This window comes from Syngnathus typhle, linkage group LG1, assembly GCF_033458585.1.
Source record: "Syngnathus typhle isolate RoL2023-S1 ecotype Sweden linkage group LG1, RoL_Styp_1.0, whole genome shotgun sequence".
Classification (NCBI taxonomy): domain Eukaryota; kingdom Metazoa; phylum Chordata; class Actinopteri; order Syngnathiformes; family Syngnathidae; genus Syngnathus; species Syngnathus typhle.
In genome coordinates this window covers 17,904,138-18,108,464 of record NC_083738.1, presented here as the reverse complement: position 1 = coordinate 18,108,464, position 204,327 = coordinate 17,904,138, and the positions used below count along the sequence as shown (strand labels likewise).

At 40.5% G+C, this 204,327-nt stretch overlaps 2 protein-coding genes and 1 long non-coding RNA gene across 4 annotated transcripts; 1 reads left to right on the top strand and 2 right to left on the bottom strand.

Annotated features, from left to right (window-relative positions):
* Positions 1-2,939: 2,939 nt before the first annotated feature.
* si:dkey-27i16.2 (regulator of cell cycle RGCC-like) lies at positions 2,940-6,651 on the top strand. Of its 2 annotated transcripts, XM_061286701.1 has the most exons (5): positions 2,940-3,073; positions 3,795-3,959; positions 4,963-5,043; positions 5,569-5,631; positions 6,045-6,651. In XM_061286701.1, the coding sequence occupies exons 1-5, from the start codon at positions 3,052-3,054 to the stop codon at positions 6,050-6,052; spliced, it is 339 nt and encodes a 112-aa protein (XP_061142685.1). In that variant the 5' UTR covers positions 2,940-3,051; the 3' UTR covers positions 6,053-6,651. The 2 variants fall into 2 exon arrangements, with proteins under 2 accessions (XP_061142685.1, XP_061142692.1); XM_061286708.1 differs by lacking the exon at positions 6,045-6,651 and having other exon boundaries at positions 5,569-5,639.
* LOC133159592 (uncharacterized) lies at positions 6,474-10,507 on the bottom strand. The gene is made up of 2 exons (XR_009715715.1): positions 10,320-10,507; positions 6,474-10,173 (listed from the first exon to the last, which is right to left on the bottom strand). It is a non-coding gene; the product is annotated as an uncharacterized LOC133159592 (long non-coding RNA).
* Positions 10,508-14,940: 4,433 nt separating this feature from the next.
* On the bottom strand, positions 14,941-144,974 carry nlgn3a (neuroligin 3a). The gene is made up of 6 exons (XM_061290504.1): positions 144,719-144,974; positions 116,381-117,049; positions 98,060-98,209; positions 58,817-59,002; positions 28,460-29,249; positions 14,941-17,039 (listed from the first exon to the last, which is right to left on the bottom strand). Exons 2-6 carry the CDS (start codon positions 116,850-116,852, stop codon positions 16,181-16,183), a joined length of 2,457 nt encoding a protein of 818 aa, XP_061146488.1. The 5' UTR covers positions 116,853-117,049; positions 144,719-144,974; the 3' UTR covers positions 14,941-16,180.
* Between the last annotated feature and the right edge of the window lie 59,353 nt (positions 144,975-204,327).

Here is a 204,327-nt window from a genome sequence, read left to right as displayed (position 1 = left end):
TAACGTATCCCGCATGACTTTGGGCTTTTTTTGTGTGGTTCCCACTTATCAAATCCTGGCTGTCCACAGCAATTCAAACGGGAATCTAGCTGGGCTCAGTAGACCTGTAGCGTGGCCAAATACGAGCGGTGTGTTTGTTGAGCTTGTACACGCTGCTTGCATCTTAAGCAGTTGTTGTTTTTCTCCGACTGTTTACGTGTTCCCTGTGACATTTTTAACACCCGCATGACATGTTTGGATGTAGATGATGTCAAATACTTCAGATAATCATCGCTGCACTACCAGGTAAAATAAGACGTTCACCCTCCATCACGTCTTTGAGGTGGAAAGCAGATATTTATCATTCTCGCAGCACAGACTTGAAACGCAAAACATTCAAAGTGAGGCATCTTGAAAGCTGCTGTCAATCAAGTTCTAAAACACTAGACAGCACGGTGGGGGCCGGTTCTCTGATCCGCACTCATCTGATTTTGATGCACTGCTATGGTCGTAATAATTATCACCGGTGCCTGGTTTGTATTTGGGAGAATGCATGTAATGACACCCCAGTGTTTGGTGGGAAGCACTGATGGCTGCTAGCTAACCATTATAACAACAATAGCCGCATCAGCGTTGCCATTGTGGATGTTGTGTAGTGGTCGATAGTCTCTAGTGAGACCATTGAGGCTAAAGAGCTTCTCGGCTCACGCACAGACTTTGAGACTCGGGGTAGTATGTGTGGATTTGAAGCGCTGATCTGAGAGGAGATGGGTCGAAGACAAGATCTCATCATTAACTTCCTTCACTGTGACTATTATACTTGCGGAACTAGATTTACGTTGCTGACTCTCTACGGTTCAGCCTGGAGCAGGTTTATTATAGTTTTCGAAATAGCTAAACTTTTTAATTTAAAAAAAAAAAAAATCGATTTCTTTGATGAGATAAAATCAAAACAAGTGCTTTTAAAAACTACAACTGAAATTTTCAAATGTATCCAACTATTAATAATTATAGCAAAAAAGGTCATACATTATCAGCTTTGTCAATTCATTCCAGAAATGAGCATTAAAATTTATTTTCAACGTATTTATTTTGGTACGTATTACTGTACGGAATTGCAGATTTACTAGACTACTATACTATATTTCATTTAAAAAATAAATGTCAACATGAAATACCTTCCTATAGTGAAAAATCCCAAGATAGTATAACCCTAATCTGAATGCACTTTGTAGGGCTTCCATTGACATTGGTACCATTGGTACCATTTTTGGCTCACTACCAACACAGAAGGGCAGAGGAAAACACTGCAGTCAAATCATCTGTTGACAAACAACGGGATTAGGAAGGACACATGCCAAGGAGAGCAAGAAAACATGTAAAACGTCCACGATTGCTGTCTTTGGTTTACCATATCACATTCCTCTTCTCTGCTACATTGTTATCATGGTATGATGTCACCGTATTTACAAGGATGACTAAAATATCTCCATCCCACTTACACTCCATGATAAAAACACCCAGATTAGTAATGCTACAACCCACAGTGGCTCGCTGAATGTTGCTGTACGGTACAGTAGGCCGATTTATAGTTGGAAACATGGCTATTGATTTTTCTGTGATAACAGAAAACCGCAAGGTCCTTTGTGGGTCACGTGACGTGTTGAAGAATGCATTTATTCTCTTTGCTCTCCTGGAGGAAAACCGCTTCTCGATCCATCTGCTGCTCAATGGTGTTGAAATCCCCGGTGTTGTCTCCATCCGCAAATATTCCTGAGTCATAAACTGGTTCGGATCTGGAAAGTATTAGTGAGCCAGCCAGAATCGCTCACTCCTTTTCTTCCACGTGCACTGTCTGGAAGGCCCGCAAGCAGAAAGTTCAGCTGTGAGAAGTATGTGCAACCCCGCCAAAAGGAAAGCCTGTGCATTTCACTTTTCTCAACTTTGAGTCATGCAATTACTGCGAGCAAACTCCTCTTCGACGGCTGCATCACATCTTAAATATATTTCTATTTTGTGTAAGGTTCACATGAGGTGATTACCAATGCACGGGGATTCTCTACCACACAGTAATGAGACGCCACAAGAAGTTGATATTCGTGGCATTTCTTTTGATTTGACTCTTGACTGACCTGCTGTATTTCAGAGATTCACAATTGCCATGACCTCACGCGCTAGCCTTGTTCCCTAGCAGCAAGAGGAGTGTAAGCGTGGAGGCGGCAAAACATACCTGCGCGGCTCACAATGTCATTTATTACCAGTAATGATCTCAACACAGTCATTGCCCAAGAAGAACCTTTTTTCATGATTATATTTTCCCTCTCTGGATAGCACATTTGATAGGATTAATGTGTCAAATTCAGCAGCGCTCACATGCATTCAGCATTCATCTCATTCGTTATGTTGACACCCTTTGACGGGAGGGCTGGAGTCCATTTCCACTGAGATTGGAATAAGACAAATGAAGTCATTATTAACTGATGCATATAGCGATGTAGAGCAGCAGCAGTAGCAGAAATGCTCAAACAGGAAGTGGTACCTTTTACTGCCAACTAGGGTAAGAATAGTTTCAGATTTTTTTCTACTCAGTTTTATTTCGGCATTTTAAATTTCTCAAAGTATACGGCTGCAATGTCGAGAATATAAGGGACCTAATGATTATAATTTCAGTTTTTAATCCATTGCTATAAATGCTGTAGCCTGAAGCGCTTTGTTACGGCTACAGCTGTTGTGTAAGCACGATATAAAGAACAATATATTGTATTGTAATAAGCACTATAAGTGAAGGGAGGAAATCCTCTGCAAGTATTTCAAAGGAAAAAATATTGAAACCTGAACCAAAGTTGCGTAATAGCCCCTTTCCTGTATGCCTGATTATGTTTGCTTTTCCTACGAGCCTTTCCTGTCATTACTTTCCATATACAGTAGAAGTCAAGATTTCCTCCTCCATGTGTCTGGCTCCTCCTCCCCTTTTCTCAGCTGTATAAGAGAACTACAGTCAGCTCCAGTCAGCCTAGAAACGCCTTGATCCCAGCAGTCTGCTCTTTATTTCGTCCCTAAATTGGCACCACTATGTCCTCAGGAGTGACTTCAGGTGAGTCCAGCGTCTATATGAGCCATTAGTTTTCAAGTGGTGCACTGATGGGGATCAGATAGCCATTTAAGAAGTTTTCAGAGAAGCTATATTTGATGTTTTTAAAACCTATTTCTTGCCCAGTCATATCATATTTGAACTGTTCTACACTTTGACATTTTGCCTAACTCGCGATTGGTTTGATCACGGCTGTAATGTTTCATATTTTCAGATTTTCCACTTTCACTTTTATGTGTGCACCACAGTCACGTGTCATTTTTTTTCTCCCAAAATTAAGCACATATATTTAGATTCTAAATGAATTTGTCAATGTTTTACCATCCTGTTTTCTCCTTTTAAAGTAAATAAGAACTGTGTTTATCCTGCAATTGCACAAAATAACATCTTTTACCACAGCCCACGGCTCACATTCTAACTTTGTTTCACATTTTATTATCAATATCACAATGTTAACAGTTTGGGTGTTTTAACACCACTGAGATGTTTTTCATGCCTTAAAAGCTGTTTATTTGCCCACCTCCACTCCATCCTAACGACATGTATGGGCTCAAGCGGTTATTTCATTCAAATCTCATGAAATTCTCAAGAAATCCTTCTATACGACCCCCAAAACACTATAGGCAATCTTTTCGAAACAACCCTGCTTGCTAATGCTTATAAAAAATATAAAAATAGTTGCAATGAAGTGACTTCATAAAGTGGTGTCATATTTTCCACGCAGACTTTGAGCTGGACCTGCAAGATCTGCTGCAAGAGTTCCAAGATGTGGTGAAAGAGCTGCAGGCCCCCCCTCAAAGTAGCCTACATGCATACCAGCACATGTTGACGGAGGCCAAGAGCCGCACGGCACCAGGGGACGACAGCGGGGTCGAAGACTCTGATTACAGTAAGAAAAATGAGCAACCTCCAAAACCCAATATTAATAAACGTGGGACAAATAATCCTCCACGCTTTTAATTTGCATTGAATGAATGGTACCAAAGGACAACATCCATATACCCCTTGAATATTAATGCCTTTCTGCAGGCATAATAGTCTTTGTGATTCTTTTCTTGCGGTTATGCAAAAACAGACGGTTATAGGACAAAAGAAACAATCGTGCTTTTGCTCCCCTGTGTGATGCATCATTGAATGTGTTTCGACCGCTAGTGTTTAAAAAGAGAGGCCTGTGACAATAAAAATGAAACCTTCACAGTCATTGGATGAACAAGCATTCATTTTGCAGCTTGCAGCATTTCCCGACCGAAAAAAAATGTAAGTTTTAGAAAACAATAGCGTTTGCGGGACCAATGTGATCTCTGTGTGTTTAATTAACGGCGTAATGTTGGCATAAAATAATCAACAATGACTGCGATGCATTTGTGTAGTGAAGTGGGAACCCCCAGGGGGAGTACTAAATGTTCCCTCTTTGTAAATATTGACATATTGAAGGAATGTAGTGGATTATGTAAATGATCACAAGGTTGAATGAACTCAATATTTTGGTATAACAAAATGCAATCACGTGTCATTTGTATTTTAAGACTAAACTAAATGTAATTGTAAATACATAAAAAAACTTTGTAGTCTGCATGTGCCAGGGGTGTGACCATTCCATTTGGTGGAGGCTCCAGATAAAGGTGCCAACGCATGAAATTATTTGTTCCTTTTCAGCCAGTAGCCATTGAGAGGACCTAAAAATATTTTCATTTAGCTTTGGCGTAAATTCTGCACTTTACAGTATATGGTCAATTTATAAATGTGATTAAGACAGGTATTAAAATGACGACTGTATTGAACATTTATTCAATGTCATATTATGAAAAACAGATACAATGACAAACTATTGTATGTTTGTCCCTAATGTTGTGGCCAATGAGTGCGTGATCCTAAAATTGTGTCTCCTGCAGGCAGTGAAACATCTTTGGGCAACAGTTTGAACACCAGCGAGGAGGAGCTGCACACAGCAGGCTTAACACTGCTACAGAAAGGTACTGAAGGTGTCCTTCAGCGTATGCATATCACCATTCCGATCACAGTTGTTCTTGCTGTTTTTTTTTTTTTTTTTTTTTACACAACAGCTTCCGTCTGTGGTTGCCGTGTCTCCTGCAGGGCTTTTTGTGTCATGTCACAGCGCTTCATCTTGTATCGGTGCAAATGCAGTTGTATTGGGTCGCATACGCAGCGAGGACAGTTACATATCAATGGGAATAAACAAGGGTGACCCGCAGGGACCGCTTACTCTATTCCACGTCAGAAAGTTATGCGGAGAGATCCCTGTGGGAGGTTGCGAGCTGTCAAGTTTTTGGGCCCAACTTTAACTCTGTTTGTAGACAAAAACTGGAATATTTTCCTTGTCTAAAAGCAGTTCATCAGATATTCTCTTACTTCACAGCAGTTGTTCCAATGGAAATACCAAAGAAATGAGCCGTGCTTCAAAATCTTTCCATTGCTCTTTGTTTTTTTTTGTTTTTTTCTTCTTTCTAATTCCTTTTCTCGCTGTCCTCTTTTTGCAGCCAAGCTGGGAGACACAAGGGAGCTGGAGAGCTTCATTGATGTGTTGGACCGGGAACTTGCTGGTGTGTAGTTAAGGAAATTAGAGCTTCTATCACTCAATCTTTTCTTTTCTTATTTTTCACTGACACACTTACACACTACACACCACAGTAGTAGTGTACATATCACATACATAGTGTCCCATCCTCCGTCTTGGCATCACCGAGCACCTCTTATAGGTCTGATTTGCTAACATACGTGTAACAGCCAGTAAATTGTGTGTTCAAGGTGTAAAAGTGGTGTGGACAGAGGACATTTCATAAATATGCTTTGAATCATATCAATCAATAATGATGACACTATCATCATACAATAATTCACATTACAAATAAATCATTACACACTTTGAACTTCAAAAGACTGGTTTTAGTTTCTGTGAGATGCCCCTCTCCTCATCTGCCCCCTGAGCATCATTCTCATCTCTTTTCTATCACAGAGATGTGAAAATGCCCGTCGAGGGGCAGAGAAAACAGGCTGCAGGGAGGCAACACGGCCGACTGCCGCCGAGCAGACGGACGGACGGATATACAGCAAAGCTCATCGGAGGGAGCCAGCCCTGCCCTCGCTGCTTTAGGGGAAAAGGTTAAGATTGGAATTAAAAGGGCGTTTCATCGTTAAAAAGAAAAAGCACAAGACCCCCTGACGATGCTGCGTCCTTGTCCAGAAGACGACGAGCCTGCAGTGTCATCTCCAAGATGTGTGACATATTCCCAAATCTCGATAAAACCTCCATCTGTCCGATTTAAGAAGCCTGCCTCCAGTCCTCTGAATATGTTGATGCCTCATTTGAAATTCCCAACTGTACTAAACCAGGAATTCGCTTCGATTCCTTTGGCATCCTTTGTTGTTGTTTTTTGGAAGGAGGCTTTGTGTAGCAAAACTATGCAGCACTTTAGTTTAACTTTAAGTCTCTGCTGTGTAATATCAAAATGTCATTTATATTCTGTTGTTTCACTGTACAGTTCTTGTTATTGCTTTGTTTTGTATCAAATGTCATGAAGTTGAGTGCATGCAGTGGATACATAAAAGACCATTTGCTTGCAGTCTTTGCCTTTTTATGCCCTTTATGTTGATGGAAACCAAATCCAAAGTAGGTTTATAAGAGACAGGGTGACATTTGCTGGCCATATTTGACTTTCAACACAAACATTTCAAACGTATACTTGACAAGAAACAATGTGGCTTCACCTTTGGTGCCGTGTGACTTTTGCCGCCGTGTATTATAACAGAGCCGATGTCTGATGTCTGCTCAAGCATTCTTCATTGTGTACACTGTAACTTTGCTTCCTGTATGCGTGCTCTGATCGTGCTTTGAGTTTCACTTCTGCCAACACATGAGGAAAGACACAAATTTAGCTCAGACACGCAGCCAAGACAGCTTGAAAGGGAAGTGCGTCAAAGGCACCGCAGAACAACAATGCATGTTTTAACTTTGTTCCAAAACTGATGTAGGTTGCGACCGCCTCTCCAACTCTGGAGACAGAATATTCTTATGACATTGTAAGGTTTGTTTAGAAAAGAAAAAAATCTGTAATGAAAGGTTTGTAGTTGAAACTCCTTTTTTTAATAGTCAAATTTTCACCATCATAAAATTTTATCAAATGTACGAGCAATGTTTCAAATAAAATATTAAGTGTAGAAGAAGCATACTACTTTGAACATCCGTTAAACCAGGGGGGTCACCAAGTCCGGTCTTCCAGGGCACCTATCCACCGTGTTTTTGACGTGTCCCTCGTTCTGAATTAACTCAAATGGATTACTAATTGTACTTTAGCCAAAATTATATTAAAGTCCAAAAAATCTTGATCACCATTGCATGTATGTAGCGCATTAACTACACCATACTGTCAAGCCTGGAAGACATGGTGACGTGGACATCAATGAATTAACTTAGGTAAAGGTTTTCCATTTTAGCTTCAAATAACTTTCCTAAACCCTCACGATCCCTCGCCGTACTCTGGCCAACGGCAAAACCCATGGTGTTCTTTTGGACCAATTTTAAATCCATCTGCTTGCGTTGTGCCAGCTGCTAGCTAGCCCTAAGCCCTAGTCTGTTTGTTTTCATCTCCTGCCATTGAAGTTTGTGTTTTGGCCTGACCTGTTCTGACTTGAATGCAAAAAGTGAGATTCGGTGTTTCCCTCACCACCGATTGGTGCACAGCCCTAATATTCATAAAATGTAACTAGATGAAACAACACCAATCTTTTTAAAAAAAATAAGAGATGAAACAATGGAAAATCCTCTGACTAAGGATCCTTCACTTAGTCACAGTGACAGATTTTTTATTATTTTTTTGCTTCTCAATGTTCAAACGAGAGCTGTCTGCTGAAAGCCGTCACACACGCCATGAGCTGACTGACAGATTTGCTTGTGCGGAACTACTTGTTGAAATGGCGCCAGTGGCCAGTGGAAGGAGGGCTGCTTATTTAAGATACTCTCCCTCACTGTTTGTCTTATTAACAGCCATTCGCTTCACAGACTTTGCCTCCTCTCTGAACTCTGTCTCAATATTTTACCGACACTGAATGAGACAGAAGCCAGAGCTGATTGGTGAAAGGGATGAAGAAAATGTAGTCATGGAGAAAAACAATTATATATTTGTCATGATAATGTCTTTCTTCCTGTTCTTCTTAAATAGCACTAATGTAGCTAAACGGTCACACTTCTTTAAGCAGTGTTTCTGTGCTTAGTTGGAATTTATTTTTTAACAGACCATTTAGCATGGCGAGGATTCTGCCTGGATGTTACCTCACCAACAAATGTAACATGGTCTCTTAGAGGGTTGACACTGCCCAGCAATTCAATGCGATTAAAAAATAAAACCTCTTCCAAATGCTTCAAAAGTCAATTGCTTAGAAAGAACACCATCAAGGGACCTGTTACAGTCTAAATGTACGACATATGTAATAAAGTTTCATTCATTCATTAGGCCCAAAATGACACATGATAGTGGAACTTAATGAAAGTGGTGGACTTAGTAATCCTATGATAACTACAAGCCATTCACATGGTGGTAACTACAATTCCATGCATTAAATAAATAAATAACCTAAAATATGATAAACCTATAAACAATAATAGGACCAGTAATATAAATGCAGATCATACAATAAAGCATATCCAGCTACATAAAAGTCTTGAGTGTTCCTAATGACATGTCCAGTGAATCTAGTCAATTCCCAGCTGTTAACTATGCAGCATGAGCCTTTACTCTTGAGTCTTGACTCTGAGTCTGATGTAACATCTCATCTTGCGGAATGGCAACACTGATTGTTTATCTGCTGATTATAATGTGTCTAGAATTTGATTGGCAGACCCTGACTAGAAGAGGTCACCACGTCAGCCACTCATCTTGTTTAGAGACCGCCTCGAGTAAATGATGAAGGAACTGAGTTCATCAGTGGATAAATGAAAATGAATTGATGCTATGATGAGACCGGAGACTACGGCTCCAGACGCTGAATGGTCCTGAGAGATGAAGGTATAATTCTTGTATCACGCTTTAGCCCTCGCTCCTTTCACCTGTGGACTCAGCCATCTTGGTAAATAATGTCACACGGACTTAAAATCTGCACGTACGTTGATGGTTAGTTGGGAGCAAGTTAGCAACCTAATGAAGATGTAATTGAGTACAGCAGAGAGGAGACACTTATTATCAGACGAGGAGTAAATGAAGTCCAGATACGGCCTGCGCTGTGGGCCTATTGTGTCCGCACAGCACACACACAAGTACACACACATTGATTTTCACTGGTGCCTGAGAGGACTTACACACCCAAAATAGCAAGAGGGAGTTAAAACACTAAAATGTGCATAATTTACCATGGCAGCAAAATGTTCTCAATGAGCTTTTTATAGACTATTGTGACACAGCAGCAAACACGATGCTCTGACCCACAGCAGAACAAATGGCTGATCCAAGTTGCAAATTGTCTGACTGTCGCCTCAGCATCCACCACAAATAACACTGGTGGTTGGAAGACTTGTTATGAAATCAAGAGACACATAACCACGATGTTCCCGTCTAATGAATGCTCTTCCTTTGTGACCGCATGATCTTTCTTCTCTGGATGTTGCTAAAGCCATCAGTTAGGGCATAGAGTATCTCATCTTTCATGGATGACATAACATTTCAACATGGGGAAATGGAATCGATTGTTCCATCTGCTCCTTTGTCAAACTCAAATGACAAAACACATGGTGGTAATTGGTGCTGCAAAATAACAGGAATTTTCCTCAATTGGAAACTCCCCATGGGAAAATAAGGTAGGATCATTCATTTCAGGTTAGTCCAAAACTTAAATGCCATGCATCATTAACGTGTAACCTCCTGTTCAGGGTCGTGGGTTTATGGACTAGTTCTGGCTCGAAGGTGAGTGGGGGCAACTCCGATCCTTGAGGGGAACATTCCTGATCATTTGAATCGGGTGTGGGGGAGGCAGGTGATTTGGAAGAGGGAGAAATCCAAAATCCCGATCCTCCACGACCACAGTTGATCATCCCTGGTCTAAAGGATCATTTCACCATCGGTGAGTGGGAACTGAACATCTGACTATTGTCCTACCTGCACAAAAGTCAGATGAGTGAAACACAACAAATAAACCAATATTCAAAGACAGACATCTTTTATTAAAATTATATAATATTTAGGATCTAATGGTCGAATGATTGGTCAGCTGCTATGGTGGTGGGATAGAAACTTTCACCTACTTCAGATGTTTGTAGCCGCTCTCACATTCATAAATGCAAATTCCACCGATGACCCGGCGTTTCCTGTTTTGCTCTCACACTGTCCAGACTTCATTGTATGCAACAGGAAAGCAGCGTACTCCTTGAAAAATGTGAGTCACGCAGCTTTCCGTGCACTCCGACTGTGCCGTTACGTCACTGCTAAGTGTGCGGGGATTTCACTCCACTCTTCCTTTTTTCGACCAAACCGACCATTTACTTGAAATGGTCTACTTGCCATGAAAAACGTTTTTGTGTAAATAATCCTCATTTATTTTATTTTATTTTAAGCTGTTTGTAGCATACAAACATTTCACAGTCAGAACATGATTTAATTTCAGTGGAATGTCTTGAATGTCTGAGGTCTAAGTTCTTTACTGTAAACCTTTATCATTAAGATAATATCACTATCATCATTGTTTTTGGATCTAGTCTGTGATGTGAAAAACTGTCAACTGAATAATAATGAGGATAACGGAAGACACATCGAAATTGTGTGTTGCCGTGTCCAATGAGCAAACTACCTGCCATCTAAAATGGGAAGGAGGCATTAGTGGGCTGCCATCTGATGGTGAACTCCAGCTGATGCAGATGGAAAGAAAAGAGACGGGCCTCGGAAGGCCATGAACGACCAGCCACGAAGCAACTAGATCATGTTTTGAAATACGAACGCTGTTAGAGACAACAATAAATAACCACAAGTCTGTAAAGCTTGCTGTGAAACTCCTCATCAGAGCAGAAACAAGCGCCAGGAGGAACGAGGTGTCACACGCTGTAGAGGTTTTACGGTACACCGTACAGGACAGATAAGAGTGCAGGGGGATCAAACGCACTTGTTTCCTACTTTGTTATTTGCCTCTTGCACACCCTGGGAGCATACAGTCTTAGCAGCCTCCACTATCTCCAGACCATACATCTGAAAGATCATTATGTAGGCGGCAGGCAGTTTTAAGACAAGGGCTGGTGGGCCCGTTTAAATAGATGTTCTTTAGCTCTTCCATATATAAAGCAACCATATCGTTGGCGCTTTTAATGACCAGGACTTGATTTAAAATGTACACCTGCGGGTCAGAAGAAAAAGCCCAAGTTAAAATATAAACCAAGATGCTTTTTCCAATTTAGTTTAAGAGTGCATGGGATTAGGCCTTTTCCTCTGTATTACACAAAGCAACAATCATTAAAAAAAAAAAAAAAGACAACGTAAAACACCACCGGGTGTTATATTGTATACATTCATAATGATTACAGTGCAGTTTTGTTCCTGTCATGCCTTGCTGTTCTTGTTTAACTTTGTGGTACAGTGTCTGAGTCTCCAAGAAAATAGTACAGTGATGACAGTATTCCACATCTTATTGTTAATTAGTGTATGAATGCATAAGCTCATTAAATTCTGCTAGACAGGTGACCTTGCAACATGTGATGTGACCAGAAAAGAAGCTGAGCATGCTGCCACTTTTGTTTGTTGTGAAAATGCAACCTTAAACCTTGTTAGACTTGCTAATTAGGTGATAATGTTTTACTTGGTATGTTCATTATAATGAAACCTGGAATTAACTAACAGTATTTCAATTCAGTTCTCGTTTCAGTTTTCCGTTTCTAGTATGTGTTCATACAACTTTTTTTTTTTTTTTATTAGTATGAAAGCCTGTGCTACTCTTTGCCTGTGCCGAAGCAAATCTAGCACCATGAATTATTTGTGTGTGTTTGTGTGTGTGAATGCAAGATTTGTTGATAATGAAAACAAGATCAAACTTGCGAGGTTCAAAAAAAGGAGGACTTTTTTTTTTAGAAGAATTGATCATCGCAGAGGTGGTTCTTTTTGAAAAGATGAAAATATACAACAATCAGCTTTGAAAATAGAAGACGTATTCATTAAATCCACGGAAAATTTATAAGCATGTTTCTGCAGTGTGTATCATTCTTGCAGATTTTTATATCAATTAATAAAAGAAATACAGGAAGTCCTTAATGACAATGCTCATTACAACACTGTAAAAGCAACATGAATCACATTGGAAAAAGGAAGCAGCAAAACAGAACATTTGAATCATTGCCAACACCCTTGGCCATAACTGTATTTCTCTGTAACTCCCTTATATAGGAAAAACTGATCTTGAAACAGAGAGGGAAAGAGCCTACGCACGCACGCACACACACACACACGCACACACACACACTTGACTATCCCAACGGGAAGCATGCTGTAATTTGGCACATTTATTGACCATTTCCAAGACTGACTTTGTCTTCGGCAGCATGAAAGCCCACCAGGGTCTTTTTTCAACTGAGCCTTGACTGATGTCCCACTCAGTCAAGTGCAAAGAAATCTCCACTGTGGAAGTGGCTTATTTTTCTGACTACAGTGGTTCTAGTCATAGCAAGTTTGGGATAATTTCACCGGGCTTTCTGATGACCCGATTCTCCTCTTGTTGCAGTTCATCTTCATTGGTCCAACAGATATAATGATAAGTAGCCTTTTAACAAGCACACACATCCTCCTAAAAAGTGTCCACAGAGTCCGGGTCCGTCGAGCCAATCGTCTGTGACATCTGCTCTGCTGCTGCAGCATATGGGAGAAGTAATGGCAAAAACATGTTGCCCTCCCATGACATTTGCTTCCCTTTGATAGTTCACTTGAAGCTTCACCACTCAATTTTAGCCCAGTGCCCGTGTGAGTGTGCGTGCGTGCGTGTGTGTGTGTGACCTCCGTTATGCAGACAGATCAGAAGTGGGGCGGCATAATTTAAAAAAATAACTCAGATGGGTGTAGCCATCTACCGTAAGATCCATGTATTTGTACATTACAATTCCAATGATTTAGTCTTTATAATACACTGAGAATACTATTTTTAGATATACTAACTGAAGTATATTTTTTAATTCTTAAGAGATTTCACAAAAATATCAGTCATAGGGTTGCAGTATGGCTCTTCAGCATGTGCGAAGCTAAAGCATTTGCAAGCGTGCTAACTCAAGTTTCTTTATAAACTAGAATCAATTTTCTCAAGGTAATATAAACATCTGGTGATGTTACTTTGCCCAAATACTTGACAGGCCCTTGAAGGAGGGTATTCTCGGTAAAATAATGTAATTCCTAAAAAATAATATAATATATTGATTTGAACTATAATAATTTTAAATATATAAATAAACTTGCCCAAATACTTTGGAACCTACTGGTAAATTTTGTCACTCCGCAAAATGAAAGAAAAACAGGTCTGTAATGATCTACCTAATTCATTCAATTTTAAATACAGATTTAATTTGGCCTGCCACACTCCCAGTGGCTGCCAGCAGTAAATGCACCCTTGGTACTATGCCCATTGACTTGAATGGGGGGGGTTTGCCTGCAGCTGGTAGCATGGCCATTGACTTGTGTATTTTTTGCAAGACAAAGTAACTTAAATTTATACCATGTGCAATCTGTATTGGAGTTGAGATGCAGGTGGCAAACTGCTACATCATTAAAGCATTACTCTTAATAATGTTTCAGCAGGTAGACTCCATCTGTGTATTTTTCCCTCTTTGCTTATTGAAGGAGGTGTGACCCATATAAGGCAGGATAAGAATACACAAGATGACTCATAGAGATCAACCCATAAGCATCTCCCCTCACATAACCCTTCTGTCTTTCTGCACCGAGCAGGATTTGTGATGATCTGACCAGATTGGGATTTTCGCTCCGCTGCCCTCCAATTGCAAAGTCAAGGTTTTAATAGAATAATGTTGAAGTACCAAAAAAACTGAACTTTCAAGCGGTCAGATTGTGTTCTTGCTCTTTTTAGACATTTAATTTGCGCTTTGCCATGACGCTTAATGAAAATTGGCGGTTTAAATGTCAGAGTCAATAGGTTTTCTTGCTGAATAATGACAAATTAAAAGATGCAATGTGAGGACGCGCATCAATCGCCTAATCGCTGTAGCACTACTTTGCATGAATTACAGTAAAATGTAGTTATGCACACAGGCCTCAAGCCGTTAGCCCGTTTCTCAAAGGTTTCAGCAGAGAGAGGGACGAGGGCGGGGGGGGGGGGGGGGGGGGCGAGAGAGCAGCGAGGCAGGGAGAAAGAGATGGGAAGAGAGGAAGAGAGGATGAGGGAGGTACAGCGAGAATGTCCCGAGGCTGAGCCTTGCTCTTGCTGTGAGAATATTTCTCCTTATACTCATTCAAGTGGAAATTATAGCAAGTCCTAAAAAAGAGACAATCCAAATGACAAAAGTGTGAAACTTTCTATTCCTTTTTTTTTTACTGTTTTAATTTGGTACATGGCACAATCAGCATGTATGCATCTGGTATACATAAATAAATATTAAATATTTCATACATAAATATACATATAGAGCTCTTACAAAGACACCTTGAACTGTTGTTGGCGAGGGATGTTCATCCTGGAATTATTTGTGTTGGTGCTTTTATGTTTCTCTTTGCAAGTGGGAATGATATCTTCATCGAAGCCCTATACATATATGTATGTATGCCCATATTTATATATATATATATATTGAAAGAAATACAAGTGTGCACTGATGAAGGTTCTCTCAGTGCAAACAGGCCACTGTCTGCTGTTGTTGAAGAGGAAGTCTTACAAAGTCCACACGCCAGTTAGTTCAGTTGTTTCTTTAAGCTATCTTTTTTTCTCTTACATGTAAAATAATAGATTCATTTTATCATCTTTAAGCAAAATTAGACATATAGAACTTTAAAAAATGAAAGAAAACAAAAAACAAAGTGCTATTTCGCGTAGACGGACACCAAGAGACGCAGCAGAAACATTACTGGTGGTCAACGCAAATCAACATGGAAAAAGTGTTCCGCCTTGACCCCCTTCCCCACCTCCCCCTGACAAAAAGCACACTGTACAACCTACTCAAAATAATAATAATTCAAAAAAATAGTGGACACTCACGTGATCACTCACCTTACATGTTCCTAGCAGAACACTCTTAGTACACTGCACACGAGCAGCATGTGTAGATGCACACTTGGTTGAGATCAGATCAGATCAGATAGCTTAACGGGTCCATTGGCTGAAAAAGATGCACTTTCTTAACAAAAACAATCACAGTAACAAAGCATTTGTCTCCCAGCCAGAGCTGTCCTTGGCAAACCCTTTGACGCAAACTAATTTAAAAAAGATGAAACCATTCATGTTGTGCTGCAAACAGGAGCAAAAACCAACAACAACAAAAAAGATGCCCGAATTGGGATTTAAAATCTCTACATCTGCAAATTCACTAATTTCCCATCCCGGTGTCAGTCTTTCTGCCGTACTCCTCTTGTTATAGTCTCTTGGAACAGAAATTGCGACAAAAAACAAACAAAGAACAAGCTTTGTAAGGCATTGAAATCAAAAGAAAGATGCAATTAAAAGCATGATGCGAATGTCGACATAGAGGCCATTGTTCTTCATGTGTCTACCCCAGGAGGAAGGAGGACCGGGAAATTAAAAAGCACTTTTGTTTGTTTTTGTTATGAATTCAAGAAAAAAAAAAACATCAGTGGCTATTTTCTTAGTCCGCTTAAAAGGCTTTTGAAATGATGATTTTTTTTTTTCTTTTAGAAAAAAAAGGACACAACACAAAAAAGAGCCCCTCCCCTGATGAAGAGGAGGGAAGCAGTTTGATTTTGGCAGCACTGCACAACTTGACATCCATAGAGAGCTCCGAAGCAATTCTGCTCGTAGTAAAAGTCTCGTTAAATCTCTTCACGTTTTAATCTGCCCTACCCCCACTATCGCTGCGGTATTTATAAAACACAATCCTCCTCTCCGTTTTGTTGAATCCTTTGCACCTCCTCCATCAGCACTGCCGCCCGTCGCCACCCTCGTCCGGCCTCCTTAAAGCTATACGCGCGTGGTGGAGTGGGAATGCGGCAGCCCGGTGGAGTTGAATCCCGTCGTGAAGGTGTTGTAAGGGTGCAGGTTGGGCATGCCCACCAGGGAGTTGGGGATCATGGTAATGGTGTTGGGCGTCATGAGGGGAATGTCGTCGGGAGAGCGCCGCAGGGTGAGCGTGTAGTCGGGCAGCGAGGCCAAGCGCAGCGCCCCCTCATTGCTGTTGCCTGCCTCGCACTCGTGGTGCGTCTGGTTCATCTGCAGCGACATGATCTCCTCTTCGGGTGCGTGGTGGCCGATGTCGTTGGAGGTGGTCTGGCGCTGTGGGCTGGGCTGGCCGTGGCCAGACTCCTGCCGCCGCTTGTCCTTGCGATAGTAGAGGGCGGCGAAGGCCAGGACGTTGAGGAAGAGCAGCGAGGCCCCCACCGCGATGGTGACGCTGAGCTCCGTGGAGTAATCCCGAGGGTTCTCCACCACTAGAGGCCCGGACTCCTTGTCGTTGCTCCAGGAGTCTTTGTCTTCGCTGTTGTAGGCCGGCGACATGGGGGGCCGCTTGGTGTTGAAAGGCCAGGTGGTCTTCCCGTTGGGCCGCTTGGTGGAGAGGGTGTTCTGCGTGGTGTCCGGCGCGGGCACTTTGGTGGTGGTGGAGGTGTAGTGGAACATGTCGTGGAGATTGTACAGATGGGGCACCAGGTGCTTCCAGAAGGCCACTTTAGTGGCTCGGTAGTGGTCGCGCACCCGAGGCTTGAGGCCGATGTGAAGGTACAACTGGTCCTGGGGGTTGTACTTGGACCAAGCCACTTCCTCGAAACGGTTGGCCTTTGTATGGATAAACTTTGTGTCCTGGGGAACCGGTTTGTTGGGATCTCTGCGGAGAAGACATGCAAAAGAATGTGTTGAGTGTTTAGACATCAGTTCATTGACCTTTGTTGCACCTCTTTCAGTACCGATCACAGCAGAAAAGGGAAGGAATCTTTCTCCTTTTTGGGAACAATTCTGCTTTCTATATGATCATTTGACATTCATGGCCTAGAACTGTAATTTAGAAAAATATTGAGACATTACTTTTGTGGTAACGTACTACACAATGATAGACACTGCATGTGTTTCACCAAACGAACAGTGTTGCACAAATGAAAGTCAGTCATCTATCCCTGTACGGCCATATAGCCATGGAGAAAGAATAAGAGACTGACATGCTTTTCTTCAATTTCTGTTTCATTTTAACGTCTGGTGCCACTAAAAGTGTAGCAAGTGACGAAGTGGCACGAAGGAGAACATGAAATGCCTAAAATCACCATTTTGGGCAGTCCAATGCTGTTGTTATCAATGTAAGAACCCCTGTAAAGTGCTTTTGATTATTACCTAGAAAATCTTTGGAAAATGTCTCGACCAACGTTTGAATTCAACTCTTATGAGCCGTTTTGGTTGTCATTGATAGATTGTACCTTTAGTTGGACTCAGCATTCAAAAGGAACCAGAAACCGTGTTCACTTCCTGACTTGAATGTGCATAAATTCAGTTGAAAATCCTCATTCCCATTTAAAGAGTAAAATGGAAAGAGTCAGGATTAAAGCAATTTATGATGCTGGATGGTCTCTGAGACAAGCAGGTGGTGGTCAAGTCAAGTCCAATATATTTATGTCCCCCTTAATTACAATTACTTAATTAAGAGTCCCGAAGGGCATCACACGCCCACGGTTACTAAAGATTAACTGGTCGAATGCAGCAAATTATTTTTGTGATCTATTTATGGTTGAGTCTAATTATCTTATTGAGTTAATTATTTCCTAAACTTCTGTTTTGATTTCTACGATGCCGAATAATGCGGTCTGGAAGAGATTACCATGCACAAACTTGACACAATGAACTGACCATCAGTTCCACAATTTGCTGACTTATAAATGATGTCCACCCCTAGTTTAAAAAAATTCATAATTAATTTAAATAGTGAGAAGAGGCATATACAAACACTTCCCAAAAAGCACATTGGCTTGATTTGTGGACTTGAAAGAGATTCAGTTCATCGATCCGCTAACAGCAGAGCAGACTGCAGTTTTTAATTGGACTTTCCTGGAAAGGATGCTGTCCAAGCTCAACTTGTTCCACTGAACCACCTTCCCGCAGTCCAATCCTCAAAACCACACACAGGCCTTTTTGCCCAAGCACAAGATCTCAATGTCTCTCGGCAGACTGCGCCTCGGTCAGTTTGTCCCTAAACCCTCGCTCCACCCGCCTCCTCGTCTCCCTCCCCAGATGTTGCTCTTAATTCGGTTCGGATGCAGTCTTGCCACAAAAACCAGGGCAGGAGCTTTTTAAGTAAACACAAATGAATAAGTCAGCAGGCTTTAGGGCGCACGTCAGGAGGCATCTTGTTGTTGATAATCCGACACTGGTGGAGCCCTTCTGCTAATTGCTCAGGGAAGCCAGCGCAGTGTGCATTGGCATCTAGTGAACCGATGTAAAGTGGACCATATTAATCAAGACACTGAGCGGGAACTGGTCAACCCCCTGTGTGTGTGTGTGAGTGTGTGTAAAGATCAAAAGACGGTAAGCTGTCTTTTTTGATGCAGTACTATGTTTGCGCCAAAGAGTTCACTGTTCCCCTTTTTGACATTTCCTATATTTTTTTGTGAAACGACTGAACCAATGATCATATAGCAATCTCCCACAATAAAACCCAATCTTTATTCCTGGAAAGTTTCACGAATAGAAGTTTCACAGAAACCATTGTAGCCTCTGCAAACAGAATAGAGCTGAAAAAGAATGCAGCAGCCTTGAAAACACAACAATGGCTGGAGTCCCAGAGGTTGAAAGGAAGCAAGAAGTCGTGTGACATTTCTTCAAATGTCATGAAATATTCCTTTGCGGATTTGATTGCCGTGTCAGCGGCACGCCAAGTTCAAATTTATTCTGGGATTGAGGGATGCGCTGGTCACAGTGTATTTTTGTGTTTTGGAAATGTTCAAACAAGAGAATTAAAAACCTCGCCAGAAGAATCCAACCCTTGGTTGGTTTTTTTTTCTGTAAATTTTTCTTTTTCAGGTCAGTACTTCTGGGAGAGGTGAATAGGAGAGCAAGAGCGAGAGAGAGAAAGAGCGAGAGCGTGCGAGAGAGAGAGAGAGAGAGAGAGAGAGAGAGAGAGAGAGAGAGAGAGAGAGAGAGAGAGAGAGAGAGAGAGAGAGAGAGAGAGAGAGAGAATGAGTGGTAAAACAAATTGAAATGGCTAAAGCTGAATCCCTGGACCTGGGCCCGTGTCGGCAGAGCAGCCTGTAAATAACCACTTTTATTAGGCCCGTAATGATCCCCAATGAATATTGACAGGCAGACTATGATGACTTTGTAGCTGAATATCAGTAATTAAGTTTCAAAGGAGCGGCTGGTGGAGGTAAGGTCATATTGATCTCCCAGTGCACAACATGCCAGAGAACAGGACGTCAATGGAGACGTGTTCATTTGCAGCTTGCCAACCTCACGCACGCACACACATGCAAATCATGTTCCACACACGCGCATGACAACAATGACGGAGGGGGTCAGAGCAATCTGAGTTAATGGGTATTCCGGCCACTTCCATATACGCTACGAAAGCTCTCATCTTGGCTGGGTCAATTTGGTGAATTGTGATAACAAAAAGATCTAAAAGGTACTCGGCTAAATCTCACAAAGCAATCTGTGCGCGCAGGGAGCGGGTTTCGATAGAGTGCTCGATGTCGTGTCAAAATAGCTGCTCCGGCTGAAAAGGAATGGAATGAAAAGGAAACACAAAGAAATCGATTTGGAGTATATGGAGAAATTGACTTGCAAGAACAACTCGTTGACTGATCAAACCTACAGAACGTTCGGGTAATTCCTACCATTGCAAATTTCGGCAATTTGAACACTGATGAACAACTTGCTGACTATGTGGACAAGGAACCTGCAGAAGTCAGAAAGAATGACTGTGAACCTGTGACCTTAACACTTGACCTTGATTTTGACCAGACCTTTTGTAAGTAGTATTATCTTCTTACACACACACACCCACCCCCCACACACGCACACACACACACGCACGCACGCACACTCACACACATATACACACGTACACACACAAACACGGGTTAAAAACATGCTGGACTATTTTCCTAACACACACACAGCGATAGCTTTTGAGCCGGTTGGGGTCATTAGTTTGATCAAATAAATTGGGTTGAAGATTGGATTTGGATGGGATGGCTGAGCTGAAGGTGGTTGCTATTTGTGTAGGGAAGTTGAAGTAGATTTGATGTAACATTCTTTGCAATTGTTATTGGCAGTAATACTGCTTATTTTCAACACTAGGTTTAAAAACACGATCAGGACACCACACTTGCCCACTCTTGGAAAATGGCTGGGTTGCACGTGGGTGTGGGGGCATCTGGTGTAAAATTGGCAACATTGCAATATTTTTAACCAGAGCTATAGATAACCTGGTACTCCTTTTGGTAGTATTAGTATGGGTAGTCTTTTTGCCTTGTTGGATCAAAATGTTGACCCGATGATTCTCAACCCAATGTTCAGGGTTTGAAAGAGCATTGGCTTCCTCCGTTTTGGACTGTGTTAGCTAGGTCACCCAATTTGGGTTACTCTGACCTAGAAGTTTTAAGAGTGTATCATGTATGGCATCATTAACAACTTTACCATTAGAGACTTATGCATTGACGAATGGATGGATCAATAGATGGACTGACTCACTATAGGAATGTTTTTGAGCTTTATTTCACTTCATGATGCCAATAGTTTTCTTTTGTTGTCTGATTATCTTCTAATCAAACAAGTTACTCATGATTTTGCACAATATTGTGTAACGCTGTTGAAAACCCAGCGGCTGCCAAGCTTTTTTTGGATTCATTAGAAGGAACAACACTGAGCTCACTGCATGAGTTGGGTTCGACAGCAGACGGCTCATTGTGAGGCATATTTACAATTAAACGATTAATCAAGTATATTTATCGACATTGGCCTAATTTGACGTTTATGGTTTTGTTAAGCCCTAAGGAGCACCTCACCCTTCCACATGAGCGTACGACATGCGTGCTGTCAAACCTCCCCCTTAATCTAGATGGACGTTGGAGCAGTGGAGAGACTCCAGGCTCTGGAGAAAGATTATTACACCCATAAAAAAAAGTGTTTTAATGGCCTTTCACATCCCTTGCGATGTGTTCATATGCTTGTGGTACCATAAAGCACCTCCTGGTTCTCTCCATGACCTGCTGACCCACAATGACCTCGGCCAGTCATGCGTGTTAAAGCGTTCTCATGTGTTAATATTCATGATTGACTGGGAGTTTGTGTATGTTTGTTTCCATCTCTTGTGGCTTGTGCACCTGTCTGTCTCTGTGAGCGTGCCTTTGGATTAGAAACGCAATCCAGGTGTAATGACTTGACCCCGGAGGCCGCACGACTGCTCAACACAAATCATGCAGCAGTTGCACGCGCACTGTAGTGGAGAAAGTGATCCACTCCAGTCTGATATGACAAGTTCTAAAGCTTCTCCGTGAGTGGATGTGCCACGTGGATGACAAAGTCAACCATACCATTGCTTTATGTCAGTTCAAATCATTCTAGGCTCATTATCCATTCCAAACCATGTCTGGAAGCTCTGATGTAAAAGGTAGATAAGAGGATAGAATGAATATCATTTTCCCTTATTTTTCCCCATTTCCCATGTTCCTCCTTCCCCTTTTCATCCTGATGTAATTTGAAGCGCTTGAATGATCATAGACCTAGCCATCGCCAAATCTGAAAAGACACGTTTAGTCGCCCCAAGGCAGAAGACAAAAATCTACTTTCACTGCACTCAACAGCCCAGAATTCCTGAGCTGAGTTATAGCCTCAGTATATAACATAAATGGGAGGGGGGGTGCATTAAATCTTAGGCACTGATGCTCACTTTGCTAAGCTCCTAAAATATGCAAAGTTAAAGCCTTTTGAAGGTTGAGGTTATTGTTGTTAGCGTTGTGTAACAAATGCATCCCCTGCAGCTGTTTATCTACTTACCAGGTAACACAAAGTAAGCATTTCATTTTAATTTTCACTCTAAACACCTGACCCTGTATTCTGAGTTGATTTTTCTTAAACGCATTTTATCCAGCGCTTTTCGCCAGCCTCGTAGGACAGCGTGCCAATGATCACGCTGTGCTCTTTTGCCCTTGGTGTGGTTGCATGTTGGAGCGGAGGGCTGAGTGACGCATGGTTTATATTTAATGGCAGCCTTCAGTTCCACAGGGTAAGTGATGAGAGGCCAATCGCTGCAACTTCGAAGTTTGCTAAGGTGTTGGAGGACACAGCTCTTGGACTATTCTCTATCGCTTCTTATTTTATTAGATGAGTGGCAAAAACAAAACTCCTTCGATGCGTTCTGTGTATTCCTTTTTTTGTATTGAAACTGCCCCATCAGTAGGCTGCTTCACACTGTTAAATCTGGCATTTATCGCCTGCATCAATCTAACAGCCACTTACTTATAGACGTCAGTGTGCAGATTTACACCCTCCCTCATTACATTCATTCAATGGCATGGACAGCGATCAATTGTATCCACACTCCTTAACAAGCTACACAGCTTTCTACCTTCCCGGATGCAAATCCAAATATTGGCTACGATATCTCCAATCAAGTGAAGTGAGCTGTTTGCTGTTGCAATTGTTGCGCATTGCATCCAGGATAGGGATGAGTTTAGTGACCAATTACTAGTTACTATCTCAATTATTGTTTAAAAGAAAAATGGTTGTCTCTATGTTTTAATAACGTGCTCAGGTTTCTCAATGATTATTAGGAATCTGTGGGTTTTGACTGTAATGACTACTTAAACACAAATCCCTGGCCCATTCCCAGATAGAAAAAGGGGATGATTCAGGGAAAGAGAAGCGCGTATGTTTGCCAAGTACTCTTTGGTTAAAGAGGACAGGCAGGGTGAGAAACGATGGCCACATATGTGTCACTATCCTTCCAGAGGTCTTTGAATTAAACCGTTGGGTGCAAAAGTGCACCATAGACATCTTACAGTTGAGTCGGCAGACAGTATTGCTGAAGACAAAGCAATCAATGCTATATATTTTAGCTCCCGCAAGTAGGCTATTCTTTTTTGGTCAAGAATAATGAGAGGTTGAGACAGAAGAGTTGGGACAGAGAATAAGCAAAATAATAAATGAAGAATCAACACGACAGCGGAATACTCTTTAACGATACCTAGCAAGACCTTGCACAGCATGTGGCAGGAGTGTGTAGCAGTAAAAAACTCACACAAAGTTGGACTGACATATTTATAGCGCTAATGATATGTAGTGACTGATCTTTGCTGCCTTTTCATCCTTCTGTCTTTTTCTGAAGTGCTCCACCAGCGCTTTTGGATGTTGATGCACATGCTGTGCTTTTTATTTGTTTGAAATACATAGTGTGAAAGTTGCAGCGTGTGGACACAAGACAAAAGTTTTGGAAGTGTGCTTTAAATAATGCAGTAGAAGACAATTCATGTGATATAATGGGTGTTTTATCTATGATTACTTCTGTCTATGCATCTTATTGTTTACTCATCATCATTCTTTGATCAGACGTGGCTAGACCAACTTCTCTCTGTTCATTACTCCTTCTGTCCATCAGAGCATCAGCCTTTGTATTTATGCAATTTACAGAGCTTCCCCCCCCCCAATCTGTCATTTATCAGGTCATCTATTCGTCCATCCTGATTGCTCTTCCATCCATCTATCTACCCATATGTCCGGTCAACCTTCCAACTACCACATCTCTCTTTACCTGTGCACTTTTCATTGTCTGCCTCAGTTTATTTGTCCATCTTACGTTTCAATTGTTTCCACCTGTCAGTCCATGTATTCTTGTACGCATGTATCCAATTTTTTTATCTGCTCAATTCTTCCACCGTCCCGCTGTCTATACTTCCTTCTGTCTTCATTCATCTATTCATATCTGTTGTCTATACACCCTAATTCTGCTGATTCATCTGTTTCACTTTCCCTTTCCTGCACATCCGTCCTTCGGTGTGCCCACCTACCTTCATTCATTCGTATCCACAATCCATTTGTCCATCTTTCTTTCTGCCCTCGTAATCATCATCAATCTCCTGATTCATGTGTCGTTCCATCTCTATTCTCAATCCATCTATCCATATATTCTTCCCCCTGTGCATCTTCCATACATTGTTCCAACCTGTTTGTTACTGTAGCCATTTGTCTATCAGTTTGATCAGCCTTCTGTCAGTTTTGCTCGTCGAGTGGTCTGTCCACTTGACCACCCACCAATTGGCCAACCGAGCTATCTTTCTGTCCAACCATGAAAATATCTATCTAATTGTCCAACTACCCGTCCGTTAAGTGATCATTTGTACTCTCCATTGGTCGTTATGTCTGTTTATATCTGTTTGTCCATCAACACATACTATCCGCCCTATTTTCATGCCTCGTGGAAGTTCAACTCGCTGGAGTCCATGCAGGCGATGGGCATGTACAAAGCATGTTTTTGGAACTGAATGTTCCTGCAGAGTCTCTACTTGTGGATGAGTTGGCCTCTGCCAAAGAGGCACTTTGAGACCACCTTCAACATCCGACTGTGCTTCTACACATACCCCAGTCGTGCTACAATACAGAGGTGTTTCTAAAAATAAATTTGAAAATAATGATGTTGCATTAAATGAATTGATATCTCCAATGATTCAGGTGGATTGATACACGCTCATGTCACTTTGAATAAAATATGACGACATCCATCACACAGACTGCAGAATCTGTCTGCCTGTGCCTGGATCAAATCCACCAAAATCACAACAAAACCTGTGCCACAACTTAGCTGTAGTTTCACCTAGTCTAAAGTCTAGTCTACTTTCTCTCAGCAAATTGCAAGTTGTGGTGGGCCATGTAGACAATGCCCTTGATCTGCCATAACACCTAGCAAGATGTAGCAGGGTCTTCCAAATTCCGAAACACCGCAAACTAGATGTAAAGATTCAGCCATTTTTACACTGAGTGCACGTGCACCTGTCTGTGAAAATAGGCCACCAAGACAAAGACACTTCCACCCAGGCATCATTCATCGATCCATCTATTTGGAAATCACAAGGCAAGAATCAACATTGCCACCCCTAAAAAGAGCAAACGGACACACTGCACAAACACTGAGGATATTTGACAGTGAGTACTCTCTGTAAGCTTTTACGTTCTTAGTTACTACGATGGAGGACAAAAATGTGCAAGGGATATAGTTGGCTCTGTAAAGATGACAGATGACAACCGGGGACAGGAAGGGCTTTTCGTGGGAACGCCGGTGTCATACACATGGGTGACGTGCAGCACAAGCGTCTCAACATGGTGCCACACATGTTTTGACAGGCGATTTAAAGTCAAGGAGAGGAAGTGCAATCTGGGTTAGCTCATCCTGAGTATTGGTGTTGCGAGCCGAGAAGTCAAAGAGAATTCAACCGGGTCCTAATTAAAGACGTCTTCCAGAGCCAGACTGGCTTTGGGTGCTGCTGGGCTGAGTTACTTATCCCCCGGTGTAGTCTAAATGAGGAGAATGAACTTTTGGAAAAACCTTAAGTCCGCTTAAGCTTGCAAAGAGCACTCACCAAGAACTGACGGTACAGTCCTTTACTCGGAATCAAATGACCTCGTGACAGAGTAGTTGTGTGGTATCAACCTCTACATTTGTCAGTTTAGCCTTGGAGGCAGTTGATATAAGTTTATAGTTTAACGTGCTCATTATAGCGTCGCTAAAACATACTGTAAATTATGATTGGTAGGCAGTGACCTAGAAGTTCTCCATACAGCAGTCAATGTTCAAAGTGTTTATAAGATGTAAAGTAAAATAATTATGTTTCTTTAACATTTTTTTTCATCTAGAATCAATTCACTCTCAAAGTGTTTTGATATAGTTCTTAGTTGGAGTTCTTTGTGAAATCCATAGAAGGGAAGTGGTGCAGACAATAACACAGAAAACCTACTACATCTAAGTCAAGAGTTAAGTGTTGACAGCTAATCGTGGAGGCTGGCGTATGGCTTTCCAATGCACTACAAATCAGCCTGAATGATTACCACTAGGGTTGAATCATTTCACTCAACAACTGACACACACACACGTACACACACACACGCACACACACACACACACACACACACACACACACACTTGGACTATCCCAGCGGGGAGTGTGCTGTAATTTACACACAGGTTTGTACGTAGCTTTTTTTTTAGCCACTCCGATTGAAGATCTCTGGTAACCTCTTTGCATGTGAAAGTCACAGCAAAAGGAATATACTCCTCCTGCTAATCCAAATGGAATTCAATTCAGATTCAACTTTTAATTCCGATGAACGTTTTTATATGGAGCATCATTCTGAATATTCAGATAAAGCTCCTGCTCTTCTCTTTCTTTTCTTTACTTACATTTAAAAAGCACAAATGTGCAAATGGGGACTGAGTTTACGTCCCAGGTGATTTTTATCGATTGCAAAAAGTGACCAAAATAATCACAGACTTATTGGAGTGGCTTATATTATGGAACATAAAATGCATTATCCTTGTGCATATGAGATGTACAAATGTGCAAAATTCTCAAAAAAGGGATATTCTGAATTTGGCAAGACAAGATGGCTGCCAGGCAGAGGAGACAGATGTGCAGTCTGACCTCAGTGGTTTGACCGAGGAGCCAAACAGCTGACATCAGTCCATCTGCACTTGTCTATCATTAGCAACTCATGCATCGACTTGGGCTGGTGGCCACTGTGGACTATAAGCCAGACGTTTAGATGTCAAAGTCAACCTGATTGAGTAGGAGATGATGTAGAGTAGACACTTTTGTTTTTATCCCACAGTGCATCCCCCTCAAGATAAGATCAATAGCTCTCTGGAAGACGTGGATTGTCAAATTAAATTCCAGTTGTTTGAAATCATGACTAGTTGTGCAAAATTGACCTTGTATGTTTTGTGTGTTGTGGGCAGAGGTGAAATTGAGTGTGGAGGGGTGTGTGGGGGATAATCACCCTGGGCATGAGTGATCGTCTGGGTACAAGCTGAAGAAATCAATACGGACGAGGGCAACAGTTGCCTTTCTGATAAGTCACGGTGTCTTTTGGGGCCCGACTACAATGGCGCAGCAATTGCATTTTCAGTTCCCTCGCCCAAAATAAAAAAACCAAAGGTGCAGACAAAGCCGCATATACATAAAGACAGGCCTTGTACTCAATTCAGAAAGTCAGCTGTGTACAAATTGCTTTGCACCCACTGGAGGTACTACATTTAATCATCCTCACATTTAATGTCTCATTTTTTTCAAAAACACCTCTGAAAAATATGTTAAAAAGTGTTTTTTCCTCTTTCCAGTCCCACACTCATCTTTTGTGGCAATTCCTTCTTCCTACATCCTAGTATTTTATGGGGCACACAGGTCCTTTTAATAGGACTGATTTCCTCTGCTACTTTCCACTGGTGAATGTGTGTGTATGTGTGTACGCATGTATGTGTGTGTATGTATGTACGCATGTATGTATGTATGTATGTATGTATGTATGTATGTATGTATGTATGTATGTATGTATGTATGTATGTATGTATGTATGTATGTATGTATGTATGTATGTATGTATGTATGTATGTATGTATGTATGTATGTATGTATGTATGTATGTATGTATGTATGTACGTGTGTGTGTGTGATAAAAGAAGAGTCTCATCTTTCATTTTGGTAGTTTTCGTGTTTACGTACGAAACACACCAAAGAGCAAATCTATGAGCCTTGAAAGATCTGTCAGACTGCTTTAAATTGGCCAGCAATCAAGAGTTTCTCATTTTTAAAAAAATATCATATCACTGATATCAATGGTTCTTAACCCGGGTTCGATCAAACCATCGGGGTTCGATGAGTTTCTCTCAGGGGTGCGACAGAGCCTCCACTGAGGAGGTCCGAACAAACCTGATTTATTGTGTAAATTCTGATTTACCGGTATGTAATTTGTTGTGAGTTCATGCATTGTGTTGGTTTTGTTCTTTGAACAAGGTGATGTTCATGCATGGCTAATTTTGTGCACTAGTAAAAAACATCTATGGCTTGAATTAAAAAAAAAATTCACTAATGAGAAGTTCGGTGAATGCGCATATGAAACTGGTGAGGTTCGGTACCTCCAACAAGGTTAAGAACCTCTGGCTTATATCATTTATTCCCTATATCTTATTGCTGTAGAAAGTTTTCTTTTATAAAGTCCTTACAACATCCTAAAAATAGTCACCTTTAATAGAAGCCTGAAAGTTACGCAATAACTCACCCAGTCTTGGCAAAGTTGGTCCAGTAGGTCATTACCACAGCACTGAGCATCACATCGTTCTTTGAGAAGTTGCAGGGGAACAAGTCAGTTGGACCGATCATTGGAATTCCAAAAACATAGGGGACCTCGTCCCCGTGCGCGGCATCTGACCAGGCGGGCTTCATGAGACTCTGGCAGTGATGGTAGAAGGCATAAAAGTAGGTGGGTGAGCCATAGCGAGCGTGGAGGTCTGCCGTTACCACAGAGGGCTCCACCCATTGGTGGTCGGTGAAGAGAGCCACCAGCGTTTTGCGCCTGGTTTCTGGATTTTCCTTGTCGGCCCAGTCCGTGTACATGAACTTAATGGTTTCCCTCAGAGTGTCTTTGCCCTCCGGGTATCCGTAAAGACTGTCCACAAAGTCTGACACAGAGAAGTCAAAGTCGTTTCCAGAGACGCCGTCTTCTGAGTCCACTACATTCTCCACAAAGCGCAGCCCCTCACCTTGGTTGACACCCAGCATTATATCGTAGTTGAGGAACTCGCCCTGTTCCATAAGGATCTCGGGGTCGTCTGGAATGACATCGCCATCAATGACAGGTCCAAAAGCCACATGGTATCTTGCGGGTTGTATGTCTTGCTCCACAAGCTCCCTGGAGCTCTTCTTCCTCAGACAGTCAACCATGTCTAACGTGTCCAGGACGTTACAGCCAACCTTCTCAGCCAGGAGGCGTGTATATTTGACGGGCTGGTAATTCACCGCCCAACTGGACAGCGCCGAGCCGCTCTGAATGATGGCTCGATGGAAAAGACCTGCACAAGAACACAGGGGAACAGATCATACTTGGTGCGTCTCATGGATAATTCAGTACAAAACACAATGGCGGTTCATTTGGCTACCGTCATGTTCGATACCTGACTGTCAGCTGTGCAGCTGATAAGAACAACAAAGCCCAGACTGACAACAAGTTCTTGCTCCCACAATAATAGATGCCAACAATAATAGAATCGTGTCTGTGATGATCAACGTGCAGATGGCCTGGTCTTACTGCTCGGAGACAGACAAGAGCACCAGCACTGTGTCATTTCACTTCCCGTCCCTGCAACTGCCACTATAATAATCTGTATTCTTGTCAGAGACGGATGCTAAGAATATGGTGCTTCGGGTTTTTGTTACAATGAGAGAAGTCGAAGGAGCGATGCAGTAAAATGGAATGAACATTGAAACGCATATTCATGGTTTCAACGGAGACTATGCAGACATTTGAAATGATTTTCTACTGTTGATCTTGTTCAGGGTTGCAGCGAAGTCAACCACTGGTGATGGGGAACAACCTGGACTGGTAGTAACAGAGGATCACTGGGTGACTAATAAAGGAGGTACATGGGAAATGGTGTTGATATTTGTTGTTTGTACATTTGACAAAAGTGAAATCAAAGGTGACTGGATTTCTTTCCGACGTTCAAGCTTGGACTAAAGGTGAAACACCTCCAAATTTTGCTGTTTATTGACCAAATATTGTTGTTTGTTTGGTTTCGTTTAGTAATTAAAAACATCTAAACAACATTTAAACGGATTCAGTTATTGGTTCAGTCATTGTTCTTCAAAGTAAAAGCACCCGTTTGCAAATGTCTTATTTGAGTTAAATACAAGAAATAAAAGATGCTTTCATGAATTTGCTGATTGATTACTTGTCAATAAATGTTGACGCCTCTACTCCTCATTTATCTGTTTGTTTTCCTTTGCTACAACATGATTCTACAAGTCACAGGCTTCGAATGACATTTCAACCACTTATTCAGTCTCTTTATAGCCCCGACTGACATTTACCTTTTATAGATACAACTACTTATGCATCTGTTTTTGTAACCCCCCATTGAAAATGTGCTTCCGCATTTAATCACTGGCTTCTACATGAGATTGTGGGTGAATTGCTATAAATAAAAGTAAACTCCTACTCCTTATTGAGGGAATGAAGCGGTGCACATTTACTTGCCAAGAAAATACGACCCGGTGGCATACACTGAAAGAAAGTGCCTGCCATGTGTGGCAATAAACACATTATGATACAGACCTCCAATGATGTTAGGAGATATTCTGTAGGAGCTTAGTGTTGTGTGTGTCGAGTGGAAACCAATGCAAACAAATCTACAGTCTCGCGGGTTCTGCCCCAAATCAAATTACCATTTAGTTGCAGTGAAGAATGAAGCAAATCCGAGACGACTTTCCACCACGAGGCACACATCCCAAATAGGAAACATAATTTCCTCAGAAATGATTGAATTGCATCCCTTCGAAAAATGTTCCTATTACATCGAGCAGATTAAAGGTGACATCCCCTCTGTTTGCGGTATGCTTTCCTCGCGTCATCATCGTGTCTCAGCATTACAGCACCAATCTCGCTTTACCCAATGCGGGAGTCAGAGGCCAAGCACCAACTGCTCGACCACGCTGCTATATTGTTCACTGCTTTGTTACGGTCAACAGTGATTGAATTCCTCTGACGTTGTGACTGTGGCAGGCACAATAGACGATGAGTAAATACGAGTGGTAACAAAACGTCACAAGGTGCTCCCAAAACATCATGCTGGCTTGTAGAGTTTGAGAGTAATATTTCAGTATCAGTGTGGGTGGCTGCTCGAAGTCTCTGTGTTTATGAGGTAAACACAAGACTTAAGTGCCAGATATATCACTTTGGTAGCCTTAATCAGTGGCGACGGGGGGCTTATTCCTTTTTGGCAAAGATTAAGTGTTTCTTTACACTCCTATTTACATTTGTTCGCAAGTCGTAAGTAGAATTAATTTGCACGCATGGGTGAACTCTTAAATGTTTTTCAAAGTTACACTACAAGGTGCACTCACTCTGCTGTGGGATCCCATTGCGATAACTTCAGTGTGGATGTTGAGTTAACGCTGAGACAGGCAATAACAAAGATGTTAAAAATATTCATATTTTAAAATCACGCTTGACAGCAGCGTCATCCCTCAATAGAGTTTCAAGAAGAAAATGCGTACGATGTTCCAGATGGATTTCCCATTATGCTGTAACGCCCAAATGCAAATTGGTTGCCAAATGTGGACTTTTTGTTTTGCATGAATACAGTTTGTGAAGGACGCATTGAATGAAAATGACTCCCCTGCCATCTGCACCTAAGTCAGCTATGTGAAGCACCACTCTCATAAGATGAACTCTGTGTTATAGTTCTAAAGTCCTATACAGTAATTCCTTTTGAATTTTATCTCCACAGTCCATGGACCAAAACCTCGACTGCAGCAAAGGAGCTCAGCAGCAAATTTGTCACGGCTCATTGATCATCCAATCATTCTAAAACTTTCAAGATACATTGAAAACACATCTTGGTTTGTACTTCAAAGAATTTTGAGCCCAAATCAAAAGGAGCACAAATACTTTCAAAACATAGTTTGATAGTGAGCTGTTTGAAAGTGATTGCACAAGACCAGCTCATTTGGCTTTACAAAACAGCCTCTGCATCACGGATGCCAGAAATGCTACAGGGAAGCTTTGCGGCAAACACAAAACATTTCACCGTGAATCTGAAGTTTTTGTTTGTTGTTTCCATTTTGACAAAACAAATCACATTGGATGTGAAAGCCACCGTGAGCACCGCTGCCCTTCAAGCTGTCCCATCAGCTGTGTGTCTCTGCAGGGTGGTGGCCTGCGCTGCGTCTCAGCGAGCGGGAGCAGATGTCGAGGATTTCACCCACTTGAAAGCATTAGAGTGACAGCTATAAGATGCAATTTGCTGGTGTGGGAATGGGGGTGTATGGCAGCTGCTCAGGCTCATCTGACCATCTTTGTCACTATCCCGCTTTGCCCTTATTTCCTCTCTCCTCGCATATTCTTGGTGTTGCCTCTCAACTCAACTTAAGACAAAGCGAGCAGAGGCTGTGGTGGTGCTGGGAGTTTGTCCTTCCATGCAGTTCCCACTTGCTCTAAATGTTTTATGTTTGTAAAGGAGAGCATATTTGCCTGCAGGGAAGTCCCGTGATCAACGAGGAATGCTTGAATAAATAATGATACACAGCTCTTCATTTGTTAATAAGAAATCATAGTTGAGTGAGAAAACTTAGTTCCCCTTGATACTTAAAATACGACCATGAGTATCGTAACCACAATATACAGTGGTACCCTGACTTATTAGGACCCCGCTTTACAAATTTTCAAGTTTACAAATATTAGCAACCTTAAGTTGATCTCTTTTATTGTATGGAGACTTTACAGGTGGTCAGAGACTACTTCTGTCCTTTTTGAGTTGCTATGAAAGAAGCACGGTTTTGGCACAGCCCAAGTGCATGTATGAGTATAGTAGAGAAGTATTTTCTTTAATAAAAATCTGCTACTAAAAACATATTTAGAAAGATGTAATAATGTCGTGCCGTCCTCTGAATGATCCATACAGTGCACATTTTATCGAGTATATTTACCTTAATTTACGGGTGCGCTATGAATGCAACAGGGTCTGCACGGTCGTGCATCAAAATCCGCAGATGGCTGAGTGCTGAGCAGGACTGAACCGACCTGACACCATGAGATTTATCTTTCGCTTTGTTTGATGAAAGGGAGCAAGAGTGAGTTGGGCTTCACTATTGTTTGCTGAGAATCATATAAATCCAGTGCGCAGGAGCTGTCACCGGGGCAATAAATATGTATAAGAGCTGTGTGTGATGAGCCCCACTGTGGTAGGAAGCTCAGTGGGGAAGGTCAAAGAGAAATAGAAGTAGAGAGGGAGGGTGGGGGGAGCAGTAGCGTCGATCACCCACTGCGAGAATCCACTAATTATTCACAGCGGGATGTACAGTACGTGTGTGTGCGTCTGCATGTGTGTCAGTGCTGATTTTGATAAGACATAAAGATGATGAATTAACACACATGCATCATCGTGACAGGGTTAATGTTTGTCACACTGTAGTTCAGAAATACTTTGGAGAAGAAACAGTGTCATTATTGGTTCGTATCAAAAACGTTCTCCTTTGTAGAAACAACAGATCGGCGTATCGTTATCAGCCTGCTTGACATGCTAGAACCCAACACCTAAACCATGAGCTGATCCATCAAAGCACAGCAATGCTGGCAGATTGAGGTCACACTGAATTATGACTGGAGCTGCGAGGTAATCACTCATTGGGTCGCGGCTAAAATGCTGTCGCGTAGCACCGCTGCCGTCTCAACACTGCGGTGAGCTGACCTTGAACCGCGCTGCCCCTTCGCTCGACACCCGTTAAATGGGCATGTGGTCGGGCCCTGAATTGGTGATGTGGCTTTTGGGGATAAATTATGTTCGATATGGAGAGGGGAAAAAAAGTTGATGACTCCTGCATAGGTTAAGTGCCGCGATTGACAACGACAGGCTCACGCCATCTTTGGACCAGTGTCATTTGATTTGAACAAGCCAATGGGACATCCGTGAAGAGAGTAACATGACACAGCCGTGCTTTGGATCACTGCTGCTGATGTAGTTTCTGGCATGTATGCATGTTAATGGCCAAGGATGTTGTATTGACGATGGAGCCAGAAAGCACTGTAAATGAGTGTACTTTGTAATCTGGACCAGCTGGCAAATGTAACTGAAGCATCTGTAATGGATTTGATCAAATTGGACCTGGGATAGAATAGCGTAAGGACTATTAAAAACATTGCAGTATTAAGCCCTTTTCACACTGCACTTGTTTTTTGTGGTGTGGTAAAAGTGGGGCGCAGGATGGTGCCCTGAATAATGAGAGCCCGGCAGGCGTGTACATAGTTGGGACTGGTTGCTAAGATACCAAACAGGGTAACGTAAGGTAAACCCAAGCGCTGCCTTTGCCCATAATAACGAGGAGGCATCTGTGGTTATGATATATCTGATTTTAAGCCTATAGTATCTCTATTGCTAAAAATGCTCGTCAACCACTTTCAACCGAGCAGCTACGGTCCACATCGTGGAGATCTGGCTGCACCTGTCTTCCATTTTGTTAAAGTCCTTTGCTGTACAGCCCTGTCAAAATCTCTTTCTGTTGTCACTCTCGAATCACTTTGCCACCACGTCTCAAATGGGATGTGCTGTCTGTCATCACACTTCCCCTTCAAACCAAAAATCTTTCAATTGGGGCGTTGACACCACACTGCTCTGCTAAGTGTAGTGTAAAAGGGCCTTTATAATGGCATGAAGAAAGCACGGAAAAATCTCCCAGTGTTATGGCACTCTCCCACTGCACAGCTAGCCCATCTCTCTTTGGGGGTAGTCAGTTTTCAACTACAAAACGCAGAAGGCCTTTGGTTTACTGCAAAATTGTGTTCCGACAGTGGTGACGTAACTCTGATTTGTATGCTTTTCAGAGCCCACCGGAATCTATCATAGCTAGAGTTTTGGATTTTTCACTTTTGTATTTCAGAGTCTTTTTATTTTGTCAAAATTGCTTTGTTGTTTGAGTGTTTTTCAATATCAGTTTTGGCATTAGGAAAGTTTTGTATGGGCCTACACTAGCATTGAAGTTAAATCACAATAAACTAGGTCATGAAATTGAAACAATCATATTAAATGTAGTCAGCGTGGCAGTAACCAATCTTTTTTATGATCTTTCATTTCAAAACGTTACAATGACAGGTCAATGGTGAATCTGCTCAACCAATAAATGACAAGCGGGTGTTGCATTTCCTATTTGCCACTGGCTCAACGTGTTGGAATCCCAGAGGAACATAGTGAGCTGAGTAGTTACTAAAAAGCGAAAGGGAAAATATCTTAGCTATTACACGACCATGAATGTTTCATTTGTCAAATTCCACCAAGGCTATAAATACACAAGAAAACATAACATTTTCACAGAGTTAATGCTGTAAAAATCTTATTAAATTTCTTTACAAGCAGTATCACGACAGACTAACACAGAAATGTTCTATATCACGCTGCTCTCTCCCCCACAGCTCCTGCTAGATCTCTTACTTGCCTCTGCCTCATCTTTAATCTTTCCCTTGCTCTGTTTTGCGCCGCTCTCGATCGAGCTCTCGCTGTCTCTGTTCCGAGGGCCCGTGCTGAGTCCCTCCTTGCTAATTATTAGGCATAAGCCTGCGCTCAATGAAGCTTGAATCCTCTGAGCCATCTTACCTCCACCATCTTCTCACTGTAAGCAAATCTCCACAGACCAGTGCACTATACGGCGCACCCTTTGTTGTAGGGGAAAAAAAACTAAACTAAAATAAAACACGTCTAGTGAAAATCTTGCTAAGTTTCACTTTTCCCCCTCTGCCGTTTTTTCTATTATTCATTCTAAGCCTCATCTCCTACAAGGAATCATTATTTCACACCAAACCATAAAGCTATATGGAGTGGTTTATTTCACCTCAGGAGATAAAATTAGTGCCATTTTATATCCTTGGTCACTTGCAGTCATAAGGTTAAAGCTGCCGTCACCATGGCTACAGCTACTTAAACACTTGGGTCTGCGGTCGAATCAGGAATTAGCCCAGAGATAATTTCACATTTGGTCCCAAAGCCTTGAAACTCCATCTACATTGTGCTTCTATTCCAATTCGTCTGTCCATCATCAAACTCTTCAACTTCAAAGTGCATCTGATGGAATCATAAGAAGATGGGAAGTTGGATGGTGCAATTCCTCCATGCATGCTACAAAGTGCATAATTTGAGTGCATGGGCAGTAAGGCTGTTACGTTGTGTTACTGTTTGCATGGTTTGCATATTATACACCAAGCATGCGTCTGTTAGTTCCGTAGGTTTGTCTCTCCAAGGAATACATTGGTAAAATGACACAATAACTAAATAATAATAATAATATCTTTTACTTATAAGGCCCCTTTCAAGGCACTCAAGGTCGCCGTACAGACATAAAAGAACATAAGAAATGACCGGAGACACACTACTGACACACAAACGGAACTGGAGCCAGGGGAAGGTAAATTGAAAAGATATACTATAGAAAATAATAGAAAAACAATCCTTGCCGACTGGACCTAAAATGGCTTCCGAACGCAAAACGTGCTTAACAAGGAATCAAAATATGAAACCAAATGTCCCTTTTAATGGGAAACTCAATTATTGTTCATCTCTCCATCTACCAAGTGAGGGAGAATGCATAATACATGTCCAGTCTGTGTCTGGGTTCACCCAAAAAAGTCCTGGCCTACAGTATATAAAAATAAGGTTTTAAATAATTTCTTATATGTTAAGAGGCTGATTATGGAAATGATTTCTCACAATGTGCTGTCGACTGCAACTCTCGACATGTTGGCTGGAGGAAGGGGGGTGGGCCTAAGCACAAATGAAGATTTCAACCTGTCACAAGGCTGCATTACCGGTGACAGTCTCAATCCCGAGCCAAGTGAAATGGCTTTACATGTCTGCGCATATCAAGTAAACAATCACAAATAAATAAATCAATACAATGACATTGTTCACTACATAATTAAACTACAATATCATGAACCAAATTAACTCCTGGGTTACACTTATGCACTCGAGTATAGTTTGGAGGAAGCCTTCACATATTGAGAGTTCCTCTATTTTAGAGCACAAAAAAAGACTACTACTATTAAACATAAATTAAATTCACTTTCCTGGAGTTGCCATAGCAATATGTTAGTTAAGAGCAGCAGAGTTCAAAACAGAAGGCTTGACCTTCTTGTCCTCCATAAAAGAGGCTGTGTTTGAGGTGCCGGTGATTTCATCTATCAGCGTGAGACATGCTTCATGCTAACCTTATATAACGTTGTTTGGTCTTCGGCTCGAGCCTCTGAAGAGCTCGGCTGCTTGCCTGCAGGCAGCGGCTTTGGCCAGATAAAGAGTTTGATCCATAAGTGTGGATGGAGGGGAAAAAAGGGGGAGGGAATAGAAAAATAGAGCAAAGAAGATATGAAGGATGACGGAGAAAAAGGAAGTTAGTGAGAAATGAGAGAGGATGTGGCAAAAAGCCAGGAAGGGGAAGAATGGCATGAATAAAAATGGCCTAATTGGCAGGCTGTACATTAGATCGATAGACATCTGAGCACGGTGTGTGGTATCTCTACAAATTATAACAAGACATTTAACATTCAGCCGTCAATACAACACACAGAGGCTGGCATCCCTCCGTTTGTATGCACAGCACAGCGGGGTTCCGTCTCCTACTTGAACTCATCAATCTAGCTGCTAATCAGCAGGCGGGCAGACAAGGCATAACCTGAGTGGAAAATAATTAGCACTTTAATTTGCCAAATTTATTTAGGCCTGCAGGTGAGGCTTTCTACTTTGGGATGTTACCATTTTGTTTGGAGAATGTCAGAACTAAAACAGAATTCCACTGTGTGATTGGTGTAACAATGTGGTGCATTTAAGATGTATTCTTTGGGATTATAAAATTGAATGTGGCAGTCCAGAAAGGATGATGCTTTTATTTATTTAAAAATGCTATTTAATCCAGTTGTGGAGGAAATGTCATTATAATTGCACCCGCTTAAACTATCTCACAGCACTAAAAGGTTATGGCAGCTTTTTGTAAGTACAGAGGAACCTTAAAGGCCAATCAAGATGTTAAGGGACATTTGTCAATTTGTTCTGATTTAAAAATATTTTTACACTGGAAGTGAATAAAAAAATGACCTGGTGCTTAGCACATGCTACTTGGGTTAATTGATTGATCTGAACAACTGTCTGTCTGTCTGTCTGTCTGTCTGTCTGTCTGTCTGTCTGTCTGTCTGTCTGTCTGTCTGTCTGTCTGTCTGCCTGCGTGCCTGTCCGTCTGTCTCTCTGTTTGTCTCTCTGTCTGTCCGTCCGCCCGTCCGTCCATCCATCCTTCAGTCTGTCCATCTGTCCGTCCTTCCGTCTGTCCGTCCTTCCGTCCGTCCGCCCGCCCGTCCCCCCCCCTCTCTCGCTCTCTCTCTGCGGCCCGTTAATGTCATTGCGCTAAATGGTAGACCAGAAGTGCCGTGAATAGGTTTCAAATAGTAAGTCTAGGGATATGTTCACTGCCTTAAAGTTGCAGACTCAACAGCATTGGATAAATTAAAATAAAAGTGTAAAATGTTTTATCCCATTTTATTTATACTTGCCAAATGATCCTTTTATAAAATCAATTTCAACATTTTATGATACCATACATGTGCAAAGAAGCACTGATTGTTAGCACATTCATTTACAAAATTTATTTTTCCTCAAATCATTGGAGGGAATCTAGAATAGCCTACTATTTTAGATTTTTCAAAAATTAGAAAGATTTTTTTTTTTTAATTATTATTTTCATTGAAACACTGGAAACTAAAGTGGTACAGTGCTGAGCCATGAGACGCCCGGACACCATGTATGAACATTGAGCCGATATTACCGACTAAAAATAAGCAGTTTAGCATGAAGTTTAAAGGTTTCCAAATTTTGAGTTGTTCAAAATTGACAGTATCAGTCGAGCATTGATGTATGAACCCTATGAACTATCCGACTGAAAGCGAGTGCATTTTTATTCAGTCCATAAAGAACTACAGTGATCACACAACTCTTTTCCATACTCATTCAGCTGCATCTACATAGTCATAACTTACTCGCACAACCAACGCGCAAAGACAAGGAGGCTGCACACTGAATTTTGTTTCCAATTGGGCTCACGCAAGTGTCACTAATGCTGCAGCCTGTGAGAGGCAAAGGCTGTTATCTTCATGTCCTTCATTGTTTTCTGGCATTCGAGGCCGCATTCACCACGCTCGCTCTATGCCGGGTTTGTGTTTAGATGCGGGACTGATACGGGGCACAACAACATCCAAGCCGCCTCAAATAGGCGCCCATGCGGAAATGGGAAGAATAATGAGTCACTACAGGGTTATCCATGTGTATCTCCATGTCATGACTGCGTAAGCGGCTCTGCTAATCTCATTAGATGAGACAAGTTGTTAAAGATGCTTTCTGATTTCTCCTTCTGCCCCTGCTGTGTCCACAAATAGATTCCAGATCAGGGAGCGGACAGGAAACGATTAGAGCCTATAGTTCCCACAGACACTGCGATTAATTGGATGAATGTCCACGTGATAGCTGGGCAGCAGGAGTAAAAGTCATGACCCCTGCTGTCTCTAAATATACTGTACGTTTAACTGTGCAGCGCTCATGAGAAACAACAAACCAGAGACAACGTATACCCTGAAACACTCCTTAAGTACAAATCAGAAGTACTATGTCGTGGGAGGGTCAAACTTATGAGTGGCACGTGACTTTGTCTGCTCAGCCGTGAAATGTGGAAGGATGGCAAGCTTCTATTCTTGGCGACATTTTGCCTGTGACAGCCAGATGGGATGGATGTAGTAACTCATTTTTGGGGCCAAGGAAAGCCACTGAGAGGGCACAGTTGCATTTGTGACTGACAAATCATCTCAAGGGGTTTACGTCCCCTTAAGGGGATCCACGGGGGTTTAGCACAACCAGGGCAAGAAAGAATGACAGGCAAAAAGAAAAAAAGCTAAGGGACTAAGTGCCTGCAAAAACAAATTAGCTGTGGGGGTATTGAAGGTAGTGAGCTGGATACCAATGTGGAAGGAGACAGTGGGTGGATCGTATTGCTTACGATGGCCCTTTTCCTTCAATACATTGGATCTGTCTTAAGAGCCTTTAAGAGTCTGTGTCTGATCCCATCTGACTAAAGCATCTATTCAAAGGCTAAACCATTTGCATGTATACAAAGAGCACAAATACGTTACACACGTGCGGCCCACTGAAAATGGATTGTTTCTCAAGGGATACCCAATCTCCAAACAAACAACAAATATCTTCAGGCTAAATGTCATATATACAATATAGTGCACCCACAAGACCGACCCTGGTGTGCGCCCTCAAGTTGTATCATTCAGCAAGCTAATTAGGTACCACATACAGTGCAACCTTTGTTTTCCTGACCAAGAAGATCAAATATTATTTTTATGTAAAACACTGTTAATGAACGGCAACCAGATGGCATGTGGAAGAAGAAAGTCCCTCCCCTGATGTGCTGCAATGCCTGCTCTTCTCGCAAAATGATAAAGCTATTCCTATTAGACCAGCTCCACCTATTACAACCGCTTTAAGGGTCAGTGGTCACGCCAGCAGCTGCATCCAAGCTGATTAACTCTAGTAGCAGACTTAAACGCGCAAGACCGGGCTCAGGTTCCAGCAGCGTAAACATATTCTTCATGTTCTTCTAGCTGTGTGTGAATGTGTGTGTGTTGCTCCTCACCCAGCGTCTGCCAACACTGGCCTGTGCTCTGCCCATTGTGCCACCAGCCCTGCGGCCAGATGCCACGCAGGCTCGGCCTAATTTGAGGTGGCATCCCATGTAAACAGAAAATGGAAATAGGATGGAGATGCAAGGGGCTCGCCTCGTTCCCACACACTGTGAACGTGAACAGGACTCGGGAAAAAAAAATGTCCGTTCGTTAGCACGATTAGGCAAAAACCACACAGCCAATTTTGACAAGACCCTGAAACGGAAGACTAAAGTGAAACAAGAAGAAGCCATAAAATGGTGCAAAAAAGTGATAGTGAGCTGCATGCTTATGACGACGCTAAGCTAATGTCCAGAACAAACTAAAATGTCGTTACAATGCTTCATTAACTACCCCCCACACCCACAATATCCAAAATACTGCTCTCTTTTTAGTGGCAATCTAGTGTATGTATGCATAGAGTGAGACATTGTGTTTGTGTGTCTTATCTGTGTTGAATTGCAGCAGTTTTGCAGCAGCCCATCCCTGGAGAGCACTATGTCTGCATTCACAGCCTCATGCTTCATACAGTAAACTCCCATCGAGTCAATTACGATGGCAGAGTCTTTAGCCACCATAGCCACTTACTATAAGTGCACATTGAAACAACAGGTTTATGACATATGCTGCCATAAAATTACCTTGGAAAGGTTTTACTCGCTGCCCCTGAAAACAGACTCAAACAATTCAAATTGAATCAACTGCAAATTCAGACATTTCAGAGTGCCTAGGGCGGAAGACCGTGAGTTGTGATTGGGTACAATGCTAAAGGAAATCAATCAATTTAAATTGCTTTATTTTGATCTAGAGGCACACAGTGCGCTGATACTGAATTAGTAATTGAGATTAAAATGCGCCGACCAACCATTCGTCAATCTGAATTCCCATCATTTTAGTCTACTCCAAGGCAAAAGTAGAAAATACATCTTTGACAGACATGGATAAACGGGTTTGAGGGCATCCATTTTTCAGAGTGGTGGTATATGTATGTGTGTGTGTGCGTGTGTGTGTGTGTGTGGGGTCATAGGAGGATAAGAGAGGATTAAGGGCAGTAAAAGTTCTCCACGTGGAAAAATAGCACTAAGCCTTCACTCATTACAGTGACGACACAGGTATGTTGCCTTTTCTATGAAATTCTATGCAGTAGTGGTCTGGAAGAACATAACCTGACCTGCAATTATGAAACGATGTTCTGACCTGCTATAAGTGAAGGGTTACATACATATGCTCAACTGAGGTTGACATAGAACCAGCCATTGAGATGTTTCCCATCACTCTATTTTTCCTCCTGTGACATTCAATATGATACATTAGTGTCCTAAATGGAGGCGGTGTGATAGATATTAATTACTTGTCCAATTCAGTTTGTGACATCAATCTGTTATCAGCTGGCACACACCTCTGACTGAAATTAACTGTCACTACTCAATATCCGCTGAGTCATCTCGCTGCTTTATTGCCTTCATTACAATATCAACCCCCTAAAATGCATTTCCGTGTAGTCGGACAAGAACTGCAACAACCGATGTGAACTACGGATGCCGTAACATGTTTATCTATACAAAATAAATATTGTCAAGCAAACACTGATATGGAGTTGTTTCAGGGAAATAATAGGTTCATGGATACCATGGATTTTGGTGTATTTCATAGCTATGCTAGCCGGAGCTGCCAGCTGTGGCCTTGCATCTGTGGATGTGAAACAACAAGCTATTGCTCCTGCTGAGTTCACAGAAATCCGATTTCATCTCGGGGCCACCGAATCTAATACACACCGTCATATTTACTCACAGTTGCAACACATAGGAAACCAATATGACCCTATAGACAGGCGGCGGAGCAGCACAAAATAGAGTTAAATTAAAATGCTTTGAGCAGACTTCCGAAAGCCATCGCAGCTGCTTGGGCTCTGGACCAGATAAGTGAGAATTGTGTGATTTCTACCCTTGAGGGGTTTAATCTGCTTCAATATACAGTACATGGACAAACCCACAGGGATATGTGGTCATTACGCCTTTAGCAAGCAAAAATGGATAAAATAACACTCCCCCTCATACACACTTCTGGGAAGTCATTCTACATGATTTTGGACTGAGTCCATAGGAATTTCTGTCCCGTCAATCTCTGTTTGAGTCCATCCCAAAGGTGTTTGATGGGGCTCTGTCAGAGTTCTTCAACAGTAAATTCATCCAGTCATGCCTTAAGGGATGTTGCCTTGAGCGCTTGGACACAGTGCAAAAAACAGACATTTTGGAGAGAATCAAATTTTTACCCAGCCCATGGGAGCAAATGGGAACGAATGTGAATGAATAGAAATAAAACTGAAATTACTGGAATGAGGCCTCGGCCACATCGGCTAAACTTTATATCACAGTATAAAATGAATCCCTTGACCTTATCGGCTCCTCTTCCTGGCGGTTGTATGAATGGATGGATCTGCAATTTCTATTTAAGTCCAATTAATAAATGTAAATATTCTAACTTTGAAAAATGAAGAATTACAATCAGTCCAAAAATGAAGGAATTAAGAAGCAAATCTTGCTAAATTTGTTTATAGAGTGCCTACTGATGACACTCTTAGCAGTCTTAGCAGTCTTACATTTCATCACATAGTATGTGCGATGTTGCTTTGCTCCCTTGTGCCACTGTTTACTTAGCTTGTGTGAGTCCTTGTATATACACATGCGTTGGCATTCAAGTTAACTCTCTGTATTAAGTTGCCTTTCTGCATCAGCAAACACACCTCCGAATATCAGTCTTATACATTCAAACCAGGCTGCAGGCAGCAGAACAAAAAGAAAATATAGTTGTGTGAGAGAGTGTATAGTTTCCTTTCTTTTGTTTGTTACTTTCTTAGTAAAATGTCATTCGCAGCAGGCAGCAGAATAATAAGAAAATATAGTTGTGTGAGAGAGTCTATAGTTTCCTTTATTTTGTTTGTTACTTCCTTAGTAAAATGTCATTCACAGCAATCTGTCTAGTTCTTCTAAAATATTCTCTCTCTCTCTTGTGTTTTCTTGCCTCTTGTTGCCATGAGAGCAGCTGTAGCCACATGAAATCCCCCGAAGTGGGACGATATGTGGACTTACATGTTGACATGCAATCTGCATGTGGACGTGTGTATTTGTTTGTCTGTGCACAAGTCGGGGTGAGGTGAATTGAGCAGGGGGGAAGGGAGTTGTATTTCCACAGGCCAACCTTTAACTGCAGATAATCCCATAGGAGCTGGACATGCGGGGCCAGAGCTGTATCGTATCCTCGTCTCTGGGTTTGTGTGTCTTATGTGCGTGGTTGCTCCATTTTCTGAATGTTCAAGCTATCAACTGGACAAACAATAAAGCAGTGAAACTCAACCTGCAGCATGGACTGGTCTTAAGCAAACCGGGTTGTGTTTTATTGCTACCATTATTTATTAACTAAGTAATGGTGGAAAATATAAGACTAACATTTTCAAGTGTTGGGTCTAGAATGAAACAAATCTTTCCACAATTACATTAAATTCTGTAAAACAATCAAATGAAAAATAGCTTTCATGCACAAACGTTGCCATAAAGGAACCCAAAAGTCAAATAAAATGCAAACGCACATCTTATCTATCTACACCGGTTGAGCTGGTTGTAAATGGAAAAATCAAACAAGGGAAGTTGAAATACATTTGTATCTATTTCAAGATTAGGAAATCAAGGTGAACACAACTAGTCAATATAGAGCACAGTGCGTTTTAATATGGTGATGCGCTTGCAATAGAAACAGTGGTCTGTATAAGGCACTACAGTTTTATACCACCATAAACGACAACAATAACAGTCACATTGTTAAAATGAATACATCTTGGACAATGTCAGTCAAAACTGAGCATTGTTAGCTTTGGGAAGGCAGAATTTATTATGGCAATCTTATTGGACCTCATTAAATTGTGCAGGTGTAGTCAGTGTTGTAACCCCGATATGGTCATGAGGGGATCCAACTAATATCGATGTTTACATAATAGTGATATCATTAGATTCTAATGATTAGAAGAAAGTTTCTTCCTTGCAGCTTTGGAAAAATGTGCATCAAGGAAGACCATTATAATAATTGCGTAGATAAGCTTCTCCTGGTCTGATTGGAGCATGCAACCCTTTACTCAGTATGTTTTCCAGCAGATAAAATGCTGCTTTAGTGATTGATTTGATAAGACTGATACCAAGGCCTAGGAAAGGACATACATTTTTTCATTTACGAGGGAAAATAAGGCTTAATTGTCATTGGGTTTCTCTAGTGGTCTGTCCTTTATTCATCACTTATTACCATGATTCTATGCATGTCTTGGTTTATTTTTCAGTGTCGATATTGAACAGTAACATGAGTCAAACAAAGGAAATTTTAGGTGACAAGTGAGCTTGAACATGGAGGTGTTGATTGCAGCGTGACTGTACCTTGACTTTATATTTATATCCAACGGCTGTTCAGTAAAGGCAATTAAACTCCATGCTGTGTGTTCTCAAATTATGATTACCTCCTTAAACGAAAGCTACGTTTCAGCCTCTGTGGTGTTTCTCCACTGGATAGCATTCTACTTGATTACACATACATATCTACTTTGCACTCGTACCCATTTTTAAAGTAGTTATTTTTCAGGGACTAAAAACATTTTTTTCTAGAAAAGACAGTACAGGTACGTTATGATGGTGAAAGGACAAATTCAGGCTCTTCGTGTAATTGATGCACATTAAATTATCATTCATTGATCTGAAGCCAGGCTCTCAATCCACACTCAAGATCTTTGAGAGCGTCATTATGGTGGTACATATAAAGAGTGGCTTTCTTTCGAATTTGTTTAACAATATGTTACCATGGCAGAGCTTGCGAGGAAATTTCCCATCGCTGCGTTGTTTCTCAAAAACCAAGAGACAATGCATTTCAGCCTCACACTGATGAGCTAGCTGTGTCTCCCTTGTATTTAGTATGTACCTGCACTTTGCATTCTGGCAAATCTCTACTCGCAGTCAATGTCGGTGAAATCAAGCCCGGGGTGTGTTTCTGCTGTGACAGAAAGCCTATTTTTGGCTCTGATATGTCTCTGTTCCCATGAGCACAATTTAAATATTCACAGTGGCATCTCGCGGTGTCACAGCTTTCCATCGTCCTTACCATCTTCATGAGTTGTGACACGGGGAAACACACTTGTGCTTTTGGCTTCCTGACAAATTAATGCAGCACCGTCTACAGTGTTTGGAGACTTTAACGCCGCAGCGCTGGAGGGACATTGTCTGAACACACACACACGCAAGCGCACACAGATCGTGTCTCGAGGACCCTGAAAGTATCGCCTGTCTGTCTTCTAGGGGTTCAGTTTGTTTTAAATCTTGCATCCTTCTGTACCTGCAAGTGTGTGAAGCATGTTTTTGGTATCACACTCGCCGTCTCCAAGGAGAACTCGGCTCACCGCGCAGCCGCTGTTCGTCGCGGGGTGCCTTGGTCAGGGTTCAAAACATGCTAGTACATGCGGCGGAGCCACTGAGGGATGGTTTGCTCCATGCAGCTGTTTCATAAAGACCGGAGGGAGACGACAAATGGCCGAGGCTGCACAGCAGCGCTGTTTCCCATCGACTCGCCCTCCTCTTTCCTAATGAGCATTCTATTAGAAGGTAGGGGACTGAACTCGGCAGTTAGCCATACGGAGGAGGCTGGCTAACAATGCACGCGCTTAGCTAAACATCTGTTCTCTCTCTCTCTGATACCACCTCCCATTCCTGCTTAATGAAGCCTTCACTGAGAGAGACGGAGTCCCGGGACATGGCGGAGAGCAGCCGCAGACACCCAGGACGGGAACGGCAGTTACTCACAGGCCTCGCGAAAGGTCCGTGTGGAGGAAAGCGTCCCCAATACGACCACAAAGACACCAATTAGATAGTTGCTCTGAGGGGAGCTGTAAGAATAGCATAAAGGGCGAGAGAAGACATTTTTACGAGTTCTGCGCTCAGAAAGTAAACATTCGATGACAGTAGAATGCACAATGCCCTTCTGAAAGTACAATCATCATCATTTCGATGATAGCTTGCAGTTTTCATTGTAGTCATATTCAAATCGTAAAAAAGAGCTGATGATTTATGCGCAGTCTGCATGTTTGCATATTGTTTCATGAAAATTTCATTATTGTTGCACGTAATATGACTTGTGGCTCACTGATTTATGTTTATGCCACTGCAGAGAACAATTAAATGACTCCACGTCAACGCGTGGAGTATGTTAACAACTTTAATTGAAGTTAATAAACTGGGTTTTAAATTAATTCATGGATCATTAATAATAATCATGAATAAATCATCTAGCATAATAAATCTGATATTGTTGATCAGATTAGTTTATTGTTTGTCTTTCTTTAAAAACACATGGGAAAAAGATCTTGAAAAAAATAATCGCATGTTAAATAGCAATCTCAAAATTGAGGAGAAAAAACATCTCAGTCTTTATGCTCCAACATGTTTTACAAGAGGAGTGTTCATTGATCAAGATTAATGGCATAATCAAGATTAATGGCACGCCGCATCGGTTGGTTCACATGTGAGCAATACTGCAGAGGAGGCAGGTTCTCCAGACATCCTTCACTTAAGCACGCAGGAAGATTTTAAGAGCGATGCCTACTCATAGAAACATGATGCGGCTTTATCTTGAGCCCGTTAAAAGCATTATTTGTTTGAGTAAAACGATGAGTCTGCCAAAGGCCTTGACGTGGGTCACCTTGGAGTAAGACTAACTTTTTTCAACAGTCACTTTTGCGGCAAGGACTGGAGAACGCTCTACATGAAGGATGCTTTACAAGAGGGGTAGCGAGAGATTCTGGGAGCTTCCACTTATTCACTTTGAGCAATTAGACGGATGCGCTTAGGTGTGAAAGTAGTTTGGAATACTCGGCAAATTCTTCACAAGGCTACTTACGAGTGCTTCAGTAGAGAATACCAAACAGCTCCTTATGAACAACTTTAAGAAAACACTTTCTTGTGTTTGTCTTTAATTTGCTCATAGATGGAACTTGGTTTTTAGCCTTTCATTCGCTCTCCTTGTCATCGAACAGACGGGAACAAAATCCGTTTGTGATTCACTTCATCGCTCTGCTGTGTCAGCAAAGCTTCTCTCAGCATTTCCTCATGCACATTCGCAAAGACCTCGAGCTAATTGGCTGTGCTCTTGTTGGTTTTCAAGGTTTAAATCAGTGGTTGTGTTTATTTGTGAAAGCCACTGAAAAGTTGGGCAGGCGTTAAATGGCAGCAAGAGCAATTCAAGTTGTTTGCTGTCAGAATGCGACGAGATGCAGTCGCTATTTAAGAAATAAATTAAGGACGACGACTTGTTAATATGTCACAGGATATCAAAGCCATCCCCTGATAACATGTCAAAGAAGCCTTGGCACCCGTGAGCAGAATAAGGAATGACATTAGAACAATCTACTTATATAGTTTTCTCTGAAAAAATATGATTGAAGTCACATTTCTTTTCATGATTTTACCTTTTATCTTTTTGGAATAAAAAAAAAAGTCCGATAATGTTACCTTGGAAGAGGCTGAGAAATGGCAACACATCTACATGCAAATTTATATGGATACTTATGAATTTACACATTATATAATTGAATATTGATTTTTTTTGTGAACACACGTAATGGGAATTTATTTAAAGCACGGAATGTTAAAGTGGCAAGACTATTTTTCAAAAGTGGCGCAGGGCCTGGACATGGACAGTGGGTGCCGTTGAGCCCTGAGCAGGATTAATGGCCTCTATTGCCTCTCTAAGTTTAAACCCTTTTACAGCCGCGCATGCTTTGGATGCTCTTGTTCTGTCAGGTTGTACTGTGTTGGCTCTTTATAGTGGAGCTTCCTGCTTGTCAGCACGTTTGCCTAAGTTTCTCTCATTTGGGAATTCTTTGTGCTCCGACTATGCAAATTTCCCATGGAAGGCTAATGCATTTGCACTGCACAGGGATCATAACAGCAGACAAGCTACTGATGTGAGGGCATGATCACACACTAGCACACAATCAGATGGTCTATGCGGATTGCATTCTTTCAATCACACGGAGAAACACGCCGCAATATACCTACAGCATAATAGGTTATGCAGTTTATACTGTAAATAATAGGCTTTTTATCACGCCGTGATGAAAAGACCATCCAAGGAGAAGTAAATGTATTCCTCCATGCTAATAATCTTTTATAAAGCACCAAATAACTTTGTCCTGTAACACCCGCTATGTATTTCAAAATTAGCCAACACAGTAAGAAAAAACAGTTTGAGGTCATTTTCCCTTCCCGCTGAAGAACCTGTTTATAAATCACATATCCTTTCAAACCTGTGAAATTGATAATGAGAAAAGCGACCACTCTCAGGCGTAGCCGCGGTATCCATTTGTATTCAAAGGCACCGAATGCTTTCATCTGAGAGAAACAGATGCACAGACGCTGAAGAGGTGACCTGGCTCGCCGCAGAGGTGAGCTGCCAGCAACAACAAGCAAACAAGGCTCGTGGTCATCACGAACGGGCAAAGGTCGGCTAATTACGCCATGCTTGTTCATCTGGTGGACAATCACGGAACCGGCTTAACAACACGGACTCCTGCAGCTTGCATGCTAAGAGATGGCAGACGGGTTGCGCGACTATGGACAAGAATAAAAGTGTCTGCCAAGGGAAAAAAAATGGTGATAGGAGGAAGTGGTGAAAAATTTGTGCGCAACAAAGCGAGGGTGAGACGGAAAGCAAGGGAAGGTGTGAGAAGAGGAGGAGGAGGAGGAGGAGGAGGGGTGGGGGAGGTCAGTGGAGACACCGAGATGGGCGGAGGAAGAGGGAATCGAGGGGGGAGGTGGGCTGAACCGGGCCCCCGGTGCTCAGCTGTCGGTGCTTCCTCTGCAGGTGGGAACCGAGCAGTGCCAAGTCGCTCTCTCCCACTCACTCACACAGACACCCATGCATGGCTCAATAATGGATGCTTTACACCGGTGCCAGAGAGAGAGTGAGAGAAAACCGCAAAAGGAGGGCAAGATGCTGTGACGAGAACGAAAATGCTTTCGGAAGCGGCCAGAGAAGGTAAAGAAAATGCCTTTGAGATTAGGGGAAATTGTTAGACGGAAAGACAGCCAGACATCTCCGTCAAGACATTAGAGCGGGCAAGACAGGAAACAGACGTGACCCTGTGCTCTGTAATATGATGATGCTATTGCTTTAATTGATCAGAATCCTAACAGGATCAAAGTATGCTGGGGCACAGCCTGGAGCCTCAGCCACCTTCTCCACGACTGTCACTGTCCATTAGGATGTGCACGAATACGCTCTTGACAATAATTCATCAAAGAGGATTCGTGGATAGCATCCACCTGAGCTGATGACTTAGCCAAAGCCTTTGCTGGGGAACTGCGACTCATCAAGAAACGACATTGTCTGTCGTCCCCTCGTTCATCAGGCGCGATTAAAATTCCAAAAGCAATCTCAGTTCTACATCACCAGATGGCTCTTCTCGTATTGTCTTGGAGAATATTGCTGAGGCAGCCTGTGTGGGCCACATGTTGCGCGAGCTGCCAAAGCCCGTTGCTAGCGGTACGGTGCCACTTCAAAAGACTAACCTCCCAAAGGTTCTATCATTCAGAATTTGACATGGAAATCAAACTTGGGAAAATGTGTCTCGAAGATGCACACTACCAAGTATAGTGTAAAATGTACCTGATGCACTTGAAAGAATCAAGGGTGAAAGTATCCTTCACAGTGAGTTAGGACGTTAATCAACCCATTAGCAAACAGCTATTGTTAATAAATATTATTGAGTTTATAAATGAGTTTCAGTCTGTTGTGCATCGTGAATAAAATGTATGTTTGGGCATACAGATGGTCTGAGGAGGTTCCAAATTTTTTTCACAAAATCGTATAAATCCCATTCTGAACATACGTATTGATGAATCACAGATTTGTGGTTTGGTTTAAAAAGGTCTAATAAGTGTACGATTAATATTGGTTCTGTTTGTGAAGGTCCAATAACTACAATTAAAGGTTTTGTAATAGCAGCACTTTGAAACACTCACCATTCATTTTACTGAATCGAATTATGACCATTTGACTGTAATGTCATATTTAGAATCAATTAATAGCAATTAGAATTTTTAGAAGTATATGTAACGATCTTTGATTAGATTCAAATTTGTTTCACACAAACTCGCATCTTTGACAGTTCCACTGGATATACATTGCCCTGAGCTATCCGTTTGAAAGCAAGGATTTACTAAAGCACTCAATTACCCCCCCGCTACTTTCTCTGAGTTAGTTTTTGACTCTTTAGCACCTATAACTCCATGTTTTATAGGTTCAAGCACCTGCGGCAAGTGGAGACAGACTGATGGCTGGACCAGCAGAATAAACTGCTCACACTGTTTTTGGGCACTTTGTCAGTTTTTCATTCCTCCGCTGGCTGGCGTTCGCTAAAGCTGCCTCCCTCTGATGGACAGCCAAAGCGGAGCCATTTTGTTACTACATATCATTAATTCTGCAGGTCCACATTGTTATGTATGTGGTTGTCAATTGGTAAGGGTTACATGGGAAAAAGAGTACAGGACTAATTTGTATGAAACTATGGACCAAGAAAGAATGTGTGACATTTTCATGCCGATTAAGATGAACGTGGGGTTCCATTCATATTTCTCACTTTTGTTAACCTTGCGATATTTTTCCGACATTTTTGCCAATTTCTCATTGAATAATGCATGACTCTTAATGAGTCTCCTCTGGTCTTTCTGGGTTACGCTTGCATGTTATCTATGTGTGGACTCCCTCCGGGTAATCCTGCTTCATGCCGCTGTCTAAAAACATGCATGTTAAGATAATTAAACACTCGGAAATATTCGTAGGGGAGAATATGTTTGTGTGAAATTAGTAGACTGCATCTCCATAGTGAAGAATATCTTTTTAGGCAGACAACAATGCTTCTCCTGAAAGAGAAGTCATTTTCATTGCAAATTTGACCATAAATGCAGCAAGGCTAACTCATGATGCGGTCAGCTTCTTTACAAAATGGCGGCCACGGTATTGGCACACTTCAAGCAGACGTAGTCAACACAAATAAACACAATAATACCTGCTACATGAGATGGCCCCCCTCCGTTTAATTATCACACTTGTCAATTCAAGTAGAATGATAGCGCACATGACAAGGCAAGCCCCCGTTCTCTCATCTTCCATACCTGTTTTTCACACCCTGATACGCAGACACCCTTTCAGCAAACAAGCATATCAAAAAGCACCAAACACTCAGATAACTTTACACTTTCGAGGTGCTGAGCCCTTTTGACAGCTCAGAAATGGTTTCTATTCATTTTTTGACAATTGTTCAGTTTTCTCTCCACCCCATTGAATTTGCACAACAATAGCTGCCACAGGCACGTGTCTGTATGCGCTGGCTATCTTTCCCCTTCCAAGCTGGAGCAAAGCTGCCCTTATTTGCTCTTAAATGTCTGCCGTCAATGTCTGGCTGCTCCAAGAATGTTACCTGCAATATATGCAGCCAGCTCCACATGTGGATGGATGACTACCTTGAGATATGAGCGGTGAGTCAGGACATTATGGAGGTGTTCAGTCCACAAGGGAAAGTTCCTAGGGGTTCTCACTTCAAAGAGCAAATTCACTCGTGCAATTTTCAAAGGTCATGGGGAGCTGTGATAGTAAAGTTAAGGCAGAGCTATAGCACAACATTTCCACATCCCTCATCAATATATCTTACTGGCCTCTTTCGCCACTTGGGTAATTTGGGGCAGCGTTCATATTGACCTTAGATTGGTATTTCGTGATACAGCCGTGAATAAAGGCACAATTTTTTTCAATACCTTCACGGCAATTTATTTTGACAATCCAGGTCCTTAATAATGTTAAAATGCTGCCTAAAATCTGTACTCTCAATAAAGTTTCGATTATGAATTTGACCATGACACTGATTAAATCAACCATTTTCTAATGACTTCCAACCTGAGCTTGACAGGCATCACGGATTGCGTACATACGTGCGTACATCGAACAGCGACTGGGTGTTCATGGCAATGAATGCGGACTTTAAATCCAGCTAAGGTATCAGCGTGATTTACAGACAAAGATTGATTTGAGGTGCAATAACATTGTTGTGGGTCTTATTCCTGCCATGTACATGTCTGTGATTTAAATACATGCCATGAAGAATGCAGTAGTCTCCGACACGGATGTGTGCCGTTAAATCACACGTAAAGCCTGAAAGGGACGTCTCTTCATGCTCTCAGTGAACTCATGCCGCTAGTATTCATTACAATTCTATTACACCTTGAAGTATTGTCCTCTCAGAGTAGAATTTCAAGCATTGTAAGCAGAGACATTAGTAGTAACTAGGGTAATAAATAGCAACATAATACTGGGAAGCCCATGCTGCGGATGCAAAGCAGTAGAAGAAACTTACACGGTGGTTGCATTGTTACATTAGTAAAGAAGTAACAATTAGCCACGATGTAAAAAAAAAAACCCTTCTACAGTGATTAAATTACTAAAGGCTGTCAGCTTGACAGTTTTTGGCAGCGATAACACGTTTGGATTAATAAAACAACTGTTCTGATTAAGATGGGAGGAAATGCTTGTATTTGGATTACTAGGCCACAGGACTTGTTCTAGAATTGAGTAAAATATGTTTTCAGACCAAGACCAGATAATACAAGTTAATAAAGGTTGGACTGGAGCAAGAGTAATGTCAATAAAATAAGATTTAGAATATAGTTATTGAAAATGTGTCAATTTTATCCCATGAAGAGCAGCCATCGCTCGGTAAACGGTTCCAAAGGTGACTTCATTTGACAAAACCACATTACCGGTGTACCAGTAATGATTGCAGTGTAAATTATGCATTCTTAGCACAAGAGGCATGAACGTGTGTCAGTCATTTCATCACACTTAAGTCACCCTTTCGGAAGCCTGCATGTTTCCAAGCTAATCAGTGCAGCCAAACTATATAGTCATACATCGCTTGCATATTAAGTCACGTCATTTGCAATGTGCATTAGTCAGACGGACTCTAGATACTATAAAGAAGCCATTAAAGTAATAGCAGCTCATGTTTTATAAATTTCAGTGTGTCTCATCCTGTTTTTAAAAAATAAAAAAAATAAAAGCATCTACGCTATTGTTCCCACACATTAGAAATAAATTCACACTTTCCTGACAACAAAGCTTTTTCATCTCTTAGCTTGGTTCAAGGGATTCTTATAGTTTGCTAAGTGCTGTCTTGCATTTCAAAAGCCACAGCCCGTGTTGCACGAGTGTAATAAAGCCGGAGCATTTATGGCGCCCAATAACCCAGAAGTCTTAATAAAAATGAAAGCTGACATTGGCATGAAGGATCCTCCACACTAGCTGTCTTTAATTTCCAAGATGTTCCATTAAAACTGGAGCACTTTCTCACAAGCAGAGCTTTTATCCTGATTGCTTACAGGAAGAGAGAGGGGGGCAAACAACGACCTTCAGCGCTTCTGCAACCCGGTCCCTCCAGCCTGTGTGGACACGTGCGGAGTATCAATACAGTATCAATCAAAGAGTTATCTAGCCTTTCTATGATGGATAGAGCTTGATGTCTCTCAGCAAACATCATCATTGTGTGAATGCGAGGGAGAAGCTCCCTTGTGAAGAAACCGAGGCTAGGTCTACATGTGCACAGATCTTAACCTTTGTTATTATAACCCCAAATTGTTAAAAATCCAATCAGGGTCGCTTTAATATGTGGTTCTAGATCGGATGCATATCGATTTTTTTTGCAATGCGACTGCAGTCTGAATGGCCAGACCTAGAAGTAATCATGGCGAGGAGACAAATTAAGCTCGGGAAGCCAATTGACTGTTTAATTTTCCATGGATCTACAAAGTTTTTATTGGTAACAGTTTTGACCTTGTTTCACTTTAACCTAACCCCACTTGCAACATCAAGCATACAGTGGACATTTGTGGTGACAGCTACGTAGGTACAATTATTACACAAGGCAATGATTTTTTTCCCCTTCTTTTTAATTTCTTTTTATTTTGTTCTGAATGTTTATCTGTATTTTTGTTTTAGGATTTTTGATATTTATTATAATTTTTTTAAATTAATCAAAAGGTTACACATACCGCTCGGTGGCGCACAGGGTAGCACATCCGCCTCACAGTTAGGAGGATGCGGGATCAATTCTACCTCCGGCCCTCCCTGTGTGGAGTTTGCATGTTCTCCCCGGGCCCGCGTGGGTTTTCTCCGGGCACTCCGGTATTCTCCCACATCCCAAAAACATGCTTGGTAGGCCGATTGAAGACTCCAAATTGTCCCGAGGTGTGAGTGTGAGTGCAAATGGTTGTTTGTCTCTGTGTGCCCTGCGATTGGCTGGCAACCGGTTCAGGGTGTCCCCCGCCTACTGCCCGATGACGGCTGGGATAGGCTCCAGCACGCCCGCGACCCCCGTGGGTACTAAGCGGTTCAGAAAATGGATGGATGGGTTACACATACCTCTATTTCACAGGAATCTGATATATTTTAAATCTATTCTCCTCATAACTAAAGTAAAACGTAAAAAGTAAAATGTCTCATGCTTTTGGTGATCTGCTCATTAGCAGAAAAAAAACATGCAAAACATCCCAATTATAATTAGGAGCTGGAGGAAAAAGGCACATTTGCATGTTCAATTAGTCCCAGTGCGATGCCAGATAGATAATCCTCAAGACTGGCTAACGTCCTTGCATCTGAACTTCTTCAGCTGCCATTTTGTTTTGAAGCTGAAGAAAAATAAAGGGACGTCACGTAGACCCCCTCTGCGGGAACACAACTGTTGATCTACATTTAATAAGCTGGTCAAAACCGTTCTCCTGGCAAAGGAGGTTGAGCTTTTAATGACCATTTCTGCTTTCTGAATCTCAGACTTAAAGCTTGATTGTTTGGCGCACAATTAACAGGTAGGCTATCTTATTATTGGCGAAACACTCTACATCCCGCCGACTATTGTGGGAATAGAAGGCGCTAGAGACACATAGCGAGAAAGCGTGTGTCCCCAGCATGCTTTTACTGGCTGTGAAGGCAGGGAGACAGATGGGTGCAGTGAAGAGGGGATTAGATGGGAGCGGCAGGGCAGGAACCCGGGTGTAAAAAAAAAAAAAAATGCAGCCCTCACGAGAGGATGACCAGGCCAGCCTTCACGCTGGCCAAAAGGGGAGGTGGGGGAGGCTTGTGATGGATGTACCCTCTGACTGGAGCCATTGGCACACCCACATGGAGACGCCACCAAGGCCAGGCCAGAGGAGCAGGCAATCAAAGAGAGGCCGGAGGGCTAGGATGATATAAGAGGATCCAGCTTATTAAATAGGCTTCAGGAGGTGCATGGAGCATCTCAACTAAGTTGTCATACTGGCACCAAAAGACTTTGTGTTACATAGAAAGCACAATCTGCACGCAGCCATGACAGGCCGCGTACAGTGCCAGTGGGATTACTGTCATTAGAAGCATGCAAACAGACACACAACACACTCACGCACATGCGCACACACTAGGGAGATTCAACACAATGTGTCAACCCTGATTTACCTCTTCTACCTAACCTGGGCCTCATTATCCTGCATCTGAGCCACACAGGGAAGAAAGAGAAGGTGTATGAGTGCATACTGGCTATGAAGGAGTATCCCATGCTGTCAGATTGGATCATATTCTATTAGAGCCCACTTCACTTTGGCAAAACTGCTTCCACAGTGGCACCTATACCTCGAGTCGATGACAATTTGGAAATGGGTGAATATTTTAGGGAAAAATACGCCTCCAAAGTGAGATTACCCGAGGCCTCAGAAAAATCTCATCATATTTCAGATCAGTGAGATTCTGAATTAATCACTTCACAAGCGTGTTTGATTTTCAGTCTGTTTTTGTGATGTCACCAAAGAACTGTGTCAGGATGACAAAGACGAAAAAATAAAAAACGTGACAACGGTAAAAATGGCCTAATAGCATCGTACATTTTACGCAGTGTTTTTTGGAGGAGGTAAAACTTTTGATAGCTTAGTACTAGCCTCGAACCATCAAACATAGCTAATTACGTTCCTGGTGATGAAACTTGACAACAGTTTCAATTTCAGTTAAATAGCCTCCGATTAGCTTGTAACTGTTTGACAGCGGAAACTTTTATGCCATATAACATTGCACCAGAAACGCTAACCGTTCAGAAGATCCATTAATCAGTCAATCGATTCTTGATATAACATTATAAGAGATCTCACCCACCCTACCAGACTCCACACAGGGAGGGCCAGAGGTGGAATCGAACCCACACCCTCCTAGCTGTGAGGCGGACGTGCTACCCAGTGCCCCACCGAGCCGCCCTGCTAATAAATCACTAACCTGAAAACCAATTCAATGACGTTCGCAAATGCTAATATTGCAACTTGTTACGGAGGCAGAGCAACTATGTTAAGGTTCCGGAAGTGACGTCAGAATGTCCTGCTGTTCAAATCGGAGGACAGAAAGACAACTTTTCATGCAGTGCAGAGTTTAACAGAAAGATGGCATCACACAGACGACTTTTGCCACGACTTCAAGTTCCAACAAACATACACTATTAAGTTAAAATAATGACCAAGACATTAAGACAGCATTACTAGATACCCGTTTCTAAAGTTTATTATTTTTATTAACATCCTGTCAATTACGGCTACAGCAAGACAATACGATGGGATTAAAAATATGACTAAAACTTGGAGGAAACACAGGTTTTATTTTAATTAATCCACAAATAAATTTGGTGCAATTACAGGGATCAATGCTGTGTTCAAACTGACTTCCACTCGATAAATTGCAGCAAGTCCCGGCTTTCTATTTTTAACTACCAGGTATCTTTTGAGTTTTTGCTGGCGCTTTTTTCCCATCAGTGGCATGCTTACTGCAAGTACAGCACCATTCAGGGTGGAAAACAAACTCGGTAATATCCCATTTACTGGGAGGCAGGAGATGGTTTCACTGGCAGTATAATAACAGGCTACATGAAGCGTAGCATTATAGAGTGGGAATAAAAGCAGCTTGATTGGTAAAAATTTAATTCAAAAGCAGACCTCGCCCATCTCATAAAATTGAAGCAATTAATAATATTTTAATGCAAATTGGAGTGTAGCAAACACATGACCATTTCTTAGCATTTTGGGGGAAATTAAAGGACAGTTTTTACACGCATTTAAAAAACTAAAAAAAAAAAAGATTCAACCCAAGCAAAATGAAAAAAATAATTTAATGCAATCTACTATCTGCCACGTACAGTTTAAGCATCTTATTCTGCCAACCATGCGTGTCCAAAGTACCTTGTTAGTGGCTGCTTTACAAGCGGAGTAAATGTGTGTATGGATGTAAAATGTGAAGATTTCTCATTTAGAATATTAACCAGCAAATAAACATCGCTTTACAACAGAATGGATGCAATACAACTGCGTCAACAGGATGAGTAAATATGTGAGTGAAGGTAATAATTCAAGGTTAAGAATGATGCAGTTACTGCATCGCTCTGCAGGGTGTAGCAGGAATTTGACATTCACGGATGGATCCCACAGCGGTGGCTCGTTAAAGTAAGTCCGAGCCACAATTTACTTCTTAATTCAATGATGCATCAGGGAAGTATGTCTATGAGGCATTCTTACTGCAAGCACAGGTTAAGCACACATGCTGCACTTACTATAAAAGACATAGCCAACGAGAGTAGTATATTATTATGAGACAGCATTAAGGAAGCCTGAGGAGAACATTCCCTACAAAGAGAAGAGTGGTGCGCGTGTGTGTCTGTACATATGTGTTAGTCATTTAGAAGGACTGAATGGCTCTTCCAAAGTGCATCATGTTGTTAATCTTGTTCACATACAAAAAAAATTATACCCGCAGGTACATTTCTGACATCTAAAATGAGGCGGGGAAGGGGGGGGGGGTTACAAGCAAAAGCAGCAAAGCATCACAGGACCCACATGTGGAATTTCCCCGTGGTATTGAACAACAGAATAATTGAAATGCAAACACCTGCTCCAGACGGCATTTGTCATGCTGTAATTTCCATTACTCAATGACTGCCACTCTGGCTTTGCCAGATTCTAATACCAAACAGCCCACCAGCAGGTAACAGCTGCACCCCCCTACCCACTATCACCAGCCCAATTTTGACAGCACCATATGTACCTTCAGAGTGGTGGGAAAGGGTTAACAGGCTGACGCAGGAAGCTCCAATGCCAGAACCAAACACGGTGATGCGGTTGGAGTCCCCTCCAAAGAAGCCGATGTTCTCACTGATCCACCTTAAAGCTTGGATCTGATCCAGCAGTCCGTAGTTCCCTTTAGCAGCCTGGTCCCCGGTACTGAGGAAGCCTGAAACACATTCAGATAAGGAGATTTGAAACGCATACACTGGAGAGACAATGTTAAACTTTTATACTGAGTGCTCAAATAGGCTTTTGAATAAAGTAGGATGTTTGTGACTTGCAAAAAATATGATCTGAGGACCAACATTGGACCAACATTAGGTACAATGTGGAGTCACTCCTCCTACTTTGACTTTAACCTCCACCATTGCTAAATTTCAGCAACTCCGTCAACTACACATGCTAATATTAGCATACCTTAGTTCTCATTTGTGTAGTATTGTATTCAAAGTCTCACATCTCATCTCATTTCAAATTAAAGTACAGAGGTGACTTAAAAATTGTAAATCCTCTTTACCCATTGAAATAAATAGAAATGCCATTTAACTAAGCTCTGATTTTAAAACTAGCTGGCCTATTCATCACTTTATAGGATAAGCGGTTCAGAGAATGGATGGCTGGATGCGATGGATTTAGCATGAGGCGATCAGACATTTTATTGGGGTTCTCCATCATAATGGCCCTCCAAAGGAGACTATCATTGCAATGTGGCCCGCGACAAAAAATAGACACCCCTGTGTCGTTATACTCTCGTAGGTCTTGTGTATTGTGTTTAAAAATGTATCATCAACGTGAAAGGTTACATATCTGCTAACCGTCACGCCAGTTGACAGCTACGATGAAATCATGACTTATTCGATGACAAGGTTGTTGGTAAAATAGGAATGTGTGAGGACCCCATGCCATTTAGCATCTTATGGGAAATAAATGTCATGTCACCCTGGGTGAACACCCATCATCTGATGTATTGATCAGTCCAGATGATAACCTTATGGATCACTGGGAAAAAAGGGAGCAATGGTCATATGTTCAAGCCATAACAAGGGCATCCTTTATCTTCATTTTCAGTTCATTTCGTAAATCCCTCACTCGATAACATTCCCAGCAGGTTCTATCCACGGACATTCCCAGAGCGTCACATGCTCAACAATGTTTGATTTGGATAGTGACTCTCTCTTGGGCCCATCAGACCTCATACGGAATTATTTCACCACCCTGTCTCAGCGGCTCTCACGGGCCCAAGCCCTGCTGAATGATGGATAATCGAGAGCTAAGGGAGAAGTTCAAAGGCAGGCACGCCCCAAAGTCCCGACGGTGGTCTCAATGTCCATCAAGCCAGAGAACATGCATGCGAGGGGACAACTATGAGATGTGTGGACACAAAGAAGCAGCCCTCCCTCCAAGGACTGCTAAACACATCATAGGCAGTGAATGTGGTGGTGGGTTGCATACCCTTCAGCGTTTCTCAGCTTTGTTTCTATTTCATGGTCAATGCCTCTATGTAATGACGACTGTTTTTAAGCCCTGTGGGATAAAAGAAAAGTGCTTTGAAGGCATCGCTTGCTCAGAAGAAAAAATACAAATCTGTGTTCGTGACCCAGGTCAGACAGAGCCATGATCACGCTGGATAAACACAGATTAGAAAGCATCTGCTCTGCACTCATTAGCTGTTTACGCTTTGGTCTGAGTGTTTGTCCTAATGACTTTCTACCTTTCCTCCACCATGATAGACAGCCTGCCCTGCCTTCAGAATCGCACCTGCCATGCCCTCGCACGCCTGACGGCTGCGACTGAGTGGCATCGGAAATGACGAGCCTCATCATGGATACGGTGAGGAGGAAGTGGTGCGGGCAGCAACGCAGGAGACAAATGGATCAACAGATGGTCTCCTGCAGACGCATCCCTGAGGATGACAGAGCAGCGTGGCACATGCAGAGAAAGGGAGGGTGCGCCAAGGAGACCGGCAGAGGAATAGAAAAAGACAGGAGGAAGAAGGGGAGGACTCCATCTGAAGAGCTTTTCATTCACCTCTCACTGTCCTCTTTTCATGCCGTCAGCACGAAAGGGCAACAGACTTGTACTACCTTCTCTTGGGTGAGACTATATTTTGCTGATAATTCAACTTATTTAGGTTACCATGTGTCCGTCATCTTAGGCCCTAAGCCTTAGGGAATACCCCAGATGGACTTTTGCATTGAGACATACTCTCCATGATATATGTATATTAATCAATAGGTGGTGTGGACGGAAATTTTAGGGAGCGCTCACACTAGGGCACTTTGATCATATTGTCCGTTGGTGCGATTACCCCTCCTACTGTTGCTCACTGATCCACACGCACACTGCCTGCTGAACTCATTCATGCTTCAGTGTGCTTATGTATCATCACTACTTGATAAATCATTGGATCTTTCTCGGCTTAACTCAAGTTGTTCTGTCTCCATAGTGGCGGCTCTTACAAACTCTCAGGAGTAGCAGTCACATCACTTACAGTATAGAAGGCTCTAGGGTGCAACCAATTTGGTCACACGTGCGCCATGATTTCTCACTGGTGGGACTAAAAAACAATAAGAGGTTGCAGCGGTAGGACCAGGGCGAGGGATTGTTACTTAATCATTCACCAGTCAATATTGCTTAAAACGATAGGAAGCTATTTTTTAAACACTGACACTTTGATGTTCAGAATCATCTGCTGCGGTCTTCTGGCAAAAGGTAGACTCAACACTCGACTGGTTTCCAGTTAATATAAGACTAGGACACATACTAGTGACACATACCATACAACCGTTTTATGCTCAGATTCACACTGTCAATGAGCAGAGACTCAACCGGTAAGAGAAACAATCCCGTTATATGACATAAACAGGTTGGCCACCCGTGCATGTGACACCTGTCACACAAATTCCTCATTGCTAGTCTTAGCAGGCCCCATTGCATTCAAATTTGTGCAAACAATTAACAGAGTGTAACTTTCTATTTTGTAGTGAACTAACCAAGGTTAAAAATAGCATCTATTTGATGAACCTGTTGTGAAGGAACTGGAGCATCCTGACTGAAACTCCATCAAACACTTCTGGGATGAACTACTATAGAATATGTTCCAGGCCCTTCTATGCAAATGACCTCACAGCTGTGCCTCAATGCTCCAAAACCTTGTATAATCTACCCAGAATCTGTTAAAGGTGCAAAAGTGGAAGTCAACACCATACTTGCACTGTCAAACTTCTAAGTGTAGAACCCATGTACTCCAAGAATTTCAAGCAAATACATTCTCGGGAATGATGTTCCAAAATGAAAATAATTAGCTAATATAATCCCGCTGTAACTTCAAAACAAAAGGGCATTAGAGGATGACAAAATATGATCAATTAGAAATGTATATCCATCTGGCAGGATAAGCTCTGTCCAACGGTCTATTGAGTGGGGACTCTTTGTTTCACCAGGCTGATGCTACTGCATTTATAAATATTTATAAATACATGCGGCCACTAATGTAGAGAGGTGGAAATCCATTATCTGACACAACAGGACAAGCTGCAGGCACTATTGTAAAAATAATTATTGTTTAACTTCTGGCGATGCTTTAATTGGAAAAGTGACAGTGAATATTCCTTCTAGAAAGCAATTAAGATAGCAGGACAGTTGTTTTGATTCTTGGCTAGAGTGTACACCCTTAAAAATTATGGGTGGGTTGAAAACAAACCAATTTGGGTTAAAAATTGGACCGACCAAGGAGGTTGGGTCACTTTGACCTGATTTACTGGATTGTTTTGGGAAAAACAACCCAAATAAGAAGTTGGGACAAATTGTCATTCTTTAACTATATTGTAAAGGTCTATAAACATCTTCTGAAGCTCTCAAGAGAAAGCGTGGTTTACCTCTTCATTACCAGTTTGGGTGATATCACCACATAAAGGTACCAGTGATGCCAAAGAGGATGATAACCATAGGACCACAAAAAGTATGTGCTACAAGTGTCTATCCAGGATGCTGTGGAGAAAACTGAGGAAGACGGCACTGTGATGCACTGGTGAGTGTGTGGAGTTTGTATGTTCTCCCCGTGCCTGCGTGGGATTTGTCCAGGTACTTCCGTTTCCTCCCACATCCCAAAAAAAATTGAGCTCTCCACATTGCTCGTAGATGTGAGTGCGAGTGCGGATGGTTGTTCGTCTCTGTGTGCCCTAGGATTGCCTGGCAACCAATTCACGGTTCCTCGCCTGCTGCCCCATGACTGCTGGGATAGGCTCCAGCACACCCGCGACTCCCATGGGGACAAGCGGTATGGATAATGGGTGGATGGATGAATAACTGTGGTGGACGTTTTCTCTCTTTATATAAGTAATAGCTTACAAGTTAGTCTCGGCAAAATCTGAAAAACCATGACTAAGCAACTGTGCCAATGATTCTTGTTAATCAACAAAACCAAACTTAGTCCTGCAATTTCAGCTCAAACTGTTTTGTAAAAAACACTTTTGTTTTGACATGAGAAAGGCACATGCCCTGAAGTTGAACTGCACTAGAAAGATGGATTCATACAAAAAAACTTCATTTATGGCAGGCCTTGTTAATAATTAATGCTTAAGTCCAAAATGTATGTACACTACATAACAGAAACTCTTCTGTGGGCTTATTTTAGATGCATCCTTACGGCCATGCTCGTGAATCACTTGAAATATCCTTATAATAACAAAACAAAGACGGCAAATTATGGAGTCCAACCTCTGTCAGATGGATCAGAGATTAGATTAGAGTTTTCTTATTTACTGAAAACAAACATCACGGATCAACAAGAGTCTCTGCTTTCAGTCTCTGCATGTCGGAGCATGTCTGAACTGATAACAAGGTGATCTTGTGACGGGAGCTGCTCCATGGTATCTTCTTGCGGTGTCACAGTCACGGATTGAGCCTTGATCTCAGCCTGAGAAGCAGAGCTGAGCTTCGACCAGGTCTCCCCACACACCTGTCACGTTGCATCGTGCTTGTCGGGGAACAACCGTGTATACAGTCTCACATGCACGGTGAGGGTCGATCGAGGTAGGGAGTGTGGACAAGCTCAAGCATCAGCGTGGAGCAATGGAGCTGATGCCACTGGCGTATCAAATGTAGCAGCTTTCCGTTTGATTTCATCACAGAGAAATGTTTATTTTTCTAAGCGTGCTGCCACATAATGCATTTTGTCCTGTGATCTTTTATCAATAACCCGGCGCCACTATCTCAATATAAACACGATGTGTCTTTCTTCCTCCTGGGCTGTGGCAGTGATTTCCTTTACTCTTTCCTCACCGCATACATATTGCTCTATTGATTATGATTTAAAAGTCTGTTTCCATATGGCGGGCTATAACTCACCCCAGAGCGGAAAGAGGTGACGATAATGATCGCCCCGACCCCGGACATCTCTCTAAGCTCGATCTCCCGGATAATGGAATGTGTGTGAAGTAATGGCGGAGGGTGAGGAGGGGGCAAAGAAGGGTGAGGAGGAGGGCAAAACTATGCTATTGAGCTGTAGAGCGAGCTTACACGAGGACAGATGGAGGGAAGTGATAGGGAGGAGGAGAGTGAAAGGGAGAAGAGGTTGGGGGAAGACAGTGATGATGTAAAGGAAGGCAAGTTTTGAAGCTTTTAGTGTGATTCATTCCATTTTCTTTTGCCTTTCTGCTTCCCATCCTCCATCTCTTTGGGGGTGCTGGTTAACAAGGCGGTCTGTGTCCCAACTCTTCCTCGGTACTTCCCCTCCCCGTCTCCCTTTTGCACTTTCCCTCTATCTGTTCCCCCTTCTCCTCTCTGAGGAAATAAAGGCCCACACAGTCGCAGCCTTGACAGCCTCCCTTAAGAATCCTGCACTACAAAAGAGTCCCAACTTCCCCCCCAGCCAGGCCCGAGCTGAATGGGAGCCTCTGGGGTGTGGATGGGAAGCAGATGAGGGAAGAGGCCACATAAAGGCTCTGTGTGTCAAGCTCACGACAAGCAAAATAAGAAATCCAGTGGCACATCATTCGCATAGAGAGTCATCCTTTAGGAACTCCCATCTTTTCATTTTAGGGGCGGTGAAGGTTAAGGAATTCTGAAAATACTGTGAGGGAGGGGCCTGAATGAAGGTGACTGCTACTCGGATCAGTTCCTGTTTACAGCTCCATGCCCAACGGCACGGCTAGAGTCAGATCGTAGTGATCAGAGAGCAAAGGAAGGAGAGAGAAGGGCATGCAAGCACAAGGAAGCCTCTTTATGGCTTTCTGAATACTGACGGCCATTTACATAACATCACAGTCTTTTTTTCTGGTCGAAGAGAAAGTCGTTGGAAAGGGCAGCCGCATGATCTTATTACCACAGAAAAATATTATAATTACATATTAGACTTAGACTTAGACTTAGACAGACTTTATTGTCATTTTGTAAACACTCGGTGCACACAAAACGAAATTTCGTTGCTTACGGCTCTCAACAAAGGAATGATATTTCGACTGGACAAAAAGTGACATTTCTATATAAATATGAAATAAGATAAGATAAATAAGATAAATATAAAGTGCAGCCGTGAAGGAAACAAAAACAGTATTTACAAAGTGCGCAGAGGAATGCTAAGTTGACTGTTCAACAGTTTGACGACAGTAGGGAAAAAACTATTGCAGAACCTGGCGGACCTGCAGCGGAAGCTGCGAAACCTCTTCCCAGAGGGTAGCAGGGAGAACAGTCCGTGGTGGGGGTGTGATGGGTCACTAATGAATGACTAATAGAATAGAATTTCTTAAAACTATATTTTATATTCTCGGAATGTTTCATCAAATTAAAGTGTCTGTCTTTACCGATACAATAATGCTCAGTTTTGATTGACACAGCCGTTATACGGCACTGTATACTAAACTCGGCTCAACTATATTTGTAGTGAACTTTAAAACAACCACGGCTACATAAACCTTGTATGACTTCTTTTAGCTCCATTATGTTCATGGAGCTAAAAGAAGTCATACAACAACAAACACAATGAAAACAATAAGTTGATGACCGAAACAAAAAGTCTCATGATGGGTCAAAATCCATAGAATAAAAATGTTTTAAAGATGGGTAACGAGCGGGCTTGCCTAATGTTAGGCAAAGAGTTGGACAAGCAACGAAAAAGGCCTAAATGATCCTAAGATTCACTGATATGTTCTTGCCCTTAAAACGGAAACCCTTTGGTTTCTAAATGATCCATTTTGACTTTAGTGGCGCTTGTCTCCCTCAATGGCTAAAAATCCTCTTAAAAGCCTCATGCTTTCTACACATCAATGCTTTGAGCACAGACAGTCAGTTGTCAAAGACAGTCAAATGCTTTTATATTGAGGACGACGAGGCATCTCACAGCTGGTGCGGAGGCGGGCCTGCACACTCCCGTCAAGGCAGAGAAAAAGACTGGTGGTGAAGAGCCACAACTGTGAGGTTAAGCAGCTCTTTGGTTCCACTTGGAAGAAAACAGCTCATAGGGAGACAATCTGCAATTTGCCCACTCCTTTTTGAAAGAGTTCTTATATTCCAGATCTTTTTTCTTCTTCTTCTCACTGTAACAGAGCAACGCTGCCTGTCTGTGTGTTTGCATGTGTTTAAGTTCAAAAGCCAGGCATGAAAAATGTGCAAATCTGACCGATGAGTTTGTGTGGCGAGGTTTAACACCATCGTGCACTCAGTGAGCACTAATTCACTGTGCTACTGCAGGGCAGATCAGAGCAAGGCTTATCAGAGCAAGTCAGAGAAGCAGCAATGGAGAGAAAAGTCATCATTTAGAAGATCTTCAAAGCCCAGCTTCTCCTCCCAACAGGTTGCTGCACTTCCTTTTCCCACAAAGCACAATAAGCTCAGTATTGTGTGATTCTTATCGGAATTTAGTAAGTCAACTATACTACAGTTGAACTTTTGATGTCAAAAAAATAATCCCACATTTCTCCTTTGTAGTGCTCAATTGAAAAGAAAAAGAAACCTTCCAATGTAGATCAATTGTAGAGAAACATCTCTTTATGTGAACAATGTTTCCTCGCCATTCAGCATGCCACTTTGGAATTAGTCTTGTTGTTTGTCTTCTGATTGCTAGTTCAAGAAAAAAAGCTTGGCTACAGAAATGGGCACGGTGTGCTGGTTTTGATTTGTTCCCAAATTAGTTGCAGAGAATTTGCCTATTTATTTTGCACTTTGTTTAAAGACACCAACAATGCTGATCTCAATGTAGCAGCACAAGGAAGAGAAAAATGCCTTTAAAAAATCCAGCAGAACCTTCCAACAGGTAAATGCAAGTCATACAATTCAAATGAAATTCAACTGTTAGGTTTCAAATTGTCACAGGAGCCTTTTATGAAATGTGATTTCGTCTTAAATATGCGGTACAGTTATTATAAAGGTATTCTAAAGACCCATCCATCCAATCCATTTTCTCTCTCGCTCAAGGTAAGTTGGAATAGCTAGCCAATTGTCGGGCACATAGCCACATATAGTACACTATATATAAACAAACATTTATACCTATGGACAGTTGTGAGTCTTCATTTTTGGGCAGAAACCTACGCAGACATGGTGAAAGCCTGCACAAGAGATTCCGGTATAACACTCTTGAGTTTTGATTGACACGATTACAGTGGTATAAACTTTACTACATGTTGATTATTGAGGTGTCGCCTCATATATCGGTTATATCTGAGAAGAGACGCATAAGCCATTGCCTTTCATACCCATCGGACACCATGACCTCAATAATAAAGTACTAAAGAAGAATTACAACCTCTCTGACGGTGTCAACTAAAACTGTAAATTCGCAAGCTCCGTAAAGATAGAATTAATGGCGCCTCTTCTGTGTTGGATTGATTACATCGTGTAGGTACATTTAATGAAAGGGTAAGCAAGTGTATAAAATCTGAAAAGGCCCAACAAAGAGCAAGGACTCTGTGTTTGTGTGTGAGATACTTTTTGGCCACTAAACTGCAGCCATCTGTGTATGCTGGTAAATGGGGTTGCCATCGTATAAGCGACCAGGATGGCATCCAACAATGTTTGTTTGCATTGGTGCATGTGTGTCACTATGGCAGGGAAAGGGGATGAGGGTGTGTATTCAAGGCAGCAAAGGAGGCATAGATATTAATCACGTGGATGAGCGTGGCTGTGTGTTGCTGGGTGTAGATGGATGGGGTGTGAGTACAGTGATGTCATCCTGACAAATGGATCGGCCATGTTGGCTGAGACGCGAACATCGTCTCTCATTTCAATTAGTTCAAGACACGGCAACACACCGAGCACACAATGCACAGGTTACACGTGTGGAGAATATGTAGCCATAAAGCAGGGTTGTGAATGTTTGGGAGATTGCTTTGTATTATTTTCACTTTTTTTAGGGTTAGTTGTTAGTTTTAATTAGTTTTTGGCGCAGGTTTGTTGGTTTTTATTAGTGGTACTTTATTTTTGAAAATGCTTCCTCTTAGTTTAGTTTTAGTAATTGGTTTTAGTTTTATTAATGTATTTGTCAAGTGAAAAATAATAAAAAAGGGTAACTCAGTATTGTTTAAAATGAAAATGGTCACAAAGTGTGTAATTTAAAGTAAGTCTGTTTGACCTTTCTTCTATTTAGATATACATCAGTACATCAATACTGAATTAAATATATCTAAAACGAACGCTGAAAACTCATGTATTGGCAAAGACGAAAACAGCTAGTTTTGCTATAATGTAGTTTCAGTTACTTTTTTTTAAAGCATTTTTATTTTATTTATTCTCATCATTATTTATTTTATGTCATGAACAAAATGTTATTTGTTTTCAATTTTATTAATTCATTAGTTTTCGTTAACTATACTAACCTTACCATTAACTCCCACCTCAACCCTCCAACTCTGGCACCAGAGCGCACTGCACAGCAAAACCAGGAGGAAGCTCTCAGTGTGTTTACAAACTAACAAGTGACCAATGGCTGTGTCTTGCCACAATATCAATTTGATGAAGTACTGGAATGATGGCACAGAGAGTCGACATTTGAGCCGGTGGTAATAGCACGTATTTACTGTGAAATACACTTCAAGATCTGTAGCCGCTATCACATTGAGTGCACACAAACCTGAGATTTAAAAAGGTCTGACCTCCTCGCTGGCTAGTTCCACAAAGCATGACACCATCAAATAACAGAGTTGCAGCGTCACCTACAAAAGATGCTTATACTCTCTTCCCAAAGGTCTGCAGCAAATAAGCAGAGGTGCTAAACCTCATTTCAAACCCTTGACTCTATCTTCTGAGCTTTAACATCAGCCATTTTAAAACCACATTGGACTTTCCTTCTCAGTGTCAATGTTAAAGTACCTCTCAATCAAAATCTGAACTTTCTAGAGTTCTACTTCCCTGTTCATTCCTCTCCAAATGACTGATATGACCCTCTTCCTCTTTACTGTACAAGAGGATCAATTTAGGAGATGGCAGCACAGGCCGGGCAATTTGCGGCTGAACTTTGCTACGTCAGGGAAGACTAGAGCTTTCCTCCAGAGATTTGCTCAGGGTCTCTTGGGGCCTCAGCTCCACTTCCAATTGACCGGTAATGGTGGCTATCTCCTCATCTTCCCGTAAAGCCATCAGGAGATTAATACCAAGTCCGTAGGCTTGAGTATGTGGGGGCAGAAGCGTTTCATCCAACCGCATCTTTAGTAATTAGGCTGCTTCACATCTGCATTTAGCACATTAAAATAGAAAGGAATACATAAGTAGTAATGCAACCATTATAAATCAGAGTTACACAAAACAGTTAAGGAGTGGTGAAAGGAAATAGGATGAATATATAAAAGGAGGATGTACAGGAATTAATAAACGTCAATTTGTTATTGTTCCTGTGCTTTGGTTCTACTCCTTTTTTTGCTTACAATTTAGCAGTTATTCTCAATAAACAGCGTGATAAAACGCTAACGCAAATGACTTCAGCCATCTGATATGACTGCGCCGTCGTTCTAGATTATTTTTGTTTCATTTTTTTTTTTTTTAAATCCATTGAAAATCCAAGACTGTAGTGCGCTTTGGTTTACATTATATAACAGAAGAGAAATAGTCTTCTGTCAATCTTGATGAAAATACTTTTAGAATTGCCTGACATACTATGTCAGTATCTAGCGTGATGCCACCACCTACCGACATCAAGCCCGATTGTATCACCGGGCGATAGAGCATGTCTCCCTATTCAACGTTGGTACATTGAATATGAGGTATGTGGCTTGCTGAAAATACTTAACGACGGAAAACTGTGATATGGCAATTAGATCAGATGGATGTAAAAACTCTGTTGTGCGAACGAAAACCTCAAGTTGGGATCGCACGTAGAACGGATTTATTTGAACGGTGCGGTTGTGCTTGGCTGGCTTGGTCTTACATATTCCTTTGTTGTTGAAACTGTGCTGTTCCCGCACCCTGAGAACAGGCAAGGCATGAAAAATGAATGAAAGGCCTTTGAAATGGTGTGAACAATTACCATAACACTTTTACAGCAGAGGTAGCTCGACTGTTTCGTGTTGGTACCTGCAACACGATCCGCACGCACCGTTGTACCCCTGTGTCACGAAAGATGTCTTTTTTTCTATTTTTTTTGCCCTCCCTCACCCGATTGATACTGAAATCCTGTTTCCAGCAGAGGTCTCAACTTTCAAACAGCTTTTTCATTTCACGGCGTCACTCTGCCTTTTAATCTAGCCACATAAAAAAAAAAAAAAAACTTGGTTCCAACAACAACAACAACAATAAAAAGGTTAGATCTTGCTTTCTGTTTCATCTCAGCTTTCCCGCAGTCCCCCGAGATGTCGGTTGCCTGTGTGCGTGCGTCCTCGGGGCTTGGCGATGGGAGATTGTGGCAGCCTTGTTTGCTTGTCTTTATTCCATCTCCTCACTGCCCTGAAATCTGCCCAACACCTCAGCAGCATTGCTCCAGCCCCACAATTAAATAAACCGTTAGATAAAATGTCACCGTTGTTTTGTGCCCTGCACCGTATCGGTTGGTTAGACCCACTCCAAAGACTGCGGAGAACCAATTCCGAACAATTTTAAGTGATGGAAAACAGTCCTCGAAAGTCCAAAAGTTGGGTTTGTGCAGCAGGTAAACTTTTGCACTTGTTCACTTTTTCTAGAAAAAAAAAAAGGGATTTAAAGTAAATCGACTGTACTGTATCTAAATTTAAGATAGCTACTAATGTGCAACACATTTATATTGTAAGCAATGTAATTTGAGCCTGTTTATTACTCAAAACTGAGAAAAACAATGGGACACTTGTTTACAAAAATGCCTTTTTGGAGAGCAAATATGAATTCGTCAAGCCAATTTATGTGTATAAATACTATTTGCTGCAACCAATTTGTGTTTTTGTTATGGCAACGTGAAACATACAAATCTTGATGATAACCTGATAAATTGCTTACATCTAAATCAGGTATTGCTTTTGGGCCGATACCAGCCTTATGTTCAAGTACTTTGTATTCCCGATGGCAGCTGACACCGTTGAGGCTGACACAAATCAAACATTATGCTAAGTGAACCGTATCCACTCATATGCCTATTTAGATGCAATTTCTCTAAGTATATGTTTATATTCATGCTTAGAGTTTTTGGTTTCTACCCAAATGCACTATGTTTATTTGTTAATTAAATTTCCACTTGGCTGAGAGTGCTCGTCTTATCTGAATTTCACCCACGTCCACCTTGTCATATTCCAAAAAAGATACACTTTCAATATGCTTATCGAGTTTATACTAATGCATTGAGTGCATTATTAATGTGTTGCTACCAAAATGCATATGTTTATTTGTTTACTCAATTTCTGCATGGTCGACAGAATATTTTTATTTTTTAAATGTATCCATGTCCATCCTCTCATGTGTCCATTAAGATCTCATTTCTATTACCTTTCGAATTTTTATAGGTTTTATATCAATGCTTTGAGTGCATTATTAGTGTCACCTTACCAACTGTTTACATTTGATTGCTAACTCACTTAAGCGGTATGATGACTTTCTCCATTATGGTATTTGATATTATATACGTACTTCACACATTTACTTATTTGGCTGAGAAAAATAACACAATAATTTCAGAGTAAGTTATTTGCGTTTTATATTGTCCTTAACTTCCGAATGCTGATTGATTCTTCTGAACTTTTATAAACCAAATGTATTTAATTAAAATAATTTCTTATTGGTGTAATTGAAATATCTGAAAAAGTATTAGTGGTATTAGTTACTTGGTATCATGTCGGAGAGTACTCAAGAGATGAGTATTCAAACTGGCATCAGCAGTAGTGTATACAATTTAGGACATCGTCAGGTGTCAGATGGAGATGAAAAAGCAATGGCTGTCAGGCATCATCTTAAAATTCATCAGGTGCGAGTAAAACGTTTATGGATCTGACTTTTGGCAAAACAGCTTCAGGTATTCCTGTTGAGTCTCAGGAATGATACCATCGTCCATCAGACAGCAGGGCTCCAGACAAAATGGTGAGAGGAAAAAACGTTCTTAGACAAAATGATGTCCGTAAAAAACGTCTTAAAAAAAAATCAAATCACATGATCAGAACTTTACTCAACAATGCTGCCACTCTTTAGTGGACACTGTGTTGTGTCTACTTGCTATTATTTTATTTATTTTAGTTTGTTCCCATCTGGTTAATATTGCGTGTGACCTAGCCAGCTCCGGTACCTCAGACTTAGAAGGTTATTCTCTCAGCTTCCCTAACGAGACTCAAGTGGAAAAGTCGACTTGTCCTCTCTCAGCCGAGCATGAGTGTGTTTGCCGCTGTCAGGTCCTGTTATGTCAGCCCTCTGCGGTTCACATTTCAGAAAGCACAAACACAATGATCTCAGAGGAGCTCATCCATGCCCCTTTACCCCCTCCCCTTTCCCTAATAAATTCATAAAAGAAGGAGCAGCCCTTGTGGGTAAGTTGATTAACTAAGACATCCCCCGCTTTAGAGCACCTGCTGACGAAGCAGAATACAAACGGGACATTGTTGGAAGAAATTGTCGCCGCGCTCAAAACATGACCCCCAGTCCCGCTACTTTCACCTTTCCCTACTGCTACTCAATCCATTTTCCAAGGAGGCCTTACGGGATGAGAAAATATTACTGAACAGCACAGTGTACGCTCCTGACTGTAGGCTTGTCAGTCACCTAATTCGATACACTAATACGCCAGATGCATCTTCCCTAAATTGAGTATTGTTTGCTTTATTTGATAGCAGATGTTAATGTATGGCGTATAAGCCTAAGGGCTTATGTGGGGCGTATACTGCTACTTTCCGACAGGCACTGTGCAAACAGCAACATGAGCGCAGGCATCTGTTATACACTGAGGATGAAAATGAGTGTAACAAATTTCTGCCAAATATGCTGTGGGAATTGAATTAGCATTTTAGGGAAAAAAACATGTGATTACAAGGACACAAACACTGAATCCACACTGTTTGACTATTGGTATTCAGTCATGACTAAAGTTAATTTTAGGTCCAACAATTTATATAAAATGTAAATTTCGCACTGTATCGTGTGGTTTGCAGGTCTCATTCCAAAAACCATGAACAATTAATCATCTAAAGGTGTGAATGCAAATGGTAATGCATATTATTCACACAATGTGAGTTTTTATTTTTTTAATGTGCTTAGCTGATAAAAATGGATTACGTCATGATGTCAAGCCTCCGCTTCAACTCAACTCCTCTTGGCAGCATTAATCTGCTCAATGCAACAACAGCATGGAAAAAGAAGCTCAGCGCTTTTAACAAGCAATTCTTGCACCTCTCCACTACAAGCCTACACACCGTTAAAAGTGAAGAGAGTGACTGGATACTGGCAAGTGAAGTTAAGACATGGGCGAGCAAAGTTAGCATGTCCAGCATGCTAGTACATTTGTCGGACGAACACAGCGCTCACTAGGCTGTGATTACATCGAGGAGCCTTCAGAAATGAAAATCATATTTGAGGGGCCCTTATGTGCCTAAACAGAGTACCGTATTTTCCGGACTATAAGGCGCACCTAAAAACCTAACATTTTCTCAAAAGCCTTTATAGTCCGGTGCAGCTTATATATGGACCAAATTCATAAATTTAAACTGGCCCGAAGCATTGCATCATGAAATCAATCATAAGTGGCCCGCTCAAGACTATGAATCATACATTTAAAAGACTATGGATCATTATTTTGCGATTATAAAGTAATTTGTTGCGTCTGAAGTTGAAATAAAAAAGCTAAAATGGAGAAGGATTTGAATTAAAAATCTGACATGATGCATTAAAGGTGCGCCTTATAGTCCGGTGCCCCCTATATAAGGACAATGTTTTAAAATGGGCCATTCATTGAAGGTGTGCCTTATAGTCCGGCGCGTCTTATACTCCGGAAAATACGGTAATCATTGATAGAATCATCATTAATTTTTCCCCCTGAGTAATGTTTTTCTGGCTCTGGCGAGCAGTTCACATGTGTTTGGGTGGATGAAAGTAACTAGTACGTACACTGTATAAATGTAACGACTGGGAAAATACTCATTACAAATGCCCTTTTCTGTTGGTTCAGCGTAGTCAAGGCGGATCTGGGATTCCTCTGTCTGGCCCCATGTGGCACTGCTCACCACCGCCAAGGTGACATGCTTTCTTGTTAGCTCTTTGGCCCTGGGAGGCAGTTTGCCTTGAGCCTACAGAGGCGGATTACTGACCCAACCACATTGCCAATAAAGAGAAGAGAACAGACACGTTCTAATGGAGGGAAGGATTCACAATCTTATTAGGTGGACATCTTGTTTTCAGTCACTAGGCCCTCTGGCGCTGTGATAGCATCAGCCAGCCAACAGCTAGCAGGTGTAGAACACAGCAGAAAAAAAGGCAATTCAGTCGATCGAGTCATTACGTGTTCCTGCGTATACACATCTATTCTTCTACTTCAGTGTTCCCCGACAGCTCGTGCCACAGATAATGCACTCTAATGTCTAACAGGGCTCCAAATTATCGCTCCAAGACTGGCAGACATATGTTAGTGACAATGCCACTTTATCTGACAATTGTAACCCGCTTTCCAATTGCTTCCATATTGAAAAACTGCTAATTTGCTGCTATCCCAGGCTCCGGATCTGAATAACTAATTTCGGCATTGTGGTTGGTTCTGCTCACTGAAAACAAACAAAAAACAACATCCCATCTTTTACCTTTGCGAAGGTGTAAGATTGATACCATATTGAGCTCCTGAGTGGAGCCTCTTCTACAATTCTGTCCTTTAGACTGGCACAAGGAGTAACTCTGAGTGGCAGCTCCCTGCTCTAATTATATGAGTGGTAGCATTAGTCCCGCTTGTGAGCAGTTTTCATAATTACTTGGGCAATTTATTCATTATTTCCCTTAACAAGGTTGCTCAGTGGCCAAACATTGGAGGTCCAATTTGAAAGCATGCCAAGAAGATATCGGATGTAACAGACATTTTTGCACTAACCATTTAGAAAGCTTATGGATGATGATATTCAGTTTAAGATGATTATAGTTGACTATGGATGAGTATATACTGTCTTACTGTGTTTTATATGTTGCGTAGTTTGGGCAAACATGACACTACCCTCGCAATGCATCATTTAACGGGTTCAAATTAAATCAATATTATGACCTTCCTAAAATACACAATTTAGCCAATTGGCTCCAAAATAAGCTAGTTTAGCTTTTACAATTTGGGAGTAAATGGGCATTAGCGGTGGTGGTGCCAACAGCAACTGGCACAGGACACTGATTTGTTTGCACCTTTATGACAGCGAATAATTAATTTCATCGTTTTCTACTCTCATCCAATGACTGGCATTACCATATTATAGTGTCCATGATTACCTTGTGAATTTAAATACAGCTTACATTTAAATGCAAAAACTTGTCAGCAAGCTTTAATCCAACATTCAATTAATGCCACAGAGGGAACGTGCATGTGTTTATATTTACATTTATGATTGTATGGTTTGGCTTAAGAGGTAATTAATGGAGTGATGTAATTAGTATTTGTTTGAAATAAATGGAAATCCCATCAATCCGTTTCAACCTCCTTGCATTCAAAATATAGTATATATTTTCTTAAATAAGTTGTTTTAATGGACACTAGGTCATTTTTAATGTTTGGTTTGACACTAGAATTGATCACTACCTGCCAAACGGCCACTGGTTGACAAGAGTTCACTGCGACCATGCAGTGCTAATATCGCCAATTTTTTCTTGCAATGTGGGTCACTCTTATCTCAAAGCACCACTGTACAGTTTATGTCTACACTGATAGGCTGGACTATCACAGTTGCATTCAATTCCTCAAAACGATATTGTTTCAATGCAACCTTTACACCACTTACAGGACTTCACATTATCCACACACATTATCAGGCGAGATCCACTACAACACAGGCAGAGTTTGAGTCATCCTGCTTTTGCCCTTTCAGTCCTTATCACACGAAAAAAAAAAAAAAAAAAAAAAAAAAAAAAAAAGAGCTGAAGGATTCATCCTTCTCATGAATACACTTCTTTTCAAATTAATTCTATACATGTTCTGCTGGGAAAATGAAGAAAAATAATGATACGAAACTGAAATCATCAATCTGGAATCTAGACGCATAAATCCATGTCCTTTTTAATCCCTGTCAAGCATTGTTATAGCATCTATGCCGCTGTAGAAGGAATCAGTTACACAGCTGCAAAAATACAGAAGCGGAAATATAGCAACAATGAAGTACTTATGGGCTTAAATAAACATTTGGCAACCTTTAGTCAAAGTAAATAAATACTATAAACATTATTGCATTGGCCATTGGTTCTTAACACCTGTATTATTTTTTTTGAATAGAAACCAGATATTACGAAACCCAATGTTTACAAAAAAAAATATCATGTATAGGACAGACCATGCGGTATCGTTAATATGGATTCAGATGAGCAGTTGCATTTTGGTCATAGCAATTTGGTATAATGTGTAGACACACTCGATTAACCACTATCCATAGCGGTCAAAGAAGCTGTACCACATGGCTCTGGACTTGGCCCGCTTCTATTTCCACTTTGCATGCTCCATCTTGGCCAGTTTATCCAAAAAACAGGACTCAGATTTCATTCCATTGCTGACAACTACTCAGCTCTACATCAAAACACAGTCAACAATTTAGCTTTCTACTTCTTAGTCTGAAGCTGCTTAACATTAGGGCATTAACACTCTTCCTCCCATTCTCGTAGCGCATCCAATACAACCACGAGTCCATCGTCTTCCACTGCAAATATATATTTTTAGACTCTGGCTATCACTCACTGCCTTAATACTGTCTGGCTCTTCCATTTGCACTACTGCAATGAAGTTCTGTCCGAAGTTCCCAGCAAAGCCTTGGACAAGCTCCAGTATTGTAGACTACAACCCTGCCAGGGCTCTCATTAACTCAAAACCATGGCAGCTCCCCAACCCTACACTCATGCACCTTTTCTGGCTTCCAGTCAAGTTCTGCATAATTTATACACTTGTCCTATTTAACCACAAATCACTCCATGATTTGGACCCACCCTATGCAATTGACCTACACTATCCCAGCGGCCCTTCTGGGATGCGACCGTCTTCTGACTCTTGCCTGCTTCACTAATGTTTCTTTCAGCAATGTCATACAGGTACTGATCTAGAGGATATTATAAGAATCTATTGATGCATGAGGGAAATAAGTGGTATGCAGCATACCTGTTATTTCCCACATCCCTTATAAACTGCATCAAACCAGTAGCTTATCCTTTCCCGGAAAAGGCAGTTCCATAGGAAAAGAAATAAAACAGACTTGTAAAGGGGCCTGTAATGAAGAAAGACTTCTTTCTAATTGTAGCCGGCCTTGTGGGGTGTCCTCAACAAACAAATTGAATCTTTTCTTTCAAACCCCATCACAAGAGCACATTCAGGATCCAAAGGACACCATGGTATGATACCTGAATGTGCGAGAACCATCCCCTGGGCAGACTACTCCAAATGTCACTGCCATGTTTTATGTGGCTGAACAGACAGAAGCACAGCCAGCATGCGAATACACACACACAAACACCCTCAGACTATTTGTTCTCCCACTCTCTTGAACGCTTTCTCCTCGCTTCACAGGCCAAATCCAGGGCGAGATGGACTGTTTACGCTTGTTCAACCTTTCTCCTTCCTGGACAATCTAATAACATCACGCTGCCGTGATGCAGTGAGGTCGCCACTGGTCCAAGGTCACTGCCTCCTGGATTCAAAGTTAAGGAGGTGTGAGAGTAGGGCGAGCAGTAATCACATGAAATGAGATCCGATCAAAGGTGCAAAAGCATCGCTTGACGCAGTTGTAATTGAAAATGACAAGGTCTGTGCCTTTTCTTTTAAATGCTGTAAATACACTGCTAATTATTAGCTACTGGGGAAAAGTTTTGCTTTTTCATGGAGTGCCTGGGGCTCATGATGAGCTCTGTGCTGACAGGGACAAAAAAAGTGGAGGAAAAGCCACCTAAACAGTTTGGAGATGATGAATTTAATGCTTATCAAGTCCGATGTTATCGGCGGGCAAGAGTGATTTGAAAAGAGTGTTCTTCGAGGATACAGTGTGAGCCTTTGAAGCGATCATCTCAGTCATTTCTGCAGGACAAGTCATGGGCTAATTGTTAAGAATTGAGTTATTGAGCTCTTTGCCCTTCCTCAGCTCCTGAAGGACTAGCCAGCAGCACAAATGAGTTGCAAACATCATTTGAATTCCACGGGAGTGTTCCCCGTCTTACGCCAGCCATAATATTGTTCTAATAATTACAGCTCACAGGCCATCAAATATCATGCCGGTCTGTTTAATTGATTCAGACAGGGCAAAAAGGATGAAAAAACGCCAATCTGCAATGTTGCCATTTACAATCAGCATAGCTCAGCTTTGCATCATTTTAATGATGGGAAATTGTTCAAGGCCAAAGTGTTTTGCAGTGATATTGCAGGATGCATTATTGGACTTCTCAAGTTTATATACTAACCACTGGCACTTGCTGTTGATTAAATAAACAAATAAACAAACAAACAAACAACCAAATAAACAAATAAATAAATAAATAAATAAATAAATAAATAAATAAATAAATAAATAAATAAATAAATAAATAAATAAATAAATAAATAAATAAATAAATAAATAAATAAATAAATAAATAAATAAATAAATAAATAAATAAATAAATGTTCACCCATCTACAACAATTGTGTGACGAAAACATAGCAATTTAGACCACAATTGGTCGGGTAATTGTTTTTAGCAGAACTGGAAAGGCAAAAAATAACTACAATCTGGAAAGTGTCAAGAGAAATCCATCAAGGTAATTCTTTTTTTCAAAAAATGAATAGTTGTGGAGTATTTATCTAACCATCTGTTTGTTAGCAGGCAACTTCCTTGTTAATGTAGGATGACGAATAGGCGGATGGTGTCCTCATGATTCTGGGGGTGGATGCTAGAATGACTCAAAGGGTGAAAATATATTCATTTATTATCTAGATTTCACCAGATTTGTATGAATTCTTCCTTGGACCGTGTAAGACCGTCCTACAGTTTTGGGTGTAATGATTTAAATGTTGCTCAGATAGGTCAGTAATGAATGGAGGTCATAAAAGTGTCACCAGCATGCTGTTTTTGGATGCTGGTTGATTTTCCTTATTTGGAACTGGGGCTTTAATCATGGTGCGGCACTTAAAAACAGTTCCGAATACCAGTCAATGTTGGTGTTAACTCCCCCTTTCGGGATGCTCAAACATCCATCCAAAAGTACAGCTTTAACGGAAGACAATTACCTTTGTGAATTACCCAGCCATATTCCTAATTCCATGACTTCATCCGATGTTGTTCTGCTCTGAATGGGGCTGTGTTCAAGAGGTGTGGTGTAACACGTAAAGAGGTATTCAATCAACAAATTGTACTTTAGATGTCAGATTTTGAAATGTGTTAGAAGAGCTTTGCACTGAGTTGTGTTTTTTTGTGTGTAATGCAGAAAGCTAGGGTATAAAACTGTGCTGAAAGTCATATTGTACGGCCAGTAGAAGTAACTGCCGGGGTGATGCATTGGCTGCATAATACAATCAGACAATTTGCTCGGAATCATTTTGACATTGTGTTTCAAATGGAGTGGTTGACAGAGGAGAAGTAGGGTGTCAACTGCCTGTTTCCCTTTTGCTGCAGCGCCGAACCAATCACAGCCCATCAAGAGAGACACACAGGATTACTTTTTGACAGAGACTGCTGACTGGGCACACAACAGCATGGGGTTGAGCAAAGGCAAGCAGCAGAGGCGGATGATAATGAATATAGTTGCGATAAAGACGTAATTGATTTGGGATAAAATGAAAACACATCAGTATTGTAATCATATGGAAGGTATGAGCAATGCGGATTGACTGACTCTAAAAAAAAGAGAAGAGCCGTAATTGCGTTGAACTTTACCAAATTGCCTTAACCCAAAGTGCATTACCAATGAATTTCACATAGCTGTTAGTCTTTTCATTCTGCATCTTTTTGCACTCTGAGCACAATAGAGTACTTACAAAAAGGATCCTACTATCTTGTTCTTTAATATTTGTGTTTTTACTATAGTCACTGTATCTGTGATGTTACAAGAGAAGTGCCATTTTTTAAACTTGACTTTTTTGAGATGCCATGGCTTCGTATCATCATTACTGGATTTCATGCTTGCTTCTGATGTTGCGGCAGCTAAAGTGCTTTAATTGCTGAGTGCAAATGTGCTAACTCTCCCTGCATCCCTCCTTGATGTTCCTCATCCTCTGTATACAATATACCCAGAAGACAGCATGAATAATAAAGACTTCAAATGACAAGCACGCAGCAGGGTTAATGATAAAGGTCAACTTGCCAGCATGCAGCCACTGAGTGTAAAGGACAAGTGGCATGGGGTCACAACTCACATGGGCACTTGGCCAATATATGAGCCAGATGCGAGTTGTTGTTTTGCAACGACTGTTCCAAAACCAAGAGTGTCACTGCTCTTAACAGATGACAGCTTTGACTTAGCACTAACAGCATTTAATACATTTAGATGTGGTGAAATAAAGTGCGGGTAGGTAAAAATGAAAACCAAAAATGTGTGAAGTCTTGCAGCTATACGCTTGCATGCACACAATGCGGGAGAGAAACAAGTACTATTGGAAAGAAATCAGCAAGAGAGACAGACAGCACTCCAGAGGCCCAGCATCACTTTGACAGGCAGTTCCTCTGAGAGAATGTCAGGCAGCACCTGAAGCCACGTAGCTCCAACAAGACATTCAAGATTTATCAACACATTTCACCACTATTTTTCAAGAGAAACCGCCGCTCAGCTGCACCTGACGCCCCCATAATATGTACAAGAATCCCTTCAATTATTTTTTTTGCTATTGGAACATTGCATTTTTCTTCTTCAATAAAGTAATCTCAATTAAGACAGACTGCTGATTAAGTCTCTTCTTTCCACTTAAAAAAATTCTGAACAGAATGGGCACTAAAAAAAAAATATATATATATATATATATATATATATATATATATATATATATATATATATATATATATAATGAGCTCTGAATTATTCTTCATTCCTATCTTTCTTTTTTACCGTTCAATTAAATCCAAAGACTCACCATTATAACGTGTGCATTTTATGTCCTTTCTTCTTCTAATACAAATTCATTCCATCAAGTGTATAGACACAGCAGCCACAAATTAAGCACAACCGGCACTCTATTGAGATCAAAACAAAAGCTGTTTTTAAGAGACTGTTATCATTCACAGCATATTTTGGTCACCGCTCGTTGTTCACAAATAACTGCAACAACAAAAACAATTAACCAATAATGGAGCCCAGCATGATATTTGGGGGTTATTTTAAATGTATTTCTTTTGGTATTGCTGTATAAGCGTTGCTACAGAACAAGGATGGTCAGTTGTTTGATAATTGTTGCCTCTTTTACTTTATTACGCATTATTTGGTGACCCTTTTCCATGATGTACTCAGAAATACTCTGAATTAATAAAACGTAAAACTAATACTAAAACTAAAAAAATACTCAACTATAAAATTTTTGGAAAACCCCCCAAAGAAAACTAAAAAAAAAACAACAACTTGCATTAAAAATTAACTTAAAGTAACTGACAAAGGAGAATACAGATACAATGTCTCACGTTTTCCAACCAGAACCAAAAGGTAACCTTACATCGAACAGTCCACAAATGTTAGCACGTTGTTTTCAATTTGAATTGAAGGACACCATTTCCTCCTTATGCTGTTTGAAAATGATGGAAACCTCCCCCCCCAAAAATATGGTTTGAGTGAAAAGTTCAATCTTGGAGAAACTCTGCACTCTGTACAGATGCTATTTCTGCAATTGTTGATTTGTAAAATGCTGCTGCTATAACTTTTTAGGAACGAACCAAAGCCATTAAAAAAGATATTTAATCCTCTGTTGAACGACATAAATGAAATTACTGATATTTGCTAAAAAACTGCGGCAGCATGAGAGCAAAACCAAAATGTCATTTCTGGGCAATTAGGGGGATTATTCATTTGACTAAAGGTGTTGCCCTTCATGCACTTGCAACACACACACACACGCGCACACAAAAACACACATGCACACACACACATGCGCACACACATGCAATAACAAAGCTTGAGTTGACTCTGACTCTCAATGCATGAGATGATGGCATTTTAATTTGTTTTCAGGTTATTTGCAGGCAAAACCATGACGTTCTCCCTAAATATGTAATTTTCAAATGAATTGTTAGATATCAACAATCTGCACGACTTCCTTTCTCTAAGATGCTTTGTCCTACTGTAATCTCATTTCCTTTATTTGCTCCTGATGCAAAACTTTATTCTGTTGTTGTCCTATACACGAAATCAAAACAAACAATACAGAGGAAGAGCGAAATGGAGAAATATTCATTTTAAACATGTTCTTGCATCATGTGGAAGCAAAGAGTTTTAGTCTTGCTGTCCTCCTTTGTCTAGAACACTAACGGAATATCTTTGACCTCTTTAACTATTACTTTCATGGTAGCTGTACCTGTACAGCCCAGTCATGCTAATCAGATATCCAATTTAGAAGCATAGGAAACTGCATCAGGTATATGCAGAATTCAAAACACGGTAACAAACAACAATAAAGGAGAATGTGTGTTGTGAATTTGTTGATCTATGTGTTATGAGCACTACAAACTACAAAAAAATCCAGGTCCAGTAAAACAAAAAAAACAATTTGGCTTTAGAAGCACTTGTGGCTAAAGCCAAACTGTGGCAGGATTTCTAATCTCTGGACTTGGATTTCACATTTCTGTCAGTGGAGTACTGTAGGTACCATAAAGGGGAAAATACATATTGTGATTTGCTTCCAGCACAACATATCTGTAATTAAGGCTTTTACTCATCACCAACTCCAAGTGACACTGTCCTGCATTGTGCTGGATATTTAACTTCTGTGGGCTTGTTATAAAGGTGATTTGCATCACTGGCTTCGATGGTGTGCCTGCCGCTTATCTGAGGTTAAATGTCAACGGCACTCGTTGGACTATTTGGAGTCCTGCAGGGCCAAACAATTGGTTGTTACATCTCCTGGGGGGAGGAAGAAAGGACATCTTTGTCGATAAGTTGTGTCATAGACCTCCTCTGCTGAGAGAGGTTCTGTATTTTGATAGCCTCCTTTATTCCACCTTCAAGCCATTTAGATTTCTAGTCCACACTGTTTATTCCGCTGTCTTCTTAAGACGTAGTCTCCTTCGACTTTTCGGTAAGTATAAAGTCTGAAGTGTTGCTGCCTTTCCTGCGATATACTAGCATGTATTTATTTCTTTTCAGTAGCTACCTATCATTGTTGACCATAATACCCTAGAGCTAAACACAATATGCCTCCGTTCTCTTTTACATAAGGTACTTTTCTTTGTATGTGGCACAGACAAAAATCCGGAAACTGACAGCAAGAATTCGCCAAGATGCAAACAAATTAATCAGTGCAGGGTAAAATGAATTTGCAAGAATATCAAGTAGTTCTCAAGTGAGACGTGAAGGCCAGCGAAAGAAAGCTTGATATCACCCGCAGGTCATGGGTCCACTAAAACTCAAAACACACAGCGGAAAACATCCCAGAAGGTTTCAGGGTGAGTTCATGAGTAGTTTTCAATGAGGTCTGATCTAAGGCAACTTTTAAATGCGGAAAATGTGAAGAGAATCACAATTTCCATTTCTTTTTCAATCTGGATTCAGAAAGTCAAGAGCAATCTTGGAGTTAAATGAGCTCAAGAATCTTCAGTAGAAGTACCTGCTATTAACAGCAAGAGACAGAACTTGATTCCCCATGGGTAAAATGAGCCCAAAACAACAGCTCTTCCATGTACACTTGCCGGCTTCATATATGGTAAATATACTGACTTGAAAGGCAGATTTCTCACCTCCTGCCAATTTGAATAAAACCTCACTCCCACTCAAGAGGTGTGATTAAAAGCATTGTGCCCAGACATTCACACATTTTTCTCAGAACCTTTCTCCCTCCGACTGGTACAGCTGCACCCACTATAACAGCATGCCACACACTGTTATTTGCCCTACTCGGCTGCGCTGCCCACTACAATCCATTATCCCAAAATGTCCACCTACGTTTGCAGAGCAATCTCCTTCACTGCCACCTCAAGTGCCACTCTTTGCCAACCACGCCTCCGGGGTCATTTCGGATCCAACCTACTTTTCTTCCTCCTCTGTCCACTTTCACTGCAGCAATTCAACATCTTGTTCGTCATCGCTTTTATTCCCGTCCCCCACCTGCCTATCTGCAACATTGCTTAGCGTTAAGGAGTGCTTCCCGCACACGAAGACGGCTAACCTTGATGGTCAGCTTTGGCAGCTGATGATTAATGCCCGATAACACAAGACACAAGTGCATCTAGACGTGATATACTCCATGATAGACACATCCCAAAAGCTGTACAAACTCTTCCAGACTTTCAATTCTTCAACTCTACCGAGTCTCAAAAGCATCAAGAGCTGTTTCCTCTGAAAATGTTTTGCAATTATTCAGGGCTCAGACGAATTATTGATATTGTCTTCATAACGCTACTAGTCAATGTTTTGAAGTCCACCTACACATTGTTTTGTTTTTATTATTTTTTGTTGTCTTTAGCCTGTCTGTACTGTTTGTGATTTTAAAAACAGCAAGGTTGTAAAGTTTAAAAAAATCCAGCAACATGCACTGATGACCGTTGTTTTCTTCACGTACACGTAATCTGACGTAGCGAAAATTGATGGATGCATTTACCTATTAGCTATTGTTGGCAAAAAAAAAAATGCTTCTAACTTCCCCAGTGATTCCCTTCATGGACTCACTTGACAACTGCGGTGAAGATAAAATCCTCATCGACAGAAACCTCAAGAAGCCTCAGTGTAGCCATCTGCCAATACCAATAACATGCTGACACTACTTCTAGTCTTAATAATAATAATAATCATTGTCATAGTGTTTTGCAAACGCCCCTCCACAGAGATGATGCAAAAGATGTTAGAGACACTTACTAACAGGATATGAAGGTGAACAGATGGAGAGGAGGAGCAATATTCTGCATCACGGGAAATCCGCCAGAAGTCTAAGCCTATACCAGCATAATTAAGGGCTAATTCAGAACAAACCAAAGTCAACCCTGGCTAAGAGCTTTATTAAAATGTAACTAACCAATTATTTTCATTAGGCTTCATATATAGATATACTTTGGTATCTTCTATAACAAGTGGAGTTTTAGTATATACTGTTTTATAATGGGCTTTATTTTGTCATCCTGGTAATAACCATTGATAAGCCAAAATGCGAACTGTGTACTGTTCACACACAAGCGATTGTAATTTTTAAACATTAAATGCGCAATATTTCCTATACAGCAATGACTGCAAAGTTTTTATTCTTGTAATGCAATAAAATCTACATTATTTAGTCCATTAAGTGTAATTAACTAATTAATTCATGATGACACTATGTTGACGTGAAAAGCAGCACTGTGATGTTATAAGACTGCCTGTATGCAGTGACAAAGTGACAATAGAATCTTGGTGCTTTTGACCCTTGAAATAGCTTGTGTTCAAACTCATATTATTGTCTGATAACTGCTAGACAACGCAGACACAATCATTGGGTCACACAGGCATTGCACAGGAAGCAAAAATTACTCAGTCTCTCTGGTAGACTGACAACAACAAAAATGTTAAAGGGTTTGAGGTCAGTGTTTCTTTTAAGGTTCTTTATCAACAAAGTCATCCAAACATGTCTTTATTGCTATGTGTACTGGGGCACTGGGGCATTTTCAAAAAGAAGAAAATATTTTTCCATACTGTTCCAGCAAAGTTGGAAGCATACAATTGTTTGCAAATGTCTAAGATGAGTAATTAAGATAGGAGGAACGAAAGGGTCTACTGCAACTTCTGATCAAGAAATTAATTGATTCAGATATGCGTCTCGATACTTTGAAATGTGGAGTGTATCTTAAGGAGACATTGTATGTAAGATTTTGATCTGTAGTTGAATCTAGAGTGAGAGGGGTCTAATTAAAGGTACTTTGCAGGATTGCACTTTTCAGCTTGACAGTACGGATATATTGATCATGTCCGCTAAATAAGTGCTTACCGCAGTTTGCCTTCTAACACATTAACAGCGCCCTCGACAAAGCACCTCCAGATGATCAATAATGTCAATCACGGCTGATTTGAAAGGTGTAAGTGTTGGCGTCTGTTGGGTACAACTGTTACTTGTACATGTTTTGCCTTGAGGAAGAAAAAGAAGCAGCAGCGACTTTGTATTTTTTGTCAAGTAACAGGGTCCTTAAGGACAAATGCAGTCAGAAAATAAATGTTCTGCCATTAGGAAGCCCACACTCCCCACCAGAACAAGTACAAAGGGAAACAAAGCATTCAGGCAAAGAATGACCACAAAGAGATCTTTCAGGCGCCACAAAGAAGATGCTCCAGCATAGACTTGTCTTACAGAAAGTCTTGGGGGAAAATTGGAAAAAATCTTACAGATGGCATCGCTCACTAGTGACACACCATACAATATTTTAAAAGCTGTCTTAGAAAATAAATTGATGGTTTAAAAAAAGGAAAATGTTGGGGGTAAATTCCCTGTTTATGTACTTTATACTACATTAGCTCATTGCCAGTGACAAAGTCTTGTCAATTTTACTTTTCAAGTGTTAAGAAGCACCCTAAGTCAGCCACCTTTCACCAGTATGCAGCAGTTACCACTGCAAAACGTCTTGCAATCATTATGTCGTATGGGGACGTGGGAAGCAATAACACATTAAAGGTTGAGGGAACACTCATTTAATGCCTTGCAACAAAAGGTCATTTCACAATAGTACAATAAAATCTGTCACAAAGTGCAAAATGTGGCTGGTGATGCAAAAGACTCTGCTGGTAAAAAAACAGTTTTGAAATTGAATGTCAGAAGTGCAGAAATAAAAGATAGGAAAAAAACCCAAAGCCGATTGATGCTAATGTGTACAGTATGACTTGCCTATTGTGTCTGATGTTCAAACACAATTAAGGACAACTTTGAGAATGACGAATAATTAGCGATGACTCCGTGATTAGTATCACGTCAGAATGGGAGAGAGTGAGAATGAAATGCTCATTCGCATAATGAAAGTTTTGTCTATGGCGTACATTTGAAACAACTGCAAAAATGTAAATAATTAAACAATTCAAAAAGATTCAGAGCTGTTATTATTCCCCTGAAAGTAAATTGCTGTTCCATCTGTGTATTTTATATTATCAAACAGCATCTCCGGTTTCCCCCAAAAATCTAACGGACAAACTGATCAGAGGAAAGCATTTGTTGGGCTTTCCTTTCGATGGGTTTTTGAGATGCAAAGCATTTCAGCAAAGGTACGGCAATAGCTTGTTAGTGGGAAAAAAACAATTGTGTATTGATTTCTGTATGTTCCACTACTCTAAAATGTCAAGCTCTAAAAAAACAATGTCCTCTGTGCCTCGTTTGCTTTATAATGAGGAAAGTGTGTGCAGTTTCATTAACAAGCCATCTGGGTTAAAATTTAAGAATTACGCGTTATTGGATGTTGGATTTTTGTCAAACAAAAAATCTTACAACACTCAATCAACAGCAGGTTGTCACAAAGAGGAAAACAATAGCTGAAGAATAACAAAAAACAAAACAAAACAAACAGTGCCGCCTTTCCACTGCATGATATCTATTTGGTCTACGTATTTGCAATCAACATGAAACCACTGCTGTTCACCCATTATTGAAGTGACACAGAAACAAACAACAATAACAAGGGAAGATTAGGGGCTCATCTACTTCCTGACGGGTGGCTGTTGGCTATGTTAAGAACGGTAATTTTAATCGATAGTAGACCGAGCGCAGTAAGAAAGGGCGCTAAACCAAAGTGGAGACTGTGTGGTAGTAAACTGCAGTGTTCAGAGCTACAATTTAGTGGTGGTATCATATCTGCAGTTTACTACAATATTATAGTGCTATAGTACATGCTTCGGGAGAAATGAAAAGAACAGTATGTTATTAGGATACAAGTAACTATAACTAGTTACAAAAGACGATAATGTAATCATGCTATTGGTACATTGAGTAAATATAGGGAATATTCAACAGGATTACATTTTGAATGTAGAGCGGTGGTCAATCAAAACAGGACAGATTTGCATTTCATCCCAAGCGTCTCCTTTCATCTCCATACATCGCTCTCCTGCTTCTGAGGCACTTTCTGAGGTGGCCTCCAACTGGTCATGACTCAACCAGCAATCAGGCTGTTAAGGCGCCGGCCCTCCTGCTCCACCCACATAACCAGACTCGACCCAACCAGCAGGCGGTGGGAAGCCCCCATGGTGGCGCCAGCGGGGATCGGCTGCCTCGGAACGTGAACGTAGGACCCCAGGTAACTCTCCTCCCGCCGCCAACATTGTTAGATGTGCACAAGTGAATGTCAGCGCACACATCTTTGAACATCTAACAAGTTTAGAACATCTATAACTGCTGATATCAACTGGGAATTGTTTTACAGTGTGAACAGTAGGCGAAAAATAGCTGCAGAGCGCTGCTGGGCCACAATTTAGTCTGAAAGGTATTGTCATGGGATATATAAGGTACTATATATCATCCCACGATTATTGTCAAGCGCAGGACTAAAATATACTAACGGATGCTCGAGACCACAGTCCACCAAATTTCCTGAAGCTTTCTCTTGGTCAGACAGATTCATGTCAATATGAAGTAACTATCATGAGACACACTAGGTTTTTCAGAATTAAGAATAACAAATAAAGGAAACCATGACATACTGTTTAAGTCAGCTCCATGCAATTCTTTGTGCTGCTTAATGCCAATTGTAGTTTTGAAGTTTTTGCCTTCCAGTATCAACCAATGCTTTTCAGTGATACAGAAACATATTCACTGTGGATGGTGAGCGGCTGAACGCCGGTGGACAAAAAAGCCCCTACCACCACTGTTTTCTGGAGGACAGACCTTTATTGCAGCCTGTCTACCAAGAGAAGTTTTGGAGTTAATTTCCTGGCAGACATTCAAAACAGAGCGTCTCAAAAAGCTGCAAGAGAGAGGGGCATGTAAACCATTACTTCACTGCCTTACTCTGCCACATTAATAGGATGAATATGTTTTTGTTCTCTTGCTTCATTTGGAGGACTTTGTCCAAATGGCCATGAAAACAAGTAAATACTATTACCAGTCTCAGAAGCACTGCCAGAAGACAAAAAGCCATTGTTCTGCTTTTCTTCCAACTATAGCGAGAACTGTTTGCTGACCAGAATACCTCTAAGATTCATTCGAGATATTTTATTATTATTTTGTAAGTGACTCTAATCTCTAACATCAAACAAAGAAATTTATTAGGGTGCAAAGAAGGTATAAAAACATGCGGAAATGAGGGAGTATCCTGGTTTTCTTGTTCCTTGCTGCCATCGTTTGCCAATTTGGTGCACCACTCTGCACCATGCTCGGCTTTACGACATAGTGGAATGGCAAATTGCTGACAGAGAGACCCTCTGAAGTTAATCCTGCTCGGACCACGTCTATATAGTGACATAGCTGGTCTAATCAGATTTTGGTCAAGTTGATCGGGGCACGGGCAGACAGATTCTGAGAGAAATAAGCATGATAGCTCATGAGAAACTCAGCAGCACTCGAATTTAAAGCAGAAAAAAATGGCAAAAGTCCCATGCCGTTTTGGGCTTTCAAGACAGCTAAAAACATAGTGTACAGTAAAAGAAGCCTTGCTTTTTGTCATCAAAATGTAAGATCCCCTTGGTGTTTCAAGATTGAATATTCAGTGCGAACATTGTTTTGTATTAGCAGGGGACCATTGTCATTTCCTCTAGCTATATTTGTCTTCATGCCTGTCATTTTGATGTCAATTGCTGTTGTTTTCACCATTGTGACAGCTAATGAGAAAACGATGAGATTTTATCCCTTGTGTTTTGGTAGTAATCAATCAGCTTCAGATATATCGCTATAAGTCCGCGGGCTGCGTCTGGCCTCAGGAAAGAAATGTGTCACTTCAAATGGGTTTAGGCTCAAACTGAATTGCTTTGTCCTGCCAATGAACTGACAATTCGTAGTCGTTTTATCTACCTGCCATGTATCAATTGACACTATTGGAATGTGTGCAGAGCGGCTCGGTGGAGCACTGGGTAGCACGTCCGCCTCACAGTTAGGAGGGTGCGGGTTTGATTCCACCTCCGGCCCTCCCTGTGTGGAGTTTGCACGTTCTCCCCGGGCCCGCGTGGGTTTTCTCCGGGCACTCCGGTTTCCTCCCACGTCCCAAAAACATGCTTGGTAGCCGATTGAAGACTCCAAATTGTCCCTAGGTGTGAGTGCGAGTGCAAATGGTTGTCTGTCTCTGTGTGCCCTGCGATTGGCTGGCAACCGGTTCAGGGTGTCCCCCGCCTACTCCCCGATGACGGCTGGGATAGGCTCCATCACTCCCGCGAACCCCGTGGGGACTAAGCGGTTCAGAAAATGGATGGATGGATGGAATGTGTGCAGATCAGGCTGCACACTTGATCTGTGAAACCTATGAATGAGTAAGCTGACAATACCAGAATTTGGGAAAAAGCCAAACTGTGTGCCAAAGAGCTGGCAAATCAGTCACATATGTATAGTCCCGTGTATAGGTAGACAGTCTCAAAATGGAAATCAGGCCAATGTACCACTACACCTCCACTGAGTTAGCAATATTAACATTAACTGTACACTTTAAATGTTTTTATTTTGGGACAGTGCAAACCTAGAAAAACAAATTTTCAAATTATTTCCTCGAGGAAAAAATTGTCACTACATAAACTGGATTTCAACTAGTCTCACTGAACAGATTGTTGAACCTCAGTTGTTCCAATAAACTAAAAGACTGTGACGCCGGGCTCACAATGACTGCTGTCGTTTAATCCGAAGGTGTATAGTGCGGTTGAGGTCAAGCCTCGCACATCAAAACTCATCGAACCATGCCACTATGTTATCACCTTTGTGCTCTGGAGCAGTTATGCTGGAACAGAAAAAAAAGCTTTCCCTGGAACTGTTTCAACAAAGTTGTAAGCATAGCATTGCTGTATTAAGATTGAAAGAAAACAAAATTGACCAGCACCTGATTGATTACAAAATGTATTAAAGGTGTATCTCATATTGTTTACCCATATGTTTACCACATATTAAACTGAGATTCCTGAGTTCATTATTGCTCAAACCTAACTAATTAGCTTCTCCCAGAATCTGTGATTGAATTCGCACAAGTTACTTTCTTAAGCACCAGGGAAGGACAAATGGGACAAAGTTACAATCATACACAACTAAACATTTAAGGCACCATCACAAGTTTGAAGCTTTAACCTGTGAGATATAGTATATACTCTCTGGTGCAGTTTGAGCTTATTTTGATTGGAAATGGCTGGTTTTTAAGGCCCGAATGACTTAAATGTGAAATGACAGATTTCAGCGACAAAAAAACAAGGCTGTAATCAGAGCGATCTAGAAATCAGTCATCAAAGGTCACAGACCTTTACAGACGCTCTCTTTACAAAAAGGGCTGAGAGGGAGCGTCTCACCTTGAGTTTAGGCAAGACTTTCGTCATTTTTGATGTATCTTGAAGTGGTTTATAAGTCACCACAAGTATAAAGCTCTCAGAAACCAAGCTTATGTCATTATTGAGACAACTTCCACTGCCCGAGGATGAGTTTTTTCACAAATTAAAGAAAAAAAAAGAAAAAAAAAATGCTGGTTTATTGGGGGCCTGCAACGGAATAATGGCTTTTAAATTCATTTAAATGGAGAAAATGGATTTGCTATACAAGTAAATCAAGTTATGAGCTCTTTACCACTGTAGAAAAAATGCAGTCTATACACACAAACACACATCTAAAACTAAGCGTAGACATTCAGAGCTATTTATTTTTTGACTAAGCAAAGTCTTGAGATATACCTGGGACACAAAACACTCCTGTCAGTGACATGTCCACACCTGGACAAATGTAAAAATAGCCAGGACATGTACATTTATTCTCTCGTATTTATCTGTTGATGTCATCTCCAAATGTTTTAAGGAAAAACAAATGTGTTCTCTCTCTCTTCGTTCCAGCGTTTTTTAAACGGAATAATGTGGCGAGAGCAGTTCCAAGCTACGTCTTTCACACACATGCAGCTCAAAGAGCAGAGCTCCAAACAGTGTTACTCTAACACACAAGCTCTCCTCTCCAATTCCCGACCTGAAGTGACTGACCCGACTCAAAGCTCGCTGGATGATAATCATCCCGCGGTGGATCAACAAGTGATCAACGATTAACTCTAAAAAGTTCAATCGTCTACACCCTGAGGTGTAAAAGTTTCTAAATGGGGACTCGGGAGAATTGCGGTATACTCTTTAAAGCAATAATTACCGTTTCAGTAGCAAAGAGCTTCAAGCTGCAGGAGAACCATAGTAACTTTACAGACTTATCTTTAATTGGAACACGAGTGACGGTGTTTTAAAAACATCACAGTTAGAACAGAATGTAAACAAGTCAACGCAGTTTGTCTATTCACTGCAGAGTACGTTCAAAAACCGTGCTGGATAATAGATTCAATCTTCTGTAGCTTATCTTTCGGAAACAACACAAACGCACCATTTATATTTCATAATACACAGAGCAGCATCTCTCAATAATTTTGATCCATTAGGAGTAACATCGAAAAGCTGGAGGAGACGATAACTGCAGAAATGCTGTGACTCAAACAAAAGAAATGAAACATGAATAAAACATTAATCACTGACATTTAGAAAGGTTTTGGAGTCAATTTATTGCAATAAACTGGTGAAAACGTTTTTTTTTTCTTCATTCGCACATTAAAATAACTTTCAGTAAGGATTTGTTAGTGAGTCGTTTGTTTCTGAAGACTGTGTTAAATATTCTGAATGTTGTCTGTTTCAAAGATGTCTACTGCAATATTAATGCCACATTCTGACTGTCCATGAACTGATATTAGTGTCCAAAAAAGATGGTTTGACTTGCCTCGTCTGCTTTTACGCTAAACTCATTATCTTGTCTAATTCTCTCTGCCTCCACTATTCCCACATCCCTTTAAGCGGCTTAATTAAAACAGCTTTTCAGAATCTTTATTTATTTATCTATTTACATTGAAGTGCTTACTCTTATTCAGTGAATAAATTACTACTTTTATTTATGATATAAATAAGTGAATTAGCCTTGGAGCATCTGAAGAGGTGGCATTTCTTTCTCTTTGCAGTGACATGACCCCAGCCTCTCGTATCTATCTTTTAATGACAATCCAATTAGACAATGTATTATGTATTTCCTGTAGCCTACTTATTAGTTTTTGTTCCTGAGTTTTACTCAATGTGTCAATGCATGCAGCGTCCAATGTCAAACACGGTGGATTTGTGATTTTGCTTGGCATCTAATTAATTGTCATTTAAAAACGATAAGAATGAAACGGAAAAATGTGACCTTATGAAACAATATGATGAATGAATAAAGGAAGGGCTCATGGAAATTGATAGAGAAGAATTGAATTGAGATGGCTTTACAGGCCCTGACCATATGCCACCGGTGCTTTTACTTGAGTAGAGTACTTTGACCACCCATGTCTCCAGAAAAACTAGCTAAAAAGAAACTGCCACATGTCCTTTTGGGCAAATGGTAGGTCAACACTTTTTTGGAGTGCTGACGCTTCAGACAGCTTAGCGCAAATTTGCATATCGTGCTCCGATTTCTCCCTGGCTTTGGTTTTATTTGCGCTGTATGAGTGTGTCTGTAATAACAGTTAAAGGCGCACCATGGGGAGATTATCGGACCACGCTACATTATCACTCAAGCACATGCATCGCTTCTCAGAAGGATCTCACCAAGCGAACAACTTTGTGTGTTTGCGCATGCGAGCCAAGCACATCTGTGCATGTGCATATATATATTTTTTTTCATGATGCGCGAACCGTGTGTATGCACGTGCATGAGTATGTGCATGCTTAGAGCACTGACATGCCCTGTTTGCAGGGTGTGTGTGCATGCATGTAGAATGACATTTAGCGAAATGCGGTGGTGAGAGTAGAAACATCTGACTCATAATTGAAGTGTCATGAAGGAAATATGAGCATGAACACGCCTATAACGCATTTTAGCCTTGCATGTTGAGCCTTACATTCGTGGTTGGACGGCAGATGTTAAACCAGGACAACACCCTTCCAAGGTTGATTGCCAGAGGGGAGCAGTCTTATACTTCTTAATTTTTGTAATGTTTATTTTTGGGGATTTCTTTTCTTCATTCTTATTGCACTGGAAAGGGAGAAGCTCTCCAATTTCATAGTACAATTAAGTTGTAAAATGACAATAAAGGGCATTCTATTCTATTCTATTCTATTCTATTCTATTCTATTCTATTCTATTCTATTCTATTCTATTCTATTCTATTCTATTCTATTCTATATTCCTTCAGTTAAACTTCACTTTAAAAGAGGAAAAGGTACTTTATCAGTCTGTTACACTGAGCCATATTCCATTTACTACTTATAATTTTGGTGACAGGTAGTTATTTGGTGATATATTTTGGTTTGTCAGTGAGTCTTAGTTAGATCACCTGACTCTGTTTCACATGTTTGACGTAATGACTAGTCAATTTTACGATTCAAATGGAGCCAAGTAGAAAGATATATTTATCTTGCACATAGTTCTCATCTCACTCTGAACCCGAGTGAGGATAAGCAGTATAGAAAACAGATTGAACCACTACTACTAGAACATTTGGATCTGATGAAAATATCTACATTAATTTCAATTGTGAAATATACACATGGTTGTCTGGGTCTACGTTTGCAAAATGTAATGCTACGTGGAGTAAAAGTAACCCAGATCATCTCAATGCCGGTTGCACTTCCTCTGACCGAATTAGAGCTGGTAATGTTCCTCTCTACAGAAAGGCTTGTGCGCACTCAGATAAATCAGGGAGTATGTATGCAGTGGACTGAAGGTAAAGTTGCAAGGTGGCAGAACTCATATTGTTTTCAAATTGTGAAGCAGATGTCAGCATACCTGATAAATGTGGTTTAAGGTTCATCCATCCATCCATCCATCCATCCATCCATCCATCCATCCATCCATCCATCCATCCATCCATCCATCCATCCATCCATCCATCCATCCATCCATCCATCCATCCATCCATCCATCCATTTTCTGCACCGCTTAGTCCCCACGGGGGTCGCGGGCGTGCTGGAGCCTATCCCAGCCGTCATGGCGCAGTAGGCGGGGGACACCCTGAACCGGTTGCCAGCCAATCGCAGGGCACACAGAGACAAACAACCATTTGCACTCGCACTCACACCTAGGGACAATTTGGAGTCTTCAATTGGCCTACCAAGCATGTTTTGGGGATGTGGGAGGAAGCCAGAGTGCTCTGGGGAGAACATGCAAACTCCACACAGGGAGGGCCGCAGGTGGAATCAAACCCGCACCCTCCTAACTGTGAGGCGGACGTGCTACCCAGTGCCCCACCGAGCCGCCGGTTTAAGATTCAATATAATCAAATTTCTGCCCAGAGGTTAAATGCAAATGTTACTTGCCAGCTACTCTGTATTTGAGTAGCTTTCCATCAAATATTTGCTCAAATTGTTATTTGGAGAACTACTTTTTATCTTTACTCCAGTCATGCTATTCTAAAGTAATTAGACTCTTACACTAGGTGCACTTTAGCCAGATCAGCATTGCATACGAATAAAAATAACAAAACGTTATTTTGCATGTGAATTGAGAAAAGGACGTCAGGGTAGCTTATGACAGCTAATGGGGATGCAAAATAATAAACAAACAAACAAACATATATATATATATATATATATATATATATATATATATATATATTTTATTTTTTAATTACTTGACTAGAAATTTTGGCTCTACTCTATCACCTTTGCTGAAAGATCATAAGATATCAGAGAAGCAGTCTGATGACTGGATGCCAAATCGATAGAATGCGGTAGAAACAAAACATCATGCATGTGAGATGCAACTCATTGTCCTTTATGTTAAAGCAACACTTAGTCAACAACCTCCTCTTTCATGTAACACTTTATAGCTGCGCCCATTCCACATGCCAACCATTTCATTTTCACAATAAACAAGGTCAGCAGGACAAAAGACTTTGCAAGCAATCTTTCTGCTATTATTACTATTATTGCATACTGTATAGATCTCACCTGCATTCTTTTACCATTCCATTACACTCACTGGTCACTTGATTAGGTACACTTGCAGTTTGAGGCTCTGCCAAACCCCTGAGACCGATTCACCGAACCCCTACGGTTCAATCGAACCCAGGTTCAGAACCACTGGTCTATAATGATAATGATACTAATTATGTGCTGCAAATGCTACTAATTGGAGTTGAGTTGTTGTCATAATTTGCAGTATTAATTTGCTCCACATCATGCTGAGATATCTTTCAATTATTCTGTTTGAAAATGCCTCCCACTGAAAACTAAAATCACAATAAATATTGTTAAATTAATACTGCTCTCAGAGTGGTGCTCAAATCTAAGAATTCATCTAGGCTAATCTAGTCCAGTTTAATTCATTAATTATACTGGATACTTTCATCTGTGTTGTATCCCAAATGACAAAAATGTCTCCAGTACCATTGCTAAAACGCTGCCGCACATTCTGGTAAATATCACAGGGTAAATAACATGGAACATGCAGTACATGGACTCTGCGATTTATTGATGTAACAATTGAGCCTCTTGTGCAAATTCTACAGTGGTTTGCTTTAATTTGACGGGATGAACTTTGTCAAGAAATGGCTGCAATTTGCTCTGATTCGTTGCCATAAAATTTACAGAGGACAACAATCCTACTTTGTTTCAAGTTAATGGTGTCAATTATTTGTCTCAGTGTAAAAAATATTCAGGAAATGATCTTCATGCTGATTGGTGGAGGAAAAAGCTAAGTGTGCTAACAAACTCCATTTTGTGTTGCAAGCAGCTGTTACCATGGAGCTGACTTCTTTCCTTTAACTCCCCCTCTTTCTCTGGCTCTCTCCACTTCCACCCCCACAACACACACGCACACATGCATGCATGCGCGCACACAAATACGTGCAGGTACAAAAGCATTTCTGAAAGAGGATTTATCAGTGAGTCAATCTGAACCATCAACAACAAGGACACAATTTCATGATGATTTTCTTGATGTCATACTTACTGGCATTGAAAATGTATTTTATCGCATCACTTTATCGCATCACAGGACATATCAAGTGCATTACTTAATTGTCACTTATTATTATTTTTATTTAATGATTTTGGTTGATTTAATTTGTTTTTATTAGTTTGTGTTACTGTTTTTTTCACCCAAAATGCCTCATTTCATTTTAGTCTTCATTACGCTATTGTATTACTTTTTTTTTTTTTTTTTTTAAATATATGGAGTATTTGTCTAGTGCAAGATAACATTCTAGATGTCATAATTGTCCAACAAAGATGGTTCTAATTCTGGTATAATAAAATGAAGTTTCAGCCCTGGCCACTGTGTGAGGAAATAGGGTCATTGCTCTCTGACCATCATACCGACACAATCATCATCCAATTTTCCTCAAAAGCAACCCATGCATCATCGTCCCTTTGCTTTACAGGCATCCCAGCAACTCCATAAATGTGAACAATGTGGCTAAAAACAAACAAAACTTACCAAGAACTCCAACGCGGTAGTTGAGGGTGATGACGATGACATTGCCGTAGCTCGCCAGGACGCTGCCATCAATCATATTGCCTGTCCCTTCCATGTAGGATCCCCCGTGGATGTAGACCATCACAGGCTTGGCCCCGGTGTCTCGTATGTCTGCAAAAGCGGCCATTGTTACCACATTCACATTGGATGCTCGCCCACTGACGCTCACGGTGACTCGGTTCACATTCACGTAGGTCAACAAATAAACTGACTTTCACCTCCCAGATACCGGCGCTGACTGGCACGGATGCATCATGCGATTGCATCTCTTCCATGCAAATGTCAGCTCATTAAACCGATTTCGATTCTATTAAAGTAATTGGCCATCCCGGCTGCAAACGACATTTAATTTACCTCTACAAACTATTAAGCTCGTGTTTGGCTTTCCAGGAAGCTCACAGACTCCCCAAACATGGGCAAGTGAGAAGCTATTAAGAGAGAGGACAAGCAGAGGAAGCTCAGTTTTCTCTCGCGAAGGCGAGATGGCTTAAGGCGGCGTCGACAGCGTCGCCACTCGTCGACCATCTTAGAACAGAGGACTGCTCTGTTGCGTTGTGCTGTTGTCAGCGGTAAATTGGATGATTTACTCAATTAAATTCTTGTAATTCTTGATGGATTTACAAGCAGATTGGTTTATTACAAACTTTAGTGAGGTGGCTGTGATTCAGACTGACATTTTTTGGGGGAGGAAAACTGGGGCATAATTCTTTGTGCCAATAATCTCTGACGTTCACTCAACAATACAAGTTGATTGAAAATAGATTGTGTTGAGCAACGTAGTATTATTTTGAAGGCCGCACTCCATCGACTGTAATGTTAGCAGTGATCGACCATTGTCTAAAAATGGACGTCCTGTGGTGACGCCATTTCAGATTGGCTCACGGCTCGCTTCTAGTCTTCATATCTATGAGGAAGCTACCCTGACATTTCCGAACCGAGAAGGGCTGATTTGGCTTGACGGTGAAAAACATTAATTACACAACATCCTTTCTTTCTTTTTTTAGGCATGGGCCTGTGTGCACTCACTAACTTGTTTGCACAGAGGTGCAGGACATTGAAGGCTATTTATTTTATTCCCAGACCAGAAATGGATGTCCAGCTGGAATGACAGCTAAGCCAGATAAAACACATTCACTGGCAGAATGGGAAAGGAGGGGCTCTGTCTGAAGCAGTCTTCTAAATTAGTGAGAGGCTAGCAACAGCTCAAGAAACTCTCATTTTCACTCCTTCAGGCCCCCTCCCTCACTTTGTATCACTTTCAATCACAAGTTCAACCCTATCTCCCTCTTGAATTCCTCCCATCTCTTTCCAGCTCCCTCATTTCCCCCTACAGTCTGAGAGTGGTGCGAATGAGAAGAGGCGCAAAGGGCAAAAAGTGACGAAGAACGTGAGAGACCGACTAAAAAAAAGGATACAGTTACAAAAAAGAAATCAAAATTGAGAAGCAAAGAACAAACAAGACAAAACAAGAGGTTGAAATTGAATTTGACTTTTTCAAAACGGTATCCTGGACGACCCTATCTACATCTGCAAACGCTGCTCGTCAATATGCACACAAGATGCATTTTCTACGCCAGCCTTAACATAATCTCAATCGCATTGTCCCTTTGTTTATTCGCATTTAACCGCATGTGCAGCACTAGCTTTGACTTTTCTTTATTGGTCTGGTATCTGGGAGGGCGACAGTGAAATGTGATTTACAACTGACAACTCTCCGTGCACATGTGTGCTGAACAATAATAGGAGAGGATGTGTGAAGTGAGAAAACATGGGAAGTAGAGTCAAAGGGAAATGGGAAGGAAAAACAACCAAACAAATGTACCACAGATACATAGGGGATGAGGCAGGAGCAAGGGGCATAAAATAAATCAAATAAAAACACAACAGAAATTAGTCACGTCAATGTCATCGGTCACATCTTTTGTTGAGTCTCATCATGTCGCCGTGACAACAGTTCAATCTGTTTCAGGAGTGTGACATAAGATGCTTCAGCTCAATTTGTTCAGTACTGTTTACTGATCTAATGTGGGCGGAGTCACACTGATGTATAAACACCTCGATGCTTACCCAATTGTGTCAACTACTGTCATGGAGTGTTTAAAACATTATTTCGATGTAAGGGAATATTATTAAACAATGAGATGGAGTTTGATGATTGAGAGCAGGAGTTAACGTCAGAAAACTGCTCCTCCTGCCTCTTTCATCTGTGTCAAGGCAAACAAATCAACATGTAATCGACCATTCCTTAATAAAACTCGTGACAACATAATATATAACATCAAACATTAGCAAGTGTGCTCGGTGCTAGAAAAGAAAAAGAGAGTTCATTAATGCACATATCAGAACTGTGAGAATACAACGCCATGCATAATTATTAAAAAACAAAAAACATGAAAAAATAAACAGAAGGAAAGAAAATGAATTATTGTGCAAAACATGCTGGTCTGCAGTAAATGAGGAGACAAATAAAAACCCATTGCAATGACACTCCCTCTCACATACAAAACATTTTCACACTCTCGGGCCGCTTATTTCAGATAGTAGTTAATATCAACATCAACTATAACCAGCATTCGTAACTAGTCCTCTGTGCACTGAGATGTAATGAGAATTGTAAGTGAAATGTTATATTATATCCACACTGAAGCCACTTCTAATGTGAAGTTCACAAATATTTTTTCCCTTTACTCCCCAACATGGGGGAATGCCCCGACATATACAAGATGTCCATCCATCTGTCCATCATCCAAACCGCTTAACCCCACGAGGGCAAGTCTTCTGAAATTACACCTCCGCCCTCAAACCCCCGTCGACCTAATAATTTAATACCTGCTCGACCAGGGCCAGTCAGATAAAAGTCCTGTTTGCACCTCCTCGATTAGGACCCCAAGCTCACACTGTGATATCTTGAACTCTGTGGGCATGTTTGCACTGGTATGTTATGAGCGCAACCTTAACCCTTGATCCAGCGGATTGGCACAGAACAGAGGCGAGCGTGTGGCTGGCATTCAGCACTTTGTGAAACACGACGGCTGTCAGTGGCCAGCAACTGTGGTGGCGTGGCTGCCGAGTGGGGGCGACGGTGAGGGGAGCCATTGGGTGACAGTGTCCTGATGTGGCGCGACATGACACGTATCCTACTATAATGTTCTTGTCAGGACAAGGTTCACACTTCAGTCATGACAAGTCCATTACAGACTGTTTTCACATTTAAATATGGCAGCATGTTTTTTTGTCTCTTCTCCGTGATGCTGCTTGCAAAACATTTTGTGTCATTACACCAAATTATACAGCTTCTACAAGTCACTGACAATATTTGGAATGTCACAGAATATCTGCTTCCATTCCCTTTCATCCACATCAAATGAGTTACTCTGCGTCTGTGTGAGTGTGTGTGCGTGTGTGTTTGCGTGAGACTCGCCCTTAGAGGGAAAAGCGCTAAAGTGAAGGAACACGCTGTAACAAATTTTCTTCTTTTCTCACACAAACAAGTGCAAGCATGAGCGTGAAAAAAACAATTTTGTCACGAGTCAGTTGACTTCGAGAGGATGGCATCCATCATTACCTTCCACTTTCATTTTGGTACAATCACTGCGTTCTTTTGACATTTCCTTGATTAACTCAGGTGTGTCCTATAGATTATATAAAAAATAAAAATCATGGCAGGGATGCTCACACATGAAAGACGTGTGAAAGTGAATGCCTCCTCTATGAATCTTTGCATCCCTACTGCGCCAGTAATGGCAGCAATGACCTTTGGGTGAAGGTGACTTCCTGCTTGGCTGGTGGCTTGTGGTCAAAATGTGAGCTTGGTGTGATGTGTTGCATAGAAAAGAGAGTCGAGCCAAGGAGAGATGACGGCTGAGAAAAATAATGTGAGGGGACCCAAAGTTCCCCGTAGCTATTTCTCTAATCCCTAACACACACAGACAGATGTTCGCCACCAGAATCAAATGAGAATGGGTTTCTGTCACCAAAGCAAACCTGAAAGGTGTCATCTTAGAAAAACTGATTAAATCAAAAGCAACAAGCAGGTAGGATGTTGGAATTGCTGATAAAAGCACTTCTTTTTTCAAAAGGGTTTCCGGGGGCTATTAGGTGACAAATTTGAAAAAGGTTACAAACTAAACAGATTTCTTGTAAAGAAAAAACTGTTAAAGTTGTTTTAACGGTGGACCTGCGGGCTAAAAAGAACAAAACATTCTGATGTACATTATGCTTACTAGTTTCGAACAACTTTGACAAAAATGCAGATGAAATGAATGTGATGTGTAGGATGGATCGGTCTTGCAGGTTTTAGATTTTATGTCCACGTGCTTTTTTTCCACCAATTATTTCTTGACACTTGTGGGAAAAGGGCAAGAGGGAAAAAAAAATAAGTGTGGGCTGCTAGAGCCTGAGGTGAGTCAATTCGTCAAATCTACCAGTATATTATTGGACTTGTTTTAGTCCTTGAGCCATTCTACAAAAAAAAGTAAAAAATTGTATGTAACGTAGACTGACTACAGCACTAATAAACAACAAATGAATTATCGAAGTAGTGGTGAAGACAAACAGTTTCTGGTATGTGCAATATGTGCGGCTGCAAAGGAAGTCATTTCTGGGCCTTGAAAAATAAAATGCAACATGAAACATGCTTGGTCTCTATTCTTTCTTTGTCATTCTGAAAAGGAAAAAAAAATACAGTGACTACGAGACAGTTTGAGGAGGGGCAGCAAGGCCAGCTATGTTGTCAAAGCACCTGTTACAATATATTTTTTAAATTATAACTACTGTTGTTAAAACTAGTACTACGCGACATCAACGATGACTACATAATTCTACTGACCTGGTTTGTCTGGCATTAACAAAACCGTACAATACAAGTTGTAGTAGTGAAATAAAACTATCTTCATGTAAACACGTCTGGACCTGGGATAGGAGCCTTCGTTCTAGTCACATCAGAAAGAAAGGGATGGCGGGAATGGTGGACAATAACTCCCCAATTCGGTTCAGCATTCTTCATCCAGGCAGCCGGAGAAAAGTCGGGGAAGGGTGGGGGCGCTATATGGGCATCCAGTTATCCTTGTGCAATGGAATTAATTATAATACCCGGGCAGGTGGAGCTCGGCTCTGCTCCCCAGTACTGTAACCACAGGGAGCCTCTGTGTTTGTGTGCCTATCCTCATCAGTGCTTGCAAGCGAGTATTGTTTATCCCTTCTAGTGCGTGCATGCTTTACTTATTTGATGGTTTGAGACGCAGACTCTCGGTGGCGGACTCCCTCCTGACTGGAGCTGCAGCCAAACAGCAGGCAGACGGACTCACAGACACATTTACTTTTCATTAGCGGGAGCAACGTTGTACACAGAAGCCGTGTTTAACCTTGCTTCCTTTAGTTCCATGGCCACTTTTATCTTACAATAGCAGCTAGGTGACTGGAAACTTGCATTTTCCTATTTGCAGTGTAATAACGGCCTCTGGAAAATTGGATCTATTGTGGGACAGCGTAGATCACGACGACTTGGCCTACACACTCATGTTGCCGCAGGGAGTCCTAGGAGGAATTTGAATAGACTGTGGCAGTGCCACTGGGTTGACTGTCACCCCGAAAGACATGAAGAAGAAAAACAGACAGGGATGCTCAGAGGGGGAAGCCTCAGGGACTGACAGACAGACAGAAAGATGTGCGGTATCTAAACAGGTGATTTTGCTGTTTACCTTCCTCTACATTTACTTCTGTCAAAAAGGCTATATGCTTTTGGCCTTTTCCATGTGTGAAACCTGATGTGCTTCTTCTGGCATTTAGTGGCGGTTGACAATTTACAACTTCGGCAACTCAAAACTGAACCGAATCAGTAAAAGGTCGTCTCTGATTGGCTGTTGTCAGGCATGTGACCATGTTCTTCTTCTTTATCAAGTGCAATGGTGGTTTGCATTCAGCGCCATTTACTGTATTATATGTATGTGTATTGCAACCTGGCACATGCTTGATCAAATCAAACTGAAATTTATCGCCATCAGTAATCACAATCACACAATCGCACAGGGCTGTATATAAATATGTAATTTAAGCAAGTGTTTTAGTTTTTTCAGATGTGTTTAATGAAACTGGTAGCCCTTTGCATTAATCAGTGCTTGCTTTCAAAAAGGAATGTACATATATTATGAATGTGTATTTATTATTATCACATACAGTTAAATCTTCTAATTATAACTGCCTAAAACACAGTTGGATAAACATTTGGAGAAAATACAAGGTTGTTGGATGAGACAGCTTTTAGGTGTGGTTTAGTTTTTTGTGATGCGACACAAGCAATATATAATAAATATATAGAAAGGTAGCAGTAGCAACAATAGTGGAACATGCATTTCTGTACAGGCTGGTCAGTACAATACGACAACACCTCCAATAACAAAAGTATGCCTCTCTGGTATGTGACGCAACAATTATGGCTTGCTAATGTAAATTAGCCAGGCTGCTTACACTGATAAGGGAAGAAGCCAACACTTTTTGGTTTGAATCCGGATAACAGATAAGAAAATATTTATTTATTTATTTATTTATTTATTTATTTATTTATTTATTTATTTATTTATTTATTTATTTATTTATTTATTTATTTATTTATTTATTTATTTATTTATTTATTTATTTATTTATTTATTTATTTATTTATTTATTTATTTATTTATTTATTTATTACCACAAAGCTAGGGGGAGTGAGGGAATTATCCCCACATAGGCAGACAGCCAACTAAGGTGGCATAGAAATGCACGGGCTGAGCGATGGAAGTGCTGAGCAGCCAGACAAGACAGCAGCTCTGCACAATGAATGAGAATGTGGATGAGAGGTGAATCAGCAAGGAGTGACCGCGTGGGAGTTCTCTGTGCGTTCCTATTCTACCTGCCCTTTAACATAAACAAAAAAATCATTCCGTTTTCTTCAGTGACATACGCAATGTGTTCACCAGAAGGCTATCGCTATTACCCGCAGTAATAGCATGCTTGAGTAAAAGACAAGGAAGCGTGTGAGGAATTTTTGGATTGTGCCGTGGCGTGTCCATCCGTCAGTGGTGCTTGTTTTCAAGAGGGGGCGAATAACAGAGAAACAAGGGACTCCCTGAACATTTCTTCTTTCCGTCTTCCTGTCTCAGGCTGACACTGCAAAAAGACATGTTTACCAGAACAAAGAAAATCTTCTCGATCATGTTAAGGGATTGATGGCCGTAACAGGCATTAGCTAAAGCGCTACCGAAGAGATTCCCCTGGTCTGGTATTGTGTGTTGTACGGTCCTGTTCTGTAAATAGCATTAGTCGCGCTCGGTAAAGAATAGACATGTCACACTTTCATTCTGGGTAGTCTTGCATGGCTTAGAGACCAAGTCGATGCAAACACGAGCGTTGAGACGTGCCAGAGAAACGGATCGACGCTCGTCAGCATTTTCCACGGGACTCCGGGCTAGCATTTGCACACGCTTGTGGCTATACCTTGAAGTGACACAACACTGCAGGCTTGAAGAACCTTGCTGTCAGGATGAGAAAACCTATTGATTGACATCTGGAAGCATTGTTGTCTCTTTTCAGATTCAACCAGTGGCGTCAAGAGATGTCAAATCACAAACTGAGGTGTCTTCCGCTTTCATGAGGTCACTTCTTACTAGCCTCTTCTTCGCCAAATGCGCCAACACACTGAATAAAAATCCAATTTCTGACAGCACTTTATCTCGATACTCAACACCAGGCTTGCTTCAAATGCCCTGGAATGGCTCACCATGGCAAAAGCCGGATGATATCAAGGGTTTGGTTCACATTCCAGGATTTAAGACATTTCTGTTGCAGCACAAGAATCATCTCTCATTCTAATCTCACCAAGAGATCCAGCCTGAGCCTGGAATATCACAAGATAAATATGGAAAGTGAACAATGCGATTGCTGAGCAGTAACATTCCATTTTTAACACCACTCGCCTCTAATCCTCTCCAGCGGTCCTCGTGAACCGCCTCTCCTCATCTAAATCTGCCGGAAGACCTGCTGAATAGGCTGATATGACACCGCCGCCTCGCTTCCTCTTGGCAATTTTCGTCGTCACAAACACGGTGGCTGACCACACCTCCACAGGGGTCACTTACCGGCACCTGTAGCCTTGTAACAACACCTTGTCAACATGAGACATTCATATGAGTTAAGTGCGATCATCTAGGTTGCCACCTGATCTTGTTCGACTTTGGCGTGATAACGGTGGCTGAATTCAAATGCCGATCACATTCATTCACTTGGAAATGAAAATAAATGAATAAATAACTTAACATTGTAACGTGACACTGGTTCATTATGAGAAAAAGAAAACACTAAATGAAGACAAAGAAATAAATTTGAATAACCATGCATTTTCTTGGTTCACCACGAAAATACCTTCATCTTCATCACCGTCGTTGTCTGATAAATCCTCACTCTGTTTTTTTGCATGGGCACCTGTTTGGCGAAGGAGGAAGAGACATAGAGAGGAACAGGTATGTTTCAAAGCAAGCAACAATGCTAAGGACATTGTGCTAGATTTCATTGAAGTTTCTACAGCAGCAGTTGAGATCACAAGAAACAAACTGAAGTATTTGTTCTCATTAACATCGGGTACAAAGGACTTTTAGTGCCATACAAAAAAGAACAATATGAGAATGATGTCAAAAGTACAAGAAAACATTTGTAAAATGAGAAAAAAATTGAAGAAATTGCAATATTACCTAATAGAACATAATTCTATGTATCTGTCTGAAAAACAAAAAAAGGACTGAAGTAGCAATATTATCAGCTTAAATCTATGTGTTATGACGTCATTCAGAATTGTGGCACATCAGACCCCCTAAATAAACCATTCTGTCACATAAGAAGCATGTGATGAAAATTACAAATTGTAACACATTAGCCATTTTCTTTTCAGTGGTACTGTTACTCCTTCTTAACATGGTGTTTTTTGACACTATTACAAAATTCACAAAATCAATTCAGCCAATACATAATACAAGAAAGAAAGTACCTTTTGTAACAAATGGAGAACAATCAACATTTTTATACATTTTCAGCAATATAAGGAATGACGTTTAAAAGCACCAATAAGCTCCACAATTTGGAGAAATTGTAAAAATAACATTGCATTGAATTATAAGTGAGCTCTTATTCAAATTCATGTTCTCCTATTTAGACTTAAAATTCAGTTTTATTTTAATATTGAGTGCCATTAAATGATACTTTGGAGAATTCGTGTTCTCTCCAGAAACGAACCTCATAACTATTCTTAACTCAGCATATGATGTTAACGAGATTGTCGGGAGGCTGAAAAAACAAAGGTGGCAGACAACAGGCTAACTGTCTAACGACATGTTAATTGACATGAACATGCTCAAGAGATCAGGCTTTAAACTACAAGGCCTAAGCAAGAGCAAGGCTTTCCGCTTCCCAAGAGGTGGCCACATTTGAATAAAACAAGAGATTGTGGGTATCACGCATACGTGCTAATGTGAGCAAGTTGTCTCTGCGCCCCACACGGTAAGTAATGTGATGTTGTCCTTGTGCGGCATGCAAGTGCAAGCCCTCCAGGGCACCTGAACACCATATAAACTTGCAGTGCTCAGGTCTATTTTTTTTTTTGCTTTCCTGCACAGAAAGTTTCTTGGTGTACACTTATTTTGGTATGCATATCCTTTTGTTTGCAAACAGAGTGGCCTTCAGTGAGTCAACCAATGAAGCCAACGCATATGATTCGCTGTTTTATGGTGTACCATAAAAATGTTTACACACTTTAGAGTTTATAACTCAACTGTGTGTTTTTTGTTTGCAGATTAAAGCTAATATATAAATAAATCATTTTCTGTGGTTCTTTAGATAATGACCACACTCACTTATGCTCTGACGCTTTTGAGCATTCCATGTTTTCTATGTTCTGCCCATTACATATTCTACATACATACATAATGTATTTCGTTAACTAACTGATTAACAATGTAAATTAAAGACAATCCTCATTGGTAACAAACAGCATTTAAACAACCAACATTTTCTACCTATGTGACCATAGTTAGTTATTTCATAATGTAAATTGCAGAGTCATGAATATTTCAGTAAGTGCAAAGTGGAGGGACCTTTGTATTGCTCCATGTGCCAACTTGTGTATCTCGGTGAACTGGACATGCTGCATGACTTTGTATATGAGATTGAAAATGAAATGCCGGACAGGTTGTGTGCGAGTTTTCAGGTAAATGTGAATACTCTTAGGCTCTTGTAAATTGTAAAAATGCCAATATGGTCGTAAGTAAGGGGCCATGGACTGTTGGTTGTACATTGAGATGTTTTAAAGCACTCAAGAGTCTGTGTGGATGTGCAAAAGTTGGAGATGAAAACAACAAAGAGCACTTCATAAAAATAAAAACAAAAGTAAAATAAAAACAAAATCCACATATCTAAATTTCCAGCTCCAAAAACTATACTAGCAATTTTAACACTACTTTTCGAGACAATAAAGCTTTTGTGTTTGACAAGTGCTACACTGTAACTGTCTGTCTCATTTTCAATCGTCATTTTTTTAATTTGTTAGATGGGTAAATGTTTTAGAAAAATAACAACTAACATTTGAAAAAAAATATTTCAGTCTTTTTGATGGCCTATTGCCTGTTATTTTAGCTTCCTCTGGTGTTGATGATAGGAGGGTGAATAACAGCAAGCTTATTGAGTATTAGTGTTCCAGACAGGCATGGATTGGATGGCAGGTGTCGACAGGGTAGCCTCTGTCACAATAAATCATGGTGTGGGTGAGCCTGTATGTGTCAAACGTGGGCCTTCAGTTTAACATGATGCCCAAATAAGGAGCGACTTGGGTGACAAGACTATATTTGAGCTTCTAGGTTGAAACCCACAGGAGGTGAGATCGTTTGTGATACTCCAAAAATGAATGAAGGATTTTGTTCGCATGGGCGATCTCTAAGGCTCCATGGGTAATGATAGCTAGTATCATTAATGCTCATTGACAGGGAAAATGGAATCCTGTCACAATCATCTGATCACGATTCAAATAAGCAAAACCTGACTTGTTGGTTACATCAAGTGTGGCAAAATGCTACATTTTAGCAGGGTGCAACCACAGACAAAATGTGAGTTTGCCTTGGAGGTGCTCATGAAGAAACCAGAGCATGCACTAATTTACTCATACGGGAAGACTCATGAGATTTATTAAATGAATCAACCATTCCCTCAATACATAGAAGGGCTGAATGTTAACTGCCATGCCTTTGCAAAGGAAAAAGGTTCCGTGACAGCAGATGAGCCTCGGAGTTAAATATCAGAAAGGTTAGAATGTGGAATGGGATTTTGTGAAAATGTGAAATGTTGCAGGCTTGACAATTTGAAGGAGTTATAGTCAGTCTCTAATCCTCAGGTAGCCATTTTCCTCTTTTAGAGAGGCCGGATCTGTATCTCCTTCTGTCTGTGATCTCACGCTATCTCCCTTGTCTACGTCCGCCTCAATCTGGCTCTCGGAGGAGAGGTTAAGGAACAGCTTGGTAGGGACACGTAAGAGCGAATGATGGAGAACGCAGCTGAAAGGTTAAGGAGGCTGTAATCCTGCCGTAAAGGACAGCCAAAAATTCACACTGTGCTTCAGCTGCTCTCAAAAGAATGAAGTAAAAACCAATAAAAATCGGGTTAAAAAATCTTGCTGCCTGTCTAATGTGGAAGAAGGCACGTTTGTATCTTTAGTAGATTCTAAATATAAAATGAGGTAAAGGTATATAATCATTACTTCTCTGGTTCTTCTATATCATATATATAATCATGTAAACATCAGTATTATCAATCAAATCTTACAAGACTTACATCAATCATCGTTGATAACTGACAGCAAAAGGAGTGCTGTGATGTATGTGTGTATATATATATATATATATATATATATATATATATATATATATATATATATATATATATATATATATATATATATATATACATATACATATACACACACATACACGGATATATACATAGACATAGTACATACATATCCACACCACACAATAGGACTCCTTTTGATATCAGTTACCAGCAATGATCAATGTTTTTGTCCGTGTACAGATAACTAATACTCACAAATTGGGGAATTAATGAAAAAAAAAGAGAATTGAAAAAATAAAGACAAATTTTCCGCAGGCTGCTTGACTAAGCTAATAGACATACCAGAGGCAACTGATTGTGTTTGTGTGTGTGTGTGTGTGTGTGTATACGTGTTCTCTATTCACTTCAATTGGTCTAAACTCAAAGAATAGCAATTAATGTGAAAAGCGAACAGTAAAACGGCGGTGGGGCTCGAAGTGTGAACTTCCTGCTTTGGTCAAGTCTTGCATCACAAATCAGCGTGACTGGACTAACTTGGGTCAGTGAGTGTCCCGGCTCAATAATAGTGCTCGTTGCTGTCGTATTCAAAGGGAGGCATTGACTGTTGTCAAAGCACAAAGGCCAATGTTTACTGTCATGTTGGGAAATGTTCACCCATTCTTCTTGCTGCACAGACTTCCTCGGCCTTTCCCTCTTTTTCTTTGGCATGTTGAAGTGGGCCAACCGGCAGATTATTGTGTACTGAGCATTACTGGCTGTGATGAGAAGACATACTGTGGTCTAAGCAGAATTGGATGAATATCACAGCATTCATACTCTGCATCCCAACACCAAGCATAACTGAAAAGTGTCCAAAGTTTCGAGTTAATTGGCTGATTTGCAAATCTTTGGATGGAATCGTTCAGCCCTGCCACCAGTATTAGTTGCAGTAGTCCACAGCCTTTATAGAAAAGATACTTGGAGGAGCCAAAATAGAAGCAAATGTAGCATTGATATGGCTGCACTTTTCTCAAAGACTCATAGTGAGTGCTTAATTTCGGGAAGGATGAGTGTCTCTTAAAAGCTGTTGAGAAGAACACTAAGAACAGTTTCTACACTCGCAGTGAGAGAGACCTGAGGTCAAAATATATTTTACAAAGAGAACAAATGACAAAAAGTACTGTATACAAAATTTAGCAGTGCAGCTCTGCCTCAAGAGAAGCAGATCAATAGGGTGATACTTTTGATAATGTTTATTCTTTTAAAGGTATAACCTGCTCTCAAAAACTGCAGCAGAACAACTTACACTGTAAAACTGCATTCACTTAAAGCGAAAAGCAATTTAAATTTTGTTGTCTCAAGACGGCAAGATCCCAATTTTAATCGACTATTTTAATTTTGAGAAAACCAGTGACCGGATTTCTATATGCTTCAACTCACCAGCAATATGTGAATAATTGAAGTTGGGTGGAAGAGATAAGCTCCGAGTTTAGTGTCTCTCCTTCCCCTTACACAGCGTGACACACTGTTCTTTAATTTCCTCATCATTCAGTCTGCATTAGTGTTTGGATCAGTGCATTAATGAATTCATCAAGAAAGGTTTTAAGTGTCAGAACCAAAAATCCCAACTGGCCTTAGTTTGCTAATCAATGACTCATATGCTCATCCTTTGTTTTTGCCTTCATGTTTTATGAATACTGAGTGATAGTCTTCTTCAAAAGCTCTTCTGCGTTAAATCCTTTCCTTTATTCCTATTACCATGCACGTTTTTATTACACATAATTGAAGCTTCATGTCTCCAAACACTCTAACTCAATGAAAATAAAAGATGTGCCGCTGGGTCATGGCAAGGTGACCTATTTTTTTAATATTATATAGAATGTAGATAATGTATAGTTTTATATTTCTTTTTCTGCTAGAAGAAGTGTTGAGACTATATATATATATATATATAGAGAGAGAGAGAGCTTCATTAAAATCCAATTATAATTTGCAGGCTCGGATCAGATGATGCGAACCTTCGCTCTGTTTACAAGTTATCTTATCCTTGACATGTACTATGTAAGTTATAGCCGTGTTGATTTTACTGCATTTTCTTAATGTTAGTTAGTAATGCCGGAACGTAAATGCTGCCTGGCTTTCAACGTATTCCAATATTTCTTTGTCTATTAATGATTTTTACTGTAATTTCAAAATGTGCGTTGAAGTACACTACTGGAAACATGACCACCATCTCTGGTGCCCTGTGTAATAATTATCAGCGAGAGGGGGGGGGGGGGGTGGTACCGTGCTGCGCTTGCAATTTTGAGCACCTCCACATAACCTCGGTGGCAACCTGCTCAGCATGCAACGGGCTATTAAAGCAAACGACAAAGACTCTTGTTTCTGTCGTAAATGATATCTGAGTCATCGCTTAGCTGTACTAAACATCAAAGATTTAGTTCTAGCAACTTTGCCAAACAGCGTCGATGTCTGATTTACAAGCAACACTAAATAATGTATAATATGAGAAGGCATATATTATTTTGTTTTTTTAAAAGTCTTCGAATAAATCAGAAAAATGTGGAACAACCTGTACGGGACCACAAAGAAGAAGAATTCAAGAAGTCTTATTGGAAGCCCATATTCCTGAGCAAGTATCCTAAAGCAGCACCTCTACCAAACGTGAAGCTCATTTGTTGTGTTATCTGTTTATTTATTATTTATTATTACTCTTATTATTTATTGTTTGTGCCTTCTTGTTTTTTATATTGCGTCGTTTACTTGTATGTCTATCGTGTAATATGTCTTGTCACCGTGGGAACGTAATTTCGATCTCTTTGTGTGTCTCGGCATGTGAAGACGTTGACAATAAAGCAGACTTTGACTTTGACGAAGCTATTTCGTCGTCATTTGATGAGCATCACTATGCAAGAAATGTGTTTCATGCTGGGTAAGAGGGCCGATGCTGGGAAAAACAAGCATATTATCGTATTTCTGAGGATTAATCATGATTTCCTCCGGGGGAACCGTATTTATAGATTTCTCAAATTTGGGAATTAAAATGTTATTAGCACCCCGTACGACTACTACACTTCATTTGCTTTGCAACCATCGAAACAGAATTCCCCCATTAGTAATAATTTAGTGTTTGCTTTAAATGTCATCATTATAAAATCAAAGTTGCATTTTCAATGCAGTGTATTCATCGTAAATACTTCAGACAACTATTCATTTTGTAATTCCCCTTTTGGAAGCACGTAGGCTTTATAGGTCAATTCCTGCATTACCTATGATAGTAAATTCTGCTTTATTAGCACCGCTAATTCTACATAAGAGAAGATTAGACGATTAGATTAGACTCTTTTTTAAAGTGTCATTAAAATGAAGCGAGAGTTTGAGAGTAAATGATGCCCTGAATGTTTATGGCAACAGGGGGCCAATGTTACAACCGGCTTTTCTCATAATATTGTGTCACAGAACTAATATATGAAACTTATAATAAAACCATTTCCCCTTTACTGAACCTAAGGGAGATAATTGAAGAAAAAAATCAAGAGGTATGGTAATATTAAAGAGATATTTCTGTGTGTATTTCACATCTGGGACTAATTCTGAAACAGAAGTGCCTAGAGGGCCTGTCTCAAATAAAATTGGTTTGCCAAAGTAGAATGTATGGGTGCACAGAGTGAGGCCACACGCTGTCAATTGCTTCTATGGAAATTGGGAGCCAACTCATTCATGTGGAGCAAGATATGCTTTGTTTCAGTCTAAAGGCTAATTGTTAAGTCCTTTAGGGCACACTCTGTGAATTAGCCGTGTGTTTTTACAAAACACTGTGATTTTTAACAAGCGTATAAAGTGAAATTGCAGTTTCCACGTGTCATTGTTTTTGTATCTCTGGCTACAGTGAAGCTTTATTGCCAGTAAAATATCATGACCCAATTCAAATAGTAAATATGTCCAATCAATTAAAAGTAACATGATCTCGTGAGCATTCAGGGTGAAATGTATGGATATTTAAACTTTCTGTTATATTACTATGAACTGGACATCTTTGCAAAAACATGACCTTGACAAATGTTTCTTGAGTATCCTCTTAGAAATACTGCCTCTGGATATGCAGTGCCTTTTAGTCTTCAGCAGAATGGTAAAGCCCCTTTTCCACTTAGGGGCGAACATTGTGAGTGTTTTCGAAGGCAACCAATGTTGGTTTCTCTCCAGGGATAATTCAAGGTCGCTAATGTAGGCCAAACAGTCACCAGATGTTTGCTTCGATTTATCTTGTCACAACGGACCTTTGAACATGTTTAAAATTTTTTGGGACAAGGAAAATCACTAAATCTGTTAACGTACATCTGGCGAACGTTTTGAAAACATTTACGACCTCGAACGAACCCTGTCAAACACAACGTGAACGCACATTTAGCTACATTTGCCAACAGTTGAAAATATTCAGCCCTCAGTAGGATATAGGCTTTTTCCTGACATTACCAAATTTGCAATTTATTAGTCTAGCATGACAATGTTCGCCAATGGAAACTATCAATATTTTGTCACAAAGGGTTTTCTTCAAGACACTGTCATTATTTGTTTCTGAATACATTAAACATGTTTGATGACTAGTACTAAAAGCATGACAACAATTTAGTAAGGTACTGAATTGCTGCGATATAACGCAAAGTATTTTTCACCTTTCCCAGTTGACTGAATTTGTTGTGCAGGACAAAATGAGACCTAATGACGCAAACACGGCAATGGTATGAGTTGGCTCTCCCTCACTCTATAAGAACTGTACACCCTCATTTAATAATTGCAAGTTACATAGTCAAAAAACCTAAACCCATTTCAACCATCAATCTGCATGAATGTATCTCAACTTTTCAGTGTTCTCTTCAAGCCTAGTAATTGAAATTAGATAAATCAACTGCTCTATTGCTATTAGCAAGTAGTGCACTTTTGGACTTGCGATATATTCTTTCAGAAGACCTATAGCAATTTTATAACAGTTAAGACTTGGAGTAGATCAATCTTCCTCACATAGCATTCTATTTGAAGAAATAGGATTGCATCCAAAGTGCTGTCAGAATTTGTACTTTAAGATAAACTCGAAGCATTACTTTGCATACAAAGTTAAAATTTGACAGTCTAATTTCACGAAAACAAACTTTTGCTGATTTTATCAAAATAAATAAGATAAAAATCATCCAAATACAGTTCTATCAAGAATAAGATGCAAGTAATTCTTAGACATGCTCGACAAAGCTTCAACATTTGTTTTATTAACTGTTCTTTTTTTTAAATTTATTTTTTGGTACACTAGTGCATGCACAGCCTCATGGAAGGCAGCACAATCGCTGTCAAGGAAGATCTAGTTCCTGCGTTCATCAGCATTAGAACATTGCCGGGAGTCTTGGTTGACGCTGATAATGGCAACTTGGGAAGGATGCTCCGCCCTCCTCTTTTCTTTTCTTTTCTTTCATTTCATTTCATTACATGTGGGATTGTTTACCTACCTCCTTTTCTACACATTTTCTTGTTGGGTTTCCGGGCACATTCCTTGGATATTCTTTTGACTGTAAAATGAATGGGAAAAAAACTACAAAATAACAGGTGGCTCTGGAAAATATTGCAAGTAACATGCAACAAATCTGTCAAACCCCAAATCACCCACCCCCCACCCCGTCACTCGAGCCATCAACAAGAACCACAGAGGACCTGTTGAAAAAGTAAGTAGGTGTTCCTGCAGAAATATTCCAAAGTGGTGGAATGAATTTGCTGCATCCTGGGACACAGGAAGCCCATATTCACATGCGCTTCTATTTAAGACCCATTATAGGCCACACAATTTCTGGTCAGATTTCGCCATTCTGCGGCATCAAAAATTGAAGTCATGTCAGTTTGAATCATTTGAATCAGTGGTGAGCGCTTTATAGGTTAAACCCATTTTCCTGGGCAGTTTTCTATTGGTGCCATAATAGCGGCCATTCAGAACAGCCAAATTTAAATGTGTGGTTCCCATAATCTTTTTTAGATGAGCTCTCCATGTGAAAAGGAAAATTCAGGGTCTTACATAGGTTCGGCTGACGCCACAGGCCTCTCGTGTACCAGACACAGCATTTCACCAACCTTCAAGATCATTCACTTATGAGGCAAGCTACTTAGCACTAATATCCCCGACACAGTCAAGACAGTGAGGGTAGGAAAGTGCACAACCAATGTCTCCCTTCTTTGAATATAATTTTGTCATTGTAAGTCGTTTAGTCATCAAAAGAGGATCATTTAAGAGTGACATGGAAGGGGAGAGTTGATGAAAAGACTAAAGATGATAGGTTGAGATGACTGACACAGACACAGCATGCGCCAGACGACAGGTCATGCTCATACGCAAAAAAAAAAAAAGGTTAAGAAGTGACAGAGAGGGCGGAGAGAACTGCTTTCATCCTGACTGCGAGACACACTCACCATCCTCTGTCGGAACATAGATGTTAAGATAAAGACAATCCTCATGTTGGTCTTGTATGTAAGTGGTAACTATATCCAGGTTGTAGGTGAACCATATGGGCATCATGATCTCTGGAACGGCGTTGTGAATATTTTGGGGGCACACCGGAGCAAAGTGGGTGGCATTCTTGATCCCTGACCAGGAGGAAGGAGGCTCAGGGGGTGTGAAGCGTTTTTCCCCAACTGGTGAGGCAGCGTAAGGGACCCCAAGATATTGGTCCACCGGGCCAAGTATCTCACTGGGCAGGGGTACCCTCACCCCTCGGAGTTTGCCATACTGCGTGTTGACGGTGGGATGGTAGCTCTGACCCCTCACTGTCGCAAAGCACCAGCAAAAGGTTAATAGCCACAAGGACAAGGCGATCCTGGGGCAACTGTGGGATTTTTTACAGTTCTGCAAAGGGGTACAACTTCTCCTCGGTGAAAACCACATGGTCCTTGAGAGCGAGTGCAAGCGTCGAACATACAATGTTCCTGCGCCGGAGCTTAGATGTGCATTCCAGCCACGAGAAGGCCAATCATGGGCTGATATACTGGACCCTGGCAGCTTGTAGAGGATGAGAAAGTTTTTCAGCTCCTCTCCTTAGAGAGAAGTCCTCTCTCCTCACTTGTCAGATCTTCTATCCCGTGCTGCAAAAGAAGAAGACAGGAGAATTAATGACAGTTTCCTGACAGCTCACCGGTGTGCTTCCTTCTTCTTTAAGGCCCTCATATTTATTGACTGCTAGGCTGCTTTCGTGTGCTGACATAAAACTGCTCACAAAAACGTGAAAGGAGTTCTTGCAAGTACCATTGGACCAAATGATCAAGTGACTTAGATGTTGTAATTAACTTCATGACGTTGTGTCATGAGGTATTTGATAATGGTAATGACATTTTGTGGCAGCCACCAACTGTCATTTTCCCACCTAGTCCCACTCCCAATACTAACACAAAAAGACAAATCTGCATACACAGTCACATGGTAAAAAAAATCATGTTGTGCTTATTGCAATGCAGCATTTTCCCCTTCTCCCTTTGGTCCAGATATGAACAATTTAGATTCAAACTCCCTCCTGCTCCAAACGATAGGGGCAGAGGAGGATGTAGCTATAGGTAGTGATGCTTCCTCTCATGACATTGCTGTAAATGCCAACTAAAAGTCTCAGGGTAAATTTGTAGTGCCTGAGATATCACCCTCCCACACACTGCCTGATCAATTTTCAATTTCTGCAGCTTAGCCCTCCCACGCCCCCACCACCTCTATCATCCTACAACATTTGCTCTACAAAGAAAAGTCAACATTTAGGAGAGGATATTGCTTTCAAAAAGATGGCTTGAATGATTTATAATGCATCAGCAACATGGATGTTCCCAGGGGTGCTCTTACCGCTGGGTTAGTATTCCCATCTGCAGGAACTGTGGCTCAAGCTTATATCCATACGTACTGACGATGCTCCAGATGAGCCCATCGTCATCAACTCTTACATAGACGTGCACATGATGGACAATTACGATTTGCAATTCATGCACACAGAGCACCTGCTGACTGAAAATACATGAAAAGTCCCCTCTCACATTCGATCTGTGGATTAAGAGGCATCCATTGCTCGGGGCTAAGTGTTGGGAAAGGATTATTTGCCAGAAAAGTGACACTGTCGATCGACTCAATATGGTGGGAAGGCAAAAATCCTGGAAGACATATTTTGTTGAGATTATTGAATCAACGAGCGCATCCACCAACACTTGATACTTAGGATTTAGCAAGTGGTAACCTAGTTTTCCCACCTACTCTACTGCTGTCCCCACTTACCGGGTTAGGTGTCTGAATCATCTTTATTTTTCCTTATTTTCCCTTAAGATAAATCAAGGTTGCAGCAGGACCACAAAGATGACAAGGCACACAATAACAATATGGCAATACTAGCCTTAAGAGGATGAAACCAGATAAATGTCTAATTGTGTCATTGTTTTCTTCATACTGTAAACACAACAAAATGTTGTATGACTACTTTTGAAATCAGAAGTTGAGGACAGGTTTGTTCAATTATTGTTCAAGTTACTTTAAAAAAACAAACAGTTTAACACCTGTGTCTTACATGGTTTGAAATTCTACATTGAAGTCTCTCTGAAAGTTTTTATTATTGATCTATAAGCACATATACAAAGTATTTTTTATTTCCTTTACATCATGACACAATCCTGATAATGGGTGGAATCTATAGCAATGTACTGTGAATTTAGCTGTATCCTAATTTACCACAGTTATTACCAATAATAATAATAATAATAATAGTAACAATAATAATAATGGTGCGCTTTACGGTAAGCTTCATGGGATAAGTTTCATTATATATTATGGGGAATTCAGAGCCAGAATCATAAGAATCATAAGACTGTTTTGGGGCGCTCCATGCACTTTGCTCACTGCAGAAGGATAGTTTGCTTTTCCAGAAGCTGTGCTTGTTCAGGCGTCAAAGTTGCTATCTCTCACAGAGATTATATGATTATTTCCACCAAAGTGTGACCTAGCGGGGGAGGGGTGAAGTAGCTATAGCCACTTGATATACTCATGAGCATCAAGGCATGGCAGCAGTGTTTGTTGACTGTTTTCAGCGGCTCGGGGAGTCAACTGCAGTCCATGGAAACATCATTAGGAAAAGTCTGTGCCAGATGTGTCATCAGATGAGCATGATGTCATCAGCAAAAGTGAAGATGTATTGGAAGTGTGAGCGAGTGACCAGCTGCACCTGCTCCGCTGTCTGCGTGGAAGCAGCTGCAACACCCACAGTGGAGGCACAAGCAGCCTGACTGAAGATAGAAGGCTTCTTGGGGGCGCTGTGTTTTTTTTTTTTTTTTTTTTTGCTCAGCTGGGATGAGGGATCAGCACCACTGATGGTGGTGTCTGTGATGCAATTCTGTGGCTTGGTCGGGTCAACATGATTGAAGTGGTTTTGCTAGTAAGGCTTCGGTCAGGGAAGGAGGATCCCGGAGGAGGGGTTTAATGGTTGAAGTGAAGGAAAATGGATGCTAGAGCTTCCCCGATGTCTGTGGCTAACTATGGCAGCTCAAGGCCATACCAGGGAAAGCAGAGGAGAGCAGTGCAATTCCGTTTTGTGGTGCAGAAACACGAGCGACACACTGATCAGAGGCAAGTGTGCTGCTGCTGCTTCATAGGATATACGTACATGCAGATGTCAGGCTACAACTCTATACTATGAGTCTTATATTCATGTCTATATAGTTAGGAAACATACCAATGTGCATGTGGCTATATTGATTTATTCATGTGGTGTTGTGATTAAAAAAATCTGAATACGATACTATTACTGCATGAAGTTCCTTGATACAGCTACTGTAACAATATAGCAGCAAAAACCTGAAACAGCAGTAAAAATTTGTTTGGGTTTCAAGCTCTATACGGTACACCTTCCAAAAACATTTCGGGTGTATTCCATTTTGTTGTCTAAGCGACTGCGACTACTCAAAATGTAAGATTGTGGGAGGAAAAAAACAAAACTACTTTTTAACTTGTATGATAAATGAATTCCCTTTAGGTTTAGAACTCCCTTCTCACTGAGTTATAACAGTGCAGCCCAAATAATATTTCACATTTACACAATCACTAAAAAAATGTTTGGCATGGAGGCCACTGTTAAAAGAGAACAGAGCAGAAAAAGTAAGAGCTGTAAAATGCTTGTATTTCAATAGTTTCTACTTTGGGTGGTGCATTTTGAGAAAGAAAAAAAGAAAAAAATCCTGAATCCACCTGCACAGCCATCTTGGGACACCTCAAAGACTATGAAGAAAATATTTTCTACGCTGATATGTCAAATGTTTTTTTTTTGCAATTCTTCAGTTACAGTAGCAAAGCGTAGCTGATACTTTGCATTATGGAGCCTCGCTGTGTCTCACCGTGTCGGAAAACCTGATTTTCAGTTTCAATTTCAACTGCAACAGGATAGATAAAAAGCATCGGGTCAAACTTTTTAATCAGGACATAGCAAGGACATAGTCAAAAGTCAAAGTCAAAGTCTGCTTTCTTGTCAACGTCTTCACATGCCGAGACACACAAAGAGATCGAAATTACGTTTTCTCTATCCCACGGTGACAAGACATATTACACGATAGACATACAAGTAAACGACGCAATATAAAAAACAAGAAGGCACAAACAATAAATAATAAGAGTAATAATATATAATAAATAAACAGATAACACAACAAATAAGAGCCAGTGTGCATACAGAGAGTAAAAGTACAGGACGCTACGCAGTCTGATTGAGTGTGTGTGTGTTTAGAGGACACACAGTAGCACGGACTTCATCAGTCTCGCCCGTCGCCTCCCATCCCAACACCATCTCAGAAGTCCTCTGTGCTTTGATCTCTACCTGCTGAAGCAGTGCCACGGGAGAGACGGCAAAGACCGCACAGGTTCTCCCTCATCATCCCAGAAATATTGATCGTCTCATCACCATGGCCTTGCCGACCGTAATAAATACGAGTAGGGCGGTTGATGCGGGCTGGGAAGGGAGGCGGGGTGTTGTGCTGAATCTAAGGGAGGTTATTAGCCTCTAATGCAACACGACACTCAAGCGAGTACACCCCATTAAGCATCCCTCTCCCAAATTCTCCACTCCGCATTCTGCCGGTCCAATTCCTGTTTATACAGAAGATCTTTCTGGTCGCAATTTGGCACATTAGAAGAGACATTGGACTGGTGACATGGGAGTAATTGGAGGAGTTATCGGCTGTGGTCAAGGGCACCTCAGCTGTGAATTGGGTCATGAACTCTTATACCAATGTCAGCCAAGGCAACTGAACCTATGGCCTTTCAGTCAAGGGCCAAATTCATGATGAAAGAATGTAAAGGGGGAAAAGTAAGATGTTATAAAATAAATTTGACAGTAAAGCTTTACTGCTGATTTACAGTGCAGCTGGAAGTGCCCAGTTCAGATATAGCACCTATATCTGATAATCTGCTTGATTACCAAGTGAATTATATTCAAGGTCATTGTTTCCACATTTACTGAACTTCTGAGACAACCCACATGTGCATGCAGCCAAAACGCAAAAAAATCAACTGAATAAACAACATTTCTTTTTTTAATTTGAATTGCCTTTCAAGATGACATGTCTGTTCTTGTTGTTGCATTTTATCAAATAAATTTCCCCCAAAAATGCAATTTATACTCCAGTGCGACTTATATATGTATTTTTCTTCTTTATTATACATTTTATGGCTGGTGCGACTTGTACTCCGGAGCGACTTGTAGACCGGAAAATACGGTATTTACCTTTCTTTGGACTGTTCAGCGACACAAGGGCGGTCAGAGAATGGCAATATAAGAACGACAGAAAGGTGTACTGGAGGTTGCATGAAGTGTACTCTAATTAAAATAATAATTCATCCATTTTCCACTCATAAAAGAATGTTTTCCAAGTAATGACATCATAGAACAAATGTTAGAACCTCAGCGGTTCCACAGAGCAGTCAAACCACCTCCACACAGGAAATGTCAACTTTTAATACCTGTATAAATCCCCACAAATACAATGTTTTTTCTAAAATTGAGGTTCAACATAGACTTCTGTAAATTGCAGCAAAGTGAAAGTACACCTACGCCCCCACAACCCTTGGAGCAAAGCTATAATAGACACAGGACAAAAGGAGTTGTAGGTGAATACAGTTTGAAAGTCTCCCAACTCTGTTGTTATAAAAGCTAGTCTCAAATAAAGACCTCCACATTAGTCCTGGGGAACATCTAACTTGAAATGAAGTGAACCAATGTGACCTGAGAGTGTGTAATCACTGATTACAAACGCTTCTAGTAAGAACCGAGGCTGGATGTGCCATTACACAAATGACAAGAGACAGAAGGACAGGAACCAGAGGAATCAGAATGCTACCTCTGTTGAACTCATTAAAATGTGAGAGGCAACAGCAAAAACTCAATTTAGCATCTCGCCTTGCAATGTGCGCCACTGAGAGAAAGCCTGAGAGCCGGGGCACCGCTTTGAGAGCTGCTTCAATCATGAAGGGATTGCTCTCTGGCCTCCCTGTGTCGATATTAAAGAGAATACATATCTATAAATTATTTGCTAACACGTGTTTCATTCAAATAAGCCGACAGGGATGTTAAAACAGCTAAATCAATAATGTTAGTACGCATGCACTGATGCATTCTTCTTACTGGCCCACTGGACTGATTAACAACAACACACCGTTTCAAATCAAGGACACAGACCGGCATGTAGCGGAATAACATCAGACATCAGAGTGTCAAAACCAAACCGCGGCTTCAGTGAGCTCCCGCTGGGCAGCAGGGACGCTACACCAGCAGGGGTGGGGGCACACAAATCCTCGCCTTCACTATTTTTCTTCTCGAGTCATGGAAACTCGGCAGTCATTATATCTAAAAAAGATTTGGCACAAAATCAAGGACGGAGATGCGGCACATTCTGACTGCTAATCATCACAGTGAAACTGGCTTGGTCGTGAAGAAGAACTATAAAGGACGTGATCAGGTTGTGGCAGCCAAGGTTGAGCTGTCCAGAGTGCCCTAAATGTACGAGAGCCAAACCCTGATCAGGTTGAGGTGTATTGGAAGTGGACAGTTGGTTGGATGGATGAACAGAGACACGGATGGATTTTACTGATCCTAGTGGGACAAATAAAGACAGATACGAGGCACTGAGATGAACACCATGGCTGCTCAGCGAATAAATAATGGCCATACTGCTAGGTGCTGACGGTGCTTGAAACAACTGTTAGCTCCCCTGGACTCAATGATTTGGACAGATGTGATCAAGAAATTTCAAGGAGACTCTAGGCTGTATAACATCTATATTTCTCTTCAGTGACCGTCTCCAGCTCTGTGTGTGTGTGTGTGTGTGTGTGTGTGTGCCAGACACAATTTATGAAGTATTATGCTATAAGGAATACTGAGAGAGAATGAGTATTTACCAAAGCTACAAGACTCAATTAGAAGGAAAACAACCGGGGTGTTTAAAAAAAGACAAATACATTTCCAACAGTTCATCATTGCAACTCCTATTGATCCATTGCAGAGTAGAACATTGATGGGGGAAAAAAACTGAAAGTAGATTATCGTTCAAGCAGCCCACAGGGATTCTTAGAGGAACCACAGGATTAAGTATTAGGTGCGTCTATAATCAAGCCCTATGTAAACACATTAAAGCTTAACACGTTGCATAGTCATTATCGAAGCTCCCACAGATGCCATTTGCAGGATGGGATCCATTCTCCTGATGAATTGTTTACAGTGCTATTTCTAGCCTGCTGCTAACACAGCTGCAGTTAAAGAATGACCATGTGATGAGTAGTTGAGTCAAAAATGACCCAGTCAATGACAATAACAAATACACAGCTAGAGTACTAACACTATGGTGGCTGCACAGATGTGGTAGTCGGCATGAAGGTGTAAAGGTCACATTGTGGCGGTGGGGTGTCATGTGACACCCAAAGGCCATTTGGCTAAATATTGTACAATTGAAATACTCAAAACACAAGTTGATAAATGTCAATAAAAAAATCAGTGAGGCCCAAAATTTAGACAGAATACTGTTTCAGCATTGGTTCAGAATGGATGTGCATGTACAAGAGTTGTGGTGAGTGCACAACCTAATAACTTTTGAAAAAATGTTGTCATTCCAACATTTTGATTCAGTGTAATATCTGCACAAGATAAATTGCTACAGTGCAATTATGCCTTGGTCTCCAGAGCATTAGTCCTAATGACTTAAGGGATCTCCTGTCTATTTAATCCAGAACCATCATGAGGTCAAACTTTTAATTTCCCTAATAATTTGCTTTATGACTGGTAGATGCAAAACAAATAGTTTTTCCATCAGCCTGCACGAGTGCTAATTCACTAATTTGTTGTGCAGGCTGAATATTATATCTACTAAAAACAAATACAGAAAGCAAATTTTAGATGAATAGGCTGCACGGAAATTTTGTAGTACAGTATAATATTGTGGTAATGTGTTTGTACTGAAGCAAATCGTGACATTCCAAGGCTCAGCGATTCTTACAATCAGTCACAAATTGTTTGCCGTGGCAACTCGAGAAATGGACACTTTCTGGCCACCAGTTTAACCTCAAGCCAAATAGTCTTTGTTTTTTAACCATAGTGGTTTTTATGCCTTTGTCAGAGTGCATGAGCACTTCTTACGGAACTCATAGGCTGCCGAAGTGTCTGGGCCAGCTCCAAGTTGATCATTTGACCTCAATTCGGTTCTACTATGTAATGGGGCTGGGACTTAGGTTCATATCTCTGTTTGGTGGTCACAGTTTTCTGTTCAGTAGACTGTTATGGAAATCAATTATGTCTTGTATATTGAGGTTGAAAGTGAAAGACTGAGGCAGGCTGACATTTGGCACACCAGTGTAGCAGTCTGAGGTAGAAAGTAGGTTGCAAGTGAGGAGACATTATTAGTTCCATCATGCGTTTCATTTGACAAAGAAAGTTATCCTTAACAAATGCTCAAAACAAATAGCTATTCAATGTCACTAAATGCAGTGAAATTGTTCATAAAAGGCACCCAAAATGTAAAAAAAAAAAAAAACTCTTAAAGATCCAACCATTTAATTGGGGCATAAAAAATATATTTTTACAACCACATTTTATGTCAACATATGGTGATGTATTAACATGAAACTACGCAAAATACATTGACACAATATTTTCCCGTTTTATTCTTTGAAGGCGAGTCATGATTCTGTTTTTATCCCAAGTGCTAAACTTAAAAAACACAGTGCATAGCGGCATAACGTACTGTACAGAGCATACAAAAAAAACAAGTCCTGTTCCAGGCCTACAGTGTATAAAATATGCACTTAATAGCGGAAAGCGGTTTGAAATTGAGTGTGTTTATTTATTGTGTTTTCAAATGAGCTACATCTCCAATGCTTTTATAATCACGCAAGTGTTGGCTAATTCAAATTGTCAATAAATGCTGTGCCAACTTTCCGCTTTTTACAGTCATTCATCCAATCATCCTATATTATGAAAAGGGGTCATAGCAGTCATGGGGCGAGATTAAATAAAGCAAAAGAGAATTGTGTAGATAGGTCACGCTGCTCTTCATTGCTGTGAGGACAGTAACATGGAAGCCTGACATCAATCTCTTGCAGAAAGAGCATGGATTTTTATTTTTTCTTCTGGGATTCATAGTGAATAAAAAATCCTGCAAGTGTATGGAGTAGTAACGGCACATCTCTACACATGAAGAGCAAATCAATGTTTATGACAGCCACTTGCTGTGTATTACCTATGCTGCACTCTTTGCTCGCAAACACATTTGTCCCGATAGTTGCTGCCTGCAAAAGAGACCTCACTTAAAATCACATTGATCGATTATCGAGCAAGATTAATGAGGTTATCATCTGGTTTAAAGTTGAAACCTTTCACTCTAAGTAATCCTTAGCACTATGTGGAGCACAGAGCATTGATTGGATATCGCCGTGCATCGACTGTGTTATAGGTGGGATGTCATTTTTCTTGAAGCGGCTTCTGTAGTAACACTTCACAAACACACGGAGCTGCACTGGGAGGTTTGCTGCAAGTTAATTGAGGTCAGAAGTTGATCACGCCCAATGACACTCTCACGTTCATTGGCAATGCATTATATGACATCAGCCCAAGCGTGGCCTCTATTGAAGTATGTGTTAAAGACTGCTCAGTTGTCCTTCTCCTTAATGAACATCTACAGAGTTAATATCATTCGTCAGTGATGGTTATTTAATGTGAAATAGAAAAAAATAGCAGAGAGTAAATATAAATAGAAATCATATGAATCATGTTCTCTGCAGTAATGTCGATAAATAAGGGCAGGTTCCCTACAAGGAAGAGCGTATATTATACATAGTACAATGCCCTCACATACAAAAACATTATTTTCAGAGCTCAGAATACAAACACATTATGGTAATAAACCATAGAAACCTTTGAAAAGCTGATCATCCTGAACACTTACTGTACGTCATTTCAAAAATCCACTGAAGCTCCACACTGAGTGCGTGCAAGTCACTGCTTTTTCCCAATGCATTTTGAATCATGTTTTCTTTTTTTTATGTTGGGGTTAAAATTGAGATGAGTTTTCCACCAGAATGTGAAAGAAAATCTGTCGGGCTATGCTATGAGATGTAATACCCTCCTAAATGACTCTGAAGCGAGGTAACGTATGGTGGCAAAATAAGCCAAGTACTGTAGTTTGTTCTAGGTCAGAAGCCTGTGGTTCTTGAACACCCTGCTAAATGAATTCAGAGATCTGTTTGTAAATTGTCATACATAATAGATAGTTGCATAAAAGATAATTGCAGAAAACGTGCGGAGACTTACAACGATGTACTACTCACTTTTGGAGGGATGAACTGTACTGTTTGCCAGTTTTCCAGACTTTTCTTGACTTAAAGTCCTTGAATGACTCAGCCGTAAAACCAACTCAGTGACTCATGACATCCCCAACTATACAATAACCTGAGCACCTTCATCCACATCAGCGGTCATCCGGCACGATTGCGACATGCGTGTAGATAGCTAGGAATAAATCTCCCTTTTGGACAGTCTGCGGGCTGTCTGAGTGCAGATACGTCAAGCAGGGAAAGGCAAAATAATGAAGAAGGGGGAATGTTTTACAGAAGTCAGCCTTGACAGCCAGTGTGCAAACAGTGGCAAACTATGGCTACTTTAGAACGCCTCGTTGTCTCGGCCTGGAAAAACCCTGCAGCAACCCGGTGGTATGTAGTCCAACCATCAGACGTTGGAAATGTAATTGTAAGAAAAATTAAAGCTGATGTAGCATCCATTTTTTCCAGGTCATACTACTGTCATTTGATTGAAAGCTAGAGACTATTGTTGATTTGCGATTTGATTTTGTACTTAAAAAATGTGTACAGTAAATATTAATTGTTAGATGTCAAATTTCAAAACCGGTTTTCATAGGTTAGTTAACTATGAGTAATACAAAGTGGGTCAGAAAAGTTCCAGGACTAGTTTTACAAAATACTAAACTCACCATCATGCACCTGTTTTTCACACACAGTATATTTGGAGATAAGGATTTCCTCAGTTTTCAAAATAAGTTTCTAAAACATTTGTCTTGACTTCCAGCGAAGGAATTAATTACAATAATTAATCGGATGGATTCTGTACATTTTTGCCTTTCTTCTCAATGCACTCGGCTCCGTTTCAGCCGTCATAATTAACCCATGCAGAGTAACAGTTCACATGTTAAGTGATGGGTCGATGAAAACATTAAAGCACAAGAGATTTTCATGTTTCCTTTCAAATACCACAACCAATTGGCTTCCAAGCGAAGCAGCCACAGATGCCAAACAGCACAGGAACAGGAAAGCGCTTTTGTCATGCAAAAGAGTTGCTAGTCGCACAGAAGTGAGGGCTGCCAAAGTGTATTGTTGTGTGACAAGCTGGATTTCTTAATTCGTGGCTTCAAAGACACACATGAGTGCAATTCAGGCAGGAAAACAAACCTGCAGCAACCATATTTCTGTTACCACAGTGCAGCAGGCCTATTTACACAGGAAGGTTGATGTGGCCTAATGACAACAGATTAAATGAGGTCTGCCCACTGCACATGATGTCTGGACTTTATGGGAGCGTAATTAAGTTCTGAACCAACAATGATGTGCTTTTAACTAAAGGTCAGCAGCAATTCAAGCTACACTTGATGACTACGTGGACCGCGACACAAAAACAGAGCCTGTCGCTCTGTGAAGGGGACCGTCAACACTGGCGAGAAACAATGGCCACACAAACACTTGCTGGACCGTATGACCTCTATCAGCCATTGAAGAGGTACTTAGGAGCTGAATAGAAGAAAATATATGCCATACACTGTTTCCCTTAACGCCGGCAGCTGTGTCTGAGATTTGATTTGTGATTTGAATCTCAACACCCCCTCTTAGGAGCAAACTCAAAGCCGCATCCAGGTGGCTTTGGATGAGACGCAGAGGGATTAGTGAGGGGATATCAGTCACCATAGTTGACTCGCCTCTCTTACCCAGCACAATCACAGTACTTCTCTGTGTTCCATTCATTAAACCGCGCTGAATCTGAAGCCAGGTGATGGGGAAGCTTATGAAAGCATGCTCCTGTAATTTTTCATACATATGATTTTGAACACTTTTGTCCATTTTAACGTTTCAAACACTATGTTCATGAGCAACAGAGCAGAGCTTGTGAAAACGTACATCTGTGTCTCATGTTAATCTACTGTTTACAGTTTGTGTTTCGAGGAAATGTTACTGGAAAAATAGTGATGTGAAATTTACCAGCAAGTAATGATATACCATATGCTATATTCTAAGTTATTTAGGAATAACTACCTCACTGCTTCCCACCAAAGTGCTATCGTTTTCCACAAATAGGCTTTTGATTGGTTGAAAAGATGTCCACTCTATGGCTTTTTGTGCCTGTTGCCCGAAATCTTTACTTTCATCCGGTGCTATTGTTCAGATCAGTTCAAACATTTCCGTTGTGACGGTTCCCAAAATGGCCACCCTGAATTGTTACACTTTCTAGTACACATGCAAAAGCATGCTTTCCTGTTTCCAGAAAGTGTCAGAAGATGATACATTTCATTGCGTCATATTTATTTACGTTGTTCAATTCATTGGAGACTTTTTTTCCATATTTTTCTTTTTATATTGTATTCTATTTTTTATGCCCGAGGACTACGGTCCAGAAGTCTCTTTTTGCACCTTTGTCCCCCTACTTGTACCTTCCTGTAAATCGAGCTGTTGTTACATGCAGTTTCTCACACGTGAGATTAATAAAGTTCCCCTTATCTTATCTTATCTTAAAGGCTGTCTCACATTTTTCATCCCAGATGCAGTGATTGTGGAAAGCTTGATCAAATCAGATTTGATTTGAGCTCCAACCTGAACTTTGCCACTTGGTGGTAAAGTGTCTAACTTCAGATGGGATAGGCTGAGGTAAACCCAAACAGGATAAACTGCGTAGAAAATTAATGAATAGGTAATTTTCTCTCTATATATATGCCACCTGTTGTTTCGACCTATACTAGCATGCGAATCCATTTTGTTTGTGTATGGAGGGGGGAAGGGGGGTGGGTTCATTTTCAAAAGCAGCCATATACAAAAGGCTGTAGCTTTATACCGCTTCACAATCAGATTGTGGATATTATTATTAGTCATGCCAGAGAATCCAGATGAGCTCTTGTGGATATCTTAAATGGCACTGCCCTTTTGCAGAAGGCAGGGAGCAAACAGACGCCACCAGAGCTTTCCTGCTAATATATAAAATAAACTAGGGTAGTCACAGACATAATATCCCCTATGGAGGACGGACCACTGTCACATCACAACAGTCCTTCCGGATTTCATTGCCAAATATGTCTACTCTCAATTTACTATTTCTAATCCTATCTGAAAGCCTATCTTGAATGTCAGGCTTCTTCCTAAATTGGCTTGTGTTCTTTGTGATTGATTAAAGTACTATAACCTAGCTTTATCAGAGCGCCCTGAACTCTGTCTTGTTGCCAAATCTATTAGGTAATGCATCCTTTGTTACCGTGCAGCTTGGTGTTTTCTCTCCTTCGATTTGACGAAACACTCTCGTTCGTTGACAACAGCAACCGTACCTACCTTCATCCCAAAAAGTGGTACGGGCTTCAGCTCAGAACAGTATGTGATAAATGTGGGATCCTAAATCAATAGAGCGTTATTCAATTGAATTGGCTTAAACGTATCACCAGTCCAGCTGTGGAGAAAGATGCTTAAACCAAATTTCACATTGCCTATTCCTCTTGTTTTATTCTCTTGACTGACAGCATTCACACACAGGGGTACTAAATACTTCCATGTTCCCTGACAATGGCATCGCAATTCATCTGTTATCAGGCCGTAATATTCCCTATGCCATTGCACAAAGAGGCGAGGTAGCCCTAACATTACTGCTGACGCCAGAGTCCTAGACGCTGCACTTAGAGTGTCTCCGGCAGAACATTATTCAAGCGCACCCTCGACAAAATCCATGAGACAAGAGTAGGCCACTGTGCGAGTAAGCACGCATCCTTTTACTGGCCTGAGAGATCTCAAGGTCATATGGTCATTCGTACCAACACTCACCGCTTTCTAAAATCCATGAGCTCTTGCCGTCTAACGTAAAGAGGCAATTTTCATCGGCAGCTCTGAATGGTGGCTGACCTCCTTTCACTGAGGAATTGAATGCAGCACAAACATCCTGCATACGGAGCTTTAAGGATGAATTAAAATCCCATCTCTCTACTTTAAAGCCAGTATAAGACAACGCTAATGACTGAATGCTGAGAAGTAGGCCATCCCCAAAACACTCCAGGCAAATCTAGCCTCAGGTTGTGTGCACTTCCTCAAAAACTGCACACGCAGATCTAGGATTGTATTCCTCCCCCTAATCTTCAACCCAGAACATACTGTACCATATACAGGGCAATATGTTCTGTTGGTGCACAGATGCTTTAACCGTGTGCGTGTTTTTTGGACATAGGCCACCCTGAAAAAAGGGGAATGAAGTACAATACTTTTATAACCACTTAATTCTGTATTTTTTTTATTTTTAAAGACAACTAATTCTGTGTTTAAATGAAAATTATTAACTGACATTTACCGTAATAACAAGACTGAGAACCAGATTAAAGCTACCGAACCCTCACATCTACAACTTTCAAATATTAGAAATTAAATGAATCAAGGCGGAAAATGTGTGTTGAGGAAAATCAAATGACTCGGTCGTTTGGAGGACTGCCGGGTATGTTTTAGGTAGAGCGTTTTTCATAAAAAAATGAAGGAAAAATAATGTTTTCCTCCAACATCTGTGAGTTAACCAGCTTGAACGAAAAGTCACATCGGATCACATCCAGTTTCAACATTCCAACTCAAGGGCATATTATTTATTCATTCATATGTTGACATCCAAACTGTGCCCTAAATGCCGGCACTTTGAACACTATGTTTCGGAACCCAAGCTGTGCATATTCAGATACAACAGCGAGTTTGGCGCTTGCAGAGGAAAGAGGGGGCTTTTTACCAGGCATGAATGCAGAAGAGATGAAACAACGAGGCCATTGTCGTTTTGTTACTGAAGAGCCCCAGAGCTTGTGCAAAGCAGCAACCACAACAATAAAAGTGCCTACATGTTGGCTGTAAAATATAATGTGGCTACAAGGCTTCCCCTTAATTTTCATTGACACTAAACACAAAGCCCTTAGAGCCAGAATCATGTTCCTTATTATAAATACTTATTTCTGAGGTAAACAGAGAGACAGGCTGTTTAAAACCAAATCGTGGCGTGTGCAAGACTATTAAGAGGTTGCCTCATGAACATGTTCTTGCTTCATCAGTTGACGTCGGTGAGCACGTACTAAAAGAATATGATCCCTCCACAGGTATAAGATTATTTTATTCAGAGTCGTTTCATAATGTTATCGATTGTCACTTGAAGGAGAAGAAACATTTTTACAATTATAGTCAATGCTCTTTTATTAAAGTAATTGTCATGGCTGTAATCACCATACTTCAGAGTGCGGCTGTGACAGCAAATTACAATGTCTGGCCCTTAGTATGCAAACAAAAGAACCAGATGCAAATATTCTCAAGATTTCTAGTAGAGCAGAGCTACCCCCTCTGTGCTGGATTAAGTTCTTCAGGTCTAATGATTAAGCGGGGGCCTGTTTTTATTTGTTTTCCAAAAGGCATTTTGCTCTTGATAGAATAACGAATGGCTTGCGTCTCCGGAGGCACCGCATGCTCATCAAGAGACCGGGGCTTTGTCCACCAATCTATAAACCAGTACCGCCACTTACCATGAAATACATGCTGGATTACTTCAGAGATAGAGCAAAATCAATGAGGAACAATGTCTCCCAATTTAAAGTGTGATCATGGTGCATTATGTTATACATCATAAGCCTGTGGTGGACAAGTATGAGCTATTGCAGGGCTGCTCATGTTTTAGGATGAGCTTGGAATTCCTTGGTGGGATTCTTGCTTTTCTTATCAATAACTCTGTCAGAGGCTGCCAGAAGATTTGGTAGCTGTGGATGCGCACAGCTATAAATCTGGGCCAAGGGTTGTGTGGGATGCTCAGATAAATGGGTTGGCCGTTGTTTCATTGCAACACTGTTTGTCTTTACTTTTCTCTTCTACTAGGGATTTAGAACACTACTGTCCTTGGTCGTCTCTCTGCAACAGCGGCTCTGAATTGGGTTGGAGTCAGCCCTGTCGCCCCAAGATTACACGAATATCCTCCATTCAGACATTCACCACTGTGCATGCTCTACTCTTTTGTTTGCTTTTTATCTCTAGCGGGATTTAGTTCGGCGTGGGTATGGGTGTGTGTCTTGGATTAAAAGGGAAACTGAGGATCCAGAATCAACCCCATTTGACGAGTTCACACGGTGCACAACATTGAGTTGAAGTTCTCTGTTCAGGATGTTTCAATTTGACTAGAGACTTTTAAATATGATGCAGCTTTTTATCATGGGTGTGCAGCAAAGCATCAATGTGAAGGAAGAGTGGGCCTCAGAGGCACAAAACACAATTATCCCTGTGGAAATATGTCACATTTCCAGCGCCTTTTGTGATAAGGTTCCCTTAGACGAGTCTCCGAGCAGCGCCTTTCTTTCAAAACATACTGTGGAACAAAGACGACGATACGCCTTATTAGGTCACTTCTGGATTGCTTTTACACACTGATCAGGGATCTGCCTGGTAAATCACATGGGTATCATTAGAATCAACCCGGAGGTGAATGAAGAGTGTGAATGCAATTTAATGTTAATGACTTGGCTTCCGGTGTTTCTAAGAAAGTAGTTGTGTTCGGTAGTCGTGTTGCTTTGGTCTCAAAGAAGAATAAAGTGTCTCAAAGTGTCTGAGATAGTCATATTAAGCATGCAAGCTTAATGTCATCTTAATAAACATCCCATTAGTTTACGTATTGCTGGGCGCCAGGCAACCGAGATGCTCCAACAGTAATTGTCACTGTTTGCTTTAGAGTTGAGAGTTGGACAGAGTTTGAAATGTGTGCGTGGCAGGTTTAGACTGGAGTGATTAAAGAGAATAAAACATTAGAATGCCTGCAAATTCAGGACTGTCAGAAATCGTTGAATCATTTAGTGTGTTCCAATATGGCGACGAGATCGGGCTCAATCAAAATCCCCACAAGTAGAAAACTCGGGCATAGTGTTCCTGATGTATCTGCTGCTTGCTCGTTGTACTCACTATGCAGCAAAGCTAAAGCTGTCCTTAGAATGAATAAAACAAACTGGCAATATTTTGTTTGGTTTGTCTTTTTCCCCCAGTGAAGAGCTGACTTGTCAGGAAGGCAAAGCTTTTTCCAACATAATCACTTTCCTCTTGTTTTGTTTCAAACTGATCTCTTTTTGTACCCACTCTCGATCCTCTCTGATCCGCTCTCCATTCCTGCCACTCTCGCATTTCTATCCCAACCGTATCATTTTGCTCTTCAGGTTCAGGACTGAGCTGTCTACCACCATTATGTCATTCGACACCTGTACTTATGGGAGCAGCTCAAACTCATAGAGGGCCCAAAAGCCCCTGAAAGAGCTAAACTCCTCGAGTTGATCTTGCCAAATTCACCTTCAGGTTGTAATCCCTCAAGAGACACAACAGGTTTGACAAGGCTCAAGGTGAGTAAATGTCACATGTTTTAGACTACGCTCGTACACACTGATGGCCTTCTGCATATACGATACGATTACAGATTTTGTAGCACATCTTGTGGCCAGTGTTTGCAAAACCACTTAAATCTGGCCAGAGGATCAGTTAACTGCTTCGATGATCCCTTCAGTCTTACAAGTTCGCCCACCCTGCCCAAACTCTTCAAAAAGTGAACTTTTCCAAGCCGCCAACTGCCAGGCTGTACTTTTACTCAAACCATTGTCATCGTGACCTACAGCCACCAATTCATCAGAGCTGCCATCTAGGGGGACTAAGCCACCAGGCTATTTCTGTAATGACCCAGATTTCCAGGTGAATTGGGATCTGTATCAATGTAATGAGCCGCAGCCAAGAGAACATATTAGGTCAAATAAACTCTATTCCGTGAGGATTTTTGCACTTAATTTGCTCTGTGGCAGAGTAGTTAAAACCACAAGCCAAAGAAAATGCAATTGAGAATCGATGTTTTAGTAATCCATTGAGGATGTAACTCTTTTGTAATTCTAAGAATAAGTAATTTATATGTAATAACCCGTATTACATGGCGTGTAGCAGAGTTGTCTTCCGGGTTAGAGCACGCTGGCGTCAGATTTGTTGACTGCCGCTTCTGTCCCGGACCGTGTACGTTACTTGTTTTTCGTTTTCCCGTTTTCAGTCCACCCGTCTCTTCTTTTATTTTTCTCGTGTTGTCTTCCGTCCACCTCGCTTCCCCGCAGCGCCGCTCTCACCTATCTGTCTCCTCTACCAACTACGTTAGCCAGCTAGCCAACAGCCAACTGGACAAAACCACCACCGGACCCACCTGCCTCCCGACTCGGAGCCTGTGGCCGCCTGCTGCGGACTCTACGGCAGCTCTGGCCCGGCTCTCTGGCCTTCCGTCCGGCGTCCGCGGGGGACGGGCTCCACTCCCTGCGGGCTCGCCAACCGTGGCTCTGCTGTGTGCCGCCGTGGTGCGTTGGGGCCTGCCGTTCGAGCGGGTGCAGTCGAGGTCGACTGGCATCACCACCTGGTCCACTGCTCCTTCCACACGAGGCTGGGATCCTTCGCCGTCGCCGCTACATCTGTCCGGCATTTCCCCGATGGCTCACCCATCTCCTATTTTTGGACTACCAACCCCCCGTCACCCCCACCTCCCGTACTGGCAACCTCAACAACCTCCGCTCCCGCCCCTCCAGCTCCTCCATCCATCCCCTTTGCACTGCTGACCGATGTCCTGTTAACTATAACCTACAGGCTCCCCCCCCCCCCCCCCCTCCACTCTTTTTTTTTTTATTCTATGTACAGGGTCTTTGGGTTATTGAAAAGCGCTATATAAATTGAATGTATTATTATTATTATTATTATTATTATTATTAGTATAGTACATTTATAATTGTGAAGCAGGAGGTGGAAGTAGACAGATTGGCTCTAGGCTTGATAGAGGAATGTAACGATTCTCAGAAGCTATCAGAAACCTATCATCAAGACTGCAGGGATATAAATAGAATGCTGTGAGGAGGAGGAGGTCTACATTGTAAGCACTGGAATGAACCGATCCCAAAGAAGGTATACTGTTAAGGTTCAGAGTTTACAACATGGGTGTCACACTCAATTTTATCATGGGCCACTTTGTAGTAACAGTTTAAGTGATGACAACCAATTCATGTTTAAAGTTCAAACTTTAACCCAAACCCAATACGTGTTCAAACTCAATATTATCATGGGCCACTTTGTAGTTAAATTAGTAGAAATGGTTAACAGCTTAAATGGTGACACCCAATACATGTTTAAATGTCTTATTACCAAGGGAATATGGATTGCTAATCAGACATAATAATTTGTAGTATTGCTGTATGGATTGCTAATCAGACAAAATAATTTGTAGTATTGCTCAAGTAATTGAAAGACATCTCAACGTTATTTGTTATACGGGCAAATCTTAAAATTTGGTACAGATTTTAGCAAGGATCATGAATGTTGATATCTGCTTTTGCGTGCCACAGAAAATGACGTGGTGGGCCGGATCCGGCCTCTGGCCTTATGTTTGACATCTGTCGTTAACAGTGTCATTGGAGGACATTTATGAAGCCTCCACATTGGAAATCATGGTGCCATTAGTGACTGCTTTCACGAGTGTTGCTCTTTGGGTTCCCTTGACCAAAAAATAACAACAGCAATCTAGATCTCACAAATACAATCACAAAAATCTAAATTGAGATGTTTTTTTCATGTGAAAATGGTTCCAGTATATGTTGCAAGGGAGAGCAAATGTGAGAAATAGAGAAGATATGTCAAACCCATTGTATGGGTTCTCGGTATTACGTGAGTGAATATGGCCTGTAAAATTTATACATGGTTCTACGCTGACATTCCACTTCATTGAGATCAGTCTGCCAGAAAGCAGTGAACATTTAAGGTTAAACAAACCTGTGAATGACTTTGTGCTGTGTAAACTGCAGGTCCGTTTATGTGAGGCAACAATGATTGAGCTTTCACACTTGCGTGCTTTTATAGCACACATATATTTTTATTTGTTCAGCAGGTTCCCCCAGTGGCCAAAGAACAACCAAGAACAACAACCAGAACATTAATATTTGTCAACTGTGGGCATGTGAAGCCATTTGATTGGTTTCTCTGATTAAGTGCTGTAGTATAGATAAATTCTACTTGACTTCACAAAAAAAGTCCTAAAGTGTAGCACATCTGTTAAGTGCTACTTACAAGTTCATATTTTTGCCAAGACGTATTTATATTATCAAGTGTAAATACTGATAAGGAAGGTACAGAGGGCAAACTTTAACTAATAATGTATATTGACGGACGGTACAGGCTGCTGTCTGATGAAACACACACCTCGAAAAACAACTAAAGGAATAGATTTTTGTCTTGAATGCATGTTATTGGACCACATTGCTATTTTTTTGTATGATTTCATACAAAAAGTAAGATTGGTGCTTGAATCTTTCAGAGTAACCTGCAAAGCATTTTTTCTCACACACTATTGAATTTTGATATGCTGTCCAATTTTAGTAAAGTAAAGCAAAACATAGCATTTACATGCTAAAATGATGTTGAGTGGCAGTGGACACAAATGTCCAGTGAGCCCAACTAAACACAATTCACAGCTAAATGTTCTTATGTAGAATAACCATTTTGCTAACACTGCACTAGGTTTAAGTATTGATGTAAGAATTACTGTAAGAATGGAATTTTCAACTTTTATGTTTTTCTTGCACAAATGAAAGAAAAAGAAATGACTTGCAAGGAAAAAAAATGTTGACCAAACTACATAAAAGTCACAACTGCAGAGGAAACCCGGCAGTAAAAATACGTATTTACAAGAAGGGACTACACTATGTGCATGTCATTCAATGCAAGATTGTATAACATTCTTTTTTTTTATGCTGGTCCACCAATGGTGATGAAGAGGGAGTGTGGGAGTGTGGAAAGATCTCTATTAATCTCTGGCATTACTGTAGTCATTTCCCCACTCCTCATCACCAGCACCATGTGCTCTATGAGGTTTAAAATATTTAAATCTGTAATCTGTCAGCATTATGAGGTTAACACACACCCGCAAGACTGGTGTCCTATCTGTCGCCACGCTTCACACATACATCACCGGAACTTGACGTCGCCTTTTGTAGCTCTGGCTGGATATGCCACTCCTGCTTGTTTCTGTAATTTCTCAACAGTGGAGCCGACACGCTGCTGGACCCCAGAGAAAAATTAAGGGGGAAAGCGTGCAACTGGAAAGCAAAAGGAAGCAAAGAAGTGCAGCAAGGCGGCCAGAGAGGAAGCTGCTAATTGTTTCCCAAGTGTGGGTGACCCAGTGACTCAAGGGGAACTCTTCCTCGTTCACTTAAATCGAGTAAACCGGCATTCATTATTGATGGGGTAGCACAGACTCATGGTCTTCCACAGCATGCTCTTATGAGCGGGTTGTTTTGTCAGCTGATGCTGTATTAAAGCCTCACTCATATACCCTCCATCCTTTGTACATGTCCAAGAGTTCCTCAAACTCTGAAATCATGGCAAAGAATAGGACAGGACAACAGTCAGCAAGGTTGACCCATATATGAATAATATTAGGTTGATGGAAGACACTCCAACATGGTCCATTTAGCCAGCTCCATGTCATGTCTTCATAGGACGGGCTTTTACTAAGCTTCTTAAGAGCCAGCCCCAGGGGATCTATGGAAGGATAGAGGTACTGACTCAGGCCTTATCTCAACCAATTTATCCCATGAATTAGACGGGCTCCGGCCTCTGTGTCCTGCCAGATCCACACAATACTTACTCCGTGTTAAGTAAATGAATGAGATAGAAAGGAGGCTTAACGATTGCTTGGTAGGATAAGACGTTGGTGAATTGACAGAGGAAAGGAACGCGTTCATGTGCATCTTTTTAATAATGGATTTACTGTCACTTGTTGGCATTTTCAGACTGGATTTAGAGGAACAAATCAGAACCAAAATAACAAGGATTATAAAGAGATCCTTAAAAGCAAACGGTCAGGATGTCACTTTTGCCTGAGACACAAGGTCCTAATTTCATAGAAGGGTGCATGCGCACTCGTCAGAAAATCCGGCTCATCTATATATCTTTTTTTGTTTCCGGGGCAAGTCGAGTTTAGCGTGTTTGTGAGATTGGTAGACAGTGCTAGGCCTCAATAGCACTACTATTGCACGCCTCTGACGTACTTGGCAATTTGGTGACCAAAAGTAGCCTCGATTTTAGACCAGCTAAACGTAGGTTTAAGTTGGTTAATCGCGATTTCCGTGGATTTGATCAAGGCTCAGGTAGACCAATTCTGAGCTGCGCGGACATACATTATGTGGTGCATGTCATCAAATTCACAAATTCCTAAGGCTTTTTCCAATGTCCATCATGTTTTGGTATGGTATTTGGTTTGGTTTTGGTGTCTAACTAAGTGACTGATTGGTTGATTACCGTATTTTACGGACTATAAATCGCTCTGGAGTATAAGTCGCACCAGCCATAAAATGCATAATAAAGAAAAAAAAGACATATGTAAGTCGCACCGGAGTATAAATCGCATTTTGGGGGGAAATTTACTTGACAAAACCCAACACCAAGAACAGACATGAATAGGCAACAACAGGCTCAACGGTACAATATACTAACATTCCTTAAACACAAATGGGGAACTGAGAACTTACCTGTTGTTACATCTTAAGAGTTCTTCAAATAACTACAGCATGGATAACATGCCAATAAGTTTAGCGAACCATCTGGGTCACTACACATCATTAAATCCAATGAAATCTTCATCCTCTGTGTCACTTATAAACAACTCTGCTAACCCCGGATGTCGACGACGCAGCGCTTCCTCTTCTACTTGTCTTACGTCAGACTCATCGTCAGTTGCAGTTCCAATTATTCCACAGGCCTAGAGCAGCCTCTTGCGGTTTAGTATGAAAATAACACGTGAAACTATATAATGTGTTAATAATTTCACACATAAGTCGCTCCTGAGTATAAGTCGCACACCCGGCCAAACTATGAAAAAAACCGCACCTTATAGTCCAGAAAATACGGTAATTAGTCAAGAGGTACGTCACGGGATTTTTTTTTTTTAGAAGTGAACATCAAATTTATCAATGTATACAATTTCATATCTTGTGGAAAGGAAAACTGCAGCAATTCAGTTTAGGATCGTGTAAAGGCTTTCCTTCTGTTGCTGTCATGTTTGTCTTGCAGCACCACATCTCGCTGCATCACAGAAAGAGTATGTGATGCATTTTTTAAAACTTGAAACTGAAAAACAATCAAAAATAGCTCCTCAGTGCCAGTGCATATCTTATTACACTCCTGATTTTAACTGAGCAGGACATACCAGTCACACTTTTGTTGTTGTTGTCACGTGTAAAATGGCTAATTTTACTAATAAATATATGATCAATTTTGGCCAGCAGCAAATGCCGACATACTGCCTGACATCTGCTTTGTAGTTAGATGTAGAGCAGGCGATGTCCAAAAGAAGTTTTGCTAAGCAGACACTGGTCGTTGGCAGGCGAAACCTGTTAGTCAAGGGAAATGCTTTTGGGCCATGAACAATGTCAAATCTGTGTTAAATGTGTTATTTGGAGCTAATTTGAGGCCTTTTTTTCTTCCAGAACCATTTTGCTAGTACAACATAGTGTCTTCTACTGCTTCCCATCTTATTAAGAGATGACACACTACGTTTTAGTACACCAGTAAAATCTATTTGGGGAGGAAGAAATAATAGATTTAGAAGTATCACAATGCAAACTATTTCAAATTCATTCATATATTTCAACAATCAATTATTAACCAATCAAATACAAAACCCAAAGCAGCTAAACCACAAATTACAATGACAGTTACTATCTTTAGTTGTCTGTGCCAGTGGCTCGAAGGTACGCGGCTGCTTCATACATCAGTGATGTCAAATTAGGCTGAGTGTCTCTGCTGAGTTACAGATTTAGATTTAGGTTTTGCATTTACTTTTATGCTAAATACCGACAAGAAACCACAAAGCTATGCATAATGGCGAAACAAGTAAATGTGAAGCTGAGAGAGGGAAACTCAAACATAGCCATTGTCCAAACATTGATCGGAGCCAATATAATCATTTGAAATTCACTCAAGAAGAAAGAAGCTTCTTGTAGGAAAAGATGTTGCAAGGGTAGGTAACGGAAAAAACAGCACTTGATTAGGGGAACATTGAGCGAGCTGTAAAGAAAAGTTAAGTTAAAGTCCCAATGATCGTCACACACACATCTGGGTGTGGTGAAATTTGTCCTCTGCATTTAAGAGTTTTTTTTTTTTTTTTTTTTTATTCGCCATGTTTGAGCGTGCCAAACAAGGAATTTGACTTCGGTAGAAACACACCCTCTGTTCAACATTTAGGTGACTAACAACATTCAGGACATGTGAATAATGCAAAAACAGTGTAGACAAATTCAAGAAGGTGTGAGGAGCAGGATGTTATTGCACAGTAATGTCTCTGAGACTCTATGAGTGGTGTGAGTTCATCAGAGCAACAGCCTGGGGGAAGAAGCTGTCTCTGTGTCTGCTGGTTTTGGCGTACCGAGCTCTATAACGCCGTCCGGCCAGTGCTTCTCAATTATTTTCTGTTACGCCCCCCCCCTAGCAAGAAGAAAACTTTTCGCGCCCCCCCCTCCCCACGGTGACTATCCTAACTTGTCTTGTAAATCGTAAAATGTTGCACTGTCGCAAACGTCACAGAAGTAACAATGAGAGCGCTACTGCCCCCTGCTGGGAAGATACGCAATTACACTTTATTCTAGTACTGCAAAACAAAAAGCCTGTTCCCCAGGGTCACACGCGCCCCCCCCAGGTATAGCACGGCGCCCCCCAAGGGGGGCGCGCCCCACTATTTGGGAAGCACTGATTTAACCCATCCCCATGTGATTTTAATCCATCCCCTGGGGGAGAGGGGAGCAGTGAGCAGCAGCGATGCCGCGCTTGGGAATCAGTTGGTGATCTAACCCCCCAATTCCAACCCTTAATGCTGAGTGCCAAGCAGGGAGGCAATGGGTCCCATTTTTATAGTCTTTGGTATGACCAGGCCGTGGTTTGAACCCACAACCTTCCAGTCTCAGGGCGGACACTCTACCACTAGGCCAATTGTCAGTGACATCAGTAAAAACCTTCAAAGGGCAGGAATGAAGCTGTTACAATCAACCATCTGCAGAAGACTTTATGAGCAAACATGCAAAAATGACATCAGGAGTCAAACCCAAAGATTTTTAGTCTAAAGCAAAATAAAAAAAATATGCCTTTCTTTTTCATTAGTTTTGCAAGGTAGTGGCAGTTACCTACATTGCACTGCGTTACACTTGATGTAAGTAGGGGAAAGCCGTGCCAAAAGAATGACTTCTGCATAGGTATAGGGCAAACATGACTCGGACATATTTCTGGTCAGTCGTATACAATTGGGAAATTATTCATTTCCTCCTCTGCATCTTCAAGACAACATGTAATAACCTTACCCCCCCCTCCCGCTGTCTCACTTTCAGATCTGCACTCGAGCAAATACACAACGTGCCCACAATCATCCTTTCCAGACAAGTGGATTGGGGAGCAATAATACGTTGAAACGGAAACACAAGTGCACAAAGCCAGAGACCAATCGTGGCTCCGCTATGTCACATCAGGCCGATACAAACTGCTCAGCTAAGAATGAGGTCCTGCTGACCTTTGTAGCACACTGAGGCTCATTAGGTTTTTCCTTGTGGGGACTCATGTAAACAAGTATAATTGTCAACTGTGGCCATGTGAAGAAGCCCTCTGAGACGTTTTTGTGATTAAAGGCTATATAAATAAGTTTGACTTGACTTGACAAGTGCACACTTTGAACTGCACTATTAAACGTATCAGCGTGTTCAGGAGTACGCTAGCCTGTGTGCCTGTCAGGGATCACACATTGACTGCTTCTTGATGGCCCGGCCCTTCCAGTCCACCGAAGGACAATCTGTCTGGAAAATGAACACAATCGGCGGACTCTGTTCCTGGCATTTATTCGACGACAGCTTCAACAGAGATTGCCTTGTCTGCAGTAAATGAAGCTTATGTGATTTTTGACAATGCATGAGTCAAAGTCAAAGAATGTAAAAACGAGGTGCCAAGTGGGGACTGTTAAAAAAAAAAAAAGCTCTATTTCAGACTGCCACTGAGACTAAATGACCAGGGGGGAATTGGAAGGATCTGAATAATCCTTATATTAAAATATGCAAACAATATTAACAGGAGTATTCGCTCTGATCACTCAATACAGAGTACTTATACCTCTATCTGGTATTTCTGCTATCTAAAATTGGATTTGACTCAATGACAAAATATGGTGAACAAAGACCTCTTTCTGATGGAGATGATCAATAATTCGGTGATGCGTCATACTGTCACAGTATGAAGTGGGTGTGAAGCAAATTATATTCTACCTTTCCTGAGCTTCCTTTAAACTTTTTCATGACACCCAAATTGGAGTTTACTATTAAACTAAACACAACAACAAAAATTACACGTTGTGTAAATAGAGCATGCCACCACACTGCCCCTAAGAGGCCAAAACGCTCAGAAAGAGGTGGTTTTTTTTTCCAGTATATTATTTTGGTATGTTTTAATTTTACATTCTTACTCATTTACTTCATTTATTGTTATCATATTATAGTCATTTAGATTTATAGTTATATTTAAAGGTGTTTTACCCAAGATTCAAGGAATTTCGTTTCCTCAAAATTGAACAATACAATCATTAAATGACTATATTTTGTCATACCAAAATAAATAGATTTCCACATGATGTCACATGAAATTAAGTCATCGACATCCTTGGTTAGTCCAATAAGTCCGAGCACTTGTGAAAATAACACAAGATAAAATAAACGTGATAAAGAGATAATACTTCAATGTGTGCAAAGATGCAAGGCATCTAAAGTGAGGTTGTTGAAGAATGAAAATGCAAGAAGTTTGAGTTTAACATTTTTACAAGGTCATTTTATACTACTCCATAATAACCACCGACTACTTGAAAGTTAATAGCTGACCAAGGATAATGGTGAAATGTCAATCCATAATCATGGTCTAATAGGATAGGCTGGATCACTTGCTCATATTTGGCTCATTCACCTAAATCACAATGACAAAGAGCATTTGACATTTTCACTCGCTCGTTTCCAGTTTGGAACCCATTACTCTCAGCTACATTATTTGAGTGTGTGCCATGGCTTCTGCATACTGAGCTTGTTGTGCCCAGGCTTCTCCAGGAGTAAGAAAATAGACACACATGCAGCCTGCAGCATCGCACTGCCTTTAAACTTGCATCAGCTTCTTCTTCTTCTAGTCTATTCTCAGCAACATGCACCTGTCTTTTGTTAACTTAAGAATTGCAAAAAGTGAATTATTCTCTGGATCCTTGGATCAGAGGGTTCAAATGATGAGGATGGAAATAACACATTGATTCTCCCAAATTGATAAAAATATACTAATCCCAGCTCATAGAGGCAGATTATCTCTAAATAATCATATCCCACATGCCTGTAAATAGGCATTTGAATTAAGCAGGCTATTTATCTAACAACAAACTAACAGGAAACCTCAATATGGAGATAAAAATGTTCAATAAACAAAATAAATGCTTTATGGAAATTACCCTAAATATAGTGATGCGCTACCACTGCATATTTGAACTTATGTGCTTTTTTTCATGTGGCTGCAGTCATTTTTTTTTTTTTTTTAGTGCGGGAGCTCGTGCGTCACTCCTCCATCACGCACACGCATTGTCTTTTTGAAAGTAACAAGTGTTCGCAATGGGAACAATTAGCACAAAGCATGCATACATCCCGACACGCAGCGTTATTTGGCGGGTGCTGAAACACGTCGCATGTGTGTCGGTGTTTTTTTGGGGGTAAAAAAAAATAAAAACGGAGTCGAAGTGAATGCATCTCTTATGTTGGGGCAGCGCGTTCAAACCCAGGGATGGGTTGGAGAAGTAGAATGCAATGAGCGTTGCAAAAACATGACTTCGGCTCTTAGTTTACTCCCACAAATAATACAGACACACAGTCCACAAGGTTCCCATTAATGAGTGTCAGGAAATATCTCACCTGCACAATCCAGATGTAAATCCCCCCATAACCGCGCGTCTGCCTTTACAGTAAAGAAATGGAAAATAATTACGTGGGTATACTCCACATCCCACAAATGGCTTTTTTCAAAAATTTATTTCTTTGAGAAATAAGCCTCCAGTGCAGCAAGTCTCATTCCGTCCCCCCCGCCGTCATTTCCAAAAAGGTGGCTCCAGAGCGTGAGTTGTTTCCGGCGAGAAAGCTCTCCCTTCACAGTTCGCCTGCCTCTGGAGAGGATGCTCTTTCGCCTCAACTCGAGGCTCAAAGCCAGCCTGGCGAGAACGCGCAGCGCGACCCCGCTGCCTTCTCCCGAGCGCCAATTGGAGCCGGAGAGGAGAGTTACTAGGTAACCAAGGGCACACGCATCATACGTGAGGAAAATAAGTACAGCAGATCGATGCTGTCCAACTATGTGCGCGGATCTTCTGATTTCAATTATTGATTATCGTGTGAATTCATTCACACATATGAATTATTATTATTATTATTATTATTATTATTATCCATCCATTTTCTGTACCGCTTGTCCCCTCGTGGGTCGCGGGCGGGCTGGAGGTTATCCCAGCAGTCATCGGGAAGTAGGCGGGGGACACCTTGAACCGGTTGACAGCCAATCGCAGGGCACACAGAGACGAACAACCATCCGCACTTGCACTCACATCTATGGGCATATTGGATTGCTCAATCAGCCTACCATACATGTTTTTGGGATGCGAGAGGAAACCGGAGTGCCCGGAGAAATCCCACGCAGGCAAGGGGAGAACATGCAAACTCCACACAGGGTGGGCCAGCGGTTGCTAACCAGTGCCCCACCGAGCCGCCCTATTATATTATTATTATTGTTATTATTATTATTAATTTATTTTCTAATATTATTATTATCATTCAGCCCACTTTTTTACGTGTATCGCCGTCCACAAAATGTATCCCGTTTACATTGTTCAAGTTCAACATATTCAAAAAATGAGCACCATAAAGGTATTATTTTTCTTATTTCGAAAATTGGGTTTACCCACAAATCCACATTTAGACCCAAAGAGTCCCCATTAATTATCAATGGCACATTCAGACTCTCATCAACATTCTAAATGTTAAGCTCATTCAATTCACATCTATTTCAACATTGCAGGAATTCCCACATGCCAAAATGTCCAATACATTTTTCAGCAATATATTTCCACATCATTCTGTCATTCAAAATCAGACCATATCTTTTGATATTATTCCACATCATTCCATATCTTTCACCTTAGTGAACATTTTCTATACCAATATCATTCCACATCCATCTATATTCTTCAGTAGCATTCCACACCATTTCACATCTATCAATATCATTCCCCACTTTTCACCAACAGATATATTACACATTTTGACCAATATCATTCCATATTATTCAAAATCATTCACGTTTCTAACTTTGTTTTGCTACACTTTTCCTCAATCAAATGTTCCCTAGCACAGTATGGATTAGTCCATTGCATGAGATGGGATGGGGTTGCACTTGCAACAGTCATGACAGATTGTTTTCATGTGCTTCTAAGTGGCTGAATTCCGCAGAATTTTTATAGTCCACGATAAGGTAATGATAGTTGAGTCAACATGAAACTAATTGATGAGGTCATTTGCTTTTTTGTAAACTTGCTACCCACACCACTGCCCTCAGCTTTTAAATACATTTTCAAAAACTGCAAACCCACTCTAACTCGTTAAGACCTTGCGATATGTTCTGAGAGAAACCCCTCAGAAGACAAATTATGTATTCCAGAGCAAATGAAGAATTGGTCCAATGTACCAAATTTCATTATATTTAGTATCACTTGTGCTTTTGGTCTTCATGTAATATTTTAAAATTGACTTGAACCGGCCCTTCATAAACAATACGTAGATGATAACATAGTTGACTTGATGGTGCAGATGATTGTTTTTTGCCTTAAGACATTAACATGTTGTGTATTTATTTATTTAGTCATTCATTCATTTGCTTATTTGCTTGTTTATTTGCTTATTTAGTTAGTAAGTTATTCATTTAAAACTTTACAGCGCAAATGCATAAATAACGACACTGCTTATTCATTTATAAAGCTACTGCAAATTGGGAGATGCTAAAACAGTCTAAAGTTTTTAAAAAAGATAATATTGTTTTCAACAGTGAAAATGCTCTATGTGCATTACATGTGCGAATAGGTTATATTCTTAACACCAATATGGGAACACAGGGCCGTTGTTGTGTGTCTGCCACTTTAGATAAGGACTTGATAACATTTTGCCAGCAATGTATAGATTAACTGTGACAGTAACTCAAATTAATCTATATTACAAAGTGAGGGAAAAACACTATTTGCTGTAGCTACCCTAACGCAGAATGGAAAGCAATATAAAATGGCACTTAAGGGAAATCACTACATTTCCGTTAGGAAACAATAGTTACATTTAAATTCGCAAAGCATATTGACAATTCCATGCAGATGTTCAAAATGGATAACTAACGCAGTCCATCTGTTTTCAAATTGTGGAAAACTGAAAAATTATAATGATTTACAATTATACAAATATTTCAAAGCCTGAGGGCGAAAAAATATTTTTATGTATTCTATAGTTGTCCATTGTATATCTCCACGTATTTCGATTAGTGTTCTAAAGTCTGATAAACAGGATGCTATCAGTCACACAATATAAGTACTTTGATAGAAAAGTGAACACAAAGGGATTAGCAAATTGCAAATTAAACAGAGGGCTAACAGCAGAACGGTGATTGTTCCCCAGGTATTAAAAAAATGAAGGGCATGAAAACCAGCTGGAGAGCCTTCATTTGATTCGACCAGTGACAGTATGTGAAAATATAAACCTTGTGTCTTGCAACTGGGTCAACAACACCTTCTCAATCAAGTCCTTGACTTTGCTTCGGAGGCCTTTGTAATCAGTACAAGAGCCAGCATGCTCAGTCCCAAGGCACTCATTAAAAACTGACGGGAATCCTTTGCCAGAATGGACAGACATGCAATAAACACTAAGGAACTTTTTTTCCCCCCTCAATGAGGGTTTGTGTAAGAAAAAAAAATGGCACATTTGCATGTTGAGAAGGTGGGGTGATGTAAGAGCTTTCCAATGTTTTTTTATTCCTGTTATGACTAATGAAATGCTCATTGTTTTACTGTCCAAAGGGGCATTGCTGAACTAGTTCCCGTTCTATGTGCAACGATTCCCCATAGGTTGGAAAAATCAGATAAGAGAATTATTATCATGTTATTTATTAATGCGGCCCACTTTTAAAAAGTGATTTTTTGCACTGATTATCACAGTTTAGATTTTCGTTTCATGTTTGCAATTGTTGAATTATTCTCTTCTGGTATAGCTAATGAAACAACAAGCACAATAATAAACATACTGACAAAACTCCTCAGTTAATGTTAAGTACAAACATGCATCAGTATTTACGTTACTGAAAGAATGTAAAGTTGAACAATGAAAAAGGTGAGAATGTACACATTTCAAGTTACATTGTGTCACGGTGAGGCAGTGATGGGGCAGGTAAGCACAGGCAAGTCCCAATTTTGTACTCAAGGTGAGTGTCAGCTTTGAGGCAAGTAGATGAATGTGGGGCTTGTGGAGATTTGATGATTACTGGAGAGTAACATCGATGCCTCAGGATGAACAGCACAATGTCAAAACACATTTTCGTGTGCCATGATAACATTTGCTGTTATCGTTACACTGCATTTTGGGTAAAATGCTTTTCCTATCAGTAATTGGTTGGATTTCCTGGTTTCTGACAATTCAAATTAGAGGCTGACTTTTTTTCCCCACAGTTCATACTACTCACCTACCACTGTCAGGTGGTACTGACGCTTTTAAAAAATTTGGCAAAATGTGAGTCTGGGAGAATTCCGTTAACTTTCATAATATCTGATGAAGGAAAGTAACTAGTAGGCTTGTAGCTTGTGCACACACGCAAAACTCACGATGACATTTTATTATTTATTTGCTGGTTATTTCCTTTCTTTTAACTGATAATCAGTGACAGGCTCAAGCGTATTCACTATAAAAGTGCAGTATATTCATAAAGCTGTCAGATTCTCACTTAGTACAAATACCGTTCCAACAATATGCTGTTCACAATCTATTGAGCAAACAAATTCTCCATTCCTTTGATTTGTTATATAACATTGAATATAAATATAATAGGTATCTCCAAAGTCTTGCATCTAGCTTTACTGACGCACTTTATGCACAGTTGTTTACGTACAAACTCACATCCCAGACATGCGGTTACGCAACAAGCAGTTCTGCTTGATGACAGTAATGTTCATTGGCTATCGACACGTGCTCACACACATGTTCATTCAATATCTTTAAGACAAGCTGGTGGGTGTTGGGGTGGAGGTGGGTGGGGGCAATATCGTACACAGGTCAATCACCAGGCTGAGCGTTAAAGACGGCAAGATTTTACACCATCAGCATATTTACCGCTGCATCCTCACTCGTTATAGAAAAATACATTAAAAGTATTCTGTTTCAGAATCAAGCTTCTCATTCTCCATTTAAATATATTGTACATTAAAAATCAGTTAACCGTGTTAAGTATTTAGAATTCCTTTTCTGTTGCTTAATCAACTATAATGAAGTGTTTCTGCCATGTCATTAAGAGTTCTTTGCAGAGCACTTCACGTAACCAATGGAGACACATTACGAGGTTGCCTTGTTTTATTTTGCTTGATCTGTTTATTTCTTTTATGGTATTTTACGCAGACTGCTGTAAAAATAATCTCAGCCAGGCAGTATTCCTCATGCTCAGCACTTTTCCCACCCTTCAACCTTTAGATTGCAAATCCGAGTTTAAGCGCAGAGAAACGGGCACTGTCTGCAGAATTATTTGGAGATATTTCACATTTTTCTGCAGGACTGTCAAGACACACCTATTTAATTACAGATAAATGAATGAAGGAAAAAAGACCTGTTACATTGGGTGTCTGGACATTTGCTGAAACTATAGCGGAATATTCATCTCCTGAAAACACTCATCCCTCATTTGCAAACAACTGGACAATAGACTAGCAAAAAGAAGCAAAGTATAGGGAAACTTGTGCAGAATTAGCAACATTTTGGCTCCACAGTAAAATGTATCGCCTCTTTTTAATTGATTCTATAATCCCCTAAAGTAAATTGCCAAAGCGATACGATTTTGTCTTATGGTAGCACTCCATTACAAATAAGTTATGCTACTAACATCGCAGTCGCGGCTAATGTTGGCGTTACTGTGCTAATGCTAGCACTTGAGACTCAAGAGGGGAGACTACATTCAATTCATACAAGCTGTTTTTAAAATTCCAATTTTCACGTCCATGTGTACTTTCAGAATTTCATCTTTGTTTTTCACTACAATTCATGTTATGCTATGCATTAGAATTAAATCATACGTCCTCCTTTTTAATGCTTCCTTATTATAAGCATCTATCTTTATCTGGGTTGGCTCTCAGGATGTGGTTGATTGGTGTGTTTGGCATCAGGCTCATTTTCAGGTACACACTAAATTGAGGCTATTAACAACAAGGTGGTTTCAAGCTGTTGATGCCTACTCATAAATGTAATAATGAATGTTTCGCACCACACTGAGCATATTTAGACATGCTTTTCTGTACAATAATCTGAACGTCATAATCGTGAAACAGGGTTAGTCACAGCACGTGTCACTGCCCAGGGTGGGAGTGGGGATTTAGGGATATTTTTGTGCCAAGTGCCGAGGGCTGGGCTGGTCTTTCCCTAACACAAGCATTTTAAAAATGCTAAATCTAACATGCAAAAATCCAATGTGCCCACATGATTCACTCTCGCCTCTACCCATTATCAAGTCAGCTTATGCTTGAGTATTATTGCTTTCATTGAAGAGCTAGGTAGGATACCACAGATCAGAAATTTAAATTTGAGGTGTAAAAGTCTTAAGTAAAGAGTCACCGGTTGAGGAAGCGCTAATGTTATACAGCTTGCTGTCTGTTTATGTGTAAGTGGCTCTCATGCTCAGATTTACATATTTATTGCTTGAAATCCTTATGGGAGTTCAACTGAATGCCAATTGTGAAGCTGACTCACTAAGACACATATACGTGTGCGGCGCTCTTGCATCAAAGAGGCTGGCATTTCCACCTCTTGATTGATTTCATCCCGCCTTTTCATGTAACACAACCGGTGTTTGTGGTCAAGATAAAGACCCAGCTGACAGGCTGTGAAGACTCAAGATACCCCCTGGAGTCATTGTCTCTTTTAGGAGAAATTAATATTAAAAAAAAAATCAGTCATGTTTAATATCTCGTCTTTGTAGTGTAATAATTTGAATAAAGCTTGAAGAGGATTTGCAAAATCATTGTATTTAAGTATATTTAAGACTTAATAGAAAACACTCACTCCTGAGCAAGACGATTAGGGTAGAACTGACCAATTAAAAAGAAGAGCATCAAAATATTCTGTGAGAATGTTTTATGGACCGAAGAGACAAAAGACAGAGACCTGTACCAAATTGATGGAAATGCTAAAGCGTTGAGAAAGAAAAAAATATGATAATGATGCTAAACACAAGCTCCTCTGTGAAATTCAGAAAAGGTAATGTCATGGCTCGGTCTTGCATGGCTTCTTCTGGGCCGATCTCATTACTCTTCATTGATGTGATGCCAACAGATCAGTGCAGCAGTAAAATGAACTTAGATGTCAACTGAAACATTTTGTCCGCTAATTAAGAGAAATATGAATCCAAATGGACTGCGAAAACCGTCATCACGCAGAAAGGTAATGACCCAAAACACACCACCAAAATGATAAAGCAGTTCATCAGGGGTGAGAAGTGAAAGGTTTTTGACTGGCCAAATCAATCTCCATACTTAAACCCTATCGAGCATGTATTTTACTGTACAAACGAGAAGGGTGGGTTGAGTAGTCCACATGCTCCACCTCAAGACAAACAATTAAAAGATGTTTTGTTTAAAATGAGGAAAACCATCACAAGAGAATGTAAAGGTTTGATTATAGCAACTCAGAACAAATGTGTTATTTCAAGCAACAGATTCACAACAGTCTCAGCTGGTGCAGTGTATTCAAATTTGTTCCAATGATTTTACGCTCCTAAAAATGTGGTGTTTTGCTACGGATAATGTTATCTTAAAATTCATGGGGCTGACTGGATTGTTAAGAGGTTGTCTCTTTCATCTTTTTGCGTCAAACACTAGTGGTTTTGAAAAACAGACTTTGGCCTCACTCTTTCAATACGTTTGGAGGAAAAATATATTTTCCAAGTTTTGCACTCCATTATAATATATTAAAATACAAGTGTATTCTCTATTTTATTTAAAATTCTCCCTTATTGCACTTTGAATGCATTTAAAATGGTAATTCAGGATTATTTCAAATAATAACAGATTGGTTTCCATTTTATAGTGTAGCTTTCATTCTTACTCCCCCAGTTCGAGCTCTCATCCACTCTTTGTAGCTTTTGATCTCATGCAATACACTGTTTACAGGGTAGAAGAAAAATAGCTGCAGGACAAAGCAACCTAACCAATTTGCTGAACCTTGTCAAGGTTAGCAGCACCTCATCCTCAAAACAAATTCATTTCACTACTCAACTCTGCATTAGCAATGCGACAAATCTCTTTTGTCTTTACACCTGCAGCCAATGCGTACATGCATACACGCACATGCGCACACACACACACGCCCCCCCCCCACACACACACATTGCAACTCAACTAGTTGTCGCTGAAATTCTGAATTAGATTTGATGCAAATGTATGCGTTACCATTGTGAACTACGAGTCAATTATAAAGCTGTGGTTATTCCGGAGCGAGCAGAAGGTGGACATTAGTATGCCAATGTGTTTAAAGGCCAATTTCACCCTGCATGCCTCTGGAACAAAACCGCCCAAATAATTAGCATTTCAACAGAATATCACTTTTTTTACTGCTAGTTTTGGCCTATGTGTCCTGCCGCTGCTTCTACTTCACATTTTCTTGCCTGGATGCAAATAGTGTCAAATTGTCTTCAATGAGTTGGAATGAGCAGAACAATGCCCGTGGAGAACTTTTGGTGAGTCTGTTTTTTCAGTTTTGTTCACATATTGTACCTTCCAAAATTTTCTTCATATCTTAATGGATGTCTGGCCCACACGGCGCACGAGAAATGAACAGAAGGTCATAGCTCTTCAATCCAGCTCTCACAGCATGGTACAAGGTATTAAGGTTTAATCGAACGTTTTAGAGAGATTAAATGTATTCACAGCCTTCTTCACATGTACAGTATATACATTGCACCCCTTTGGCAGTCTCCTGGGCTAACCGTTTTTATCACTGATTTGAGAGCAATGCAGATTTCCTATTGTTCTCATTGCTATCAGATGATAAGATTGCTTTGTACAATCATCTTTTTTATTGGTCTGTAACACGCCAAGAACCTTTGGTGGTGTTAGTCTGCTTTCAGCTTGATGTGTGTGGGTGTTGTCATGCAAAATGTGGTCTTGGAATGTCCTTTGGCAGTCCGCCCTCCTGAAAATGTGTGTATATCGTGTTTTAATGAAGTTACGAGGCGGTGGAACAGAATTTTCAGGCAACAGTGATGATAGACTAGATTATTTTTGATGGTGCTAAATCCATCAAATTACCAGTTCTTGGTGTGAAGAGATGGGAAGTTGTCTCTTTTTTTTAACCATTAAACATTCAAGTTATTGATAAAGGAATTTATCAGACTTGTAAATGAAAAATAATTACAGAGTACGTTATTAAGCTGAAATAATTTTGTACGCTTAACAGGCAAGATGCTTTCAATGTGTTTTTTTCCCTGTACATATGATATTGGGATGTTTGGCAGGTGTTTTTCTTTTTCTTGAATTTTGACCCTTCTCTCAATTTCCAAATTTGCTGGTTTCACAGTCTGACTCTTAAGGATAGGAACAGCCTCAACTGTATGCAAACTAACTAACTAACTAACTAACTAACTAACTAACTAACTAACTAACTAACTAACTAACTAACTAACTAACTAACTAACTAACTAAATAAATAAATAAATCCATCCATCCATCTTCTTCCGCTTATCCGGGGTCGGGTCGCGGGGGCAGCAGCTTCAGGAGGGACTCCCAGACTTCCCTCTCCCCAGCCACTTCATCTAGCTCATCCCGGGGGATCCCAAGGCGTTCCCAGGCCAGCTGAGAGACATAGTCTCTCCAGCGCGTCCTGGGTCGTCCCCGGGGTCTCCTACCGGTGGGACATGCCCGGAACACCTCCCCAGGGAGGCGTCCAGGAGGCATCCTGATGATATGCCCGAGCCACCTCATCTGGCTCCTCTCTACGTGGAGGAGCAGCGGCTCTACTCCGAGTCTCTCCCGGATGACCGAACTTCTCACCCTTGTGTGTTCCTTCACTATGTTTCTTGAGGTGGTCCGTCATAAATAAATAAATAAATAAGCAAAATCCACCCAAAGTCTAATGAAAAGTAATACATTTTGTGTGTTGCTATTTTATTGCTTTAACAATATACAGGGCATCACTTTTTTCACACTTCAATATACAACACAGTATAGTAGAATAGATATTTACCTCCTGCATTCAATATTGAAACATGTAATAAAAATATAATTTAAATGAATTGTGTAGAGAGGCGGCTCGGTGGCGCACTGGCTAGCACGTCCGCGCACTGGCTAGCATGTCCGCCTCACAGTAAGGAGGGTGCGGGTTCGATTCCGCCTCCGGCCCTCCCTGTGCGGAGTTTGCATGTTCTCCCCGTGTCCGCGTGGGTTTTCTCCCGGCACTCCGGTTTCCTCCCACATCCCCAAAAACATGCTTGGTAGGCCGATTGAGTGCTCCAAAATTGCCCTTAGGTGTGAGTGCGTGTGCGGATGGTTGTTCGTCTCTGTGTGCCCTGCGATTCGCTGGCAACTGGTTCAGGGTGTCCCCCGCCTACTGCCCGATTACAGCTGGGATAGGCTCCAGCAAGCCCGCGACCCCCGTGGGGATACAGCGGTACAGAAAATGGATGGATGGATGGATGGATGGATGGATGGATGGATGGATGGATGGATGGATGGATGGATGGATGGATGGATGGATGGATGGATGGATGGATGGATGGATGGATGGATGGATGGATGGATGGATGGATGGATGGATGGATGGATGGATGGATGGATGAATTGTGTAGAGTGAATTTCTGGACACGTTGTATAATTAATTACCGATTATTCAAATGCTAACATTATATGCCCTCTTAAATTAATATTTTAAATGACGGCATTTGCAGACCAGCTAGAGAACAAGGGGAGTGGGAAAGTGGAAGTTGCAAAGCCAAGGTTGAAAATTGTTTCAGACAGCAAGACTGTAAACAATCCAGCCAAGTCATACACTGGGAAGTTCAACACCCCTTTGTCGTCCAGATAGAAAAAGCAGCCTCGTATCCAGGACCCAATGATATCACATGCAGGCAATGCAAGACCTTTCCAGGGACCAAGGTAATCCTGCAGACCATCTCTTGAGCAAAAACATTATGTTGGTAAAGAGCTGTCACAGACCTCATTCAAAAACAGCAGAATTCTAGAACGATCAGTAATTTCAGAAGCATTGTGGGACTGGCTGTCAATGGATAAAAACATCTCCATCATGACCAAGAGGATGACCAATGACCCTATAAGCAATGGCTTCATGCATACCAACTGCCATAGGGCGTACCAGGCTTTCTTGGGCTTGTGAAGTACTCGCCCATACTACGGGAAACCATATAGAAGACAAAGCAAGAGCGTGACCTTGTTTGACTGGACCTTGCCAATGAATATGGATCACTCTCACCAGCTCATTAACTTTGCCTGGGAGGTCTTCTACATCCCAGACATCAAAGACCTTAGCTAAGTACTTTGCAGACCATCAGGAATTTACAACATGCTGGCATCAACTCGAGGTAGGTATTGCCATGGGAGTCTCCATCTTTCCCATTCTGTTCATAACAGCCTTTGAGAATATTCTCATTGAGGCACGAAAGGAGTGGAACAGTCATCAGAGCAAAGGCTTCCAGCGGTCAGAGGCCATAGGGATGACATCACCACATCCTTCAGAGAGCAGCATTAACAACAAGACTGTTGTATACGTATGTACGATGAGCATGCGGGTTGGGCAAGGAAGATTAAGCCAAAGTCACAGAACCGTCTCTCAGAAAGGGAGTCTGAAGTAGCCACTCAATGTAGATTGCAAGAGAAGAGATACCGTTGCTTTTGACAAAACCTGCCCATAACCTGAGTCAAACTTAATCAGCAAAGCTCTACAATAAGCAGGTGGAAGAGACTGTAGGAATCAGTTCTCAGGTGGCCTGGCAAGGATCAGAGCCAGCCTGCAGGCAAGAACAGTTTGCATTACTATCAGCACGTATCAATTGGTAATGTGTCTGAACAAGTCATGTGAAGCTTCACAAGGTCCACTCGTGAGAGCAAGCAAGCAAGGAAGGCCAAATAAACATGGCGGAGGACAATAGCGAAAGAGCTCCAGAAGCACCATCAGAGCTGGTGGACCATAGTAACGATCGCCAAGTACAGATGCAAGTGGACAACCTTTATTGCTGCTCTATGCACCAGCCGGTGTAATAGAGATAAATAAATAAGTAAGGGCAGCGGGCTCCTGCATTCTGACAGGAAGAAGATGGTAAACCCAATAAGTCGTCCACTTGCCAATCAGTAGCTTGACACATTGAGAGGAAGCTGGCAATGTTTAAGAGGACCGAGCAGTTCTTATTCTGTGTGGGCAATTTTTTTCTGTTCAAAGACAGACTGAAATTCCTGCTATCACCTTGTCACTAGGAGATTAAGTCCAGTTGATGACCCCTTAGGGACCTCTGAGGTGGTTAGGTAGGTCCTGCTTTGTATAGGTGGGCTGGGAAAACTTCCTGGCAGTAAGACTATATTTAGCCTGTGTTTCAACTAGGAGTTGGTTTGATTAATAAAATGCTCTGACTCAGAACTATAGCCAACTAAATGACATAATCGACTGCAAATCGTGAACTGTTTACTTTGGCAGCCAGACTCTGCATTTTTTAATGTTAACTGAGTCATGAGATCATTGTCAATGATTATGCTGTCTTCCATGGAATTGGATCTTTCCTTTTTGAACACTCATATACGAGAAGTCTCACACTCTGCCATTACTGTTCAGCCCATCTTTGAAAATGAAATTAATCAACCAAAACCCCCATTTAATCAGAAAAAAGAATCATTGAGACAAGTATCTTCTTTTCAAACGTAATGTGGCCAAGTAAACGGTAAGGCTTTTATAATATTGAACTTTTGGGTCGACTCTGCATTGAACTATGTATACAGCCAACGTACTGCGGGATTTCAGTACATTTCCACAGATCCATTTCGAGTCCATCGTGTATGTGCCTGTGCAAGCTGGTAAAAATCCCTCCGTCCATGAGGTCATGTCCAATTGCTGTTGTGCTTGGGCCGCTCATGCTCTTGCATTGCCTGTTGTAACTGTAGGGACGGGTCGGTGCATAGTTACCAGGTCCGCGTGTCATCGGTCACGTTGGGGGTGGTAAATTAAGGTTTTCATTTGCTTGTTGCAAAAATGCAGCCGCTATTTTGGACAATTTCTGCTCCAAAACCCAAGAGAGATCAGTATCTTGCTTGTTTTTTTGTCTCCGATATATTTAACTGTACACAGCTGGTTTTGAGTTTCATAGTAAGGTTTAAAACTGGGGTTGAGGTTTAAAACTGGGGTTGAGGTTTAAAACTGGGGTTGAGGTTTCAAACTACGGTTAGGCTTTCAAAGTAGGATGTCAAATTAAAGTTAGGGTTTCACACTAGGGTTAGGTTTTGGGGCTAACGATTGGGGTAAGGGGTGAGGGTTAGGGGTTAAAGTAACGGGTGAGGGGTTAAGGTTAAAGTTGGGTTAGGGATTAGGTTTGCGTTAGGGTATTAGTTTAATTGTAGGGTTTCAAACTGAAGACAGCATTTCGAACTCGGGTTGGGGTTTCACAGAAGGGCTTAAAACTAGTGTTAAGGTTTCAAACTAGGGTAAAGGTTAGGGACTAGCGGTTAGGAGTTAGGGTTAGAAAGAGTTGAGGTTAGGCTTAAATCACTTAATTGATTAATTAATTAAATTAATTCCAACTTTAAAAAAATGCTGCTGAAAAACAAACTAAAGCAATATTTAGACAGAAAAAAAGTGTTAAAAACGAACAAATACCAACAAAGGTGTACTGAAGCGATACCAAAAATTGTGGCGCAAAAACAGAGGTACGGACTGTACTGTAGGTTGTCTGTATCGTTGCAACCCGAGTAAGCAGAGAATATTCAAGCACTTTTGAACGCTGATAATGAAAGGATCGCAATGATATAAACAAAATGTGGCCATCAAGTTAAAGACGATTGTTGCCATCTCTGTTTTGTGGGGCTCATCTAGTATCTGAAGTCTATAGATTGACATCATGACTGGTTTTCATGACCAAAAATTTAATGATAACTGCGGTGAATAACTACACAATAAACAGTTTTTATTATTTTGGGTAGGGAAAGAAAACTTTATCTCACCTAATCTGAAAAAGGTCACAATAATACGAGTGTCTGATCTGTAATGGTGCACTCTAAACTTTCTAAATCCAGCAGGGGAATAGCACTTATGGAAGCAGCCTTCCAAGGTTTGAGGAAAAAGCATTAAAGTCCATATCAAAGGAGAAGTGCATTTCAATTATTTATCAAGTGAGGAAAAAGGTAAGGGTCAGCTTGATGCTGTTGCAAAGAGCGACAGGAAGGGAGACACAAGTAAAATTAAAAAAATATACGATTAAAACAAAATCAAATGGCGTTGTTGATGTTTTACTTTTGTTTGTTTAACAACACAGTCCTTCCAAAAGCATTAGTGTGTCCGCTTATGTATCCAGATTTAAGTCAGATTACTCCCCCTGACCTGTAAAAGCTGTGGCCTGCAAAGAACCAGCAGCATTGGTGCAATTGTTTATTTGTGGTGAAAGGTCAGCTGCTGCAATGTCTACGGGATTTTACTCAATTTTCAAACAAGAAAGCATCCGGGCAATTGTTGTCAAATGTGATTGCACCCGCCTTCATGTATTATAATTTACCATGCTTTCTTTTTTTGTAGAGTACAACGTCCAAAGTTGAATTTTTTTTTCTATGAAATTGGTTGGTGAAGCATTCACAAATACGTACATTGTTCTCCAAGATTTCACATAATTAGTTATTATCATCCCTTTTTTGTCAGGCTTGTTGTTCCACATTTGTTATCCGATTCTCACCATTCAACATATAACAAGAATTCACAGCATCACAACAATCACAGCTCTCCCAAAATATTCCTTATTCATTCTCAATAAAAGATTCACATCTTTCCTCGTCAAAATTCAACATTTTCAGCTCACATTCAGGATACCATTTTCAACAGTCTCACAAATCCCAGGTAGCAAAGAAAAATCTACATTTTCCCCAAGTATATTGCATGTTTGTAACCAATATCCAGCGCTTCAAATCTGTTCAACAAAATTCCACAATATTCCATATTTTTTCATTCAGCATTCACACACAATTACTCCAGAAACGTCATTTTCCTTCGTTCTAAAATGATAAATACATTTCCCGACAGGAAATACTCTACGATGAATGAATCACATTTAAACTCAAATAATTGCCAAAAACTCCAAATGTTGTAGATAATCTTTTCTTTTCATTCAGACAGATGTGAGGCCATCAGCATTTGACAGCTTCGGCTTTGCGGTTTTTGTAAGCACATCATTCCAACGTCCAAGTTATTCATGACAAGTTTCTCAAAGCAGGTTCTGTTTTGGACAAACACCAAAGCTTGATTCAGCGGATGCCTCAGAGAGTGATTGACACAATTGCACTTTTAACGCTTTCCTGAAAAATGCATAACAAAGAGGGGAAGTGTTTGCGAAACAATATTGTCAACAAGTGGCATTACTAATTATTAAAGTGTTTTATTTATTTACATTTATTTTTGTTATTGCTGCGCTGACTTTAAAAGGCAGTGCTCTTTATTCAATGCTCGCTTTGTCGGTTCTATGTTTATCTTCCTTCATTTCCTTTTTCTGTGTTAGGAATAGCATCACATAAAAAATCCCTCTCAACATTTTGGACCACCTTTGGAGCATTCATCTTTGGATTTTCCATTGTCCTGGGTAGGCTGCCATGGTTTCCTTCACTGCACGTTCATATGATCCAACTGAGCGTTCATCTGTTGCATGGATGTGGGAAAATGAGTGACCGACTCACTGAACCATGAACATGTCTAGTGTTGTCTGTGCAGGTGTGTTTCAGAACCCCAATACGTTTCTATGCGAAACCCTGCGGAGGATTGCATCCAAGCAAGCTGACATACAACTCCTCCTCTCCCTGCTTGTGCCGGCAACACATTCTCCCACCTGCAAAGTCTCCATCTGCTCACGCCACCCAGCAGAGCTCCACAGCCAAACACGCTCACTACTAAAGCCTTTCACTTGGCTGAAACTGTCCTCTAAACACAGGATTATTCTTTCCAAATTACACCCTGACTCTGTTTGGCTTTGTTTCACAACCTTTCAAGGTGGTGGTTTGTGATGCATTCAGGTGGTGCGACATTGCAAAGGAGGACGAGCGAAAGCTTCCGTACACTTTGGCGTTATTTACGTGTGCGTGTGTGTGTGTGTGTGTGCCCTCCAGACCAAAACACCTTGCTGACAATCCCACAATAAAGAAAATGTGTAGTAAAAAGCAAAGGCTGGACCCCAACAACCTCTAGAAGGAAGATATATGGGACCTCCAGGAAGTGAATCGTGCAGAGGTGATGGAGGGATGAGGGCACTTTAAATCCCATTACTACGTGATCAAAAGTCATTCCTCTTTCCACATTATGCAGTGAGGCTAGAGTTGTCGCTTATGAAGGGGGAACTTGAACTCCTGAGAGGTTCAGTATTGGCAGGTAACAATGCAGATACAGAGAGGTGCGCATATTTCTCTTCATTAATAGATCAATAATGCAAGGGAATCATATGAATAATTTTCTCCCTAATGGATATTGCATGCTGAGAAAGGATTCCCAGTTCCACTTTTTAAAAATTTAGCGTGTGAAATGGTGCATCCCTATGTGACAAAGTGATTTTTTTCGGGGCTAGAGGAGAGTTGCGCAAATGCATCAGAAAGCGTCGAGAAAAGGGAATGAGAGTGGAAAAGGAGAGAAAAGAGACCAAGGCCAAGACATTAACCACTGAGCTGGAAAGGATTGGAAGAGAAACTACTCTGTCAGTCCTCGACTCAGCTTGTAACCACAATATATTTTGCATTGAATGATGAGATTATTGCCAGTCAGATAGATTGGTGGTGGGAGTCAGATGCTGTCGACGTATTTTGACTGATAAACGAAAAAAAAAGTGATCATCAATATATTGAGTAACATTGCGCAGATTCTATTATCAATTGCGTGCTTTAGAGAAAAACATACATTGAATTAAAAAAAAAAAATCAATTAGATCACCATAATAGCATACTTTTACAGTCTAATACCATTTAAAAACCACAAGACGTGTGTTTTTGCTGTGAAGACTAACTTTCATTGTTATTCAAAATCCGGGATACATTTTTTGAAGTGTGTATGAATGGTGAATAATGCATGACTCCAAATATCGAGTACATTCACCATTTTAGGTTTGTTTGAGTGGTGGCAGTCACTGATGGTGTTTACCAGCTCGACTTCCAGGCACGGTAGCATGGGATGATGTTTCTACTCATGTGGTTGTTTTTCCCCCCCCCCAAAACCTACACTGTGCCCCTCCCCATACTTTATGTTTTCTTTTTCCTTCTTTGTTTTTCAGAAAATCAGGACACAGTGTGATAACTTTATTTTTGTCTTCCTCTGTTGGTCATTGTTTTTTATGTCTCTTGGACATGTAACTGTGAAGTGAGTTTTGTTTCTCTGTTCTCCTGAATGATCAATACATTTGATTTCATTCCATGAGTTCCCACTCAGTGATGGTGTGGGTTTGAGTGTGAATGTTTGTCTATCTCGATATGTGTTTTGTGATTGGCTTGCGATCAGATTAGGGTGTACTCCGCCTCTTAGTCAATTGAGCTAAGCTTTGGCTCATCCATGACACTAATGAGGATAAGCAGAATCGAATATGGATGGGTATATGTTAAATAGATGAAAATGTGATTAAAATCAATGAACATATAGTGTCAGAGTCTAAATTGGTTTTCCAATCTGTCTGTGTACACAATATTTCATTCTTCATTCTGTTTGTTATCAAATGTGGCATACCATAGATTGCACAGATAACCTGTCATTGTCAGTGGGGGCGGGAAAGTGTGTGACAAGCTATTGAAATTTAAACCAGCATAGTAGCACACCTAATAATATATCTGTCACAGTGGTGTGGTTGAAAAAGTTCAAAAATCACAATAAATTGTGTCAAGGCATTTCATAACCTTCAGCGATACATCTGCGAAGATCTGAGAGGCGAACCTACACTTGCACATGACAGTTTATAGTTACAAAGACGTGGTGGAAAATACATTTGACTGCCTTTAGATGTTCTCCTGCCTCTGTGACGCTACCTGCATCTCCGAGCATGACATGCAATATGCATATGTTATCAAAGTAAAAAAAAAAAAAACAGCCATGAAACTTTAATGACGAGTAGAAGAAAAGACGAGAAGCTGATCTGCTGGCGGCGATGTGGAATTGTTTTAGTGAGGCGTGACGGACAAGAATCAAGAAACCTGGGAAAGGAATAACAATCGCTACAGGCATTTGCATTTCACATGCGTGAGGAGCAACCAGCGCAATTATACATAGCAGACACGGCCGCTATCAACAAAGCGCATTTTCATACTTTAAAAAGAGCAGCCTGGCCCGGGGACACGGCAGCTCAGGTGGCAAGCAGAGTTAATTTCACCATTTGGGAGAGGTTGTAAGCCTTCCATGGTCAGCAGCTAAATGTTACTTTCCCATCACTGCTCACACTGACATGTTGTCCTTGGACTATATCGCCTTATCTTATTTCAAATGCGGCACTCACCTCCTAGGGAGCTCCCGCTTAAACAACACAGTGCAACAACAATCAGGAAAACAAGTGCTGTCGGCTGGCCAAGTTTGACCCTGCCCACCTTTATGCGACCAATTGAGAAGGGAGATTTGCCCCCTGAGTTACCTCCACACACAGCCGGCATTAGCCGGCACCAGTGCTAGAGTTGCTAGGCAACAGAAGACACTTGCTGCTGCAGACTGTAATGATTCTTTGATTCCAGGAAAGCGCTTATAATACCTTACAGCGGGTGTTTTCTCTACAACTGCCTCCAAATGGTCATAGTAATTACAGCTAATGTAATATTGTAAGACGGCAATCATTCGACTCCACATTAAACAAGTCTTAAGTTTAGTGTTAATGCACAGTTATAATTGGAGTTAATTTAGTCAATGAGAAAAGAGATGAAAACAAGCAAACAACCGGGCAGAGGGGAATTCATCTTAAAGAAGACAGTCAACTTATTTGGCATTAAACCTTCTCGGTTGTCTGCTGCTGTCAGGTCCACCCTGCAATTTCTGCAAATGAGAATTTGTCCTCAGTTCCCTCACCTGGATGAATAAAGCTCAAATAAATAATCCAAAACAACTTTTTAGCATATTCATTTGCACATCTCTATTTATGGTTACTATGACTGATTTATACAATAATGCATTTTGACCATTCTTGGAAACGGGCTAAATGTGTGTAGAATTTAGATCTATCTGCAGTGTTTTTCTGAGTATACTGTTGTGACACCAACCAGTGAGCCCAACTTCAGGCAACAAAAGTTGATTCTCATTCTGATGAATGTTTATCTAGTTATTAATACAAGATCATATGGATAGCCAGAGAGACCACTGATTATTATTTTGCTATTAACGCTCACAGGAAATTAAAGGAGTCAGAGGTCATGCAGCGGGTGACCCAAAGATGCTTTGAGGTAATGAAGACAAACCAACTGTAAGTGGAGGGGTGTGTGTGTGTGCGTGAGTGTGTGTGTGTGTGCGTGCCTGTGTGTGTGTATGATGTGATGAGCTTGGATTATCAAATTCATGACTGAGGAAACTCATAAATATGCATTGTCATTATCTCGTGGTGCATCCCACTCACTGAATCTATCATGAAGATTAATGAGTCTTATTTGCTCAGTCATTCATGATTTGCGGAACTGGGCCATTTCAAACGTGAGCAGACATTGCCACCTTCTGACCATCAGCTGTATGCTGAAAATGGTAACCGTTTTGACAGATGTTTGGCGTCTACTGTACAAGATGCAGTCCCATTTATTTTACATTCAACTAATCAAAAAAAAAATCACAGTCTACATGTATAGATCAACATATTCTTAGTGAATTAAAATGTTTTTTTTTTGGAGGGGGCGTCACTGAATTTGTTTTTTTCTGAAACACTTTACCCACCAGGTGTCAGTACATGACCGTATGGTTTATGCTTCAGATTACCTGTACTGGACCGCGCTTCAAAACTATGATTCATGATTATCATCATTATTATTATTTAACCATAATTTAACAAAGAGGTATTTTACTTTCTATAGAATATGACACAGGTGTCAATCTCAAGGCCCAGGGGCCAGATACGGCCCGCCACATCATTTTATGTGGCCCGCGAAAACAAATTGTGCATCAAATTTGTGCGTCATTACTAGAATTGCAGATTGTCTTCACTTTTAATAATATATATATTTTTTTTAATATTTGACCAGTATTTACTCGTCTAATTTGAAAACAAGTTATTTGTCAGTTTGTTTTGTAGCTTTTACTGTACATAATATGAGGTGCTCATACATTTATTTGGGTTGAGAGTCATAATGGCCCCCCGAAAAAAGCTATGACTACAATGCGGCCAGCGAATAAAGTTTGACACCCCTGGTATATGACATTCAAATTGGTTAAACTGATACGTCTTCATTGACCTAGTGGCACAAAAAAGATGCATTGGCTCCACCTGAGTGAGACATGAGCAGGTCATATGATATTCATCAAATATTAGGCTTAATTAATTCTGGGTTAAATCCAATCAATTACTTTGGGATATACACACCATTACACAACTGTGTCTCATGCTACAAGGGTGGAAATAGTCTTAATGAGAATGGAAAACATATTTGTTTGCTTGATTAAGCGCTCGAATAGTCTGATATTACCTTTAATTAATGATGACACTGGCCTTGCTCAAAACCAAATCATCAATACAGTTTCAATGATGAGGATCTGTTGCTACTGTTTTGCACAAAGTGCATCTCATCTGCGAATAAATGAGTGGACAGGCTCTCTGCATACGAAGTCTATTAAGAAAAGCTTTTTATTTGTCTGTCTTCATTTGGCTTCTTTCACAGTTCATTTATTTGTTTGTTTCAGAGAGTTCTCGAGCCGGTCTGAGCACTCTCCCACTGTAATTACTCTGACCGGGCTTATCTAATGCATCAGGGGCCACGGTGTTCGCCACATTTCTTATAATTCAGTCTATTTTGTGTGAGTTTTATTGACACAAAAAGCATTTTCCAAAATCATACAATGCCACTTTTGTATGCATTGTTTGAATTTGTTATCTTGGGAGGACCACGTGCCTTTTCTAAAAATCTTATGCTAATGCTCCATATACTGTGTAAACAAATTAAACTAACACTAAAACAGAACCAAACTAAAATGATGTATTTTCCCCAAAAGTAAAACCAAAAGAAGCTGCTCTTCCCACAAATTAAAAGTCATTGAATCTGAAAAACAAAATGAAGTAACTCAAAGGATATATGAAATATTACACCCCTGGAATCGTAAAGGAAGGAGATAAATATTGAACTTTAAGCCACGTTGATTTACTTGCTCTGTACTGGACCTTGTACTTGAACACAACCAGCACCCAATCAGTCTGAAAGGACCCTCGCCGAATTCATTCAGAAAAGGTTATGAGAAGCGTGCGTACGAGTCCAGATCTATCACCATCGGTGTGGAAGAACAATCATTGCCTTCACTTTCTTTTGCTCGCTCCTATAATGCGAGGGACAGGCAGATGGTGATGGCTTCTGTAACTGAAGCGTGTTGAGAATCAGAGGTGCTTAACGGAGCAGTTTAATGTGAACAGACTGTAGGGACAGGGGAAGAAGGAGATGGAGACAGGCAGTGAGGACTGGAGGCGAGGCAGACAATACAGCGGGAAGGCTGTCAGTCAGTCAGTCGTGAGAAGAGATCGGCCCCAAGGTGACAACTTCTTCCGTGAGATGGTTTTCCATTGAGGATAATGCTGCTTGGCTAGTTTCACTCCAAGCAATTTATAGCAGCGATACACAACCTTGCAAAATGTCCAATTATTTTCAGCGGCAAATGTTACAGTGCCAAGGTTTTAAATTGACACTTAATGTTGTTCTCTACTTCCTACAGAAAACGTGCAACAATGGTAAAAAGCAGCAACGAGACATTCAAAACATACACGTGTATACAATCACACTTGTCTAATAATAATAATAATAATATATTTAGTATCTAATATCTGTAGTCATATTTATGAATTAATGGTTAGGTTTAGCAAAACCTGGACAACCTGGCTGCGGAACAGCGGACAAACTCTACATGCTTGCCAGAGTTCTCGACGTAGCAAGAGAGTTTCTTTGCACTCTTAGTAGCACACTCGGTCCGGTTAAGACAAATGATGGTAGCATATTGACATTCGCCTGCGATTGGCTAGCACCCGGTTCAGGGTGTCCCCTGCCTACTGCCCGATGACGGCTGGGATAGGCTCCAGCACGCCCGCGACCCCCATAGGGACTAGGCAGTTCAGACAATGGATCGATGGATATCGACATTCGATAGGCAACGGCACTCCCCTATTGTGGGTGTGGCTAAGGAAATGTGGACACATTAACCTGCTTCCGAATCTGTATGTAGCTGACGAGGATCCACATCCTTCATTAACCCCCCCCCCCCGAAAACCCAAAGAAATAATCAGCCCTTCAATGCTTTGTTAACTGAGATCTTAGAAGGTACACTAACTCCATTTAAGTATCTTTTCCTTAAATCCAAATTGTGAGATCACGAGGGAGAGGCTGGGGGTAACTTTAGAAGATCCACTGTAGTTTTTGGATCAGAATTAAAATCAATTGATGTGTCTTTTGTGCAATTTGTTCCAGTAAAGCTTTCCCTCCACATGCATTGTGATCATGTGTTTCTATCTTCTGTCCCACTCTGAGTGCAATTGCCACAATGACTCAGTATGTCATTGGTTTTGTTGCTGTTGATTTCACTCTTGGCTGAAATGTTTAGAGCTCTCTGGAAACTGTGCACTTAAGGCAGAGTCACTGCCGCCCATTTCTCATTCGACCTTCAGTCTCTTTTCATCATCGTCTCTCCAGCCAGCCAGGCTTATAGGCCTGCCATGCAAATTTGTATGGATTCGGGCCCTAGAGTGCTTGCGTGCGTGGGCTGGCTGTGGAAAAAGCCAAGGACAAATGCAGGTATACAAAACCTCATTTTAAGAATCATCTCCCTGGGCAAGTGTGGGCTGGGATTTCATGTCATGAAGACTGGCTCAAAGATAACTGAGAGCAGAGAGAAATCTGATGATCAAACCATGATCTACGTGTTGAGATGTTGACATGAACCCTACAAATTTCTGGAATGCAATGCAGCTGTTATGGGAAAACACATCACATGGGCTTGTCACATCGGTGGAGAAACCGGTTAAAGTTTGTCTTTCAACTCTACGGCTCACTTCGGACAACTGATCAACAATCGGATGTCAAACGCTGCGTGTTCGCCTTTCTTCCGGGGGGGTGTTAATGGGACGTCAAACGCTTTGTGTGGCGGGCTCCATCTAGTGTGGAAACTGAGAAGCTGAGCTCAAGCTTCTTGTGCGGGCCATATTCAATTATGTTTTCAGAATTTGCTGCGGGCCAATAAAAACTGGACCGTTAGTTTGGACACCCCTAATTTAGAGCAAAGAACTGTGTAGTCTGCCTGATGCCATTGCCTTTGGTCTTTTCTGTTCCACATGTAGAGTTATGTAGCTTGTTAAGTCAACCATAATATCGGATCGGTATCGGGTATCGACCGATACGCAAAGCCACGGCATCGGTATCGAAACTGAAAAAGTCGGATCGGTGCATCTCTAGTCAGAAGATATCATTTGTTCTATGTATGAGATTACGTACGGCCCATTTTGAATTTTCAAGGCTGCCCTACAGTTAAGAAGTGTAAACCTCTTGGGTCGTGTAATTCAATTCAATCGGCCAGCCAAATTTTTGGGAAGGAATATGCAGTCGGATTGAGAGGATATATTCTAAACCTTGGTAATTTATAACAGCAGGTCAAACTTAAAGGCTCACTGATATTATATTACATTTACTCTACCAGAGTTTCTAAAATTGCTCCTTGTGATCTATTTCTATCAGCTGGTTATACATCTCCATAGAAATGAACATTGACATCTTTGATCTATCCGGACAAATTTCCTTTTCAATATATTTGTTATTATCACGTTTGTGATCAATTGTGACAATAACAAGTTCAGTTTCCAAGTGATGTATCGGAAGGGATTTGTGTCTCGTGTAAACAGTTTTGATAAATGCTTGGCTCTTAGTTTTTCATTCTTTCGTTCAATCACTTTCATGCTTAAATGAACCAGTTTGTTTCCCCACTATGCTCCGTGGAGTTGATTTTCCAACACGTCCATCTTTAAGCTCCCCGCCCACCAGGAGAACTAAACAGCAGGGTTAGCCCTGCTATTGAAGGCCCGGAATGACTGCAATAGGGGGACTTCAAGCGGCTGGACACCAGCGAAAACAGGACTTTAATTAATGTAATGAATCTTTCTGGAGAGGTGTTGAAAGGCCGCCGTCGGTGTGGTCTCAGCGAGAGCTCATTCCGGCTCTCGCCGCAGTGGTCGTTCATCATCCATTCAACAATACAGTGCACAGTGGAGCGTACGATAAGAAACATAGGAAGAGCGCGAGTCTGAGAGTGTATTCATTCTAAATTTGGGAACCACAGAATCAATGTCTCCTCACTTAAATATGGGATTGTCTTCTTGTCGTGCACCCTTAAAAATGATGGGTTAAAAATTGGACTGACTCAGGAACTTGGGTCAATTTTAACCTAACTTTGGTTGCAAAAAAACATCTCAATGTGATGCGTTGTTTTGCACAAAACAACCCAAAAAGTTGAGTCCAAATTTGGTTGTTTTTAATGCATTTTTAAGGGTGTGATTGCTAATACTTGATAAGTACTACACATAATATACATTTACATGACGGGAGCGTACTGGTTAGCACGTCTGCCTCACACTTAGCAGGGTGTGGGTTCGATTCCACCTCTGGCGCTCCCTGTGTGGAGTTTGCATGTTGTCCGTGTGCCCACGTCCCAAAAACATGCTTGGTAGGCCAATTGAGCCGTCCAAATTGCCCCTAGGTCTGAGTGTGAATAGTTGTTCGCCTCTGTGTGCCCTGCAATTGGCTGGCAGGGTGTCACCCGCCTACTGCTCGATGACTGCTGGGATAGGCTCCAGCATGCCAGCGACCACCGTGGAGACAAGCGGTATATATACGTATGACTTATCAACAACAACATTCTCCGTAATGTGCGCCTGTGTACCAAACATGAAAGAAATGTGTTCTTTGTGGAACACTTACCCATGTTAATCCATGATGAAGGCTGCCATGTTAGATCATAGAGTATTTTGCATCGGTGTTTTACACCACTGAACCCTTAAAACTTCATGTGTACCTATAAAAAATTCAAGACTTCATTGAGAAACCATATGAGAAAGGTATAACAAACCGGTTTCGGATGCCTTAAAATGCCCATCAACTACAAAAGTCTTGCTTAATTGTGGTTGTACTATATCTTGGAGTGAACTTTGGACAAATAATTAAAATGATGGTACATTGACTTCTATAGTGTGTTAATGATGTACCAACTGACTTGTAAATTAATTGCACCACTTAGTGAAGAATTCATGTTGGGTCTGTGGGCTGAATTGGACCACTGGGGGGCACTGTTCTTTCAACCTTGGACTGGCACAGCCTTGAAAAGGGACGGAAAAGCACAGCCACCCACTTATAATTTACTTTTAGAGCCATGTCTTCTCTCCCAGGGAAAGTGGAAAACATTTTGCCACCCACTGAGTTGCGCAGCAAGGTGCCCACTGCTCATTTGAGCTAGGAGATGTGATAAAAACTCACATGCGACGTAGATTTATAAGGTGCACCTTGATAACTGCAGTATCACTGAAATAAATCCTCCCGTTGTGAGGATTATAATGAGTCATTTTGATAGAATCTGTCCCGGGAGATGGTCATGTATTCTTACAGTCGTTTTAGAGTCTTGTAACGGGCCTGAGAGATGTTCCTATTATTTTGCACAGTTTCAAACAGACCCATGTCTAAAATGACAATGTCGCTAGCAAAATATTTCAGAAAAGATGAGTTACCGTACTCCTGTGGTGTTTGTTGTAATTTAGTCATCTGTGAGATCTCAGTGTGCCTTTTGCAGTACGTTAGAATGCGTGTTTGCTAGCCATGACAACACTGGATAAATAAGCAAATAAAAAACATTGGGTGGGGGTCATGAGAAATTCCTTTGAATCTTTGGTGACAACCAGCAATTCATTTTCCTGATAATACGCAAGTCCTTGATTCAGACAGCCGCCCTACTTGAATAATAATGCGCTGATGGGTTTAGGCCTCAATCTGCCATGAAGCAAGCGTGACGGGGTAAGAATGGAAATGTATATGGAGTCACCCCTTCGTGCTGTCCTACTCCACACCCACCAAACAGGCCTCTTTAGAAAATTAATGAAAATAACGTCCTCTGGCTTAAATGCCGCCATTGTCTGCCCTTTTATTAATGTAACATTTTCTATGATTTTCACAGTTTTCACTGATACCCGTCTTCCATTTTGTCCTTGAACGAGTGCTTACTTTACTATATTGGATTAAGCCGAGAAGTCGCAGTGATTGTCACAGCTCGCCATTTATGGTTGGTGCTGACTCCTTGTGATTGTTCGTATAGCCGTCACAGTCAAGAACAAAGCTATGCAGTAAAAGCTATCAATAGTGTCTAAATGTTCATCATAGCAAAAATATTGTGGAATATATGAAAGGAAAGCCCCTGAGGATGTACAATTCGGGGTGGGGTGCCTTCAAAGTGGCAATTTAAATAAAGCATGAGAAAAGCTCACCAGCTACAGAAAGATTTTCAAAAGCGTGCATATTCAATTGTGGCGCTGCCAATGCGAGGTAAGAATATTTTGACTGGCAAATAGTACGTGCGGAACATACCAGCCGATGCACTGGCGTTTAGAACGTTTATTTGCAAGTGTGTTTGAACTTATTGGCGAGTACATTTCAACATCCCCATCTAGCCATTTTCAGGGTTGTGGGGGATGCTGGAGTCTATCCCAGCTGGTAACGGGCAAAATGCAGACTATACCCCAAACTGGTTGCCAGCCAGTCACAGGGCACATATAGAGACAAACAACCAGCCACATTCACATGCACACCGCCACTGAGCGAGAATCAATCCCATGCTGCCCGCACACAAGTCAGAGGTACATGTTCACCATTAGTGTTGAATATACTTAAATTCATTCAAACCTACACGCATATACATTTGAATGCACTTGTAAGCTAAATGCAACAAACCGTATTTTATGCATAATGCCACAAGGTGCCACAAGGTGCCACAGGGCACGATTAAATTTATATTTTTACAGTTGGCATACATTATACCAATACATTTGAAAATGAACAGGTGAACAATTAATAAAAATGAAAAACTGAGTAATTCAAGCACATTCTGATGTGATCCTGGCCTCTTATGTTCACAGCCTGTGAGCTGTGGGACCTCTATGTATTGTTATTCTTAATAAATAGCATCTAAAGCTTCCCCATATTGTGGAGATTACTGCAGAGACATCACACTGTATGTGATTTTGCAATTAAGGCCAGTTTGGATTCCCTGGCATGTTTGTATTGTTCACAGGTTGCACCTGCATACAAGCTTGAGTATCTATTATAAACAAAAGAGCTCGGGGAGTAAAACCTCTACCTTCCACAGTGTTATTTACATTTACATTCAAAAATTGGTGGAGCTATTTCTTGGCTTCCACTGAGATAAGGATTCAACCACCAAACCTATTCGAATAATGCCAACATATGTACCTGTCAGAGAGCATAAAAATGATTCACCCTAGTTGAGACAATCTTACGTCGTGCAGTGCACGCCATGTTTCTTTTATCTGTTTCTTTATGTTATTATTTCATCATTATTTCACATTAATGCATTTCAGGGAAGTGGTCATTAAAGACCAATAAGAAACAACATGGCGCTAGTAGCGGGCATCAGGGTAGCCTCCAAGGATCACATGAGTTGCCTGTCTCATCAGTTATGGGACATTTGGAAATGTAAAAAAAAAATGCTGAGATTCATGGAAATAAAGTGTTGCTTATGCTACATTTATGCTTCTTAGCTTTTAGAATACTAGCTGGTGGGCCTCCTCAGAAAAACACTGAGTTGTTGAAGTAGTTAAACTTTTCATTGCTGCAGTTCATGTTATTGAGATTGAAAACGAGTTGCTTCTGAATTGCTCTTCCCAGCATGTTGCTATTCTGGATTGCTGTTTTTGTATAATGCTCTGCCGTTGTTTTTTTAAATGAAGCCGTTCCCGACTCCAACCCTCTTCCATTTATTTTCATTTCCCATTTTTTTTAAATCAAAAAATGGTTTCCAAACCATCAATAGAATTCTTAATCAAAGATTAGGATTCACCGTCTTAACTTGACTTTAACCCAAATGTGCCACTTGGGTCATTCAGTATGTTTCCATGATACCAGAGAAATTTAAACGATTGCATTTTAAGTATAACGGGCATACGATGCATGTAAAAACTGCGGTCTTATTTTGTAAAAAATAAATTATGAAAAAAAAATCAGACAACAGCTTCAGTAAATTCACTGAATACAATAGACGACAATGGTAACATCTTATAACTGTCAGAACATTTTGTCAAATTGCTTTTCCGAGCTCTTGTATGGCTAAAAATTCAAAGACTCTGCATGAAAAACAGGACAAGATAAGTTCTGATCAAAGGAGTCAGTGAACTATGGTGGTATTTTAACAATGGTAATGCTAAACGCCTCAACATTTTCATAGCATTTAGGTAACATGATAACAATTTTTCCACTGCTCTGGTTTGACTTGTTTGAACAATGAAGAGTGGAAAATGAAAGAATAAAGAGTGCAGACTCATTTACATGCAGTAACAATATGAGCAATCATGCAGACTTAATTGAAGCTCCACAAGAGCACACGAAGGTTAACATTGTCATTACTGGCATATTACCGACAAACACAGCAAAGTTCCACCGATGCCATGATCAGCTGGTGTATCAATTCTAATAGACTGTTGATTGTAAGATTTATTGGGTTAATGATAAACTTAATTATCGAGTCACCGGATTCAATCATGGTGTTGACCGAACTCGACAAGGAGACATTATCCTTTGTGCTCTCTGCATCGTGCTATAATTTATTAGCTGTGCGAGTACTATATCTAGTAGACGTGTTTGTGTGAGTGTCAAAATTTCACAGATCATCTTTGCGTTCCTATCAGGAAGCCAAAAGAAGACCAATACTGTGGTTTATATTATTTTCATTCTTTCAAATCCATTAACAAACCATAAATAACAAAGAATATTCCCGTCTTGCTGCTTCAGAATCTCATGTTATGATCCTCCTGTGATGAAATTGTTTGGCCTGAAAATCCTTTGGCATCCACAAAACCAACGTGTGCACCATGTTGGAGCACATACAGTGCATCGGTGTGAATCCCGGCCAAAATTTGGTCAATTAAAATCAAGGATTCAGGCAAAGGTACTAGTTCAAGGACTTGGGTTGGCACAGATTTACCTAGACCCCAAGGGAAAAAACTGAATCCTGCATGTTTATGAATGAAAAAAGTCGAGACGAGACATTGACTAAAACTGTTTGGAATGACTGTGTTCATCTAAACACGTAATTACAGTAGTATTGTCAACTTTGGGCAACGTGCAGAAATGCACAGCTTGAAAAATCAATTAAATTTAAACTGGTAGACGATGAATAATTATTGTGCAGACATTAGAGCCGTACTTCGGTAGAATGTTGGGAAACTGTACCTCCGAATGACATCAATGAGTTTTTAGCAGACAGATACAAAAAACTGTGACAAAGTTCCTGAGTCTTCACACGGATACTTTTCACCGCCATGGCAGAATTTTATATTTGCTGAAATTTGTGAGATTTATGTAAATGCCAAACATACGACGGGTCAGCTGGCAGACGAATACAACTCTATCCATTAGCAAGCCGAGACTGAAAGGCCAGGTGATGTCCAATAAATTATCGTTTAATGAAGGAATTTACTCACAAAGCACAAAAGACGTTTGGAGAGAAGACGTGAGCAGAAGACACCGGGTGACATTAACTGTGAGGGAGCATCCAGCTGGGGACAATTACAATGATATAGCTCTTGTTATTTATTGTTATTATTCATTCCAACCAAAGGTCATTTTAAAACATATAAGCGATGCTAAAGCCTTTTCACAAAGCGATCTCAAAGTACTTCAGGATGACGTTGGTCATGTTGCGTGGGCTACGGAAGGTGAAATGCAAAAAGAGTGCCGTGATCTTGGCTTGACTCCAAGAGGGCAGAGGCGGCAGAGTTAGTCTGTGGAGAAAAAAGCTGCGGGGTAGCAGTGATTAATCCTTCCTTCCGTTCTGTCGCTCCGTGTTTGCAGTTATCTCCTTTGTGCTCATATTCTTTCACAAGCATTTGGGATCATGTCTGCCACCACTGACGATCTTTCAGGAGGCTTTCTAGTTTTTTTTTTGTTATTATTTTAATATTCTTATGCAGCGTGCTAAGCAAATAAAAAACCCGCTCGCCATATTAACTTTTATAATAAATAACATTGAAAAACATGGTACAATTAAGTCAGAAAAAGTGTTTGTTTTTTTAAGATGAATCAATAAATATTTTATAGCTCAAATTTCAGCAACCAATTGGACACAAAATAGAACTTGACACACAGGTTTGCTGCATAAACAGGCTGCCTTGATTGTTTTGACTAAGTTAGTCCAAAAATATCAGACCTGAACCATCCCACTTTTCAGTACTCATTTATTATGGCACAGATTGCAAGACTGTCGTACGATTAGATCTGTTGATAGGGGGTGGACTTCCACCAATCGAGCGCTATTCAAATGATAGTGTAGAAGGACTCAAAGCCAAGCTTATTGTTTACAGAGACCCGGAGCAACACATTACTAGGTATATTTATTTTCTTACAAATTACCCTCTATCTTGCGGGAATGGTAGACTGTCACAAAATAACCGCTTAAGTGGCAAGAAATGACAACAACAAAAGACAGCATTTTAAGGTCACAAATAATAAGCAGAAAAATAGTTTGGGTGTTTGCGGTGTCATCACGTGGCATAAAAAGGAGCCGTTACAGTCGTACTTATTGCAATTCGGTTTTGGCGAAGAAACAAAAACCTGTCATGAACCGCAGACTCGCTGTGCTGTACCCTCCTCCGCATGGCATTGGTCCTCTTATTTATTATGTTATTTGTTTATTTATTGATCACTCTTATTTATTCATTGTTTGTGCCTTCTTGTTTTTATTTTTTATGTTGTTTACTTGTATGTATATTGTGTACTATGTCTTGTCACCGTGGGATAGTGGGAACGTAATTTCGATTTCTTTGTGTGTCTCGGCATGTGAAGAAATTGACAATAAAGCAGACTTTGACTTTGACTACGTGGTGGTTGTGATAGTTTGGCAGAAGTGACGAAACTGTGATATTATTTTCAGTCTACAGCAAGTGGTCAGTGAGATACCCTTGACACCCCACTAATAAATATCCAGCATTGTTCCTGATGGTTAGCACGCCTGTAACCTTTAGATGAACAGCATGGTAACCAAAAGAAAACAAATCATTACTCTCAGAGAACCTTTTTGGTGATACACCTTTTCACCGATTGAACATAGAATGGATGTTTGTGATTGGGGTGTAGGTTGGTAGATGTTGAGGGATGGCGGATGTACCTTCAACCTATTAATAGCTATCTGTAAAAGCACCCATGGGAAATATCACATGCTCTGCTGGCCTTCTACACAATGAATCCTCTGAGTGGCCCTCAAGAGATGGGCATCCCTTGTGGACACTCGGGAAACAACCCATATGATGAACATCATCACATGGTTAGTGTTGGGGGGCGGTGGGGGGGGCTAAGCAACATACAAAATGGCAAGGGAATAAAATAGGATTTTGGTCGATTATGTGGAATTTATTTTTGATTTAACCGTATGGCATGCTGACAAACAGTGATTCAATTTCACTTAAAAAATATGAACTCTTGGGGTGGACTAGCACGTTAGTGGTGTGATGGTAGTACCTGGATCATTTTTTTCTACAAATAGATCTTTGTGTATCTATCTAGCTACAAGGTAGAAGAATAAAATGTCGTACCACTTGGAAGCAAAAGATAGAACCTGTGCATTCACAATCTGACATTCATTTTCAGGTATCATTATTCTGCTTAATTACAGACACAGCAGTTACAACAAGTATTAGAAAAATAACTACTAAAAAGTTTCCCCATAATACAATCAAAGACATTAAGTTCATTCCCCGTTCCTCCACTCCTGTTCAACATATCATTCACAAATTGAAAGGACAATTCGAGGAAGATTCAGCACAAATCAAAACCGAGGACAAAAATACTGTGAACTGTAAGCTGCTCTCAAATGATCCTCAGGACAGATAACCTAACTGGGTGGTTGCAAGTCAAGGACACCTTCATTAGCAGTCCGATCTCTCTTCATCAATGTTAGACGTGTTGATGAGTTTGACCTAGGGCTGTGTTTATGCCAATGATTTCCTTCATTTCTCAAGGAAGGCACCACCTCATCTCAGGAGTCCAGATAGAGCGTCGCTTGATGCTTCTTCTATTATTAATACATCTAAAAGGAAAACTCTGTTTTTAGGCTTATATAGGAAGGTGAATACCCACTTGAGGTTCATTGAATAAGTAATGGCCCTCAATATCTTCACCTTGTATTTTTTGAGGGAATAAGACATTCATTCAAGTTAATAATGTAGTCATTGACTTGTGAAGCATATTTTTAAGGGGAATTTTGAAGGTAATTAATTCAAGTACATGAAATGGAATTTTTGCTCTATTGGAGGATCAAGGCTGACAAAAGAAAAACACAAACAATGATATGCCTTGCTGTGCATCTGCGCAATTGCTAAAGCATCTACGACACTCTGTTTCTTAAATTCTTTAAATATCTTCAGACAAACACATTTCAACACTATTGAGATATATAAACCATCTCAATCAAATAAATAAGTTTGCCATTATCTTGTGGTTGAAAGTGGAATTACGCCAATGTTTTTTTTTAAGTACAAAAAAAAGAAATAAACCTGGTACCCGCAATAGAGGGGGAATTACTGTACTTGGGTTATGTTCCATTACATAGTATAAAGGCAGCTTAGTGGCTACTCTATGAAACCTACATATTGAAAAGACACCTCAGTATAGCAGCACTAATTCCTACCTTTTATTTACATAATATTCTCTCTGAATCTTACCTGTAAATGTAAAGCTATAAGAATGAAACACCTTAGTTGTGAGGGTGCAAATTAATAACGCTTTGGGCATTTTGAGAAGAGCCCATTTTGCAGTCTTGCTCAAGTATTCAGCGCTGACTCACAATAAATCATACATGTTATCACCATTGTATGGCAGCAGTCAAAGTGGCCCTGTAAAAGCTAAGTCCTGACCATCTGGCTTGTGTGTCCTACCTGTCAGCTCAGCAGAAACCTGGGGATAACAAGGAGCAACCAGAGGGCATTGAGCCATGGACTGCCACTGTGGCTTACACCTCGCCTGTGACTTTAACCAGGCAGGTGTACAGGTGCAGCTGCTATGTCTTGGAATCTTTCAATATTGCATGCTAATTGGCTATATTTCTCTCGTGGTCCCAGCATTAACTATGATAGCCAGCATAATATGCAGCCTTTGGGCTTTTCTTATCACTGTTGAGAATTATCTGGAACACATTGTACATGATTATATCAACATGCTTCACTAAGGCTAGATATACACCACAAGTCCAAGTGCCAAAAAAGAGTTGCTTGTTGACTCCTGTTACTTATATACAATGTTTAATTTGTTTATTTAGGCATACTTTTTAAATGACACCCAACATGACTGTTTACATTTACAAATATAACTCCACATGCACAAATGCCAAAAGTTTTAAAAGCATCCAGCAGCGACATTGAAGTACAGAGATATGAATTAATATCACAAATATCAAACATTGCATGGTTTCATTGGCCTTTGCTGACTCTCACCCCATTGATTTAAATTTGGGTAACCGCCACATTATTCCACTGCCTGCTGAGACGCATCTGGGGTACTGTATCTAGACCGTTTTTACTGGTTTACGCTTTTGCTGTCATTTAGATTTACAGGTGAACGTCTTTCTTTGTGTTGTTTGGGCACACGTGTGTATGAATATCAAACGATTTATAATGCAATTTTATTATCAGTCCATGTCTTCTTCCCACAGCGTCATTCTGAGCTAAAGTGAACCGAAGTGGAACGGCAACCAGAGGTTATATTGGAAAGCAAAGGCAATTTTTTTGTTTTGTTTTGATTTTCACTGGGCTTACAACAGCATTACAGTGTGCACTGGAATGTTATTTAAAGAGCAGTGCAAGTTTTCAAAACTAATCTTGCATACACATAACTATTGCTCTTGTGAGTAATGCGAAACCAGGATTCTTTTCTTATTTACTAATACCAATTTTAGTCTGACATGATACTCTGTAAGTGCTTGGAGAGAAATATTTCATTCTGGACATTCTTTATAGCGTCATATTGAGTATTGCATAACATCTTTCATTAATTTGGAAAGGACATATGCTAATTGTAACAGCCTTTTTTATGATAACCTGAAAGTCACCAAATGTTCACTTTGGCCTTCAAAATAGGACATTGGAGTTCATTCTAATGAAAACAGAAAAATGTTAACACAGCACATATCTAATCACCTTCCCGCCTTTGCGTGAAAAGTCAAGTTGAGTTGCATGCCATCAGTGTCATCACTGTGTGATATGTTTTTTAAACGTCACTACACTGAATAACAGGTCATAATGCCTTAACTTCTTTCTATTGTGGTCCAATACATTTTTGCTACATTCTGAATTATCATGGTAAAAAAGTGATTAAAATGCAAAATAGTGAAAATCTAATCATGGACGTGTGAGGAATGTAAACGTGTCAGGAGTATTATATCCACATTAAGTAGGTGACAGTCCACGGGTCGCAAGTCAAAATCTCATTGATTCAGACCACTATCACTATCTTTCCCTTCTCTCATTCATTCTCTATTTTCAGAAATATGTTGAAACAATAAATGGATGAAGAGCTCCATCCCTAAAAGGCTGCAGTTGTGCACACAGACAATGTTTTCTTACTTCTGGTCAATATATACTTAATATAGCATGAAATTATAGTTCATTCAAGATGACAAGAAAGTGCTTGTCATCATTTTTGAACACCATTAAAACACTTGGCTGTGTTTGTTTGAGCTGTCACAAGTCATTAGGCTCTCTATAACCACTTGACCGTACACACTAAAGGAAATGTATTAACACACAACAAAAAGTTGCACTCGTATCATTTAGTAAAATGGCTATATTTAGACTAGATCTTCTCAGTTGTACTATGCTTGGTCAAATTGGTATTAGGCTGTATTCACGCTTCTGGCCTACTCGCCTAATTCCAGTTGACATCCTTTATTTAATATAGATGCGTGCTGAAGTAACGAACAATGACACAATGTAAGATCAACAATACGCATATTAAATGTTACAGACCATTTAGCTGACTCCCAAATCATGGATTTAAATGCATGTACCGTATTTTCCGGACTATAAGTTGCTTTTTTTTTCATAGTTTGGCTGGGTGTGCGACTTATACTCAAGAGCAACTTGTTTGTGAAATTATCAACACATTATTATATCATTTCAAGTGTTATTTTCACACTAAACTGCATGAGGGCACTCTAGACCTGTGGAATAATTGGAACTGCAACTGACGATGAGTCTGGTGTAAGCTACGTAGAAGAGGAAGGCTGCATTTTCTATCTCCGGAGATAGCGGAGTTGTTTAAAAGTGACACCGATGATGAAGATTTCATTGGATTTAGTGATTTAGAGTGACAGGGATGGTTTGGTAAACTTGCTAGCATGTTATTTATCCTATAGTTATCTGAATAACTCTCTTAATATGTTACGTCAGGCACGTTCTCTTTTTGTTGTTTGTCATGTAACGTTAGCATACCGTACAATCATTCAGCCTGTTCTTGCCTCTATTCTATTTTTATTTTAAATTGCCTTTTAAGATGACATGTCTGTTCTATGTGTTGGATTTTATCAAATAAATTTCCCTAAAAAATATCACTCTTCCTCCAATGTGACTTATATATGTCTTTTCCTTGTTAATTATGCATTTTATGGCTGGTGCGACTTGTGCTTCAGAGCGACTTATAGTCCGGAAAATACGGTAAACTTGGCATTATTTTTCAAATCGTTTCTCCCGATGCAGACTCTTCATTGGTCTCCTGTGGTGAAGAAGGTGCTAAGATGAAACTCAACCTATGGCTCCCTGGCGTGGTGTTACGGGCACGTCGCACCGGGAGCGAGAGCTGGGGAGAGCCCCACCCCTGGAAGAGCTGCTCAAAGTGTTTGGGGAGAGCCAACTCTAGTCTTTTGTCCCTGTGACCTATCCCCAGGTACTTGGAAGAAAAAGAGTTGGATAGATGGATAGATGGACAGACGGACGGACAGACGAACGGATAGAGCAATTTAAGCCGTCACTGTTATCTATTGTTCAACATGTTTAATATTTCAATATAAGCTTTCTGAAAAATGACTCAGAACGAAAGACAATATTACATGAAGTCTTGATTTTTATCATGATTGAGTGAGCAGAAATAATTGTAGCGTAGGTTGTTTGTACTTTATGTAAGTGATCTAGCTGTATTCAATTAAACTTACAAACCAAAGTAAAAACAAATGTAACCACATTAATAAGTAATTGCAGTGTTTCATTGCCTGCTGCTCACTACCCTGAGTGTTATTCTCTAAAGAACAATACAGATGGAGAAACGTTTTTCTCAATGGCTACGGGTTAGAAGTACAACAAAATTATAAGACTACCCACTGCGTCAAGTGGATTAAAAAGCCTCGAAGAAGAAGCCTGGAAGAAATAAAAGCAACGGCATCATACACCGCCATTGACGCAATGTCAGACTCACCTCCAAACAGCCAATAAAACCTTTAGCTGATCCTTCTGCTTTTTAACATTTCGTTGAGAAACCCTATTGTTCTCTGCCAGCAGTTACAGTTTAATGGATCAGACAGGTCGTCTTGGCCCCAGCTCAAAACTTTGGAAATATTATTTTATTGTCAATCACGCATTAATGGAACAGATGGCTCGTTCTGACATCAAACTGCCATACGGTTCAAAAAGAGCGTTAACTGAAATGAGGGCGCATTGGGAATGAAGTGACCTGCTCCGGCATATACGTAAGCGTCATTTAAAACTAGTATGCTGTTTTATTCCATTTAATCTGTTTGAAGCATATTTTGGCAGGCTGATCAATGTCCTCACACGGAAATAGCAACAACCTATTTGGCAGTTTTCCCTTATGGCCGTTATAAGTCTACTATTTTGTATCTCTTTATGAAAAATGTCAGAGCACCCCGCAAATGTTCCAGGTAGTTTCCATTTGTGGTAACCTATTTGGGTTGCTTTGTGGTTTCTAATTTCATAGGCTCCATTTATTTATAACAAGCACATATTCACCTTTAAAACTGAGCCGACCGTCTTTGTCAACAAAGAAAAGAGGGTTGCTGCTCATTTGTTTTCTGAGTTGGGTCATGTGATATTCGCAAGCTACCCTGCCATTGGTCGTTATTTGAGGCCAAATGCAATACTAAGCAGAATGTCATGTTTGGACTAGTGGTGCTGCATACAAAATATTATTGGAATGAAAAATGTTGACTTCCCTTTAAACTCCTGTTGGTCAGAATCATTTGTGTTTGTGATATGCTGACCACAATTGCTCAACTTTGATGCCTTTTGACTCCCGGACCTTTGTTTTGGGGATGTTTTACACTAGCTAGCTCATGCCAAGACCTTCCCGACCTGTATACAATAAATCGCCCGATGCTGGTAAAAATGTAACTGTTAAAGTTTATTTCATAATAGGATGAGAACATGTGTATCATAGGGCATTTTGCAGAATTGACACGCAGAAAGGTTTTTGTGCTGCTGCTCAAATCAGTAAATCAAATCGCAATAGCTGATTACTCGTGAATTTGACTTAGAATTAGAAAATATTTGGTAAGCACATACCGATGCGCATGACATAATTTATTAACCACACTTTCTGTCAACGCGGATTAGTTCAACCCACGTCAAACCCTATCGGGAGGCACCATCTTTCTCTGTCTTTGATTTGTTAATCTGAATTCTGAAGATAAACATCGGCCTTTGACTAAACAGCGGGAATTTGAGATCACGCTCTTGAACTCTTATCAGAGAAAAAAAAAAAGTCATCATCGATCAGACATTAATTTGAAAAACTTCACATCCCTTGCTATTACCAACAAGCATGTCCAGCATTCACTTTGCTTGAAATGCTCTTAGATACAATGACACATTTTTGTGCTCAGAGATTGCTGGGCTGCATCCAAGTTTACTTTACACAAATGCAAGATCAATGTAAAAAGAAATAAAAACTGTCTAAGTTGAAGAGTTTACTAAAATAAAGATGCCAAAGCAATGAATTTGCTTCCATATGAGATAAGATGCTATACTTCCATATATTGTATGTAAACATGTAGCATAATACAAAATTGCTGTTTTCAAGACAGTGACCTTTACCAAATATTAGCCTATTAGACTCCAGAGTGGCATCCTTATTTCTACGTGAACACAATGTAAAAATAAGATATCCTACAAATATGTAAATTGACAACTTTTCACTTAATTTCATTCTTCTTAAAATAGTCTAAGACCAGTGGGCAACACACAATGGATTTCAGCCAAACGCTTTACCCAGCTGTGAGTTAAGAGAAAAAAAAAAAAGAGAGCGAGAGAGAAAGGACAGAAAAGCCTTAAAGCCCCTTCTTGCAGGAACACTGCAGCCAAGCCAGGGTGGGGGTGCACTGCAGCACAGAAGGCACAATTCAACAATGGTTACAATTCCCCGTATTATCTTTGAGCAAGGACAACGCTTTGTCTCTCTTTCGCTCTCTTTGGAGTAGAAATTGTAGAAGACATTTAGATGAATGACTTTTGCTAATATATCTGTGCATATTAAATGTCTGCATATTAGTATGACCTTTGGCTGCAGTGTTTTTAGAATAATCCTTAAAAATCCCCATGACTCTACACAGGATAATTGGAAGCGAATGAGGGGATGGATTGAGTGGATGGATTTTTGAATCCTTCTCTGACCGCGATATTGCTCTATTAACAGGAATGTTGTTGGATGGTCACCATGGATTTTGCCCGCTGTTTTGATTTTATTCTTACTGATGACTGTGACAATGACTTTGCTGCAGATTAAATTCCTACAAAAGTGAATCATACGGTGGTTTTATACATTTAGGCTTTCTTTGCATTCTTTAAACTTTCCATCGAGTAACTTTGTCCCTGCAGTTTCCGGAACAAGACCTTCCAGCCAGGAGCTTAATCTAGGATTTGCGTGGCCATACGAAGGAGCATTAAGCCCCTGACAATGACATAACAGTGAGGTTATGTTCTCAGACACAGTTTAACAGAGTAATTGAGATCTCATTGCTGATGGCCAAGCTCCCGGTCGGCAAGAGGCCTCACTGCCACCACACACTCATCTGTCCTGCTATCAAGTCGGCCTGGGGCCCAACTGATAGCAGCTGCAGACCCGCTTCTTTCTCCCCCTGACCCTTCATTGTTGTGTTGGTATTATATGGGACAGTGATGGAGAGGACCAGAACGTTCCCCTTCATAAGTAAAGAATAGCATTGGTGTTATTGTTAGCATGTGATAGTTTTCTTTCTTATTCAACTCAAGGAATTGCAGTGAGCTATTTTAGAAACAACTGACACATTTTGTATTCCTCTGACTAATGCTGTAGTGGTAGTAGGATCTGTAACTTGTATTGATAATGAATGAATGCTACATTTGCATATATTTTATGTGATTTGTGCACGGCCGCGGTGAGGATAAACAGTATAGAGGATGGATGGTTGAGTTGTATACAATCTGATGATTACTGTATATCTTGATTAGGGTTTTGTTAAAAATTATAATTTAGGGGTCTGCTTGATTGTGAAATTAAAAAAACACATTATCCTTACATATTACCAATTTATTCATGTTAACATAGTACTAATTAAAATCGTAAACAAACCATTTCATGTCCTGAACTTGATTTTGTCTGAGCTTGTCCTTTAGGAGGTATAGTCAGGTCATGCTGAATGTAAATGCTAATGAAGATATGATGAAGGATTTTACTTACAACCACATTCAATACAATGTTCAGCAAGATTTCCTGTTTGTCGCAGGCCAAATAATGTATTTCTTAATTATTACTTTGTTTTGTGAATTAGTTCTGATTTCTAATTTTATTTTATTTTGTTTATTTATTTAGATCTGATGGCCCGGTGCCCAATACTGCGTGGGTGGACATTGCAGCAATTATTGTTCTTCAGGAATGTGCTCGGATGAAACATTTCACATGGAAGGTTCTCAATAGGGTCTGCTTTGGCAGCTGCATCTCTAATTAAATCCACAGGGGCAAATTCTTGAATATCAGAACAATCCAAGTTACATTCATACTGGGGAATTGACAGTCAATGTATGCCCACTGCAGTGTCTGAGAATCAGGTTTGAATAAAGATCTGATTGTGAACATGTCATATAAATGTAGAACTTTGTTCTCGGGTTGTACTGAAGCTTCACATGTATACGAGTGTGTGTGTGTGCTAGCTAAACTATGGAGCCAAATTTAGTTCCATAATATCAAGTCAGTATTGATGTTCTCTCTCTAAGGTCAATACAAATCCTTCTGTTAAACTACTGCATTTTGTGTATCTGGCCAAATACCACCATGGCAATATTTTACTTCCGTACATTACTTTTAAAGCTGTGTTTTGAAATGTGGAACATATCATTACAGTGTTTGTTTCCATTGAAAGTACGTTTCAAAAGGTCAACTTAAATAATAGCCCACGGCAAAAGTGTTTATATACAATAACATATGAATACTGCACTTTAACATCGCTGGTATACGTGAATACAAATAAAACATTCAGACAATGGACTGAATTGAGAGTGAAATGATTCAGTGGCACCTTCAGTTGGCTGTGTCAGTGAAATGCAACCTGCTGTCACAGCCTTATAATATATTATGTGTTGCTGTGATAGGCCAAGGTGATAAATTGATGGATATACATATGCCACTGATAAACACACAAAAAGAAAATATATTTGATGGCACTCTACACATACAATAAAACTATAAACGGATGCAAGAGAAGGGCCTTGGAAATGGCTCTAATGGCACAAATTGAAGGGAGAAGTGTATGTAATTTGTAATTTAGCCTTGTTCCTGCTGAAGATCAACAAAAGCAGTCAGTCGGGTGACAAAGCTAGTGTTAATGTGCAAAATTTAGTTTTTACTTCCAATGAATGATATCTACTATACTATAATAAATATCCTCAGACCTTATTTGACTTTGTAAATTTCCTCTTTTGTTACTTTTAAGTTAATGCTCAATTCTCATTTGAATTGAATGTAAAGATACTATCATAGTATAGTGCAACTTCGGGAGCTGCTGCCATAATGGCCCAGAAAAATGTGAATGAAATACTGTAAAGGTTACATTACAGAAGTGCTTCTCAAATAGTGGGGCGCGCCCCCCTTGGGGGGCGCCGTGCTATACCTGGGGGGGCGCGTGTGACCCTGGGGAACAGGCTTTTTTTTTGCAGTACTAGAATAAAGTATAATTGCGCATCTTCCCAGCAGGGGGCAGTGGCGCTCTAATTGTTACTTCTGTGACGTTTGCGACAGTGCAACATTTTACGACTTACAAGACAAGTTAGGATAGTCACGGTGGGGAGGGGGGGGGGTTGGCACGAATAGTTTTCTTCTTGCTAGGGGGGGGCGTAACAGAAAATAATTGAGAAGCACTGCATTACAGCATACATTGAAAGTAATTTGAATTCCATGTAAAGCTTGTCAGGGGAGCATTTTTGTTGGCCAGTGTGGAATTGAAATTGCAAAGCGCACAATACCTGATTACTTTGCGGTCAATTAAGGCTTAGTGCAGAGCTGATGACATCAATGTTGTTCTTCCGGCGGACTTAACGGAAAATTAAGATAAAGTCCAGCATTAAAAACTTTAGGGCTTTCGTGGAAGTGTGTCTAAATAAAAGGGGCAATAATAAGCAGTTCATTTAGCAATAAGTAGATGTGAGGGTGAATGGCGCTTGCCTTATCTACATGGGAGCAGCCTGTGATAGTAGGACAGAGTCGTAGGGTCCTGGGAGACTAATGACACAGTAGGATTACTGAGCGCGCACTCGCTCGCACCAAGGACATTTGCCAATAACAACTTTATCTGCCTCCTCCATGCGCCTTGGGTTCTGGCATTTGTAGCAGTTGGAAATTAAGAATGGCTTCGTTTCGTCACCAAGCTCCCGATTGCTGACTGTTGTTGTAATTGGGCTAAAAAAGGATTTTGTGTCGTGTTGCCATGTCCTTATCAGTTGATTAATCAGCAGGAATTGTCAGTTGAAGAAAACCATTTTAGGTACTGAAGAATTGTCTTTGTGTTTCCACAACTGCGGCGCTCATTTTTCAAGCCGACGCCATTATTGCACCACCCTCTGACTTGTTAATGGTGTCTGAAAAAGGGTTAGAGATTTAAAAGATTTGCATAGATTTAGTGAGGCCATTATAACTCTCCAAATCATTTCACATCTCTTCAAAATGTCCCAATATAATCTACGATGCTAATGATGTGATGTGAATACATTTTTTTTCTGTGCAAGAGACAATGTGACATTCATTCATTCTGCTATAATTTTGATAGTTGATTTGTACTTTCTATTCATCACAATACAAGTATAGGTTCACTTATCTTGGAGGTTTGGAATTTTAAAAATATAGTCATACTAACAATTTTGAACTAAGTAACTGGAAAGAGACAGTGTGCACTGCTTTGGTGGTCATCACAGTTTGCTTCTTTATCACTGCTACGCTTCTGTGATGGAATCACAGAAAAACACTAAATGCTGACGAATAATTCTCAGTAAATACACAAAAGTCTCCCGAGATTTAAGAGCCTTGCAAGACTGCATGTAGCTTTTTTGCTTTTTTGAATTCACTGTGTATATTTATGCATGTCTCAGCACACATGGTAGGTAGACCTACTCATCTGGCATGCTTACTCAGCGCATTTTTCAAAATGGTGAAAACAAACAGTCGCTTTTAAATTTAATGACCGCGCATAATGCAACATTCACAAAAAGGCCTACTTGCATCTTTGTTCTGTCACACAACCGTAAGACTGTTAAACGTTGCCAAACAGTCTTAACTTTGATATCATGATAAATTGCAACTTTTAAGCATATTTGTCCTGAGAATTATGGTCAAATATTTTTTTTACCCGACAGATAGCACTCACTTTGCTTTGGACTTATTCACATAGCACTTCCGCTCCTAATCAAGACGTTTGAATGCTGCCCTTTAAGGCAAGTATTCTTACTAACACAAGTATCATCAGAGACAACATTTAAAACACCTAGACATAGATGCCATTGTGAGTATTCTCACCTTTGACCCTGAACATGAGTGGTATTGAAAGGGGGACGGATCCCCAATGCGATGGACAAATCTGTCAAATTCTGAAGCCTTTTTTGCCACCAGGAATCAGAAATGTAACACAAAGTTAATGGGTGAATCTTAACCTGTCACAACTGTTCGTATTCAAGTCACAAATTAGTCAAGACTGAACTAACTCTGCTATTAGTAAGATAATATTTTGAGGTTTTGATGAGAACTTTCTAATCAACCCTTATACCTCTTTTTACTTTTGATATTTATCAGGATCCTTAATGCATTCTGGTGAGAACTAATGGTATTCTCATTCCCTCTTGCACTTGAGATAACATGCAGCTGCTGCACCTTTAATTTATGCCACCGAGCCGATCTGCATGCAGAGAGAAATGTTGCCCCTCTTGCCTGAAATGAACCAGATGCTCCTGACAGTGCTGCACCAGAGGGAACACCTAACATTAACAGTGCACTTTAAGGCTGTGTTTAATATGTAGGAGGCCTTTTTCTCTTTGAAAAAGACAGCCACTTCACTTGAGTTCAAAAACTGACCCTATCCTGCAGCTTGTACATTACGCCTGAGGTGATGAGGTATAGAAATGTTTTGAAAAGCTGTCCCTTAGGTTCAAAATATTTTAAACGTATTCATTGCAATCATCAAGTTCTGGCAGAGAGTTTACATGTACATGGTCTCATTGCTCTCAGATTACGTTTGCAACTTTAGTCCACCCAACTCAAAATGTCCCTTACGTGTATACTTGGTGTTGATGATGCACTGCCCAACCCTCCCATTCCTCCTGTGATGCTGAATGGTGAATTTCCTCAAAGCCACCCGGAAGTCGATATCGCAGCACATCAAACTCCAAAGCTGTCCCACCAACCTATCATTAGTTTTTCCAAGATGAACATGGATAGGGGTTTAGAATGTGGTTGGTTAGGCTTCGTTGTCACAGGCTGAATACGTTCCTTTCAACTGCTGTGACATGAAATATCTTTAAAATGATAAGAAGCTGAGAATATGCCGCTGAATTAAGTCCCTGGGCCTCACACAGCAATGTATAATCTTTTCATTGTCTCACAATGAATAGGCTGTGCACAGAGCACTGGATGGTTTTGTACGGTTGACGTGACGTTCGTGTGCATGTAGATACTTTTAGCAGGGGATCGAAGGGCAAAATAGGTACCATGTGATATCAACCTGTCAAGGTAAGACACTAAAAATCGTATAAGCACGGAATCGTTCCGTCATAGTCACTGCAACCTGCTCAAACATTTACAGTGTGATTTCATCCCAGTGAGTGACAACAGTGGAATCATGGAAAGTTTAACAGATAATTTGCTAATAGTAAAAAGATTGTTGAAAACATTGACCTGTCTAACATCCGTCTCAGTTTGAGACATTTCAAGGCATTTCCGTGAAGTATGGCTCTCAAGACACGTGCCACAGGACATCATTTACTCTATGACTGATCTCCTTTGAAACTAATGCACCCCTTTTTGGTTTTTGGGCGTCTTTGGAGGAAAGGTTTTATTCCATCAGAATAAATTGTTGACTACTTATCTTCTTGAAGTTGTATAACAGCTTTTCAAGGTGGTGAATAAAAGCAGCAACACTATTAAGTGTAGGTAGATGGTTGCTTTTTAAATGCACCTAATTTCAACCTCAATAAACCTGCAATTACATTTTGTACAAAACGCATGGGAAATAAATTTGGCAACAGCTAAAACGGTGAATCATCCTATTTTTAAGGTGATGATTGCACAAACGTTTATAAGACAATAACTCCATAACTGGGTTAAACAGCGGAAACCTGTGTGCTTGGTTTTGTTGTGGGCGGCTGAGGCTCACACTTCAGGATTGGCAGTCGCGCGATGCATACAACGTGAACACGGCAGAGTGAAAATGGAATTTTACCTCAGCAATTAATACAGTCAAATAAAATAAAGAGTCAAGATCTGCTCTGACCCTTTGAATACTGCACGTGTTTAAGTATTTATCATATTAGTCAAAGCTCATATTGTTCTTTTCACGGTTCCTGCTGGAAATGTAATAAAACTGACACACAAGCCTTTTTGCCACATGGCACATTCTAATGTTGCTCCTTCCTGACAAATTCAGCATTACTGAGTGTACATTTTATTGACATAACACTGTGCATATGCGTACTACAAATGCAACGGCTATAACGATAAGCTGTTTGAGATGAAGTTCATCTTGCGAGTCATGTTCTCAGAGATGGCCCAAGGGTAGCGCTGGTGCGGTTATCCAAACATTACTTGCATGTAATTGAGTTTCAAACACATAGATTCACTCACGCACACACACACACACACACACACGCACACACACACGTAAAATATCATGACAGCTGAAAAACATCTCGCACGATGGTGTTCATCAACATACTGGGCCAAGATAATTAGCCGCTGGTCCAGTGTAGTGCTGCGTATCAGATGAAGAGAAGAACTTTCCAGTGGCAAGTGATTGTGCTCGAAGGTGTGGATGATTATCTCATATAAAGTATAGCCTCAGACAAAATTTCCGCTTGAGAAAGTTAATATTTTATGTACGACTGCCTCAGAGGATTAAAAGATTTAATACGAGGCTCGACAGTGTGAGTGTATCACTCGCATTTGCGACTAAAAGTACATTGTGTGAAGTGTGTTTAGCATTTGCGCTAAACCAAAAATAAATAATTGCCAAATATATAAGGGCTGACTGATGTGGAATACTAAAAGCAAATCTCTCAGGGTACTTGTTACTATTCAATTGGCACTGTATCTCACAAAAACATTCTCGGGATAGGACTTTGGAACAGAAGTAGATGATGTCATTGCTCGTGGTAGAAATGAACATAGTAACTTAAAATTGATCACGTTATATCTTGCAAAACCTTACTTTTATGCTGTTTTGTCCTCTCCCCAACTCATTAAGTTAAACAAACGGCAAAACTAGATATGAGTTGACGCCACTGTGTGTGTGAGATGCAACGTGATATAAATTTGCACACTCACACCACTCTTATGAGAGATTAACGCGACCGTTGTTTAGGTTTCCTTTAACAGCAACAGTATTTTAAACATATGACACTTTCACATGGCAAAACTGTGCATCAGACCACATTGATACCTTTCAGGCTTCAGAAAAAAATCTTGAGAAAGGTTTCACAAATATTTTCACAAAAGATATTATTCTTCAAACAAACTACATGTTTTAACCTTCATTCTGTGCAGGACAAGAGGCAAGTGTTGTGGTAGGATATGTTGTGCCCTGAGCATCCTACAGTTTCTTGATACGAAGAACATCGCCATGCCGTAGCAACCTCCCTCCTCACCTCTTCTGAGTGATTTGTTTTTCCTTTCCCAAACTCAAAGGGATCCTTTTTGAAAACAGGGATGAAGGTGCTATTGCGTTTTATTGGTCACTGTTAATGGTGCTTTTTACACCTGTGTGACAAGAATATTTACACGTTTCACTGCTCCTTTGTTATTTATGCTAAAACTATTGGTTGTCTTTTTTTGTTTGTTTGTTTGTTTGTTTGTTTGACACACACGTCTTATGTCCACCATCCTGGAACAGACGATTTTCATCCTATACTCAGTTATGTTGACAATCTGTCCCTCTATTTTTAAATAATGTAGTTGTTTACCCTTTCCTGATCCCGCAAATATCTCAAGGCATTGTTCTTTCAACTTAAGTCGACCCTCTTTATCATGATAAAGGGAATTAGACGGGCAAACTGGCTCTATCCATTTACAGTGTCTGCTCCGTATTGATTTCTGAACTTTGCTGCAGCACTGCAACAGATTGTTTTTCTGGCTACGAGGACCAAAGCATCCCAGAAAAATATACTTTTGGGCAGAATAACACTCAAACAATACGTACTTTAGGACTCGTTAAAGTCAAGATGAAAGTATTAATTGAAGAGAAGTTGAACAAACAATCCATCCATCCATCCATCCATCCATCCATCCATCCATCCATCCATCCATCCATCCATCCATCCATCCATCCATCCATCCATCCATCCATCCATCCATCCATCCATCCAGATGAACGGCTTACGAGCATCGCACACGTGAAGGAGCCTATCCCAGCTGACTTTGGGCAACAACCAAAGATAAAGGGATATATTTGTACTTTGTCAGAAACTTGAACTTGTGACTCTTAGCATAAATATGGATAAAAGAGACTGGCATCTCCCAAGCTGACTGAGCTTCCAGACAAAACTGGGCCAAACAAAGTGGAACGCTACCCACACATGCAAGCGGAATGTAATTTCTTTGCGATAGATACAAATACTAAGTGCACATTATGCTATTTACAGCATGTCTTCAAGTGTAGCCAGTTTGTCAGAAGCAACTTGATACGTGAGCTGTGTCAATCTTGGTAGTTAAACGATGACTGTAAGGAATATCTCTCAATTTCGTTTCTTCTTCTTCTGACTCTTGTTGTTTTGCAAGAGTTTTGTGGGTTTCAGGTGTCTTTTGCTGCCTACATATTGCTCTGCATACTGTTGTAGCCACGACAATCTTTGGAAAAACAATTATTAATGAAACAGCAGGGTTTACACGTGTCAGCATGAAATATTGACATTTGCGCAAGTGCATCTATAAATAGTTTAATGGATGAATATGAGTGCCTTTTCTGTGACATTACAAGCTACTTTGCTATAAAATGCAGACAAAAGGTAAACAGGCATTCAAATTACAATTTATTTCTCACAAGAGTAGAGTGGAAAAGATGAGACGTGTCATGTTGTTGTGAATCAACGATAGGATCGACTTTTATAAATCGAGTCACTTATCTGGCACATAAAAAATGCTGAGAGAACCACAATTCAGGTTTAGATGCAAAGTTCAACTGAGTCTCTCTATTTTCATAATCAAGTGCAAGAGTACATTACTTGTGAATATCCTATTGGGAAACAATGACTGACTATACTCATTTTTCATTATATCCATTTTTTATTCAAAATGCTAGATTCTGAAAGTCCCTCAACGCATCATAATTTGATTTTTTTTTTTTAAATGGCTGGATTTCAATCATGACTTTACATATTTATGTATGATTTGTTTTAATCAGAAACTACAACAAAGAGAAATTGATTAAATAAAAAGGTGGTATTAATAATGAGAATAATCAAATTACCAATTAATTCATTATTAGAAATGTTGAATGTGTTGACCACGGTAGTATGAATGGAGTGCAGTACTTGGCTGTAATGTTATTGAAATACTGTAGTCTCATCCTCTTTGCAACCAAAGGAAAAACATTACATCGGATTTGGACCTCTGCTGTGGTCTTATTGTCTTTAACATAATAAGACAGTGGTATGGTGATAGTAGCTCAGAACATCATATTAATATAATATCAAAAAAGGATGGAAAGAATGACTGTCAGTGCAGGTACTTTCTCTGCATTGGTTAGGAAATCTTAAATTATGAAAGGCTGGGTAGCATTTGCAAAACTGACCTGAGTGTCTCAGTCGTTCTGTAAAGTCATATGCTATGCCCTGCCACTTTTTTATTATTTTACATTCTCACTGGCCAAACTCTTCATAGTGATTCATCTTATCACATCACCATGTCATAGATCTGTTTCTCTCTGCAGTCATCTCCCTCCTCTGCCTTCCTCCTACACGTGTCAGCGAACTTATTGAATGGAGTCTGTCAAAGGCTGGTGATTCTAGATGTCCAAACAGAAGAGAGTTAAAGGAGACCTCAGAGAGTCCACATATTTTTTAGCTTCTCAAGGTGATGTCACCCTTTTTCTATAGCATGACAGTGATGAATATCGCACAGTGTTACATCAGACTTGTTCATCTACTGAAACATTTGTCTAAGTTGGGACCAGATTCATCACAAATGTAACTGGCTTGTCAAAATAATTCACCAGACTTAGGATTTGTTGTCCAAAAGGTGAGCTCCCTTTCCTCCCTTAGCCCCACAGCTGAATACAAATCAATACTTTCATTGACTGGAAATGCTGAGCTTTCCTTCATAATTGATTGATGTCCCATTAGGACCACAGGTTGCAACATATTGGTGTCTTTAATAAAGGATCGGTCAATGAGAGTTGCATGACTTGGGAGTCAAATGGACTAAACCAAGGAAGTCCTTGAGCAATAATAATTGTATGTTTTCTTGCTGTTTAAATGTAACGGTCACTTGAACTAACAGAATGATTTCAATACCTTAAGGATGCTAATCTGGATTTATCAAATGAGGGCTTCCTATAGTGGAACCTATGCAAAGCAGAATAGCAGCAGCACTCTAGTCTTCCATTCAACACCAAGAGGAAGCGAATATCTATCATGCTATATCCATGAATGTCTTCCACATCTGAGCATAGATTCCAATTATAGATCCGGGCTTTACCAGTTTCGTTCTGTTTTCCTTCGGATTGAACTGAATGCTGCTTCTCCTTCAGCAAAACAAACAAAGCAGTATTTTTTGGAGTCTTGGCTTTTTGTGAGGATGGGAGCATCCACCAGAGAACATTTTTGAAATTGTGTCAGTTTGTCATTGTTGAGAAGGAATCCTATTCAACGCGACCTGGCAGAGGAGCTGAGAAGCCACAACTACAAAGTGAAACTGCGTGTAACGACCATCTGTTACTTCAGACGTGTGATTTCCACACTTGAGATAGCCTTATTTTGAGCCCAGAATGTTCTTATCTTTGATAACTATAGAGTCCTTTCAAAGCTTTTCCAATTTTTCTGAATAGTATTTTGCCTGCTGGAGCAGGCATTCCAAACTGGTTGGTTGTGACCCCAAATTGTCTCTCAACACCAAAAGGTACTTGAAATGTTATGAAAAATGTGTATTAACATTATTCAGCAATTAATAAGTGTATTAATTACTATATGGAAGTCTGGTTCAGTAAAGTACACACCCAAGTGAAAATTTATTGGCTCCAAAGAGTCAGTTGTCCGAGGTGCTGAAGTCCAACCCTGGTTACAGAAAAACATTCACACATTTTTAAACACAAAGTCCACTGCACGGGCACTGATTACAAAATATATATTTTCCAAAAAAAATACACCCACACATTTTATTAATGCCTATCTCAAACGTGGTTGAGCTCGTGACACACAAACTTGAGTAGTTCTGCACCTTTGCTACTTGCAGGACTTTGAGGGGGTCACAAAACGCTCACAGTTTAATTCTATTAAGCACAAGTTCAAGCTCCAAATTAAAATGCAAATTACTTCCACCATAAATGTGCAGGCGAGTATCGTCAGAGATAAGGTACATCCTACCCTTTCTACTGCCAGCACTTATGGAGTACCAACGCTTTTATTGTACAACATAATTTAATTCAGAGGAACAAAGTGTCTCAGAACTTTGTCTCACATTACGTTTGGTTCAAACAACATTTTAGAAACAAAAGGGGTGTGCGGAGGGACTTAAGAATAGTTGTGTCGTTCCTCATTCTAATGTTTAAAAAAAATGTCCAGGAGTTAAACCCACGTGCCTCACAGGGAGGGACTGGGATGAATAATGAAATAATGAAATATATCTTACTAAAACTAGTATACTCTGTGTGTTAAATATTATGCATAGGCATATACTCTTCTCTCGCCTCGACTGCTGCCTTAACAGGCTGGCGTGACTTTATAGGTAAGGTGGGGATTTTTACAATTAATGTACATGGTACATTGACGACTGAAATAATATTTTAAAATAAAAGACTAATATATGGAATAATCCCACTTGTGCTTGTTAATCCATCTCATAATATTGAGCTCTATCTATCCAGCGCTATTCGGTATCGTAAAGTTACATTTTAATTTGTCGATAATAATCAGGCAGTCGTGCTTGACACCGACCAAGATAACCATGAAGAAAGGGCTGGAGTTGGCCTCCAGCCTGCTTATAATGAAATACATGATAACAGCACCATGTTAGAAACTTATTGGAAATTCACATTGCTTTACAAGACAGTCAAATAAGCATTTTAAAAAGTAAATTATTTCATTTTGCTATACAAACAGTTCTACCTCCATTATTATATTATTTTCCAAACAGTGTCATTTTATTGCCTATAGTTATAATAAAAAATATACAGTATATACGAGTAAATAACATTAATATTATTCATGTTATTTGTGTTTTGTAGCTATGTTGAGAAACAACAAGAGTTAATGTCAGCATAACAGCTCACTATTAAAACAACTATTTAGCACAGGATAAATGGAAAATTGTTCGCTCATTTTGGAAAGGAGAGCCACACATTTAGACTAGTGGTTATTTGAGATAGAATGCACACATAGCTGTGCAAATAATGGCACATTGTATTGAAGAAGCAAACATGTGGCCAAGTCAACTGTTGATGCTTTTCCAGGGTTTGATGATTCAAAATGCGATTGACAGCAGAGAAAAAGGGTTCTCTTTAGAAGGCACATTACTACTACTACTACTACTCGAATAAAAAAAAAAAAAATTGAAAGCAAATCGCGAGGAAAGGTTGAAAGCTCAGCGCTCTTCAATATATAGCTGATGCGTTTTCTGACAAAGCAGCGCACAATAATTACTGTCTTAAGAGGACCACTGAGTGTACATTTTTAATTGACCTGTCAAACGGCCACAAACTGTGACTCAGCAAATGGACACACACATGCTTTATTTGTGATTGCTCTTCTTGGTCCTGTCTGTTTTGTGTTGCTGCCCGCGTGCTTTCGTGCCGTATTCCGGGCGAGAGCACCGCACCTTTTGAGCACGTTAGCAAGAATATGAGGTGAATGTCAGCATCAAGGAGATAACAGCTCAACTCTCACTGGTTTGTTATCACTGTGCGATGCCCAAGAGCAGCACAGCTGCAGGAGCAGAAATCTTATCGCTCCTGGAGTTAGGGTGAAAGAGCAGCAGAGGGGTGAGACTCGAAAGCGGATGAGCGCGAGCCCTTCAGGCCCCCCGGGGTGCTCCTTCCAACACTCTGACTCCGTGTTTTACTTTAGTTCTGAAGGGCCAATTTTTGCATTTCTATAAGTGGAAACGTGTTGTCATAATCCAAGCTTTAGTCATCCCAAGGACGATTAGTATGGTGACCTTCGACACAGCAGGTGACGCATACTCCGACAGCTCAGTGCATACTAATGAGGGTTTAGGGCACTCTGCTGTTAAAGGTCACTTCTAAAGTCTGGGCTTAAGTTAAATGAAGGGAAAAATTTAAAACATACAAAAAATCATCCCCCTGTAAACACTGCAATAAAAAGGTTATGAAACGTGTAGGGAAGCATTCCCAGACGGTTCATCACTCTTTACCAAAACATCGGAAATCAAGGAAACTAAAGGGGCGTTTAAAGACCGTATTTTGTGTTTCATAATTAATGCAGAGAACATGTCCCGTAAAATCTCTGCGACATAAAATATGCACAGTGTGAATGCTTGGTCAAACCGGTAGCACATTGGTAATAGAAATTCACATGCTTCGGGAGTGTGAGAGTAGAGTCAGGCTGCGGGAACAATAAGGTTGGCATCATTTGCTGTTCACTGAAAACTGTCGGCTGTTCCGTTTTAATGAAAGGAGACTCACCCCCAAGGCCCTAACATATACTATATTAATATTTAGATCAAATATTCAACTTTTTTCAACACTTGTAAGGCAATTAAAAGTATTATCAATAAGTTATGTTTAAAACGCTCCCTCTGCACACTTATAGGTTTTATACTGTGACAGTTGAATCTCAAATCAATGTTTTGTGTTGAGTAAGTGTTTTAGAATACATATAAACAATGTGGGCGGTCAGGAGAAAGAGACGTAAAATAGCACTTGTAAAATCTTAATAACTAAACTTCGTTTGAATCAAATGTGTTGCAATCAAGTTTAATAGTGAAACCAAAGCAATATTTGTTTGTTTGCAGTCTCCATTATCATAGGGGGCTTCTGTCAGGTATTTACAAGGTAATAAGAACATATTTATTCACCATTTTTTCTCCCAAAGAAAACGCTCTCCACTGTGGTGTTGACCTTAACGACGCTAATGAAAAGCCAGGGGAAGTGCTTACTCATAGGGTTGCACTATTACCGTACATAAGTGACTGTGCAGACATGGAGGATGAGCCAAAAACTAATCGCCGTGATTAATCACAGCAGCCATATGGTCAGCAGCATCTCTGTGGCGATTGCAGTTAGACTGCTTAGCAGGTGCTGGGAGGCTTGTTGACATTTACACAAAGGCCCTGAATTCAATATTCATTTTGGGCTGAAGTCTACTTTATGGCACACATAAGGTATGCATCCTTGGTTTCATACAGAAGTGGGCACAATATAAAGTGTGACTCATCTTCAATTAATTGAACATCAATTATAGGCAACTGTCGACTATCTGAAACTTAAACCAAAACCAAAAGATAATCTCATTCCATTCGAGCCGTGGTGAGGTTCAAGCCAGGTTTGTTACTGTTTTTTTTGTCAGTGTGTGGCTTATTTAACCCCAAGTTTTGTCTCCTAATTTGTGTTTCCATGGACTCTTATACATGTTTTTTTTCCAAGTTTTTGTTTTTCAAACCATATCTGTTACTGAAGGGTTGAATTTTTTGTGAGATGTTTTCATGGTGCTGCATGTCCACAGGCATAAATAAAGACTGATTTTATGTTTGTGTTGAAAATGCAGATTTTGTTTTTAATAGGGTTGCCTGTGACTTCCATAGTGGTTTCAGGGTCCTAAATGCAAATGTGTTATGTTTTGGTCCTGCTGTTTTGCACTTTCCGAGTATATGAGATAGTCTTCCACATCCAGTTATTATTAATACTTGGGATAGGAGTCGATAATCCCTGGAACATCAATTTTTCTTTTCTTTCATTCAATCCCAGTTTTGCTGTTCCTCTCCTTTTCTAAAATTGATTTTGCTTCTAAATTGTTTCTGTGAGACAGAAGTGCTGCATCAGCTGTAAAATCAATTTCCTCAAGTTGGTGGTTGAGACAATTTTTTTGTTTTATGGGTGACAATAAGCATGCTCGTCTGACTTCAGTTAGTATATTGGAAGCGTCTACTGTGGGTCACTTGGCAAAATACAGAAGACCTCATTTTTGTTCCATTTCGCAAGTCATTGATTTTTATTGATTTATTATTTTTAAGTGGCAAAGCAAATATTGAATTTGCTAAACTATAACATGGCCAAGTGGGAGGCCATACAATTTCACTGAGACGATTTAAGATAAAACACAAACTATGTGGTAGATAAGTGACACTATACACTGAAATACTGAATGCAAAGTACAGCTTTGTCACAGAATTATGTCATCAATCAGTTTAAAACGTGAACCTCTGTCACTTGGGATTGCTGGTGTTTAGAGTCGATCAATATTCAATTATGTTTCGGTTACACTGTTAGATCTATCTATCTATCTATCTATCTATCTATCTATCTATCTATCTATCTATCTATCTATCTATCTATCTATCTATCTATCTATCTATCTATCTATCTATCTATCTATCTATCTATCTATCTATCTATCTATCTATCTATCTATCTATCTATCTATCTATCTATCTATCTATCTATCTATCTATCTATCTATCTATCTATCTATCTATCTATCTATCTATCTATCTATCTATCTATCTATCTATCTATCTATCTATCTATCTATCTATCTATCTATCTATCTAGTATATATGATATATACTATATATACGTATATACACAGTAGAATCACCTGGCATCAAACAGTGGGACGCTATACTAGTTAGAGATCGCTTTGAAGCTTGAGTTGAAAAATAATCCTTGAGTCCAATCATTCCTAACAAGAAGCAATTGATGTTCTGATCCTCAAAACTTCCCCCTTGCCACTTGTGCCACTGACAGTGAAAATCATCAAACCAAATCCCCCAAACCTCTGCTTGATTCCCTGTGTACGGATAGACATGATTTATGAAAGTGCCAAGATATTCGTTCCCGCGAACAGCTTTACATTGGCCTCCTTTTTTTTTTTAACCCTTCAACAACATTTTACTTATTAATCTCATTGAAAGTATGAACTGTGAAATGAAATTCATCCTCCTATTTTGGCCTTGACTAAATAAATAGTCCTTCAAGGGAAATAACTTGACACTTGGTTTGGTGGCAAGATTTGGAGACTAAGCAATGTACCCCAAAAATAGTTTGATGATTTCATGGCTTCGTGCAAAGGCGATTCATTTGCATTCTGGATACGGAAGATTCAACATCCCTGAGGGGTTTTAGTCTCCATAAGGCCCCAATTCCAACCCTTAGTGGATTAGGTCACTCAATTGGCAAGGATGCACAAGCAGATCTTTATGATCGTGGACTATTGTAAATTGATAAAAAAGACAGTGTGATGTAGCGTGGGCATTTTTGAAAATGTCCGCTTTGAATCAATTATCCTCTCAATATACATAATTAGAATATAATCCAATAAAAATCAATTTTTTGAAATCAATATAATGTTTTTATCTTGCACACAAATGTTTTAATGTTTCAATGAAGACATGCATGCAGAGCATTATTGTGGAGTGAAAAAGAACAAACCATTTTTTAGAGATAAACATCACTGTATAATCCTTTAAAGTGAAAGAGGGTCTCTTAATACCATTCATCAACGGAAGCAAGTGAAACCCGATCCATATGTTTTACATTTTATCTGTTGACTTCAAATTTGCAATCTCACTTGAGTGATAGTGACACTGCGGTCCAGTGAGAACCTAGTTACAGATATTTGATAGGGAGGTGGGGGCGGGGAGAGTGTGTGTGCGTGTGTGCGCGTGTGTGTGCGTGTGTGTGTGTGTGTGTGAAAGATTTACAGTACTATAGATCTTCTTTATTCATGTAACTGTACAATAATATATGATCTACCTCTGAAAGGCCAATTATTATTCTTATGAGTGGTGAATCTATTTTAGGACCAGCTTTGTAGTGAAGAGAAATATCACTGCCTGGAGGTGTTGCCATGGCGAACGTCATACAACTTCCCATCATGAAGACACACAATATTCCTATTGAAATATTGTATCATATGTTTCTATAACATGCTAGCAATTCAACTTTTCAGCGATTTCATCTGATAATAACCAAATCATTGATGGACCAATGAGATTACAGCACACTGCTTTATCACTGACCAAGATCGTTTGCAGTCAATATGGATGAGAAGTTTATTCCTGCTGTGTGAGATTTTACTCAACTTGAAGAGAGTGATAAAAAAAAAATCAGTCTTAAATCAGAAGTTTGATAGAAGATGAATAATCCACACATCTGTCTGTCCGTCCGTCTGTCCATCCATTTTCTGCACCGTTTGTCCTCAAAATATTTTGAGGATTTTTTTAGCCACTACTGCTTCTACTCCACCCCCAACCTTTGACCTTATCTTGGTCCTCTGTCCTCCTCACTTTAGCCTACAGATCTCTCAAGGCTCCTCAACAGAATGAAAACGGTATTTGCACCCTGCCGCCCACCATTCCACCCCCCTCCAAAAAAAGGCAATCTCCACCGCTGTTCACTCAAGCCTGCCAAACACTATCAGTGCAATAAAATCCTGTTTTCGACCCAATTTCCTCAAACTCAACTGTGAACCATTATAACTGGACCAAACTCACTCACCAAATCCATCCAGAGGTGCACCCTCAACATGGACAGCTCAACTGTATGCACCTCCCTGTTGGTGGATGAGACAGAGGAGCAAGACGAGGTCCCCCCACGACCAATAATATGATCAAGTAAACTACAGAATGTTCTCCTTGCAATACTGGAAGTACAGCCACAGCAGCAGACAAACCAAAGACAAACAATACTTTCAAAGCGCACGGCATAATGCCAGCTATGTTGATTCTTGAAAGGAAGAAGGGATTAAATTCAACTGTTTATCATCACAGGCAAATCCATAAAAGTTTCAAATCCTTTGAAACCCACACAAAACGAAAAGAAGGGTAATCTAGTTTTCTTACACAATATGTGTGATTGAAATACACAAACCTCAAGTGCAAAAACTGATTAAAAGTAAAACTGGCATCCAAACCAGCACAAACCGTGCAATATCAATATGACATGTGGGTATGCCCCCCCCCCAAAAAAAGTTGGATTCCCGAGAATGATTACAATTTTGAAATAATTATCATAGTGAGTTTTCTGAATCTTTCAATGTGATAGGGCAAGCAAAGGACCATGAAATGGTATCAATACACACTACACACATGAACTTCTTAGGCGAGCAGCTTGCTCTGTAACATTTTTATAACTGCATTACATTAATTCAGTCATTCACAGCCGCCTGTCTGCAACACCAAGCACAAGCTTGTAAGATTGATACTGAGGATCGTTTCGGATCCATGCATCACCTCGCCACTAAGTTTGATAAAGACTGCGACGGAAGCCATTCTTGGACTGAAACGAAACAAAGCTGGAGGGGACTGCCACAGTGACAAAAAAGGTAGAAAGACATATGCCTGATGGAAGCAAAATAATCTATATTTTGGTTTACCTTTGAATCCACTATAGATCATTACAATTACAATACAATACTGAAACTTTAATACGTGGGCTTGTGTCAATCAAACATGAAGATGTTGACCTTTCAGTCTCGGTGACTACCAGTGAGAGAAGCATTTTGGTCGAAGCTTTGTGCTCTTTCAGACAGCTGCCTGAGATGAAAGTTGGTTCAAGCAGCGCCATGTGTGCCACGACATTGATGAAGGCAACAGCAGGGGCCACACACTCAACTCCCATCTCCATGGTGCAACATATTAAAGTCTCATTTACTGACAAAAGACATTCAGGCCTGCTGTTGAGTCCCGCCGGTCTATCAACAGTGGTGGCACAAAGACACGTGTCCTCCCTTTATCATAATCACTGCTCAAATCGCCAATTGAGGAATAAAAAATTTCAGCACATAAAAAATAAAAAATGCACATTCAATTTGCAAATGGAAAAAACACCGTAAAACAAAGTGGGTGAGATCGAAACTTCAACAAACCAATATATTTTTAAATTGGACAGTTGAACTTAGGTTTTCTATTGTGAAAACTGTCGTTACTGCATTTCACAACAAAATAAGTGTCAACAAAGCGGTCATCGTTTTTATGGAACCCTATCTATAGGCAAAAGCAACTTGTTTGCCCATTTTGAATGTGAAAATGGCAATAATGAAGAAAATTCCTGATGAAAACAGCAAATGTTCTCATAGTGCAGTGAGTGCTTTAAAAGCTCAAGGCAGGGATAAAAGAAATAGGTTGTCTCTTCGTTGAAATGGAATGCAGAAACATCCTAATCTGCTGTTACTTGCGTCGTAAACAAGCATATCAAGACAGCTTTGTCAAAAAGAGCGCCATTTCTTTGTGCTATGGCTTCTTCGAGCACATATTTCTCAAAACATTTTCCATATGCTATCTGTCCCCAACACAAGCTCTTTTGACTTGCATTCACAAATACTGTAACTGAAATTACAGCTACGAGTTACGATTATGAAATGGAAGATAAGACTACAAAACCCAGAGGTAAGTCAAAACAATCTTTTGTAACACAGGGGGAGTAATGAAAGGGGAAAAAAATGAATAAAAATTGATACGTATCTTTATACATGGGGTTCAAGCACGGTTCGATTTTCAAGTGGTGCAATTCCATTCGGTTTGATTCATTATATATAATGCAATGAATTAGCTGTCGTCATTTTACATAAACAGAAATGAACTGGTCAGCACGTGGCATTTCCTTCAAAGTTATACTATGTCTCCAGTAAAGAATGATTCAGTACATACGTATTGTATTGTACAATCAAATGCTTGCTTGAAAACCATGACTTAACTTCATAGTCATTGTGTTTTAAGACAGTTTGTTTACGTAGAAAGTTGCATTGCTGAAAAAGACCAATATAAAACTGCTAACTCGGCCACCGTAAGCCAATATTCATGACACCATCATCCTCCTTCTGTTCAGTCGTTCGTAGCATATGTTCCTTTATTTCTACTTAAATCACGATTCCCTTGCCGGCTTCCCCTTGAAGTCCATAAACTCTATATACTCTTTCTGTCCTATATCAATCAGGTTGTTATTGAGTCGATTTAAGGGGGCATTTCTCCATAGCATGCCATCTAAATAGACACAGTAAAAATAAGGATTTAGTCACTTGGACTTTAAGATTGCAGACACTACGGTTGGAATTTAAGACCTCATTTGGTAAACACCAAAAGCAATATTTCACAGTATGTTTTGGGGAAAGTTTAAACATCTTAAGAAAAAAGATGTGTGAAACATTCAGCCCCTTCAAATTTGTAATTGTTTGCAATAGCACTTATAATAGGAATTATTACTTTAGTAAATATGACTTTCCACCAATCAAATATTCCTTAATTTGGCTAAAACTTTACCATATTGGGCTCTATTTTTGTGACACACGGTGTATTGCTGCACAGAGGTAGGTGTAACCCATTTTTCCCAGACGATTTCAAACCGGCGGGTCTGGGAGAGGGATGTCAGCGCTGCTGTTGGACTGGTCACAGCTGACCTCACTAATTCCCCTTGAATGCGCTGTACTGGTTGAGCATTAGGGTCTCCACATCATGGAAGCTCATCTGAGCTTTCAAGTGGACAATTGGAAACCACTCCTCAACCACAATCCTTCTGCTACCCCT

Coding starts and splice junctions, on each gene's coding strand:
- nlgn3a (XM_061290504.1), bottom strand. CDS start 116,852: ATGTGGTTTTCACCGAGGAGAAGTTGTACCCCTTTGCAGAACTGTAAA. Junction 98,210..116,380: donor CTATGTTCCGACAGAGGATG/GTGAGTGTGTCT, acceptor CCGCTTTTGCAG/ACATACGAGACACCGGGGCC. Junction 17,040..28,459: donor ACCAACTTTGCCAAGACTGG/GTGAGTTATTGC, acceptor TCTTCTCCGCAG/AGATCCCAACAAACCGGTTC.
- si:dkey-27i16.2 (XM_061286701.1), top strand. CDS start 3,052: ATGTCCTCAGGAGTGACTTCAG. Junction 3,074..3,794: donor GTCCTCAGGAGTGACTTCAG/GTGAGTCCAGCG, acceptor TTTTCCACGCAG/ACTTTGAGCTGGACCTGCAA. Junction 5,044..5,568: donor CTTAACACTGCTACAGAAAG/GTACTGAAGGTG, acceptor CTCTTTTTGCAG/CCAAGCTGGGAGACACAAGG.